The following is a 226,112-nucleotide window of genomic DNA, read 5'->3' as shown; positions in this document are numbered from 1 at the left end:
GTAGGACTCCTGCTGACAATAATTCTGTATCTCTGTGTTTGCAGAAAAGGCTGAAGGAATCAGTTGCCAACCGTGCGAGAGGAGAGAAAGGTGGAGAAAGAAGGGGGAGATAGTAAAATAGAAAGAAGGGGAGAAAGAGTAATAGGCAGAGAAGTGGACAGAGATTAATATAGAAAAAAGGGGGAATGGAGAATATGTGCATATGTGCAGACTCAGACTTGGCTTTCCAGAGAGGACATGATATGCGCACACATTAGATGGAAATCGAGCTGCACTTCCTAACCACCTACCAAGCAGCAAGAGTTTTGACCAGTGAAAACTATAACCAGTGGAGCACAAGTCAATTAAAAAAATGAGAAAAAGATAAATCATGTCAGAACCTTTTCCACCTTTAATTCAATTGAAAAACATTATTATTATTATTTAATAACTCACAATAATCTGGTTAAATGAGTGTGCACGCCCTTAAACTAATACTTTGTTGAAGCACCTTTTGATTTTATTACAGCACTCAGTCTTTTTGGGTAAGAGTCTATTAGCATGGCACATCTTGACGTGGCAATATTTGCCCACTCTTCTTTGCCAAAGTGCTCAGAATCTGTCAGATTGCGAGGACATCTCCTGTGCACAGCCCTCTTCAGATCACCCCACAGATGTTCAATTGGATTCAGGTCTGGGCTCTGGCTGGGCCATTCCAAAATGTAAATCTTATTCTGGTCAAGCAATGCTTTTGTGGATTTGGATTTGAAGGTTTTGTGCCAAAATACCCTGTTAATTGGAACTGTTCATAATTCCCTCCACCCTGACTAAGGCCCTGGTTCCAGCTGAAGTAAAAGAGTCCCAAAGCATGATGCTGCCACCACCATGCTTCACTGTGGGTATGGTGTTGTTTGGGTGATGTGCAGTGTTATTTTTGCGCCAAACATACCTTTTGGGATAATGGCCAAAAATGTCAACCTTGGTTTCATCAGACCATAACACATTTTCCCACGTGCTTTTGGGGGACTTGATGTTTGTTTTTGCAAACTTCAGCCGGGCTTGAATATTTTCTTAGTAAGAAAAGGCTTCCGTCTTGCCACCCTATCCCATAGCCCATTCATATGAAGAATATGGGAGATTGTTGTCACATGTAGCACACAGCCAGTACTTGCCAGAAATTCCTACAGTTCCTTTAATGTTGCTGTAGGCCTCTTGGAAGACTCCCTGACCAGTTTTCTTTTCGTCTTTTCATCAATTCTGGAGGGACGTCCAATTCTTGGTAATGTCTATTTCGTGCCATATTTTCTCCACTTGATGATGACTGTCTTTACTGGAAAAGTTTCTGACATGATTTATCTTTGTCTCATTCTTTCACATCACAAAAACCTGGCATTTTAACAGGGGTGTGTAGACTTTTTATATCCACTGTATCCTCAGTTATGCTAAGTAGGCATATTTAAATTAAACTGACTACAGACAAAGAGAATTTAGTCTGGAAAGATGGCCGAGATCCCAACAGCATATGTTACTTCCTCAGGCAGTGCTCTCATATTTAACTCAACATAAATCTTTCAAATCAAGTTGCTAGTTTAATATTAAAATGTCCACTGTACTGCTTGGCTCTTTACGAACTCAAATAGATTTTTATTTGTCACATACTGCATAGACTAACAATGAAATGCCATTTTTCAACAATGAGTTCAAAAAGAAACTAAGAGAAAGAGTTAGTTGTAGAACTTTAAAATCAGTGTGGTGCCTGTCAAAGACTATTATACAGAACAATCAGTTGGGTGGCTGGGGTCTTTGACTCTTTTAGAGCCTTACTGTAACACCACCTGCAATAGAGTTCCTGGATTGGTTGGCCTGGGGGTGACCTCAAGTCGCTTCTTCTCTACATCCACCTTGTTAAAATCAGCTCCTTACAAAAACAATCCATTGTTTTGGAACATAATACCTTTACTGTAAAGAATAGAATTGTTAGCTACGTTATTCAAACATCATGCCTTCATTAATCCTTAGTTTCTGCATGAGTCATCCAGTTGTTGCAGTTACACTAGAAAGTCTATTGCATCATTTTCTCCGGATCCTGACCTAGGTATTTCCCAAAAGTGCCCCTGTATGGTTTCGTCCTGGTGTGTTGATTGTTACTTCCTGGTGTGTTGTGTGGAGCAAGGTGACCCTGGGCAGGTGAAGTAGGGTTCTGTCCTTTCCTGTTTCCAGCTCTTTTGTGTTTGTTCAACCATTTTCTTTATAGTCACATGATTCCTCTTTCTCTTTAATCATGTCTCTCGAGGGCATTGGGTGTAAATAACATGCAGTTTACATGCAGTAGTATAAGGGCACTTGGTTAAGTTAATGGGGGAGTATTTCTAGTTGTACGTGCACAGTGAACTTGAACTGCTAGAGGGGTATGACGTCAATAATGGTCTTGCTCTTTAAAAAATGTAAGATAACATCACTCCCTCCAGGCCCTAATATACCCCTGACAGCTAAATTATTAGAGGACATATTTGAGAGATCAGCGGCTAAAAGGAGAACAGCAGAAACTGTCTTAGCAAAAATAATTCTAAATATCATGTGAAGCTCCTAGTTACTAGCTATGCAATCTAGCTAGTGATAATCAACATTTTGATTGGAATTCCCATTTTTCATAGCCTAGAGTGTTGCTTAGATAGATTTAGAGCTATATGTTGAGAAATATAGCCAAATAAGCTGACTTTTCAGGTCTGCATCTAACTGTGTATTCCTACTGTATCCTGTCACATTTATGTTGTGTTCATTTGGTCAGTATTTGATATACAGTGGATATAAAAAGTCTACACACCCCTGTGAAAATGCCAGGTTTTGGTGATGTAAAAGAATGAGACAAAGATAAATCACGTCAGAAATGTTGCCGCTTTTAATGTGACCTATAATTTGAACAATTCAATTGAAAAACAAACTGAAATCTTCGAGGGGGAAAATGAAAAATAAAAACCTTACAATAACCTGGTTGCATAAGTGTGCACACCCCCTTATAACTGGGGATGTGGCTGTGCTCAGAATTAACCAATCACATTCAAACTCATGTTAATGAATTCCAAAGGTAGGTTAACACTGCACATCAACCAAAGAACACCATATCCACAGTGAAACATGGTGGAGGCAGCACCATGCTTTGGGGCTGTTTTACTTCAGCTGGAATCGAGGCCTTAGTCAGCGTGGAGGGAATTATGAACAGTTCCAAATACCAGGCAATTTTGGCACAAAACCTTCAAATCCATATCCACAAAAGCATGGCTTGACCAGAAGAAGATTAATGTTTTGGAATGGCCCAGCCAGAGCCCAGACCTGAATCCATTTGAACATTTGTGGGGTGATCTGAAGAGGGTTGTGCACAGGAGATGTTCTTGCTATCTGACAGATTTTTAGAGCTTTGGCAAAGAAGAGTGGGCAAATATTGCCACGTCAAGATGTGCCATGCTAATAGACTCCTACCCAACAAGACTGAGTGCTGTAATAAAATCAAAATGTGATTCAACAAAGTATTCGGTATCCTCAAAGATTTCAGTTTGTTTTTCAATTGAATTGTTCAAATTATAGGTTACATTAAAGGTGGAAAAGGTTCTGACATGATTTATCTTTGTCTCATTCTTTTACATCACATTAACCTGACATTTTCTCGGGGGTGTGCAGACTTTTTATATCCACTGTATATCAAACACTGACCAAATGAACACAACATAAATGTGACAGGATACAGTAGCAAGACTGGTTTTCCCTGTAATTTAGGCCATACTGAAGAGTACAGTGGACATTAAAGTAATATACAGTAATATAATACAAGGCTTAAAATAGTGGTAAATGAATGCTGCAGAGGGAAAGTCACTGCCTGGCAGTGGGCTACGTCACTGCAAGATTGACACGGGGTGTGTTGACTTTTTGTGTCCACTGTAAACAGATTCTGGCTGTGTTGGCATGCAAACTAGATCCAGCCCTTTAGTAAAACAAACCAGGGTGTGTCCCAAATTAAAACCTAATTCCTATTTAGTGCACTATTGGTGAGCATTAAAGGCCATTTCTGAAACGGTCCAGGAATTGTCAACTCCCATGAGTTAATACATTAACCCTGGCGGATCTAGTCGATTGGGCCGAGCCCAGGATGATGCCCTGCCTACTCCTCTCCAGGAAACACTAAACATTGAAATCTTACACTATACACGAAAACACTGAAATCAACACTACTCACTAAAACAATGAAATCTAACACTACACACTAAAACACTAAAATATCTCACGACACACTAAACACTGAAATCCAACACTACACACTAAACACTGAAATCTAACACTACACACTAAAACACTGAAATCTAACACTACACACAAACACTGAAATCTAATGCGACACACTAAACACTGAAATCTAACACTACACACTAAAACACTGAAATCTAATGCGACACGCTAAACACTGAAATCTAACACTACACATTAAAACACTGAAATCTAACACTACTCACTAAAACACTGAAATCTAACACTACACACTAAAACACTAAAATCTAACACTACACACTAAAACAATGAAATCTAACACTACACACTACAACACTGAAATCTAACACGACATAGTAAACGTTACAACCCAGCAGATATGGGTTAGACTAGTACCTAACTCATCGTTTGTAAATACATTTTATCAAGCTATGTAGCCGAAAAACATCAACATAACACCATAGGTTCAAAATGGGCTTTGTTTCTGTCAGAGACACATGACTAAACTCCAGTGTGGTTTTTATTTCATTTTACCCAACTTTTATTCTGCCAGGATGATGTCATTGTCATCCTTATTCACATTATTCACCAGTGTAAATGTTACAGTAAACAGATAGGCTAGCAGGGGTCACAGAGACAGACCCATCTCAGTCTACAATCCGAGGTTAGTTTCCCAAATGGCATCCTATTCCCTACGTAGTCTGTTGCTTCTGGACCAGCACTGCTTTTGGCTCGGGCCCGAAGTTAAGAGAGAGTGCACTAGAGAGGGAATAGGGTGCCATTTGGGCCCCCTGCAGAGGGTTGAACACAGGTTGTACCTGGGGGAGAGAATGTTCCAGAATGTGGGAGCTGAACTGTGGAGATTCTTCAGTCTGGCCTGTTGGTTTTGTTTTTACAGTCCCCGGCACAGGAAGCCCACTCTGCTGGGATGGGGACTAATTTGTGTTGCCTGCCTAAAAAACGCTGACTGCCCCACCCCGCCTCCCGCTCCCCTCACCCCCGAAACCCTCCCTCTGGCTGAGTTCGAGACACACTCGCCTGCTTTTGTCTCTGTGTTGTGTGTTAACTGTGACCCTCCCCCACAGCATTCATGTATACTAAAGTTTTAACCACCTCTAACAATAAACACATAGTTTCCTTCTCTGTTCGGTTTAGAATTCACTGTTGATCTCTGTGAATCTTTTCACTGTCAATCCCTTTTAATTAGTTCACTGTTGATATTTGGGAATCATGTAATTGAGAATCTATTACATACGTTTACTATTAATGCCTGTCTATCTCTTATAGCCACTCTAACAATGTTTTCTGTAGGAGGAAGTGAAGACATTTCAACATTTGAACATCAGCATTCTGCTGACTAAAAGGGCTGTGAGGAAGGCATGAATCATGTGTTTGATTTTTGGGAAATCTTAACATAAAATAATATATTTTGTAAACCTGAAGTCATTTCCTGAGGAAGCAGTAGTAATCTGACCGTTTAATGTCTGACAAGGCACTTTAACTCCAGCCTAGCAGGGCTGCCAGTAGATCATGCAGCTGTCTGAGACATGGCTCCCTGAACCCTGCTCCAGTTAAAACCCATATATTAGACCCAGGTTATGTAGAATATAGTACACTGCTGTTCAGTGTGAGAGCCTCAGTCAGTGGCTATGTTTTCTCTCTCTCTCTCTCTCTCTCTCTCTCTCTCTGTCACTCTCTCTCTGTCTCTCTCTCTCTGTCTCTCTCTCTGTCTCTGTCTCTCTGTGTGTGTGTGTGTGTGTGTGTCAGATGGTGTCCCAGCCTATCAGAAGAGAACTGCTGTCTCGGTGCTTTCTGCCATGACACCCAAACGCCCACACACACAAAATATATATATACAAGCACAGGATTCTGGGGGTTGCAACATCTATATTTTTATGGATTTCAGTGTTCACCGCAAATTAAGCTGAAAGACATATAATAAATGAAAATAATTTGATACACTCAGTCTGGACATCTGGTATGTCATATGTTTCTGTCCCTCTACGACCATATTGACAACCTCTTCCGTGTGTGTGTGTGTGTGTGTTTGTGTGTTTGTGTATGTGATGCATGACAGAAAATTCTCATGACATTACTGTATTGACAACTTCCTTCTGCCGTTTATTGGCCAATCAATATTGTAAGTAGTTGCAAGTCCTTTCCCTGGGGTTAGGGTTAGGCCAATCACATGGCTGACTTCTCTATACTCTAGTGACTTGCCATCTATGTGAGCCTGTCCGTTAGTAAAGAACTCAACTGTAGAAGCCGTTTCTAGACCTGCCTTTACCATGTGTTCGGATCTTGACCTGCTCCTCTCTGTTCCCGCTTGTACAGTTTTTCGGCCTTCCCCTTTTACACCGAAAGGGGATGCTTGAGCATGAAGACACGAGGCAGCTGTGTCTGACACCTTATCCACCCATCCCGGACAGTGCTGAGCCGATTCGCCCCACTCTCGCCTGGACACCAGGGCATTGGCAATGGGCCCTGACTCCTGGATGCTGCAGTGAAGCTGTACTGCAGGACCCTATCATATAACACGGCCACTGTGGAGCCACATGCAACATCTGATCCCGGTCAGATCACAAGGCTTCTTTAAAATGTTTCGGTTGCACTTTATTTTGAGAGTCCCTTTTTCCATCGCCAGATGTTCTACAGACAGTAATTCTATCAACAAACGTTCAACAAACTATTCATTGATAAGCAACTGCTTGCTAAGGTTAGGCTTAGGGGTTGGGTTTAGAATAAGGTTTAGGGTGAGGGTTATAGGGGAACACAAAGCATATCATTTATATTCATGGTCTCCTCCCTGAAACCAGAATATAATGGATTGAAACACAACCAGAACACACTATAATGGATTGGAACACAATCAGAACACACTATAATGGATTGGAACACAATCAGAACACACTATAATGGATTGGAACACAATCAGAACACACTACAATGGATTGGAACACAACCAGAACACACAATAATGGATTGGAACACAACCAGAACACACAATAATGGACTGGAACACAACCAGAACACACTACAATGGATTGGAACACAACCAGAACACACTATAATGGATTGGAACACAACCAGAACACACAATAATGGACTGGAACACAACCAGAACACACTACAATGGATTTGAACACAACCAGAACACACAATAATGGACTGGAACACAACCAGAACACACTACAATGGATTGGAACACAACCAGAACACACTACAATGGATTGGAACACAATCAGAATACATTACAATGGATTGGAACACAACCAGAACACACTTCAATGGATTGGAACCAACGACATAGAACAGTTCTGTTGCAATGATTCCAGCAGAAGCAGAGCACACTCGAACAGGCTGTTACACAGCTCAGTGAGATTCTGTATTTCAAAGAGATATTTCACAGCTCTCTATTAGCTGGGATCAACAATTACCTATGATCTTTGATAATGAAATGGGTTAATTTATTTGGTACCATGTCAAAGGGTATACAGTGATGTATTTTAGTGGGTTTTTTGTTGAATGGATTACTGACAGATTTCTTGAAACACATCACATATGTTGTTCAATTTGTCATGTGGTTCCACCCATAAAGCTCACTGAACAGAGTGGCAAATGTGAAGAAAATTTAAAAGGAATTTCAATTAGCCATCTGGCTATGTCTGTATAAGGCCTTGCTATAATAAAATCAATCAGCCCATTTGTCTGTCTCTTGCTTATCTCAGAGGGTATCATCTAATACCTCAGTCAGACTCTCTCTTCTCTCCTCTCTCCCAATTTCTCTACTGTCTCATGTTCTTTCTCCTGTTCTCTCTCTCTCTTTCCCGTTCTCTCTCAGAACTTTGGTGGAAAAACATTTCCCGTAAGTCTTCATAATAAATAATTCTCACATAATCAGTGAGTACAACCTGTCGTCTCTGGGTAGCCAGATCTGCCACACTGTCTCTCTATATCTCTCCCTCACTCTTTTGTGTCTCTTCTCTCTCCTTTCACTCACTCTAATTTTTTTGTCTCTTATTTTGTCTCTGTTATCACATGCCCTGTCAAAGCAAACATACAGTCATATACAGTATGTTGTAATGTTATTGTCCTGGATGGTCTGTTAATATTGGTAAAGCCACATTTTTTAATGTTATTGTCCTGGATGGTCTGTTAATATTGGTAAAGACAAGTCATAATGTTATTGTCCTGGTCGGTCTGTCAATATTGGTAAAGCCACATTTTGTAATGTTATTGTCCTGGATGGTCTGTTAATATTGATAAAGACACAGGTCGTAATGTTATTGTCTTATTTGGTCTGTTAATATTGGTAAAGACACAGGTCGTAATGTTATTGTCCTGAATGGTCTGTTAATATTGCTAAAGACACAGGTCGTAATGTTATTGTCTTATTTGGTCTGTTAATTTTGGTAAAGACAGGACATAATATTATTGTCCTGGATGGTCAGTTAATATTGGTAATGACACAGGTTGTAATGTTATTGTCCTGAATGGTCTGTTAATATTGGTAAAAACACAGGTCATAATGTTATTTTCCTGGTTAGTGGTTCCACTGACTGCTGTTAGCGATGTTGCTGGGAGCTATGGTTTCTGCAGCTAATGTGGCACAAATTAGTTTTTAATCCCAACAGATGTTGGATTTTCTCCTTTTCTCTTTTACTTTCGAAATTGTTGTATGTCTTTAGAATTTGGGGAGATAGCATCTCCCTTAAACCTACACAATTCCCTTAGTTCTCTTGGAGAGAAAATCAATCTCTCTTTCTCAACCTCCCCCATCTCTCTTTTCTTGACCTAGTCTTTCATCCATTCCAATTTCTGTCTCTTCACATAGAAGCTAGCCAAGATAATGCCATCTTAGCCAACATGTATTCTTCATATTTAGAGTATAACAAACCGTTAACTGTAACGTCCCTGTCGGTTAAACTACCCTGTGGTGTTGACATGGTTCAGAGGCCATTAGGTCCTAACAACGCGCCGGTGTGGAACTTGGATCCTGAGCTGCTAGCGTGGACGCCTGCTCTCAAAATTCCAGACAGCTAACGTCATAACAGCCTGGTCTGCTGCTCTGTCTGTATGTGAGTGTCTGTGTGTGTGTGTGTGTGTGTGTGTTTGTGATTCTCAGGTCTATCCACATGTGTGGAGCAGATGTCCCCACCAAGATAGTAAAACCTGACAGATTGGTCCCGTCTAGGTTTTTCTCGTTGATCTCCACTAGGGAAATGTTTTTTCCTGCTTAGGGAAAAATGAAACATTTTGGCATAGTGTTAGAATTGGGATCGCTCTTATTAGTAATGCCTCTGGTTAGGCATTACCAGTTAGGTTTAGGGTTATATATTAAGGCTAGGTTAAGGCATACAAGGTCAAGCATAGGGTTATTTTTATATTACGGTTAGGGGATAGAGAACGAGATTTTGGTGTTGCCAGTCCCCATAAGCGTAGAAAAACAAACATTTGTAGGTGTAGGTGTGTGTCACACTTCAGCCAGATAGACACTTGGAACTGAGATTATTTTTAAACAAAATGGTATCCAAAAGCACATTCCTCTATTCTCCTAACAGCAGACGTGACAGAATAAGGTTCCTCTTGGTTTCTCTGTCAATATAATGTTAAATCTAACATGTGTGAAACAAACCAGGCGCCATGGCAACAACTTTGTCAGCCAATTAAGAGGGACATGGGAGATCCACTCCAATCTTTGCAAATTCTCGGCTTCATCTGACAAGACAGGACGTTTTCTCAGCAGTTCTGCAAAGCCTAACTGAATGTTCACTGCAATTACATTTCTAATAGGTTCCACACCACAATCTACAAGCCCCTTTCAAATCGTTTTTCTCAGGCGTGTTCTATAGAAAAGACACAGGAGAGAGTTTGTAATTATAACTTCCCCGTACTCCTCCTGTAGCTGTGGATGGGGTAATTATGACCAAATTATATACATCATGTTGATGAGCCGGATGCTCTTCTAACTGGCTGGGAGATAAAAGGCAATATCAATGGGTGTTTGTGGTGGGGGGGTGGGGGGGGCGACTGTATAAAAATAAAACACAGAAGCTAATGGAATGGTCTCTAATACAAACTCAACCGCGATAGCCAAAAACAAATAGCGGCCTCTATCATCACACCTCAGGCTATGTCATCGCAGTGTGTTGTGAGTTCACTTCATGGCTCAGACATGGGTCGCATGTGGTTTTGACACCGCCGCTGCAACACCATCTCACGTATCAGCCGATTCCTCTGTCTTCTGCCAGGGTGGAAAGCGTTCGGGTTCTCCCAACGCACCACAGTGCCACGGCTAACGTAGTTGTACTCCAAGTGTGTCCCAAATGTTTGTGGGAACGCTGCTATCTGTCTGGTGCATTGCCCAGGTTTTGCAGTGCCCTCAGGGAGGTATTGGGATATTTTAATGTTTATGGTGTTTCTTTCACTATTTGTAGTCATTTCCCCAAAGGATGACAGATTTTATGCATAGTCTCCCTGTTTCACCAAACGTTTGGGGGCAGATTAATATATTGTCTAGGCAACCAATACTAAACTTCTGTTTAGTATTTGGTTGCATATAGTATCCTTGCATGCAATAATTGTGTGAAGTCTGCATCCCACTGACCGGGCCAGGCACTGCCAGCATCAGCTGTTGTTTGTTTAGAGATCTTTCTTGTCTAAAATCTTGATTCTTTATCAAAGAAAAATGACCTTGTTACCAAGGCAGTATGTTTGAAATCATTGTCTTGCTGCGTGATGAAGTGCTGTTTAATGAGTTCGGAGACATTTGCTTGTACAGTACCTTAGCAGAAAGAATGCTACACTTCAGAATGTATGCTGGTCCCATCAGCAGTGATTTCATCAATAAAGACAAGTGAGGTAGTTCTATTGCCAGCCATTTATGCCCAATGCAAATACAGTCAGTAATTGTTTTCTCCTCACTTTCCTCTTGCCATTGCTCTGGCTTGTTTATCTATGTTTCATTTGTTAACAAGACCATTTTCATTTTTAGGTACTTTTTGGCCATCCTGTTTTTGAGGGTATAGTTTTTGCACCTTAATGGCAGTAGGGTAGTTTTGCTCTTCTGCGGATGTTAGAGGCTGACACGTCAATATCTATATCTGATCTGCACATTGTTTTACTTCCTTTTTCAATCATCCACTTTAAAGTTTCTCTATGACCTGCTAGATCATTTGTGATTGCTGAGCTCCCCATTGCAAGAGGAACCTATTCAAAAAATGACAACAATTGCAGAGTCCAAAGTACAGAGTAAAATCTAATGAATTAGAAAGCTAATCATTCAAGGCGTTAATTTAAGGAATATACATACTCTATATACACAGTAATATAAACAATTGACAGGTTTGTTGAGTTTCACCTGTATTGTAATGGCTACAGAAGAACATCTTATTTTTCAGTGTAACAAGTGTGTTGCAATCCAAAATGGCACCTCTATGCCTTCAAGTCTTCACCACGCTGTCAGTAAACTGTATTACCCTATTGTATTTGAAAAATATTTGTTTATGTCTGTAAGCCCTTGTATATAATACATTGGAAAACATTTCATTGGATATCATTGCCTCTTCGGCCTCCTGTAACTCCAATCACGTGGACTGACTCACTGAGATGTCCTCGCAGTAGCAGAAAGGATCTGTGTGTATTGAAATTAGATTACCTGTTTATCCTCTGACAGGGTCTATCAGGCGCGACCGGTCTGTGATTGAATTAGGTACCGGGAATCACACATCCAGCCGGTTAACTGCCGTCATTCAAATCAAATCAAGCTTTAATTACATGGCATATTGCTAACAATAAAAAGTGAGTGGTTTACATATAATGATAAAAACAAAAATGTATTTATTTTTTTATATAAAATCCAGATATAAGCTCAAAAGTTGTCAAGAAAGCTTAAACAGAGGTTGGACCAGACAAAACATCACCTGTGTTTGGAGTTATGAAAGTCTCAGAAAAGGAGACCCAATCTTGGATACGAATTCCTGATAAATTACTGAAATGTAAATGGGCCTAAAGTGTAGAGTGCTCTTAGACATCCCTCCAGAATCATAGTGTTTATTGGATTTGTGGGGAACCAAAAAATAGATGTATGGGTGGGTTACCAACTAGGAAGCTAGCTTGTTACTTATGGAGAGTTTACCTGGAGGAAAAAAACATCCCAGAGCTAAAATACAAGGTCCATATAACCCCTCTATAGCTTAAAGCAAATCTTATATTTGGGTTGACTTCAGAGCTTTATCACAATTTCTTTGAGACTTGGCATTTTCTGCATTCATATGGTGAAAATCTTATATGCAATTCATTTTATATTGTATGTTTATATGTTTTTTGGGTGCAATCTAAATGACAAAAACTCCTGTGAGGGTTACACATTTAATATGCAAATACTTAATAAAAACCACATAAAACCAAGAGGGTTAAAATAAATATAGAGTTACACTGTAAAAGGTTACATCATAAATATGTGATCAATACAGGAAGTCTGCTAGCTCCGGTAAAACATTCTTTGGTTATTACCACAGATACAACTATAGTGGTATAATAACACTACATCAGTAGAATCACATCCAATAGCACAGCAGTTAATCAATCACTCTCAAAGTATTCATATCCACTTCAGTGTCAGAAATTATCCCAATATAACATGCTTGCCTATAAGTTGCTGAAAGTGTAGCTACAGCAAAATCTTCTCTCAAAAGACCTGTAGGCAACAGATTTTAATAGATCAGTGCCTGCAGATATTATTTATACACCTCTTATAGCAACACGGTTGATGAGCACATTTTTAGGTCAAATACATGGACAATTCAGTGTCAGACTACACTGCATTTCTAAACATTGTGTGATGACCTGCAGAAAAGAAAATCAGGGTCAAATATGGTAAATCAGAGTTAGAAATGAACAAATATAAATAACACTATTGACAAGTATGCCTATGTACATTTAAAGGGTCATGTTTGGCTTCAAAGAGCAGATTGTGTTCAGGGCCATAGTATAATCAAGACTGTGGCCTCTGGCAGTATGGTAAGGGTTACATAGTGGTATCAGGGTACATAGAACATTAGAACCACAAAACCATGTTCTTACTTACATTATCCATACTGTGGTGTTGATGATAAAGGCTTTCAATAAAAAATACTACACGTAATAAATACAAAAATGTGTAACAGCACCAGTTATATTAGGTGAGATTTCAGTGAGAATTTAAACATTTGTACATGGATTAGTCTCATTGATCTAGGTTGACACAATGTTCAAAATACTGTATAATAATTTTACCGGTGCAATTCAGTCAGTACATCATATTTAGTCCTTTGAAATTATCAGTATCGTATCCACATAAATATTGCCAAAAATACAAGCAACGATTGCATAAGAATACCTGAGTTTACAGAAAAAGCAACAACCAAACATGGCTGCTAAGGGTTAAACACAATACATCTGAAATATATATAAAAATGTGCACAATTTATTTGGTGAAAATAAAATTGATTTCAGTGTCAGTATATTAAGTACTTCACAGTATCAAACCATTCTACAAATGTATACATATATCCACAGCTTCTGCTCACTAAGAAGGAATTTATATATTTTTTTAAAACAACCATGCTAGCCACAGCAAATATGAAAATGGTCATTGTCACCTCTTCCAAATGCTTTGCAGCTAAACAACTAAATCCATTAGAGTTCACTAGGTCTGTCATTGCAATGATGGGATTGGACGGGTAACTTTGACAGTAGTAATACCGAACATGACATTATCGTCTAGCCAGCCATTAAGTATTTCTAGAGGTTGATGGAGGTGAGAGTGCCTGAACTAGTTACTTGTGGTTATTACATGCAGTGGTAATGATTGGGCTGCTACGGTCCAACAGTCATGACAACTAATGGTTAGTTGCAAGTGGCTGTCAGTTAGCGTCGTCATTCTCAGCACTGATTGTGCTCCAGCAGCAGAACAAATGTATGATAATTGTTTTCCTACTGCAGCAGTGTTACAGTTTAAGGTTGAACAAACAGTGGTGTTGCTGGCGGTGTTAGGAACAGATGTTGGCGCACCATTCACTTCCACAACCCGCCTCTAGGTGGCAGCAGCCACGGCGGTCATACCCAGTACTGATTTTGCTGTAAAGTGGGGGGAGTGGTCCTAATAAGCTGAGCAGAATTATCTGGATCTACGCCCCTCCATGAGCAGAGTGGCAGCAATGTTGTGTTGTGATTGGCTGGCAGCAACCTATCCAGGGTGGGGCTTCCAGGGCAGCTTGGGCTCAGCGGGGTCACGACCACGGTGGGAACGGTCAAGCTCCTCTGCGTCTGGCCGAGATAGGCCGGTGGGGTTGAGGGCGTGGGCGGCGGCCCAGGAATGACAGGTTTCCGATTCCTATTTCTACTGCGTCGCAGCAGCAGAACCAAAACCAATAGGAGAATGATCAATAGGAGCAGAGCTAGCAGTGGTAGGACAACCAGTAGGGGTTTGGAGGTCTGCTGGGGGTATGACTCCACTCGCACTGGCGTATTCACAAAGGGAATCTCATTGTCCTCTTCTCGACCCACAGTGGGCTTGCCGAGAGTTGGGCCTGTTCCTGACGAGTTGTTCTGGTTGGTGTTGCCCCAGCGGTTGCGGCCTTTAACCTTCTGGTGGGTCTTGCTGGGCACCTGTGTGGACAGAAAGGAGGTGGACACGGGGGACACTGCTGTTTGGTTTGTTTTGTTCACGGTCAAAGTGAAAAGAGAGCTAGTGGTCAGGATAGGGCTCTCAGTAGTTTGGACTAGGGACGGATCGAATGGAACAACTGTGAACCAGAATTCTCCTTTGGCTGGCGGGACATTCTCCGCTTTCAGGATGAAGATTAGGGAGTCATTTAGCTCCTGCACTCCAGTCATATTAGCATTGAGCTCAATGAACAGCCTCTCCTGCCTCACCTCCTGAAAAGAGAACAACTCCACTGGTTCAGTTCTCTTTACAGCTTTAGGGTTTTCTCGCATCAGCTTGCCATACTTTGGCTGCGAGACAACTTCAAAGAGAGGGTCGCTGCCAGTTAGAGCAACAAGCTCAGAGGCATTGAGGAAACTGGTGTCAAGTTTGACCATGACCCCATTTGTTATCGTCACCGCCTTGCCAAACCCAAGCAAGGGCCTGACTGTAATGTTGACGACCTGTTCAGTCATGTTTGCTTCGGACGTAAATGCAATGAACTCGAAGCTGTCCAGACCAGAAGTGAGGCTTGTCATGTGATAAAACAGCCTTCCCATTCTTAGATCTTCCTGTTCAAACTGACTGACCACCTGGTTGTCTGGGCGGAGGAGCTTGCCATACAGGGGCGGACTGGTGATGCGGTAGTGAACAGTGGTGTTTTTCCCATTGGTCTCAGCAGCCAGACTCTCCTGGTTTAACTCTACCGAAGTCTGTCCCTGCTTCAGAACCAGCCCGGTGTTGTTCACCAGGGAGATGGTGATCTCTGTCACTTCCAGATTAAAGAGTTTGTAAATAGGCTTGTGGTGACCATCCGAGACACTGACATAAAAGGCGCCCGAGTTACGGCTTCCGTCGTGGACAAAGTAGACATTCCCACAGTTGATCTGAGCCTGAGTGAAAGACATCACAGACTCATTCAAGGCTCCTCTCCGTGCCAGATAGCCATTGTTGGGCTTGCTGATGATGGTGTACTGGATGTCCTCTGCTTGATTGTCCAGGTCTTCTACGTTCAGGTTCTCTGGTCCCAGGGGAACAGCGTCCCCCTGTACCAACCTCAGGCTGGGGGCTTTGGTCTTCAGGACGGGCGGTTGGTCGTTGACTGGGATAACTGTGAGGTTGAAACACTCCTCCAGCACCTAGTTAGAGGAGGAAGACTCAGTGGTAATTGTACAATACATTGAAATTATCTTCTGCTTTATATTTTAAAAGCAGAATTTCAATGCCCTCATTGAGGTGATTCAATTGAAAGCATACACAACGCAGAAACAGACAAAGTCCCAATTAATTATCAACAGGCAGGTACTAGCCAATCAGCTGATGTGTGGAAGATACAAAATCGGTTGGTTATCACACACCTGGCTGTCGTCTAGAGGGCGTAGTGCAGGTGTGCCCTTGGGGTTCAGCCACGTGTCAAAGACAAAGTGGTCGTGTAGCGTCTCAGAGTCATCGTGACGGTATGTGATGCCATACTTGCTGAGGATGTACTGGGAGAAGTTTGGTTTCTCTGCGGTGAGGTTCCTTTCTCCCACCACGATGACCCCGTGCTGGGGTAAAGACTTAACCTGGAACCAGATCTCGTGGGAGCTGCGTTGGGGTGTGGGCAGCTTGGACAACAGGTTAGATGCATCCAGCATGGACTTGTCGATGACGACGCTGTCACCTTCGGTCAACACAGCACCTTGAATACAACAACAGACAAGTAGTTAACTCTTTAAAGACACAGTATTTAGTTATCATTAGCATTAATCAAAAGGACGATAAGGTGGAACAAACCTTAACTTTATAAAGTTATTCGAAAAAATTTGTGGTACCCATTTTATCAATGATTCTCTGGCCCACCTGTGTTGGCGAGGAGCAAAGTCTTGCGATCAGGTCCAGCGTTTTCATATGAGATGTCAATCTTGAAGGTCTGAGCTTCCAGGATGGCTGGCGGTGAGGACAATGTGAAGGTCATGGAGTCCATGGCAGACCATCCAACTGAATCCACAAGACTTTGTACATACAAGACCTCCCCTTTGTCCAGCTAAGGAGAAGGTAATGGTGGAAAAGGTGGAGGAAGAGGCGTTCAGGGTGGAAGAGAAGGTGATGAAGTCGGATGAGGTGAAGGTGGAAAAGGATGAGGTGAAGACGAAGGTGGATGAGGATGAGAAACTTACAAACTTAAGATACAGAGCTATATTACTTTGCAATCATTCATCCCCTGATCTGTCAGAGACACACAGATGTCAAAAGTATTGCTTTTAATCAGACTGTTTGCCTCAACACATACAACACAAAATCTGTTCCTCAGTTTCGCAACACACATGACTGCCCTCCTATAAAAAAGGTACCAATTGTAGAGGCCCATCTGTGATATTTTTAGCTAGCTATGGAGTGAGATTATAGTACATTCAAAATCATGTTACATTATTACAAATCAGATGGCTACGCCTGGAAATGTCCCACTTTTGTAAAGGGTAGTAACTGCTTGGCTTCACTGGGTCCATGGTACTAACCGCTAGGCCAGCCTGGGTCCATGGCACTGACCGCTAGGCCAGCCTGGGTCCATGGCACTGACCGCTAGGCCACCCTGGGTCCATGGCACTGACCGCTAGGCCACCCTGGGTCCATGGCACTGACCGCTAGGCCACCCTGGGTCCATGGCACTGACCGCTAGGCCACCCTGGGTCCATGGCACTGACCACTAGGCCACCCTGGGTCCATGGCACTGACCACTAGACCAATCTTGGTCAATGGTACTAACCACTAGGCCAACTCTGAGCATGCTTCCCGCTAAGGCCAAACAACATTCTTCCTGTATTGTCTTCATATCCCTTTCGGTTTTTTCCTTTTTGTTTGTTTCTCACAGTGAATATTGTTTCACTGGTTAATGAATCAGAATGCACCCACTTCCACACAGAGCATGAACCGTCTTGTTGTGTCTTCTCCTAGAAGCAGCTGTTTTAAGACCAGATTCTATTTGCCCATGAATTCATATTCAGTATGATCTTAACTAACCAAAGAGGTCTTAGGCCAGTGTAGGTGCTCTCACCATGGTCTGTGTGAAGGAAGAGACATCGACTGTTGAGTTGTCCAACAGGACTGTCACCAGGCTTCCTAGTTTGGGTCGACGAATCACACTGAAGGTAATGGTGCGGTTGGACGTGTCGCTCTTGTCATTGGTCACCGCCCACAAATCCTCCCTGGTAATTGGTGTTGTAGAGCCTGTTGACATGGAAACCGGAGCGATTATAGAGACACCGTGTAACAAAGTGTATTGTCCAGTATTGTTATAATATGTAAGTGTTCTGTGGCTGAAAAGACTTGTTTAACCCCTGAACACAATCATGATGTGTGACATTTAAATAGCCTGGTTGTCGACATGATGCCTCGAAATGTTTCATTCAAAGAAATGCATGTTTACATGTCTGGTTTAGTTTAGGATGCAACCTTACGCATCACACACACTGGTTCAAGTGAAGCGACAGCAACATTTTAACATACATGAGCCTGTCTGGAGTCTCCCAAATTAAAACATCTCCTGCCAAAAGAGCTTCATATTAATGTAAAACCACGATTTAACAGCCCAGTAACCAGGCTTTAGAAGTGCATATTGCAGTCAGGAGTAACAGCCCACTTCATTCAGAGGTGTCCGTATCTCGTCACTGTATTTCCACACCCTTTGGTTTCCAACAAATCCTCCGGGGTCTGGGCCTGTACTAACAAAGCTTCTAAAGCAGCCTAAGACACGTGATCTGGGGTAAGGTCCAAACAGTCTGAGTGACTAGGCATTTAGAATATTTCCATTAGGATCCAAATATTAGGTGGTGAATCAAGATCAGGGTGGAGCTAGATGGAAAATATAATTCCGCTAGACGAAGTGACACAGAGGGTGTCGACAATCAAGACATCTCTTCAGATGTGTGAAAGATTTAAGAGCTTAAATACCCATTAACTGATCCAGGCACTGCCTGGAAAGTCCAGAGCACCCTGTCAGCAGCCCACCACCATCTATCAGACCTGGTGCCAACTGGTATATGAAATTCTTCAGATACATTGAACAGTTGATTGAGACTGCCTGCAGGGACAGATGGGCAGTGGGCACTTTTGAAAGTATTCGATTGGTTTCATTGCACCAGTCAAGCTAAATCAAACCCAGATGAAGAATTCAAAATTGTATTTGAACCCAGGCCTATCACTATCAATCATCATCTAACTCTCCTCATGCATCAGCCATGAGAGCCAGCGTTTGGCTAAGGATGTGCATGTGTGTGTGTGTGTGTGTAATCTGAACCGCCCAGCAAACAAAGCAGAAGGCTGGGCCAGTCTATATTTAGCCCTGGGTGTTAAAAGTAGCACATGACTCTGCTTTTCCTATGTAAAGCATGATGTAATAAAGATTTTCTTCGGGTAAACGTAATGGATCTGCTCCGGGACTTTTGCTGAATTAACGACCAGCGACTCACTGTAAAGTGGTTTGGTCTAGCCCATAAGCAGACAGACCGTACAAGGCCAGTACTGTGCCAGCATTTGGTGACTGTTTAGTCTGTTCTGGAGGATTAAATGTGAGATTCGGTATGGGGTGTGGATCTTAACGTTGTCCTCTTCAGAAGCAGTAAACCAGACCTTCTTGTCCAAGTTTCCAATGAGAAAGGCTTGGTCTTGGCCTTTGGAGTGTCATCGTCAGAAAAAATACTCAATCATCCTATCTGAGTACAAGATCCCTTATTTTAAATATTTTACTCCTCTAATCAGTTTTAAATAGCATTTTTTTTATCGCTGCTAGTTTACATATTTACGTATACTTTTGTTATGACTCATTAACATTAACGCTTCTTGAGGGTTTGTTGAGTAAAACCAATTTACCGCAGCTAGTGGCTGTATCCAGGCACTCTGAGTTGCACATACATATTTGTGTGTGTGTTTGTGTGTCTACTGTGGGAAAGTCATGCAAAGTGAGGACATTTGGCTGCTCCTCACTTTAACAAGAAGCTTCACTTGACTAGAGGTTAAGGTTAGGGTCAGTGTTTAGAATCAGGTTTAGGGTTAGAATTAGTCTGAAAATTAGGGTTACCTTTAAGGGTTAGGGTTAGGAGTTAGGGTTAGGAGTTAGGCATATATGTTAGGTTATTGAGGTCAGTTTAAGATTACAGGTTAGCGTTTAGGTAAAATGTTTATTTTTATTTGTTACTAAATTGAAAGTCCTTTTTGATTGGAAAACGAATGTGTGTGTGTGTGTGTGTGTGGGGGGGGGGGGGGGTGGGTCTACTAGCTAAATAATTAACTTGAAAGAACTGATAGCAAAGCAAACAAACAGTGACTTATTTGCCCAGATTCCTGACCTGGGTGTGAAACAGACGGGAGAGTTACGCTTGACTAATGAAGGGTGGCCAGTTATATAGGGTGTATATGTGTGCGAGTAAGCGTGCGAGTGTGTTTATGTTTGTATATATGTGTTTGTGTGTGGATCACAGAGGTCCTCTGTGTTCAACTGCTGTAAAGATGTAGGTGCAGTGTAGATGCCTTACAGATTTACATTACCCAGAGACACACACACACACACACACACTTATGGCATAGATTACACCCAAGTGGACTGTGAATCCATTTAGTAAACTAGCTATATGATTGATGTTATGCTCATGTTGAAGGAAGAAGGGATTCAAAGGGGAAGAAAAAAAATGAAAAATGTAATATGCCTTTTAAATAGGTCCTCTTAAGCAGTGGACGGCAATGGAACCAGAAGCGTTTTTAGAACAAGCTAGAGCCTGATGAAAATACATTTGAGTGAGAAATGGAGGGACGGAAATAAAAGAAGACATACGTTCAATTATCAAACTAATGAAAGCATTGACCCCACTGCTTCCGGACATGCCCGAATAACACACACAGGTGCTTCCAACTGTCTTTACATGGACTGGCAATACAGCCTGTCAAGACCATGAGGAACTGGTAACATTGGTTTTGTTTGGTTCAAAGTGTGGAACAAGCTATTCACGTTCTATTGATCCTAATAAGACCACTGACATCTCTAAACCTGGGCTCAAACCAAGAACCACGTGAGCACACTTTCTGCAGACATCCACGAACACCGTTACCCACAGGACTACTAAGACTTCTCTAAGACTACTTCAAGGTCTCAGGGCAGTGACATCACCTATTAGATTGATACCAGTTTCACCGCTTAGTATACCAGTTATCCATAACATAATAACTGTTAGCACACTGAGGGCTACACTGAAAGGGGAGGAGCCACTTAGCAAGGGGCAGGGGTTAGTTACCTGGGAAAACCTTGATTGGCCTATTGATCTCCAGGCTGAGGACCAGTGCGCTGGCTGTGATGCTGAAGATCTGGCGGTGGGCAAAGTTCACCCCATCGTTCACCTGGAAGTTAAACCCTCCTGACATGGCACCTTTATGGGGTGAGAACACAACAAAACAATTTCTGGTTCATATCGGAGGCTAAAACACAAACACTTCTGGTTACCATGGCATCCTCGGATTCTGCCCGTAGAGCTTTTAGGGAATTCAGCTTTCATGAGTCTCAGAGCAGCTGATCTAGCATATTCTTTCAGGTTCTGTAGCTGTCAATAGTCTCAAGAGTAGGACAGCTGATCTAGCATATTCTTTCAGGTTCTGTAGCTGTCAATAGTCTCAAGAGTAGGACAGCTGATCTAGCATATTCTTTCAGGTTCTGTAGCTGTCAATAGTCTCAAGAGTAGGACAGTTGATCTAGAATGTTCTTTGATGGCCTGAGTCGTAGATCAGCGCTCCTTCCTTTAGACCCAAAATAATTACAGGCCCAAATTAGCTGAACTGTCGTCAGGTTCATGGCTTTAATGGGGCAGTCCAACCCACTGAACACTGACAACACTGACAACAACCGGTGGTTCACCTCAAAAATATTCTTGTGGCTATCAGTCTATTGTGGGGATGTAACATGTGGATGGGTGTGCTTCTCTAACCCTACAGTGGCCCTTGAATCTAACGGTGCAGGCGCTGTCAGGCCGGCACAGGTGAAGTAGAGATACAAGACATCTCTGGCTGCAGTCTCGGACCAGCGTACCACTGTGAACAAACAGCAGCTGTCCCAGGTGGATGTGTTGCATGGTGAAGTTTAGGAGTGGTCTGGAGGGGGCACTCTTCAGCGCCAGGTGACCGTTACTGGGGGGTGTCACGATCACCTGCAGTCCCTCAGGGGGCGTGTCCTCATCCTGGGCCTCCAGGTCGTCAGGGCGGATTTCTGTGACCGAACCAACCCACACCTGGGGAGGAAACCAATGAAATCACTTGCAATGTAAAACCTTCAAATCCATTTCTACCAGGAAATTGGTAGAAATCTACCATTCGTCTCAAAGCGCTTCACAGAAACCTGGCCAAATGTCACTGGAACTAAGATAGTAAAACCTCTTTAATGCATCAGAGCTGTGTTTTAAATAGGACTAGAAGCAGTAATTATCACGGCAGTGACCTCTGACCTGTGACTTGTATATTCATGCTGTGACTTAGCTGGTCGTCAGCGCTAACATCCTGTGTGCAGATGTCTTGTCACCACAGAGACACCAGACATCAAGGGAGCTGTATGTGAGCCAACATGCGTGCGTGGCTCAAACGCGCACATCAGTGCACGTCCAATGTAAGGCGTCAGAGGGGAAGGTACAGTAAGAACAGTGTTAATACGGACAGTAACACGAGGCAACACTTTAACACTTCCTAGTCCCCTCATCGGAAAGGATGATTTCATTCTGATTGCGTGAAATAAATAGGTGGTCGTTTCCTGAACCATGAAGAAGGGGGGCGGGGGGTGTGAACCCATTGGAATGCACTACAGCAGTTTCTTCTAACAACTTCAACAGTTGCTGTTGAGGTTAACCATACACTCAGTGCAAGAAACACTAACCTTACAGACAGTGAGAACATCTCCAGTCACACATTTTTTTGTACAGTTCCAATAAGCTAGCTGCATGCTTTTCAGACGTTAACAGTCCACCAACTACTCAAGCAAGTGTCTAGTTGATTATTTTAGATTGTCATTTGAAGGGAAAATGTGCAAAACATTTTTTTTATTCTTTTATTCTTTTTGAACAGCTCTCGATACAGCATTACTGTTTTTTTTCATTCCACTGTACCTTTTTCTTTCCTTTAATTTTAACCCCTCTGTTCCTCATTGAAAACCTTCCTTTTTGACTTTTTTGGAAAGGAAAGAAAAAGGTACAGTGGTCTCTTAATTCTTTCCGGAACTGTGTATTATACATACATATACACATATACATACATACATACATACATACATATACATATATATATACATATACATATATATATATACACACACACACACACACATTTGCTTAGTATGTAAAGTGTATAGAACTGAAAACACAGTAGTCAACTCATTTCTTGTGGCAGACATTTCTGACCACGGGGAAGAAACTACGGTCTGGTTCTTTCCTAACCACGTCATCTTGTGGTCCACTGGCTCTTGTTACAAGGTTCCTGATGTATGTGGTTGGCTCAGCCTTAAAAGCACATTGACCATGACCGGACAACAGCCTCAAATGTCACCCATTTGTTAGATTAACAAAATAAAATAACACACATTGCAAATACACAAAATCAATTGAAGACAGACTGCAACATATCTGTGTATTATACATTCTATGGGATAAATGCTTTCTCATCTCTCTCTTTTTATGCAGGAAACTTGACGGGTCAAATGAGCTCTCTCTTGTTCTCAAAAAACTCAGTGACCTTTCATATCTGTGTAACTCATCCAGAACATTGTTGTTTCATTTCAAACCATTAATTCAGCACTTCTTTAGGTAGGAAGAGCGTGCCTAGTGTTGACAGGGAACCATCTGGTGGACACATTGAGAACAACGCCTCTTTGATTAAATCCTGTGTTAGACGTCTTGTCTGGTGTGCCAGGTCTCTGTGTCTACAAGACCATTAATGTTTAAACCTCAAATAAAAATAGTCCAGAGGTCTTCAACACCGTCCCCAGGGTCCCCAGCACTTCCACACATTTCATCTACTCTGTGACAGCATGTCGTCAAACCCTCTATTAGCAACTCAAAAGTGTCTGCTCAGGGCCACAACGAAACAGTGAACTGTTCGAATGTCACTGAGGAGATGGCTGAAGACCCAGGAAGTAATGGGTTTTACACACAGACCTATCAACTCCACATTAATGTAGCATGGCAACTCTACAACGGACCATATGTTCTGGTGAACGGGTGGTACCACATTCTGTTCCCACAGCAGCACCCTGCCTTTGATCTGGGCCGCTACACAGAGACTGTAAGTAGAGACCCTTGGTCTGAAGTAGTGCATATTGCCGAGGTGCCATTTGGGACGCACCCGTGCGCTGCGTGGGAGGAAGAGAAGCCACTTCCCTCGATGAGGGGGTCTGTACCAAGACAGGAGCGGAAAGGAATGTGACGCATTCAGGGGAACATCACTTGACGAGAACAAAAACCACTACTTGCTGGTACTTCAGTCACTTTGAACAGCTGGATAGCTTCAGACTGCACACACAGACACAGACACACACACACACTTACACTACACAGCCCCTCAACACAACTGAATGTGTGCAGTCGTTTTCACCAGCAGGATGGGCGACAGGCAGCAAAACGGCCCAGAGCAATCCTGCTACTTTGATCCTGGGAGATCTGGGCTCATGGGAAAAGTGGACTGCGCTACATAGGGTTCCATTTGGGACTCCACCAAATATGACCAGGTTCCATCCTGCCAGCAGTCATTTAGAACTAGTTACATAACGTGGAATACAGATGCATGCTGGGAATGGACATACTTCATTCAGTAGCCTGGAAGGTTGCTGTACGGGAATCACTTCCATCAGACTACTTCAACTTCCCTCTCCTCAGGAATATGGAATAAGTCCATCCAAGATAGAAATTAGCTTGTTTTAAAGTCACCTATTTATTCACTGTCCTTTTACAATGTTGTCTGGGTGGTGGGTTTCACAGACAGGTCCATTCTGGGCTCCAAGACACAGTGTCATCCCCCATAGAGCTCACATACCTTACCAGTAACAGAACCACCAAAGAACCACCAGAGGTGGGCCATCGGAGAACCAACACAGAACCACCAGAAAACCACCAGAGATGGACCACTGGAGAACCACCACAGAACCACCAGAGATGGACCACCACAGATGGACCACTGGAGAACCACCACAGAACCACCAGAGATGGATCCCTGTAGAACCACCATAGAACCACCAGAGATGGACCACAGGAGAACCACCATAAAACCACCAGAGATGGACCACTGGAGAACCACTGGAGAACCACCAGAGATGGACCACTGGAAAACCACCATAGAACCACCAGAGATGGACCACTGGAGAACCACCATAAAACCACCAGAGATGGACCACTGGAGAACCACCACAGAACCACCAGAGATGGACCACTGGAGAACCACCACAGAACCACCAGAGATGGACCACTGGAGAACCACCATAGAACCACCAGAGATAGACCACTGGAGAACCACCATAGAACTACATAGGGACCAGGGTGGTTAAAGTAGCGTACTACACTGAGACAAGGGTGGTTAAAGTAGTGTACTATATGGGGACCAGGGTGGTGAAAGTAGAGTACTATAAGGGGAATATGGCGCCATTCAGGGCGCATTCAGTGTTGAATGGATCCAGTTGTATCTTCTCACCCTGAGGACATTGTTGGCCGTGACGACGGGAGGCTGGTCGTTGATGGATGTCACCTGGATGTGGACGGTACAGGGGGCACTCTGTTTCCTCAGGCTTGTGTCGTTGGCTAACACAGTGAAGTTGTCTTCCAATGTCTCACTGCCATCATGGACATAGTAGATGAACTCCTGCTCCACCTGTAGATGTAAGGTCTTGATTAGTGTCCACAGAAATATTTTTAAAAACCTGGGGCGAAGAAGTTAGAAGTAATATGTTACCATACATTATGTTACCATACAGCTAAATGCATAATGCTGACGTAATGCTTTGTAATAAGGGTTATGAGTGTTTATTATGTTGTTGTAATTTGGAATATGCTATTATCATAAATGATTAGCTTTATCCAGGTAAGAAACTAAAACAACGCAATAATCTACAAGCCTATTAGCAGACGCTGTCATCCAGAGCAATTTAAGTAGCGAGTGCACACATTTGTATACTTTATACCAACTAATAATACTGATGTATTAACGTAATATATATTCTTTTAGATTGCAGCCTTCAAACAATATTCTCTGACATCAACAAATAATCTTTATCTTTTCAAAAGGTTAAAGTGAATGACAGAGGGAGGTGACCTGTCGCCTGGTGAATGACAGCACTGGAACTCCACGGTAACGGGAGTGTTCTATGTATCCATTCTGTGGGGGCTCAGTCAGGCTGTACAGGAAGTTGAGACCAAAGAAGTGACGGTTTGTAACCTTGAGAACTTCCTGGGTTAGAGCCTTGGACCCGCCCTCTCTGAGGGTGAAATTTGACACCTGCAGCAGAAGCCCCAGCATTTAATATTTACAAATATACACAACAACATCTGATATGGAAAATAATACATGTGAGATATATTTGTATATTATAAATTAATTAGATTTCCTGACAAATGTATAAATTCCCAAAAACATAAAAACAGGTTTGTCACCCATTTAAAAAAAATTAAAAAACACATTATTTGCCTATTTTATATTGATAATACAGGCTAAATCTATATTATTCCCCATACATAATGGTATCTTAATAATTTGACAGTAAAAGACTAAGTGTGTAACGCAGCGATCATCCAACGACACCAACAACAGAAATACCTGCAGAGGGATGAGGCGGGGGATGATGTCCACCGACATCCTAACACTGCTGAGTTCCGTGACCCCGTTGGAAACATCCAGAACAAATGTGTCACTGACCTTGACAGGGAGAAGATACATATTTACCTTTAAGCCATTCAGCAGACGCTCTTATCCACAGTAACTTACAATCAGTGCAACTGAGAAAGGTGAGACAAACACACTTGATCGTGTCAAGCCGAACCTTCTTCACATTGCGCAGTTTCAGTGGAAAAGACAAGTCCAAGAAACACGACCATGGTGCCCTGGAGGTGTTGTGTTGCAGACTGGTGGACAGAGGCCTCGTCCGTGACACATGCTATCCACCCTAGTTCCCGGTCCCTCTTCCTATGTCTGAATCCATTTAAACTAAAACCCGGCGGGGAAAAATAAACCTAGTGTGACTCCAACTACCTTCACTACACACAACATCGGAGCAGTTTGAATCTGGGGCCTGTCTGTGTTTTCTGGACGTGTCGTGACAAATCTCCCCGATGTCCCAGCCAGTATAATCCTTAAACTTCTTTGTCTCTAGTCATTAAACTTCAGGCTCTCTATTAATTAAACTTAAAATACAAGAGTCCAACAGAACCGACCTGCCCAGGGGCTGTTTGCATGTACTGGATGTTGCCAGCATTGACATCTTCCTGCGAGAAGGTCTTGATGGGGGCTTGCTCAGATCCAGCATATTGCTCCTCTGCCTTGACAAAGCGCCTCAGGAGCCCATGAGACGGGGCCACCTTCACTGTAAACACAATCTCAGACGGCAGGTTGTCCTCATGGGTGACCTGGAACGCATGACAGACAGACAGACAGGCTGAAACAAAGAATGGCAGATAGACAAACAGAGGGACAGACAGTTAGAGGCTGGAGGCTAGGAACAGAAGGACAGAGAGTTAGAGGCTAGGAACAGAGGGACAGAGAGTTAGAGGCTGGAGGCTAGGAACAGAGGGTTAGAGGCTAGGAACAGAGGGTTAGAGGCTAGGAACAGAGGGACAGAGAGTTAGAGGCTGGAGGCTAGGAACAGAGGGTTAGAGGCTAGGAACAGAGGGTTAGAGGCTAGGAACAGAGGGAGAGACAGTTAGAGGCTGGAGACTAGGAACAGAGGGACAGAAGCTATTTATGCACCATCAAGTCTGGCTGAATCCCAAACAGCACCTTATTTCCTGTGTAGGGTGCTCGTTTTTAATACAGCCTATAAGGAACAGGGTGTACATTTGGAACACATCTGAGGTGTTTTGTGTCCAAACAGGTTAGTTCATGTCTGGTGTCTCACTCGTCATCCCGTTTTAAGGATGACAAGCTACTTGACATGAGAAAACAGGAAAATAAGCAAACAGCTAGGATCCATAATTCCTACAATTCTATAAAACTGTACTGGAGGACTGAAGAACTAGTACCGACATTCAATAAACATTAAAATGAATGGCAAAAGAAACCTTTGGGTGAAACTGTGTACATTACATATTCTAATTCCTCCTTCTGTACATTCAATCAACTAATGTAATAATTATTGATCCCCCCCCCCAAACACCTCCCCATCCATCTAGGCATCCATGTAACATAACTACCTCTAGTCTACTGTCTTCAATCTTCACAGGTTTGCCCTCCTCCACCAGCAAGGTGTTGTTGTGTTGGAGGACAGGGGGTCTCTGATGGCTCTCCAGGTAAACCTTAACGTTAATCCTGGCATGCAGGACGTGACCTTTAACCCCCACCGTCACGTTAAATGAGTCTGCCAGATTCCTGCTGTCGTCATGACGATACAAGACAAAGCCCTGCTTCAGGTCGTGCTGGGTGAACGCGTCCACCGAAACATTTCGGACATGATACAGCCCTCCATTCCTAGGAGGCTCAGACACTTTGTAGGTGACTTCACTGTCGTCTCGGATATCCAGGTTAGTGAAAATGCTAAAGTTGCGACTGGTCAATGTCACTTCCTTCCCCTTCTGGACCAGAAGACCTGTATAGGAATTCATAAATCAAGATTCTGGACATAAAGCATAGTCGTCCCAGCCCAAAATATGCAAATAACATATTCTGAAAGGGACAATTGCTCTTTCAGAAATATTCTCCTCCATCTTTCCCCACTTTTCTGGATAATGAAGCCAAAAATACCAGTAAAATGCTATATTCATATTTTATTTCATCCTAAACGATAAAAACACAACAAGCTCCACCAACCTATTTCCAGTGTGGTCATTTTTCTCATAAGGCAAGATTGTTTCCAGTCCACTTCACAAAACCATTCAATTAAAAAGTAGTTTATAAAAACATCTAACATACAGCACCTGTGTTGTTGCTGAGTCTCAGAAAAGGTTCGTGGGCGGTGACGTCCAGGAGGGTCGAGACAAAGTGCTTCCCATCAGACACGAAAAGAACAAAGCGTCCAGAACTGACGCCTCGATGGAGGAACAACACTCTCTTCTCCTCCAGGTCCTTCTGGGTAAACTGGAATAGCCTACAAGTCCAAGTTGAAGACAGTGTTTTAAACTGCACCACAATGATCTCTACAATTCTGAGAATGATTAAGGGTAAACGTGTTTGAAAAGATACCAATGAGACTAGCAAAGTCCTTAACCCAGCAAATGGAAACTGTCAGTTTCGGGCCAGTCAATAGAAAAATATAATCTTGGTTAATCCAGAAGTAAAGGCAGACATACAGTGGGGAGAACAAGTATTTGATATGCAAAATTGGCAGTGTGTTTTCCCACTTACAAAGCATAAATTCAGAAAATCCCATTGTATGATTTATAAATAATTAATTTGCATTTTATTGCATGACATAAGTATTTGATACATCAGAAAAGCAGAACTTAATATTTGGTACAGAAACCTTTGTTTGCAATTACAGAGATCATACGTTTCCTGTAGTTCTTGACCAGGTTTGCACATACTGCAGCAGGGATTTTGGCCCACTCCTCCATAGAGACCTTCTCCAGATCCTTCAGCTTTCTGGGCTGTCGTTGGGCAATATGGACTTTCAGTTCCCTCCAAAGATTTTCTATTGGGTTCAGGTCTGGAGACTGGCTAGGCCACTCCAGGACCTTGAGATGCTTCTTACATAGCTACTCCTTAGTTGCCCTGGCTGTGTGTTTCGGGTCGTTGTCATGCTGGAAGACCCAGCCACGACCCATCTTCAATGCTCTTACTGAGGGAAGGAGGTTGTTGGCCAAGATCTCGCGATACATGGCCCCATCCATCCTCCCTTCAATACGGTGCAGTCATCCTGTCCCCTTTGCAGAAAAGCATCCCCAAAGAATGGTGTTTCCACATCCATGCTTCACAGTTGGGATGGTGTTCTTGGGGTTGTACTCATCCTTCTTCTTCCTCCAAATACGGCGAGTGGAGTTTAGACCAAAAAGCTCTATTTTTGTCTCATCAGACCACATGACCTTCTCCCATTCCTCCTCTGGATCATCCAGATGGTAATTGGCAAACTTCAGACGGGCCTGGACATGCGCTGGCTTGAGCTGGGAGACTTTGTGTGCCCTGCAGGATTTTAATCCATGATGGCGTAGTGTGTTACTAATGGTTTTCTTTGAGACTGTGGTCCCAGCTCTCTTCAGGTCATTGACCAGGTCCTGCTGTGTAGTTCTGGGCTGATCCCTCACCTTCCTCATGATCATTGATGCCCCACAAGGTGAGATCTTGCATGGAGCCCCAGACAGAGGGAGATTGACCATCATCTTGAACTTCTTCCATTTTCTAATAATTGTGCCAACAGTTGTTGCCTTCTCACCAAGCTGCTTGCCTAATGTCCTTTAGCCCATCCCAGCCTTGTGCAGGTCTACAATTTTATCCCTGATGTCCTTACACCGCTCTCTGGTCTCTGCCATTGTGGAGAGGTTGGAGTCTGTTTGATTGAGTGTGTGGACAGGTGTCTTTTATACAGGTAACGAGTTCAAACAGGTGCAGTTAATACAGGTAATGAGTGGAGAACAGGAGGGCTTCTTAAAGAAAACAGGTCTGTGAGAGCCGGAATTCTTACTGGTTGGTAAGTGATCAAATACTTATGTCATGCAATAAAATGCAAATTAATTATAAAAAAATCATACAATGTGATTTTCTGGGTTTTTGTTTTAGATTCCGTTTCTCACAGTTGAAGTGTACCCATGATAAAAATGACAGACCTCTACATGCTTTGTAAGTAGGAAAACCTTCAAAAGCGGCAGTGTATCAAATACTTGTTCTCCCCACTGGTCAGGTCTTGCTGCGTGAACAAGCCAACTGAAACTTTTCGCTGGTCATACTGCCTGCTGCTCGGACAATGTAGGTGACTTCCCTCGGATGTCCAGGTTAGTGAGAATGCTAAAGTTGCGTGAGCTTACAATTATCATTACATTTATGAGCCAAATCTCCCCTTCCCTTCCAAAATTAGAAAGATGCTAACTCAGGATTTTGGCACCAGAACTAATGCTGCTTGTTATTTCACACAAACTGGTGGTTCATGTTCATTTACATAGGCTGTACACAAGAAACTGAGGTAAATGTTACCTACCTGTACTAAATGTGAAAGCTGCACGAGTAGGTAACATAACTTTTCACTAAATGTGGAAGAACACCTGCAATATTGTCAATTGTCCAAATGATCAGTGACAACAAAATCTGTGTACCGGAACAAAGTTCCTAGTTAGTTATCGAAATTCCTTTTCATTAGGCATTCCATGATTCTGTCTATGAAAGATTACTCCACAATGGAAAGAACAAACAGCATTATTCTGCAGAGCAGTTCCTAAACTGAACACATTAGATGGTCTTCATGTAAGGAGGCTCATGGTAATTCCAGGTATCTATTCAGTTGCAAGACATTTTACAAAGCCAAAATAATAGTAGGTCAAGGACATCATTGTGCCAAAGTAGATGTAAAAGCCATAAAAAGTCATTATACATTAAACACATTGTCATATCTTCACATAAACAAATGTACAAGTACCTGTGAGAAGTGTCGTTCACCAGAACAAGGTCTCCCATCGGGATTCCGCGGCGCGTGTAGACCAACTGCCCATCACTGAAGTCTGAGTCTGCATCGTGGTAACAGAGATCGTCTAGTGTGAGCAGCCGTTGCCCATCTCTTACCACATGGAAAACTGTATCAACAATGCGCACAGGCTTCTCGTCATTGACTAGCTGGATGGATATGTTGAACGTCCCGTGTTTGGATCCGACTCCATTGTCCAAAATCTGGGACTTGAGCTCCTGACTGGTGGAGGCGATAAATGTGAACTGATCGTGAGTGGTCTCCGAGTCATCATGGATGTACATGATGCGCTCTTCCAAGAGATCCTGATTGCTGAAAATGTGGATGTTGTTGTAAGTGGTGTTGGAGTTGGATAGGTTAATGCGTGCCAACTTCCCATGTTCAGGGCTAGTTGTGACAGTGTAAAACAGCTCCTTAGTGCCAAGTGTCTCTGCAAACAACTCGTCTTTAGTGATCAGTTTACTGTCTCCCTCCAAAATGATTAACCCATCATTTCTTATATATACGCTATTTATATCAGCCTTTATTGAAATCTGGAAATCGTAGCTTTGAGATTGAGCATGCTTAGAGAACACTTGGAATCTAAATGTGTCGCTTGTGTCCTTGAACGGTCTGTCGACCAGTTCATATTGTACCTTCAGATCAGTTACATTCCTTTGGCTAAATGTTGAGTTTTTATTCAGTACCTTGTTTACAAGCAGTAGTTTTCCTTTCGTTGGTAATGACAGAACCCTGAAGTGCAGGTCATCCTCTGACAGTGTGACGTCTGCGCTGGCGTAAAGATACTGTGAGTGTAACGTCACTTTCCTAACTTTATCAATGTGGGCAATTACATTCCTAACTAAGTTATAATGTACCCATTTTACAGTAATGGGGAAGACAAGTTCAGTATCAACTCTACCAGCTACAGTGACCTTGCATTTGAAGTAATCAGTAGCATTGGCAGTTTGGATCTCTTGGAAAGTGCTGCAGTATCGAAGCCGTTCTTTCTCCAGTAGCCTTTGAGAGAAGGAGCCTGTCGGCTTCCATTCGCCGCTGGAGTGTAGCCTCTGCAGCTCACCATACTGAGGATGCTCGATGATGTCGTACCGGATGTCAACAAGCTGCTTGACAGCATTGGTCTGAATAGCTAGTTGCCAGTTTCCAATCAGCGCCATCTCACCCTGAGTGATTTCAAGCCCAGTGTTGTTGGCGACCTTATACTCCAATTGTACAGCCATGATCCTCAGCACAACCGTATTGCTAACCTTGTCTCCATCACTGACCCTCAAGACAATCCTAGAGTTCCTCACCCCGGTGTGAACATAGTTTACCTTCCCTTTATCAAGATCAGAATGGGAGAACTCGGTAACAGCTATGCCAGGGTTGCCTTCCACTTCCAAGTACCCTGCATCGGCATTCAAGTTGCCCAGGACAGAAAAGAAGAGCTCGCTCTGTTTGCTGTCAATGTCTGTTGCCTTCAACACTTCCGTGGTCAGGTGTTTTCTAGAATTCTCCAAGAGTACGAAGAGGTTTCCCAGAGGCAGGCTAAGTTCAGGGGCGTCATTGGTGGGGGTCACCGTGATGTTGTAGCGATAGCTCCTCGCCTCCTTCAGGTAGTCAGGAACCTCCTTCCTGGAGGATGAGAAGATGGAGAACATGAAGAAGTCTTGAGGGTCCTCTGATCCTCCGTGAATGTACATTACCCGGCCATGCCACAGGTCCAGCATGCTGAAGGTGTTCTCTTCTTGGTCCTGGTCTACATCCAGTCGAATCTGTCCATGAACCGGCTGTTCCTGGATCCGGAACATGATTTGGGACTGCCGTACTCCGAGCTTCTTGAAGTCCAGGAGAACTTTGATGTGTTTGGAGTCCAGAGATCCCCGTCCTCCTTCAGGGACAACAAGATTCCTGAGCAACACAAAGTTGGATCCATATCTCTTGTCCAGCCCCTTGGCCAGGGTGGACACAGGGAACTCTGGGGTTGGGGTAACCGAAGTGTAATCAAAGCTGGACTCTGGGAGAGTTGAAAGTGTACTTGAACTCACTGTGGTCGAGGGTTCTGGTTCTTTCTCTGGCTCACATCCAACCGAGATATCTTTAGTGACTATAGCGTTGGGCAGACCCATTATGACCCCATTGACTTTAATGTCTTTCAGACAGCCCTTGAAAGAACCTCCTCTCACTCTCTTCCCTGACACAGAAACAAGGCCCATCTTCCTGACTTCTGAACGTGTGCCATCGTCAATACCCCCCACAAACAGCGACCCTCTCAGCTGAAGTCCCTTTGTGCGAGAGCCAATGCTGGTCTTCACCATTTCCTCATCCACTGTCAGCTGGAGGGTCTTAGGGGTGAAAAACAGCTTGATCAAATGCCATTTCCTGTCATTGATGAAGGTTAGGGATTTAAGTTCAGTTTTGGTGCTGCCTTTACCCAATATGGCTACCAGCAGCCCCTCTTGGATCTCAACTGCCACAAAGTCCCCCTGTCTGGCTGAGTTATACAAGATGATACCCTCTTTAGCCGAGGTGTGTACCACACACTCAAACAGCGCCTCCTGCTGGGAGTGGGAGACATTCCAGGTTGGCAGGGAGATGTATGCTGTAGAACTGAAGAAACTAACAGGATCCTCCTCATTGGCAAAGAACTGGGGACTACAACCCAAATAAACCTCATAGACACTCTTGAATCCAGCATATGGTCTCAGCGATGATAAGATATTCTGGTCGTTGAATACAGCCTCATCCATGCATCCACGAAAGCCAGTTAGATGACTGGGTATGTAGAGCTTGTCTAGGCCTCCAGACCCACCAACGAACAGCCCGTCCTGGACGGAAAGCTCCTGCTCCTGAGATCCATGCCTGGGCAGCCTAAGGTTTGTGTGGGAGTGTTGGTCAACAGTCAGGGTTATGATGTGGCCATCCTGAATCAGCTCAGCAGTGTGCCAGGCCAGGTCATTCAGCTGGGTGCTGCTCTCTGACCTCAGCAACCGTTCACCTGATCCTAGATCCAGCTTAATCTGAATGAAGGAAGAGATAAAAAGTCTTATTTGAAAGGACCAGTGCAATCCAAACTTATGTTTTCAATCTTTTTTTAATTATGTTTTTGAACTATAAGGTCAACAGAATTAAAATAATGCTTTTGTGTGTACAAATTTCAGCCTAAATAATGATTGTTCAGCTGGTTAAGACTTTATTATAATAATAATTTAGAAGTTATCTAATATAAACTGTGATTTATTAGACATTCTAAATATTGCTTTGGGGACTTTAAATGTGAGTTGAAGACTTAAGCAGACAAAACGTAATCCAACTGCCAAGCCTAATTGTTACTAATTGGCAGTCTTGTAGTCAAGACCACTTAAACCGAGACCAAGTCATGACCAAGATCGGAGTGTATCGAGACCCGGACAAGACCAAGAATTTGAGGGGTCGAGACCAAATCAAGACAAAAAGTTTTTGAGGGGTCAAGATTGAGTCAAGACCAAGACCAAGGCAGGGCGAGACCAGACCATAAATTTTCTTACCATAACACTGCAATAATTATCTTTAAGGTGATGAAACCATGGAAATATTTTTCTTTAAAGTAACACCCAGTGTGGGAACGATTGAGTGAGCCAGAGAGGGGAGCTCATGACACACAAAATACACAAGCAGTAAGGTTTGACTAGGTAAAAAGTTAGATTTGATCTGTAACTGTATATTTGAACTCAAAATTTGCACTCTTAAAATAGTACCGTGTGCTTATGGCCAGGCAAAGCAACCCATTTAATATGTAATTTATTTTCATAGAAGTGAAGGCGCATTACTCGGTCTCCACTCTCTGTCTCTGCTTTCACATCTCTAGCTCTCTCATCCAAGTGAAGGAGCGCGGTACAGCTGCATTTTACTCAACTTTAATAAGTCGAGAGAGGTATGCAGCTGACAATAGTTAATGTGATGTAACTGTAACTTTATATTCATCATTAGCAGCATAGCTTTATGCGGCCTGGCTTGTCATTTATCACAAACAAAAGCTAAACTAAATCTAGCACCCTGAAACATATAGTATATAACACTACATAGGTAGCTAATACTAACTAAATCTCTTTGGGTAAAGGGGGAAGAGCTATTTGAAGGGTTATGGTACAAAGGTTTGCAAATGTTAGGTAGCTAGCTTTGCTAGCATCATTTATCTTTTTTTGCCAGACCGCGTAAGCAGAGCCGGCCAAGAATAGCAAATGTCTCTTACTGAGTGAGTGAGTGACTGACGGACTGACTACCCCTGGTAAAATACCGTAGTGGTTAGACACGTGGACTGACATGCAGGTGACCGGTGTCCGATCCTCCACCACTAATCAAACAAACTATGCATTAGGACATGTTCAGGATAGACAAACGCTTTCGCTGGCTGCAAGCTTCAGTAGCTGCGTTACAGTGAGCCTAAAATAAAACTGTTTATGGTAATATTGCGACTATCTCTGGTGGATTTTCTAAGTACGCATCCGTGCATGCTTTTGGTATAATATAGATCACAACCCCTTGCGCAGTAAAAGGGGGCTTCCAAGATGCTCTTGTCTTTTCACTTAACGAAAAAGTTATCCTCACCTATATTGATAGTTAATGTATCAATGTCATTCACATATGAAAAGAAAACATGCGTGACAAAATGATCTAATGTCGAGACGCAATTTTCCAATGAGGTAGTATGTCGCAATTGGTCCGAATACTGGCATATTAGCGTACTATATACAAAAAAGTACTTCACCATCATCCGCAAAGTACATACTTGTATTACATAGTATGTGATTTGAGATTCAGCCATTGCTTTCGATTTACATAGTAGTTCTGTAGTGGTTGGCAGTGGCGTCGTTAGGCCTGGGCGTCCAGGGCTACAGTCTCGGATCTTTTATTAATAGCCCCGGATCTCAAATTGACCAAAAAATAAGTAAATAGCCCCTGATCTATTAATCTATAATTCCAGTCGCACATTATGACAATGTAGACGTGTAGGCCATAGCATGTACATTGAAATGTTCCGCATGTCCATTCAAAACCCTGTACAAATGTATTGTGATCCTAGCGACGCCTCTGGTGTTTGGCTATTGAACTGTAATTATTTTCTAAAGAAACTTTATAATCTAAAGTGATTCGTAGAGGTTAAAGACACAGCCTGTCACATAGGTTGAATCCAGTGAGGGCAACACCACTAGGCTTGCCTGGTTCTTTTTCTTGTTATGCCGGTAAAAGTTGGATGTAGTCCCAGCCGTCTCAGTGAGCGTCTCTTCGCAGAATTTACACACTACTGTGTGTTTTCTTTTGGACGCTATTGTAAACACTTTGTGGTTCAGGTTACCAAACCTAATTATAGCTGATTTGGCCAACATATACCAGACAGCCACTGCTTCCCCTATCTCCCTCATTCACTTTTGGGGTGCGGGGAGGGGTGACGGGTAATTTCAAATTAGAAATGAGTGAAGTTATTGGTTACATTTGAAGCGAGACGTTTTACATCCAATCACAGTAAAGATATGAACAAATAAATTAAACAATGAACAGGCAATTTAGTGATATTCCTGCAGTTGTGGTCTTGAGCGGTCTTGAAATGAAATCCTGAATCCTCTTTGACCGAGACAAGACCGAGTAAGAAATGCGGTCGATCCCGAGACCTTCAAAAGTGGTCTTGAGACCAGTCTCAATGCATTTCATAAAGGATCAAACATGTTAAGTAACAAAAGTATTTGGTTATATGTCGTAACACTGATAAATTAAAACCTTCGGAATGAGGGACAGTAAAAAAAAAAATTGACGCCAGAAAGTTTCTGGGGCCATTTGCAAAAAAAGCTTCACGTTGATCCCTGGTATATAAATACCTTTACTAGCCATGTAGTCATGTGTAGATTAAATAGACAGCTTTGTTTCTGACTCAGACAGGAAGAGTCCTATTATCACTCTGCCCTCAGCTGCGCACCCTCTAACGCTATGCTGTCTACATCTCAAACAGCACACTATTCACTTGTTAGTTCACTACTATTGCCCAGAGCCCTCCAATATACAGGGAAAAGGATCCCATTTGGAACGTTGTACACATCTCTGTAGCGCGCTGCATTGAATAGACATGGCTTGTCAAGGCTTGACGCTCAGTCCCAGCTATATAAGCAGGAGTTTTGAGAGAACATCACAGCTCATCTGTAGACGGATTTATTCAGATAGAGATCTCAAGCCTCAGGATGAGTTGGTGGAGGAAATTAAACTTTGGTGAATTTAGTGACTTAAGTAGATTTAAAAAGCAGTTTCCTGCTCCTAGTGCTTGACAGAAACACTGGCAGCACAATCATCAGCGCATTTTTATTCCCTTCCAGACGAGAAATGGAAATTATAGTTTGGGAAAAGCTATTTTCCGTCACCATTACTTCTCGTCACTGCGTACCACAGAGTGCAGGCAAAAACACACCTGAAGGATTTCCAAAACAGACGGTTCTTCCTTTGAACATGTCTGTCTGTGTTAGGGAAAGCTGTCCCTGCTTGTTATGCTGATTTTAACTGACAACAGCTAAGTCTGACTGAATTCTTCAAGCGACAAAGGCATTTCCATCGTTCAGCTCTCTCCAGGCCCCAAAGCAGCAGAATCAGACCACCATGATTGGAACATAAACCAAACCTACCACACAAGACTTTCACAGTTGTCTCTATTTGAAAACATAAAAGCCACGGCAGGCAGCAATATACACAAGCCTGGTGTTCCTGTCTTAGTGAAACGTTCCAAAGCCAAAGACGCCGTATTTGACTTTTATCATTGGGATGATTCAGAAACTGCTTCTTCTTTATATAGTATACAAATACAAGGTGAGCGTAATGCTTACTTGCATTGACAGCAGTGCTTGGCTGCTCTAGGCATCCACAATAAATTGCTCTGGACTATGATGACTTCAATGTAAAATGTGTGAGTTTCCCCTTCCAAACAGTGTGTGTGTGTGAGTGTGTTTGTGAGAGTATGTGTGTGTGAGACTGTGTGTGTGTGTGTGTGTGTGTGTGAGAGAGTATGTGTGTGAGAGTGAGTGTGTGTACGTGTGTGTGAGACTGTGTGTGTGTGTCCAGGCTTCACACGTGCCCACCTGCAGGCGCCCTGCGGTCAGCTCCACCAGGAGGTAGTCTGTGTGTCCAGCGGCGAGGAAAAGCAGGCCGTGGGGGCTGGAGGTACGGAAGCGAACGCGTAGAGAGTTACGGCTGGATGACTCCACGGCCTTCAGGTGCACGTAGCCATCCCCATAGAACGAGGCTGGAGGGGGCACAGAAATATGACATATATGACTGAGCGAACAGCTGCGATTACGCTATCATTCTCTGACTAGACTGGACTACAGTACACTATTTCTGACGGAGAGTCGGAACGGGAAAGGAGAACATTAGATAGGAAGCAGGACACATTCCATTCTTCAGATACAGTTGGAGATATTTGACATTTGAAAAACGTTGGATCCTTCTCAGTATGCCTCAGGATATAGTCATCATCAGTGTGGTAATAATACAGGCTGAGTCTGAAGTTGGGACAATGATCATAATGAAGTTAAGACAGTGGTCGTAATGAAGTTAAGACAGTGATCGTAAAGAAGTTGGGACAATGATTATAATGGTCATGATCATAATGACTTCATAATGACTGAAGTTGGGACAATTACTGTAATTGTCTGACACAAGGAAATGAGATTGAAACTGAAATCCCATACTGAAAAAAATATAGAAATTCCTATTTGACAATGCCACAAAAAGTTAAATATACAAATAATAACGTAACAATAACAACTTTAATAATAGCAGCTAGACATACTATCACCCATAATAATAGTAAAAATTCTATATAAATATATAAACTGAACATGTGTGTCTGGTAGTTTGGCACCAGGTTCTGCAGCAGCGGATATTCCTCAAGAGCACATTAGAGGGCTAAAGTCCGTGGGCGCACTTCACACCAAGCAACATGTCAAAGACGACACGTCTCGACACGTCTTTTCTCACGGTCTCCGACTCTCATGATAAAGCCTCTCTTCACCCCTCGTTGTCTCAAATAACCATACCCCTTCTGTGTCTTCTCACTGGAGTGGCAACAAGCTTGAATATCTGTCTGTCCACATGAGTGTGTGTGTGTGTGTGTGTGTGTGTGTGTGTGTGTGAGGTGTGCAGGCAGAAGCCTGCCCTGTCCTCACAAGCACTTCACCTGGAACATGAAAGACCCTGACGTCTGTTCATTGTCTCCAACTCAGTGGTCCCCAGAGAAAGAGAGAAGTGAGAGAGAAGAGAGAAACAAGGTTAGAGCTTCAGAAAAAGAGAAAAAGGAGAAAGAGAGAGGTTAGAGATGGTGAGAGAAACAGAATGAAAAAGAGAGAGGAGAAAGACAGAAAAGGTTAGAGATAGAAAAAGCAAAGAATGCCGTCCTGTCTATTCTACCCCTGCCACATTAAATCCCCTTTAAGCCATCCTAATGTGCCCTGCTTTCTCCTCCAGCCTGTGTCTCTACTACCAACAACCAGGCTCTTACCAAGATCCCACACTCACTGGGTTCAATCCACAGTCACATTTAGATGTCCCTTCAATATATAACAAGCGCCCACCGCAACATGCCTAAATAATGCTTGAACGGTTCAACAAAAGGCCGGTTGCCTTTAATTAACATGATAACATGTAGGTTTTACACAGCACTTTTCAATGAACCAAAGATGCTTAAGACGTTTTCACCCAAATAAATATGTATTGCGTCCCGTCAAGCTTAACCATGTGTGTTGGAAGTTAAGACACCTAAGTGAAACTAACGTTGAATGTTATTCTAATGGTCACTGTTAGGCACGTTGGTTGTTCTCCCAAACGTGTCCACTCAAAACACACATACTTGGTGAAACAACCTACGGTCCAAGGAATTGATTGGTTAATTTATTAAAGCGCTTCACTGTAGCGCAGAGTTATATCAGACACAGCAATTAGCCTAGTAGAGCAATCGGCCATGTTAAATCGAGGCCGTGGCCTGGAACTGAACAGCCGCTATACAGGAGTGTTGATCAGCAGTTCAATCATTCAAAGATTTATGAAACCGGTCAATTATCTCTAGGTCGTTTCCCAGAGGGTGGGGTGGGTCGCAGCTAATAAACCCTGGATCCTTCCTGTCCTCCTCTACTCCTCATCATATGACGCATGGAGTGTCAGTCATAGAGAATTATTGGCAAGCAGTCGGCCAAGTAATAGAGCGTTCACAATGTTCCTGGAGCTGTCAAAAGGGGCAATCAGCAGGCAGATGAATATTAAAAGTAATAATAAAAAAACCTTCACATGGATTTCTACAGCCTAGTCTGGTCTACGACAACATTCTTCCCTCAACCCACCACCAAGTCTTATTCTGCCTCAAGGAACACATTATCATGGTTATGGTTATTCACAACCATTTGATAATTCATCCACCCAATTAGTGCAGCGTTTTGCTTGAATCACGTAAGTAATCAGGGACCGGTGCGACTTATAAAAAGAAAATGATCTCAAAACCACTTGAAATCATATTTGTTTTGGTGTTACATAAAAGGGATCTGGCCACCCAAAAAGACACACATGCCAAGAGATGTTAACCCCACAGCCCTATATTTGAAATGCTATATATTTAGTGTTTGGCCAATATATTTTCATTCCCATATATTTTGTGTATGTATGGTTTTGCTGGTATACTCTTCAACTTAGGTGGGACAGAAACCTTCCATCATTATGGATCCTAGATATCTAGAAGCCTTTCTAATCAGGACTAACCCTAATTGTATGGTGAGCCATTCAAGCTGTTTCTGTACTGAGAGAAGAGAATGACAACCATTTCAACAACAAGGTCCGAAGCTGGTTCTGAGGAACAGAAATGCATGTATGTAGCCTGAATGCATCCTGATATTGTCCCATGGGCCAGACACTGCGTTCAACACATCTGGGGGAGACAGACTTTACACCAGTTATCAAATTTGTTTTTTAATCTCTCAACATTTCTGAAAGCATATTTTTTATTTGAGAATATTGCTGGTTCAAAATTGTGACAACTGAAATATATTTTTCTGTAGCCTAATCTACACTAATCTACCCAGTCTACACTAATCTACCCAGTCTACACTAATCTACCCAGTCTACACTAATCTACCCAGTCTACTCTAATCTACCCAGTCTACACTAATCTACCCAGTCTACACTAATCTACCCAGCCTACTCTAATCTACCCAGTCTACACTAATCTACCCAGCCTACTCTAATCTACCCAGTCTACTCTAATCTACCCAGTCTACACTAATCTACCCAGTCTACACTAATCTACCCAGTCTACACTAATCTACCCAGCCTACTCTAATCTACCCAGTCTACACTAATCTACCCAGTCTACACTAATATACCCAGCCTACTCTAATCTACCCAGCCTACACTAATCTACCCAGTCTACACTAATCTACCCAGTCTACTTTAATATACACTAAGAGATAGATAAAAGTTAATTAATTTTCTTAAATTATTGATTTGACCTGAAATAATTTTTCCCAGGAATACATGTAACTTAATTGTTGACAGTGGTTAGGGATATTTCAATAGCCTGAGGTTACAGTACTAGTAATTTCCTCATCTCACATTGATCCTTGAACCCGAAAACCATGTTTTAGCTAAGAGATGTGAGGACATTATCTCAGGAATGTCACAGAGCATCTCATTTGCAGGCCAGTCCCCTCTAATACAAATAGGTTCAGGAGTAATTTGAGGGCACAAAAATCTGGTGTTTTTCTTCACATTTCTGTTCAGTGTGCCTTGGCTGACCCAGTCTATATCAAAATAGATTGACGAGCTATTTAGTACAGTTGATTAGAGAGATTGGACATTTGATTTTTATTTCCTATTTCTTAGCAGTCGATGGACAGGTTATAACAGCATTTATGCTTCATCTGCATCAGCATTTGACCAGGCAGAGCAACAAGCACTAAATAAATTCAGTTTTTTTCCTTTTCTTACCTTTTTTCTTTTTATAAATGACTATTACACCCCTAAATAATGCTGAAATGTAAACAAAGACATCTATATATAGATTCTTCTCATTTAATGTACTAAATCAATTACACAGCAGGCAGACTAATGAATGTTTGAATTTACTGTATCGAGGATATGCATAATCAAAGAAAGTACTTTAATAATGCTATAAATAAATGTTTGGGCCATTTATTCCAATTACACTGGGAGTGCATCCCAAATGGCACAATTTTCCCAGTGTAGTGAAGTGAACAATCAATCTAATCAAAATGACTGACAATCTGTGGGAAACGGGATTAGAGACACATAACTACAGTCTGTTTTCATTGGTTCATTTAATTTCTAGTAATCTGGTGGTAAACATTTTTTGAAGCAAGACTGAATAAAGGTATCCTAAGGAGTTCTGATGTAGTCTGCAGTGTATTGACAAGACATTTATTCCAGTACATGGAATTATTAAAATAACGTTTGCTGCTATTGAAAATCAGGATTATGATGGACAATACAATATTTTTCCACTCCGTAGTTAAGCCTACTGTAATTTTGTGGACATTGTTTTATGTTGATAATGTTGATTATTTTGTTTAGCCATGGGCAAACCCATGGGATGTGATATTCTCAAAATGTCTTTCAGTTAGAAACTGAATTATTAACTTGAAATTCTGGTCATCATCACTATACCAATTACTATTAACCTACAATAAATATATAGCTTCATAACTCAATATTGAGTTTTCTTTGGATTGCTGAAAACTGAAATCCGGAGTTGTTTGTCGATTAAAAGGTAAAGTGGAAAACAATAAAGACTTCTGAAGGACCATGGAAAGCTCAGAAATGAATGACCGTTGTGTTAATTTTCACGACACACAGCAAAAACTGGTGAAAGTTGTGCGTCATAACAGGCCTAGAACTTAAAACGTCAATACGTAAAACCTTAATTAACAACAAAATACAAAGCTTAGATCAACAACGCACACTGATTGCTATCAATCACGGCTCCCACGCGAGAAGACTCAACTTTGAGAGAGCTTACCTCCTAGCACCAGTTCACTCACGAAACACAATAGCGCCGCGTAAAAACACAGCTTTGTGATTCTTATCGGGTATTCCATGTTTTCCTAACATAAATATCCTTAAAAGTATAGTCCAGCCGTTATATATTTGACGACTGAGTGGACATGTTAAAATTTCGGTAACGCTTCCGACCCCTTCAGCAAGTTAATGTCCCACTCCCTCCACTTGTGCCCAGCTATGCGGAGAGAGAGAGAGCCAGCACAGTCAGTGTATTCTGTAACTCCGCCTTGTGTGTAAACCTCGTTATATGTACTTGTCGGGACCAGAAGTCCCCACAACGATTTAAAAAGATCCCCTGAAAAACAGTCCCCACCAGGTTTTTGGCCAGTCCCCACTAGGGAACATTTTATTACGGACTCAGGGGTTAAGTTTAAGAAAATACCTTAAATTGGGCATAATGTTAGAAATGTGGTTGCTTTCAGGTTTAGGCATTACTGATTAGGTTTAGGAGTAACGGCTAGGTTAGGTTTAGGCATACGAGTTAGGTTTTAGAGGTCAGAGTAGGGATGCAGTTAGGTTTAGGAGTAGGTAATAGAAAACATGCATATCTGGGTCAAGTCTCAGGTCCCAACAAGGATAGAACAACAAACATGTGTGTTTATGAGCTAGGTCTAATAATATATTTGAGGACCAGAAGTGAGCATAGAAAGTAAAACCAGACCGATCAGTCCCCACAAGAATTAGTGGCCAGGGTTAGGTTTGGTTTTAGACCTTAGTGCATTTAGGCATGAATGATTAGGGTTGGGTTAAAGTTATGTTAATGCTAGGTTTAGGTTTAGAAAAGTAATATATTCCTGGTTTTATGGTCCCCCAAGGATAGAAAGACGTGTTGTGCGCCCGCTTTTTAACCACCCAAGATGTCTTTTGCTACTTTGAAAATAAACCCAAGTATTGGGTCAAACTACTAGAGATTAGGCCTAACTCTTGATTTTGATGGCTTGGGAAGATTTCCCCTAACAGACCCTCAGACTGAGCCCTTTCACCAGCTGTCACAGCCTTTCCTTTAAACACTTCACTTGCTATGAACATACATTCCTATGGCTGACCGTCTGGGATTCATTTCCAATCATAACCGAATTGGCTTATGTTGTAATATCACAGCTTAAGTTCCACATACATATTTTTCAGCACAAAAGTATTGTCTATTCTGCAACATTAAAGAGAATTTACAGAATGACAGATTCTTTTAGTAGCAGTTATGCAACTGTATTGTATCGTATTTTAAACTCAATGTGTCAACAACAAAAAAACTCAGAATTACAATAGTATTTTTAAACTAGGAGGCAGAGACTACCCCTCCTCATTGCCACGGAGCTCGTTATTTGGGGGAGTTTAGGGTGTGGTATATTACATCATAACGAGAATCGTGAAGTTGGACATCTTCACGAGAATTGTATTACTGGGTAACTGATAAAGGCCAGAAGCAAAGCCTCACAATAGGTTGATTGTCCATTGTCTAGTCCCAAATCCGTCCCAGAACCCGCATATACTTGTTTTCATTGGCTCATCAGCTGTCCTCTAAAGCTAATGTATTTTTTTTTTCTGTTCTAGTAATTCAAGGTTCAGTACAGACCTAAATATTGACCCGTACACGTTTATAAAACAATGTGCAGAATTGAGTGCACTCACGTAGCAAATCAAACCTCAAAGTACAACAGTTAGTCCCGCCTTCTATATAAACCAATGGCAAAGAAGAATGTGGCACACAGTAGACAAGGTTGGATGTTTCTAGTGTGGGACAGCCTATGATATCCCAACACCGGCATTCTGTGGTTCTGAGATCTGCAATATGATGTAGCTACCTTTCCAAAACCTGGAATTACAAGCAAATACTGAAAATCGAGAAATAGCGAATAGGAATACGAGTTTAATTCGGACGTAATTTCTCATTTGTTTCCAAGTCGGAGCCTGGATGCTTCAAACCATGACATGATCAATCAGTTGGTCATTTGGGATTCAGAACTACAATATATTTCTTGTTTTTGTGATTCTACTATCGTCATATCTTTATTTCTTAAGGAATAGACTCACGAAGACATTGTAGCCTTCAATACCAGGTCTACAGTAAGTAAGTTCTAGAGCTAAAGAATGGTGGATTAAAAAATACATTCTGATATAACAGGTGCATAACATACCAGGCAATTTTTTTTTTACGCTGGCCTAGCCAGACATTTTGAGTCCGTTAGGCTGAAATAATCATAATGTCAGCATATTCAGTCAGTTCCGTTTGTCGCAACATAAGAGAGATACTTGGTCCTATACTACCCTGTTGATGTATTTTTTGTTTGTTATGTAGCTAGCTATCGCAGATGAGGCAAATTCAGTTTCGCCTATTCTCCAGTAGATGTCGCAGCAATAGCAGCTGCGAAGCAAGTGGGGCATTTAAACCCTGAATAAAATTGACGGGCAGCGCTGTTTTATCCCTGGAACTTACTTACCATAATTTAAAAGCAACTAGTAGGCCTGCTTATTTTTTCATACTAGTAACATACTTTTTCCGTACTAGTAACTTTTTTTCAGTTTTACTGGTAAAAGTTGATTAGATACTAGTACTTACTCTTTAGTTACTCCTTAACTATTCCAATTGTTTACATTTCTAGATATCTAGAACTGTAATAAGAATTAGTAACAAAGACAGGTTTTGATACTCACCACTACATCCTAATCATCTGCTAATTATTCAATATATTATTATTCAATATACCTACTGGTTGGACAGTCTGTAGCGCATTAAAGAGAGCCAGTTTCTCTTCCATGATGCAGAGTTTGAAAAACTGTATGCATCGTCCATTTGCAACAGAGTCTTGATCCAAGGTTGTTTGTAATTCTAGATGGTCTTCATTGTCATGAATTACATGACACGCAATGTAACAAAGTCAACAATGTGATAAATCAGAGATTAACCCTTTCTTCCTCCATGGAGTACACCAATGGATAGGCGTACATACAGTGCTCCACACATTTTGGCGCCCTTGGGAAATATAAGACAAACAGACTGTGATTACAAATTCTTTATTGTTTATCTTCTTGATCTTTCATTAAAAATATTAACAAAGATAAAATGCAACAAATGGAAGAGAAACAGCCTGACAAATTAAATATTCAGCACCATTATTCACAGAGGGGGTAGGGTAATTTTCTGGATGGCTATCTTTCTGTCCATGCCAATCCCACCTTTGGTGTTTGATTCCAAAAATCTGTTTTGGTGTGCAATGACTATCGAACCGGGCCCCATTGAAAGTTCCAGTCATGTTTGTTAAAATGTAAGGTAGGCGCTTGAGTTTGTTGTTTGATGACAGCAAAGGCTTTTTTATGGAAACCCTCCCAAACAACTTGTCGTTATGTAGGTGCTTTCTGATTATAGTTTTGGAGACTTTCTGAAAACGAAGACCCAACTAACGTCTGCAATTCTTCAGCTGTGATCCTTGGAGATTCTTTGGCCACTCGAATCATCCTGCTCAATGTGCATGGGGTCAGTATAGACACACATCCTCTTCCAGGCCGATTGTTTCTTTATACTTCTTAAGAATTGCCCAATAGTGGAAATGGGCATTTTCAACTGCTGAGCTATTTTCTTATAGTAATTTCCTGATGTCGCACAACATTACTGTATTCACTGGTCTTTCTCATAGTGATGAATGATGGGAATTTGGCCTGTGTGTCACCTCATATTTACACGCCCGTGAAACAGGCAGTCATGGCTTACCACTTAAGTGTTCCTAATCACTCAGGCAAACTTAAATCTGTAAATATGAATTGGCACTCATGTTTTGGATAATTTTTTGAATTAATTTTTTGTATTTATTATTTTTGAATGAAAGACCAAATAAAAAAATTCACAGCCCGTTTAGTTCATGTTTACTAAGTGTGCCAATAGTAATGGAGGGCACTGTGCTGGCATTGATGGACCATGAATGACATCATTTAAATTACGAGGGTTTCCTGAAGTTGATGCATTTATAAAATCCCTACCCACTCTGTGAAAGTAAGTTTTGTCAGCCACAAGCAACCATGTAGGGTACCTCCAAGCCAGTGTTTAGGATGTCAGGGCTGGTCAGCTATGGAAGTGACATGATATACCATTGATTGTCCCTTTCCACATATACAGGAACACATTCCAAAGATAAAGCTTTTCCACCTGGATAAGTGAATATGTGAGTAGCATACACAAAATAACATTTGCATTTGGATACATAAACACCAGTGCGATGTTAAATACAGTTCCTGAATGTTTTGCTACTTCCTGAATGACATTTTACTTGCGTATTTACAATACCAGTGCAATTTAATAACACAACTGCTTACAACAGTCTCTCTTTTTTGATCTGCCTCTTCCTGTCACTCTCTGACACTCTTTGTCTCTCACTCTCTCTCTCTTTCTGTCTCTCTTCCACTCTCTCTATCTCTCACTGTTCCTATGTCTTTCCCTCCATGTCTCTCCTGCTGTCACTCTGCCTCTGTCTGTCTTCTCTTGCTGTGTCCCTGTAGGATTGGCCTCAAGTACAACATGTCTCTGCCGATGGCAGCAGGGGCTTTGTTAGTGGTCCTCCCCTACTCCGTCTCGCTGGTGGCCCAGTGGATGTATGGCTGGCCGAACAAGCCGGGCTACAAAAAGTACATTGAGGCGCTGAAGCCAAGGTACCATCTTATCTATACTTATATATTGTGTGCATCCCAAATGCAGTAATCTGTATTTGGGATGCATTAATCTTGTGAAAGTTCCCCCAATTTACTAGAAGCCTTTGTCAGAAGTAGTGTTCTATATGCTATCAACTCAGAAGCATTGGGACCCTTCATGAAATTGAACAATAGTTGATTAATAGTTGATTTTAAAACTTGGTAACCTCAAAATTGCACTAGACTGTACTGCCCTGAAACTTTGTCTTCTTTTCTAGCTTTCTCACCATGTGTGGGAGCAAAATGCATTTGTGTCCTCTTCTTGGGAAATGTGCAATAGATCCTAGCATTTAAAACCTCTTGATTGTTACTTTGGTTTTATCCAATTGTATGGATGACCACATATTTAAACCCTAGGGAAACACAAACTGGTGAAGGGCATCAATACACTTCATAGAGAGCCAGACCAATCAAAAAGCATTTCATGACAGATGCCACTTCATTTCCAGAAAAGTTGGAATGCTGCATGAAACGTAAATAAAAACATAATGCAATGATGTGCAAATCATTTAATCCCTATATTCAATAGAAAATTGTAAAAAGACAACATATCAAATGTTGACATTGCCAGCAACATGATTCAAAAAGGTTGGGACAGGGGCAACAAAAGACTGGAAAAGTTGTGTAATGCTAAAAAACTAAACCTGGTGGAATATCACATGCCTAATTAGGTCAGCTGGTAACTGATCAGTAACATGAAACAGGTATTAAAAGATCATTCCAGAGAGGATGGGTCTGTCAGAGGTGAGGATGGGGAGGGATTCACCTCTGTGAAAGACTACGCTGGCAAATAGTGCAACAATTTAAGAATAATGTTTTTCAGTGTAAAATTGCAAAGAGTTTGGGGATATCATCTACGGTACATAATATCATTTAAAAATTAGGAGAATCCAGAGAAATCTCTGTATGCAAGGGACGAGGCCAAAAACCAATATTGGATGGCCATTATCTTCGGGCCCTCAGGCAGCACTGCATTAAAAACAGATACAATTCTTTAATGAAAATCACTGCATGAGCTCAGGAACATTTTGTCTGTGAAACCATTGTCTGTGAACACAGTACGTTTCTGCATCCACAAACACAAGTTAAAACTATACCATGCAAAGAAGAAACCATATATAAACAAGATCCAAAACCGATGCCTTCTTCTCTGGGCCCAAGCTCTTTTAAGATGGACTGTGGCGAAGTGGAAAACTGTCCTGTGTTCTGACAAATCAAAATCTGAAAAAAAAATTGAGAATCATGAACACAGCGTCCTCCAGACTAAGGAGGAGAGAGACCATCTGGTTTCTTATCAGCACACAGTTCAAAAGCCAGCATCTGTGATGGTATGGGGGTGCATTAGCACACATGGCATGGGTGACTTGCACATCTGTGAAGGCACCATTAAAGCTAAACAATATATACAGATTTTGGAGCATCATATGCTGCCATCCAGGCAACGTCTTTTTCAGGGAAGGCCTTGTTTATTTCAGGAAGACAGTGCCAAACCACATTCTGCACATATTACAACAGCATGGCTCTGTAGTAAAAGATTCTGGGTGCTAAGCTGGCTTGCCTGCAGTCCAGACCTGTCACCCATAGAATTTTTGGAAACAGTGTTGTATTTTAAATATTGTTTAGGGGGTCCAATATTTGTTAAACCTATGTTTCGCAGAAAAAAAGTATATTTTTTATACAGCTCCCTTTGAGTCTAAAATATGACAAAATATTGTTTGTTTCTTTTTTGCATTCAGTTTGATGAAGGGTGCCAATAATTTTTGAGTTGACTGAAGGGCACATGACGAAAACTCTGGATGAGACCGTCTGCTACATGACACCCAGTATATAAGGAATAGTATCCATCTGTAATGAAGTGCTGTTATTTATCTGTTATTTATAGTGTCTTCCCATGACAGACTGGCAAGTGGGGCTACTAGCTATTTATAGGATCTTGTCTCACAACATTGTATATGTGTGTCTTTATGTGTGTTTGTATGTCCTTTTCCAAAGGCGGATATACTGCCTAACTAGAGCTGTGCTGGAGATGCTGAAGTACTTCCAGTACGGGAAACTGTACTTCCAGTGGAAGTCCTGGTACAAGAATGCAGAAAACCACAAGCATTATGAAAAGGTAGGTTCACTGGACCAATGTGCGTTTGGTTTGACAGGTGGAATTCTTTGATCTGATTTCTTCTCTGGGAAAAAGGAAGGGGCCTAGTGATAGTGGCTTCTTATTCCTATATGCAGATTTTTACATATTTTCTTATTTTTTTGACCCCCTCTCCCTCCCCCAACTCTCCCTCTCCTCTCCCCCAACTCTCCCTCTCCTCTCCCCCAACTCTCCCTCTCCTCCCCCCAACTCCCCCTCTCCTCTTCCCAACTCTCCCTCTCCTCCCCCCAACTCTCCCTCTCCTCTCCCCAACTCTCCCTCTCCACCACTCTCCCTCCCCCCTACTCTCCCACTCCTCTCCCTAACTTTCCCTCCCCCCTGCTCTCCCTCTCCCCTACTCTCCCTTTTGCCCTTCTGAAGGGCATCACGTTTGGTCGTCGTAGCAACAAGCTGGATTTGTACTATTCTCCTATGGTGAGCCAGTCCGCCAGGTTGGCTACAGCGAGCCAGTCCGGCAGCGGCCCGATACCCGTCGTGGTGTTTATATACGGCGGGGCGTGGGGGTCCGGGGAGAGGTCTATTTACTGCCTACTGGCCATGCAGATGGCCAAGGAGCTCAACGCAACCGTCATCTGCCCTGACTACTGCACATATCCCAAGGTGAGACTCCTCCGCGGTGGTGGACAGACAGCTGAGTTAAGCGCACCAATATTCAATGGAAGATGTGATAAACTGATATCCCAATTCATACAAAAGAAGAATGATTCCATGCATTTTCCAATGCTTTTCTCAGTGACCTGAAAGGTGTTCTTTCCAGGGTAACGTTTTGTGTATGGTCCAAGATATCGCAGACTGTCTCGTTTGGGCGCGGGAGAGCAGCCAGAAGTTCAACTTGGACAAAGTGAGTGTTGTAGAGGAGTTGCAGTTATAAAGCATTAGGATAGCTGAGTCAAACTCAAACTTTGTCTTGATTCAACATTTACACCACAGTTCATACGTTGATGTGATAATTGGACTTTAGTTAAAGTTGGTCTCAGCCCATTACTGAAGGCTTATCACTAGTGCAATGCTAAAAATATCCACTATGCTTTGCTAGAAAATAAGTTTGCATTGGTTTTGAGGATAATTGTTGGATAGAAAATTCATTAACTCAAAATTTTTGATGAGGCATGTTTTATATTGATGATACTGATTCATTGTGTGATGTTTGTTCAGGACAACATTGTGTTAGTTGGCCACTCAGCTGGCGCCCATCTGGCTGCTCTTACTGTGCTTTTCATGGTCGAGGGACGAGACGAGCTGTTTATAGAAGCCAACAAGCAGACAGAGATCGCCGCGGCGATCAAAGGAGTTACAGGTAAAATAAGCCATATTGATAATGTCACTCAAGTCTTTGTCTTTACCCTTAATTTAGGAATTTGGCATTAATATGCAGTGAAATTGTCCGGTACGCATAGATAAATGCGTAACATGGCTTAACAGACAAAAATTGTCATTATAAGGTACCTAAATATAAAATAAAATAAAAATACATAAAAATACAAACATTTCTTTGAGAACATTTTCTGGTGCGTGGGTTGTCTCCCATTGCCATTTTTCAAAATGTTTCCAGTGACAGAACTTTTAAATGTTTTCTCAGATGTCTCCACTCTGATCCTCCAAGCACTAACAATGACATAGGTTATAGAATTACCTGTCAATATTAACATGGCTTAAAGAGGTTTAAAGTGGTATTATATTAAGTTTGATTTAAAGAAATATCTTCATGGAACACAACTTGTTTCTCTGAGAAAACCAACCGCCTCATCATAGCTGAATGTTGAAGCTTTCTTATTCTTTTCTTCATCGGTTCTCTCCAGGTTTAAGTGGCGTATACAATATAATTGACCATTACGAGCATGAACAGATGAGAGGTGTTGAGTACGTGTCTACGATGCACAAAGCCATGAACGGAGTGGAGAACTTCCCGTATTATTCGCCCACACACCTGCTGAAGAAATTCAGCGAGGAGCAACTGAAACGGTATGAGGATGCTGCAGTGCTGTTCCGATGAAGGTCACAGATCTTTTGTTTAACCAATACTTTTTTACTTTTTACCAATACAATTTAGCAAGTATTTTAAGTATTTTAATGTATTGATTGATTTTGGAGAAATAACAGAGATCTCGCCTTCTTGTTCAGTCTGTTAGCCAGCACTTTAGATATTGTGTCTTAATTTGATCATCCTATTTTTGCAAGAAATATCCGTCATGACAAGCAAACTTATTGTGAAATTAAGGTTTTAAAAAAGTCTTCCTAAATTAGGCATTTCCACTTTAACATTTAAGAAATATCATTAATTATAATCCAAATCACAAAATACATTTATTGTTATCAGTGTGATTACATTCCCACTGCTTGAAACTGGCTACAAATTAAGGTACAGTGCACCTGTACCATTTCTGATGAGCGTTAACTAATTCCATTTTCAAATTTTACAGAGTGCCACCTTTCTCCTTGATCCACGGAACCAACGATATCATAGTTCCGGTTTCGTCTTCCCAGAGGTTCTCAGAGCTGCTCAACTCCCTGTCTATCAAAGTGTCACTGTACCTAATGCCAAAAATGGACCACACCGAGATAGTCACCGACCTAATGGCGACAAACAGGCACTTCTACAACACCGTGTTCAGCTGCATCAAACAGGACTACAGCAAGTACATAGGCCAGGTCTGTGACAGCTGAACATTGTGTAAACAGCAAGAAAACAATTAACGCCATACTTGATTAATTAACTTGTGACATGTTGCATATGCAGTTCTTGTTTACATATTTTCCATACAATTACCATTGTTTATTAATATTATTATTGTAACACAGACTTGGAGGATTTAGCCTTTTTGATTACAATAGGTTTACATTTCTGTTTTCATTTCCATCATGATTCCTCTGCTTCCACTGATAGCGTGTGGTGTCTGATGATGGGGTTGTAAACAGACTACAGTTATGTGAAAGTACCCCCCCTGGATATATTTGGACACATGGATATTTGAGCTAAAAAAAAACAACCTTTAAAACCAATTAATGAAATGAAAATAAACAGCAATGCGATTTATAAAGAAAATTAGTACACCCCTATATTTACCACCACACAAAATAATTTTTGGGAGGGTTTAGCTTTTGATAGAAACTTGGTGTGTTTTGGTCTTAACCATGTGTGTGTGGTAACACATCATGCCAAGACCAAAATATCTATTAGATTAGATTGTTAGATTGTTAATGCCCATGAGTCTGGGAGGGGTTACAAAGCCAAGTCCAAGCAATTCGATGTTCATCATTCCACTGTCCGACAGATCATCTAAAAATTGAGAGAATTCCAAACCAGTGGGAATCTACATTGGACAGGTATTCTCACCAAACTAAGGCCAACAGGTGACTGAAAGATGCCCTCATAGGAGGGTCTTGAAGCGGACCGGGGATCTTGAAGCGGGCCGGGAATGCAGGAGAGCTCTCGAACATGTTGAAACACAGTTGAAACAGCACTGTTGATGTAAGAGACTGATAGACAGTTAAAAGACACGGCTACATTAAGTTATTTCAGCTAAAGGGGCACAAAACCAGCACTATGTAATTGCATTTCTGATGATTTTTTAATGAATAAATCATTGCAATGAATAATCTTCCAGTGTCATTTGTTTAATTCTGTTACCTTAGTCAATCAATAACGTTGAAGCACAGATAGCGTCCATATGTCCAAACATATAGAAATAAAATACTGCTTTTCAGGGGTTGTACTTTTTCACATGACCATAATTTATATTTCCATATAAAGCTGCTGGATTTGATAGAATTTAAAGACCATGTGGATCAGATGCTAAATACTTGAGCCCGATCTTTCTCAGCGTTTTGGCAACGTTGGGACTATTGTATTGGTCCCATTTTACCGGGCAAACTAAACATGGTGTTTTATTTGAAGGTGTTTTAACAAGTATCTGATGCGAATCCGGTGCCACTCACCCTATGAGAACATTGTCCTCTTACTGTAACTGTCTTTGAGCTATCCCAATGGTAACATATATTCACTTTGCTTCTGCCAGGCATTAATTGTCCTTTGGGGCATTAGGCTGGCTAATCATGAAGCAACTTCTGATGTCAAATGGGCTTTATAGAATGCATCTGAATGATTGATACAGCGACAGCCTTTATTTAAATACTGTTCATGTACGTATACAGTGGATATAAAAAGTCTACACACCCCTGTTAAAATGGCAGGTTCTTGTAATGTAAAATCAGAACTTTTTCCACCTATAGTGTGACCTATAACGTGAAAAATTCAATTGAAAAGCAAATTGAAATCTTTGAGGGGGAAAAAATTAAAAAACTCACAATAACCTGGTTGCATAAGTGATGGCAAGTGTATAATGAGTAAAATTTAACATGAGTTTGAATGTGATTGGTTCATTCTGAACACAGCCACATCTCCAGTTATAAGAGGGTGTGCACACTTATGCAACCAGGTTATTGTAAGGTTTTTATTTTTCATTTTTCCCCTCGAAGATTTCAGTTTGTTTTTCAATTGAATTGTTCACATTATGAGTGTGTAGACTTTTTATATCCACTATGACACACTCCAACACACAATTATAGAAACAAATTAGTGTATGTGAAACAAGGCTAGTAATCCAAATGGGACCCTATTCCCTACAAAGCGCACTATCAAACAGTAGAGTGCTATTTGGGACACACAGAGGCACTGGTGAAATATTTACTGTATTCTTCCATCTAATAACCAGTTACATACATAAACAGTCAGTCAAGGGCACATTACAATATCAGTTCATACAATGTTTGGTCAACTGCTTTATTAAACGAGATGTGTTAACTACATTCATATATTTAGCATTTTGAATATCTGTTTCTAATAGTTACAAATTGATTAGAATTAAACATTTTTAAATGTTAAATACATGGAAGGAATTGAGACCTGTGTTTTTTTTTGTGTGCCAAACTGTCTATATTTCTTATGAATAGGTACTGTCTACAGTTCTCATCTAAAGGTAATATCTATAGTTCTCATCTACATGTAAAGTCTATAATTCTCATCTATAGGTAATGTCTATAGTTCTCATCTATAAGTAATGTCTATAGTTCTCATCTGTAGGTAATGTCTATAGTTCTCATCTATAGGTACAGTCTACACTTCTCATCTACAGATAATGTCTATAGTTCTCATCTATAGGTAATGTCTATAGTTCTCATCTAGGTACTCTCCACACTTCTCATATATAGGTAATGTCTATGGTTCTCAACTATAGGTAATGTCTATAGTTCTCATCTATAGGTACAGTCTACACTTCTCATCTATAGATAATGTCTATAGTTCTCATCTGTAATGAGTATTAACTATAATTTGTATCTATAGGACCTTATGGATTATAGTAGGATACATTGCCTATGCTTATTGGTACCTCTTCTAAAGGTACATTCTAAAGGTCCCATTCCACATTACATGCCAACACTAATATGAACTTTTACCCTGTTTTCATATAGTTTACACTAGTTGCTGTTTCAGTCATCTAAATACTCAGTTCTAGGTCAGTAGCCTATGTTGCTATATCCGACCTCGGTGTGACATCTTTATTTGAAACTATGTCGGCCTCAGCCCAAAATACAAAAATAATAGCACAGCAGTACTGTGCACGAGGGGCAGTTGAAAAACGTTAAGCATTCGGCTTACTTCTTGATCATTAAAAATAATGAAACATTTGCTTACAGTTAGCCAAGAAGGGTCACACACGTGCATAATTGCCTCTAACTAGCAACACTCCGGTCGAGTCAGCTCTGCACTTACCACAGCCCTTTATTTAAATATGACTGCAGTTTTCTCCAGATACTGCGCAATTAATGCAGTTTCAGAACTGGGCTCTTTTTTGCCCACTGACGATCCACACAGAACATTATGGAGACGTAAAAATCCATATTACTACGATAATTAAAAGATCAATGCATACACAAATGAATATGATTTGACAGGTTTTGGGCGTTAGTTGACCAGGCTTGATCAAAATGCTTGTAACAAGAGCCTTCACGTCAACCAGTGACATTGCTGAAGACAGTCGAAGTGGAGCTGTAGTAGCTTGCATTTAGTGCGTTTGACCATTAACGGATGGTTTGTGGATCGAATCCTTGAAAAGGTCAATTCTTTACACCGAGCAAGGCAGTTATAACCCCAACTGCTCCCCAGGTTGTTGCTGACAATGTATGCTCAACCACTTCAGTTGTAAAAACTTAATAATGCCGCTGACAATTTCTGTGCTCTCATCTTGATGTTACACAACAGATGTTAGCGATTTCGTTTATTTGATTTCAGTCTATTTTCGATTTATTCAGCTGATGACGCAGCTGAAAGGAAAACACTTTAATCCTGTTTGTTCCTGTGTATTCAGTAGCTTTCAGTAGCTAGACCCAATGGAAGTTAATTATGCACAGGCCACTACTTCTTCTCAATCCATTCTGCTCATTCACCAATAGATGCTTTTGTTAACACATTACAATGTTGAACAAAATGGACTATTCTATTCCATTGTGTTTCACGCTGTTATACAGTTCACCATCTATTCTATAATTTCTACGGATGATGACTCAGTTTTCATGGCTTCTCACACATTAACCAGCAGGGGGCAGTATCTCCCTTGGATTTTGCCACGATAGCAGCAGGAGCGAGGAGGAATGAGTAATGCTGGGACCTGGCTGGGACGAGAAGAGGAGGTTGTGTTGTTTGGATGTTGAGGAGGATTAAAGATGGCTACCAGCAGAAGAAGCAGGATTTGTAGCCTCTTTGGGATTATGGCATCATTTGTTTTATATGGATGAGAAGAAGGACAGGACAGAGTTACATTGAGGTTATACAGATTTATCCTTCATTTTTTTGCCTGGAATATTCATATAAACGCACTCTTACTGGTGAGTTGACGACTGATTCAAAATAGATTAATACGTTAGCATGCTAGCTATTCCATGAAAATCCAAGCTCTAGCACTTGAGTGGTAGCTCGAATTATTTAATAAAATGCAATTTTATGGATTCAAGCTAGCTCGATATCTGTCCAATTGTACCGACGAACTGGACACATCATCTTGTATCTATCCATACCAAATTATTTTGTCCATGAAAAGATGGGGTGATAGACAACCCTACATTTCTTCATAATTGCTTTGCCTTTGGTCAAGATTTAGACGAGCCTACTTGCTTCTTTATTACAACCTCATTCGTGCCAATGACTGTTTTTGGTGTAAACAAATATTAGCTACCTAAGTTCATTAATAAACAAGTTAGCTAGTTAGCGAGGGGTTTTAGCAAGCTAAGTTAGCTAATGTTAGTGTGTGTTGTTAGCTAAAGCCTCTTCTGGCCTTGCACAGCTATTTTACGTTAGATATGACGATCACAGTAATGAGCAACCCGTTCTTTAATTTAGAATGACATCTGCAACCTTAATACTAGACTAGTTATATTTACCCTGACATGAAATGGAATGGTTGTGTGTATGGCGACAGTCAGCTAGTTTGGCCACGGGGAGCTAGCTTGTATAGATAAGTGTTTTAATAAAACAGTGGTGCCGGACCATTTTCGTCAGCGATTTAAATGATTTTGCCGCAAACTGATTTGCAATGTTATTTCCACAAATGTTCTGTTCCCTGAACTGCCAGTACCCTAGACGTTAATCCGGGTTTGGCGAAGGTGGACATGCATGCCATTGTTCGTGTCGACACACCTGGCAAGGTTCTGCAGTCCTCTATCGTTCAATCCACCATTTCCGTCTGAATCAATTCACCCGTTCAGAGATCACATTTGTAAACTGATTGTGTTTTCCCCCTAAGTCTATACCAAAGGTAAACAAACATTGGTGTAAGCCGATGTTTTACGGTCATAATCAGATTGCTTTTCAGACATCACCGTCTATCGTTGGAATTTAACTAACTATGCACCAATGTACAGCTGTATTTCCCAGGTTTTCTCAAGACTAATGCTTTGGTGATCTGATCAAAACTCCATTGAGTCATAGCTAAATAATCATCTAGGCCTAATGTATGTTGCTGTCCTGCTATACTAATCTTCCTTAACCATTGTCCCCCACGTTCACACCGATTGTCCCTAGTAATGCACTGGGTCTGCATTGATTAACATGTTGTTTAGGCCCAGCCTTGACGGACTTCCACAGCAGCCAATCAATGCAAAGTAGATACGTTTATATAATACATTTTAGTCTTTTGGCAGATCATGTCATCCATAGCAACTAGTGAGTTCATATATTTCCATACTTTTTTGTGTGTCATTTAGACCTCTGTGTGTGTCTGCGTCTGTACGTGTCTGTCTGGCTTGTGTGTCTGTGTGAACTTTGCCCAACTTCACGTTTTCAACAGTTCAGGTGGAGGACATTGAACAGCGGGCATCGCAACCGCTGATTGTCTGATATTCAACAGAACTGATAGTAACGTCATCAACTTCACCCAAGGCTTAGACTGCTATAGGAATAGGATAGGACCTATGTCTACTACTATCATCAGTTTGATGTTTTCTCCCATGTTTTCAACAGTCCTAATACACATCAGATTGTTTATTAGATTGTTGCTGCTAGCCATGCTGAATCAGGAGGAAAGATAGGCTGATATGATGCCCCATGGACTGATGATGGCAACATGAATGGTGGGATACGTTTAGATTCGTCATGAAGTAACAATGTGAGGGAACAAGCAATATTTGTCTTAGTGCTTTGGTCGGATCACAGCTTTCTAGGTGTTAGTGTCTTTCAAATTTCAGGAGTGTGCGTTTGGCATACTGCAGCTCTTACACACATGTAATCGACCGTCCAACCAATTATGTCATGTCTTTAGTTTGGGGTTGACTGAGATTAAGGTGAGCAGGTTGTAATGCCGGATTTCCCATCATGCATCCTGTTCTGTCATTGATTTGTAGTGCTTGGATCAACATCTTGTGGATGCCTAGTCTAGGGCTATGCGGTCTAGGTCTAGGGCTATGCTCGTTTCTGTTTTCCCCTACCCAACAGGATTTCTGAAGCTATGCAAAACTGCGTTAGGCTCCAAGCAGCGCTACCGTTTTGATTTAGGATTCTTTCAGATCAGTATGTCTTTGAACAGGGAAAACACCACACACTTGTTTTCATGTGTTTGCTGCCAATCTGTTCTTATTCGGTTGAAATTGAGAACAGCAACAAGGCCAAAGCTTTGTAGTGTTATTGTCATTGAAACTTGGCTGGGTTATTTTGACTCTGTGTGTGTCTCTGGAGAAGGAGTGATTTGAGTTGAAGTGAGAGGAGGAGAGTCTGACAAAGCCCCCAGGTCACAATACAACAGGTCTCTCTGTGGATGATGCCACTGTTCTTGCTGTCATCCGTGGAGCGAGTTTTCACATGACGTGTATACTTGAACTCTGGGCTTAATGTCTAATGAGAGCGAGAGAGTGAGATGGAGAGATTTCTTTCAGTTTGATCATTTGCCTTCCTTGTCAGTTGCAAACAACACCGGGAAATAAACAACAAAGAAGACAACATGTGAAGTGTTGGTCCCATGAACTGAAATAAACTATCCCGGAAATGCACCATTTGAACATATCTGTATTCCCATTATTGTGAAATTCATATATTAAGGCCTAATTAATTTAAATGTGATTTCCTAAAATCCTTTAAAATCTGTGAAATGTTTTTTGGTCCGTGTAATAGGCTGGTTAGAAGTGTCAGTTTATCTTAGATAAATCTGAAGTGGTGAAGGCTGTACAGAGCGGCTAGGCTTGCCTGTTTCCTACATCTCATGCTTCAGATAGCAATGTTCTAGCCCCCTACCAGGCAACTGGAAGAAAACTACTCGAGGGTGGCTGAGAACTCTCCATTTGCTGAATATTTTATGTTGTATGGATGGTGGCAGCTCTAGGTACAGAAGGTAGCTCTTAGCCAATGGTATATTCCTGTCCCGCAGGGTGGAGGATGCTGACACCCCCATTTTAGCCCACAGATAGTATGTTCCGGATTGTGTTCCCACCAGTATGGTCCTGAATATAATGTTTAAGAAAACAAACATTTTTGATGCTGTCCTATTTCTCTGTCTTGGTTGAATATAGTAAAATTTAGGATTATATAATCATGTACATGGTAAAAATTGTGGCCAGGGTTACATTATAAATATTTTTGGCTAATTGAGAATATTTTTACCTTCTTTCATTCAAATTGCTGTTGTAGGGTTCATTATTACTTTTAAATGTTTTCTTAATTTATTGTATTTTTACATTTTATTATTGTAATTCATTATTATATATTGTGTTGTTTATAATGCACATCTTAAATAGTTAAAAAAAATATAAAATAAACACTTTTTATTCCCCCCCAAATCTGTTTTTGTTTGTAATGCTACACTTTACTCACATTTTTGTGTGTGTGTGTGTGTGTGTGTGTGTGTGTATAGCTTGTTTTCATTTACTAAAACCAAAGATGGCACTAATTCTCCCCTCTTCCTGAGCCCAGCTGGTCTGTTCCTGTCCTGTTGTGACATAGACTGACCCCTCACCACCACCACCCCGCCCCCCATCCAACACCCATATGGTATCTTCCATCCTGTCATGTGGTGACATACCCCGCCCCCCCGTACGTTCCCCCACCCGCATGGTCTGGTCGTGAGGCTGGTGACAGGGGGGGATCATCTGTGCCAGTCCCTGCAGGCCACCCCACCTCGACTGCACCGACGTTGGCACACACATCCCCGGGCACCGCCGGCAGAGAGATGGGGGAGGGAGGTAGAGAGAGAGAGAGAGAGAGTGAGAGCACAGAGTCCCAGATAGAGCAGTAGTCATGCCTCCAGTCTTCCTCTGAGGCTAGTCTACTAAACAGAACGCTCATTGGATACCTCACTGATGTCTTAGTTAATGGGCTACAAACCACAAAGGCACACAGCCATTTTTCTAGGAACGCCTGTCCTGACCATCCAAGCGTTTCGGCTTGGGGCCGCGAGCAGAGAGGAGTTACTGGATTTGGCTCTTGGTATCTGAGTGTTACACCCCCTGGGTCAGATCTCTCGGCGGCGGGTGACGTCTTGAGATGCTGGCCGGCCACCGCGAGAAGAGCAGCAGGTACTGAAACCCAAAGAAAAGATCTGTCTCTGCGGTTACTGGGTTTGTTTACGGCTTAGTGACCTTGCTGCCCCCCCCCCGCGCGGTGAATGGATTTGCTGTTACGGTGGACACGAAATGGCTTCTCCGCCGCTGTGTGGAGGGAAACCAACGCCGACGATATTGTCCTGAGAGAGAATGAGCGACAAGTGTGCTACCCTGACTGTTAACCTGAGGTGGCTCTAGATACTAGTAGATTCGCTAGATATTTTCTGGTTTCATGGCGCCCTGGGCTAGTGTTTCTGTCACCATTCAAAAGACACAAGGCCAGCCTGGATTTGTGGTTTCTGGGTGTTGCATAAAATTATTGTTTTGAGCCACTGTGTTCGGTTGAAGCTCTCCTCTGATGCAGCATTCTGGGTGACGTATAGAATTCATTATAGGTTCACACATTAACCCGCCAATGTAATTTAGGCCGGAAGAGATTCAATTTATTCTCTATGAATCCATCAACAAGGTGATGTGAATTCATTGTAATCCAGTCCAATCCATTTCAAGGCGTACTGATCGAACTGCATGCCAAGTAGACTCGTTGGTCTGGATTTGGTTGTGTTGCGTTGTGTGCGTGCGTGCGTGTGTGTGTGTGAGTGCGTGCGTCCGCCGGGTGCCTCAGGTAAACTTTGTGAGTGTGCGAACAACCCCGGGAGCCTAAGATAAACAATGTGAGAAGCAACCCGCGGATATATAAATTGTCATGATAAAAGTAAGTCTAGGTACCCTGTGACTAGCCAGGCCTTATTCACTGTACAGTCCCTAACAGAAATACACAGAGGAAACACTCTGTGTTTCTCCCTCTCTCTCAGGGGCCTGTCCTGACGTGCCTGGCATGTGATGGTTAGTTTCCTGCGCTGGCTTCGACCTACACCATGTTGTTATGTAGCCTGAAGGCCTCTTCCTGTATTCTGCATTAAATAAGCACTTTGCACAGCCTGTTGTGGGCTAGCTGAAGTCTGTAGTCGACAACACAACACTTGCTACCCCACTTTTGGAGTAGCTGTTCACATATATTTGTAAATTACCCGGCTCCTCCCTGACTTGCCTGCCCTATGAGAGCAGGGATGCGTTACTGTGGTTACATCAGAGGCCACATTCCAAAGGCACCCTATTGCCTACAAAGTGCACTTGTTGTGATAGGAGTCCTACAGCACCTCCATTTTTCCGGGGAACGGGCTGTGATTTGGAATGCGGCCCGGGGAGATCCTTAGATCTCCTTTAAATACTTATTTGGCCCACGGAGGGGTGTCCCAAATTGTGCACTAGTCACCGTGTCGTTCCCATGGAGCCCTGGCCAACCAGGGTGCGGTTCGGGACGCTCAGCCAGCCTCTTCCTGGCACTGCCCTGGTCTCACAGGCGTTCGTTAACTCAGCTCTTTCAGATGCTGATTGAGGCTGGCGTCCCTCTAAGAGAAGTGCCCTGGTGACCACTGGACACCAGAAAGGAGCTTTGTGCCCATTTGGGTTGAATGGTTGACATTCCTGCGAGGCTTTTTGTCACGTTGTTCGCACCAAGGGCAAAAAATTGCTCTGTGTTCCCTTCACTTATTGCACACTACTTTCCTGTATAGCCCTGTGTGTCCGTTTCAGAAGCAGTTCACTGTATTGTTAGCAGGGAGCCTTTTTGGATGCGCTTTAGTGTCTGCCTTATTCCTGGTTGCACCGACCTGGCAGCTTATGTAATTAAACTGTTCCGTTTCACCGTTGTCAATCGGTTTTCTCCCTGGTTTCATCCCGCATAAGAAGGCGATTTGTTATGACAGGAGAAACGTCAAGTCATGTAGTGAACCAGAATGGGTCTTCATTTAGGAGCTGACTCTTTCATGGTTGTCCTTGTGCGAGGGGTGATGGTGCTCCCAACGCTCTAGCTACTACGCCCCCAGGTGCTGCGGAGGTCAGGAGTTGCCAAACACATATATTTACTTTGAATGTTTAGGCCTACTGAATGGTTAGTTTTAAAGCCTATCTTTTTGGTTTCTTCATATCATTCATTTATTTTTTGTTCACAGTATACGTGTTCTGTGCCTATGACACAGTTCCTCTGTAACAGAGGAACTGCGTCACTTTAAAACACTTTCACAAGTGCACAAGGACTTCAGTTTTTATGTAAAAGCTATGAGAAAATTGCTTGGTGACTTTTAAAAGGATATTGTACTCAAAAACGAAAGGTTAAATTATGGTAATATAGAGTACATGTAACTGATTTATTAAAGTAGGCTGTATTTGGTCTATGGTATTAGCAAAGCATTTAAGCATGTAGCCTAACTGATGCCACATGGGGGCTGTAAATAAATAGATAACGCCATGTTTTAGTCAGTGTGCTAGTGGGAGAGGGTGAGAGAGTTTATGACCACTATCACTTTTTATTGTAGCCAGTATCAAAGAGTTTTGGTAACAGCGTTCCAAGGCACAAGGCAATCTTTCCTAAATGGTCACAAGGCAAATTCTTTATCCATAACAAAATATACATAGCTGGTTGTCTGGGGTGTTTACTTTAGCATGATAGTGTTTTCATGAGTCTCTAATACCTCTTTCAGATGTTGTCAGGGAGCTATTTACCATCTGTTTAACTTGAGCCTTTGCTAATTACACTTTAGAAGATTGCAGACATTTTATTTGCCCTTGTTAATTTTATGTGGACTTTTCTTGTGACGCGGCACCCTTGTGAGCGTTACATTTTGTGGTCACCGGTCTTCTACTGTAAAAGGCCCAATACACAAAGGCCTGATCACTACACTCAGAAATGCCCCCGTAGAGACAGGCAGAGGGATATTTTTAGTCAGGCAGAACAGCTAACAGCCTCTTAACTTCTGCTTTTGGTCTCAAATTTGTCCCCTCAGTAAAAGCAAGCCTGCATCCCAAATGGCCCCCTCGGTCCCTTTCCTGTTCCCTACCTTGACCAGGGCCCTATGAGGAATAGGGTGATATTCCCCTTAGGCGCCTACTTATGGAATGAAGTGCAATTTGAGACGTGCCTCTTGTGTTGCTGGCCTGAGCGTCTGTTTCAGAAGGCTAGTTCTTCTACATCCGTAGCTCTCCTACTTCCCGGAGTCTTTTTCGCCTTGTAATACAGACGTAGGCTGGTTATTCTGCTGAAAGATGGGCTGTAGACGTTGGTTTCGTAACCCTGGCGATTCGCTGGTGTGGTCTGGAGTGCTAACTCTGCAAAATGTTAGTCAAAGTCTTAAGTGTGGTCCGATTTCCTTCCTTGTCATAGCTTGGACTACTGGAGCTTTTTTCGGTTTGCTGATAGTCACTGGAGCTTCCTTTGCCCAAAATGTTTGCTTTACAAGTCAAGGAGTGAATGTTGTTTACTTGACATCCCTAGAACCACAGCTGTTTGGGGAATGCAGTACTAGCTACACACTGTACTATAACATGACCTTGTTTGCAGTGTGATACATTACGAAATGAGATGAGTCAGTGAGTTTTGGAACAAAGCTGCAAAAAGCCAAGAAGCCCATTATTGAGGGGTGGGCAGAGAAAAAGAGAAGGAAGTATAAGCAGTAATGGAAAAACCTTCTTTGCGTGCAAATATGGTGAGAATTAAATGGATGTAGTGGGGGAATTTTGGCCTTTTCCTGAGTTATTAAATAGGACTTACAGAAAAGCTGTTCCGAAGCCATTAGCCTTTTTACTCAGGATGAGTTGAAATCAGGGGTGGTTTTGAAATCAGCGTCGATTGAAACACCTCTGCTGCAGCATGCTGACCCGTTATTCAGAAATTAAACTCTTTCCCTTGCTACAGGTCACAGTGGATTTATTGACTTGAAAATTGTTAAACTTTTTGGTGCTGATCTGTCTACATGAGCTTGTTAGCTAGCCACGATAAATCTTGATCCCAGGCTTTTAAGCTAACTTTCATCCATTTAAAGGACCAGCTAGCCATTTAGTAAAACAGTAATTCACAACAAAATAATAGGGTGTCTCGAGTCTTGTTTGATATTTCTCTGAATATGTAGCATAATGTAAACAAGCTCTAAAAGCTCTAAAATAATTAGTCAGTTAAAGAATAAATTGTTAGAACTATTTCTATTTCATTCAAAGGATGCCAAGTGCACTAACACAATGTTATTAAGTTAATTAAAGGATACTAACAAATGTAACATACTTTAAGTAACTGAATTTAATTATGCTAAAAGCTCTAACAATTATATTCTGAAAGCTCAAACAATTTAATGTTTGTGTTATCATGAGGGCCAGTCTTCTTTGTCTTAACTCCCTCCCCCCTTGCAAAACATAGAACATGGAACTAAACCTTCTTAATGTTTTTGACATTTTGCTTATTAAATCGCCCCAGTGTAATGGAATGGGTTAGCTAGCTAACTAGTTGTTTGCATGATTGAGAAGGACTGGTACTTTTTTGAACTGGTTGAGAAGATTATTTTACTAGTCAAGAACATAGGGGTTTAATGAAAATAAAGTGTTTCGGTTCAGAATGATCAGATTTTTAAAAGTATTTTTTTTTTTATTACAACCCCTAGTTGAAAGATATGTAGGTTGACTATCAAACAATAAATATAGTGACCTTTCACCTTTTGTCCTGTCTTGCAGCTAGTCTTATGCCTAAGGTAGACTGTTGAGTCAGTGGGGTTTCCAAACACTAACCCACAGTTCTCAGGAGTCTGCCCCCTCTTCTAAAAGCAACACATGGTGCTTCTACTGAAACCACATCCAGGGAAAACAGTCTAGCTCAGCAGTTTTGTGTCAGGACATGATCTGGCTTACATATTATTTTCTAACAAACATAAACCTCAAACTTGTTCAACAGTATCCAGTGTGTTGTTTTTCTTAGGAGAACCTACAAATGACTCACTGGCTATAAACACAAGAAGGAGGTCTGTCACGTGTTATGCTTGGGTCTTATCACATTCTGCAGCCCTTTTTAGTATTTAATTGTCCAGGAATAAATGTAATAGCCTTCCAGGTACTGGTGTTATCTCGGTCAAGCAGATTATTGGTATTGTTTAGAGCAGTGGTTCCCAACTACGGTCCTCAATTACCCCCAACAGTACACGTTTTCATTGTAGCCCCAGCCAAGCACAGCTGATTCAACGTGTCAACTAATTATCATTTAACTCGTTGAGTTAAATTGGGCGTGCTTGTCCAGGGCTACAACAAAAATGTGTTCTGTTGGGGGTACTCGAGGACCGGAATTGGGAACCACCGGTTTAGACAGAGGATGTTTTCAGGAGGGAGACGTAGTTCTGGTTTGCAGTGAAACAACAGACCTGTGCCAGCAGATGACCTTAAATAAAGAAGGCGACACACAGCTGTAATGTGCTTGGACCTAACTGATCCTGTCAACTGGGGGGGACTCAAATGAGTCATTTCGATTTGCAAAAATCGAATCAACATTTTTCTAAACAAATTTTAAGTTGAGGTTCTTTGTGTGACAAATCAGAACACTTAAGTGATTTGCTGGATTGAAATACAAAGAATCACTGCCGTTCATGCTTATTATTTATAGGTTTTTACATTTCGTATAAAGTTGGAAGGTTCTTTTCTTTCTAGCTCCAGGTCTGAGACATTTGGCCACTGTTCACGCCTGGACAGTCTGATGTGGAAATCCTGCTCTAATAGCCCATTGCTCAGCTGCTGTACATCAGTCACTGAGGTTGTGACACAAAGTTTAAAAATCTCCTTATGCTGTTTTGTCCAGTTTTCTAAAATGAAACTGTTTACTGTTATAATTAGACTATTTCTGGGGGATTTTCGAATTATGTTTTAGGATTTGTTCAGGATAGACAAACTACACGATTCTCTCCTCTTTTCACTCGACGAAAAAGTCTGTTATTGTCACCTATATTGATACAGTAGTTATTGTATCAATGTCATTCACGAAATGACTAATAAGGTGTTAAAAAGGAGTGGCAAAAGCCATACAGGTCATAGATGCAATTTGTGGTGGAGAAAAACATAAGAAACGTTACTCTTTAACACAGTGGTTAATGGTGTCTAACGAAATATTAAACATTTTTGTTTTAGCCCCAGCTAAGCACAGCTGATTCATCTTGTCAAATAATTATTAGGGCTTGAAAATAATAATTGAATGGAACTGGATATGCTTGTCTGGGGCTACAAAAAAATTTATGCTGTTGGGCGTACTTGAGGATTGGTGTTGGGAACCACTGGCATAGGGGGTGAAGCGCCAAGTGGAACACCGGTCAATTGCAGAGAGGCGTTGGGTAGAGCGCCAGCCTTCCTCAAACTCATTTTTGCTTATTGACTTTCGACGTTTAGATTAGACAATGTTTAGTGAAGCAAAAGTAGTGGAAACCATATAATTTGTCGGAGGGGAAACTTTTTTAACCGACCTTTTTCCTTACATTTATTTTTAAGACTCATTTATTGAAAATACTTCCTAAACATAGTTAGCCTACTCTTTCATGGTTTAGGTGTTATTTTTTGCCACTCCCAAGGAGTAAATTGAAAACCCATTAATATATATGTATATTTTTTAATTAGCCTACATTTTCTTCCCATAGTGATACACCCTGAACAAGTTGGACAGAATATGCATTTTGCCTAGCGGTTAGAAGGCTAACTAGCATGGCTACGGCTATGGACGTGCCTCTTAGTTCGACCGCTTTGATGATTTGACAGATTTTTATTGTGTCCTCTTCTGTTTGCCTCCGAGGCTGAGTTCAGAGAGAGGTCAGACTGTGGAACTATCTGGCTTTAGAACGACTAAGGCTGTAGAATAGGGTTTTCATCCAAGCTCAACGTTCCTGTGGATACATTTTAGGTTACTGTAGCGAGGAATAACTTTGATGAATACACATTGAAGCGATATGAGTTTTGCTGTCTAGGTCTAGTGAATAACCCATCCCCAGGTACTCAATTAGGAAACTGCTTTAACAGCAGATTTTTGCAATTTCAAGCACATCATTTAATTTGGCTAATTGAGTCAGCTCCTACTAGCTCAGGGATCTGCAGTTTGGTAGCCTACTGAAACTCCATCTGTGACTACTTTTACCGTTGATCATCACCCTAGTGATTTAAAGGAATGAAGTACAAGGGTTGTCATTTTTAAACTAATTAGAATTATAACATGCATGCATACACTCAACGTGATAACGTAGTCTTAGACTGTTTTGGTGTGTCTGGCATTTTGTTTATTTTGTGTGTGTTGTATTTGCATTTACTATAGCCTAACAGGGAAAAATAGGGACAAACACATCAGAATATTTTGTGGAATATTCCTTGTATCTGCCCTTTTTTTGTAGTAGCAAAATAGTCCAAGCACGTCTTTTAGTACCTTCTCCCTGGAGGTTCCAAGCGAGCTGAAGCGATAACAAAAGGTGACGTGAAACACGGAAGACTTCTGAATCGTATGACGATTGACAAGGGGATAACGATGTTTGATAAGGGGAGAGCGGATACTTGACCAAGGGAGGGGTGACGTTTGACTGGGGGGGGTGACTGAGTAGGAGGAAGAACGGAGTTTCTGGGGTGGAATGATAATGGTCCTAATATGGATGCTGTAGATTGGGCAAGAGTGACTCAAAGCCTGCAGCAAAGCAAAACAAGCTGTTGGGTTGTTAACTGTCCAGTGTCAGAGAAGGGTTTTATGAGACGAGGACGGTGCGTCTTTACGGGTCTGTACCTGGAGTCCTTGCATTGAAATGGGTTAATTTCAGTGCCAGTGCATAGGACCGGACTCGTAATTTAAGCACTCGTATTTCCCCAAAACTCCTCTCGGTTTGGACCTATGCACTTGTTGAAATCAACTCGTTATTCCCGTGAGAGACCCACAAAGACGTGCTGTTTTTGTAGCCTACAAAAGGACCTCGTCTTTTTCCTCCTCTGGGTTTTTCTATAGGCTAACTGGCATACGTTGCACTGGTTAAAGCAGTAATGTCAAGCCAAACAGAAGCAGCCTACCAAGCTTTATAACAATTTTTGCAGTCTGCAATGCATTACGACAAAAGTTACTGCTCACGCGTGCTTCCTTGCTACTACCCGTATAAACGCTGACTTGTGTACACAGTAGGCTACTCTTTAGTCAGCCGGCGTGGTATTATAGCCGGCAATTAATAAGGCAATCATTTATATCTTTTAATTGTGATGGAGGGGTTATGTTCGGTGTATACACTAAAATATAACAGAACATTGAAGTTACGTCATCTTTTATACTGCAGGGCGATAATAATATTATATTTTATTATACTCTTTTCACACAGGGTCTGTGATCATGTTGTCCAGATTTAGTTTACTTTTGATTTGCCACTTTAGGTTCAAAGCATGTCAATTTAAAAGAGAATTGATGGAATTCATTCAATAGATGTTTCAGTTCACTGCAGGGTTTACGTTAGTTGGCAAATACCGGCATTTCGCGGTATCAGGTGTACGATATCCTCCATTGTTGTTTCGGTGTGTTGTGTTGGAGGTGGCGTCACGGGAGTTTTCCTGTGATGTCACTATGGGCCGGTGCAGTGGAAAACGAACCGATGCGTGACATGTAGAGCGGAGTCAAGCTGGTAGCATGCAGTGGAAAAGCACCATAACAGTGCCGGCTGTAGCCTTTTTTGGGGGCCCTAAGCAACATTTTGTAGGCCCTGCTCACTAACTCATATTTATCGATCATATTTTTATCAGTAGCTAATTTTTGGTTTACTCCCCTTGCTTTCATGTAATGCACATAATAACAGGAGCTTGTCTCACTCACTATTTGAAAGGTATTGCCCAACGGCAGGCAACTTTAAAACGATAAAATTACAGACGGGAACTCAATCACATTCATGTAATGCACATAATAACAGGAGCTTGTCTCACTCACTATTTGAAAGGTATTGCCCAACGGCAAAAATTTCTTCACAACTTCCCTGTAAAATATTGTACCTAATCCGTACCTATTGGAATACTCAGCCCTTCGTGGGAAACATTCAATCTAACTTCGCAGCTGAATAAGGGGCTCTTGCCCAGAAATCGTTTTTTGAGAGATGCAATTATCCCATCAGTATCCGCGAGTATTGATCATGATCCATATTGGCAGCATCTTCATCTCCTCTTCTCCCTCTTCATCCCACGACAAGGGTGTGTTCAAATGGAACCCTGTAGGGCTGTAGGGTTGTAGAATGGTTCTTTGTAGAATGTATTTTATGGGGGCTTTTATTATAGTATTTCTGGAAGAATCAAACCTATAAGATTTCTATTGGACCTCCCTTACAGGACTTTCATGGGAACACATCATCCAATCTGAATACTCATAATAATCTTATAGCATGGTTCAAATCACAATATTACATTCTTTTCAAAGTGATCATGGCTTTGAGTCTTGGGTGTGTCTCTACCAGCTTGTACACCTGGATTTGGGCAGTTTTTCCCATTCTTGTAAATCCTCTAAAGCTCTGTCGGATTGGATCGTGAATGGTTAAACTGCAGTTTTAAGGTCTTCTCACTGATGTTCAATGCAACGAGTCCTGTATACATTGGAAGATTTTTCTGGGAACCATATGTATATTTTTTTTCTACAGTATTTTGTTGAAATTCCAAATGTTTTGTTTCAGTCCGTGTATTAGTTTGCATTGACTTATAGTCTTCTCGTACTTCAGACGCTTTTAGTACTATCCTTCCCACCCTAAAACACCCTGGATGGGCTAATACTACTCTAGTCTTATCGGTAAGTGAGGAGGAGTAGGATACTAGTTGTTTTATTATTGACATTCAGTCTTGTAAAGGTTAGGGGCGGGATTCCACACAGTGCCTCTAAGAAAATAGACCAATTTTTTTTTTTTAACTGTCATTTTCTGGCCTGTTAATATACACAGTCCCAATGTGGTGCCGATTTTAAGTCTCAATGTGGCCGTCAAGCCAGAGTTTTCTCACACTGAATTGTTTACCCTCTGGATGTGAAACAGGAAAACCCAAAGGATTAACAGACAAAGATCAAAATGGCAACTGAATGCTAAAGTATGTGCATGTGTTAACCTAAGTCTGATGTGTCTGAATGTGCCCTTCAAATTGACAGCTTGACAACCTCTGTGTGTGTGTGAGTGTGCGTGTGGTGTTTGTGTGTGTGTGTGTGTGAGTCTCAGGCTGGCAGGCAGTCAGTCAGGGATTTGGCTGTCACAGTGAACAGGCTGTAGATGTACTAAGCCTCAGACTACTGGAGGACTAGGAGACAGGCCAGGTGATCTGGGGAATGGGACACTAAAACAGCCCAGTGTTTCTCAACCTCATCTGTCATTAGGATGATGTGGACTGTCCGGTATCTCGTCAGTCATTAGGATGACGTGGACTGTCCGGTATCTCGTCAGTCATTAGGATGACGTGGACTGTCCGGTATCTCGTCAGTCATTAGGATGACGTGGACTTTCCGGTCCCTCGTCAGTCATTAGGATGACGTGGACTTTCCGGTCCCTCGTCAGTCATTAGGATGACGTGGACTTTCCGGTCCCTCGTCAGTCATTAGGATGACGTGGACTTTCCGGTCCCTCGTCAGTCATTAGGATGACGTGGACTTTCCGGTCCCTCGTCAGTCATTAGGATGACGTGGACTTTCCGGTCCCTCGTCAGTCATTAGGATGACGTGGACTTTCCGGTCCCTCGTCTGTCATTAGGATGACGTGGACTATCCGGTCCCTCGTCTGTCATTAGGATGACGTTGACTTTCCGGTGCCTCGTCTGTCATTAGGATGACGTGGACTTTCCGGTGCCTCGTCTGTCATTAGGATGACGTGGACTTTCCGGTGCCTCGTCTGTCATTAGGATGACGTGGACTATCCGTTACCTCGTCAGTCATTAGGATGACGTGGACTTTCCGGTCCCTCGTCAGTCATTAGGATGACGTGGACTTTCCGGTCCCTCGTCAGTCATTAGGATGACGTGGACTTTCCGGTCCCTCGTCTGTCATTAGGATGACGTGGACTATCCGGTCCCTCGTCTGTCATTAGGATGACGTTGACTTTCCGGTGCCTCGTCTGTCATTAGGATGACGTTGACTTTCCGGTGCCTCGTCTGTCATTAGGATGACGTGGACTTTCCGGTGCCTCGTCTGTCATTAGGATGACGTGGACTCTCCGTTACCTCGTCATTAGGATGACGTGGACTGTCCGGTTCCTCGTCTGTCATTAAGATGACGTGGACTGTCCGGTCCCTCGTCTGTTATTAAGATGACGTGGACTGTCCGGTCCCTCGTCTGTCATTAAGATGACGTGGACTGTCCGGTCCCTCGTCTGTCATTAAGATGACGTGGACTGTCCGTTACCTCGTCATTAGGATGACGTGGACTGTCCAGTCCCTCGTCTGTCATTAGGATGACGTGGACTGTCCGGTCCCTCGTCTGTCATTAGGATGATGTGGACTGTCCGGTCCCTCGTCTGTCATTAGGATGACGTGGACTGTCCGGTCCCTCGTCTGTCATTAGGATGACGTGGACTGTCCGGTCCCTCGTCTTATCATTAGGATGACGTGGACTGTCCGGTCCCTCGTCTTATCATTAGGATGACGTGGACTGTCCGGTCCCTCGTCTGTCATTAGGATGACGTGGACTGTCCGGTCCCTCGTCTGTCATTAGGATGACGTGGACTGTCCGTTACCTCGTCATTAGGATGACGTGGACTGTCTGGTACCTCTTCTGTCATTAGGATGACATGGACAGTCTGGTACCTTTTGAATATTTCGCTGGTAGATACTGATTACATTTTAATTTAAGATAAGAGGCGATCCATCCATTGTATGAATAAAGAGATGAGATTCCAGAGGGCAGTACAGATAAGGAAAAATGCATATTAAGGAGACATTACTAAGTAGTGACTTTTTATGTATATTGTTGGAACATAATAAACCAAGTATGATCTAGAGCTGGGACAATAAACTCAACGTGCAAGCATTTTATTGTAACATGGATTTTCCCCAGCTTGCCCAGCTCAATGGCTTGAGTATCTGTGCTGTGTTGTGATTCTCTTCTGTATTGTGATTGGATGCCTTGACGTGAAGTCAACTAACATGGAACATCTGCCACCCTCTTTCTTTTTATTTTCTGTCCCTTGTTTCATCCATTCATTTCACTATCCCTTCTCTTCACTGCTTGACCATTTTCTATGTTTGAGTTGCTTACTGTGATTGTGCAGGTGGTGGTGTTTTCCAATTATTTAAGTTGGTTGACCAACTTAGGTGACCGTATGAGCATTTGAGGGTTGCTACTGACAGTGTTTTATAAGGCAGGGAAATTAACAATAGTTTCTCCCTTCGTCTTCAGGGCTGGCTTTGGCCTGACGAAGCCGCTCAAGATGAACATGGTGAAGAGGATCATGGGAAGGCCGCGGCAGGAGGAGTGTAGTCCCCAGGACAACGCTCTAGGCCTCATGCACCTCCGTCGCCTCTTCTCTGAGCTCTGCCACCCACCACGTCACATGACCCAGAAGGAGCAGGAAGAGAAACTCTACATGATGCTGCCTGTCTTCAACAGGGTGAGTCTGATTGGCTAGTGCCTTCAACGGGTTGAGTCTGATTGGCTAGTGCCTTCAACGGGTTGAGTCTGATTGGCTAGTGCCTTCAACGGGTTGAGTCTGATTGGCTAGTGCCTTCAACGGGGTGAGTCTGATTGGCTAGTGCCTTCAACGGGTTGAGTCTGATTGGCTAGTGCCTTCAACGGGTTGAGTCTGATTGGCTAGTGCCTTCAACGGGTTGAGTCTGATTGGCTAGTGCCTTCAACGGGTTGAGTCTGATTGGCTAGTGCCTTCAACGGGTTAAGTCTGATTGGCTAGTGCCTTCAACGGGTTAAGTCTGATTGGCTAGTGCCTTCAACGGGTTGAGTCTGATTGGCTAGTGCCTTCAACAGGGGTGTGTCTGATTGGCTAGTGTTTTCAACGGGGGTGTGTCTGATTGGCGGGGGTGTGTTTATTCCTTTCAGTTGTTGGTTGCTTGGCTAGCATCTCAGTTCTGGATTTGTGTGTGTGTGTGTGTTAACTTTTGACCTTTGCAGGTGTTCGGGAACGCCCCTCCCAGCACCATGACGGAGAAGTTCCAGGACCTCCTCCAGTTCACCACCCAAGTCTCCCGTCTCATGGTCACTGAGATCAGACGGAGGGCGTCCAACAAGTCCACAGGTACAGCTATACATTTGCCACTTCATAAACACTTGATTTTGTATTAGTTTTGTTGGTCATACCGCATTAAGCTTATGTGGTGCCCTGTCTGCTGTATAATATGATTCCCAGGGTGAGTTTTCTAGCTGTTAGCTTGGCTGGCTAACCCCAGCCTCCAGGACGTCCACATGTAGAGCCCGTTGTTATGGCCATCTTCAGTCACTACATCACTGCAGTGTCTCAGTCTTCTTCGGCCTGGTAATGTAGTGTTTAAAGACTTCAGATGCCCTCTGTCTCGAGTGATTAATCACAGCTTCTGATCTGAGTTAGTGTGGGTGTCCTAGCTATCTCCGCCAGGTGTCCAAGCAACTGTGTCCAGGCAACATGAGTATAATGCCTTTCTGAAAATGTTCATCACTGCTCGGTGACTGGTCTGGTTTAGACTGGTCTGTGAGTGAGATGGGGGAAGAGGAGTGATGGATGTTTTTTCAGAGGGGTCCAGGGTGTCAGTCCGTCTCCAGGCTTGATGGTCTTTTGATGTATGATGTTGGTCTGGGGGTGGCCCATCAACCTGCCATGCTGGCAGGCTCCACACTGCTTCCCATGTGGCTTTGTTACAGGCCACGCTCTGGGTAGATTTTAGGGCAGTGTTTCTCAATCCTGGTCCTAGGGACCCCAACGCTTGTGTTTGTGCGCGCCTGTGTTTGCCTGTGTGTGTGCGTGTTTGCGCGCTCGCCTGTGTGTTTATCTCTGTATGCGTGTGTCTTTGTGTGGGTTTTATCTCTGTATGCGTGTGTCTCTGCGTGGGTTTTATGTCTGTATGCGTGTGTCTCTGTGTGGGTTTTATCTCTGTATGCGCGTGGCTCTGTGTGGGTTTTATCTCTGTATGCGCGTGTCTCTGTGGGTTTTATCTCTGTATGCGTGTGTCTCTGTGTGGGTTTTATCTCTGTATGGGTGTGTCTCTGTGTGGGTTTTATGTCTGTATGCGTGTGTCTCTGTGTGGGTTTTATCTCTGTAAGCGTGTGTCTCTGTGTCGGTTTTATCTCTGTATGGGTGTGTCTCTGTGTGGGTTTTATCTCTGTATGGGTGTGTCTCTGTGTGGGTTTTATCTCTGTATGGGTGTGTCTCTGTGTGGGTTTTATCTCTGTATGGGTGTGTCTCTGTGTGGGTTTTATCTCTGTATGGGTGTGTCTCTGTGTGGGTTTTATCTCTGTATGGGTGTGTCTGTGTGGGTTTTATCTCTGTATGGGTGTGTCTCTGTGTGGGTTTTATCTCTGTATGGGTGTGTCTCTGTGTGGGTTTTATCTCTGTATGCGCGTGTCTCTATGTGGGTTTTATCTCTGTATGGGTGTGTCTCTGTGTGGGTTTTATCTCTGTATGCGCGTGTCTCTATGTGGGTTTTATCTCGGTATGGGTGTGTCTCTGGGTGGGTTTTATCTCTGTATTTGTGTGTCTCTGTGTGGGTTTTATCTCTGTATGCGCGTGTCTCTGTATGGGTGTGTCTCTGTGTGGGTTTTATGGTTATTCAAAACTTGTGAGGTAACCTTCCTTTTATAATCAACCACTTGCTATTGCGGTCATTTTTCTGTTTGGAAGAATAACACACATGTACAGAAAATACACAGAACATACACAGTTGTTCAGTAGGCTGTCCCTCTTTCTTTAAAAGAATAGCACACACACACACACACACACACACACACACGTTAAAGTAAGCTTTCCTTATTAACTCCCTACCTCTCCCTAAATCTACCTCCTCTTTCTCCCTCTACCTCCTCCCTCTCCTCTCACTTCCCCAACCTCCTTTCTCTGCTTCTGCCTTTCTCTTCCTCTCCTCTCTCCCCTTTGCCCTACCCTTTTCTCCTGTCTCCTGTAACTCCTCACGGTATCTCTCCCTCTCTCCCACATTCTCTCTTTCTCCTCCTGTTCTCGTCAGTACTGCAGGCATCTCTGCTGCCATCTGCTCTTGGCCTTGTGCTATGAATCACTCTATTTGTATTCAGACAAAGCAGCTCTTTGACTCCCCTGTTAGGACTGTCCAGGTGTTGTGGTCGGGCAGCACCATCTTTTAAACATGTCACACACACCTGTTCACGTCCACTCCTGTGTGGCATCTGTTGGATACATAAATGAAATGTTGCTGAATGGGTAATAATCCACAGTTGTTTTGTAGTCCAGTTTATATTTGTGTTGAAATGTGACATGTGTGTTCTGTCCACAGAGGCGGCCAGTCGAGCTATAGTCCAGTTTTTGGAGGTCAACCAGAGCGAGGAGGCAAGTCGTGGCTGGATGCTACTGACCACCATCAATCTGCTGGCTTCTTCTGGACAGGTGGGCATTCCTAACCATGCTAGTGTGATACAGTTGTGATCATAAGTTCTCACGCCCTGGCAGAAATTGTGACATTTTGGTATTGATTTTGAAAATATGAATGATCATGCAAAAAACTGTATTTTATTGTGATCATATGAAGCCATTTATTATCACATAGTTGTTTGGCTCCTTTTTAAATCATAATGATAACAGAAATCACTCAAATGTCCCTGATCAAATGTTTACATACCTTTGAATGTTTGGCCTTGTTACAGACACACAAGGTGACACACACAGGTGAAAATTGCAATTAAAGGTTAATTTCCCATACCTGTGGCTTTTTAAATTGCATTTAGTGACTGTGTATAAATAGTCAATGATTTTGTTAGCTCTCACATGGATGCACTGAGCAGGCTAGATACTGAGCCATGGGGAGCAGAATAGAACTGTCAAATGACCTGTGTAACAAGGTAATGGAACTTTATAATGATGGAAAAGGATATAAATAGATATCCAAAGCCTTGGAAATGCCAGTCAGTACTGTTCAATCACTTATTAAGAAGTGGAAAATTCGGGGATCTCTTGATACCAAGCCAATGTCAGGTAGACCAAGAAAGATTTTAGCCAAAACTGCAAGAAGAGTTGTTCGGGATACAATGACAAACCCACAGGTAAAAAGACAGTGTGGTTGTTTCAAGGAGCACAATATGATGATACTTGAACAAAAATGAGCTGCATTGTCGAGTTGCCAGAAATTAAGCCTTTACTGCGCCAATGCCGCAAAAAATCCCGGTTGCAATATGCCGTACAACACCGTGACACGCCTCACAGCTTCTGGCACACTGTCATTTGGAGTGACGAGAACAAAAGAGATCTTTATGGTCACAACCATAAGCAATATGTTTGGAGAGTGAACAGAACACCATCCCCACTGTGAAGTATGGTGATGGCTCACTGATGTTTTTGGGGGGTGTGAGCTCTAAAGGCACGGAATCTTGTGAGAATTGATGGCATGATGAATGTAGCATGTTATCAGAAAATACTTGCAGACAATTTGCATTCTTCTGCACGAAAGTTGCCCATGGGACGCTCTTGGACTTTCCAGCACAACAATGACCCTAAGCACAAGGTCAAGTTGACCCTCCAGTGGTTACAGCAGAAAAAGGTGAAGGTTCTGGAGTGGCCACCAGTCTCCTCACCATAATATAAGCAAGCCACTCTGGGGAGATTCTCCAATGGAAACGTGTGAGCACCACAGTACGTGCATGTCCACGGTTCAACCGTGAATTTGCCTGCAAACACGCTGCCTTGCCCCAGGTGGCTGGTTATGGGCGTAACCGCTATGGGTGTTTTGTTTTTCGACAGGGGAGGGCTGTGTTGACATCCCTTTGAAATTAAAATGTATTTAACATGAATGCAACCAAAATGATTTTTTTCACTCATGGGTGAAATAAAAACACACGTTATAGTGGGCACTATGCTAGCAGGCAACGTACTTATACAGTGCTAACTTATAACACTGAGTCACCAACAATCTTCACCAACCTTACAATCCTTATTGCACTTATCCGCCCGCTATAATTAGCTTTTTCTCCAGTTGGTAGCAGAATGTTTCACATGGAGAAAAAATATTTGATGGACCAACAAGGAAGACTCTACTTCCATTGGATAAACGCCTCGCATTAGCCAGATTCATTTGCATAATATTGACCGTGGCCCAACTTCTTGACTCGCCGGGAACAGCTCAAACGCCGCTGCCTTCCCAAGATGCTTTGCGCAACATCTGGCCAGGTGGGCCGTTACACCCGTGCTAGTGTTTGTTAAAGTATCTGTTCCCATATGTTTTGAAAAGCTTTGCATCTGCATTTTACAGGATGTCTCTTTCCGTTTCACCCAATAGCATAGTTTCCTTCTTTGTTCCTGATCTTGTAGCCCAGTCGGTGATGGCAAAGTACATGTGGTGCTCCAGGCAGACCCAAATGGTCACACTGTAAAGTGAATAGGGTGCCGTTTGGGATGTTCTGTCTAGACCGATAATTAATCTTCCCTAATACTGATTATCATGATGAATTTGTTCCTGCACCCTGTGAGTATAAAATATACTAGGTAGGGACTAAAATGCCACCCATCGTGCTCTAAGGTAAAAAAAAAAGCACGTTGTAGGGTTTAGGCTACCCTTTTGGATGCTAGGCATGTTTTTCTCTTTTTTTTCTGGGAATTGGTTGAACTTGATTTGAGCCTTTTAAGGGGGATGGTTACAGCCGAAGGAGACAAGCAGGCAGCTTCTCTTGCTTCACTGAAGATCGGAAATTCACGCTTTTGTCTCCTCGTCGGTCGGATGGAGCCTTGGTTCCCTTGTTTAGTTCAAAATCCTTCAGTAGAACCCCCCCCTCTCTCTCTGCCTCTCTCTCTCTGCCTCTGCCTCTCTCTCTGCCTCTGCCTCTCTGCCTCTCTCTCTCTCTGCCTCTCTCTCTCTCTGCCTCTCTCTCTCTCTGCCTCTCTCTCTCTCTGCCTCTCTCTCTCTCTCTGCCTCTCTCTCTGCCTCTCTCTCTCTCTGCCTCTCTCTCTCTGCCTCTCTCTCTCTCTCTCTCTCTGCCTCTCTCTCTCTCTCTGCCTCTCTCTCTCTCTGCCTCTCTCTCTCTCTGCCTCTCTCTCTCTCTGCCTCTCTCTCTCTCTGCCTCTGCCTCTCTCTCTCTGCCCCTCTCTCTCTCTCTCTGCCTGCCTCTCTCTCTCTCTGCCTCTCTCTCTCTCTCTCTCTCTCTCTGCCTCTCTCTCTCTCTCTCTCTCTCTCTCTCTCTCTCTCTGCCTCTCTCTCTCTCTCTCTCTCTCTCTCTCTCTCTCTCTCTCTGCCTCTCTCTCTGCCTCTCTCTGCCTCTCTCTCTCTCTCTGCCTCTCTCTCTCTCTCTCTGCCTCTCTCTCTGCCTCTCTCTCTCTCTGCCTCTCTCTCTCTCTGCCTCTCTCTCTCTCTCTCTCTCTCTCTCTCTCTCTCTCTCTGCCTTTCTCTCTCTGCCTCTCTCTCTCTCTCTCTCTCTCTCTCTCTCTCTGCCTTTCTCTCTCTCTGCCTCTCTCTCTCTGCCTCTCTCTCTCTCTCTCTCTGCCTCTCTCTCTCTCACTGCCTCTGCCTCTCTCTCTCACTGCCTCTGCCTCTCTCTCTCTGCCTCTGCCTCTCTCTCTCTCTCTGCCTCTCTCTCTCTCTGCCTCTCTCTCTCTCTGCCTCTCTCTCTCTCTGCCTCTGCCTCTCTCTCTCTCTGCCTCTCTCTCTCTCTGCCTCTCTCTCTCTCTGCCTCTGCCTCTCTCTCTCTGCCCCTCTCTCTCTCTCTCTGCCTGCCTCTCTCTCTCTCTGCCTCTCTCTCTCTCTGCCTCTCTCTCTCTCTCTCTCTCTCTCTCTCTCTGCCTCTCTCTCTCTCTCTCTCTGCCTCTCTCTCTCTCTCTCTCTCTGCCTCTCTCTCTCTCTCTCTCTGCCTCTCTCTCTCTCTCTCTCTCTCTCTGCCTCTCTCTCTCTCTGCCTCTCTCTCTCTCTGCCTCTCTCTCTCTCTCTCTCTCTCTGCCTTTCTCTCTCTCTGCCTCTCTCTCTCTCTCTCTCTGCCTCTCTCTCTCTCTCTCTCTCTGCCCTCTCTCTCTCTCTCTCTCTCTCTTTGCCTCTCTCTCTCTCTCTCTCACTCTGCCTCTCTCTCTTTGTTTTTACTTAGTTCAGGTTCACATGGTATCGCAACAACCCAGCCCTCCTAGTCCCATGACTAGGCCCAGACAGACACGCATCAATACACACTCACTACTCACTACACTCACTACTACTCACACCTCACTAACAGCTAGCCTGTCAATGAATGGGTCGGCTGCTCTGGTATCCACCTTCTTGTCAGAAACAAAACGCTGGAATTGTTCTAACAGAACTTGAACAAAATGCAGATATTTAGTTTGAACAGAGTACATGATCATCTACATTATTAGCATGTTGTCAGGATTTCCCCACAGTTGATAGTGGGTTGTGGAGATGTTACGGTTATGGCACTAAACACTATTGTGTACACACCATGCTTTCAACAGCGTTTTAACAACGTTACAACATTACATTTTTTGTGAGGACCCTGTAATATGGTTTTCACATGACAAGGAATGCCGATATGAATCATGTTATGCACACATTAAGAGGATGCAGATGAGTTGTTGGAGGCATGTGCTTATTTATCAAGCACAATGTTTCTCCTTGAGTAATGATAAACATGTGGTATTGTTTAGTCATCACGTTTCTTCATTTATACCTGTTCCAGATATTGTGATAATACTCAGTCGTGACCCAGTCAAGGCAGGGTTGTCAATCCTCTGTCTGGGGGGGGTCACACATGGTCTTCTTCTGTCTGGGGGGGGTCACACATGGTCTTCTTCTGTCTGGGGGGTGGTCACACATGGTCTTCTTCTGTCTGGGGGGGGGGTCACACATGGTCTTCTTCTGTCTTTTTCTATCTTCCTCTTCTGCCCTGCCTCGTTCTGCCCTGCCTCGTTCTGCCCTGCCTCGTTCTGCCCTGCCTCGTTCTGCCCTGCCTCGTTCTGCCCTGCCTCGTTCTGCCCTGCCTCGTTCTGCCCTGCCTCGTTCTGCCCTGGGTTTTTATTCCCCCTCTGCTTATCGTGGCACCACACACACACACACACACACACACACACACACACACACACACACACACACACACACACACACACACACAGCTCAGCAGTCTCAGACAGGAAAAACAAAGGATCTCTTGGCACCCTCCCCTTGACCTGACGTCATAACAACAAGAGCCGCTTCTTGTTGCCAGGGCTTTCTCTCTCTCTCTCTATCTCTCTCTCTCTATCTCTCCCTGTCTACTCCTTGCCCTCTCGCTCTAATGTTCTTAGTTACTTTCTCTTCAGCTCTCTCCTGACTCTACATCTTTCTCTCTCTCTCGTTCTCTTCATCTCTCCCTTTTCATCTTTCTTTCTCTCTCTCATTCTCTTCATCTCTCCCTTTTCATCTTTCTTCTCTCTATCTTTATCTGTATCCTTTGTGATTCATCCTCCAACATATTCTATATTCTGCTCTCCTCCCTCCCTTACGTCCTTCCAGAAGAAGGAAAAAATGCCTGTAGTGTCCACGCACACACATGCAAACACACACACACATTCCAACATGCACACACACATTCTTTACTCTCTCCATATCCAGATGAATGAAACTTCTCCCCTCCCTCCCTGTGATCTGTTTCTTTTCTGGTATTGGTCTGGTCTTCTGTGTCTTTTTATGTTTTATTTAATCTTTATTTAACCAGAAAGGCAAATTGAGATTAGAAATCTCTTTTTGAAGAGCAAAAGTATTCTAAAAAATAAACAATCATAATTCACAATCTTAAAAACAAGCAAATAAAGATTTTGACAGGTTAAGGAATGCGCATCAAAGTCCTTCATCAGTGATTTTTATTATACCAAGTGGAACAAATTCTTCCAATTTCTAACTGTTTTGTAAGGCGTTCCAAGCCGATGGGGCAAAGTAGATAAAGTGCCTTTTTCCAAATTTGGTTTGGGCATTTAGGACAATTAGCAGTATAAAGCCCTGTGAACGGAGACAGTACCCACCAAATTTTATAAAAATACGTAAGAAGGTTGCCAGCCAACCCAAGCATATAAAGTGACTAGTGAAGGCCAGCCAACCCCATCATGTAAAGTGATTAGGGAAGGCCAGCCAACCCAAGCATATGAAGTGACTAGGGAAGGCCAGCCAACCCCAGCATATGAAGTGACTAGGGAAGGCCAGCCAACCCCAGCATATGAAGTGACTAGGGAAGGCCAGCCAACCCAAGCATATGAAGTGACTAGGGAAGGCCAGCCAACCCCAGCATATGAAGTGACTAGGGAAGGCCAGCCAACCCCAGCATATGAAGTGACTAGGGAAGGCCAGCCAACCCCAGCATATGAAGTGACTAGGGAAGGCCAGCCAACCCCAGCATATAATGTGACTAGGGAAGGCCAGCCAACCCCAGCATATAAAGTGACTAGGGAAGGCCAGCCAACCCCAGCATATAAAGTGACTAGTGAAGGCCAGCCAACCCCAGCATATAAAGTGACTAGGGAAGGCCAGCCAACCCCAGCATATAAAGTGACTAGGGAAGGCCAGCCGACCCATTGCCATCAATTAAAATACCAAGATATGTATATGAAGTTAGGCCTGACGGTGTCTGGGATTGGTCTGGTCTTTTTTGTGTCTGCCAATGGGATTTGTCTCGTCTTTGTCGGACCGCATAATCTGTCATTATTTTCTAAAGAAACAAACCAGCCATGGAGTGATTGGAGTCATTGTTTTCATTATAGATACTATATAGCTATTAGCTAGCCATCTACAGTAATATCTAATTTAAGATGCTTAATGTAGTTTGTGTATGCCAATGGGATTGGTCTGGTCTTTTTTGTGTCTGCTAATGGGATAAGTCTGGTCCAGAGGTAGGACCAAGGCATTGTTTTACAAGTCACAAGTAAGTCTTAACTCTTACCATTCAAGTCTTAAGTCAAGACAGGCAGTCAAGTCTCAAGTCCTAAACTTTTAGTTTTGAGTCATAAACATGTCATAATGTGTTCTTCCCCTTAATTAATATTAATTTCATATTTATATTCTATATTTCTACTGCTACTAAACTTCAAATCGGCCTACTATATGAAAAACAATTGAGGATCGCTAAGGGGCGCAATTGGGCGATGTAGGCTTGTACATAATCCTCCAACTTTAACACACACACACACACACCCTCTTTGTGTGGTCACAGTAGGCTAACGTATGTCAATAGTTTTAGGAACAGTAGTAACGTCAGACAGGATTTAGTCCACCAACTGTCTAGCCAGTTGTAGCTCAATCTTGGGTGAAATTATCACGTTCCCACACTGACTGACTGTAGAGGCCCATTAACTTAACTGGCTGACTGTAGAGGCCCATTGATTTAATGTTACTCTAGCAAAGTTTTATATATAGCTATCAGCTGTATTTGCCCCATTTTACTGTTTTTTGTGATGCTTCAAATGTCGAACAAATTTGGAAGCTGTTACACCTACGTCTGTAATTCTTTTTCTCCCAGTTTTGTAAATTGCAATCAATTTCTGTTGACTACATTGTCTTTATATCCAGAAACAACCATTTTCGGTATCATCTTTCCAAGGGTTAGTGTTTAATTCACTCGCCGACAGTCCTCTGCACTGCCCTTTGCAACTTTTTCTCAGCTGGGACAATTTGATTGGCTGCTGTCGGATTCAAACTGTAATGCATTAAATGAAGAGTTGATGCGCTGCACACTTTTTGTCTGTTCTGGTCTAGTACAGTAATGGCACATCATCTCTATTTAGACCTCTTCTTGTCTGGGCTTGAATCATATTGTATGATGTCTGTGTGTTTCTCCAGAAAACAGTGGATTGCATGACAACTATGTCCGTCCCCTCCACCCTGGTTAAGTGTCTGTACCTGTTCTTTGACCTGCCTCACATGGCCGAGGCTCCGGCTTCCACCCAGACCCAGGCCTCGGAGCTGCCACTGGCTGACCGCCGTGCCCTGCTTCAGAAGGTCTTTGTACAGGTCAGTACTGAAACCCTACAGGTCAGAACTGAAACCCTACAGGTCAGAACTGAAACCCTACAGGTCAGAACTGAAACCCTACAGGTCAGAACTGAAACCCTACAGGTCAGTACTGAAACCCTACAGGTCAGTACTGAAACCCTACAGGTCACTACTCCAAACCTACAGGTCACTACTCCAAACCTACAGGTCACTACTCCAAACCTACAGGTCACTACTCCAAACCTACAGGTCAGTACTGAAACACTACAGGTCAGTACTGAAACACTACAGGTCAGTACTGAAACACTACAGGTCAGTACCCCAAACCTACAGGTCAGTAATGAAACCCTACAGGTCACTACTCCAAACCTACAAGTCAGTACTGAAACCCTATAGGTCACTACTCCAAACCCACAGGTCAGTACCCCTAATCAGTTTGAACCTCTACTATCGTATCTTTTTAAAATGCATTTTTAATTATAACTTTTAATTATCAATGTGTTGAATGTGTTTAGTGATATGTTCTTAGGTTATAGTTACCAGTTATATTTAATAACCAGCTAGACATGTTTATTTATCATTTATTTTTCTTCAGTAACCAGTAACCATATTTATAGGAACCAGTTTCTCATGTTTATTAACTTTTATTTATTTGTTTAGTAAAAGTTTATTCATGTGTTTAGTAAAAGGTTATTCATGTTTAGTAGCCAGACTTCCATATTATAAATATTCTACTACTGTTTTCATCACCAGATCCTGGTAAAGCTTTGCAGCTTTGTGTCCCCTGCGGAGGAGCTGGCCCAGAAAGACGACCTCCAGCTCCTGTTCTCGGCCATAACATCTTGGTGCCCCCCCCACAACCTGCCATGGAGGAAGAGCGCCGGCCAGGTCCTCACCACCATCTCACGACACGGCCTTAGCGTCAACGTGGTCAAGTACATCCACGGTGAATAAGGGTGTCTTGGTCCGCTTTGTTTCTTTCAGTCAGTCCATGAGTTTTACGGGTTACATCATGGTAGAAACAAGCTCACTATTCCTGGTTTTCAGGAAGGAATGTTTTTAGTGTTTTTTTGTCCTTCTGTTTTTAGTGATGTTAACCCCCTCTCGCCCCACCAGAAAAAGAGTGCCTGGCCACATGTATCCAGAACATGCAGCAGTCAGACGACCTTTCAACCCTAGAGATAGTAGAGATGTTCGCCGGTCTGTCCTGTTTCCTGAAAGACTCCAGCGACGTGTCCCAGACCCTGCTAGACGACTTCCGCATGTGCCAGGGATACACTTTCCTGTGTGACCTCATGCTCCGGTCAGTTTAAGAGGGGTGTGTGTGTGTATACGTACGTGTGTGTGTACGGGTGTCAGCCACTCATTAACCCCGTCCTGTCCGTCCTTCAGACTGGAGCAGGCCAAAGAGGAGGACAGCAGCGACGCCTTGAAGGACCTGGTAAACCTGGTCACATGTCTCACCACCTATGGAGTGACGGAGCTCAAACCCGCCGGTCTCACCACAGGAGCTCCTTTCCTCCTACCAGGATTCATTCTCCCACAGCCTACTGGGAAAGGTACATTCCTCCAAACAACGCTCTTTCTTTATTTTTATTATTGCTGAAAGGCAAGTTGACTACTATGTATATTACGGCCTTCGACAAGACCGTAATATACATTAGTGACCCTTAGTACAGTTTCCAAACCGTTTTCATTTGGCCCTGGGGTAACAGCTCAGGAACTGTCCTCACGCTGTCTGAAGCTACGCCACCAGGCTGCCAAAGACCAACTTCTCTGGAATGTGGAAGTGTCAGTGGAGTGTGCTCTGAACTTTGAACTTGTAACAGGGAAGTGGTACAATGGCCATGACTGAAAATACTTTTGGCAGTAAACTCTCTGCTTCCTGGGCCTCCCGAGCGGCTCCACAGTTTACATGACTTGGCTGTGCAGCTGTTTAACTGCTTCGCGGGTTTCCTCCATGGTCGCGCCACACCGACCCTGGTCAGATGTCCCACATGAATGTTGGACCAATACTGACTGGACCTACGGAGGGAAGATCGGCTAGGTGTTCTGTATGTCTTCACACTAGTGATTGCTTGTGGTGGATAATCACATACAAATCCTGTATATGTGACTTCACCGTTAAAGACCTGGGTTCAATTCCTGTTCCACCCTTCACCACTATGGCTCCAATCTATAAGTCTCCCGTTCTGATCATAAACAAATACAACTTGAGGGGTTATGCATGTTACATACACTGATGAGACAAAACAGTACCGACCCGCCATGGCATGGACTCTATAAGACCCCTGAAGATGTGGTATCTGGCACCAAGACATTAAAAGATTGAGATCTGGGGAATTTGGAGGCCAAGCCAATGCCTTGATCACTTCATCCCGTACTTCAAACCATTCCCGAACAATGTGTGCAGTGTGGCAGGGTGCATTATCCTGCTGAAAGAGGCCACTGCCATCAGGGAATACCATTGCCATAAGGGGTGTACCTGTCTGTTTAGGTAGGTGGCAGGTGTCAAATTGACGTCCTGAATGCCCAGACCCAGGGTTTTCCAACAGGACATTGCCCAGAGCATCATACTCCCTCCACCGTCCTGGTGCCATCAGTTTGCTATTTTCCACATTGTACAATAATAGTAAATACATCTAAACTATGAAATAACACATACACTGATCAGCCTTAACATTATGGCCACCTGCCTAATATTGTGTAGGTCTCCCTTTTGCCGCCAAAACAGCCCTGACCCGTCGAGGCATGGACTCCACTACACCTCTGAAGGTGTGCTGTGGTGTCTGGCACCAAGACGTTTGCAGCAGATCCTTTAAGTCCTGTAAGTTGTGAGGTGGGGCCTCAAAGTATCGGACCTGTTTGTCCAGCACATCCCACAGATGCTTGATTGGATTGAGATCTGGGGAATTTGGAGGCCAAATCAACACCTTGAAGTCGTTGTGTTCTTCAAACCATCCCTGAACCGCTGTTGCTTTGTGGTAGGGCGCATTATACCACAACGCCATCAGGGAATACCGTGTCCATGAAAGGGTGCACAATATGTTTTACACTTCAAAAATGCTCACTTACAACTAACCTTATCCGTCTGTGTGTGTGTGTGTGTGTGTGTGTGAGTAATTACTTCTCCACTAAATGGGGTCAGTCACACAGCAGTGCCAGTACTTGTGTGTTGACAGGACTACGGTGAATGACGACCATTCATTCTCAGATGACAAACAGACGCCAGTTTCTGGTTGTCAAAGAGCTTTCAGAGAAGACCGGTACTGAAAGACAGACTTGCATTGTGGTGTTAGGTCCCGTGTGGGAGCCACATGGTGGCGAGTTTGATTCCCACGGTGGACCGGTATTTAAACATATGGAAATGGACCCAGTCACAATTACAATTGGCTCTGAGCACGACCTTCTGCTGTGTGTTGTCATTAGAACAACCGATGAAGACCGTATGTGGTGTCACCGTTTGCTCATTGGTCATCTGAACCAAGAAGCGATGTTGATTGGTTGATGGTGAAACCAGACCACTAGGGACCGCCCCACTGAGCGGTGTTCCTATCAGGTGTCCTTGTCTGCAAGTTTTTTTGAGAGAGTTAAAGAGTGCGACAAGCCCACAGTCTAGTGGTCCTGGTTGTTGTTCTGATTGTTTATCCACGTTGTTATTTGTCTTTCTCTGTCCAGGCCATACGGTGAGAAACCTGCAGGCCTTCTCTGTCCTGCAGAATGCCTTTCTGAGGGCCAAGACATCTCTTCTGGCCACCACGGTCCTCGACGCCATCGGAAACATCTACGCTGCAGACCCTGCCAACTACTTCATCCTCGAAGCCCAGCACACACTCTCTGTGTTCGCTGACAAGGTGTGTGTGAGTGTGTGTGTGTTTATTGCTGCTAGGTATTGCATTTAGGTTTTGGATGCTCTGTTTAAACGTCAGACTTGCATGCATTAGTATCACATCCTCTGGGATTTAAATGCGCGTCTTACCAATCGGCCTGTTTTTTTCATTTGCTACCCAAAGTATCATGGCGTTGTCTCTCCTTCCAGGTGGTGAAGTTTCCGGATGCCCAGGCCAAGTACTTTGAGCTGTTGGAATTTGTAGTGTTCACTCTGAACTACGTTCCCTGCAAGGAGCTGTTCAGTGTCAGCGTGCTGCTCAAGGGTTCTACCTCACACTCCTGCAGTAGCATTGCTACCAGGTGAGCGTCTGTTTCGTTCGTTTAACTGACCGCTGCCACAGCTGATTTCTCAAAACAATTCTGGATTTTTGGGAACTGAAGTGTCATGTCTCTTTCCAACACTTTGGTCTAGAAAACCTTAGCTACCGCCACATCCAGTGAAACGTACTCAAATGTCTTGTGTTGTCAGTGTATAAATTCGACCTCTTTTTAGCGATGTGGATGCTGTTGAATACATATATATATGATATTTCTTAATTAACTACGTGGCTAAATGGTGAATGCCTCGGCTTTCTGTATTCCTGCCGCCAGGACTCTGTTGAAGTTGAGTCGCCATGACGCTGTGTTCAGTGACGTGTTGAGGGAGGTGGGGCTTCTGGAGGTGCTGGTCAACCTGCTGCATAAGTATGCTGCCCTGCTCAAAGACCCAGCCACACAGCAACACCGGGAACAGACCGCTGGAGACCTGCTCAAAGACGCAGGCACGCAGCAGCCTCGGGAACAGACCGCAGGAGACCACCAGCATGGTGAGCCTGAATCAGTCACTGCTGATTGGAGCGCAGCCATTCGGTTACATATACCCCTCCAGATTCAGTTACTTACATACACCCCTCCAGATTCAGTTACATACAACCCTCCAGATTCAGTTACTTACATACACCCCTCCAGATTCAGTTACTTACATACACCCCTCCAGATTCAGTTACATACACCCCTCCAGATTCAGTTACTTACATACACCCCTCCAGATTCAGTTACTTACATACACCCCTCCAGATTCAGTTACTTACATACACCCCTCCAGATTCAGTTACTTACATACACCCCTCCAGATTCAGTTACTTACATACACCCCTCCAGATTCAGTTACTTACATACACCCCTCCAGATTCAGTTACTTACATAAACCCCTCCAGATTCAGTTACTTACATACACCCCTCCAGATTCAGTTACTTACATACACCCCTCCAGATTCAGTTACTTACATACACCCCTCCAGATTCAGTTACTTACATACACCCCTCCAGATTCAGTTACTTACATACACCCCTCCAGATTCAGTTACTTACATACAACCCTCCAGATTCAGTTACTTACATACAACCCTCCAGATTCAGTTACTTACATACACCCCTCCAGATTCAGTTACTTACATACACCCCTCCAGATTCAGTTACTTACATACACCCCTCCAGATTCAGTTACTTACATACACCCCTCCAGATTCAGTTACTTACATACACCCCTCCAGATTCAGTTACTTACATACACCCCTCCAGATTCAGTTACTTACATACACCCCTCCAGATTCAGTTACTTACATACACCCCTCCAGATTCAGTTACTTACATACACCCCTCCAGATTCAGTTACTTACATACAACCCTCCAGATTCAGTTACTTACATACACCCCTCCAGATTCAGTTACTTACATACACCCCTCCAGATTCAGTTACTTACATACACCCCTCCAGATTCAGTTACTTACATACACCCCTCCAGATTCAGTTACTTACATACAACCCTCCAGATTCAGTTACTTACATACACCCCTCCAGATTCAGTTACTTACATACACCCCTCCAGATTCAGTTACTTACATACACCCCTCCAGATTCAGTTACTTACATACACCCCTCCAGATTCAGTTACTTACATACACCCCTCCAGATTCAGTTACTTACATACACCCCTCCAGATTCAGTTACTTACATACACCCCTCCAGATTCAGTTACTTACATACACCCCTCCAGATTCAGTTACTTACATACACCCCTCCAGATTCAGTTACTTACATACACCCCTCCAGATTCAGTTACTTACATACACCCCTCCAGATTCAGTTACTTACATAAACCCCTCCAGATTCAGTTACTTACATACACCCCTCCAGATTCAGTTACTTACATACACCCCTCCAGATTCAGTTACTTACATACACCCCTCCAGATTCAGTTACTTACATACACACATCTAGATTCAGTTACTTACATACACCCCTCCAGATTCAGTTACTTACATACACACATCTAGATTCAGTTACTTACATACACACATCTAGATTCAGTTACTTACATACACCCCTCCAGATTCAGTGTGTTTCTCGCTGTTCGTCCTGTTTTGTATCCAGTAAATGCAACCTTATTAATGCGATGGGGTCATCAGGTGCCCAGTAGCTCCCAAAACAAGCCAACAAATCCTTTGATCCCGAATATGCCTGATTGACACACATTCTGGGAGTTAATCTTTAACCCCCCCTGACACTCCCCATGTATCTCTCTCCCTGCTCCCCCACCGTCCCTTCATTTCACACTGTCTCCTTCTATTTTCCTGCCTCTCTCATCCCTCCCTCCCCAGGTGACTGTAAGAGTAACAGTGTTGCAGAGGAACAGAAGCAATTGGCCTGGCTGGTCATGGAGACTCTGACTGTCCTACTACAAGGATCCAACACCAATGCAGGTACACACACGTACACACACATACGCACGCACACACTCTCACACATACACGTTACTGCATTACCTCCTCCTTCATACTGTCAGATGGAATGAGAGACAGTCATCAGCAATGTCCAGAACAGTGTTTCCCTGCAGTCTGAGACCAGTCCAGAACTGTGTTTCCCTGCAGTCTGAGACCAGTCCAGAACTGTGTTTCCCTGCAGTCTGAGACCAGTCCAGAACTGTGTTTCCCTGCAGTCTGAGACCAGTCCAGAACAGTGTTTCCCTGCAGTCTGAGACCAGTCCAGAACTGTGTTTCCCTGCAGTCTGAGACCAGTCCAGAACAGTGTTTCCCTGCAGCCTGAGACCAGTCCAGAACAGTGTTTCCCTGCAGCCTGAGACCAGTCCAGAACAGTGTTTCCCTGCAGTCTGAGACCAGTCCAAAATATTTTTTGAGTGCAAAGTGCTAAAAATGACACTTTTCTTTATGAAATATAATTTATAGTAATCATAATGTTGGTCTATTCCATTTAATGAATAATGAAATATAATGTATTAAATATGTTGGAAAATACAAAGTATCTTCTTTTACCTGTGTATTTTACTATATACTGGCAGCAACAGGCTCCATTGCAGTATAGCGTAACAGTGGGCGTAATGGGCAGACGGTGGGTGTAACGGGCAGACACAGATCACAGTGTGCGGGCAGACAGACTCTATTCCACTATAATGAGTGGCTCCTGTATGAAACTATCTCAGACAGACTCTATTTCACTATAATGTGTGGCTCCTGTATGAAACTATTTCAGACAGTGCAAAGTCACAGTGATCATCGGTTGGATTAGTGCAGCAATTCCCTGTAGGTCACAGTCTCCCCCCTGTTTCCTCAGTCTCCCCCCTGTTTCCTCAGTCTCCCCCCTGTTTCCTCGGTCTCCCCCCTGTTTCCTCGGTCTCCCCCCTGTTTCCTCGGTCTCTCCCCCCCCCCCCCCCCGTTTCCTCGGTCCCCCCCCCCCCCCCCCCCCCCCCCCCCGTTTCCTCGGTCTCCCCCCCCCCCCCCCGTTTCCTCGGCCCCCCCCCGTTTCCTCGGTCTCCCCCCCCCATCCCGTTTCCTCTGTCTCCCCTCTGGACTGTCCTTGGAGGTGAGGTAGTGAAGGCTGGTCAATTGATGTGATGAGTGAGTGTCCTTTATTTAGAAGACATACGTTCAGATGTTTGCGTCCTATTCCCCACCCTTCCACCCGTCAGGTTTGTTCAGAGAGTTTGGGGGTGCACGCTGCGTCCACAACATCGTGAGGTATGGTCAGTGCCGGGAGCACGCCCTGATGATCATCCAGCAGCTGGTTCTGTCGCCCAGTGGGGATGACGACATGGGAACCCTGCTGGGCCTGATGCACTCCGCCCCCAGCACCGAGCTACAGCTCAAAACGGACATACTGAGGGTGAGACACACTCTCTCGCTTAATTTGTCTCTTTGTCTCTCGCAATTTTATTAAAAAACCTTATTAGCATGGGAAATATTAGTTTGAACTCCCAAAACAAGTGGGGGAAATAAGACATGAAGATAACAGAGGTGGATAATCATTCAAAACATTTAACTTTCTCTGACACCTCTACGGGACTAACGTAGACACACGTCTTTAACTAGACTTCCTGGTTTTAGCCACACCCACAGGGACAACTCTGTCCTGCTGCTCCTCTAAGGACACTTCCGTTAAATAGAACCCTTTAGGAAGTAGGTACAGAGACAAAAGTCTCTTTGCACAATTAGCATTTTTGTTAGAGCGGAATCATAGTCACAAGGTGAACCGTGAGACCTCTCTGTAGAAGCTGGAAATACATTCAATACTACAAGAACGGGTGGGGGTAAGACTTGGTTTAGTCATCCTGTGAAAACGTGTTCCTCATCCCCTCCTACCACCACTGACAAAAGGTAACTAGAAATATGCATTGTAGGATTCATCGACAAATCGATTCAGTAAAAGTCCTCTGACCCCCACAACCCTTCCCCCTCCTAGGCTCTGCTGGCAGTGTTGAGAGAAAGTCACCGTACCCGGACAGTCTTCCGGAAGGTTGGCGGCTTTGTCTACGTCACGTCCCTTCTCGTTGCCATGGAGAGGTCACTTTGCCAGCCGCCGCGCCAAGGATGGGAGAAGGCCAATCAGAATCAGGTGTTTGAGCTCCTCCACACGGTCTTCTGCACGCTGACCGCCGCCATGCGGTATGAACCTGCCAACTCTCACTTCTTCAGGACTGAGATCCAGTACGAGAAACTAGCAGACGCTGTCAGGTAAACTTCATGAAACAAATATGTACAAATCTGATCTCTTATTCAGGGTTTCAGGGTTGTGCCACAGACTACTATTCACAATTTAATTACATTATTTAACTTTTTTTATAGGACAGAGTGCTTAAAAAGAGAAAATAATTGAGAAATTCATTTTCAGGAATGTCCCTTCACAACGTCTGACCAAGAATGTTAGGCAACCAATCAGGAAAAACTATCTTAGAATAAAAACAGCTTAGAAATGCTTACATTTGAATGTCCTCTGTTCATTGTTCTCGAATGTCCTCAGCTGTGACAACACATACTTCGTTTTCACTTAAGGTACGTCAGGGGTGACTGTGATTCCTGGAATGAGGATGATGGAATGTTTTTTGAAAGCCGAAATGATAATTTTGTTACAAACATTTGTTCGCTTGCCAGATTATATAAACTTTACAAACACTAGTTTGCTATTCTGACTAGATTAACTTTACAAATGCTAGCTCACTAGCCAGATTATAAACTTTACAAACGCTAGCTCGCTAGTCAGGCTATATGCATTTTACAAACGCTAGCTCGCTATCCAGAGTATATACAGTTGTGATCAAAAGTTTACATACCCTTGGAGAATGGTCATATACACTCACCTAAAGGATTATTAGGAACACCTGTTCAATTTCTCATTAATGCAATTATCTAATCAACCAATCACATGGCAGTTGCTTCAATGCATTTAGGGGTATGGTACTGGTCAAGACAATCTCCTGAACTCCAAACTGAATGTCAGACGGGCCGGTCTGAGTATTTCACAATCTGCTCAGTTACTGGGATTTTCACGCACAACCATTTCTAGGGTTTACAAAGAATGGTGTGGAAAGGGAAAAACATCCAGTATGCGGCAGTCCTGTGGGCGAAAATGCCTTGTTGATGCTAGAGGTCAGAGGACAATGGGCCGACTGATTCAAGCTGATAGAAGAGCAACTTTGACTGAAATAACCACTCGTTACAACCGAGGTATGCAGCAAAGCATTGTGAAGCCACAACACGCACAACCTTGAGGCGGATGGGCTACAACAGCAGAAGTACCACTCATCTCCACTACAAATAGGAGGAAGAGGCTACAATTTGCACGAGCTCACCCAAATTGGACAGTTGAAGACTGGAAGAATGTTGCCTGGTCTGATGAGTCTCGATTTCTGTTGAGACATTCAGATGGTAGAGTCAGAATTTGGCGTAAACAGAATGAGAACATGGATCCATCATGCTTTGTTACCACTGTGCAGGCTGGTGGTGGTGGTGTAATGGTGTGGGGGATGTTTTCTTGGCACACTTTAGGCCCCTTAGTGCCAATTGGGCATCGTTTAAATGCCACGGCCCACATGAGCAATGTTTCTGACCATGTCCATCCCTTTATGACCACCATGTACCCATCCTCTGATGGCTACTTCCAGCAGGATAATGCACCATGTCACAAAGCTCGAATCATTTCAAAATGAGTTCACTGTACTGAAATGGCCCCCACAGTCACCAGATCTCAACCCAATAGAGCATCTTTGGGATGTGGAGGAACGGGAGCGTGCCCTGGATGTGCATCCCACAAATCTCCATCAACTGCAAGATGCTATCCTATCAATATGGGCCAACATTTCTAAAGAATGCTTTCAGCATCATGTTGAATCAATGCCATGTAGAATTAAGGCAGTTCTGAAGGCAAAAGGGGGTCAAACACAGTATTAGTATGTTGTTCCTAATAATCCTTTAGGTGAGTGTATGTACCATATGTAAAACATGAGTGAGCAGGCAAAACACGTCTTTTATTTCTTATGGGATTCACATTCAACTGTAGGTCATAACAGAATGGCACAATCATTTAACAAAACATGGCAACAAAGAAAAAAAGAACTGACCACTGTTCAAAAGTCTGCATACCCTTAGTTCTTAACTGTTTATTGCCCCCTTTAGCATCAATGACAGTGTGCAGTCCTTTGTAATAGTGGTCTATGAGGCCCCAAATTCTTGCAGGTGGTATAGCTGCCCATTCGTCTTGGCAAAATGCCTCCAGGTCATGCAAAGTCTGTGGTCATCTTGCATGAACCGCACGTTTGAGATCTACCCAGAGTGGCTTGATGATATTAAGGTCAGGAGACTGTGATGGCCACTCCAGAACCTTCACTTTTTTCTGCTGTAACCACTGAAGGGTCAACTTGGCCTTGTGCTTAGGGTCATTGTCATGCTGAAAAGTCCAAGTGTCCCATGCGCAGCTTTCATGTAGAAGAATACAAATGTCTGCCAATATTTTCTGATAATGTGCTGCATTCATCTTGCCATACATTTTCACAAGATTCCCTGTGCCTTTAGAGCTCACACACCCCGAAAACATTAGTGAGCCACCACCATGCTTCACAGTGGGGATGATGTTCTGTTCACTATAGGCCTTGTTGACCATAAACCATAAACGCTCCAAACCTAGCGTTTATGGTTGTGACCATAAAGATCTCTTTTGATCTCGTCACTCCCAATTACAGTGTGCCAAAGCTGTGAAGGGTGTCAAGGTGTTGTCAGGCATATTATAACCGGCTTTTTTGTGGCATTGGCGCAGTAAAGGCTGCTTTCTGGCAACTCGACCATGTAGCTCATTTTTGTTCAGGTATTGTCGTATTGTGCTCTTTGAAACAACCACACCGTCTTTTTCCAGAGCAATCACTTTTTCCTGTATTTCCTGAGGTTACCTGTGGGTTTTTCTTTGTACCCCGAACAATTCTTCTGTCAGTTTTGGCTGAAATCTTTCTTGGTCTACCTGACCTTGGCTTGGTATCAAGAGATCCCTGAATTTTCCACTTCTTAATAAGTGATTGAACAGTACTGACTGGTATTTGCAACGATTTTGATACCTTTTAATATCCTTTTCCATCTTCATAAAGTTCCATTACCTTGTTATGCAGGTCTTTTGACAGTTCTTTTCTGCTCCCCATGGCTCAGTATCTAGCCTGCTCAGTGCATCCACGTAAGAGCTAACAAACTCATTGACCATTTATACACAGACACTAATCGCAATTTAAAAAGCCACAGGTGTGGGAAATTCACCTTTTAATTGCAAATGTCACCTTTGTGTCACCTTGTGTGTGTCACCCTGTCTGTCTGTAACAAAGCCAAACATTCAAGTGTATGTAAAGTTTTGATCAGGGCCATTTGGCTGATTTCTGTTCTCATTATGTTTTAAAAAGGAGCCAAACAACTAATGTGATAATAAATGGCTTCATATGATCACAATCCTTAAATAAAGTATTTTTTGCATGATCAGTCATATTTTCAAAATCAATGCCAATATTTCACAATTTCTGCCTAGGTATGCAAACTTATGAGCACCACTGTAAATCTTACAAATCCTAGCTTGCTAGCTAGACTTTACAAACTTGCTAGTCAGACTGTGTAACTTGTGTTCTCTGAATGAACAGTCTGGTTCACCTGCTGGCTGACACCGATAGCCAAACGGTGAATCATGTGCTTGGTGTATTTGACTCCATGACTCAGGGAATTTTGATCCACACAGTGGCTAGCCACCCTAGAATGTTAATTGTACCAGGTTCCAGGGAAGCAGTAATTACGAAAGTCCACCACAACACGACTGAAAGTCTGGGGGCAGCGGGACATAACTAAGCGTCAGATGTTGCTAGGTCTGCCAGTGTGGTTGAAGTAGTATGGGAGCTGTCTTGTGAGTCCTGTCAAAATGTCTTTTGCTCAACGTTTCATGTGTACTTCAATTGTTATGTGATTTTGATTGATCAATGGCCGATGTTCCTCCAGGCTGCTGGGCTGTTTCTCAGAGGCCAAGAAACTTGGAGCCACGTCGGTTTTCCCCTCCAACGCCCAGCCCTTCATGAGGCTCCTGGAGGACGAGGGTGTTGCTGCCGGAGACGTCTGCCCTACACTCAAACACTGCAGCAAGCTCTTCATCTACCTTTACAAGATGGCCACTGACTCCTTTGACAGGTATGTCAGTAACTGCCAGTCACTCAGTAAAACAAACTGTTCTTATAGCCCAGCCTTCCGATCTGCTATAGAAACAAACACTTACTAGGTATTTTTCTACCTGGAATTAGTATTTATTTTTGGAGAAATTTCTACATCCAATGACAATCATATTTCAGTGTTTAGTTCCTAGTCCCAGATCAAGACATTTCAGTGTTTATTTCCTAGCCCAAGGTCAACGCATTTCTCTCCTCAGTTCCTATAAATAAATGTCTTCAGAGACACACCAGTGATTATACTTGTACCTCAGTACAGCTCATGGCGGTTGTGACTTGGCTGTGCTGCTGTGAATGAAGCTCCTCCCACTATATGAAGCTCCTCTCACTGTATTGAGACAGACCAACACATGCATGCTGCTCCAGTAGCTCCCGATAGCGTGCTAGCTAGCTAGCTGTGCTCTGAACCCTCTTCTCTTTTCAACCTTCTAACTAACATCTTTCTCTTATTCTCTTTCCTTTCTCTCTATCCACTGTTCTCTCTATCTTTCGTTCTATTTCCCCTCTGACCTTTGACCCTGCCTGGCTGTGCATCTGGGGTGTGTTTCTTTCCTGAATGTGTGCGTGCACCAAATGGGTGTGCGCGTCTGTGTGTGTCCTATTCCTGTTTGTGTACGTGTGTGTCCTAAATGTGTGTGTGTCCTGTGTGTGTGTGTGCTGCTTGCAGTCGTGCGGAGCAGGTGCCCCCCTGCCTGACACATGAGACCTCCCTGCCCTCTCCGTGGGGCACGCCAGCGCTCGCCAGGAAGAGGTAGCTACTGCACTTTGCTCTCCTCTTCATCTTCATCCCCTCTTCCTCTTATCCCGTTCTGGTCCGCTGTTGCTCTCCACACGCTCTGCCTCTCCACGCCTCAGCCCCCCCCCCGTATAGCATCTCATTATGAAGGAACCCCCTCTCCCTCTCTACTGGTTCCACTGACACCCTCCTCTTTTGGGGGGCCCTCTGCTCTCCTCATTGTCTTCTCCTCACTGCCTTCTTGGGGGGGCGAACCAACCCATCCGTGTGTATCAGTTCCATAGCTGCATCAACCTGGCTGGTTCTCTGGGTCTTTACGACATCTTGGGAGTGTATTTCCAAACCAAGGGGGAGATTTGTGTTTCGTGTGTGAGGATGCGCAGACAGACAGAGAGAGAGGCCTTGTTGAAGATAATGAGACCTGACTTTGTTTTCTCTTTACTGAGCGCTGACTGGGCTAAAACTGACTGATCCACAACTATTATGGAAGGGACAGAGACAAACAGAACAGATCTGTAGAAAGGAGAGTCTAATGCTGAATCACTATTAATGCAGTTATAGCAGACTCCTCTAGATCTGCTGCAAAATACACTTAACCTTTAACCTCTCATATGTTTAATCTCTTCCTGCTTTGCCTTTGAATTGGATGCGTTCATTAAACTGAGGGAGCCCATTCATCAGTGTGAATTGAGTTGACTAAAGAGTGAATTTCACGGATATACGTTTCACGGTATCCGTAATCCCAGAAACTGTAATGAGCACGTTGAAGCAGAGGTTGGCATGTTTCCATTTACTTTGATTCATCTGACATGTTCTTTGCAGAAGACACGTGTCTATCTGTGAGGCGTGACCACCACCTTAGTTGGCACAGTATTTGGTTGGGTCCCGGTAGATGGTGTCTATCTGTTGTACTAACTGTCCGCCACTACACAGGCACGGATACCAGGGAACGTCTGGCCCTCCCGCCGGTGTCAGAGCCCTGACGGACCTCAGTCAAAAGCTGCATTTGGCCAACTCTTCCTCATCGTCCTCCTCGTCTTTCCCGTCGGACTCAGTGGTCATCCACCCAGGTGCAGGACTAGCCATGCTGGACCTTCTGGCCTCGGTCAGCTCCGACAGCCAGCCAGAGGTGAGGAGAATTCTATTAAGCCGCACCCACTCCCAACGCACGCACAAATGCCGAGATTGGGAAACGCTGAGAAGCCACATCCTCTTACACACAGCCAACCAGAGATGAGGAAATCATAGGACGCCACACCTGCTTCCTGTGTTTTTCCTAAAGCTGGGGTCACACTTTTGTTCCTGAAATTGAGATTAAGAGCAAATTGCCCAGGGATCAGAGCGATTTGTCAGATACCACAGTGTTGCTGTTCTATTTATGTAGTCAAAAAGGTGTGTCTTGTGCCCTGGAGCAAGGCACTTTAACCTTATTGATCCTGTAATTCACCCTGGATAAGAGCCTAATTACTAAATTCTTGTATGTTTTTGTTGTTGCTTGTTTATCGGGCTTTTTGCTTGCTTATCAGATCACTGTGAGCCAGCTGCTCATGTAAAAAGGGCTTCATGAAATACATTAGAATTTCTAAGGCAGTTGTTCTCAAACCTCTCCCGGGGGCCCCCATCCATCCCGCGCTTTTGTTGCAGCCCTCACCTGCAGCAAGCTACCACATTCTCAATAAGTTGATGCAGGTGTACTGGCTCCTGTGTACATCTGATGCATGGTAGAACTGGGGCTCCCCAGGAGAGGTTAAGGAAGGGTTACTTTTGGACCAAGGTGCATGAATTGATGAGCAGACACAAGCCTTGTGTTTCCTAAATGTCCTAAGTACTGTGTTGTCCTGTTTAACTGAACGCTGTCCTAGACTTGATTACTTACCTCTGTGAGATGTGGACCTGGTTAGCTAACAACAATACTTTGTCTGTCTCTCTGTCCCTTGCTCTCCCTCCCCCATCTCCTGTAGCACGCCCTGGACCTGCAGCTAGCGGTAGCTAACATCCTGCAGCTCCTGGTACACAGTGAGAGGAACCAGCAGGTCCTGTGTGAGGCGGGTCTACACAGCAGGCTTCTGCAGCGCTGCAGCCAGGCCCTGGGTGACGAGGACCACCCCCTACACCCCCCACTGCAGAGGATGTTTGAGAGGCTGGCCTCACAGGCCCTGCAGCCCATGGCCCTGAGGTAAGACAGACAGACAGACAGGCCCTGCAGCCCATGGCCCTAAGGTGAGACAGACAGACAGACAGGCCCTGCAGCCCATAGCCCTGAGGTGAGACAGATAGACAGACAGGCTCTGCAGCCCATGGCCCTGAGGTGAGACAGATAGACAGAATGACAGGCCTTGCAGCCCATGGCCCTGAGGTGAGACAGACAGACAGACAGGCCCTGCAGCCCATGGCCCTGAGGTGAGACAGACAGACAGACAGGCCCTGCAGCCCATGGCCCTGAGGTGAGACAGATAGACAGAATGACAGGCCCTGCAGCCCAAGGCCCTGAGGACAGGTTCTGCATCCTACTTTAAATATTTTAAATAAACTGGAGAAGAAAAAAATAAAAGACAGGATCATGGTTTATAGGATGCTGGTTTTGAATTTTATTTTCTGAATCTGTAATCTTTACATGTTAAATACAGGTTAGGTCCTTTCCAGTAGGAGCACATATACGCACACGTACGCACACGCACACTCACACACACGCACACTCATGCATTACCTCCTTCTTCATACAGTCAGATGGAATGAGAGACAGTCATCAGCAACTGTTTCCCTGCAGTCTGAGACCAGTCCAGAACAGTGTTTCCCTGCAGTCTGAGACCAGTCCAGAACAGTGTTTCCCTGCAGTCTGAGACCAGTCCAGAACAGTGTTTCCCTGCAGTCTGAGACCAGTCCAGAACAGTGTTTCCCTGCAGTCTGAGACCAGTCCAGAACAGTGTTTCCCTGCAGTCTGAGACCAGTCCAGAACAGTGTTTCCCTGCAGCCTGAGACCAGTCCAGAACAGTGTTTCCCTGCAGCCTGAGACCAGTCCAGAACTGTGTTTCCCTGCAGCCTGAGACCAGTCCAGAACTGTGTTTCCCTGCAGCCTGAGACCAGTCCAGAACTGTGTTTCCCTGCAGCCTGAGACCAGTCCAGAACAGTGTTTCCCTGCAGCCTGAGACCAGTCCAGAACAGTGTTTCCCTGCAGCCTGAGACCAGTCCAGAACAGTGTTTCCCTGCAGCCTGAGACCAGTCCAGAACAGTGTTTCCCTGCAGCCTGAGACCAGTCCAGAACAGTGTTTCCCTGCAGCCTGAGACCAGTCCAGAACAGTGTTTCCCTGCAGCCTGAGACCAGTCCAGAACAGTGTTTCCCTGCAGCCTGAGACCAGTCCAGAACAGTGTTTCCCTGCAGCCTGAGACCAGTCCAGAACAGTGTTTCCCTGCAGCCTGAGACCAGTCCAGAAATGTGTTTCCCTGCAGTCTGAGACCAGTCCAGAACTGTGTTTCCCTGCAGTCTGAGACCAGTCCAGAACTGTGTTTCCCTGCAGCCTGAGATCAGTCCAGAACTGTGTTTCCCTGCAGCCTGAGACCAGTCCAGAACAGTGTTTCCCTGCAGCCTGAGACCAGTCCAGAACAGTGTTTCCCTGCAGTCTGAGACCAGTCCAGAACTGTGTTTCCCTGCAGCCTGAGACCAGTCCAGAACTACCGTCGGTGCATCCATCAAATAAAACCCCCTCACACATGACCATATGCGGCGTGACTTTCCAAGTCTCTCTACCTCAGACACTTAACATGATTATCTCATCGCCAACATGATTCCAGACACTGTGTGTAGACCCTCCTGTCACTGCCAGGCTATCTTTCCCCCAACTAACCCCTAATAAACTACAATTACATCGGTGCTTGGACGCTCATGTACGTGAAAGGGAAGTAATCACTTTGGACTGGTTTCAGCATTACTCTGAGGTGTCTGGCTGCCGATTCACGTGACACTTTAGGTCCTAATTTTCCACATGACTGATCAGCTGTGATGCATGATGGGACTTAGAATCTGGGTTGGCCTAAAACACACACACGCACACACATATGCATACACTCTGCCACAAATGACTGGAACAAATTGCAAAAGGCACTTTAACTCTCCTTCGAAAACACGCTAACCTAGCTGGTATCTGATCAGTTCACCTGCTGAGTGTCAAATTTCTCTCTGAACTGATTTTACATTTAATTTAGATTTCAAGGGCTTTATTATTATAGTATTTTAATTTTTTATTGCCAAAGCAAATGGGACATAATATGATATGATAAATATATAAATATTAAGTTTTTGCTGTAGAAGCAGCCGGAAATGGGTGAACAACAGATACTAATATGCATAATTTCTTCTCTCCATCTATTTCCCCATTTCCCCATCTTAATCTCCCCAAGTCTCCCTCTCTATCTCCCCAAGTCTCCCTCTCTATCTCCCCAAGTCTCCCTCTCTATCTCCCCAAGTCTCCCCCTCTATCTCCCCAAGTCTCCCCCTCTATCTCCCCAAGTCTCCCCCTCTATCTCCCCAAGTCTCCCCCACTATCTCCCCATGTCTCCCCCACTATCTCCCCATGTCTCCCCCACTATCTCCCCATCTCTCCCTGTCACGTTCAAACTGTAAATTTAATAAACATGGAGAATGTTAATTGTTTTTAGAGGGGGATCATTTTCTACCACATCAATGGTATTCTGAAAGGTCAAATGTGTGTTTCCATTTATGCTTTTTCATGTGTCATCCACTCCAATGAGAAATAAACAAATTGTGGCTGTGTTTTATTGACTATTGTTTGATGCCTGCAGAGAGTTCCTCCGACTTGGCAACCCTTTGAACTGTGGTGCCTGGGACAAGAAGCTCCTGAAGCAGTATCGTGTCCACAAGCCCTCCTCACTCAGCTATGACGCAGACATGAGAAGTAAGGGCACCCTGTCAATGTTAGGACATAGATAACAGAACCCTCTGTCGATATTTAGGAGGCCAGTAATGGAAAGCTCTGCTGACGGTTAGACCGATAATATAACCCTTTTTTGGGATCTAGACAGATATTAGAACCCTCTGTTGACGTCTGTTAAAGGTATTATTCTAGAGCTTGGAATGAGTTGGTCCAGGCTGATGGGAAAGACGTGCAATTTGAAAAGGCCAACAATTACTTCCAGTCATTGTTTTCCCTTCGTTCCACTGGTAGTCCATCCACACGGCTTGGTCCAGTCACTCGTGGTGGTGGTAAACACGTTGGAGGTTTTGCTGGAGATTAAGCTTCCTCCAGCTTTAATTCCCAGTGGAAATGGGCTTTCTGCGCGGACGGGAATCCTCAGTGATTGCACACTGGAAACGAGCCCATGTTGCATTGTTGTAACGTTGCCGCAGCCTCAACCAATGCTCCAATGTGGGCTACCTCCTACAGTTGCACTAATCAACTTCAGCTAATTACCTTGAAATTCTCTTCTCCGCTATCTTAATTCCCCACTATCTTCATTCTCTACTGTACTGTCAGAGCTTGGGAGGCCTAAGTCTGCCTGACTAATGCTCGTCTTTGATTCACCCCTTGTGGGTAGGGGTGAATTAAAATGTAATGTGCCAAAGCAATATGAATGAAGAAATCGGATTTAAACAGTTTGTAGATGATAGGTAAATGATTCGACCAAAGGAGAAATGACCCCTCTCAACCTTACACTGTTAAGTTAATGGAAATGTTTCATCATGTGCAGATTTTGCCTACATTTCTGGTAAAAAAAAAAATATATATATAATATAGCTCCGGAAAAAATGAAGATGCCACTGCACCTTTTTCTTTCTTAGTGAGGAACAGAAGGGATAGAATTAAGAGACCACTGCAAATTGAACTCTTCTGTTCCTCACTCAACTTTCAACTTTTTTGGAAAGGAAAGAAAAAGATGCAGGTGCAGTGGTCTTAAAAAAAATTCCGGAGCTGTATGTAAAACTATTCGGATTACTTTCACAAAAATAAGGATATTGTTGGAAAGGAGAGGCAACAAAAACCACTAAATATTTGTTTTAATAAGAAAACTAACTGGTGAAATTGACAACTGAAGTCTTTAAATGTAAAATGCTTTCATAAGACATTTTATAGAATGCAGTGTTACAGTGCTTTCATAAGACATTTTATAAAATGCAGTGTTTCAGTGCTTTCACAAGGCAATATATAATATGCAGTGTTAGTGCTTTCACAAGGCAATTCAAATGAATTATTACTAATTAATTTGAACACACAGGAGTTATGATTGGGTACAAGTGCACATTCTGCAGCAATATGCATAACAGACCCATGCTCAGTGGGGCAGTTCCATGCTCAGTGGGGCAGTTCCATGCTCAAGGGGGAGGCTGATTTCTGTTGGCTTTAGGATTCGAAACGGCAAACTTTCAGTTCCTGGACGACCCCTCTGACCCCTAGAAATTTGGTCGCTTATTTGAAGTTGGGGTTGTACTTCCCTAACCCCCCACCCCTCCCTAAGTGGTGTGTAGTAACATGCCACCTCCTGTCTCACAGACTCTATGACAATGTCCATGGACGGGTGTTTTGGTCCGGACAGCGTGTTCGCAGCGGCGGCCGGCGAGGACAACGGGCAGTACCGAATCAGCCGTAGTCTGGTCCGTTCCGCCGAAGGTTCCACCGTGCCCCTCACCAGAGTCAAGTGTCTGGTGTCCATGACAACGCCCCACGACATACGCCTGCATGGCTCAGCCGTCACGCCGGCCTTCGTGGAGTTCGATACCTCGCTGGAGGGCTTCGGGTAAGAAGGCGTAGACACACACGCACACACGTATGCACACACACACACACACATCGTTTTGGTTACACTCACTTCTTTTCACAGTGATCTATGGTGTCAACATCCTGTAGATGTTTGCAGTATTCCCAGGTCCCAGTCCTTTTTTGGTGGTTTTTCGCCACGTTTCAGATTTGATGTGTTTTGTGTCTTCTGATTCTTCTTATTTTTCAACCGGTTTTCCTTGTTTGGAACGCCTGTCTGTCTGGAACAACATTGGGGTACCCCCTCCCCCCAGTCTTTCCTGCTGTTGACATCTGAATACAAATGGGCAGACATTCTGCCCATTACACACACACACACACACACACACACACACACCAGCGGGTGCATGCGCACACACCAGCAGAGCGAGAAATTAGAGGAAGTGGTCAGGGGTCAGCGTAATGTCTGGAATGGAGTAGTATCACACACTGTAGGTTATCTGTGGTATCCATTCCAGTGATTGTATTTCTACAGTGTACCCCTAAAAGTCTGACTGTACCCCACCAGCAGCACCCAGGTGTCTTACAGCCGCACAGCAAGAGGCATTGGCCCACTTCTGTTACACACACACACCATTCCTCTTCCTCCATCTGTCTTTATGAAATATTAATGCCCCAAACATTGGTAGGACTAACGTACACACACTAACATACACACACACATACATTAACATATAAACGCACACACATACATTAACATATAAACGCACACACATACATTAACATATAAACGCACACACATACATTAACATATAAACGCACACACATACATTAACATATAAACGCACACACATACATTAACATATAAACACACACACACACATTAACATATAAACACACACACACACACACACACACTAACATGACTGCTTAGTCATGTTTTCCCTGGGGCAGACACCCCGTCAAGTCCCCAGTCACCATTCGCTCTCTCTTCTAATGATCTATGATACTGCCGCGCCCCAAGAAGCTAACACTGAGCGCACAGGACAGCTGTTTGGGCTGCAGAGTCTTCCTGGAGAAAGCCCTCTCTGCCCCTTAATTGAGAGGAGAACTGCGAGGGAAATTATTTTGATGTGTGATTTTTCTTTGGTGTTTTGCCGAAGTCACTCTGTTCTCTAGCTACTGACAATGACAGTTAAAACATCAATAGACACAGCGTTGTGATACCGTGTGTTTCTGTCTTCTGTAGTTGCCTGTTCTTACCCAGTCTGGCCCCTCACAACGCTCCATCTAACAACACCAACACAGGAGGAACCAGCGATGGAGCTGTTGTCAGCGGGATTGGAGCAGGTCAGTAGAATTATCATATGTCACCTAGATGACCTGGTCAGTAGTATTCCTGTCTTACCTTATGATACGTCACCTAGATAACCTGGTCAGGAGTATTCCTGTCTTACCTTATGATACGTCACCTAGATGATCTGGTCAGTAGTACATTATGATACGTCACCTAGATGACCTGGTCAGTAGTATTACTGTCTTACCTTATGATACGTCACCTAGATGACCTGGTCAGTAGTACATTATGATACGTCACCTAGATGACCTGGTCAGTAGTATTCCTGTCTTACCTTATGATACGTCACCTAGATAACCTGGTCAGTAGTACATTATGATACGTCACCTAGATGACCTGGTCAGTAGTAATACTGTCTTGCATTATGATACATCGCCTAGATGACCTGGTCAGTAGTATTACTGTCTTACATTATGATACGTCGCCTAGATGACCTGGTCAGTAGTATTACTGTCTTACATTATGATACGTCGCCTAGATGACCTGGTCAGTAGTATTACTGTCTTACCTTATGATACGTCACCTAGATGACCTGGTCAGTAGTAATACTGTCTTACATTATGATAAGTCACCTAGATGACCTGGTCAGTAGTATTACTGTCTTACCTTATGATACGTCACCTAGATGACCTGGTCAGTAGTAATACTGTCTTACATTATGATAAGTCACCTAGATGACCTGGTCAGTAGTATTACTGTCTTACATTATTATACGTCGCCTAGATGACCTGGTCAGTAGTATTACTGTCTTACCTTGTGATACGTCACCTAGATAACCTGGTCAGTAGTCTTATAATATCCTTTATCTCCTGCATCCAATGCCAGCCAGGCAGCCAGCCAGCCAGTCAGTCAGTCACTCAGCTGGCCTGCCGGTTGGTCTTCCCCAGCAGTGTTCATATTTATAGAACCACTTTTCCGCTCGTCGTCTTTGTTCTCCTCATGACAGGTTCTCTGTAATCCACATAACAGCAGTATGACATCATCTGGGCATGCCCATTCCTAAACGGTCTGCCTGGTAACTCAGACAGACAAAGCGAGGCCCCAGTCTTCACACATTACATTCCAAACTCTGTGTAGACTCTGGAAATAGAGAATAGTAAGTGATAGATGTTATGAGGTCATCGTTCCATTACAGCAGGTGATCTCTAGTCTTTTCAGGCAAGACAGCTACTTTGAGTTGTTATAACTGCAAGGTGCTCCCTTAAACGCGTTGTGAGGAATCCCTGCAACGTTTTCCCAGGCCCCTAGTATACAAGAGAAGGTCCTGGATTCCCTTTTCTGTCATTACACCCTTTGAAATTAGGCTTAATGAACCTCTAAAGCACTAAGAACTCCACACTTGTATATTACTGTGTATTCTTTGGTTTGGTACTTTAGATTACAATTATTCATGGAAGGAAAATATGAATGATTAAAATCACATCAAAGGAGAATGATGTCTTGGTCTGGAAGAACATAATTGCGCCTCTTGAGCTTTTGCGAAATAGGACTGTGTCGCTCATTGGTTATTCTGTAGCCTACTGGTGTTGCGATTTCACGCGAACATAAGACATTATGTTCCGTGGCGGCTCCATTACCAACATTTTAAAATCACCTGGAACCTCCTTGGTCTGACTACCAATACGTTTCAGTCATTTAGCCGGCCCTCATCCAGAGCGACTTCACAGTTAGTGTTTTCATCTATAGATGGCCGGATGGGACTTCATGCAACCCACTAATGGCCAGTTAGCCTCCTGTGTTCTCTAAGGTCGTATTCCTGGGGGTTTGTTTCTTGCGTAGAGGAGCAACTCTTGAATTTAGAAAAGGAAACAGCCAGTTATCAGGGACAGGTTGATGAGGGAGGCGATGAATGTGAGATGGCCTCCAGAGATGGTCTGGGGGACGGGAGGAGGGTCTCTAGAGATGGTCTGGGGACAGGAGGAGGGTCTCTAGAGATGGTCTGGGGACAGGAGGAGGGTCTCTAGAGATGGTCTGGGGATGGGAGGAGGGTCTCTAGAGATGGTCTGGGGGACGGGAGGAGGGTCTCTAGAGATGGTCTGGGGACAGGAGGAGGGTCTCTAGAGATGGTCTGGGGATGGGAGGAGGGTCTCTAGAGATGGTCTGGGGGACGGGAGGAGGGTCTCTAGAGATGGTCTGGGGGACGGGAGGAGGGTCTCTAGAGATGGTCTGGGGACAGGAGGAGGGTCTCTAGAGATGGTCTGGGGATGGGAGGAGGGTCTCTAGAGATGGTCTGGGGGACGGGAGGAGGGTCTCTAGAGATGGTCTGAGGGACGGGAGGAGGGTCTCTAGAGATGGTCTGGGGATGGGAGGAGGGTCTCTAGAGATGGTCTGGGGGACGGGAGGAGGGTCTCTAGAGATGGTCTGGGGGACGGGAGGAGGGTCTCTAGAGATGGTCTGGGGGACGGGAGGAGGGTCTCTAAAGTGTCAAGGAGAAAATGCCTTCACCTTCTGAATGAAGTGTTATGGCATCACAAATTAACTAACTTCCTCCCCCTCTCGATCTCATTTATCTCATTCTCTCTCCCAACCCCCTTTCTCCCGGTTCCCTCCCCCCTCTGTCCTACCTCACCTCTCTCATCGCCCCCCTCCCCACTTTCCGTCTCCAGGAGAGCGCCTGTTCCCCCCTCCTTCTGGGTTGAGCTACTCGGCCTGGTTCTGCGTGGAGCGGTTCAGCACCGCCCCCCACAGCCACCCTGTGCGTCTGCTGACTGTGGTTCGCCGGGCCACCTCATCAGAACAGCACTATGTCTGTCTGGCTGTGGTTCTGTCTGTGAAGGACCGCTCCCTCATGGTCTCCACCAAGGAGGAACTGCTGCAGAACTACGGTACACACACACAAACACTGACACACAAACACACCGACACACACACACACCGACACACACGCACACCGACACACACGCACACCGACACACGCACACCGACAAGGTTGTGTGGCTATCCTCATGGGGACCAGAAAATAGAAATAGCATGCTCCCTTGCCCTAATCTTAACCCTAAACCTAACCTTAACCTTATCCCTAACCCTAATCTAAACCTAACCTTAACCTCAATAAAGTTACATTTATGCCTAAACTTTACCTAGATGTAACGCCTAACCTTAACCCTAAACTTAACCAACAACGCCTGGACCTTAAAGAAACCCCAATTTTAACTCCAAAATGAATCATAGGTTAGACCCAAACCCTAAACCCTGAGCCGGAAATTGACTTTGGCCTCATGGGGAAAATTTTTTCTGGTTTTACTATACTATATATTTGGTTCCTATGAGTATAGTTAGACCTAAAACACACACACACACACGCACCCAAACAGACTCACAAAGACACAGACACACACACACACCGAGACACACACACCCAAAAAGACACAATAAAAACACACGCACCGACACGGACACACACACCGACACGGACCCACACACACACACCGACACGGACTCACACACACACACCGACACAGACACACACTAAGATGCAGAGGAATACACAAATGGTAAATCGTGTGCCTTGTTAACCGGGTTAGGGAACCAGTTGAGGGATTGTGATAATCATCTAAGGACAACAGTTCTGGAGTCCCTCTCTCCGGTTCCCAGATTAGCATCGTACATAATTCAGTGTGTGTTGCTGTCAGTTTCTCTCCTAACTGAATAATTGAGGGTAGAAACATCCACACATCGAAACGTTCCCCCGCGCAGACACATCTACGCACATCCACACATGTGCGCGCACACACACAACCCTAATTTTCAGCAGAACAGGATGCTGAAGTGAAAAACAGATTACTTCTGTTTCTAATTGCGGTGCCATGGGTGATGTAACCCACAACCCCATTACCTAATCAAACACAACATAACCCAGAGACAAAACTATATTAATCCGTTACCTGTGATGTCCTTACAGTTTACTAGTTATTCATCAGAATCTCTTTTTAAATCTGAAGATGGTTCTGTGACGGTGCATCTCTTGAGTAGCAGGTACATGTTTTCACATTGACATAAGCCGCCAGCGAAGTCATTGCTAGCACGGAACTGTTAAATGTGGCCTTTATCAGGACGAAATAAATACCAGAGCCAGGCTGGCAGAAACTGGAAGTGTCCGGTTTTCAGGCTTTGCTTTCTCCTCTGTCTTCCCTGTGAAAACCGGAAGCTCCGGTTCCTGGTATCCTCGCTTAGGTGTTCCGTCTGCCTGTTGTGCTGGGGTTGGTTCCAAATGCAATGATTTCATTCAAGAGTCATTTGTCTCGACCACGTGTGTACAAACACACACACACACACACACACACACGCACACAACCAACCAATTCCTACCCTCCGTATCTCAAATACACAGCTCGTAAACGCCGTCATTCTGAATAGGAACCTTTCCTGACTTTAATATAGCTTGGATTAAAACTCCAAAAATGTGGACCCATACGTTCCTAACATTCCTACAACATCTCGATAACATCTGTCCCTCCACAGCGGATGACGTCAGTGAGGAGTCCAAGTTATTTGAGGTTCTGCCGTGCTGCGCCAGGTTCCGCTGTGGAGACCTGATCGGAGAAGGCCAGTGGCATCACCTGGTGTTGGTCATGAGTAAAGGCATGTTGAAGAACAGCATGGCTACCCTGTACATTGACGGACAGCTGGTTCACACCACCAAGGTAAGTGATGACAGCGGGGGCATCTATGTGTCTAATCGTGCGGAGCTGTCTGTGACTCCTGGAGCTTTGTTTCAAATGGGATTTAATAATGTGGTAGTTTGTTTCCTGTCATGAAAATGAGACGGTTAAATCTGATTGACCATCTGAACCAAAGCCAAAAGGTTGCCAGATCGGATCCCCATAGACAGCAAGGGGAAAAATAATCTGTTGTTCTGCCAGTGAGAAAGGAAGTTAACCCAAATTGCCCCTCAGGTGCTCAATCCTACAGCCCTCTGTACCTCTCCAATTCAGTCTAGGGGTTTGGTTGACGACTGGGCAAATCCTTGAATCTTTCATCAGAATGTTTATGGAAGTTTAGTGGAGAGACTTTGCCCCATTGCTGCTGTGTGCTTCAGTTTAAGGGCAGTATGTTCTCGTTGTCATAATTTTTCAGCCACCCTCGTCTAAGGTTCTCCTCTCCCTCAGCGTAGGTTGTCTTGTTTTGGTCTTGTGCTTTTAAAACAGTGATATGTTTAAAATGCTCCTCCCCTGTCCCCGCCCTCGTCCCCGCCCCCTTCCCCGCCCCCTTCCCCGCCCCTCAGCTCCACTACATCCATAGTTCTCCGGGCGGGAGCGGCAGCACCAACCCCCCGGTGGTCAGCACTGTGTACAGCTACATCGGCACACCCCCCGCCCAGAGGCAGCTGTCCAATCTTGTGTGGCGCCTGGGGCCCACGCACTTTCTGGAGGAGGTACTTCCTGCCACCAGCGTTGCGTTGGTGTACGAGCTGGGTCCGAACTACACCGGGAGCTTCCAGGCGGTTTACCTCCCCTGTGAGTATGCCTGCCTGCCCGTTTCACGCCAAATTCATTTCGGCTATGTTGCACAGGCCGTGTTAGAGCCACCGGGGTTTATGGAATTTCCCCAAAATAGGACAATGACAAAAGAAATGGCAGCCGGCTGCGTTGCTTCACCAGGGACGTTAGGAGCTGTAGAAAGAGGCTCGGTCTCAGTGACCCGATCAGGATAATTCCAGCTTGTTCACAACTCCTGGTTGATTGGCATTTCAGGTAAAGACTCCAGGACTGGCGAGGCTCCAACCCCGGTAGCCCTGGTTCCAGAGGAGAAGGTGTCGTTCAGCCTCTACGCCCTCTCCGTTTCAGCGCTCACCGTGGCCAAGATACGCAAGGTCTACAACAAGCTGGACAGCAAGGCCATTGCAAAGCAGGTTAGCCTTGATTACACACACACACACACGCAGATACAGATACAAACTAAAATAATGGCTAACAGGACACTAAGGTCACAGTGCTGACCCCTGTCATCAATAGAAAAATAGCAAAAGATTAAAGATGTAAATACACACACACACACACACACATTAAGGTGGACAGTTGCACTTAACAGAGAAAAGACCAAATATACACAATCACGAAATGGCTGAGTGGGCAGCACGGTTGCCACGAAACAGGTGTTGTTACACATTGTATTGGAATGTACACATTTCCCTGCCTCTACACACTGCTTTGGGGAAGACACTGCGGCTGGAACGTTCTCCTATCTACCCCGCCCACCTGTGAAGCGGTTTCCCAGGCAACCGTCCTGCCGGGTTCTAAAAGCTGTGATGGTGGAGAACAGGGGAGTGCCGACTCAGCATTTCTGCTACAGTGGATTAGCTGTGGTAGCTGTGGTAGCGTAGTGGAACGTTTTGGGATTAAAGGTTGGACAGTAATGTGTTCTCTGACTCTAATCTCCCACTTCCCTCTCTCCCTTCTTGTCCCTTCGGCCGCCTCTCCTTCCTGCTCTTGCCCCCCGGTCCGGCTCTTCCCCGACCTCAGCTGGCTGTGTCGTCTCATGAGAACGCCACCCCGGTTAAATTAATCCACAACGCGGCGGGTCACCTTAACGGTCCGGCTCGCACCATAGGAGCAGCGGTCATTGGCTACCTTGGTAAGTGGTCCTCGGCTCCGGGTAAAGTGCTGCTGTCTCTGCTTGCGTGTGTAGGAGAATAACGTGGCACCCTGTTGATTGTCGGAGGGCAGCGTGCCTTGAGCACGGCTAATTTTTCATGGTGTTGAGGCTAAATCCACAGCAGCAAGTCTTATGTTGCTTCAAGTTTGTGTGTTAAAATATTTATTCATTGTATATTCACTGCACCCCCCAACCATCCCCCCGCTCGCGCACACAGGTGTTCGTGCATTCCTCCCCAAACCTGTGGCTACCACTCTGCAGTATGTGGGTGGTGCAGCAGCCATCTTGGGCCTGGTTGCCATGGCGCAGGACGTTGAGGGTCTCTACGCGGCTGTCAAGGCGTTGGTATGCGTTGTCAAGAGCAACCCACTGGCCAGTAAGGAGATGGAGCGGATTAAAGGCTACCAGGTACAACTTCATTGCCAATGCATCCTAACTGAACCCTTTGCTGTTCCAGGCTTTATTTCCTTTTTCCCCAGTTTTTTTTATAACCCTGTGTGTTTATGCAACAAAATGATTTGCAACCCCTATGTTAGTTAATAGCCATGTGTTGGTTAAATACATGATCAAGAGTTGAGTTTAAGATTGTTCACAACAGCCAATATTGTGACTTAAACCTAAAACAGAACTGATAACCAAAACAATAACAGGGGATTAACATTCTGGAAGCGGTCCATAGTTGTGTCCATAAAAAGTTTAATTTGGAATCATGTACTGTATATTCCCTCAGTGACCCTTAGTGACTTTTATGTTACCAAATCCCTGCAAAATGTAATATTTTCTACTGCTTAAGCTTCTGATTCTCTCTTGGAATATTAGCTTAAAGGTTTTCTGGAGCCTTAGCATCAAATGCAAAACCATACTGGTGCCCAAACTGACTATTTGCAGTATTTAATAGCTAGTCAAGCACGAGAAATCTGTTGAATAAAACGGTAACAAAATGTTCAACTTAGCAGTTTAAGCAGCAGGGGAGTATGCATTTGGACGAAAAAAGCACAAACCATTTGTAATAATGTGTTCCTCTGTATCTAGCTGTTGGCCATGCTGCTCAAGAAGAAGCGTCACCTGCTCAACAGTCACATCCTCCATCTCACGTTCTCCCTGGTGGGGACAGTGGACAGTGGCCATGAGACCTCCATTATCCCCAACTCCACCGCCTTCCAGGACCTGCTCTGTGACTTCGAGGTTAGGGTTGAGTGGGCGCAGAGAAAATCGGCTTTGGTTTGACTTAAAAGGACCTCTGGTCAACTCATGCAGTTTGAGCCAAAATGGTGGCGGTTAGTCCCTGATACCATCCCAACAGAACTAACTTCAGGGCAGCTGGTTTCCGTTTGATCCAGAAGTTTGGTACAACAGTGCCAACTAAACACAAGGCTCAGCCTCAATGCAACAGATCCAATTTGAGAGGAAACATAGTAGTACCACCAGTCAAAATTGTGATTTTTGTTTGAAGTCGGTGGCAATCTAACCAGCTTCTGGCTACTCCTTCTTTCTCGCCACCTCCTCAGGTGTGGCTCCATGCACCCTACGAACTCCACCTGTCCCTGTTTGAACACTTCATTGAACTCCTCACTGAGTCCAGGTGAGCTATCTGTAGCTACTGCAAGGGGCTTTTGGACTTTTATCATTTATCAGGGGGCCTGGGGAATCTGGGGGCCTGGGTATTTTGGGGAGGATTGTTTGTCATCAGTTGCTCTCTTCTGCCCCCCCCCCCCTTTCAGTGAGGCTGCTCGGAACGCTAAGCTGTTACGTGACTTCCAGCTGATCCCCAAGCTTTTGTTGACGCTAAGGGACACCTCTCTGTCCCAGCCCACCATCGCTGCCATCGGCAATGTGCTTTCACTGCTGCTCCAAGGCTTCCCTAACACATACGACCTACTAAGGTAAGATATATATTGTTATTTTTGGTTGAAGTGCCTTGCTCAAGTGCACAACAGTAAGTTAGACTGGGCATATGAGTCCAAACTCTCCGGCTATTGAGCCGCTGCCTGAAGAATTATTTGGTCAGGTTTTGAACTGATAACGCGCCCTGTTGGTTTTCATGCTGTGACTTCCTCCAAAGAACTCAACTAAACATGTCTGTTGTTCTGTGTGCTAGGTTTGGCCAGTTCATCTCTTCCACACTGCCAACATTTGCTGTGTGTGAGAAGTTTGTGGTGATGGAGATCAACAACGAGGAGAAGATCGATGGAGGTAACAATCTAGCAGGCTGACTCTGGTGTCTTTGCTTGTTCTCAAAGAGCCTGGTGGACCAGTGCATCATTCGGCTTAAGATATCAGCCAATCATCTCCCACAACACCTTCCATCTAACTGCTAAAATGAACAATGACCAAAATCTTACTCAGTAGGTCAGTCTCATAGAATTCTGTGGTCACTCCCCCTTCAGCCAAGTTGTTGTTCATTTTGCAAAGGGATCAGATCCGCAATTTACCCCCAACAAATCTGACAGCCAATGTAATTGTGTGGCATCATGTTGTAGTTGGATTCTAGATTAGATCTTAACTACAGGACCGGTAATGCTCGGATAACGAGGATTACCGGTCTGTATTCAGCGCCCAGTAATGTTAGGTGGTAATAGCAGCGCTGACATGTTGTGTGACCTAGGTAACGACGATGACTTTGGGGGCCTCCTGTCTGCCAATCTGATCCTGCTGAGGAACCGGTTGCTGGACATCCTCCTGAAACTGCTCTTCACATCTAAGGAGAAATGCAGCGTCAACACACAGTGCGTCTAGAACACACACACACACACACACACGTAAACACGCGTGCAGATATCTATGCACACAGTATACACTAATACGTATGGATACAAATGAACACTGAAGCAGAGAGAGGCTTGCACTAACTGCTGTCTGTCGCCCCCTGCAGGGCGTGTGAGGAGTTGGTGCGTACTCTGGGTTTTGACTGGCTGCTGATGTTCATGGAGGAACACCTTCACTCCAGCACGGTAACGGCAGCTCTGTGGATCCTGGTGGTCCTCCTCAGCAACCAGGCTATTCTCATCAGGTCTGTATTATATGTATATATACACATTATATCCTTCAGGTCTACATTGTATATATCTGTATTATATTTTATCGGTGACAATTCCCTTTGGTGTTCCTGTGCAGTTTCTACATTCTGTTACACGGTTGATGTGGACGTTTTAGCTTTTAGTTAGTTGGCTCCTACCTACAGGAGTCAGAGCAAATGTTTTTGCTTGTGGACTGATATTTTTGCCCTGTCAGGTTTAAAGAGGGGCTGACTGGAGGCGGGTGGCTGGACCACACTGACTCTGTCCTCACTAACAAGATTGGCACCGTGCTGGGTGAGTCTCGGGGCCTGGGGGGGATTCCTGGGGCCTGGGGGGGATTCCTGGGGCCTGGGGGGAGTCTAGGGGCCTGGGGGGAGTCTATGGGCTCAATATCTGAAACAATATATGTATATAATGTTTTTGTCATCTTGGAACAGGTCTGTCTTCCAAAAGAGGTTTTATCTCAATGAAACTAACTTGTATGACTAAAGGTAAACAGGTAAAGCCCTGAATAGAATAGAATTAGTACACCTTTACAGTTTCCCATACAGACATTTGCTTTGCAACGTTGTATAGACATTGAACATGACTGTACTCCGACGCGCTTCAACCCAGCTTGCATTAAAGTGGAGAAGGCTCCAACCCTTTTAGCGAGGTGTTAGTTTAGTATTCCCGGCCTAATTCAGGTTTCTCCTCTCTGGGACATTTCCCAAACTCCTTCTTACCCTCTCCTGTCTCCACAGGGTTTAACGTTGGCCGTAGTGCCGGCGGGCGCTCCACCCTACGGGAGATCAACCGAGACGCGTGCCACTTCCCAGGGTTCCCTGTTCTGCAGACGCTGCTCCCTAAGCACACAAACGTCCCTGATCTGTATTTCCTGCTGATGGCCCTGTTCCTGCAACAACCCGTCACTGAACTGCCAGACAGCCTCCAGGTACATGTCAGTACACACAACCTTTTATCATTACCTCTTGAGTAAAACCTGTCCTCTGTCATACCTTCTAGACAGGCTTCTCTAGCTAGATTTTACATTTTTATTCTTTTAATATTTATTCTTTTATTTCATTATCTGTCTGCCACTTCACCTGTCTACTAAAATGTATTTTCTACCAAGCTATCTAGCCAGAGTTTCCCCTGGATAATTTTTCTTAGGAGGATTACCCCCTAATTAAGTTACAACAAAATCCAAGTTAATTTAATAGATCTAGGTCTAGGGTCCCCTGGTTTAGTGTTCCCTGGTCTGGGGTCCCCTGGTCTAGTGTTCCCTGGTCTGGGGTCCCCTGGTCTGGGGTTCCCTGGTCTGGGGTCGTGTTGCCCCGGGTCACATGTGTCCGAGTGTTACCCCGGTCTCTGTGTTTCTGTGTTTGTCTTAGTTCGACCTGGACTCCCTCTGGACGTTCATCTTCGGGGTCCCAGCGTCCAATGGCACTGTGGTGTCGTCCATCCACAGCGTCTGCACCGAGGCAGCCTTCCTCCTGCTGGGGATGCTGAGGAGCATGCTGAACCTGGTGAGGGAGGGAGGAGTGGGGGGTTGTGAGGATGGGAAATAGGTGGAGAGGTGGAGAAGGCATTAGGGGAGAGGAGGAGTAGGAATTAGGGGAGAGGAGGAGTAGGAATTAGGGGGGCAGAGGAGTAGGAATTAGGGGGGCGGAGGAGAAGGAATTAGGGGGGCGGAGGAGAAGGAATTAGGGGAGAGGAGGAGAAGGAATTAGGAGAGGGGAGGAGAAGGAAGTAGGAGAGGGGAGGAGAAGGAAGTAGGAGAGGGGAGGAGAAGGATATAGGGGTGAGGAGGAGGAGGAGTAGGATGTAGGGGAGGAGAAGGGAACAAACCAGACTTGTTTGTGTAGCTACTACAAATATCCCAGACCACTGACAGCCCTTGTGTGTGTCCCTCCCAGCCATGGCAGTCGGAGGAGGAGGGCTCCTGGCTGAGGGAGTATCCAGTGACTCTGATGCAGTTTTTCAGGTGCCTAGATCACACACACACAGTCACATGAAACAGTCATACCCTCAACAGATCAAACACATACACTCACATGAAACAGTCATACCCTCAACAGATCACACACACACACAGTTACATGAAACAGTCATACCCTCAACAGATCACACACACACAGTTACATGAAACAGTCATACCCTCAACAGATCAAACACATACACTCACATGAAACAGTCATACCCTCAACAGATCACACACACACACAGTTAGATGAAACAGTCATACCCTCAACAGATCACACACACACAGTCACACGAAACAGTCATACCCTCAACAGCATGTCTCTCTGTTGTCGGGTGGAATATCATTCATGTGGGCCGATACAACGTGTGTCTGTATTAATTGTCATTAGTAGAACCCATCGTGGTAACAGTTAATAACCTAAGTGTGACTCCGCTCCAGATACCTGTATCACAACGTCCCTGACCTGACTCCCATGTGGCACAGCCCGGAGTTCCTGTGTGCCCTGGCTGCGTCCGTGTTCCCCTTCAACATCAGACCCTACTCTGAGATGGTGAGACAGGCCGCTCTGTCTGTCTGTCTGTCTCTGTCTGTCTGTCTTACTATGCAAGTGTCTGTGCTAAATGGATCCAATTCTACCTCCCTTAATCTCCTCTTTCCCATCTGTCTGTCAATCTGTCTCATCCACCCTCCCTCCCTCAGGTGAGTGATCTGGATGATGAAACGGGGTCTCCCACGGAGGAATTCAAGGCCTTTGCATCTGACACAGGCATGAACCGCAGCCAGTCGGAGTACTGCAATGTTGGTTCAAAGACCTACCTGACCAACCACCCGGCCAAGAAGTATGTGTTCGACTTCATGCGGGTTCTGATCATGGACAACCTGTGTCTGACCCCTGCCAGCAAACAGACGCCCACCATCGACCTCCTGCTGGAGGTGAGACACACTGACAAGTCAGTCGGCCAGTCAGTCAACCAGGCTGACCGGCTGGAGTCATTGCTTTGTCACTGATTTGTTTCTAATTTGTCTCGCCACAATTCCTGGGAAATGACCTGGAATCCGAAATATCCCTGTCGTTCCCCATGTCAGCCAACCGACGGCTTTGCTTAGCGTTGTTCTACCCTGTGTTTCCAGGCCTCCCCGGAACGTTCCACCAGGACTCAACAGAAAGAGTTTCAGTCCTACATCCTGGACTCTGTCATTGAACACCTCCTGGCTGCGGAGGTCCTGTTGGGTGAGCTCTCACCAGTTATAGAAAGCATCTTGCTGTTGAAAGGTCACTCATTCACAGATGTGATCCTAGTGAAAAGTCACAGTCATGGATAACGTGATTTTGTTGAACAGTCACAGTCCAAGGTAACATCTCCCTATTGAATAGTCACACTGTTGAATAGTCACAGTCAAAGTTAACATATTCCTATTGTATAGTCACAATCAAAGGTAACATCTCCCTATTGAATAGTCACACTGTTGAATAGTCACAGTCAAAGTTAACATATTCCTATTGAATAGTCACCCACTTTCACAGATGTGTTCCTGTTGAATTGTCATGGATAACATGATTCTACGAAATAGTCATACATAGCATGATTCTATTGAATAGTCATACTTACATGGGACATTAGCCGGAAGGTGGCTGGTTCGAGCCCTATTTCCCCCCCGTCTGACCCCCTCCCCCCGTCTTGTGCCAGGTGAGGATGCGTCCCTCCCCCTCACCAGCGGGGGCAGCTACCAGGTGCTGGTCAACAACGTTTTCTACTTCGCTCAGCGGGTGGTAGACAAGCTTTGGCAGGGCATGTTCAACAAGGAGTCCAAGATGGTGGTGGAGTTCATAGTTCAACTCATAGGACAGGTGAGGACAGCACCGATCAGTGTTCCCCAAAAATATCCTGGAGCCCCTCCCCCAGGTGTCCAAATGTCTCCTGAAGTACCCCCCCCCAGTCTAATAATTGTCATATTGGACAAGTTACAGCTTCAAATTATTTTGAGGGTTGATATTCTGGATAAGTGTATTTGGTGAGTGCAAGATTTTCTCAACTTAAGGTGTGAAGGGGAATATCTGTCGTACAGACTAAATTAGAGGCCTTTTTGTGAACAGCAAGAATATTTCAACAAAATTCCAGGAGTAATATTTCAGTTGCGCTTTTCAAAACCATCTCTGAATTACCACTCAAGCCCTGTTTTATCAGAAAATGACAGCGCTGTGTCTCTGTTGGGAAACATTCCATTGTGTTTCCCAAATGGCCACCTCTTTCCTGTGTGGTCCCCTATGGGTCCTGGTCAAAACTAGCACACTATGTAGGATTAGGGTGCTGTTTGGGACACTGCCGTAGGTTAGAACATCTCAGCTCTTCAGAAGAAAGTCTCTTTCTGCAGCTGTGGACCAGACTGGGCTCAGGATCGTGTTTTGATAGTGCTGGACTGGCTCCTTCAGTCCATAAAGGGGACTTTGCGGCGGTGCTGGACCGGTTCTGACTAAGATGCCTGTGTGCAGGTTGAAATTTATTCCAGCCCACACCCTGAATTGGCCTGACCCCCCCCCCCCGATTCACCCCGCCATGGCCATCTGGAGCAGGGGTTCAGCGGGTGAAATCTGACTGCCCATTACATAAGGGCAAGGTCAGATTTCATGACCCATCAGGAGGAGAGGAGCTGGACGTGAGGAAAGAGAAACTCAGGGGAAGAGTTGAATGCAGGGGTGTCAGATTTATGCTGGGGGTCCACCGTCCTTCACAGGAGAGGTTTCCTTCTCAAACCTCTCCCGAGGACCCCCGGATGTACTGTCTTTTAGAAGTATTCCAGAACTGAATCTACTAATGGCCTGGTCTACCAGTTATCAAGCCCTTGACTGAGGTGAGTTACATCAGTCATGACAAGGGGCGTAGGTGGATGCTAAACAAACTCGAGCAGCCTCAAAGCAAACGAAATGCTGTCACACATCAATACAAACACAATCCGGTTTGGCGTTGAACCCACAGTGTGACGTGTCAGTCACCTAATTTAGATGGTTGACTGAACAAAAGGCATGTTTTCATATTAGCTTGTCAAGGTTGAAAGAGTTGCAGTTAAATGGAAGGAACTCATTATTTTAGTTGTCAAGTTCACAAAAGGTCCATGGGATTTGATCTCGCAAACTTTCAGTTCCTGGCCTGCAATAGTTTTTTTCTGTTTTATTCGTTCCTACTCTTCTCAGGGAGACGCTGATGGCATGAAGTGCATCTGTAGTTTAGTAACTCCCTGAATGTTTATAGTTTATTAACTCTGTGCTTTTGGCATGCTGCAACCTTTAGTTTATGTACTTCATGTTGCTTTAAAGAAAATCACAGAAGAATTGAACTAAGTAGTATTTGAGCAAGTATATAACTAAGTAGGTTTATTCTGCAACTCTTCTCTCTGTTCCGCCGCAGTGGTTTCTCCAGGCATCGCCTGGTATGGACCATAAGATGTGGTCACACTACTCTACAATTAAGTCTTTCTTTCTAACCCGCTCCCACAATGGACTTGCCCGCTACGCTCGAGCTAATCTTTTGTTTTCATCTCTGCAACTGTGGTTCCACCATGAGTTAACTCCCCTTGCTCAAACAAGGCGTTGCCTTTTCATTTCTCCGTTTTCCAGTCCAAGCGGCGGTCGCAGGGTCTCTCTCTGGACTCGGTCTACCACTGTCTGAACCGCACGGTCCTGTACCAGCTATCTCGACCACACAAGACCGTGCCTCAACAGGTAGCGCTGCTGGATTCCCTCAGGGTTTTGACCGTGAACCGTAATCTGGTGCTGGGTCCCGGAAACCACGACCAGGAGTTTGTGGCCTGTCTGGCTCACTGCTTCATCATCCTCCACGTTGGGAGGTAAGGAAGAGTCTCCATTCTGTCGTTCGTTATTTGCCTTGCTCTGGACTTTCTGGTGGCAGCTTTGTGAGTTTGAAGCCCTTGAAGGGTTAACTTCTGCAAATAATAACATGCAGCAGAAAGTGCAGCAGCTGGGAGGTGGAGGTGTGTGTGCTTACTGTTTCTCACCCTCTCCCTGCCGCCACACTTTATCTCTCTCTGGGTCTGTTGCCTGTCTGTAGTAGTGTGGAGGGCTTTGGTTTGGAGGCGGAGGCTCGTATGACCACCTGGCACGTCATGATGCCCACTGAGAATGAACCGGACAACACTCACAGCCAGGACGTCAGTGAAGGTAACAACACTTGCTGTCTGTCTGACTCTCTGACTCACTTTGTGGTTATTTCGGCTGGGTCGTTGTGGAGATGAAAATTGTGATGAAGCTCTGGAGGAGACTCAACTGAATACAGGCATCACTTTTATGGGACAGATGAATACATGGGCTGATATGGACCTGAACAGTTTGTTGGCCATATTTTTCCTTGACATGTGAGCCATACATCCAAGTAGCATTGAGAACTTTTTATGTTGAAAGCATTTCTGTATTGTGGTCTAGTTTCCTATGGGTACGATGTTGCTGTCCTGTGCCACTAGCTTAGGGCATTCATATAAAAAGCATTTTTCAGTTATAGTTATACGATCGGCCTAATAGACTGTAGGCGAGGCAATTCCCAACCACATGTTGTGTAACGTCAGCTACACTGCCAAGTTACCTGGAGTTGTAAACACTGAGTTTTGCTATTCCCTTTCTAGACACTAACGGTCTAGAACCTAGCTTCTGTCTCTCCTCACTTCCCTCTCTCTCTCGGTCCCTCCTCTCCAAGGCCGCCAGCTGCTGCTGAAAGCGGTGAACAGGGTCTGGACAGAGCTCATGCACAGTAAGAGGCAGATGCTGGAGGACATCTTTAAGGTGTCCCTCCCCACCAATGACAGAGGACACGTGGACATCTCCACTGCTCGTCCTGCCTTGGAGGAACCTGCCCTGAAGAGCTGGCAGAACCATCTGGGTGGGTTCCGGAGAACTGACAGAAGACCGTTCATAGACTAACACCTGTAGCACAGACGCGCACACACGCTAACACGCGCACACACGCTAACACGCGCACACACGCTAACACGCATACACACACGCTAACACGCGCACACACGCTAACACGCGCACACACGCTAACACGCGCACACACGCTAACACGCGCACACACGCTAACACGCATACACACACGCTAACACGCGCACACACGCTAACACGCATACACACACGCTAACACGCGCACACACGCGCTAACACGCATACACACACGCTAACACGCGCACACACGCTAACACGCATACACACATGCTAACACGCATACACACATGCTTACATGCATACACATACTAACACGGTAACACACTCATTCTAACACGCATTGACACATGCTAACACACATACACACTTGCTAACACATACATACATACATACATACACACACATAAGGAGCTTGGGGAGATAATGTTGGACGTTACTTAAGAAAGGAGGTTTTGAGGTCAGAGGATATTACATCATAAGCATATTGAAGTCTCTCTCCTCCTCTCTTCATTTGAACCTTTGGTTCACATGTGCGTGTGTGTTCTCTCTCCTGTAGTTTATGAGAAGAAGTGTATTAGCCGAGGGGAGTCCGTGGTGCCGGCCAGCCAGTCCAAACTGTCCCGGGTCAGCAGTGGCTTTGGCCTGTCCAAACTGACCGGGGCTCGGCGCACCAAGAAGGAAAACTCCCTCAACAAGAACAACCTTTCTGCACAGGTACACACACACACAGACACACACACACACACACATGATGCACACTCACACACACTCACACACTTCCACCACTGCTCAGCTGGTTTGATTTGGTGGAGGGTGACGATGAGTTGAGGCTTCTCTTCCTTCCACCTCCAGGAGACATTCCAGTGGATGTTCACCCACATAGCGGTGGTCAGGGATCTGGTGGCCATGCAGTACAAGGAGTACCAGGAGGTGAGGGCCTTGAAATAGAACCCTAGACTGGACATCAGCCGCCTGAAAGTACAGCCGTGATGCTCCGAGAGTTGGTCAATAGTGGCAGTTCTGTAATGAGATGTTGTGCAGAGCAAAGAGTTTGAAGATTAAAGAAATGTTTTCTGTGTCAATAAGCTGTTCCGTTCATTGTAGTTAATAAAAAGGCGCACTGTGGCTGATAGACGAACCGTACTTAGACAAGTTGCTTTTTCACATGACTGTATCACCAGAGAAGATTAATTGGACTTGGGACATTGCCACTGTTTACCTTTCTCTCTCTCTCTTCCGTCTTTCTGCCTGTCTCTAACCATCCCCCTCCCGCCCTCTCCCTCTCGTTTCCCTGGGTACCCCCTGCCCTCCCCCATCCCAGAGGCAGCAGAATGCTCTGAAGTACGTCACTGAGGAGTGGGCCTCCATAGAGTACGAGCTGCTGAGAGAGCGGGGCCTCTGGGGCCCTCCCATCGGATCCCATCTGGACAAGTTCCTGCTGGAGATGACGGAGGGACCCTGCCGCATGAGGAAGAAGATGGTGCGCAACGACATGTTCTACATACATTATCCATATGTCCCAGAGCCGGAACCCAGCACCAATGGCCAAGTACAGGTAAAAGACCACCACTATATCGGCAGGTTTAAAGCCATATGGATCTGCCGCTATGGGAATAGTGCCTTCACTGATCATTGCATGGATTGGCCTACCTAGTGCTAGCCAGCGACGCACTAGGGACAGAGTGGGCAGGCTAATTCGCTGATCACAGCCTGAAATGGCCTCCATAGTGCTAGCCAGCGCACAAGCTAATTCGATGATTACAGCCTGGATTGGCCTTCCTAGTGCTAGCAAGTGCTGCAAGCTAATTTCCTGATCACAGCCTGCATTGGCCTCTCTAGTGCAAGCCAGCGTGCAGGCTAATTCGGTGATCACAGTCTGGATTGGCCTCCCTAGTGCTAACCAGCGCCGCACTAGGGTCAGACTGGGCAGGCTAATTCGCTGATCACAGCCTGAAATGGCCTCCATAGTGTTAGGCAGTGCCGTGGGCTAATCGGCATCGAATGGAGTGTTTGTGGGAGAAAATAACGCTGATGCTACTTGAATTAGCCCGCTTCAGACACATGACTCAGCAGCAGAGCAGATATGTTTATGGATCACTGCCCAGTCTGACCCGAGGACATCCCAGTGACTTCAGGCCGAATGGGAGATATGAGCGCTTGTAATACAACAAAACAGTTAGTGTTACAACGGTGAAGTGTTTTTCCCTACCCTGTGTATATTCAGAAATGCCCAGTGGGTCAATAGTCCCCTCAATGAATTGCCTGACTTCCTGTCAACATCTAGCTGAAAAATGGAGCACATATCGTACACCAGGGATGGGCAACTTGGATGGTGGTGGGGCCCACAGAATGTATGCACTGGTCATCAGGGGGCAGGAGATTAACTTGGAACACAGCCACACGTCTGTGTAATGATTAACAGATGCATTAAAAGTGCACTAGGTCGGATGCTAGTTAATGTATATCTGTGTATATATGTATAATTGTAAAATATTTTTCCGCTCTGCTCATCTGTCCCGGGATTCAGCGTGTTGACCCTTTCAATGCTATTGGTTATTTTGTTTTCACTACTTTGATATTTTGGCTTTTACAGAGACTTCTGTAATTGGTATCATCACCAAGGTGAATCATCAAGTGTTTTATGGCGCAAACATCAGCTACACACTGTGGCTACAATTAGAAGACATCACAGCAACTTTCTGAGACCCTGAAATTACTGTTTTATGTGTAAACATGCAAACAATTATTTCAAGTCTATTTCATGTTTTGTTTCCAGCATAGATTTTGCTTCCGATACTAACTTTACAACAAATTTAAGATCAAACATATATTTATATATACTTTTTTTGGTGTGTAAATCCTTTTACTGTTTTCATCTGAGGGCCGCACAAAGAGCGCAGTTGCCCATGCCTGTCTTACACAGTCTTCATAATTAAAAATCAAAGGAAGAACAGTGCCCTTTGTGGCTCGCAGGGTTTTGTCATGATTTTTTAATAGACAAAATGTTTTTGTCTGAAGACAGATTTGTCTATCTGTTCCATATTTCAGTTACCTCTGCCTTTTGTCCTGACTCTCAAATGTTTCTGGATTTGATTGTCCAAAGTGAATTCTGCTTGCGAGATTAAAATGTTGGTGGCATGTTCGTATGTGTCCTTTTTTACGGGTTTATGGGAAAGGTTTGTCCACCTAGTGAACAATAGAGGCTACCGGGGGGGGGGGGGGGGGGGGTTAGCGTTCTGCAAATGGTGTTGCACGTCAACACTGGCCAACGTTATGCCTCCCCATGGTAATAACCTATCCCCCATCCAGAAGCCAGTCCGGTACCGGCGAGCGATCAGCTATGACAGTAAGGAGTACTACATGCGAGTGCTGTCCGGTAACCCAGGGATGTACCAGCACTCTGTAGACCACAGCACAGAGGGTGAAGCCACACAGCAGGAACCTGGAGAGGTGCACGGAGAAGACACCATTGCCAGGGTCAAAGGTGAGACAGACCCACTGACAGACACACAGACAGGCACAATTGTCAGAAGTCTGAGCATTATTATTATTATAGTTTTTTTTTATATATAATTTATTTGAGAGTTTTAAAAATGAATCAGTGTCTGATTTCTTTGTTTCCTCCTCCTTTTTTTGCCCTTATCCGTTCTGTCTCTCCTCCTGGTCCAGGTCTTGTAAAGGCCCCTTTGAAGAGGTCACGTTCCACAGCAGACGGAGCCGACGAGGAACAAGACCTGCTCCAGGAACAGCTGTTGGAGTCAGGAGGACTGGATGAGGAGCAAAGGACTGACAACACCTCGCTGTTACGGCTACTGGAGGAGGGAGAGAAGGTAGGAGGAGGTGTGGGAGGATGGAGGAGAGGGGGAGGAGAATGCTGGAGGAACTGTGGGAGGAAGACATAAGGGGAGAGAGAAGTTGGAGGAGGCTAGGAGATGTGTTCGCTTGGTTTGCTCTGGGGCGTCTATTTATACGAGCGTTGTTTCCCGGGTCAGATCCAGCACATGTACCGCTGCGCCAGGGTTCAGGGCCTGGATACCAGCGAGGGGCTGCTGCTGTTTGGGAAGGAACACTTCTACGTCATCGATGGTTTCACCATGACCGTCTCCAGAGAGATCCGAGACATTGAGACTCTGCCCGCCAAGTAGGTCTAACACCTCGGAGGTTTTTCTAAGCCCTTACTTAGCTGTATTCAGACCTCACCTGGCTGACGCAGCACAACCAAGTTGGTTATTGCAATTTTGTTCAGATTAATCAAGGTCAATTGTTCTCGAAGGCATTCACTGAGCTTTCACTTTTAACTCCTACGTATCATCTCAAGATTTCAAGAAGAGTGAACTGTTTGCATTTTCATTTGAATTGTTATTAAAAAGAAACGCTGCCCATGTTTTTCTCCCATTTCAATTTCCTAATGTCCTATTTGTGCCTTTCTTTGAAACCTCTGGGAGAGTAAAACATTGGAAAGTGTGTCCTCTGAAGCTCAGTTCATGTCTACAAAATATTTAGCCGTTGATACGATGTCTAGGAGATGTTTGGGTGTTGACACCATGTCTAGGAGATGTTTGGGTGTTGAAACGTCATCTAGGAGATGTTTGGGTGTTGACACGTCATCTAGGAGATGTCTGGGTGTTTGACACGATGTCTGGGTGTTGACTAGTCTCTCTGTTTTCAGTCTACATGAGACCATCATCCCGCGGGGGGCACGGCAGGGCCAGAGCCAGTTAAAGAGGACCTGCAGTATCTTCGCCTACGAGGACATTAAGGAGGTCCACAAGAGACGCTACCTGCTTCAGGTGAGCGGTGACAGCAACAGATTGCTTCTGGTTGTTCTTTGGGACATTTCGTGTAGTCTGAACCCGCTCAAAGTTTTGTTCTGTATATATTTCCACGGAACATGGCAAAACGGTTTAGCCACAAAAAAACACAAAATATGACAAAGTTCCAGCAGGCTCTTTGGTTGTAATTCGATGCCCAATAAAATAAAACCTAAATACTGTGTTGATAATTCCCTCCATGGTTGCCTGTCTCTGCTCCAGCCCATGGCCGTAGAGGTGTTCTCTGGAGACGGGAGAAACTACCTGCTGGCCTTCCAGAAAGGAGTCCGCAACAAAGTCTACCAGCGCTTCCTGGCCGTGGTTCCCTCGCTGGCAGACAGCTCAGAGTCCGTCTCGGGACAGAGGCCTAACACCAGCGTAGAACAGGGGTACCTTAAACGAGCCATAGATTCTTTATCGTACACTTCTATATTATAATTTTTTTTTAGATGGGCGAGTGAATGCCTCTATTATTTCCGTACTCAAACTGTCTGCAATGTCTCCCGTTAGGTCAGGCCTTCTCAGCACTCTGGTCGGGGAGAAGTCTGTCACCCAGAGATGGGAGGTGAGTGCTTTTGGAGCCACCAAATCAGAACCTCTGTTGCTACATGTGTTGTTATACCCTACCTCAGGAGGGCGCTGTAACAAGTCTGTCTTAGTAAAATACATTTAAATACAGGATAATAATCTGTACTAATGAGTGTTGCTATCATGGAACTGATGTCAGTGTTGTGTCCCCTCGTGTTTCCATAGCGCGGTGAGATCAGCAACTTCCAGTACTTGATGCACCTCAACACTCTGGCGGGGCGATCCTACAATGACCTGATGCAGTACCCTGTGTTCCCCTGGATCCTGGCGGACTACGACTCTGAGGTCAGGGGTCATAACCGGAGGTTTTTAGCGCTTGAGTCCAACCTCCGTCCGTCTCAGCGTTAATTCATTGACTCCACTGCATGTGCTGTGTTGTTAACCTGGACTGGTTCTGCAGGAGTTGGACCTGAACAACCCGCGTACATTCCGTAACCTGGCTAAACCAATGGGAGCTCAGACGGACGACAGGCTGACCCAGTACAAGAAGAGGTTCAAGGACTGGGAGGACCCAACCAGTAAGATGACCAATCAGTGGCCTGGATAGATCCACGCCAGGGGCCAATAAACAGCCGGGATTATTTTGCACTAGGAGCCAGTTTACCAAACCCTGTTCCTGAACAAGAATGACATTTTAGTTATGTCCATGAAATGTTCTGCTAATATGTCTGTGTTTTAGGCGAGACCCCTGCTTATCACTATGGAACTCACTACTCCTCAGCGATGATTGTGGCGTCGTACCTGGTCCGCATGGAGCCCTTCACTCAGATCTTCCTCAGGCTTCAGGTAACACCCAGATCTTCCTCAGGCTTTAGGTACCACTCATTCCAGACAAGTGTTTCACTGGGTCTTATGTCTGTTTCAGTCAGGCGTTGAGGTTAGGGCTGGTCTCTATCGTTTTATCTCCCACTGATGTTGAACAGTAAACTTATTGAGTTAGAAATCCACCAAAAGGTTAAGCGTATGTATTGTTCAAATTGCAGGAAAATCCATGGGTAAATTGGTATGATCGTAAAAAGTCAGACGTAAAACATGAAATGTAAGTGTGAAATTAGATCTGTGAACGTACCAACACCCTGTTACCATGATGGACTCATATTATTTGCTACCAATTGACATATGGATTTTCTTACGAACATAACAATACGTATGCTTAACCTTTTGGCAGGTTTCTAACTCCATATAAACAGTCTGAATAATAACATGGGTCGTGTCTACCTGATCTGGGAGCTGAGTGTCAGAGACCTGAGTGCTGTATCTTTAATGTGTGTGTGTGTGTGTGTGTGTCTTGCTGCACCCAACAGGGAGGTCACTTTGATTTAGCAGACAGGATGTTTCACAGTGTGCGGGAAGCCTGGCTCTCTGCCTCCAAACACAACATGGCCGACGTCAAGGAGCTCATACCTGAGTTCTTCTACCTTCCAGAATTCATGCTTAACTCCAACAACTTTGACCTTGGTATGTGTCTCTGTCTGTCTCTCCCTCCTGCTGTGGATCCTGTAACTAAGCATGTTTACAGATAACTGATGCTGGCCATCATGTTTGCTGCTGCCTGTTTTAACAGGTGCCAAGCAGAACGGGATCAGACTAGGAGATGTTCTTCTGCCTCCATGGGCCAAGGGAGACCCAAGAGAGTTCATCAGAGTCCATCGACAGGTTGGTGATATATACTGTCTGTCTGTCCCTGTTGGCCTATATGTCGTATTGATGACCCATCTGTATAGTATATGACAGTATGTTGTATTGATGACCAGTCTGTATAGTATATGACAGTATGTTGTATTGATGACCCGTCTGTATAGTATATGACAGTATGTTGTATTGATGACCCGTCTGTACAGTATATGACAGTATGTTGTATTGATGACCCGTCTGTATAGTATATGACAGTATGTTGTATTGATGACCCGTCTGTATAGTATATGACAGTATGTTGTATTGATGACCCGTCTGTATAGTATATGACAGTATGTTGTATTGATGACCCGGTCTGTATAGTATATGACAGTATGTTGTATTGATGACCCGTCTGTATAGTATATGACAGTATGTTGTATTGATGACCCGTCTGTACAGTATATGACAGTATGTTGTATTGATGACCCGTCTGTACAGTATATGACAGTATGTTGTATTGATGACCCGTCTGTATAGTATATGACAGTATGTTGTATTGATGACCCGTCTGTATAGTATATGACAGTATGTTGTATTGATGACCCGTCTGTATAGTATATGACAGTATGTTGTATTGATGACCCGTCTGTATAGTATATGACAGTATGTTGTATTGATGACCCGTCTGTATAGTATATGACAGTATGTTGTATTGATGACCCGGTCTGTATAGTATATGACAGTATGTTGTATTGATGACCCGTCTGTATAGTATATGACAGTATGTTGTATTGATGACCCGTCTGTATAGTATATGACAGTATGTTGTATTGATGACCCGTCTGTACAGTATATGACAGTATGTTGTATTGATGACCCGTCTGTATAGTATATGACAGTATGTTGTATTGATGACCCGTCTGTATAGTATATGACAGTATGTTGTATTGATGACCCGTCTGTATAGTATATGACAGTATGTTGTATTGATGACCCGTCTGTATAGTATATGACAGTATGTTGTATTGATGACCCGTCTGTATAGTATATGACAGTATGTTGTATTGATGACCCGGTCTGTATAGTATATGACAGTGTGTTGTATTGATGACCCGTCTGTATAGTATATGACAGTATGTTGTATTGATGACCCGTCTGTATAGTATATGACAGTGTGTTGTATTGATGACCCGTCTGTACAGTATATGACAGTGTGTTGTATTGATGACCCGTCTGTACAGTATATGACAGTATGTTGTATTGATGACCCGTCTTTATAGTATATGACAGTATGTTGTATTGATGACCAGTCTGTATAGTATATGACAGTATGTTGTATTGATGACCCGTCTGTATAGTATATGTCGTATTGATGACCCATCTGTATAGTATATGACAGTATGTTGTATTGATGACCCGTCTGTACAGTATATGACAGTATGTTGTATTGATGACCCGTCTGTATAGTATATGACAGTATGTTGTATTGATGACCCGTCTGTATAGTATATGACAGTATGTTGTATTGATGACCAGTCTGTATAGTATATGACAGTATGTTGTATTGATGACCCGTCTGTATAGTATATGACAGTATGTTGTATTGATGACCAGTCTGTATAGTATATGACAGTATGTTGTATTGATGACCAGTCTGTATAGTATATGACAGTGTGTTGTATTGATGACCCGTCTGTATAGTATATGACAGTATGTTGTATTGATGACCAGTCTGTATAGTATATGACAGTATGTTGTATTGATGACCAGTCTGTATAGTATATGACAGTGTGTTGTATTGTCTCTCTAGGCTCTGGAGTGTGATTATGTGTCTGCCCACCTGCATGAGTGGATAGACCTGATCTTTGGCTTCAAGCAGCAGGGCCCACCAGCGGTGGAGGCCGTTAACGTGTTCCACCACCTGTTCTACGAGGGCCAGGTGGACATCTACAACATCAACGACCCTCTGAAGGAGACCGCCACCATCGGGTTCATCAATAACTTTGGACAAATCCCCAAACAGGTATATTCCATTAAAATACAACCAGGCTGTCTGTACTGACCCAACACACTGACACCCAGGCTGTCTGTACTGACCCAACACACTGACACCCAGGCTGTCTGTACTGACCCAACACACTGACCCACAGGCTGTCTGTACTGACCCAACACACTGACCCACAGGCCGTCTGTACTGACCCAACACACTGACCACCAGGCCGTCTGTACCGACCCAACACACTGACCACCAGGCCGTCTGTACCGACCCAACACACTGACCACCAGGCCGTCTGTACCGACCCAACACACTGACCACCAGGCCGTCTGTACTGACAAAACACACTGACCACCAGGCCGTCTGTACTGACCCCACACACTGACCCCAGGCTGTCTGTACTGACCCAACACACTGACCCCCAGGCCGTCTGTACTGACCCCACACACTAACCACCAGGCTGTCTGTACCGACCCAACACACTGACCCCCAGGCTGTCTGTCTGTGTTGCCAGTTGTTTAAGAAGCCCCATCCTCCAAAGCGGGTCCGCAGTAAGTCCAACGGGGGGGAGGCCGGGGGGATACCAGGCTCCCTCTCCTCCAGCACCGACAAGATCTTCTTCCATCATCTGGACAACCTCCGACCTTCTCTAGCCCCTGTCAAAGGTTGGGCCTCAAAGAAACAAACACACCCACCCAATGTCTGAATTTCAGGGGGAGCTCCTGAATGCTGCTGTTGTTCTGAGGACTAGCTGGTTATGTTCTCTTCCTGCTTGGAGACCCAGTCATCCTAGTTCCGGTTGGGCGTTCACCTAAAAGTAGAGAATTATAACATAAAACAAAACTGGAGACCACTGCAATTGTCTTAGTGTACTTCTACACACAAACACCCATGTTTTGCGCACACACACGCACACTAAAACAAGTCAACTGTCAATGTGTTTCAGAGCTCAAGGAGCCTGTGGGTCAGATCATCTGCACTGATAAAGGCATCCTGTCAGTGGAGCAGAACAAAGTTCTCCAACCGCCTCACTGGAGCAAGACCTTCGCCTGGGGTTACGCTGACCTATCCTGCCGACTGGCCAATTACGAGTCTGACAAGGTATGTTAGTCAGACACACACACACACACACACACACACACACACACACACACACACACACACTGAGGATACGCCAACCTCCGCTGGAAGTCTGACAAGGTCAGTTGGCTCAGGCTGTGGAGTCCTGATCGCCGTGGAGACGTGATCGTACATGCTAATCAGTTGATGTTGTAGTCATAGAAATACAGTGGGATGTAGAACGCCTTTTTTTTCCATGGTGTTTACCAGTGTCCATGGCTCCATTTCAGTCATTCCTTGAATCCTTGCACCCTCTCCCTCTGAAAACCCCCCAGAGGGGAAGGTCAGAAGGTAGTCAATATTAACCTTTTCCTCCACTACTGAAAAGGAAATGATTTGAGGAATCAAGGGAAAGGTTGACTTAATATTGCCTAAGAATTCAGCACTTTAGTCTTCCTCTCCCAAGTGACCAATGCCCCATCTCCTCATTTCACTAACGGTTCAATCCCCTGCCTCCTTCCTCCACTAACTGACCAATCTGGTCTCCCTGTTCAGTATGTTGGTGTTTGGACCAGTCTTCTCTGTATCTCCAGGAGCTGGTGTTGTATGAGTGTCTTCTCTGTCTGTCTCCAGGCGGTGGTGGTGTACGAGTGTCTGTCAGAGTGGGGTCAGGTCCTCTGTGCCATCTGCCCCAACCCCAAGCTTATCATCACCGGAGGAACCAGCACAGCCATCTGTGTGTGGGAGACAGGTACCTCCAAGGAGAGGGCCAAGACACTCACACTAAAACAGGTAACCACACACACACACACACACACACACACACACACACACAGTTTGGACTGTCCATCCGCGTTGATGCAGCTGTTACTCATAGTGTGTGTGCGCGCGCATGCATGCGTGCTCCACCAGGCGTTGCTGGGTCATACTGATGCGGTGACGTGCCTGACCGCCTCGTCGGCGTACCACATCATCGTCAGCGGCTCCCGGGACAGAACGTGCATCATCTGGGACCTCAACAAGCTGTCCTTCGTCACGCAGCTCAGGGGCCACAGGGCCCCCGTCTCAGCCCTCTGCATCAATGAGCTCACGGTGAGGCAACGCCGAGGACACGAAGCGCAGCGTCTTACTCTTCAGTGAAGGGCGTTACGGTCCCCTCTTGAGGAATATTGGCCTGTTCAAAGATTATTTATTCATAAAAATGATTTATTTATAAAGCCCTTTTTATAACGCCAGTTGTCACAAAGTGCTTTTACAGAAAAACGCGGCCTTAAACCCCAAGGAGCTAACAACAGTAGTGTTGAATTTCTGGCTGTTCATTTCTGGCTGTGTGTGTACTGCACAGGGAGACATTGTGTCGTCAGCTGGTACCTACATCCATGTCTGGAGCATCAACGGCAGCCCCATCGCCAGCGCCAACACCTTCACGGGACGCTCCCAACAGATCCTCTGCTGCTGTGTGTCTGAGATGAATGAGTGGGACATGCAGAACGTCATCGTAACCGGACACTCCGATGGGGTTGTCAGGGTAACCACCACTTCCTGTTCTTAGTACTCAGCTTCCTCCTCCTCGTTTTCCTCCTAGTTCTTATCAAAACATTTCTTTCTGGGGTTGTTTAAAAAAAAAAGTTCTTAATCTATTTCTGGGAATACTGTCTTATCGCTCAATCGTCAATCGTAATTATTTCTTTTTCCTGTAGTTCTGGAGAATGGAGTTCCTACAAGTCCCAGAAACCCCTGCTCCAGAACCAATCGATCCCCCTGATGTACCTGACTGCTGTACGGAGGTCAAGCTGGGTAAGTTTTCTCTTTAACATGGTGCCTCCCAACGCCCAGTGAATCAGACTGCCCTGTCCCTCCAACGCCCAGTGAATCAGACTGCCCTGTCCCTCCAACGCCCAGTGAATCAGACTGCCCTGTCCCTCCAACGCCCAGTGAATCAGACTGCCCTGTCCCTCCAACGCCCAGTGAATCAGACTGCCCTGTCCCTCCAACGCCCAGTGAATCAGACTGCCCTGTCCCTCCAACGCCCAGTGAATCAGACTGCCCTGTCCCTCCAACGCCCAGTGAATCAGACTGCCCTGTCCCTCCAACGCCCAGTGAATCAGACTGCCCTGTCCCTCCAACGCCCAGTGAATCAGACTGCCCTGTCCCTCCAACGCCCAGTGAATCAGACTGCCCTGTCCCTCCAACGCCCAGTGAATCAGACTGCCCTGTCCCTCCAACGCCCAGTGAATCAGACTGCCCTGTCCCTCCAACGCCCAGTGAATCAGTTTGTCCTGTCCTCCTCCTGTAACTCCTCCTCCAGCAGAGGGACCAGAGACCCATAACGGTGATGACGACAGCAGCGAATCAGACGGAGACGAGCCCAGTCTCAGCACGGACTCCAAACCATCTCCCCGCCCTCACTCTGCAGCCACAGCAGGGGGAGGGGCTGGATCGGCAGAGGGAGGGTCCGGCAGCCAGCCAGGCAGCGCCGTTCACAGACCCAAAGGTGAGTTAACCAGCCATCCAGTCAAAGGTGATTTTACCAACTAGTTAGACAATTTAAAATGTATCTGTGGATTTTCATTATGTGTAATCTGAGCATTAACAATTACATCGTGAATGTATGTTTCATTGGAAGTGAATGTGCCTAGATAATGAACAACAGAAACCTCTCTGTTTAGATTATCTTTCTGTAGGTTGCGCTCTGATAACCCCAGGAATGTTTACAATGACCATTTGGCATGGGGTTACTGTCTTGGAAACCTGATCTTTGCTAGCTAGACACACCCTTCAATGTATATATCAGCTTGTAACCAACATTACAGTGAGAAGAGAGAGAGAGAGTGAGATGAGACTGAGGTTGTGTAAGGAAGACCAGGTCCGTAACCTCATGAACAAGACTTTCTAATGCTGCAAGAAATAATAGAATTTCTCTCTCCCTTGACAAACGGGTTTGCGATAATTATTACAACCACTATACGAACTGGCTGATTTCTAACAATTACTTCATCTCTTAGTTGGATACAAATATTTTATTAACTTGGGATTACTTTTGATCCGAGTGGAATGTGAATATCTGTCTTGCATGACGTTGTTCCTCTTCATTCATCACTTGAACAGTGAATTAGCTGAAACAGAAACCTTCTAACATATTCCCAAGAACCACATCAAATGAGCGTTTGTTCTGGTCCAGGGGTCGCGGGGGGGCGATCAGGGGTCACCTGGTCTGTGGACAGCGGGTCAGACGAGTCCCGTCGCTGGTCCGACACCCTCAGCCTGGACGAGAAGGACGGCTTTGTGTTCGTCAACTACTCAGAGGGTCAGACGGGACAGTCCAAACCCGGGGTCCCCTCTCACCCCCACCCTCCCCACCCGGCAGCAGGCCACGGCGGGGTGCCCCAGCCCCTACACCCCACCACCATGGAGGCCCGGCCGTACAACCAGCTCAGGGCAGGTACGCACCGCTCCTCTGACGGCTCAACACACACGGCAGCCCAAATGTTCAATGTGTGTTACGATCCAGCTGCCTGGAGAGTGTGTGCTCTGGTATACCAGTCTCCAGTGTGTGTGTGTGCAGGTTACAGATGGGAACGCCAGCTGGTGTTCCGGAGCAAACTGACCATGCACACCGCTTTTGACCGGAAAGACAATGCTCACCCAGCAGAGATCACATCCCTGGCCATCTCGAAGTAGGTTCACTGGAGGTTTTTACAGTAATGTGACTTGGAGGACTGGAGGCTATTACGGTAAAGTGACTGGGGGGGCTGGTGGTTTTTACAGTAATGTGACTTGGAGGACTGGAGGGTATTACAGTAATGTGACTTAGAGGGACGGAGGGTATTACAGTAATGTGACTTGGAGGGATGGAGGTATTACAGTAATGTGACTTGGAGGACTGGAGGGTATTACAGTAATGTGACTTGGAGGGATGGAGGTATTACAGTAATGTGACTTGGAGGACTGGAGGGTATTACAGTAATGTGACTTGGAGGGATGGAGGGTATTACAGTAATGTGACTGGGAGGGCTGGAGGGTATTACAGTGATGTGTTTCATGAGAGGAAATATAAAAAAATTACATTTAATCTCAGACTTATATCTGGTACAAATATAGACCCTTTGCCATGACTCTCCTGATTGAACTCAGATGCTGTGTTCTTTGATCATCCTTGAGATCATCCTGTGGTAAATATAATTGACTTGGCACGATGGAGGATGAGCACACCTGACCCACACAGTGTATTCCAGAGCACAGAACATAAAGCCATGAATTCCAAGGAACCTTCCGTCCACAACCAAGATAGAAGTATGCAATAGCATGGATGTGGAGGAGCTAAAGCATTGGAAGTTCCCAGGAACACAGTGGGCTCCAACTTTACAGAGAGGTGTTTATCCAGAGCGCACAGGACCTCAGACTGGGGGGGGCGAAGTATCTTTCCACAACGACCTGTGTATTAATGTCCTTCAGAGGCCCGGCCAGAGGTCAGACCCCGTTGAACAGAAACATCTTAGGGCGGATGATGACCTCGCCTGTCATTAGATAACACAGGGAAACTCCAACCACGTCACACATGAGCCTAGTACACTTGATCATTTGTTGATCCTTTTCTTTGCGTTATCTGGAGAAAGCGGGTGATAGTCATTGAAACATCTCCCAGGCTGAGGTGTGAAATGTTAGATGTTGATGAAATGTAGCGGCCACTCATGCTCTTCTGGATACTCTGTTTTCTCCTCATCCTCAGAGACCACAGCAGGATCCTGGTTGGTGATGGCCGCGGCCGGGTGTTTAGCTGGTCTGTGAGTGATCAGCCTGGCCGGTCGGCCGCTGACCACTGGGTGAAGGACGAGGTGGTGGACAGCTGTTCAGGCTGCGCCGTGCGGTTCTCCCTCACTGAGAGACGCCACCACTGTAGGAACTGTGGGCAGCTCTTCTGTCAGAAGTAAGTCCCTGGACCACTGGTTTATAAGGACATTGTAGAAGAGTAGAGGTTTATATTAACAGTGTAGAGGGTTAGAGGTTCATAAGGACAATGTAGAGGGTTAGAGGTTCATAAGGACAGTGTAGAGGGTTAGAGGTTCATAAGGACAGTGTAGAGGGTTAGAGGTTCATAAGGACAGTGTAGAAGAGTAGAGGTTCATAAGGACAGTGTAGATGGTTAGAGGTTCATAAGGCCAATGTAGAGGGTTAGAGGTTCATAAGGCCAGTGTAGAGGGTTAGAGGTTCATAAGGCCAGTGTAGAGGGTTAGAGGTTCATAAGGACAGTGTAGAGGGTTAGAGGTTCATAAGGACAGTGTAGAGGGTTAGAGGTTCCTAAGGACAATGTAGAGGAGAAGAGGTTCATAAGGACAGGGTATTTGGTTAGGGGTTAGATGTTTTATAAGGACAGTTTAGATGGTTTGAGGTAATGAGGACAGTGTTTGTGGCTAAGGTTAGAGTTGTTAAGGACATTGTATATGATTGTAGTTAGAGGTTTATAAGAACAGTGTTGAGGGAACATCTGTTAAACACGAACAGATTAGCTCAGACTTTGTTTGGGTTTGGTTTGGATAAAGGCTGTGAGTGAACCAAATAATGTGTAGTGAAGAAAGAAAAGGATGTTGAATGATACACTTATACCTCTCCCCCGTTTGACCTCCTACCCTGCTCTGTCTCTCAGGTGTAGTCGTTTTCAGTCGGAGATCAAGCGTCTGAAGATATCGTCCCCGGTGAGAGTGTGTCAGAACTGTCACTATAACCTGCAGCACGAGCGCATCGGCGAGGACAGCTGCAGAAACTAACCACGGGAACTAGCCTGAAGGCACTACCCTAGGGAACCTGTGTCCTATCCCGTCTCTCACCCTCCCGTGCAACCCTGCCTCCCTTAAATACCACCGCTGTGCGCGCGCGCGCACGCACGTGTCCAGTGACCCAATGTAAAACACTGACTGATGTAGGCTTTTAAAGGGATCACTGAAGAGGCAACTGTTTCCGTTACTGTGGTGGTTAGGAATGACCAGGCCAGGAGTCTGGTTGGGAAACGCGTGGATAGAATGCGAGTTGTGGTATGAATTAGGAAGGGGGATTATGGTGAGGGTTGTAAACCATCTAACTTCTGCTTTCTTTCGGCCCCAAATAAAGCTCCGTTGTCAGATTCATCTTCCGTCTACCATCTTGTAGTTTAGATTTTAGAAAACCAACGCACAGAACGACAAGCCTCGCGTAGTTCAGAAGGGAAAACATGTTTATATTGTAAATACTTACATTGGCCTTTTTAACTAGAACAGGAAAAACTGAGAACAAAATTATAATAATTGTTGTTTCCTGTAAACTAGCATTGTCACTAACCACTCCCGGCTTTAAAAACACAACAGTTGTGTGGAACAATAATATGTATGGTCACGAGTCACGGAAGCTCAGAGGGAATTTTAGCAACTAAGTCCCACGTGGAAACCTATTTCCTATGTAGAGCACTACTCTTGATGGAGCCTGGTGAGAATAGGGGGCAAGAGATGTGCACTAAAAAGTGAGTAGGATGCCGTTTTGGGACTTGTACAATTATAACAATAGGGGAATATGAATGTTAAATTAATGCTGCGTGTTAACATTACCAGCGTGTCTAGTTATGCAATAACTTCTTTTTTTATTTTGAAATTTCTTTAAATGTTTTATTACAACATGTGATTTGATTTGTGAGTTGCCCACAGTATCAAACTATTGCCATCAAAGTGAGATTTGTCATTCGTTTTGCCAAATTGCTTTATTTCATGTGCAAATTCCGTCTGTGTTTGAGGAATTGTCATGTGGATGTACCATTGAGTTGTGTTTTTATGACTTACACAGGTTAGTCCCTGATCGTTTTATTTGTTGCTGCTTGTCAAGATTGGAGAAATTATCATTTCAGTTTTACAGGGATTCCTTCCCTTTTTAACATATCAAGTTTTATTTGATATCTTCGCTGATCCACAACACCCTATAAGAGGTGTGGATGTCTCCTAGTGAAAATTCATCTTGAATTAATCATCTGTTTGATTGAATTATGAATGAATAAATATATATATATGAATATATATATACATATGTGTGTATATATATGTGTGTATATATATATATGTATGTATGTATATGTATGCGTATATGTATATATATGGATGTGTATATGTATATATACTGTCTATACATAATATATGTCCAATGTCTTTGTTACTTTCTCACCGACTCCCAAGGCACATCTAGTTACAGTTATTCATATTGTATGTTGTAACTAGTAGGTTGACAGTGACTGTATTGCTTCATTGTGTTACGTACAACATTGCTATAAGCATTGCTTTTGCCTCATCACACACCTTCTGTGTAGATGCACAGGAAAACTGGATTTTCCTTCCTTCCTTACAGGCAGGGTGTCATGTCCTTCCTTCAGAGAGAATAATAAAAAGCTGCATTAATACAGTAGACCGTGAACCATAGTGACTGCATGTGCTCCCTACCTACATTCTGACTGGCTGCATCTACCGTCCCCTCCAAAAGTATTGGAACGGTAAGGCAAACTCCTTTGTTTTTGTTGTTCACTGAAGACATTTGGGTTTAAGATCAAAAGATGAGTATGAGACAAAAGTTCAGAATTTCAGCTTTTATTTCCTGGTATTCACATCTAGATGTTTTAAACAACTCAGGACATACCACCCTTTGTTCGAACCCACCCATTTTTCAAGTGAGCAAAAGTATTGGAACTTGTTGCCCAGGTGTTGCCTTTTAGGTTGATTGTTCAAATTTTAAATAGCTCTGCATGACTAGTCTAAGTTTTCATCCTTGGTTTAAACCTATAAAGACTGCATTTCTTGTTAAAGAGGATAAACCAACATGAAGACCATGTCTTTGGGAGAAAAGCAAGCCATTGTCAAGCTGAGAAAACAAGGAAAATCGACCAGAGCCATTGGACAAACATTGGGCATAGCAAGCACAACAATTTGGAATGTCCTGAAAAAGTAAGAAACTACTGGTGTACTGAGCAACAGACGTCGGACAGGTCGGCCAAGGAAAACAACAGTAGTTGATGACAGAAAGATTGTGAGAGCTGTGAAGAAAACCCCCCCAAAACATCAGTTAGTGACACCACCAACCACCTCCACAGTGCAGGGGTGAAGGTACTGTTCGAAGAAGACTCAGAGAGCAGAAATATAGAGGCCACACCACAAGATGCAAACCACTCATCAGCAATAAGAATCGGAAGGTCAGATAGAAATTTGCAAAGTACAGAGATGAACCGCAAAAGTTCTGGAACACAATCTTATGGACTGATGAGACCAAGATTAATCTTTACCAGCGTGATGGAAAGGCCAAAGTGTGGAGAAAGAAAGGAACTTCTTATGATCTGAAGCATACAAGCTCATCTGTGAAGCATGGTGGAGGTAATGTCATGGCTTGGGCGTGCATGGCTGCTTCTGGAACAGGCTCATTAATATTTATTGATGATGTAACTGATGATGGTAGCAGCAGAATAAATTCAGAAGTGTACATTTTGTCTGCCAATTTACGGAGAAATGCATTGAAACTAATCGGGAGGAAGTTTATCATGCAGCAGGACAATGACCCAAAGCACACTGCCAACAAAACAAAGGACTTCATCAGCGGAAAAAAGTGGAAGGTTTTAGACTGGCCAAGTCAATCACCTGACCTTAACCCAGTAGAGCATGCATTTCACCTCTTTAAGAGGAGGCTGAAGGGAGAAACACCCTGAAACAAACAAGAACTGAAAGAAGCTGTGGTAAAAGCCTGGAATAGCATCACAAATGAGGAATGCAACAGTTTGGTGATGTGGACGGGTCGCAGGCTTGAGGCAGTTATTGCAAGCTGGGGTTATGCCACCAAATATTAAATGTTATTTACTTTAAGATTATTTGTTCCAATACTTTTGCTCACCTAAAAATGCTGTGGTCTAATACAGACGGTGATATGTCCTAAGTTGTTTAACACATCTAGATGTGAATACCAGGAAATAAAAGCTGAAATTCTGAACTCTTGTCTCATACTCATCGTTAGATCTTAAACCCAAATGTCTTCAGTGAAGAACAAAAACAAAGGAATTTGCCTTGCCATTCCAAAACTTTTGGAGGGGACTGTATATGATCAGGCCCTGTTAACAACCACAGACTGTTTTCCGATTCATGACATAATATGGTGATGGTATCGCCTACGGTCCTCCTCCAGATCTCCCTGTTACCTGCAAAACACTTTCTTGGGGAGGGGGTGCATGGTTTGTCTGTCTGTTCAAGGACCATTGATGTTGATTTCCACGCATTGTGATGCTTGGCGGGCATCCCTATTCCATGAACTCGGCCCATGATGCTCGAATACACTGGTCTAAAACTGGTGGCCCGCGTGCTGAATATGTCCCCTCAAGTCATTTTAATGCGTGCCGCGTGTGTATATCCATTTCTGTCGCTCTGACTTGGGTCCCTTAGAGAGGAGATGTCTTGGACAAGAGGGCCATTGAAATGGGTGTAGCCGTGAGCAAATATACTGAGTGTGGACTCATCTGAGAAATATAATTTTACCCACTATACAATGATGGACATGAATAGAGAGGCCTGTTCTATAAACAATATTTCTGTGTTATAACACCTACTTAGAGAAGTTACTGTAGGACTGTCAGTGTGTTTTGCAGTTGTTACTGGAATCCTCGGGTGGACAGAGCTTGTTTTGACCGAGGATGATTTTTGTAGTAGATTGTAGTATAAAATCCACTCCGTATTTCAGAAGAAACACCATTGTGACTGCCCATCCGTCACACGTCACCCTTAGGTGTCTTTAGCTAGCTATGTGTCGTCCGTTAAAAAGTAAAAGTGCTCAAAGGGTTTCTCTATGTACACGCAGAGATTGTGAAGTGTGAACACAAAGTTTGTGGTCGTCCTGATCCATCATGGGTCAATCTTTATCCCTCCTCTTTCAATCTTATGTGTTGTTGATGCTGTGGGCAACAGGGCATTTAAGTGCTGCTTCCTTTACTACACATTTCATTTGTATTTTTACAATTCTTTAGACTTTTTTTGGCATCCCTCTTCTGACACGTAAAAACACTTGTAAAGAGCTGTTACATAGACACAGTCAATGAGTTGTTCTCAATCGATCACAGTCTGACTTCTCTCCCTTAGCCGTAGAATATGCACTCTAATTCTATTGATAAATTATTCTAGATTCATGTACTGTATCTAGCGTGCAATCATCATAGCAGATAAGACTTGGCTGTCACCAAGCAGCTTCAAGACAAACCAGATAGCTTGTTATTATATATCAATCATTATTTGCACCTTCTCATGTACAAAAAAAATTATAAAACTTTTAGAGAGGAATAGGAATCATAATTTTTTATCGAATGCAATGTTATGTTGTTGGGGTTTCGTTTCAAAGAAAAGGTGCATTTCTCCTACAGAGTGTAATGAACTGTATAAAGTATTTATGCAACTATTACTGGGTTTTTAATGTGTTTTTTTTTTTAAACAATTATTGTAATTTCAGCAAGTTTGTTTACTTGTTGCATGTCAGATTAACACCACTGACTTTCTGTGTCAGTGCTATGTACATGTTTTATTGGCATTGCTATTGTTATTTTTTTTGTTCATTTTTCTTAAAAAAGGCATTGAGTTGTTTTAAGCTGTTATAAGCCCCGAGTGACAGGTCTGTGTACAGTTGTGACAGGAGTGCATTTTGTACTCTTTATGGAAAAATAAGGTCTGACCAAAATGAAATCCTGGATTATTTTGGCGGTTATATGGGACTGCGTTACTACAGTATCCAGGGTGCAGTCAGGGATGAGGTAATGCTGAATGTTCATTGTATATTCGTCATCAGTACGATAATGAGAAAAAAAAAACTTAGAATAACCCCTACAGAAGCTATGTTACAATAATGCAATAGATCTGGTACTTATTCTTTTAATTTCATTTCGATTAAATACTTGCTGTTTACCACCAATTAGAGCTATGTATTGGTTTTATTTGTCATTTCATGCAGAACAATTGTGTTAGTAGTTCGACCTCAATTGAACAGTCATTTCAGATATATACTAACTTCAGTTAACTTACGCTTTGGGCAGTGAGGTCACTTGGCCATCAACAGGAAAACTAACAAATACGAGGTAATGGCCTATTCTATATCACCTGCTCTGTCCGTCGCGGTTCTGTGCCCCCCCCCCCCGTCACCGCTGCTACCACAGAAAAGCGTCGATACCACAGAGACATTGGATAGCCCGGTCGTTCACTGCAGCGCCACCAACTATCCGCCAGACAGCAGAGACGGAAAGCGAGAACAGCGGTGATAAACAAATGCACGCATTTGGTCGAAAGGAGCTGCAGAGAGGGTGTCTAGTTTTGTGAATGGTCTGTCACACTAACAGCACCCGAGACAGCACTTTGCAGACTCGGAAACCGACGGTTATTTCATGGTAGCAGAAGATCCTCATAACCGGATTAGGGCTGACATTCAATTCTAACCGTGTTACTGTACAGTGGCTGCTAGTTTTTCCTTCGGAATCATATGTGTTGTTGTGAGTGAAATAAGGAGGAAGACATGACGGAGCTAAGGAAGAGAGGGGGAGGTGGGGACACTGACCTCGTCAGTGAAACCATTAGTGACAAGGTAAGAAACTTGACTGAGAATACATGTTTTGTCCCTTAACTACCTAAGTGCCCAAGTTTGCTACCCGGGCTAGCGAAATAAATAGCTAACGTACGTCCTTGCTAATTGACGGTAGCTGGCGACATTGAACGATATAGCAAACTGTCACGTTGACATTGTCATGTTGTTTAGCTTCTTATCCGCTATGTTCTACTATTGTAGCGAAAACAGTAGTTCGTTTTGTTAAGACTTTGCCTGTCTGTCACACAGCTAAACAGCTATCGTGCTAGTGTAAGCAGGTTGCTTGCTAGCTTTGAACATGTCAAGCCAGTTGAAGCGGTTACAGGCGAAACTATACCCAGACAATTGCTCTATAAAGGTGGTCAGTAAAATAGAAATGGGCTGTCTAACAGAAGTTGTAGAATGTTTTTGTTTTTTTATCATTCAAATGCTTTAACCCGAAGCTTCAGTAAGCTGCTTCCCCATTGGAAGACGACCACGCTGTCATTTTGACAGATCTAGCGCTGTACACTCCCTGGGCAGGAATTTAGGCAATGCTAACTAGCCTGTTATTTTTTTTTTTTTATTCTCATTTTCAATTTAATAATGTTAGGATTCCGAGTGAGGTGTTGAGAAGCTAACGTGAATGTGGTTTGCTGGGAGTAAGTGGCACAATAACTCATCTATTCGTATACTAATGGTCAGCTGCTTTTAAAAACTGTAAAGACGGTATGTAAGTTGTGATTTACTACAAAGGCGAGGCTTGTAAGTGTTGTGAAGAGTAGCATGAAAAACACTCGTCTTTATAGTTAATTACAGTAACATGGTACAGGCCTTGTAAACATGTCAACAAAGTTGTATGTGAAGTTTTGCCCGCCCGTCACAATCGACAAAATCGCGTGGTGATAATGTGCATTACACAGTGGCGTAGCAAAGGGGGTTCTTCTCTTTGTCCAGTTTTATACAAGCGGTAACTTTGTGGGTTTAGTTTTATGCATATCTCGAATTTTCTTAAGCAATGGACACATCATATTGGTTCGAGCGTTGCTTTGAACAACGTTGTTGCTTAGTGAGTGAAAGTCTTGGCATAATTGTATTATCTCCGTTGTAGATTCGGACAGGGATGTAGCTGGGAATGTATTTTTTTATGTCCCTGTCTAATTGCACGTTTTTTGTTTGCATTTTTTTTAACGCTCCTTTGTTAAAATAACGTGTCCATCAATCGGTGTTCCACAGTTGAGTATTTCATGCCTTATCTGATTAAGCTCATTGTGAAAGTATCTGAGGCACGTCCAAACGGTGCTATATTACTTGTGAAGTGCACGGTTATGTTTCAGCGTGTTTCTTAGACTGGGACGTAGCAGTGATTGGAAAATGGCAGTGGATTGGAAACTCTGCCGTAATTGTTATGAGGCTACCTAATGCAGAACCTAACTGTCAATGACAACCTAATTGCATAGAACTAGTTCTAAAACAGGTTATTTGTTAGCTACACAGGGTCTGTCTTCATGGTTCAGGTTGGTTGCGCACACACAGCCATTCATTGTCTGCGTATGTTGATGTTTAATTGAGGTCCCTCCTGTTAAACTTCTCTGCCAGTCATTCTTTGGTGCTCCTGGAAAACCTGCTTTTATAGCTCATTAGAGTAGTGTAAACATAACCACACATGGCTGACCCTGTTTTTATAGTCATGAGAATATTCTAGGGACCAAAATGTATTTCCCTCAAAATTCACATTTTCCCTATTTAATCCTAATCCCAAAATATTTTGGGCTTCAGCAACACATGTAGGCCAATCTAAATAACTTTTCAAGCCGTCGTCTGGCAGCCAATTTATCACCTGCTGTGCAGAGTTTGAACACACACAAACACACACTGGTTTTACTATCAAAGTGATGGCCATTTTATTGCCATAAAGAACTGTCCCCTAACCTAAGACTAACATTAACCTCAATAACCTAAACAATACATGAACGTAGTGCCTGAACCTAACCCTTAACCTAACCCTAACCCTCAATAACTTAAACAATACATGAACGTAATGCCTGAACCTAACCCTTAACCTAACCCATAACCCTCAATAACCTAAACAATACATGAACGTAATGCCTGAACCTAACCCCTAACCCTCCTTGATTGATCTCCTTGACATTGGCATGTAGTAGAGAATTAAGTGGATTAACTGCATCCCAGGGGAGTCAAAGCTCTGTTGTTGTTGTTGTTTCTGACCTTGTATGTGACGTCTTTGTGTCCGCCATATCCTCCGATTTATCTTCCCTGTGCGTGCAGTTGTACCTCGGCTTGTCATGGGATGTTCCATGCTAGCGGAGCACACTGCTGTTTAGTCAGGGAACTCCCATGCGTCTCACCCAGGCTGCAGACATCCGTGACTTTCTTTTTCCTAACAGCCAGTTAGTCCTGTGATCCCCTCAATCAGAAGGTCAGACGCTTTGAAATTCGATTTTTATAAAAAAAATATTTACTAGGGGTGTAACGGTTCGCAGAATTCACGTTCAGTACGATTTGGGTAAAGTGGAAAAAAACATGCAAAACGTAACATTTACAGGTGCTAGTCATAAAATGTGAATATCATCAAAAAGTTGATTTATTTCAGTAATTCCATTCAAAAAGTGAAACTTCTATTATATTCATTCATTACACACAGACTGATATATTTCAAATGTTTATTTCTTTTAATTGTGATGATTATAACTGACAACTAATGAAAATCCCAAATTCAGTATCTCAGAAAATTAGAATATTACTTAAGACCAATACAAAAAAAATATTTTTAGAAATGTTGGCCAACTGAAACGTATGAACATGAAAAGTATGAGTATGTACAGCACTCAATACTTAGTTGGGGCTCCTTTTGCCTGAATTACTGCAGCGATGCGGCGTGGCATGGAGTCGATCAGTCTGTGGCACTGCTCAGGTGTTATGAGAGCCCAGGTTGCTCTGATTGTGGCCTTCAGCTCTTCTGCATTGTTGGGTCTGGCGTATTGCATCTTCCTCTTCACAATGCCCCATAGATTTTCTATAGGGTTAAGGTCAGGCAAGTTTGCTGGCCAATTAAGAACAGAGATATCATGGTCCTTAAACCAGGTACTGGTAGCTTTGGCACTGTGTGCAGGTGCCAAATCCTGTTGGAAAATGAAATCTGCATCTCCATAAAGTTAATCAGCAGCAGGAAGCATGAAGCGCTCTAAAACTTCCTGGTAGATGGCTACGTTGACCTTGGACCTCAGAAAACACAGTGGACCAACACCAGCAGATGACATGGCACCCCAAACCATCACTGACTGTGGAAACTTTACACTGGACTTCAAGCAACGTGGATTCTGTGCCACTCCTCTCTTCCTCCAGACTCTGGGACCTTGATTTCCAAAGGAAATGCAAAATGTACTTTAATCAGAGAACATAACTCTGCAGCAGTCCAGTCCTTTTTGTCTTTAGCCCAGGCGAGACGCTTCTGATGTTGTGTCTTGTTCAAGAGTGGCTTGACACAAGGATTGCGACAGCTGAAACCCATGTCTTGCATACGTCTGTGCGTGGTGGTTCTTGAAGCACTGACTCCAGCACATTTTTGAATGGGTTTTGTTTCACAATCCTCTCCAGGGTGCGGTTATCCCTATTGCTTGTACACTTTTTTTTCCACCACATCTTTTCCTTCCCTTCGCCTCTCTATTAATGGGCTTGGACACAGAGCTCTGTGAACAGCCAGCCTCTTTAGCTATGACCTTTTGTGTCTTGCCCTCCTTTGTGCAAGGTGTCACTGGTCATCTTTTGGACAACTGTCAAGTCAGCAGTCTTCCCCATGATTGTGTTGCCTACAGAACTAGACTGAGAGAACATTTAAAGGCCTTTGCAGGTGTTTTGAGTTAATTAGCTGATTAAAGTGTGGCACCAGTTTCAATATGGAACCTTTTCACAATGTTCTAATTTTCTGAGATACTGAATTTGGGGTTTTCATTAGTTGTCCATAACAGCAAAATACAGAATGTATTTGACCATCTAGCCAGCTATTTTTTATATACAGTCCCTTAAAACTATACTTTCCAAACGAAACTACACTTAATATATAGGCTAATGTTACAGTCTGCATGACATCAAAGTTCCAGTGAATTAAAAGAATATCCCACTCTAGGTTTCTTCTGAAGTTCCTGCCCTACTAGGGAGTTCTTCCCAGCCACTGTGCATAATTTAGTGATCAATGTCAGACCAAAATGTTGACCTTTATTAAACTCAAAAAACGCGTGCTTGAGCATCTATCAGTCAATCAGCCACATTTGTTTTATAAAGCTGTTTTTCATCAGCAGTCACCACAAAGTGCTTTTACCGATACCCAACCTAGAAACCCCAAGAAGCAAGCAACAACAAGGATTGAAATACAGTGGTCAGGAAAAACTCCCTAGTAGGGTCGGAACTGAAGATGAAACCTAGACAGGAGCCAGACTCAAATGTTTGGCCAATCCTGTTATGAATTTGCCCGGGTGAAGATCATAAGAGTGCATGACCTTGTCCTACTTGTTTTTCCTGACTAAATGACAGAAAGGCTGATGCCTTCAATGCCTAGTGAGCCTGTTGAACATCACCGATGATCTGACTAATAATGGAGAGACTGGGTCGATGTGGGGGCCTCTGGGGAATGACAAATGTATGTTCAAAGTAGCATATTTTCTGCACCCCCTCCCCCATACATCTGCCATGTTGTTGTCACCAATACAGTGAATAGACGGGAGAATCCACCTCTGCTTCCCAAATGGCACACTTTCCCTATGAAGTAAACTTCCTCTGACCAGGGCACATTGGGCTCCTGTTGAAAGTAGTGCCCTCTGTAGGATGCCTAATGGTACCAGCCCCCACGTGACTTCCCCCTGGCTTGTCTGCTGACCTGCCCATAATTATCAACCCTACGGCCTGTTGGCGCCGGGACAGTTGTGCTGCACCAACCACAGTCTGGTGACTCTGGATCTGGAGTCAGTTCTGGAAATGTCTGGTGATCAGGGAGGAAGGTCTGATTTACCTGTTAAGCCCACTTCCGTCTAAACGAAACATGATCTGCTTCTTCACCTTTAAACCAGTTAGCGTTGTTACACAGATTTGGACTGGTTTCAACTGGCAACGTCAAGCTGGTTCCTGACTCCATCACTTGAAGAAGCACAATGAGGCACAGGTCTCAAGGCCTCGTCCAGAGCCAACCAACACCATCTACTGATGCCACTTTGAACATTCTTAATTGGACCTTAATCACAATTATTTTATTTTTTTGCTGAAATCATCATTAGGTCTACATCTTTGGGCTGACGCCATGTTAAGTGAAACAATTAATTTTTGTAATGCCTTCCCTGTCTTGACCACAAAAAAAATCCACTATCAATTTTATTCCTTTTTACGATCCAAGATGTTTGGAGTGAAAAGCTGTTACAGATGGAGAAGAACCGCTTATAATATTTTTTACATTTTAGTTGTTTAGCAGGTCACTCATCCTGAGACTGATTAGAGCAATTAAAGTCAGTTAACTCACTCAAGGGCACATCTTTGAAAACCTTGTCTTCTCTGGGATTTTAACCCTTATACGTATGGTTTTCCCATGACACGTCAATGCTGAGCAACACTTGTCGGAGTTGTAACCAAAAACCTTACTTGGTTGTGTGGATTGAATTCTGTGGATATGGTTGCATATCTGTTATTGTTGTTACTTCAATGCATGTTAGTTTGTCAATTTATAGGAAAGATTGTTATAATGTAGGTTAGATATTAATTATTATAGAATTGGTCTTTGGGACACCCACAGTTTTTCTCATGTGAAAATACTAGAAGTATTATCTTAGAACTTAACACAATACATGAGTATTAATATACATTTGAATCCAAGATTGGAAATTTGACATTTCTAATCTTGTTCTTTGGCTTGATAGATAAGCTGTTAGTTACAATGGAAACCCTTTACTCATATTCTGAATGGTAAACATTTTGCGGCAAATCCAATGTATTTTGTATTTTTATTAAGTGCAGCTAACTCCCTCCCTGTTTGATTGATGTGTGTGTGTGTGTGTGTGTGTGTGTGTGTGTGTGGGGGGGGGGGGGGGTTCTGTTTGGTTTCTAATAAAGAAAGACACTACTCTGTTGTTGAGAAACAAGCTTTGATAACGCCCTGTTCCTCTCTGCTCAGGGACGTTACTGCAGTCTAGTCAGCTGGATCCAAGACTAACGGATCAATAGCATTCACCTGGAGGTTCTGGGCCATCTGTCCATAGTGTAAACACCAATCACAGTGCTCCTTCTGAACATTTGGTAGTAATGTAGGGCTAAGTATCGCCAAGTACCTCACAATACCGTATTATTTTGTAGATACTCGAGCGCTGATATGACCATTTTCTGTGTTCTCTGTTTTATGATTACATTCTGGGATTTTAATGCAATTTCAAGTAAACATAATGCTCACTATTGTGTCTGCTGCCTAGACTAGACTCTACTGAGAGAAAATGTAATAAGTCATGAAAATAAAAGTGCAGAATTAAATGTTTTTTTTGTGGGTACTTGATGACCAGAGTTGGGAACAGCCGGCTCATCTGTTTCATCATTGTCAGTGATTTGGGGGAGGGGGTAACATGGGCCCAGTGAAAAGCACACCAGCATTTATTGGTGGTGTGGGATTATGTCCCAACAAGCGAGGTTGATGGCAAACTTTCTCCGTTAGAAGTGAAACTCAAGGGAGTTATAGCTGAAGTCAACAGTCTTAATGACTTGTGACAGGCCTGGGCTGGGTCTACCAAAACACATGAGTCACCCCTTGGAATAGTGGGCACTTGGAATAGGATATCCCACAATTTTGCATGCCGAAGAATGAACAGGGCAAGGATGAGAGAAGTCCCTTCAAGACTGCTGTGCCATGAGTTGACCTTGGACTTGTTATTGTTCTGTCCTTTGCTGAATTCAATACGCACAGACACACACAGACACACAAGCAGGAGTTAGACTGAAATACCAACGTCACACTCAACAGTGCTGGTGCTCCAGGGCCATCGATTACTGTTCACCACTTTGAAGGGTACAGCTCCTTAGTCATCCCTACTTACAGTACTTTAACGATACTTTTGGGGTGTGGGTGTGGGTGTGGGTGTGTACCTTTTTGCATATTGAGAATCAGCCTCCATGTAATCGGGTCATTAGGGGAATAATATATTGTATATCCTGAACGTGAAGCAACTCTGTCAGCCAGAACACGGACCCGTGTCTGCTTGTTCCGCAATCATACCCATTACTGGAACCCAAACGGATCTCTAGAGATGGAGGCCAGTTCCACTGCCGTCCCTCTAACCAGGGACTGAGTCAGACATGGGACACCAGGTGGCTAACAGTCCTCAAGTAGATCAGAAAACCAGCAGCATCTGGATGACAAGTTGACTCACCCTGACCTGAAAGCAGACAGGATCCATTGTTACTGAAGCAGGCCCTACACAGTGTGCACCTAAATGATAGGATCCAGTATTACTGAAGCAGGCCCTACACAGTGTGCACCTTAATGATAGGATCCAGTATTACTGAAGCAGGCCCTACACAGTGTGCACCTAAATGATAGGATCCAGTATATTACTGAAGCAGACCCTACACAGTGTGCACCTAAATGATAGGATCCAGTATTACTGAAGCAGACCCTACACAGTGTGCACCTAAATGATAGGATCCAGTATTACTGAAGCAGGCTATTGTCTGGGCAAATAGTAGGGATGTGCATATTTTCACAATCGATAATTCCTTAGCTTTTGTCGTCGAATAGTGAACCTCACCCACTCATGCCAAAAAGAGAGGTACAAAATGGATAAAATGAATTTAAATTGTAATATGTTATGCAATAAATTAAATGTTTTATTTAAAAATTTAGTTACAACCTCAATAAGGTTTGAGTATAAACAATTAGGCTAGACAACCTTAGACATTCAGATTCAGATACACCATAACAGTGGCAAATTACCTAATGCACAGGCCTGTCAAGTCCTTAGTATTTTATAACAAGTGAATTATTTCAAATTATTCTTACAAGCTTTTCCATTAATTACAATTGCAAATGAACTATAAACGTAGTCAAAATCTTTGCATTTTCTCCCTTGAATTGGCACAGATATGTATTGCCTTACATTAGCTAATGTCTTTGTGTCAATGTTTTCTGGCCATAACAGCAAAATACAGAATGTATTTGACCATCTAGCCAGCTATTTTTTATATACAGTCCCTTAAAACTATACTTTCCAAACGAAACTACACTTAATATATAGGCTAATGTTACAGTCTGCATGACATCAAAGTTCCAGTGAATTAAAAGAATATCCTTGGAAGGAAGCTTTATAGGAATAAATTATATAAAATGAATGAACAAAAAACAAACAAAATCTGGCTAGCGAATCCATAGATGCAAGATCTTAACAAAAATGTAAAGAATAATTAGGCAAATCATTAGAAAAATGAGCATGTCCACATGCTCCGGGAGTAGACGAGTAAGCTTTCGTAGTTTGTTGACTATAAGGCACGCAGCCAAGGAAACCCTTTTAACCGGTATGTTGCTGGGATGCACAGGTATGCTTTCACTAGCCGTGGTCATTTCCTGCACTTGGCTGTTAGGCAGATTTGTTTAGTCTGTAAGAAATAATCAAACACACATTTGCTTCTTTAACTATATTTGTACTTTTTAGGGGATAAAACAGCATTCCTGCAAAAAATAATGTATATTCCTAATTGGGGTAAATAAATGATCTGACTACAGTAAGGCCCCTGCGGATGAGGTTACAGTAAGGCCCCTGCGGATGAGGTTACAGTAAGGCCCCTGCGGATGAGGTTACAGTAAGGCCCCTGCGGATGAGGTTACAGTAAGGCCCCTGCGGATAAGGTTACAGTTAGGCCCCACTGGTACAGTAAGGCCCCCCCTCCTCAGATTAGTGTACAGTAACCCCCCCCCCCAAAAACTTCCTAAATTATTTAGAACAACTCTAATTTTAGTCCTTGCTGTAGCATTTGTAATCAGTCTGTCTCAAACTCTGTCTTATTCCTTTTACTTTTTGTAAATCCCTTTTAACTCCCCCATTCCTCTCCTTATATAGTGGTTTTAGTTGGAAAACCGTAAAAGGGAAGAAACATCAGCAGTTGTCTGAAGCAGAACAGAGAGAAAACATTGAAAGACTGTGTATCCTGTGGTGGATATCCAGGGTCTAGATCCCGATAGCCTGCTGGTAGAACCAGACCACGACCCAAAACGGGCTCAAAACAGGTTTAAAATACATTCTGGAGGGATTTATTTAACTCCTGTTGTCGATTTCACATCAGTTACAATTGCAGGTGTCTTTCTGGCTCTGGGGGAAAATGTGTTCAATTTGTAGAACTGAGCATTCAAATTGGGAAATAAACAACAAGGCTGAGACTGTGACCAAGTTAACAGCTTTGTTACTAAAGATATAAATTACAGTTTATTCTCAGTTAATTATACTCCGTTGTACCTAGGAGAGTAGTGTGACTGGATCCTTCTCCTAAGCCTTCCTCCTGCTCTATATGGTGCCCTCCCCCTTCCTCCTGCTCTATATGGTGCCCTCCCGCTTCCTCCTGCTCTATATGGTGCCCTCCCGCTTCCTCCTGCTCTATATGGTGCCCTCCCGCTTCCTCCTGCTCTATATGGTGCCCTCCCGCTTCCTCCTGCTCTATATGGTGCCCTCCCCCTTCCTCCTGCTCTATATGGTGCCCTCCCGCTTCCTCCTGCTCTATATGGTGCCCTCCCCCTGCCTCATATGGTGCCCTCCCCCTTCCTCCTGCTCTATATGGTGCCCTCCCCCTTCCTCCTGTTCTGTATGGTGCCTTCCTCCTGCTCTATATGGTGCCCTCCCCCTGCCTCATATGGTGCCCTCCCCCTTCCTCCTGCTCTGTATGGTGCCCTCCCCCTTCCTCCTGCTCTGTATGGTGCCCTCCCCCTTCCTCCTGCTCTGTATGGTGCCGCCCTCCTTCCTCATGTTCTATATGGTCCACTCCTTAACTCCCCATTGGATGCAATTACTGTAATTATGCTCTTTATATATATATATATTTATTATTATTTTTACTTCTATTGATGGGTGGAGGAAGGGGAGGGAGGAATAAACTGCTTGGTCAGAGTATCTTTTACATTCTCTTTCATTTTCAAAAATAGTCTGAAGTCCCAGTAGTAGCCTGGGCTGGCTGACAGAGGGTGTTGCTGTTGGGTGAGGTGTTGCTGACTTCACAACAAAAAGCCTTCTGTTGCACCCTAAACTAACATCTTGGAGACTGGCCAAAAATGACAGCACTGAAATAACTCACAGGAAGAACTAGAGGCAAACTCCATTGGCCTTTGGCCTGTGCCTGTCAGTGGAATGGAGTGAGTGGCCCTGTTAAACTGCCACTGGTACAGCATGTCAGTGTTGTTCTCAATGGTTTGGAAATATGTCTGTTGTTGGGGATTGGAGAACAAAGGGAGCCCATCCTTCAATTGACTGAAGAGTGTTCCAGAAGGGAGTCTCCCCAGTCTTTGGCTTTGTGCCAAAAGTTTATTTTTTTAATTATTATTATTATAAACCATTGAGGACCCATCCAAATGTTCAGTGACCACCTGGCTAAAGGCATTAAAGGGGAAGAGTGTTAAAAATCGATGGTGTCTAGGAGTTTGAAGTGAGTCGATCTATGCACACTGCTCTCTGTCAGGGCCATCTGGTTATACAGCTATCCCCTGACTGAAGAGGTTTAGTAAAACAGTGAAATAGCAATTTCCAATGTGAAAAACAAATGCTTAATCAGAGTCAAACAGAATTGGGCAACCGTAATTTTGGCAAAATGTAAATTTATTCCATGATCAATTTCTGTCGCAGGTTTTTAAGCAGACCTTTTCTGTTGCGACTACTGCACACTTGGACAGGAAGCCTTTGAGCCAACATCGTTGGTAGAGATGTGGGGGTCTGTCTGTTTAATGGGTTACGGTCAAAGTTAACCAGGGCTCTGGCTGTTTAATGGGTTACGGTCAAAGTTAACCAGGGCTCTGGCTGTTTAATGGGTTACGGTCAAAGTTAACCAGGGCTCTGGCTGTTTAATGGGTTACGGTCAAAGTTAACCAGGTCTCTGGCTGTTTAATGGGTTACGGTCAAAGTTAACCAGGGCTCTGGCTGTTTAATGGGTTACGGTCAAAGTTAACCAGGTCTCTGGCTGTTTAATGGGTTACGGTCAAAGTTAACCAGGTCTCTGGCTGTTTAATGGGTTACGGTCAAAGTTAACCAGGTCTCTGGCTGTTTAATGGGTTACGGTCAAAGTTAACCAGGGCTCTGGCTGTTTAATGGGTTATGGTCAAAGTTAACCAGGGCTCTGGCTGTTTAATGGGTTACGGTCAAAGTTAACCAGGGCTCTGGCTGTTTAATGGGTTACGGTCAAAGTTAACCAGGGCTCTGGCTGTTTAAGGGATTACTCTCCTAAAATTGGTCTGGTTTCAGAGCTCTTGCTTTTATTTTGAAACATGATCTGTCCTGGCCTACCCACTGCTTAGTCTGTGGATTCCAATCCCGGACTTTGGCTGTCTGGTCTTAACTTCGATCAGCCATAACATTGGTTACTGACAGGTGAACCAAATAGACCTGATAATCTAGATTATCATGGCACCTGTCAGTGGGTGGGATATATTAGGCAGCAAGTGAACATTCTGTCCTCAAAATGTATGTGTTAGAAGCAGGATCTGTGGGCCAAATTGATGTGTTAGATGCAGGATCTGAGGGCCAAACTGTGATGGCTAGACGACTGGATCGGAGCATCTTCAAAATTGCAGCCCATGTGGGGTGTTCCCGGTCTACAGTGGTCCGTACCTATCAAAAGAGGTCCAAGGAAGGAAAAAGAGTGAACCAGCGACAGGGTCAGGGGTGGCCAGAGCTCGGTGGTGCCCTGAAGACTGGCCCGTGTTGTACTGTAGCTCAAATTGCTGAAAAGGTTCATGCTGGTACTGATAGAAAGGTGTCAGAACACACAGTGCATTGCAGTTTGTTGCATATGGGGCTGCATAGCCGCAGACCAGTCAGGGTGCCCATGCTGACCCCTATACTGTCGAAAGTGCCTACAATGTACACATGAGCATCAGGACTGGACCACAGAGCAAAGGAACAAGGTGGCCTGGTCTGATGAATCATGTTTTCTTTTGAATCATGCTGGGTGCATGTGCGTCGCTAACGTGGAGAACGCATGGCACCAGGATGCACTATGGGAAGTAGGCAAGCCGGCGGAGGCAGTGTGATGATTTGGGCTTTCATGTGGATGTTGCTTGAGCATTGTTGCAGACCATGTGCAGCCTTTCATGGCAACCGTATACCCTGGTGGCATTGGCGTCTTTCAGCAGGATAATGCGCCCTGCCACGAAGCAAAAATGGTTCAGGAATGGTTTGAGGAACACAAGTTCAAGGTGTTGACTTGGCATCCAAATTCCCCAGATCTCAATCCAATCGAGCATCTGTGGGATGTGCTGGACAAACAGTTCCAATCCTTGGAGGCCCCACCTAACAACTTACAGGACTTAATGGATCTGCTGCTAACGTCTTGGTGCCAGATACCACAGGACACCTTCAGAGGTCTAGTGGAGAGCCTCAGAAGCCCTTTGTAAGGATACACTACGGCTTTTCAAACGATGTATCTAAACCTTCTCTGGAGATGGTGAGATTCACCACTTTACCAGCATTTCCATAGTCTGTGAAGAAATGCAGTGCCTGAAATGCTGCACCTAACGTCCATTGCTAGGCAACCAGAACTGTCATTCAAACAATCTCGAGCTGTGTTTGTGCCGCCTGACTGTCTGCTGCCTGGGTGCCAATCACTCATTGAAAAAATTTAACAGTTTATTAATACAATGGTATTTAGTAGGAATTAATAATGTTGTTACCCTACCATAACCAAACGGAAATGACAACCAATGTGGAATTTTCTGTGCCGGATTAGAATTCCCACATCTGAAAGGGTTCACATCCGCTATGTTTAACTGTCTGAAAGGTGAAAGGTTGCCACTATCGTCACGTTGCTGTAGCAACATTGTCTGTCTGAACAGGTATATGGCTGTGGTAGGTGGTCTTACCCCAGAGGGGTGCATAGGGGTTATGTTTTGAAGGAGTAGTGTGTTTATATATCTTTCTGTAAAACATTTTTGGAGTCCTGCTTTAAAGCCCCTAATTTGTGGACGGAGACTGCTGGGCCACTGACTAATTTGGTATGGAAGGTTTTCAGAGGGGATGGTTTTTAGCGTGACTGGATTTGATTGAATCAGAGCCTTTTTTAGTCTTCTTTGGAATAGGAGCCTAGCTTACCAAGCAGAACAGGAGTGATGGCTTTCGTTCTCTCTACGTCTCTCTCTCTCTCCTTATCTATCCCTCTCTCTCCTCTCCCTAAACATGCACACCCCTCCTTGGCTGTGCTCCTCTCCCTACAGACACACACCTTTGAACTCTGCCTTGCTGCTCTATTTCCCTCCACGTGTACACACACACACACACACACACACACACACACACACAGAAACACATATTTAAATGTTATCTTCATGGGTTGTCAAAAGTGCTTCCCATTTATAAATCAGACTAACCTGTAACACAAGGCTGATATCATCAAAAACCTTTAACTTCAGTCGTTTGACTCTGTGGAAATGGTTGGTGGAGGCGCCTAACAAAAGCCCTGGTTTAGGTGTGGCTCAACAGGACATGCAGGTTGCAACTTCTTCAACCCTACCAGGATTTCCAGAAATCCCAGTTTCACTAGATTGTGGGACTAGTCTGTCTTTAATTCCACTACTCCAATGCCTTAATGTGACTGGTGGAATCAAAATATATACACTGGTGCATTGTAATGTCTGTAGAGCTACACTCCAGTGCATTGTAATGTCTGTAGAGCTACGCTCCAGTGCATTGTAATATAGCATCTGTAGAGCTACGCTTCAGTGCATTGTAATATAGCGTCTGTAGAGCTACACTTCAGTGTATTGTAATGTCTGTAGAGCTACGCTCCAGTGCATTGTAATATAGCGTCTGTAGAGCTACGCTCCAGTGCATTGTAATATAGCGTCTGTAGAGCTACGCTCCAGTGCATTGTAATATAGCGTCTGTAGAGCTACACTTCAGTGTATTGTAATGTCTGTAGAGCTACACTCCAGTGCATTGTAATGTAATGTCGGTAGAGCTACACTCCAGTGTATTGTAATGTAATGTCTGTAGAGCTACACTCCAGTGCATTGTAATGTCTGTAGAGCTACACTTCAGTGTATTGTAATGTAATGTCTGTAGAGCTACACTCCAGTGCATTGTAATGTAATGTCGGTAGAGCTACACTCGAGTGCATTGTAATGTAATGTCGGTAGAGCTACACTCCAGTGCATTGTAATATAGCGTCTGTAGAGCTACACTCCAGTTCATTGTAATCTAGCGTCTGTAGAGCTACACTCCAGTTCATTGTAATCTAGCGTCTGTAGAGCTACACTCCAGTTCATTGTAATCTAGCGTCTGTAGAGCTACACTCCAGTGCATTGTAATGTAATGTCTGTAGAGCTACACTCCAGTGCATTGTAATGTAATGTCTGTAGAGCTACACTCCAGTGCATTTTAATGTAATGTCGGTAGAGCTACACTCCAGTGCATTTTAATGTAATGTCGGTAGAGCTACACTCCAGTGCATTGTAATGTAATGTCTGTAGAGCTACACTCCAGTGCATTGTAATGTAATGTCTGTAGAGCTACACTCCAGTGCATTGTAATTTAATGTCGGTAGAGCTACACTCCAGTGCATTGTAATTTAATGTCTGTAGATGCTGCATTGTTTGTTTTATTTATATTGCTGATACGTTGGTATTTTAGTCTAACTCTTGCTTACGTCTGTGCGCGTGTGCGTCTGTGCGCGTGTGTACGTGTTAGGAAACGGATGTAGAGGACAGATTGGGGCTGCCTGGTGAGCCTGGCGTTGAAGCCGATGGAGACAGTGAGTCTAAAGCAGACACCCCAGAGGTACCCCCATCCACTGCTGACAATACTCCGCAGTTCCTCAACAAGGCCGTGGAGGGACTCAACCCCAGGTAACACACACCTCAATGTCTACATCCTCACCATAATTGGTCATCTTAATTCTATATCTGATGGGTGTTCCTGAACACACCCCTCCCCTGTATTATCAAGGTTGGAATGCAAATGAGGAAGGAGGCAGTGGGGTGTTGTTGGAGTGGGGTGTTGTGAAGGCTTAAAGGCTAATGAGCATGACAGGAGGTAATCCCTTTCATCTGCTTTGTTAGCACTAGTGGAGACTGCTATGTAGAGACGGGCAGAGACACTGACAGACAGACAGGCACTGACATACGGAGAGAGACACTGACAGACAGACAGAAAGACAGACTGAGACAGTGAGAGAGACCGATTCACACAGAGAGAGACCCTGACAGGCAGACGGGGGGAGACAAATTGGGGAACAGTCAGCAGGTGGAGGGGAGGGTGGGGGAGGGGACAGAGTCGGCAGGTGGAGGGGAGGGCGGGGGAGGGGACCGAGTCGGCAGGTGGAGGGGAGGGCGGGGGAGGGGACCGAGTCGGCAGGTGGAGGGGAGGGCGGGGGAGGGGACCGAGTCGGCAGGTGGAGGGGAGGGCGGGGGAGGGGACCGAGTCGGCAGGTGGAGGGGAGGGCGGGGGAGGGGACCGAGTCGGCAGGTGGAGGGGAGGGCGGGGGAGGGGACCGAGTCTGCAGGTGGAGGGGAGGGCGGGGGAGGGGACCGAGTCTGCAGGTGGAGGGGAGGGCGGGGGAGGGGACAGAGTCGGCAGGTGGAGGGGAGGGCGGGGGAGGGGACAGAGTCGGCAGGTGGAGGGGAGGGCGGGGGAGGGGACAGAGTCGGCAGGTGGAGGGGAGGGCGGGGGAGGGGACAGAGTCGGCAGGTGGAGGGGAGGGCGGGGGAGGGGACAGAGTCGGCAGGTGGAGGGAGGCACCTTGAGATTTATTTGACTGGAAAATATTATTGATGAGAGCAACATTCAGCCCAGTAACTGTCTGCAGTTTCACATTAGCTGTTTTATTGTAATTAACAGCTAAATTAGCTAAATCATTGTAATTAAAGTTAAACAGATATTGAGTTAGGCATTGCTATTCCTGTTCTAGCGCAATACTCCAAGGGCCAATTTAACAGACAAATTTAGCCTTGTCCTGGACTGAAGAAAATCAAGCTCAATGGAAATTTCCATTGAATCAAAGTACTGATTCTCAGCTGTTTTCTGAGGGTGTTTTTATGTGTGTCTTTGTTTGCAGATGGAAGAACTGGTGGATCCGAGGGGTTTTATCATTGGCCATGATATCAGGATTCTTCATGATGATTTACCTTGGACCTGTCATGCTCATATTGGTGGTACGTTCCTGTGGTTGAATGAACTTTTATCCAAAGAAATAAAAAAATGTGAGATTAGAGGATTACTTCTCAATTCATTTCCTTTATATTCTGGATTTCAGCAACTGTGATTTCTGAAAATCTGCTCTTCAACAACCATTCCTTTAGTCTTATATTCTCTTACTTCTCATTTAAAATGCTTTTAGTTTTTATATTGCCGGAACAAGAGGAAAATAACATATAAATAATGACAAAATAAACATCTCAATATCTAATTTAACATGATACTTTCTGTCCCCTGGTAGGTGATGAGTATCCAGATCAAGTGTTTTCAGGAAATCATAGACATTGGTTACAGAGTCTATCATTCCTACGAGCTCCCCTGGTTCAGAACACTCAGTTGGTGAGGACTCAGAAAATGCCCTCCTGTGTAACACACACACACACACACACTGTCAACGGAGTCTATTTCGGACGTCCCTGAGGACAAACCGTCTGTCGTTCCATCTTTTGATCGTTCTTTTATCATTCCATCCCCTGTCCCGGCTCTCCGTCTGCCCCCAGTTTTTTCTCTTTCAAATTCAAAATTACAGCCCTGTTTGTGATTATTTGTCCTTCGCCAAGATAACCAATCCGCCTGACGGGTGGAGCAGTAGCTCTGTGAGTTTAATATAAAAATAATTGAGTAATTTCTCTGATGAATGACTATACTGATGAACACTTTATTTTTACAACAGAGGAAGTGAGTCTGTCTTCACAATAGTGCACATTTTTGTTTCACCCTTGTCTCTCCATTTTGTCTCTGTTCCTCGTTTTTTCTTGTCTCATCTGTCCCCTCTCTTTCTTCATCCCTCCTCTCTATTCTTTACTGTTGCTCTCCCTTTCAATTCCTTTAAAAAGGCAACTCATTTGTCCTGAATAGTTTACCACTACTGACAAAGCAATAGTGATACAGTAAAAACTTTAAATAGTAAAACAAGTAACATGGAAAATGTTACACTGAAAATGAAAACAATAAATCAGAAGTTCAGGTTTTGGGCACTGTTGTCTTCGCTTTTATAATGACAGGCCATGAAATATTCAGATATCAGGTCAACTGTCTCTCTTTTGACCAAAAATTTACGTTTTAAAATGTTGCTATTGGATAGTTAAAATCTGGCAATTCTTTAATTTGAAGAAATACATGTACAGTTAGTTCTGGACCCTGACACAATTTTCATAATGTTGGCTGTTTACACCACCGTGATTTTGAAATGAAACAACCGCGATGCAATTGAAGTGAAACATGTTGTAATTGCAACCAATTTCATACATCGTTCCCTTATTTCAGGGGCTCAAATGTAATTGGACAAATTAATACAATCAAAAATCAAATGTTCATTTTTAATACTTTATCTAGAATCCTTTGCAGGCAATGATTGCTTGAAGTCCGGAATGCATGGATATCACCAAACGCTGGGTTTCCTCCTTTGTGAAGCTTTGCCAGGACCTTTCCTGCAGCTGTCTTCAGTTAGTGTTTGTTCGTGGGTCTTTCTGCCTTAAGTTTTGTCTTAAGCAAGTGAAATGCCTGCTCGACTGGGTTGAGATCAGGTGATTGACTCTGCCATATAATATTCCACTTATTTGCCTTAAAAAACTCCTTGGTTGCTTTTGCACTAAGGCTTTGGGTCAATGTCCATCAGTAAATTGAAGCACCGTCCAGTCAACTTGGCTGACTTTGGCTGAATCTGAGCAGACAATATATCCCTACACAGTTCAGAATTGATCTGGCTGCTTCGGTTTTCTGTCACATCGTCAATAAACCCTAGTGATCCAGTGCCATTGGAAGCCATGCGTGCCATGCCATCACACTGCCTCCACCGTGTTTTACAGATGATTTGGTATGCTTCGGATCATGAACTGTTCCAAGCCTTCTCCATACTTTTTTCTTCCCATCATTATGGTACAGGTTGATCTTTGTTTCTTCTGTCCAAAGAATGCTGTTCCAGAAACGGGCTGGCTTTTTCAGATGTTTTTTGGCAAAGTGTAATCCGGGCTTTCTCTTTAGGTTCATGAATGGTTTGCACCTTGTGGTGAACCCTCTGTATTTGCTCTCGTGAAGTCTTCTCTTTATGGTAGACTTGGATAATGATATGCCTACCCCTCCTGGAGAGTGTTTTTAACTTGGCTGGATGTTGTGAAGGTTGTTGTTTGTTTTTTTACCATGGAAAGGATCCTACGATCATCCATCACTGTTGTCTTCTGTGGACGTCCAAGCCTTTTTGTGTTGCAGAGCTCACCAGTGTGTTTTCTTTCTCACAATGTACCAAACTGTTGATTTGGCCCTTCCTAATGGTCCTGCTATCTCTCTGATGGATTTTTTTTTTGCACCTTAAGGATGGCCTGTTTTTCTTGCATTGACAGCTCCTTTGACCACATGTTGTGGGTTCACAGCAACAGCTTCTAAATGTGAATGCCACACCTGGAATCAACTCCAGACCTTTTACCTGCTTAATTGATGAAGAAATAATGAAGGAATAACCTACACCTGTCCATGAAACATCTTTTGAGTCAATTATCCAATGACTTTTGGTCCCTTGAAAAAGAGGTCTCCATATTAATACTAGAACCGAAAGGCCTTTTTGACCCCCATGTTAACCGCCAGAGCCTAACACCGTTTGGCGTCATTAGCATACAATTCGTCCCTATCAGCATGGACATCCTCCTCCGCAGCATCACCATCCAGTCAGAGCATCAGTTCATCTACTAGGGTCATCATTAAACTATATATAAGTCCAAAGAATAATTAATTACAGAATTTTTGTTTTGTTGGTTAATGAAAAATACAAGAATGTGTTTGTATTGAAGGTCTCATATGAAAAAATTAAATATATACATATTTAGGAAAGGTCATGGAAGGAGGATGGTGTAGCTTTGAAAATAGCTGTTTTATTGTAATTACCAACTCAAATGCAAATGCGTGGGCATTCTCTCGGTTCTAGTGTTTAAGAGCTGTAACTCCTAAACCCTTGTTCATTATTTAAATTTATCTTAAATATATTTTGGTAAACAGCAAAAATAACAAAACATCTGTCAGTGTCCAATTATTTTCTGACCTACCTGTAATTTTTTAAATAATATTCAGAGCAGTGAAGTGAGAAGTTCTGTTAATTTTCAACTTCTCCTGACTCAGTGTTTACATACAGCTCCGGAAGAAATTAAGAGACCACTGCAACTTTTTCTTTCCTTTACAAAAAAGTCGAAAAGGAAGGTTTTGAGTGAGGAACAGAGGGGTTAAAAGTAAGAGACCACTGCAAATTGAACGCTTCTGTTTCTCATTCAAAACATTCCTTTTCAACTTTTTTGGAAAGGAAAGAAAAAGGTGCAGTGGTCTCAGAATCTTTTCCGGAGCTGTATGTTTTCCTCTGTATTGATCTCTGCCGATATTAGTCTGAATCTCTGCCTCTTACCTATTTTTTGTTTAAATTTTGTGTAGAGCCGTGCACTTCTCCACAAAAACACCCACACACAAGCACACCTACAAACCAGTATGTTGATCCAGCCATGAGCAAAGACCACTGCCATGCTGGAAGTAGACTCAACATGCCCTCTGAACAGACCAACTGTCACGTAACAAAACTCTAACCTCGATACGACATTGAACATTGTTTTCTTTTAGGTACTTCCTGATCTGTGTGAACTACTTCTTCTATGGTGAGACTTTGGCAGAATACTTTGGTGCACTGGTGCAGAGAGAGGAGCCGCTCCAGTTTTTGGTCCGATACCATAGATTCATCTCCTTCGCGCTTTACCTGGCAGGTGAGACTTAGTGTAATGCTATCAGCACAGGAGGCACCACTGTGATTCATATATATAACCTTCTAAACACAACTCTTTTGCATTGACTGAAGCACAAGTTTTATGTATGGCATTGTGAATGCATGTTGTGTATGGCCTCATAAACAGACGTTTATGGCTTCATAAGCACGCCTTGTATATGGCCTCATAAATAACCATGCTATGTGTGGCCTCATAAATACACGTTTTGTTTGGCCTCACAAAGACACATTGTCATGTACGGCCTTATGAAGACGTGTCATGTACGGCCTTATGAAGACGTGTGATGTTAGGGCCTCGTAAACACGGTAAGTTTAAGTAAATCCATCTAGAAAGCAGTATTACTACACTGCTTCATAATCCCAGTTATACCTGCCCATTTTAACAGGCAAGCTCCCTCACTTTATCAAAAACACAATGCCTGAAAACCACTAAGTCCTCCTTACACAGGGCAATTGGTGATTTACTAGCTGGGCTATAAAGTTTTTCCTAAGGCTTTGGACTAGGGCCAAAGAGCACTTCCATTCTACCCATTAAGAAACATACTGCTCTTTTCACTTTGTTTCTTACTCACAGTATTGGTGGGCTGGTTAGATGACTAGATGAGTGTGTTGAACTTTCTCCCTCCGGCCAGCCTCTGATCTCTCCGTTGTGAAAGAAACCTCTCAGTTAGTAATCCTGGATAGATTCAAACTGCATGATACTTTTTACAGATGCGGCCCAACTTAGTGAAATATGATCTATTAATGTGAGAAATTTAAATGTTACCAATCAGGTCCGCTCTGAGAAATATCTGACATTAAACGCTTTGTGACTTGTCAAAAGAGCAATTACTGGAAATCAGATTAGAGCTGGGCTGCCGTGAAAAATCAATTAGAACTCAAAAGATCAAATGACGTGGTTTTTACTGTTTACAAATTCTCAGGAACATCTAATATGCCAATACATGTGAGAAGGGTGTGTGAAAAGGGCCTGGATGGACTGGAGCTGACGTGTCTTTGACTTGACCCTGCCTGGGAACAGTGCCTATCAGTGTGTCTGTCAGTCAGTTAAAATCCCCAACTCTGCTGAACAGACACAATCTGACCACTGCTCCAGACACGCCGTCTCCCCCGGGCCTCTCATTGGCTGCTTGCTGTATGCGGCGAAACCAGAGACCCGATGAGTGTTTTAATATCTGCCCTCAGCACAAAATTGAGTTCTATTAGCCTGGTCCCGCATCTGCTTGTGTTGTCTTGACGACTCGGCATGACGATGGCAAAATGAATGCAGCAAGACAGATCAAACCAGGACACAAATCTTCAGTCTGCCAGTGGATTTTATACCTCCTTCTGAGGTTGTCATTGGTTGCATAAAAATGTGGAATGTAGGTTCTTCAATTTTAAAAGGTAATATTGGGATATGTGTCGTCACCTTTGTAAAACAGAGCAGGGTACATTACAGAACTATACCCTCTCACTGTTATCATTACAGAACTATACCCTCTCACTGTTTTCATTACAGAACTATACCCTCTCACTGTTATCATTACAGAACTATACCCTCTCACTGTTATCATTACAGAACTATACCCTCTCACTGTTATCATTACAGAACTATACCCTCTCACTGTTATATTTACCAAACTATACCCTCTCACTGTTATATTTACCAAACTATACCCTCTCACTGTTATATTTACCAAACTATACCCTCTCACTGTTATATTTACCAAACTATACCCTCTCACTGTTATATTTACCAAACTATACCCTCTCACTGTTATACCAAGCCCACAGTGACTGACTTACTGGTGTGGTTGATGGCCCCTTGCAACAGATTATGGGGAATCAAGTCCATGAGGATGTTGTTTTGTTCTTTCACTTCCAACCTCAGCTGGGAAATTGACAGTGTGTTTTGTTTTCCCAGGTTTCTGCATGTTTGTCCTGAGTTTAGTGAAGAAACATTACCGTCTGCAGTTCTACATGGTGCGTATGAGCCCCGCCTCCACCCTGTCTCTCCACCCTGTCTCTCCACCCTGTCTCTCCACCCTGTCTGTCTCCCACCGCCTCCACCCTGTCTCCGCCTCCACCCTGTCTCCGCCTCCAATCTTTTTCTGTCTCCCACTGCCTCCTCCCTGTCTCCGCCTCCACCCTGTCTCCGTCTCCCACCCTGTCTCCGTCTCCCACCCTGTACTCCCTCCAAACCAAGGCCCAAATGGTGCACTATTCACTTTATAATGCACTGCTCAGTAGGGTTGGGTACTACTCGCATTTGAACCGGTATCTGGAATTCGGTACCGGTACCGTTATTCGGTACTTCTGTAACGCTAACGTTAGCTGCGGCTGCTGTGGGCAACTTGTCTTTCATGCTATCAAATACGTTACACACTTCAGCTTGTAGAAATATTTTGTGTTCGACCAGGTGTTTCCTTGGGTTAGACCTGTATCCATGGCCAGCTTTGATTTCATGTCACAAATATTGCAGCGAGCGTTGTGTGCGTCAAGCTTTGAAAAGTGTAACCACACTTCGGACCGCTTTCGGCTCGCCATTGCCCTGAGTCTGTTGGTGTTGAACACTGAACAAGCTGCAGGGGTGAGGTAATCTGGCTCTCGTTGTCTGACTCTCTCTCTTTCTCTCTACTGTCTCACCCAGATGCGCTCTCAGGTACCGAGATTTGGCACTGATTGATTTTACGTGAATCAGTACTCTGTAGTACCGATGTAATTCCGTCGGTACCCTTAAAAGTACAGAGTTCGGTACCCAATCCTACTGCTCAGACAGTTCCAAAATGTCCAAATGTCCTTGGGTTTCCCAGAAATCCCTGTTGAATGACTGCAGTAAGTCCTGTTCCAGTCCTATAACAGGTATTTCTGGAAAACCAGAGAAGTTGGAGATTATGGAAATATTGCTGCCCCCCCCCCCCCACACACTTTTTAATGTGAAAGCAGTTCCCTTCTCTTGTTTCAAACTCATCTAATGGAACCTTCTCATTTATATGACCACTCCCCAAGAGAAGAGATTAGACCTTGGGTTTATTTTACGCACACACAAAACAAACAGCACACCCACCTGACAAATGTCATCCTGTATCTGTAACTCTCTCCCTCCTCTATCTTAAACATAAATTATGTGCTTTGTCTCAGTATGCACACAGACAGTCAGAATAATTTGCTGTGAATAAGCAAATGGAACTATTCAGTCTTAAATGTGTGGTAGATGACAGGTCAAGTCTCTCCACATCATGCAATACCTATATACAGTATCAATCAAATGTATTTATAAAGGCCCTTTTACATCAGCAGTTGTCACAAATTGCTTTAAGCAAACACCCGGGCTTAAACCCCAAGGAGCAAACAACAGTAGTGTTGGTATTTCGGTGGCTAGGAAAAACGTCCTAAAAGGCTGAAATTTAGGAAGAAACCTGGAGAGGAACCAGGCTCAGAGGGGTGACAATTTCTCTTCTGGAAGTAGATCTACATCTGTCTTTGACCAGTTCCTTGTTATAATGTCGTCATTGTATCTACTGCTGTCTGTTTGTGGGTTTGTGTCTGTATGTCTGTGTTTGTCTTTCTATGTCTGTCTGTGTTTGTGTGTCTACATGTTTTTCCCTCCAGTTTGCCTGGACCCATGTGACCCTACTGATCGTGGTGACCCAGTCTCACCTTGTCATTCAGAACCTGTTTGAAGGAATGATCTGGCAAGTAACACACACACACACACACACACACACACACACACACACACATTGACTTGTTTTAATATATTTGAGAACTTTTGGGTGACAAAATCCTGTTTTCCATAACCACACTAGACTAGATACGCTACACTAGAACCCTCTGTCCTTTACAGTATGTTCATTCTGTTATGTGAATGGAAATGAGGGATACTGTTGATTTTGGCAGGTAGATGGTCACATTGACACAGTGCCGATGGCACGCATTGCCACTACCATTACCCAAACCCAAAACCTCAAAGATAACATTGAATGTAGACACAACCCCTAACACTTAAACCTAAAACCAACCCCAGTTCTAACTCTAATCCCAGTTTTAAGCTTTCCCCTAAATCTAACCCCAAACCCCAAAAGTAGCCTTGATGCTTCTGTGGACCTGGGGAAATGTCCCTGGGGGGCCTGAATTGTCAGACCACTTGTCCCCACCAGGCAAGGCACATTTATTTCATACAGGGGCAATTCAAAGGGCTTTATATTATTTGGCCTGAAAAAGAAAAAACTGGGATTTGCCTCACCAGTCTGTGTCCGTGACTGGCTGACTTCTAGATCAAATCCCAGAGTTAACAAGGCCAAACTGTCCTTCCCTTTCTGCCCCTTGGTTTCTCTCACCTGGTCAAATAAGTGTAAAAAGAAATGAAAGTCAACATGACACTTTACTTTGTTTGAATGTTGCTTTCCAGGTTCCTTGTCCCTGTTTCCATAGTGATCTGCAATGACATCATGGCCTACCTGTTTGGTTTCTTCTTTGGCAGAACGCCACTCATTAAGGTACATTAGCTGGATATTACATTAAAATACACTCACTGGATATGACATTATGGCACACTCACTGGATATTACATTTTGGCACACTCACTGGATATTAGATTAAGGTAAACTTACTGGATATTACATATTTTACCAGGGTAACCTGGTGCTATTTCCTGTCATGTTCAATATATTAACGAAATGCAAATGGAGAAGCTTCAAAAACCACAATAGAATTATTTATAATGTTGGCATTTGAATGTAGATTTCTATTCAGTATCTCACACAGAGAAACAGTCATTGTCAACATGTCCTCGGGTCCGATTCATGATCTTTCCCAGTAAAGTGAGTCACATGAAGCGTGGTTTGGACAGCCGAAAACACACACACACTCGCCCTGAGGTTAGGCCAGTGTTGCTGGGTAGAAACACTCCTTTGTGCGACCCAGCCTTTCTTCTAGTTTAATGAATGGATACCTTATAGAAAGGAATGTCAGTGTCATGGCACGTTTCTTATGTTTTTGTTCTGGTTGGGGTTTGTTTCAGCTGTCTCCCAAGAAGACCTGGGAGGGTTTCATCGGTGGGTTCTTTGGAACCCTGGTCTTTGGCTTCATTGTGAGTAGCCTAGTAAAGCTGCACTGTGTTGGCATGAAATGACCACTGTAAAGCTGCACTGTGTTGGCATGAAATGACCACTGTAAAGCTGCACTGTGTTGGCATGAAATGACCACTGTAAAGCTGCACTGTGTTGGCATGAAATGACTTCAGATAATAGTATGTACCATCAAATGTTTGGACACTTATTCAAGGGTGTTTTAATAGTTTTACCATTTTCCACATTTTTTTATAGTTGTGACAACATCAAAACTATGAAATAACACACATGGAATAATGTAGTAACCAAAAGATTTTAATTCAGATCAGAATAGATTTATCTTTTAGATTCTTCAAAGAAGTCTGCCTTTGGCATCATTTTGATGTTTTCACTATTCCAAAATGTGGAAAGAGTAAAAATAAAGAAGTACTCTTGAATGAGTAGGTGTATCCAAACTTGACTGGTACTGTGTATAATCTGTATTGAGTGATTTAAAAATAAATTGTATGTTGAAAGTAGTATAGACAAAACAAAACATAATTAAATAATAAATGGTAATAACACAATAATAGCATGATATGAACATATTAACATGATAATAGCATGGTATGAAACATAACGTGATGATGGTATGGTATGAACCATGTTATAATGCCGGTTTGAACTGTAATAGAGTTATATCCTCTCCTTCTAGTTGGCGTACCTGTTAGCTCAGTTCCAGTACTTCGTCTGTCCAGTGGAATACAACAGCGAGACCAACCGTTTCACAGCGGAGTGTGAACCCTCCGATATCTTCGTGATGCACGAGTACACACTGCCCTTCGCTGTCCAGAACATCATCCAATGGGTGAGGGGACCTGATCACTGCAAAATCACCTCCTGGCTTAAGAATTCCCTTTTGGAAGGTTGCCTTGCAGTTTATTCTCTGGGGTCCCCGAAATCCTCTAGGTGGGCAAAGCACGGGAATGTTTTAGGCCGTAGCGCCATCGGGTTTCAGCCACTAGGGTCAAAGGTCACCTGGTTTTCCTCTAAGGGCAGCAGTTCTAAGCCGAATGCTTTATGCCTCTGCAATAAATAACAACAGGTCTTGGCTGAGTCCCAAATCCCCAGAGGTGTTTGTTTCACAGTCCAAGAGAAACCCTAAACAAAGTCTCTTCGCTCTCCAGAAAACGGTGAATCTGTACCCTTACCAGATACACAGCGTGGCTCTGTCCACATTCGGCTCTCTGATTGGTCCATTTGGGGGATTCTTTGCCAGCGGCTTCAAACGGGCCTTCAAGATCAAAGTGAGAACACACACACACATACAAGCCTAACCGGGCCGTGCTTGTTTTTTTCTTTGTAAATGAGGAATTCTGTAAATACTTCAAAAGGACAATCTGTGATCTGTAAAACATACGTTTGGTCTTTCAGGACTTTGCAGACACAATCCCCGGTCATGGCGGGATAATGGATCGCTTTGACTGTCAGTACCTGATGGCCACCTTCACCCACGTCTACATAGCCAGCTTCATCAGGTGGGGAGAATCACCTGTTGACCCCTCAGTCGCAGTATTCCTGTAATGGCACGCTGCTGTTTGAGGGGATGTTATTGGTTGTCAAGCTGTGCTAGCTTGGGGTCCGGTTGAGGTAAGAGACAGGCGGCGTCATGACAGGCCTCTAGTTCTCTCAGCTGTGATGGAGCAATAAAGTTGTCCTCTGATGAGAAAAAAAGAGCTAAGATGATAATAAGACAATGTTTTTTTTTTCATTTTCACAGCGCAAACCTAGCACATTTTACCAATAATTCAGACACTGATACACAGTATGTAAACCAGTGCTTGAAGACTAATAAAAATAAGATTATGAAATGGAAAAACACATCAGACTGTCTGCGGCCCATCTGAATGTTGGAGTCAGGTATGATTTAGAGATGACGGCATTTCTCTAAATTGCATAACTATGTTCTGTGTTCCAGGGGTCCGAATCCCAGCAAGGTCTTACAGCAGCTGTTAGTCCTTCAGCCTGAGCAGCAGCTCAGCATCTTCAACACCCTGAGGGAGCGCCTGAGGGACCGGGGCATGCTGCCCCCTGCTGCCACGGAGGCCATCTAGACCACAAATTCAAGAGCGGGAGACGTTGTGTGTGTTATTGCATGCGCGTGTGTTTGCGTGCGTATTCGAGTTGGAGAGTTTGACTGTGTGTTTCGGAGAGTGTGTGTGTGTGTGTGTGTGTGTGTGTGTGTGTGTGTGTGTTTGGCCAGCATTTGCTTCCAGACACTCGTCACTCTACCCCTTCCCAGCGTTTTCTTCCCCTTCTACCTTTTAACCAGTAACTGTGAACTACGGTGCTGCTCGCAGCTACAAGGCGTTACCTTCACAAACAATAGCATCATCAAGAACAACATCTCTGTCTGACCGTCACTGCTTCCCACAGGGATCTGCATGAGGACTTCCTTACACAAACCGCATCGTCCCCACCTTAAGCAAGAACGCAGACACGCTTCGGCTAGCCAAAGACTAACGGCTGCTCCAAATAAAGTAACGTCTTCCTAAACTGAATGGATCCCATGTAAGCACACCGATAGTTTTTGTGCTGTAAGGGGTGGTCACTGACCGACTGATTCTTCAACTGACAAACTGATCCAGCGGTTGTTTCCCACTGATGTGTGGAGAATACTGCACTGATTTAGCCAAACTGAAGGAAGAGACATTGTAAAGCTTACTCGGTCGTGGTCTTAGTGTTGTTCTTTGATGTGGTTGAAGCGACGGCAGTGTGGGATTCACTAGAAGGAAAGCAACCAAAACAGGAAGGGACAGACCCGAATGTGTCCAATAAGGAACATTTGTTGTAGATTTTCCGTTGCATAATGTTTTGCACCGGTCGGCACTAATGAATAAGGCTCAGAAGACTAAAGTACGTTTTTGAGATACTGAAAACACTCGACTGAGCACAGTTGTTATTTAATAATAGGATAAACCTCACTTAAAAAATTATAACATCTAAAACATGATGCATGTTTCTAAGTCCTGTTTGTTAATTATTATTTTAATATTTTTCCTTGTCTGTGAAATATTTGCTAAATTCACCTACTGTAGGGTAGGCTGTAGGTGTTAGCAGTTGGCCTTACACTGTAGCTAATGATGGTCTGTAGCCACGGATATAGACACACAAAAAATGCAGTAACTAAAGCAACTAGCACATGGAGGTATGTCTCCAATATATTACTGTACATAGAAATATATATATATATAATATTATATATTACCTGAACAAAACCTAATATAAAATGTGATTTGTCTTAATTATACTATAATGATACACTTAATGCTATGAAAATTATATGCAAAAGACTTCGGTGGGTTAATTAATAATAATCTATAGCAATAGCATGAACAAACGACAAGGCTGAGTAGCTATGTCGGGGATAACCGCACAAATAATATATATTTACATATATAGACTTATACTGTGTAACTGCTGGTGACTGGCACGGAACGCGTGGGGTTACTTTAAGGATTACTTGAGACTGTGAGAACAAATGATCTTAGTGCTTCCTTCCTTCCCAACCCTCTAGCCTGTTAGCCAATTATGTTAGTCGCTCTGTAGTTGCCGTGTCTCGCCTGCTTTAGCTTTGCCGGACCACTCCAACCAAGCCATTCCAACATTCTTCTGCCGTGGAGAAGAATATTTTAGAAGGCTCTTACTTATTTGTTGAATTGCTCTTGAAGGGGTTTAAAAAATATATTTATTTAAAGTTAATTTGTAAGTGATGATATTTGTTATGAATGCAGTGTGATAGAAATTATTTTAGGTGTGTGTGTGTTTCTGTATACACTACCGTTCAAAAGTTTGGGGTCAATTAGAAATGTCCTTGTTGTTGTAAATGCAATTATTTTTTACATTAAAATAACAAAGTTGCTCAGAAATACAGTGTAGACATTGTTAAATGATGATTGTAGCTGGAAACAGATGGTTTTCAGTGGAATATCAACATAGACGTTAGTAGGCCCATTCTCTGCAACCACCTCAGCGTTTGTAGGTTCAATTACAGGTTTGAAATGGCCAGAAAACAAAGAACTTCTGAAACTTGTCAGTCTATTTCGTTCTGAGAAATGAAGGATATTCCATGTGAGAAAATGCCAAGAAAGTGAAGATCTCATACAACAATGTTTAGTACTCCTTTCACAGAACAGCGCAAACTGGCTCTAACCAGAATAGAGTGGGAGGCCCCGGTGCACAACTCAGCAAGAAGACGAGTACATCCAGACAAATATGCCTCACTGGTCCTCAACCAGGAAGCTTCATGAAATAGTACTAAACACCAGTCTCATCGTCAACGGTGAAGAGGCAACTCTGGGATGCTGGCCTGCCTAGGCATTATTTTAATGGACTAGACATTTGCTTTGTATTCAAGAGCAAGGACATTTTCTAATTGACCTGAAAACCTTTGAATGGTGGTGTATACAATAGCAGCCAGAAATCTGTACACACTTACCCATTCAATTGAATAGATAAGTGTGTCCAAACCTTTGACTTTTACTGTAGATACACAATACACACATATAGGAAGTATATTATATTTAGAAGAGTAGTTTTATCTTTTTATCTGCAATACTTTATCTTTAATATGCAAGACAATATTGATGGGATTTCTATGACAGGATGTTATTCAGTCAAAAACAGAACATTAAAATCTGCACTGTGAAAAAATTACTACTACCCTGCGATACATTAAACATTTATGTTAAGTGATTGGTAGACTATGAAGATGTAACCAGAAAATGAATCCTTTGATTTGAACAGTGTAAGAAAGAGTGCAGGTTTTCTAGTCTTGTCATTGATTGAATCCAACCTGGGTTGCTTTTGTTTGTCCTTAGCACACAGAGACCATTCAGTTGTTTTGTTTAGCACAGAGACCTTTCATCTGCTCTGATTGGCAGAGAGAGAGAGAGAAAATGATCCTTCCTAAAGTGTTTACCAAAGCCCTGTCTGAGTGTTAGAATGACTGACACTTTTCATAAATGAACTTGTATCAGTGTAGACTGGCTAAGCAACACCTTGTCTTTGGATAGGCTGTGTAAGACTCACCATATTATGTACACCAATCGAATCCTCTCATATCTCCACACAGGGTCTATTTGGGATTGAGTCCCCAACCACGTTCTCTCCGATCCATGAGGGAGAGAATGAAACGCTAGCACCCACTGGCCAATCTGAAAGGGCCCAGGGTGGTAGAGAGAGGTTTCGTTTGGGGTTGTTTTTGTCCTAAGATCTATGATGGGCATTATCACCTGTAGGAGTTGGTGAGACAGCACAAAGCCATCTGGCACTAGACTGATGGGAAATACAAGTCTGTTCAGTAGACTTTGGGACCAATTCTGTACTGTATAATGTTGGTGTTGCTTCTAAATCCCTCCCCATTAAAGTTTCTTAATATCGGTTCTGTTCGGGGATAGGTTTACACTTCTCTGTGAAAGCTATGGTTAAAGGCACAGTTCAATCAAATAAAAAAAGACATTGGTATCCTTGCTCTATAAGTGGCCAAGGAATCTGGTACAATAACACGCCTTGGTTGTTTTTCGCTGAGTAACTAAAAGTTTAGCGTTTTTTTCAGAAATCACTTTGAAGTAAAAACGGTTGCATTATTTTTACATGTACTTTTTTATGGTCTGTAATTGATTGTGAACCTCAAATAATTTTTTCCCAAATAATTATATCTTTAACTGATTTAAAAAAAAAATAACAATGTTTTGGTAGGTTTTCAGTACATTTCCGATTATATACATTCAGACGTCTAAAATCTGTACCATGACATTAACATTTGGAAACATTGCCAGGAATCCCTAAACGAAGCCTGGGTGGATGTAAATCCTTTTCCACAGAATCATTAGTGACTCCAGCGTGTAATATGGGTCAACTGTCTTTTTAATGGTCCACTTCTAAAAAACCTGACAGACACAGAGGATAGATTTGTGGAAAGAAAAGGGTTCTGTTTGTCCCCAGAATAATTTTTGGTTCCAGGTTGAACCATTTGATGAAAAAGATGCTACATAGGACCTCCATGTAGAACCTTGTGTTAATCAATGTTTTTTTTGTTTTTTTTTTACTTTCAGAGGTTTCTCTTATAGGGGACAATTTAATAACCCATTATTCGTTGGTAGCACCATCTTTTCTCAGCGTGTACTTCACATATATTCCAAACAACTCAGCCTGACAAAACAAAGTACACTCGTCAAAGATCTGGTCAAGCTCACCAGACTTCCTAAACCATCACATGGTTGACTAGTTGCAAGTAGCAGCGCAATGGTGTTGCAATGAACACATGCTGAGGTCTGAGAGAACCTAGTCGTTAGGTATTGCGCACATGCAAAGGTCTTGTCTTTTAATTAAATTTTTTTAATATTTTTGTTTGATTGCATATGCAAAATAGTTTTCTAATGAACATCTATAGCTTTTTGAAGTGGGATTAGATGGATTTAATAGTTGAAGTTATATAGTGTAATAGCCAGATGGAACTGAGATATTGTATATGGGGAGAGTGATGTATAAATGCTTATTATTAATAAAACAATTGTTCGGGAAATCGTGATGCTACATACTGAGTGGAGGTGAATAAATCATTTATTTTTTCTTTACAACAGATCTGTCTCTTGAATTCCTTTTGGTCTCGTCGTTTGTGCTGGAATTTAATTCAAGGGGTGTTGCACATTAGTTGACAGGAAAACTGACAGAACGGCTTTTTAAAGGTGATTTAGGCCCATTAAGGTGATATCCATCACAAACACAGGAAGTTGCCTTTAAAAGGAGCCTATCAGCAGTCTTTCCCACTGTGCCTTGGCTTGGGTCCTGTTCCGAAGGGTCCAATGAAAAGAATACAAAACTGTCTTTGAACAATCATTCCAATATTTATTGCTAAAAAAAAAAAGAAATAAATGTTCAAGTATATATTAGGGCAATGTATTCTTTATAATAAATGGGGCTGAGATATTGGGTAAGCTACAGGAGGAAGTGTGCTTGAATAGCAGTAAGCTGGAATCAAACTCAGACGTGCAAGAACCCAAGACACCAACGTAGACCGATAGACCAACCTAGACTACTAGACAGGCCATGTCCTACCACTACAGCATCCATCCAAACAAAACTATGAAAAAGTCAAAATACAGCAGCTAATTTCACTCTGCACAGACAGTAGAGCTGAAGTCGGGTTCAGTTCAAATGCCACATTGGGACTTTTAAATTCAAGGTCCTCAAGGTTTTAAATGTTTAAGAGTGGAGCTGGAGTGTTTTTAATAACCAGAGCAAATATGTATTGTATACCAAACCGACCAGGGGCCAGACCACATTTGGCCACAGAGCCTAAGTTTGCTCACCCATGTGTTACAGACTATATACTACCACCTTATCTGACGAATGGGAGTAACTTTTTGGGAAACCACACCCAATTTCTGTTTTAGAATTGAGAAAGAGGCAATTTGAAAGTTTAATGCCCAAAAATGTACCTTTAATTTATAAAATGTCTACACACAGACATGTTTCTGAACATATTGACTTCCTGTGAAGCATTGGGAACACAGGAACCTTCACAGATGTTTGGTTTGGTGTACAGTTATGCATCCTCTGTGATAGATCAGCACTGTTCAGACACAAACCATCAGTTGACAGAAACACTGTTAAAGCAGATCATGTTTATTTGAAAAAAGAGTGGCTTTTTGACACTTCACTTGCCATTGGACATTGACACGTTGGACAAGCAGTTAGTGATGACACAAGGCTGCTACAGCTGTACTTCATTTACCTTATTTTATCTATACAGCACACAACATAGTGTTCAGAATTAAAGTGCTTTCATAATTTGTTTCCCCACTCAAAACGTATTGCAGCAGCCAAAACATGGCAATGTGATATTTGGACTGAAACAACAGTGACCTCAAGTGGAACAAAACATTATTTCCAGGAAGGAAAATGTTATGTTCAAATGTAACAGTGAGTCTACACAGACATTTCTTCATTGGGTGAGTCTCATTCCATTTTATGACCAGGCCCAGAAAGCTATAAATACCTGCTTAAATGAATCTACACTCAGGGACTATTCACGTATTGACCCTTGAGAATGGCTTGTCACCATGTGTGCACAAACAATTATATTGATATATCTTCATGTTAAAACAGAATTCAGACAACATAGCATCAAGAATCATTAGGACAAAATATGATATTTACTGTCTAGTATAACAGGGTCCTTACAAACAGCAGCCTGAAGTGCGTAACATAAGTTTTTAGTAAGTGCAATATTGTAACACCAAATGCTTTATGTTTACGCTGAGTGCATTCCTTCAGACGGTTACTATGAAATTCAAAGCTATAAGTTCTGATAAACAGAACTTATAGCCTCATCAGGTAAGGAAAACAACTCAACTGAAAATTAAAACCTGCATTTGACAATGACACATTCTTAATAATAGATCAGTGAGTGAACAGCATGACCAAACTGGACTTTCCTCAGTTCAGTAATAAAGTCAGAGGTCCATCAGAGCGGTTATCATGAACGTTTGTTCAGTATTAAAGTCAGCGTGTGTTAGATAGACGGTACGACACAACCTCAATGGTACTGTCTTTGCTAGTATCACTAGTTGACATTGCAGATTTTTTTTTTGAGGGATATTCTGAACATTAGAACATTTAAATGAAACCAACAATAAACATCTAGTTATGTGAATACATTCCATATAATGGCCTTGTCAGGACAAATGTTTAGACAGTAAGGACACGGTAGATTAAAAGATTAGATTAAAACATTATTCCAGATATAAAGAAAGAAATTCCAGTAAAAAATATCCAGGGATGGTGAGTCAATGACTTGCACTCCACATCTGACCCCGTACCATTTTCTCTTTCTTAACTTCATACAACGGGTGGTGCCAATTTAATTCCAAATCATCCATTCCACTAAATATTTTAAGTTGACAATACCCAACTAATGTGAACAGAAAAATGTCAATTCAAACAATGTGCAACTCAGCATCTTATCTGTAAATGAATTCAAATGGAATGAACCTCCGAGTTCTCCTTTCGTCGGTACGAACAATGCTTTGCTTTTCTGCGGCTACCGGCCATCCAAAGGATTGACCACGTCTCCAGGCCAGAGCTTGTGTTTACAAAACAGCGCTGATCCTGGAAAACCTGTTCATATAATAACGATGACTATTATATGAACTCATCCCAGATCGACACTCCGCAACGTTTTGTGAATACAGGACCAGGGCTATCTAAACTGACGAGAGCTCAATGATGGCGGCAACCGCCGCTAAGTGATGACTGCATTAAAGGGCACCCTGGCTTCCTCCTCCTCCTCCTCCTCCAGAACGCTTCTGGGCTCCGGCCGATCGGGACAGAACATGAGACGTAGCAGCGCCAGCCCGCCGCGGACCAGCAGCCTCAACAACAGGAAGGCGAACGGCACTGTGATCTCCATCAGGTGGAAAATGGACGCGCTGAACTTACTCAGGAAGCAGGTGCTGAAGAAGGCCCCCAGGGCCACGCACGGGTACAGCGACAGCTTGGCCAGCATGAAGGTGTGCTCTCTGCCACCATAACGCACATACGGGTGTAGCGTCTCGCGCTCGCAGAACAGCGCCGCCACCCAGATGGCCAGCTGGAAGAAGCCGGCGAAGAAGATGATGACGCAGCTAATCTGGATCGCCTCAAGCTCGTTGCGGGAGTTCCGGGGGAACTCGTGGGTGAGCTGGTAGGCCAGGGGCAGGCCCCCGACGAAGGCCAGGGAAAAGGTGTTGAGCAGGCCCATGAAACGAGTAGCCCTGAATGAAACCAGAGACAAAGGCCCATAAATCACATGGGCCTGGTTGCATCCTTTTTTTTTCCTTTTACAGGACCCAGTGCCTCCTTCAGCAGGTCAGGCAGTGAAGACAGACACATATTGCAGACACTGCCTGTACATTTTCACAAATCCACAACATTCTTTAAGTGCTAATTCATGTTATTCCGGTCTTTGACATGCCTTGACTACTGCTACAACAAATCAGGCACAAAGAGTTTCAGAGAACACGTTCAGCTGATTTATGGTACCGTACTTGATGACGTGGAGGAAGAGGGAGTGATGGACGAACCAGAGGAGACCCACGGTGGTGAAGGAGCCGAAGTAGGCCAGGTACTCCGGGCCGTAGACCTGCAGCGCCGCCACCAGACTCCCACTATACTGCTCCTTGACCGTCGCCGGATCCGGGACATTGTCCTCACTGGAGACACAGGCAATCACCACCCAGACACACGTTGTGAAGCTCCCTGGCAAACATGACTAACCCTTCATGGGACAACATGCTTCAGTATGGTCAGTAAACCGGTAAGTAAGCCAGTCAGTCCAAACGGAAGTAAAAAAGGGCACTAACCAGATGTCTAAGATGAGCAGAGTTGCTACGATGGCGAACACTCCGTCGCTGAATGCCTCCACTCTTTCCTTGCTGAGCGGTTCGTTGAGTTGATATGTATAAAACAACATGGAGTCTGGAGTTTCCTCAACCTGGCCTGAGTCCAAACACATAAGCTAAGGTTTCTACTACTGATGCTAAGTCCTCATCTAATAATCCTGTAACTTGTAATGCATTCAAGGTTTAAAAATACTTTTAAAGCAATTTGCACCAGAAATATACAACTAAAAACCCAGTGGCACTTCACTTACACCAGACATTTGAGAGACACAGAAGGAAGACACTGCCTGGTGATACGTACCAATAGCTTTGCCGCGACACCATTTAAGAGACTGAGAGATGTAAGGCAAGAAGATGACGATGGCTAGGATTACATAGGACTGGAAGACAATGGGAGAGTTTTGTTACACTCTAGATGTTTCTGCCAATTACTAAATAATTCCCAAATGAACAATGTTAACAAACAATTCAAACAAGCACACTTTAAAAGTACAGAGATAAAAAGGTTTAGAAACGGATATAAACAGAAATACAGCCGTGGGCACTGAAAACCATTGCAGTTCAGCTCTCTGTAACACCATCAGTAGCAGGCGATGGAACCAAATGCGCCCTCTAATTTACCGCCCTTAGAGGAAGATGTCAGATGACCTAGTGGACGTACCAGTTGAAAGAAAATTAAGGAGAAGATGCTGGCAAAGAAGCACATGATGGGGACCCTCATGATGACCTTCAAAATGTGGTGTTTGTAGAACACCTGGTTCTCCGACACCTGGATCTGGTCGTTCAGCAGGAACGGACGGCTGAAGCCATAAACCACGATTAATGCCTGCACAGGGAGGGGGTGGGGGAAAATAGTTAATGGTAGATAATGTCTAGTATGTATAATATATGACATGCAGGAACTTTATGTTAAGGTCAGTAGAATTCATTGTACATGGCACAATGCTGAATGAGTCTTAACAACACCACGTCACGCTGTCCCCTCCCTACCTGGATGAGACCCATCACCACGTCACACTGTCCCCTCCCTACCTGGATGAGACCCAACACCACGTCACGCTGTCCCCTCCCTACCTGGATGAGACCCATCACCACGTCACGCTGTCCCCTCCCTACCTGGATGAGACCCAACACCACGTCACGCTGTCCCCTCCCTACCTGGATGAGACCCAACACCACGTCACGCTGTCCCCTCCCTACCTGGATGAGAACCATCACCACGTCACGCTGTCCCCTCCCTACCTGGATGAGAACCATCACCACGTCACGCTGTCCCCTCCCTAGCTGGATGAGACCCATCACCACGTCACGCTGTCCCCTCCCTACCTGGATGAGACCCATCACCACGTCACACTGTCCCCTCCCTACCTGGATGAGACCCAACACCACGTCACGCTGTCCCCTCCCTACCTGGATGAGACCCAACACCACGTCACGCTGTCCCCTCCCTACCTGGATGAGACCCAACACCACGTCACGCTGTCCCCTCCCTACCTGGATGAGACCCAACACCACGTCACGCTGTCCCCTCCCTACCTGGATGAGACCCATCACCACGTCACGCTGTCCCCTCCCTACCTGGATGAGAACCATCACCACGTCACGCTGTCCCCTCCCTACCTGGATGAGACCCATCACCACGTCACGCTGTCCCCTCCCTACCTGGATGAGAACCATCACCACGTCACGCTGTTCCCTCCCTAGCTGGATGAGACCCATCACCACGTCACGCTGTCCCCTCCCTACCTGGATGAGACCCATCACCACGTCACGCTGTCCCCTCCCTACCTGGATGAGACCCATCACCACGTCACGCTGTCCCCTCCCTACCTGGATGAGACCCAACACCACGTCACGCTGTCCCCTCCCTACCTGGATGAGACCCAACACCACGTCACGCTGTCCCCTCCCTACCTGGATGAGACCCGTCACGCTGTCCCTTCTCTACCTGGATGAGACCCGTCACGCTGTCCCTTCTCTACCTGGATGAGACCCAACACCATGTCACGCTGTCCCCTCCCTACCTGGATGAGACCCAACACCATGTCACAGGCACAGAACAGGACGATTCCCAGAATGTTCTCAGGAAATGTTGCCATTAGGGAAAACTGCAGAGGAATACAGACAACGTGTCAGGAACATTCTGATTAGTCGGGTTCAGAAAGTAGAACACCATTTCAGTTCTGTCATATTGAACTTCTTCATTCTTCAGGCTGTCATAAAAAGGGTAAATCATTAATAAAACTGAAGACATTTCTTGCCAGTCAGTCATTAGGCAGGTCAGGCCCAGCTTTTGAAATATGTTAGGGAACATCACGTTTTTGCATGCAATAATTCATTACATTCAACCAATTTAAATGCAGACATTTTTGCAGACAGATGCCTTGCAATAATGAATGCAATTATAGTAAATGTTGTATATAGAATGGTTATTAGTGCTAGTGCTGTTGTTGAACAGAGCTAAACATCGCCGCTAGGCCTGGTTGACGTCAGATGGATAAAGAGGGGCACGGTGTGATATGGAACAATACAACAATATAGTCGTATGGATCGAATTCTCACAGAATCAGTTTAAAAAATGTCAGCAGTCAGTCAGTGTAATGATTCCACCCCATCTGACTGGTCTGGGAGGAGTCTTACTCACTGTGTACGGCAAAAAGGTGATCAACATCATACACGCCTGGAATAGAGAGGAAAAGGGAAGTTCAGCTTGCTGACACAGCAAACGCATCAGTTTCACTCCGCAAAGGAAATAAAGGATTTCGGGTACTACAGTGCCATTTTAGCATGCGGCCAGGATCTGTGAATTGTGATATTTAAAAAGACTTCCACTAGCCGATTGGCTTGTTTGGCAAATTTTCTAATTAGCCCAAATCCAACAGGTGCTAACCTTGGCCTAGTGGGCCAACCTAATTTCCTTTCTCTTTTCACTCACTGTGAATCAGGCCACCAGCACCAGAATAACATAGAACTGAGTGGAAGGGCAAGTTCTCTAAATGACTTGAGAAAAGATAAGTATATGATTGCACAATGTTCTACGGTTCTCCCACTGGTTCTGGATCCATGAATTAAAAGCTCTGCAGCCATTCTGCATTTTTGACCATATACTGGAAGACCAGATGGGCATAAACAGGATTGTCATGAAGCACTGGAAGAAGCCTGTACTGTTGTGCAGTCTCATTTCTATCTTTCCATACATTTGTCTTTGCCCAACACCATTCGTTTGGAAGAGACAGATGTGCATATCAACAGCTACCCATCTCTCAACATGAAGGATATTGAATTCTTACCCTGCAAGGGCCAGAGCCTGCTGGTTGCCCAGGTATGAATACATCTCTAATTAGAGGGTTGCAATGGAAAAAGGAAGTGGCTTTAAAGGGCAGAGCTGAATATCCAAGGTGATGTAGACAACCAAACGTACTCACCAGGTTCATAAGTGCAAGGCAGTCGTCAATACGTTCAATGACTTGGAATAACCTGTATTATTACACAGGAGAAAAACAGAAATGCAACCGTCAGTACAATGAATTGGAGCAGCAGATAGCCTACTGGGTCAGAGCATCACACCAGTAACCCAAAGGTTGCTAGATCGAATCCCTGAGCAGGCAGTTACAAATAGTTGTTTCCAGGATGGTGTTTAATGAAAACATGTTAAATGTCAACTTAGGTAGTGAAATACAGTATCCCACAAAAGTGAGTACACCCCTCACATTTTTGTAAATATTTGAGTATATCTGTTCATGTGACAACACTGAAGAAATGACACTTTGCTACAATGTAAAGTAGTGAGTGTACAGCTTGTATAACAGTGTAAATTTGCTGTCCCCCCAAAATAACTCAACACAGCCATTAATGTCTAAACTGCTGGCAACAAAAGGGAGTACACCCCTAAGTGAAAATGTCAATATTTGGCCCAATTAGCCATTTTCCCTCCCTGGTGTCATGTGACTCATTAGTGTTACAAGGTCTCAGGTGTGAATGGGCAGCAGGTGTGTTAAATCTGGTGTTATCGCTCTCACACTCACTCATACTGGTCACTGGAAGTTCAACATGGCACCTCATGGCAAAGAACTCTCTGAGGATCTGAAAAAAATAATTGTTGCTCTACATAAAGATGGCCTAGGCTATAAGAAGATTGCCAAGACCCTGAAACTGAGCTGCAGCACGGTGGCCAAGACCATACAGCAGTTTAACAGGACAGGTTCCACTCAGAACAGGCCTCGCCATAGGTGACCAAAGAAGTTGAGTGCACGTGCTCAGCGTCATATCCAGAGGTTGTCTTTGAGAAATAGAGTGCTCCCAGCATTGCTGCAGAGGTTGAAGGGGTGGGGGGGTCAGTGTTCAGACCATACGCCACACACTGCATCAAATTGGTCTGCATAGCTGTAGTCCCAGAAGGAAGCCTCTTCTACAGAAGATGCACAAGAAAGCCTGCAAACAGTTTGCTGAAGACAAGCAGACTAAGGACATGGATTACTGGAACCATGTCCTGTGGTCTGATGAGGCCAAGATAAACTTATTTGGTTCAGATGGTGTCAAGTGTGTGGGGCGGCAACCAGGTGAGGAGAACAAAGACAAGTGTGTCTTGCCTACAGTCAAGCATGGTGGTGGGAGTGTCATGATCTGGGGCTGCATGAGTGCTGCCGACACTGGGGAGCAACAGTTCATTGAGGGAACCATGAATGCCAACATGTACTGTGACATACTGAAGCAGAGCATGATCCCCTCCCTTCGGAGACTGGGCCGGAGGGCAGTATTCCAACATGATAACGACCCCAAACACACCTCCAAGACAACCACTGCCTTGCTAAAGAAGGTGAGGGTGAAGGTGATTGACTGGCCAAACATGTCTCCAGACCTAAACCCTATTGAGCATCTGTGGGGCATCCTCAAATGGAAGGTGGAGGAGCGCAAGGTCTCTAACTTCCACCAGCTCTGTGATGTCGTCATGGAGGAGTGGAAGAGGACTCCAGTGGCAACCTGTGAAGCTCTGGTGAACTCCATGCCCAAGAAGGTTAAGGCAGTGCTGGAAAATGATGGTGGCCACACAAAATATTGACACTTTGGGCCCAATTTTGACATTTTCACTTAGGGGTGTACTCACTTTTGTTGCCAGCAGTTTAGACAGTAATGGCTGTGTGTTGTGTTATTTTGGGGGGACAGCAAATTTACACTGTTATACAAGCTGTACACTCACTACTTTACATTGTAGCAAATTGTCATTTCTTCAGTGTTGTCACATGAACAGATAATCAAATATTTAAAAAAATGTGAGGGGTGTACTCACTTTTGTGAGATACTTTAAGTTGGGAATACCCCTTGTACAGAAAGGTTCCACTTCAAGAGGGCTTCCGTTCTTGATAGAGAAAAAGCCTCCCTACTTCCTGCTTGAAGTAATCACAGATCTGATTATGAAGATAGTTATGGGGTTATAACCTTGCCTGCCTCCTATCCAATCAGCAAACTGCGCTTACTGTACCTCAAGGAAACAGGAAGGAGGGATGCAACTGTAAAGTATTCAATCAGGACATGACCCATGACCTGATATGAGAAGCCCAGGCCACAGTCACGATCAGAAAGGTCATGAGATACACGGCTATCTTGGTGGTGAGTAGAACCTGCAAACTCTCCTTTAACTCCTGTGAAAACAGACAGAACCTTTAATAACAATGGAATCACAACAGGTTTCTGGAACAATGTTCAGAATATGTTATTGCTTTGCATCTGTCAACTGTGATACCAACACACATTGAGAAAAAAAAATGGTTACATTTAAAAGTTATTCTTTAAATGTTTGGATAATCTGTTGATCCCTTGCTTGGAATCGCAGTGCCTACCTCATTATCCTGAACCTTCGTGTGTGCAACAGGCAATATCTGTAAAGAAAAACAGGCTGCATTTCAACACATTTTCTCCAATCTAGATGTTCTGCAGTAGCACACAGACAGAATGCTCTATAAATAGGAGTGGCAGGTGTATACGCTAGAGATGAAGCTAGAGAGCAGTAAAGATTCACCTCGTTTTCTCCGTTCCCATATTATTTTCTTATAGAACCTTTCGACAGAAAGTTGTTGATTGGCAAACTAATATTGTACTAGATTTACCGCTACTGTGTTTCTGGTTACAGCAGTGTATAGCTACTTGGGAAGTGGCGCATGTGAAGTGACATCTACAATAAAAGCCTATCTTGCTTTTTTGGCTGCTGCGGTTTTTACAGAAACATTCAGAACTGTAGCACAATACATTTTTGGTGTCACGGGTAGTTGGATGTAACTTTCCAGTATTAAAATATACCCAATACCCTCAAATCCAGACGAATTGTGGTACAGTAACATTTCACTCCTGGTAGGCCTATTCCGCGTCATATATGCCATGCATGTAGGCCTAGTTAGGGAGTGACTTTGGAACAACCGACTGGTTACCGAGGTCTGAAATGCGTAGCATGACTCTGGCCCTACCATAACGGTGGCTATGATTGAGATGAGCGCATCACTGTACGCCAGCAGTCTATGGGAAGACTGGGTGCTGCTGTGTCCCCCTCTCTCGGACGGCGTAACACTCTCCATGAACGAAGAGCCATAGCTTCTTGTCCGCTTTTTCTCCATTTCCTCCTCCACGTGGTGCTCTATGATGTCGGTTTCGGCGTTTTCACTCATTCTAGAAGGTACGCGTTCGGTTTAACAGAAGGAGCGGTCGGCCGTAACGGTGCAACCACCCGAGCACGCGATTCTTGTTTGCAAACAAGAATGACAGTAGAGGAAACCGGAAGCATGTAAAGTAAGTTGGCCACAATAGGTGTGAGCCACCAAAGCGGGTTCCTAGCGTCTCTTAGTTATGCCTTCAAAATAAAGGTCCACAATTGAAATAAATGAAAATCGATTAACAATAACATTTCAAAAGGTAGACATTTCGAATGGATAATGCTAAGCAATGTTATTAAATAATGAAAATGTATAATTATATAAAAAAATATGTATAGTTTCAGTGGGATGTGCATAATTGCGTTGACAGCATGAAATTAATGAGTCTTGGACCTACAGTACATATTTGACTGTACAGAGAAAACTAAAGATTGCTTTTGGTGTGCTTCCGGTTCCAATGATCAGAACTGTTAGAGTTGATGAACAGGCAAAGTTGATGGCCCCTTAGCAACAGGTGAAAGGCATCAATACTCTTCTTGGAGACTGAGACCAACTTAAAAGCATAGAATGTCATAACAGACACCAATTTGATTGGTTTCATTATAAATATTCTATTAACAAACCGGTTGTTGAATACACTTTTCTCAACATCACAACCCTTCATCTGTTCCTAATGCTGTGGTAAGAATAGAAACAAAGATCATATCATTCAAAACAGTAGAATCTGAGGATTTCTCTTTAGTGTGTTTAGAAGACCTGACAGGGTACAACGGCGGACTCAAATGCACGACTCAGAGGGGTGTCACAAGTAACAGTCTTTAATGTTCCAAGAACAAAATGCAGGCAGAGTTACAAAAACGGCAGGCAAAAAATCGTAGTCGAGAACCGAAGCAAGAGGTCTAGTAACACGGGACAACAAACACTGGAGGAAAACGCTGGAGAGAGTGACATAAGTACAACTACAATCTGGCACTGGGAAGTGGGACTGGTGAGTATTTATGAATGGGGAAGCTGAAAACAAACAGGTGAAACACATTAGGGGCGGGGACAGTAATCAAACACGCGGGAAAGCAAACGATGGGAGGAAGACGAGTGACCTGGGATAAGAGCGACCAATGATGTCAAAATAAAACAGGAAGTGCAAATTAACAAAACAACACACAATAAAAGCAGGAACATGACAAGACCGTTGGTACACAACCCGTGAGCGGTGGTTAGATAGTGGAAGAAGCAGGCTGTTACATGCATGCACACACACACGCACATGCGCACACACACAAATATACACAGACACACAGACACACGCAAATACATGCACACACACGCACGCACACACAGAAACACACAAACACACACTGTATTCCCTGGAAAAATGTCCTATTCCTGATACACTGAATTTAAAGATACTCCAACATCTCCAACTTCAGAACTCAAAATCTAAAATCTGTCATATCCTGAACAGGAACTCTAATCCCAACAGAATTTCAGCCCGAGAGTCGACCACAATGATACTGCCAGCTGTCCTGTTTGCTGGTTTAGATGACGTTTAATGGCGATGGATTACAGATTCTGCTGACCTGCATATTGGAGATGTTGAAGTAAGAACATGTCAGACATCCTCACCACACAGTGAAGAACATACTGTAGTAACAGATTAACAAGCACACGCCGGCTGGCAGCCATGTTGGATTTACCAGGGTTACTTAATCCAATACTTCTGTCTGTACTGCTGTGAATTGCTCTGGATGAGAACGTCTTATAATTAGGGCTGCACGATATATCGTTTCATCATCGACATTGCGATGTATGCATCACATCGCAGAACGTGCGATTTACTGAGGTAAACATTTATCAGTCTACAATATATATATATATATTTGTTTTAAATGTTAAACTAGCATTATATCTGTCTGTCATAACGTAATTTACTCCGATTTATGGGTTATTGGATACACCCTTTATTATTATTATTATTTTAAACATGGAGTTCGTTGCTGCACTTGGTTGACATGCAGGCTCTGCTTGCGCGTGACGAAATAATGAGCAAAGAACAGGCAAAAAAGACCTAAAAGGAGAATTTGGTTGCAAAAAGAAATGCATCGTCAATTATATGGAAATATTTCTGTGTCGAGAATGCCTTGCAATTGGCCAAAACACAGGCAAAAAGACCAATTTGTTCGATCATTTAAGGGGCATTTCACGCATATAACACAGTAGCAACATGTCCACAGTCAGCAGTTGGACAGTACTAAAAGGGTACGATAATTTTTATGAGAAACAAATAAACAGTAAAACTACAGCTTTCACTTACTGTTGATACAAGGTGCTGCTATCTTGGATTACGAACTCGGGGCTAGCGGGGTCCCTCCGACTTTCCGAGTTGGAATTCCGACTTGAGGGGGGTTCCATTTGAAACTTCCGACTTGGAACTCGGAAATTCGGACCTCGGAGTACAAATGGAACTCGCCATAACATCAGCATTGTAATCCGAGGACGGGAATAGGCGTAACAAAGCTACTTTTTTGTGGACAAAGGCTACCCAACATCGCCATCTGCTAATTATATACAGTAATTGCGTTTTTTAGACGAAAACGCGTTATTTCACATATGGTGTGTGCAGTTTCATTGTGCTTTTTAGCATCCAATGAACGTCTGACCGCAGAAAATGTCAAGCTGAGGGCACAGCTGGCTCTATAATCAGGTAAAAACAAGACTATAGTTGCGCTAGCATGCCTTCATAAAACATTGAATTTGTCTTGAATGCCATGCAATTTGTCAGTGGTATGTGACTGTGATTGACTGCTTTTTTTGTAGGTCCATCTCATTCACTTCATTTGCGCCACATGGGCACAATGACTGAATAACTGCACAAGCTGTCAAAGAAGATGGCCACAGTGCTCGCATATGTCCACGCAAATGGCTTGGTGGGGGAGTTGTGTTTGTCCAGGACGCGGAGGCGAGCGACTGATCACTCTCACCCTGGAAATGGACTATTCAGAGCTCTCCCCTCTGCCAGAAGGTTGAGGTCTATCAGGACCAAAACCTCTCGCCACAAGAACAGTTTCTTTCCTACAGCAGTAGGCCTCATGAACATGCCCCACACACCTCCACTGGACAAATCTATAACCCCTCCCCACATAATGGACACCACCCCTCAACTTGACAAATCTATAACCCCTCCCCACATAATGGACACCACCCCTCAACTTGACAAATCTTGCACCTTATATATTTTTTTAGTAATGTATTAATGCTCAGTCTACTGTTATTATGCTCAGTCCACTGTTCTTATTTGTTTTTATTTCCTTTGTTTCATTTGTATAAATTGTTGCACTAACGGGCCTGAACAAATTCCTTGTTTGTTGTGAAACTAACTTGGAAATAAAACTCTTTCTGATCGTCAATCACTTTTGGAAGTTTGTTTGGAAGGACTGATTGAATAGAGGAGCAGATCTGGTTGTTGTAAATAGTGAAAAGGATCAGGTGAGTGAGTCAGCAAAAAAGAAAAACATGATTGTCAAAATAAGTCAGATGTTTTTGTATTCAAACCAATAATACTCCTTCAGCTGAAACAAAAATACGTGAAACAAAAATAAAACACACAATTATATCAAAGATTTAACAAGATGACACAGTAATCCAGTCATCAGTAGAGAGCCTGTCTCTTAACACATGATTTGGGAAGATGGATTTAAATGTCAACAATGGTATATATGTTTTATAGGTTCTGGAGAACTGGAGAGCCTAATAATAAAGGAGACATTGAGGCCTGTGTCGGCAATGTTCCCTTATCTGATTTGTTGAAGAACTGGAATGGTATGCCTCACGATACAACTTTAATATTTCTCTGTGAAGTTGTAACTGACTGATCTAAATATCCACACACCGGCCCACCTACAACACACACATACACACACACACACACACACAGACGCACACACACAGACACACACACACACACACAGACACACACACAGACACACACATACACACAGTATTCCCTGATAGAGGTCATGAGTCAGTAGTAGAGCTGGTAATATAAGTCAGTAGTAGAGGTCATGAGTCAGTAGTAGAGCTGGTAATATAAGTCAGTAGTAGAGGTCTTGAGTCAGTAGAAGAGCTGGTAATATAAGTCAGGGTTTGCCCTTTTCTATAATGTAATGGATGATATGCAATAAGGACTGTTGAATAATCAGAGTAATTGGAATGTGTTCATGTGTGTATGTACAGTGTTTCCGTGTGTATGTGATAGTGTTTATGTATATAGTGCGTGTTTATTGGTTGTGTGTGTGTGTGTGTGTGTGTGGTGATTAGAGAGAGGCAGCAGGTGCAACAGCAGGTCATTATTTACATCAAAGACTGTAACACTGTACACATACACATTGTTCACACATTTCAACACACAGACACATACACACACTCACACACAGACTACGACAGGTGAAAAGGGACTTTAGTAAGCTATATAAATGCACATTAGGTCATTTATATAGCTTATTTAAGTCCCTTTTCACCTGCCAGACACACACACACACATACACTGTGCACAAACTGTACACACACACACACCGTACATGCACAAGCATGACTTCAGAGAAACAACATGTTTGCTCCCTGAACTCCCAACAAAGTGGGATTTTATCATTGACCCGGAATGAGGAACTCTGGACAATATGTAACACGTTTTATAGGTTGTCGATAAAACCTTATTTTACCAGGTTTCTTTTTACGGAACACAGTGCAGGGCTTTCTCTCATACACAAATGTCAGTTTAGGAAAATAAACAAACTTTCTGTTACAGGCACTGCAGTTTATGCTGCAAGTAACAGCACAAAAAACTGTAATATGGGCTCTAACAAAATGCCCGACCACATGCCAGGACGTTCAGCAAGGACCCATTTACAAAACGATGAGTGACAGCGAGTCTGGTGAGACAGAGCCTGAGGAGCAGAGGCACAGAAACCACAACAAGATGTCATTGACGAAGCTAATCCAACCAATATTCTACAGGGACCCGCTTCCCTGTGGATATTTCTGATAATGGTGTACAGAGCACAATGGAAAAACCAGAGGTTTGAGTCAACCAAAAAGGCAGTGTGCAAAGAACATCATGAGGAGACGTTTTTCAAGTATTGCTGCAAAACGTTGAATATGGAAGACCAGATCCCTCGCAAATAGCTTTGTTATTCTCCCAAAAGGGATTGTGTTAAGGTTTGGCGTTAGGTTTTGTGTTTGGAGAACAATGGATTTTGAATGGGTGTATGTTTTTGTATAGTATAGTAAAAACAGGGATGCGTGTTTGATATGGAATCATCTAACCTAGTCCATGATGGAATACAGCCCTAATATTCCCCAGCACCAATCCTGATGAACTCTGGTTATTAGAAAGCAGTTAGTGAGAACCACATGATAATCTGAAAAGCCCCTAACCCAGCAGGCGGGGGGGGGGGGCAGATTATATAACCCCCATCTCTAACCCACCTCTCCAATGGGGTTAGATTAACGACTCAGCCCTCCATGGAGCTCTGCTAATACACACTTTGGGAGGGGGGTGGTGTGTGTGTGTGTTTGTCTGTCTTTGGAAGGGATTTACCACTTAGAGGTCATGGGGTGGCTGTTGATAAGGTGCTTGAGTGAAAGGTTTCCTTTGATCTTATGCATCACTGATGTCAGGGATTTCCCTGCGTGACCCCAACTTTGCACTCTTCCCCCGGAACCTCCTCCTGAACACACCCTACACTGACACCCTACACCTACACCCTACACCTACACCCTACACGACACCCTACACGACACCCTACACCTACACCCTACACCTACACCCTACACCGACACCCTACACGACACCCTACACCGACACCCTACACCTACACCCTACACCTACACCCTACACCGACACCCTACACGACACCCTACACCTACACCCTACACCTACACCCTACACCGACACCCTACACCTACACCCTTCACCGACACCCTACACCTACACCCTACACCAACAACCTACACCTACACCCTACACCTACACCCTACACGACACCCTACACCTACACCCTACACCTACACCCTACACGACACCCTACACCTGTCTGATCCTAGGTCACGAAGAAGTCAAGACAGAGGTCAGCATGGCAAGATGGAATAAATACACAAACAGGAAATTCAGGGCTTAGCTGACAGGGTTGTAGAAAAACGGATGATGAAAAGGGATGTGTAATTCCTCTGTAGTGGTCCTTTGAACTGATGTTAAAGCAGAGGTCCCAGTCAGGATCCTTGTTTCATAGCTGTTGTCTCAGGTCCTCCAAAAGCAGTTTACACTTTTGTCTTTTTAAAGCCCACCACCTTTACTCCACCTATGTACTGCTAGCTACTATCTAGTCAGTGAAAACAGGAGCTGGTCCATGAAAAGTACCCAGAGCAGCCTGTCTGTATGACCCCTGGTTGGCCCCACCCCCTCTTCCCCCCTCCCCCTCTCTCTCTCTCTCTCTCTCTCTCTCTCTCTCTCTCTCTCTCTCTCTCTCTCTCTCTCTCTCCATTCCACTGTGATAATCCAGTTCCATTCATTCAGTGAAGAGGAGACTGAGGCTATGAAGACTCAGTGAGGCTATGAGCCAGAACACACAGACTGAACCCATTGACCACAGGCTGTTCACACACACGCTGTTCTCACACGCGCTGGACACACACACGCTGGACACACACACGCTGGACACACACACGCTGGACACACACACGCTGGACACACACACGCTGGACACACACGCTGGACATACACACACACACACACAGGTTGGACACAAGCGCCCTGGACACACACGCGCTGGACACACACACGCTGGACACCCCGCCATCTGTGCTCTTTGCAGAAGGACTACCGAGACTGTGAGGGATGAGACTGTGAGGGATGAGACTGTGAAGGATGAAGAATGGGTCATAGGTGATTCTGAAGGAAGACACAGAAGTTAACAGGGTTTTGATGGCCGTGGTTGAGAGGCTGGACTGGTGGTGGTAATGTGTGTGTATCGTTCCTGTCGGGGTGTGTGAGCGGGGAGCAGCAGTGTGCGTGTGCGCGCGTGCGCGTGCATTTGCGTGTGTGTGTGTGGACCAGGGATATCTCCTCACATGGCCAGGTTCCTGTCTGAGCTGCTGGGATGTGCTCTTCCAGACAAGGAAACGTCTCCAGGGATGTTACAGGTACGATCAGAGGGGCTCATGCTGGGGCTGCTTTCCACTTCTGTCATTGTGTTGTAATGTCCTGATGTGTGTGTGTGTGTGTGTGCAAGTATTTCCGTAGGCAGACAAAGGATGTATACAGTTAGTTTAGAAAGATTTGCAGACATCACCGAGGTAGCCATGGCAACAGGATTGGATACTTTGTTCATGGTTGTGATTGACAGCGGACACAGGAATGTGTGGGACCCTTTTTGATTTTAGGGACTCTGGTCAGAAGCAATGGATTGTTATTTGGGGATGTGGCCGCAGTAATTGCAGCCGTTACAGTGCGGTTGGTCTGTGTTGGAGTAAAGCCAATAACAGTGGTTAATTCTCTTTCTACTCTCTTCCGCTGTCTGTTGATTGGTTTGTTTGGATCTCCGTGGTGACAGGAACTGTTCTTCACATTACGGGGCGGGGGGCGGGGGGGGGGTGTGGTGTGTGATGTAGATCAGTGTGACAAACATTCACATACTCGCTCACACACATGTAATAGAAACATGCGCACACACACACAGAGCACAAACAGACAGACAAAAACAAATATGTTCAGTGTTTTGACAAACACCCACCTGTTTTGTCTCATTGTCGGCTCCACAGGTCATTGGATGACACAAAGAGGTCAGTCATTCAGTCAGTCATTCAGTCAGTCAGTCATTCAGTCAGTCATTAAGTCATTCAGTCAGTCATTCAAGCAGTCATTCAGTCAGTCATTCAGTCACCCATTCAGACAGCCAGTCAGTCAGTCAGTCTGTCTGACACATGAGAGACACCATCTCTCTCTTTCAATCTGTTTCTAATCCTGTCCCTTTCTGTCTGTATGTCATCTAAATTTTCTCTCGCTTGCTTTCTCTCCTGTATTTATCTGTCTCACTAACTTTCCAATTCAATAAATGTTCAATAAGGTGACAGCACTTTTCAACAGTTTTTCACTGTTTTGCTATGACAGCAGTCATCAATCTTGCAAGAGGGCAATTGTCTGAGTAATGTAGCAATGTCTCCTCCTCAGTAAGCTATGGCATATGGCATTGCTGATTTAGGAAAAATGTAGTACACCATAAAATGTATACAATAATACAGTTTTTCACAGTTGCTTTGGCAATTTTTTTTAAACAGTCTTAGCATTCTCTAAACTGTGAATACAATCATCACAACTGTTTCATGGGACATCACAACTATTTGGCATGTCTGCAAAATGTAGCAACTCACCCAAAACATTTAATTCATGTTTCAAAACCTAGTTATTGTGTCAGTAAATTGGCCAGTGCCACCAAAATGAAAAGTTATTTTCTCATTGTGTGAGCCGTATTGGTCAAAATGTTTAGATGTTCTTTCACCATGGCAGTCAACCCTGGAAATGTTTATACATACATTTCTGTTTTTTTCTACTTTACTGTCTAGCTGAATGCTGGTGGTGTTCTTTTTAGACACCAGTTTTAAAGTGCGAAAAATTAACTGGGAAAAGTGATTACTGTACAGTTCTGTACACAGAAAAAGGATATGCACATTTGTACGTATACAGTAAATTTGTCGACATGTTACATGTAAACCGAAAATAAAACATTTGCATATATTTTTGCATTTATTTCTTACATATATAGTCATATATAGTGAGCTGGAAATGTGCCACAAAGTGACATCCATGGAAGCAAAAAAACTGCAACAATGAAAAATCCTGCGGTAGTTCTGTAAAAAACAATAAATTGCAGCTCCACATGGTACGTAACACTACAAGTTCCCATCCTCTGGGTGGAAATCCTGTCACTCTTGTTGGTCTCGCAAGAGATTTTCATCAACATCACATCTGATGTTTTCCCTTGGGATGCACCGGGGGGAAAATCTCCTGGCGATTCCTATTGCAATACTATGTCACCTGGAAGGTAATTTGCCAATTTAGCAGACATTACAAACATTCCATGTCACTGATATTTATGGAATATTCATGTATGTCTGACAGATTGTGAAAATTGAAATGATCATTTTGCATGTGATGGCTCACACGACAAAATAATGTTTAGAAGTTGTGAAGAATATGACGATTTCACTGAGGACCAACTCATCAGTTTTGATCAGGAAGCCATGTGCATGTAGATATTGTGCAAACTGTAGACAATTGTACTTACTCTTTTGCACACGTGCCAAAACGTATGCAATTTGCTTGAATGAATGAGAAATCCTAATCTGGTGTGAGCAAGAAACTCATTGTTTAGAGAAGTTATTGTTTAAAAAAAAAATAATTCTCATTCGAGAAATTTGACAATAAAACAATTAAGAAAAACCGTAATACAAAATACACTCTAGACATGAATGTATATGTGAAATAAATATATACTGTCTGTTCGTATATAGCTAAAATCTATTTTAGAAGAGCTACACATGTTTGGGAGTGGCAGAACTTTTAATGTATGCAGTAGTCAACACAATGGCCATTTAAAAGCCTGTGTGCACCCTAATCAGGGGAGTTGACTCTCTAGAAAACATGCTCTGTCCCCTTAATCTGTGGTTATGTTTCTGTCCTCAATTTCTGTCCTCAAAAATAGAGAACTGTCAAAGAAAAGGACATTTTTACTGTAGTCTCATGGAAGTCAGTGTGTCTCACTCTTTTTCGCAGACACACATTACGCTACGATACATTTCATGTATTTAGAACTGTGTGCTGGAAAACCAACCAACGGGTCTCCGCAAACCCCCCGGGACACATTTTCTAAGCAACTGCCACTGGATGAAGCCGCGACCCAGGGTCACTCTGGAGGTAAGTAATGACTCAGCCGTCCACTGGGGGGAGCCACAACAGAACCTGTTGAGTAACAATAAAAAGTAACTAAAAAAACAAGTTGAATGGTGTTTTCTATTAAATTAAATTTTTTTGTCCCAGACTAGGCTTAATCCGTGTCTGCAAAACCGTCCCTCTGAGTATCTGGTTTTGTTTGCACAGAAAATGTGTTACTCTGTCAGAGCAAGTGGAAAATTAGAAGATACAGTGACATAAAAAAAGAGTCATAAAAACATAAAGAAATCAGAAATGCTGCTGCTGTGATCTATCATTGCATAATTTCACTTAAAGGGGCACTATTTAAAATCCTGCATCTAATGTTTACAGGACTAAAATTATTCCTATTCCTTTACCAACGAGACCAGAGTATTAATAACCATTGCACATGAAAAATTTGACAGTTGTAGTTTTAGCTAGTGTACATGGAAAATGAGACAGTAGTAGTATTAGCCAGTGCACATGGAAAATGAGACAGTAGTAGTGTTAGCTAGTGCACATGGAATATTACTGGTTGAGGGGATTGCGCTATGAGGGTCTTTAGCAAGTATGAGGAGACTACAAGTCAGTGCAAATGAATAGATGGACCAGCAAGAAAGTTTAATTGGGGAATATCTAATGATATTAATAACCTTATGACATAAAAACCTCAAACAATAGCAACCTAGTTTTGAGACTCTCTGTATCTTTACTCTCTTGCTTTTTGTCTCTCCATCCTTTTAAATAAGTCTTTGAAAACTACAGACGGAAGATATTTGCTTAAAATAAACAAGGTCCTTTGTTCTATACACCTCCTTATATCTGTTTACTCTCCACAGGCTGTAAACACTGCTGCCCTACCCATAACGCACCTCTCCTATTCCACTATTCCAAAGTCAAAATCTGCCTAAGAAACACCCACTTTGTCTTTTAGTCAAATGCTTTATTATAGTCTTCCTTGAATTGTCTTTATCAGCTCAATAGTATGTGGGTGTTTGTGTGTGTGTGTGTGTCTGTGAGCAGCTTAAGTGGTTGGAAGAGATTAGTTGGAGTGGTTATATAACAGAAGAGCATAGAATAGAAATGAAGGGCATTACACAGGGCCATTAGAGCAGCCCTAAAGTAATCCATTATCTTTCTATATTGGGTCTATATTTATCTATATGTTTTTTTTCCTATATTGGGTCTGTACAGTGGATATACAAAGTCGACACACCCCTGTTAAAATGCCAGGTTCAAATATAAATAATGTCAGAACGTTTTCCACCTTTAATGTGAACAATTCAGTATTTTGGGGTAGGAGTCTATTATCATGGCACATCTTGATGTGACAATATTTGCCCACTCTTCTTTGCAAAAGCACTCCAAATCTGTCTGATTGCGAAGACATCGCCTGTGCACAGCCCTCTTCAGATCACCCCACAGATGTTCAATTGGATTCATGTCTGGGCTCTGACTGGTCAATTCTAAAATGTTAATCTTCTTCTGGTGAAGCCATGGTTTTGTGGATTTGGATGTGTGCTTTGGGTCGTTGTCGTGCTGAAAGGTGAACTTCATCTTCAGCTTTCTAATGGATGCCTGCAGGTTTTGTGCCAAAATTGCCTGGTATTTGGAACTGTTCATAATTCCCTCCTCCCTGACTAAGGCCCTGGTTCCAGCTGAAGTAAAACAGCCCCAAAGCATGATGCTGCCACCACCATGCTTCACTGTGGTTATGGTGTTCTTTGGATGATATGCAGTGTTGTTTTTGAGCCAAACATACCTTTTGGAATCATGGCCAAAATGTTCAACCTTGGTTTCATCAGACCATTTTCATCAGACACATTTTCCCATGTGCGTTTGTTTTTGCAAACTTCAGCCAGGCTTAGATGTTTTTGTAAGAAAAGGTTTCCGTCTTGCCATCCTAACCCATAGCCCATTAACATGAAGAATACGGGAGATTATTGTCACATGTAGCACACAGCCAGTCCTTGCCAGAAATTCCTGCAGTTCCTTTAATGTTGCTGTAGGCCTCTTGGAAGCCTCCCTAACCAGTTTTCTTCTCGTCTTTTCATACATTTTGGAGGGATGTCCAGTTCCTGGTAATGTCTCCATTATGCCCTATTTTCTCCACTTGAGGTTGAATCTCTTCACTGTGTTCCATGGTATATTTAATGCTTTAGAAATTCTTATGTACCCTTCTCCTAACTGATATCTTTCAACAATGAGATCCCTCTGATGCTTTGGAAGCTCTCTGAGGACTATGGCTTTTGCTCTGAGATGCAACTAAGGAAATGGCAGGAAAATCCTACTAGAACAGCTGACAGCCACATCCCCAGTTATAAGAGGGTGTGCACACATATGCAACCAGATTATTGTAATTTTTTTATTTTCCCCCCTCGAAGATTTCAGTTTGTTTTTTAATACATTTTTTCACATAATAGGTCACATTAAAAGTGGAAACCTTTCTGACCTAATTTATCTTTGTCTCATTGTTGTACATCACAAAAATCTGGCATTTTAACAGGGGTGTGTAGACTTTTTATATCCCCTGTATATATCTACCTGTTGTGTTTTGATTTTGGCTCTACTGTATACCTATCTATTTGCATGTATGTTTTGATATTGGACCTATATCTGTCTTATGTGTCCCTGTTTCAGGATGTTTTTGTCATGCCTGTACTGCCCTCCTGCTCTTTACCTGCCGGAGTAGAGATTGTTCGTTTTTTTCAGTGAGTGACTGAGGAGGGAGAAATCAGCAGTGATCTTATCCTGCACACTCAGTAGATCAATTTAGGACATTGATGGAGGGCAGGTGGTCATCAATTAACACTTCATCTGACCTTAGACTGATGGAGACCTAAACTAATTAATTCAACTGCCACAATGTATGGATCCCCTTCTGTGTCCTCTGGGTCATCACTGTGATGTAATATGTCCTGAAAATATGGAAATCACGGTCTCTAAGAATTGCATGTCTCTGTCGGAAAATTGTCAGATTCTTATCAACTAAGGCAGACACTTCCAGGTAATTGTATCTGAACAATAAGAATCCAGAATTAATGAACTTAATTAACGTCATCATAATTAACGGTTATGATGACGATAATCGTGGTAAGGACGATAGAAATGGGTCAGACAATACGCTTCTCATCGGAACAACATGAGTTACTGTGTCTGGGAAGGACTATTGCTCTTAATACACTTCTAAATTTGATTGTCAGCCTGTCTAGCACCCTGGCAACCGTTGATAGAGGGAACCATTTCCATAGAGACGGCCTTGTGTTAAATGAGAAGCATTCAGGAGAATGAATCTGTTCCTTTGTACTCATTACACGTACACACATACACACACACACACACACACACACACACTGTAGTCATTATAGTGGCTAATTGGCCTGGTCCCCTGTCTATTATCAGAGAATGAGGTTTTCACTGTGATGTCTGGCTGGGAAGGAGGATAGTGAGCGTGTATATGTAGTGTTTCACTGTTTGAATGGCTCTTAATCGCTCTGTGAAGTACAGTGGTTGTGACATTGAATCAAACCTCACCGCTAGGGGGCAAAATGGGTCATTTCAACACCTCTGATGGAGGTCGTGACCAGAATATTTAAATATACTCTGAGATTAAAAAGGGTCTTCACTATCCAAACTAGACTCTTTCCTCTGCTCTGAGTTGGCATGTAGTAGCAGTCAGGTGCCTCTGACAAATTTCAAAAGCCATTCATATGAAAAGTCAGCATGATATCCAAGTATCTGCTGCTGATAAGAGAAGAATCTGCCTGTGGAAGTGAAAAAAAATCTCAAATGTTTATTTATATTTCTTTACACAGGCTATTTGCACAAGTTGAAAAGGTGCATTTTATTTATCTCAGCTAGGAAATGTCAGCACAGTCTCTACGGGGTCTGTCACCCGCTGATGTTCTGGTAGGGATGTGGCGAGAGCTTGTGACCCCATCTTTATTCTTGCACATTTGCTGGATTGGTTGCTTGCTGCATTCGGTTAGAGTCAGAGTCGCAGCTTTTTTCGGTGACAAATAAAGAAATCCCCATGTGGAACCCTATGAACGCTAACTGGACTTTAGCCTATGAACACTAGCTGGACTTTAGTCTATAAATGCTAGCTGGACCTTAGCCTATGAATGCTAACTGGACTTTAGCCTATGAACGCTAACTGGACTTTAGCCTATGAACGCTAACTGGACTTTAGCCTATGAACGCTAGCTGGACTTCAGCCTATGAACGCTAGCTGGACTTCAGCTGGACTTCAGCCTATGCCACTAAGGACTCAAAGATGCATACAAGTCCTTAACTCATCCTGATCTTGGGAGAGTCTAAGATCTGGATATATATATAATATATGCCCTTGCTGCAACTATAAGAACAACACATCCCTATCTGGCCTTCCCTTCCCCCACATGACATCAAATAGCCCCTTAGTAATGTGGTCCTGGTGCCGTCTGTCAGTCTATATTTGTTTGTCTGTCTTTTTGTTTGTCTGTGAGTGAGCGAGCAGATTGAATAATATTATCCTAACAGCAATATGGAATTAAAGAAAGCTCTGGATGTTTTGTTTCCCAAACCTAATCTGTCCACCAACAGTCCAGTTCCACGTGAGACTGCACGTCACTCTTCATCTGCGCATGTCTCTTAATAATTAGGAATAACATGTCCCAGGAAATAATACTATAGTTTACCAGAGAATAATAGTAAATAGCAATCAGTCGCAAACTGTAGTATAGGCCTGTTACATAAAGAGAAGCCATATCACCATAAAGAGAAGCTCCCTGTGGCCCACATAACACAAGGTGGTACGTTTGCTGATGAACTGAACAAGTTTTCAGCCACTAGAGGGCACTCCTCAGCATGATAACAACTGCTTGCTGAGCTGAACTCCTCAACAGACCCTCAGACACTCAAGCGGTCAGCACAGAGACCCATGTGGGGTTGGTCACCCATAGGAAGGACTGCGGTGTGTGTTTGTGCAATTGTCATAAAATGCTTGTGTAGACACTCAAGCAAGCAAGGAACAACAAGATTTTGAAGCACTGTGACTAGGAAAACCCCAGAGTAGGTTAGTGAGAGTGACTTCAGACAATGTCAGCACACTGAACATCACAGACAAACAGAGAAACGGGCAGGAATATATCAGTGTCTCTTTCTCTCTCACTCTCAGTCCCTCTCCATCCCTCCCTCCCTCCCCCTTCTCTCTCCATCCCTCCCTCCCTCCCCCTTCTCTCTCCATCCCTCCCCCCTCTCTCTCTTTCCATCTGTCTTTTGTTTGTCCTTGTCACACAGAGAGTTCTGATGAAGATGATAATCTGGGAGAAGCAGAGACTGACGGGAAAGACACTATATTTATATACGGTGCTGTAGAAAATAATGCTTATTTGTCTGTCCTATCTGTCCAGGTCTGTTTTACCTGAGGAGAACCTATTTCCAGGACACAGAAATGCCTTTATTCGGTGGGCAAGGCCCTTTGATAACCTTTTGGAACCCAGTGGGTTGTGACCCTGTGCTCCGCTGAATTGTGTCTTTATGAGGGCAGGTGAAGTGAAAAGAGAATATACACATTTCTATTGAATTGTTGCCTGACAGTTGCATGAGAAGAGACACGTATGTTAGGAACCTGAAGGTTGCTGACAGAGCTAGACTCTGGTACATGTGACTGAGGTAGAACCTGGTACATCTGACAGAGTACATGTGACTGAGGTATACCCTGGTAAATCTGACAGAGGTAGACCCTGGTAAATCTGACAGAGGTAGACCCTGGTACATCTGACTGAGGTAGACCCTGGTACATCTGACAGAGGTAGATCCTGGTACATCTGACAGAGGTAGACCCTGGTACATGTGACTGAGGTAGACCCTGGTACATCTGACAGAGTACATGTAACTGAGGTATACCCTGGTAAATCTGACAGAGGTAGACCCTGGTACATCTGACTGAGGTAGACCCTGGTACATCTGACAGAGGTAGATCCTGGTACATCTGACAGAGGTAGATCCTGGTACATCTGACAGAGGTAGATCCTGGTACATCTGGCTGAGGTAGACCCTGGTACATCTGGCTGAGGTAGATCCTGGTACATCTGACAGAGGTAGATCCTGGTACATTTGACAGAGGTAGACCCTGGTAAATCTGACAGAGGTAGACCCTGGTACATCTGACTGAGGTAGACCCTGGTACATCTGACAGAGTACATGTGACTGAGGTAGACCGTGGTACATCTGACAGAGGTAGACCCTGGTACATCTGACAGAGGTAGATCATGTTACATCTGACAGAGGTAAATCCTGGTACATCTGACTGAGGTAGACCCTGGTACATCTGACTGAGGTAGACCCTGGTAAATCTGACTGATGCAGACCCTGGTACATCTGACAGAGGTAAATCCTGGTACATCTCACTGAGGTAGACCCTGGTACATCTGACAGAGGTAGATCCTGTTAAAAAAAAAAACATGAAGGTTGCTCTTTAAGAACAGGGTTGGAGAGAAATCTGATATTGTCTAGTTAATAGTGGCCCATTTGGAGTAATTACGCTTGCTGTGTTTTTGTGTTTTCCCCACAACAACTTCACTGACATTAACACAGAATAAGACATTATAGTGAATATTCAAGGTATTCTCAGCGTGAAATAGGAGGACCCCCTCCTCTGTCTGCCTGTGGGGGTTCGCATGTTAATATCAGCCACAAGAAAAAATAGCAATCAACTGTTTTTCCTTTTCTGTTTACCACAGCGTGGTTTCTGCCTCACAACATCACGTGCTCCCTCTCCCGGCTCCTTCTGTCTTCAACTACAGAGCCGTCTTAGTTTCGCTATGTGCAACCCAGGGGTAACCCGTCATCAACTTGTGACTATACATTCCCCCCAAAGCCTTAAAGTTCAGGATGTAAGTTGATAACCAGGGACAGGATGATGGCTGTCTCTTAAATTAACCTGGCGGGCGTAAAGGAAACCGGTCCCCATATCCAGTTTTCGGGGGTAAAAGGAAGCCACTGTATCCTCTGATCCTTTTCCATTTTTCTTTCAAAGCCGGTGACCCCCATGTTCACATGATCAGGGCTGAGTCTCCCCATTGACTTTATCCGAAGGGTTTACACCCACCAGCCAGGCTGAGCTGATTATAGGGGTGTAACCATAATCATCATCATCATCAGGGGTGATGGGAGGTTTCAGTGGTTAATTTATTTGTGAATTCCTTAATTAATTAATTAATTCACAGGTTAGTAAAAAGATAATTCAGTGAAATGAATGAAGACTTTGCATGGTGCCTCGTGAAGCTATGGTTCACATCTGCCTAAATCTGGTTAATTGGTCTCAGGTATATTTCAGGCTGTCAGGACCTGCTGTGTCCTTGTCGGCTGTTGTGAAGCTGGCAATCAATCACAGTGTGCTGTCTCCCTGGTGTCCTACCTCACACTGTACCCACGTATTAGTTCATGTTTTATACGCATGTCAATTACATTAAAGGTGATCGATACCGTCCCCAAGATCTCCCATTGTGACCCCCCTCCCCTCCCTACACACACGCCGCTCCAAGCAGGTGTCAAGTACATCTGCTGTCGTTTCATCACTGACGGATGTTCTCTATTCTGCTCCACCAGAGAATACCACAAAGCCTTCTGGGACAGTAAACTGCCTGTTGATGTGGGAACGGAGACTTTTAGTCTGCTTCCCAAACGACACCCTATTCCCTTTAAGGTGCGTTGAGGCTCCGGTCAGACCAATGCTCTATGAGGGGAACTGGATCCCATTTGAGATTCAAAGCTGGAGACTGGCCCAGATTGACTAAGCTGCCCTCCATATGTAAAGGAGTAACCAAGCAACCAACTCTTTTGATAATGGCTGCCTTGATTTATTGCCTCATCCTTCCTCCTCCCCCTCTCCCCCTCTCTCTCTATCACTATCTCTCCCCATGCGTACCTCCTTGATCTACAGTGCTTTTTATCTAGAGACCAAAATTCCTGTGTGATGGGTCCATAGCGAGGGAAGCCACATGTTTCTTAGTAAATGGTACGTTTTGATGCAGCTGGTCACAGGGGACGTAACTGTTAGTCGTTCCAGCTGCATGGTTGTCAGTGTCGTAGCTTCTCTACTGGAGTGAGGATCAACACGTGGCTGTTTGCTTTCACACGCCAACCTTGAAAAGTGTGTCAAAGGTATACAAAGGGTTCTACCAAATGGGTTCTACCTGTAACCAAAACCGGTTCTCCCCAGAACCAGAAAATGGATGTCCTGCAGAGACAGCCAAATAACCCTCTTGGGTAAATTTTTCTGAGAGATTCAGCTGCTGGGGTCCCATCACTGCAGCCATGCAGGCTACACCTAGTTGTCAAGATGACAGTGTCATAAAATAATTTGTGCTTCCCCTAAAGATTTATAACAGATACATTACAACCTCCTGGATGTCTGGGTCGTTACCCATAAACCCAAGTCACCCTCTGTTTTCCATTGCCCACAAACCCCAAAATCTCTCTCCCTGTTAGGCGCTTCAGAATAGCACTCCAGGAATCCCTCAGAGATGTTGTGTGTGTGTGTGTGTGTGTGTGTGTGAATGTGTGTGTGTGTGTGTGAGAGAGAGAATGGCTTTATGTATGAGCTTGTTTCTGTAAGTGTTATGTATGTGTATGTGAATCTCCATGTGTGGATTTAATCTACATTTACACTCTCTCAATGAGCCCTGGGGGATTTCTGTGTTTTTAGCCTTTTATAGATCCTTAGAATCTCTTGGGGTTCCTTGTTAGAATGAGAATGAAAGTTCCCTTAACGAGGCTAAAATTCCACCTATTGTGATCCCGGTAGCGTTCCTTTTTCATTTTGTGTGTTCTATATGCAGAGTCTGAAAATCCAATATGTTGATCCTTGAATAATGCAAATATTTCTGTTTGTTAGTAAGCTTACAATGTCTTTACATTTAATATTTTATGAGCCTGGTTTGTCAATGTGACACGACCTGACAAAAGCCCTATTTACACCTGGCTAAATTATATGTTTTTTTATCTGGTCTTGTCTGGATCTTGTTTACACTCATAACATATCATCACAATCAATGCAAAAATGCTTCCTCAAAAATAATTTAGTGACAGAATGAATGCTTGAATTAAGCAAAATAATTGCCAACAGGGTGAGACATTCTCAAAACAAGACCAGAAATTCACAATACAAAATAATTCAGACACAACAAATAATCTGAGCAGGGCTGATATTGTTGTTTTGGAAAAACTCTTATTAAAAACTCTTATTGTCTCATTCTAAGAAAGTTGTGCTGTTTAGATTGCTTATCTTTGTTTTCAGAACTCCCTGTCTTGTCTCAAGCTAAATTTTTCCACCCTGTTGGCAGAATGTTTTGCATATTCTTTGGGAATACTTTTTGTTTTAGAGTGATCAAATAGCAAAGCATCGTCTAATCGTTATCACCTGTCTAAAGATGTGACACAATCAGAATATGGATAAAATCAGGACAAAGGCTGCCTATTAAAAACAAGTAAAAATCGAATCATAATGCATATAAACAGAAGATCTTGTCAAGGATGAAGAAATGTTAGCTGCAGGTCTAAACAGGGCTATACATTACGCTCAGGAACATATGAAACCAATGTCCTCTACACCTAGACTTGGCAATGTTGATCCACTCAATTTCTTTTAAAATGTGAGTTAACTTCTTAATCTTTTTCTCTCTCTTTTCCCCTGTCTCGCTATTCTCTGGAAACATGGAAACATGTCCCTCTATTCTCTCTCTTTTCCCATCTTCCTATTTTTTTATATTGCCTCTTTTCCCTCTCCTCAAACAGGCTGGAAGTCAACGCCATTTAGGAATGAGGCATGGCTCCAAGCAGCGAGTATGTAACCTTTCTGACTTCACACTTTAGGGCGGGGTTTGCGGATTGACGCGTTGCTGCGAAAACGCAGCAAGTTGTTCTATTCGAATGGTGACGTGTATCATTTGCTTTAGGCTTCTTGTTATGGTTTTCATCCAATTTAACAAACAGATCCCTGATAAAATACAGAAAATGAAGCAACAGTACAGGGAAGCAAAGTCTCAGAACGGAAAGAGTTGGAACGGCCTAAGATAATATGAAGCCATTGACTCAATAGAAAAACGGAGCGCTGAGACTGAGCCTGCAGAACCTATAAAAACACAAAATTACCTCAGAATTCTCCCAAATTCTTCTATTAAAGCTAGATAGTTTTGACAAAATACTTATTAAACTAAACAATGAATACACTGGCTTAGTTGCAGTGTCACGAGTGTAGGCATGGCTGGCCCTAGGCATAAGCAACATAAGCGGCTGCTTAGTGCCCACGGTCGCCCGAATGCTAGTCAAATTAAATCTTTCTTAGGGCCCCCAAAAGGCTAGGTCCGACACTGAGTGAAGGAGATGGTCGCAGGAGTTTGAGGATGAAATTAGTTTTATTACTTATGTTCAAACGCTGTATTGTTTATTTGACTACCAGATAAATATTGCCTTTTATTTTTTGTAACTGGAAAACCAAATGGCGTTGATATTTTACTCCCTCCCCACGTGAGCCCCTCTTTAATTCCTTGGTTCCAAATGTATAGTGGAAACAGAAAAGTCTGGAGCCAACATTAACATAAATCACAGATGTAGCCCTGGTAGTACCTGGGTAAAGCACCAGTGGAAAGTCTAATAAAAGTCTAATTTAAACAATTTATTCCCATTACATGTTTTCTGATTTCACATTAAGTCTTATTTAGTTTGTTGACTCCCATGTCATCCTTTCTTGCTTTACATATTCAAGAGTAGACTACACTCAAACACACATTTAAGAGGCTGTCTATGATAGCCTGCTGTCCCATTAAAGAGACTTACTACTACCGACTACTGTCCCACTAAAGAGACTTCATATGACTGCCTGCTGTCACCTTAAAGATACTTTTTATGAAAGCCTACAGTCCCATTAAAGAGACTTCATATGAAGGCCTACTATCCCTTTAAAGAGACTTAATATGAAGGCCTACTATCCTTTTAAAGATACTTTCTCTGATGGCTTAATAACCCATTAAAGAGACTGAGAGTAGAACATTTGTCAGAAATATATTTTTCTCTTTCAGTCCCATTTATCACTCTGTCCATTATAAGACATCTCAGTGTGTTCAGTGAGATCACATTTCAGAGTGTTCATTAAGAACACATTTCAGAGTATTCTGTGAGAGGACATTTCAGTGTGTTCAGTGAGAGGAAATTTCAGTGTGTTCAGTGAGAGGACTTTTCAATGTATTCAGTGAGAGGACATTTCAGTGTGTTCAGTGAGATCACAATTCAGTGTGTTCAGTGAGAGGACATTTCAGTGTGTTCAGTGAGAGGACTTTTCAGTGTGTTCAGTGAGAGGAAATTTCAGTGTGTTCAGTGAGAGGACTTTTCAATGTATTCAGTGAGAGGACATTTCAGTGTGTTCAGTGAGATCACAATTCAGTGTGTTCAGTGAGAGGGCATTTCAGTGTGTTCAGTGAGAGGACTTTTCAGTGTATTCAGTGAGAGGACATTTTAGTGTTTTCAGTGAGAGGACATTTCAGTGTGTTCAGTGAGAGGACTTTTCAGTGTATTCAGTAAAAGGACATTTCAGTGTATTCAGTGAGATCACATTTCAGCGTTTTCAGTGAGAGGACATTCCAGTGTGTCCAGTGAGATTATATTTCAGTGTGTTCAGTGAGAGGACTTTTCAGTGTGTTCAGTGAGATCACAATTCAGCGTGTTCAGTGAGAGGACATTTCAGTGTGTTCAGTGAGAGGACTTTTCAGTGAGATCACAATTCAGTGTGTTCAGTGAGATTACATTTCAGCATTTTCAGTGAGATTTTATTGTGTTGAGTGAGAACACATTTACATTATGGGGCAAAATTAAGTCAGTTAACTACAACAATAAAACATCAAGTTATACAGGAAGTTTAATGTTTTAATGCTTTGCTTCTGCATACTATCCACTTTCTGAAATGTGGATGATACTGTTTTTTTTTAATCTATTTCCTGACCAATCTTTAGAAATGAATGGTAACATTAAATACAGACACCAATAAATGTAGGTCAGCATGATTTAGCAGAGTTGCAATCAGACGTCTGTGAACATTCAGTATATGTTGTGGATTTCCTAGCATCCTGGTTGGAGGATTCAGGATTTCCAGCTTATTTCCTCCGGAAGGATTCTGTGAATCCTTGGAATTTTGCAACCCTGATCATTAAAGGGATTACATGTCCTACAGTAACAGGACGAGCGGGCCTCGTCTCAAATGGTGTCCTCTCCCCATGTAGTGTATGATGATTCATACTGTAGGGCTGTGGTGAAATGTAATGCATTTTATAGGAATAGGGTGCTATTTATGATGCCGCCAAAATGTCAATATGTTCTGCCGTCTCCATTCAGATTACTGACCGTGTTACACAGTCATCAACAGGATCACTGCCAGGCTGTCTTAACTTTCAACGTGATTTACAAATGCTGCCTGTAAACCTACTGCCTGGAGAAAACACTAAATGGTTCACAATCACTTTCTAATCAGAAGGTTTTTGACATCGTTGGCTTGTCCCGTTTCATTTCACAGGACCGACCTTATCATGTTCTGATTTGGTGGAGAGCATAACACCGTCAAAACCCTATAACCTATAAACATTGATAAACTGGGATTTCGTCCGGGTCTTTTCAAATCCATAGAGATACTAAGAGGATTACTGCTTTTATCTTCGGGTTCCCAAGCGTGCATTAATGACCGGAGCCTGATCACCAGTAGAAATAGAATAGGTTGCACATTGGCAGAGGACAACATTCTGAATGTTTGAACATTACAGTTCATTGTCCGATTTTTGCCCTCTGCGCGTTTCATGTGATGTGTCTGAATGCAGCGTTGTTCTCCTCTAGCTGACCTGAGACAGGAATTCATGTCCCTGCAAGTTTGTGTTGCAGAGGGTGTGCTCAGGAATCCTGGGATATTGACAAGCTACTGTTCAATTCCTTCCTTGCTCTGCGATGTAAACAGTACATTGGGTGGCCAGCCTCCTAGGGAGATCCATCTGCTGGAAGACAATGTGGTCCTTTCACCAAATTAAAGATGTTCGATCTGACAATGCTTTTTTTTTTTAAGTACCCATACCTTTAGTGACATTGTCCATTTTACAGCTAAGACAACAGCAGTGCTTCATCCCTCTGGGCTAATAACCCTGATTACTTTAGGTCACAGAGAACAAATGGTGAATGGGCAGCCGTCGCAGTTTGTCAGCTAACTGAGGGAGGTTGCAGGCAGTTTTCACTGTGCTGTGGCAGCTGCTGGGACCACTGTGATCACAATAATGACTCTCCCTCTCCCCCTCTCCCCCTCCCTCTCTCCCTCCCTCTCCCTCTCTGTTCCCTGGTTGTTAGTCAGAACACTAGAACACTACGTGCTGTCAAAGCCAAATGTCGCAGATTTGTTCCAAACCTCTCTGATGACAAACACCTCTCCACGTCGATGAAAAATACTGTGTTGAAGAACACTCTCTCAAGGTTCTAAGGGTCAGAGGTCACCGGCAGTAGCACAACACCCAGCCGTATAAATCCTAAAGCAATCCTCTTATCCCGGTCCATAACTTCGGGCAGTGAACTAGTATGCTGTCTGTGGAGAGGGTCTGGGTTTAACAGTAATATATAGCTGATGTCTAAAACAGGAGCCTATCCCTGACTTACTCCACTTCTCCTGACCAGACCCCACTGGACCCTTTAAGGGGATTAGGTTGCTATTTCTGATGCCAACGTTCCTGGGATTCATTCAAACCAAACATTGACATTTGCATTGAATAACTTCCCTGACAATATTGATAACACACTTAGAACATGACGCCCGACTTAATCTTAAGAGTGGAAGTTTACCTGAGAGTTTTCAAACTGTTAGTGGTTGTAGGTTTTATACAGTACCAAGACCAGTCTGGTAGTAGTTGTAGGTTTTATACAGTACCAAGACCAGTCTGGTAGTAGTTGTAGGTTTTATACAGTACCAAGACAAGTCAGGTAGTAGTTGTAGGTTTTATACAGTACCAAGACAAGTCAGGTAGTAGTTGTAGGTTTTATACAGTATCAAGACCAGTCTGGTAGTAGTTGTAGGTTTTATACAGTACCAAGACCAGTCTGGTAGTAGTTGTAGGTTTTGTACAGTACCAAGACCAGTCTGGTAGTCATTGTATGTTTTATACAGTATCAAGACCAGTCCTGAAGTAGTTTTAGGTTTTGTACAGTACCAAGACCAGTCTGGTAGTAGTTGTATGTTTTATACAGTATCAAGACCAGTCTGGTAGTAGTTTTAGGTTTATATACAGTACCAAGACCAGTCAGGTAGTAGTTGTAGGTTTTATACAGTACCAAGACCAGTCAGGTAGTAGTTGTAGGTTTTATACAGTACCAAGACCAGTCAGGTAGTAGTTGTAGGTTTTATACAGTACCAAGACCAGTCTGGTAGTAGTTGTATGTTTTATACAGTACCAAGACCGGTCCTGAAGTAGTTTTTGGTTTTGTACAGTATCAAGACCAGTCTGGTAGTAGTTGTATGTTTTATACAGTACCAAGACCAGTCCTGAAGTAGTTTTTGGTTTTGTACAGTATCAAGACCAGTCTGGTAGTAGTCGGGGCAGTGGAATATGGGCAACAGACAACGGCTAAGATGTGTTCTTAGTAACGACGCATCATGGAGTGCCTGGACCCAGCGGTTAGCTGTGGTATATTGACAATATATCTCAAAACTCTGAGATTACTTTTTGTGCTCATGAACCAGTTACCAACCTAATTTGAGCAGAAAAAAGTAGTGTGATGTTATACCTGTTGTATGAGGTTTTCATATACCGCCTCCACTAGCCAATCAGCATTCAGGATAGTATAGCTCCACGGAGCCAAGCCGTGTTCTTAATGGAACCTCATTCCCAAAACAGTTCACTTCTTTTTGGAATAGGCAGCTATTTGAGATGCAGGCACATTTCATGTTGTGGGGGATTCTGAGCATGGCGCGTCCTAAAGTTCTTAAAGGCATTTGGTGTCTCAGCAGAGTCTATAGGTCATTACAGGAACATGGATCTGTTTTAGCAAGCTGTTTGTCATCATACTTTTTATGATCCATCAAGCACTTACTGGATTGGTCCAATGTTATGGGGCCCTGTCGAAGCAGTACAGGGTTAAGGCTGAGGGTCCTCCCTATTGGCCCTAGTGAATCACAAATTACATCCTAGCCCTTCGAGGTGCATTCCTTCAGGCCATGCTCCTCAGGCTCACCCATAGCTCCATGGACAGGGGTTCCTCTGATGTGACGGTGTGGATGGGTTCCTCTGATGTGACGATGTGGACAGGGGTTCCTCTGATGTGGTATGGACAGGGGTTCCTCTGATGTGGTATGGACAGGGGTTCCTCTGATGTGACGGTGTGGACAGGGGTTCCTCTGATGTGGCGGTGTGGACAGGGGTTCCTCTGATGTGGCGGTGTGGACAGGTTCCTCTGATGTGGTGGTGTGGACGGGTTCCTCTGATGTGGTGGTGTGGACAGGGGTTCCTCTGATGTGACGGTGTGGACGGGTTCCTCTGATGTGGTGGTGTGGACAAGGGTTCCTCTGATGTGACGGTGTGGACAGGGGTTCCTCTGATGTGACGGTGTGGACGGGTTCCTCTGATGTGACGGTGTGGACGGGTTCCTCTGATGTGGCGGTGTGGACGGGTTCCTCTGATGTGGCGGTGTGGACAGGGGTTCCTCTGATGTGGTGGTGTGGACAGGGGTTCCTCTGATGTGGCGGTGTGGACGGGTTCCTCTGATGTGGCGGTGTGGACAGGGGTTCCTCTGATGTGGTGGTGTGGACAGGGGTTCCTCTGATGTGACGGTGTGGATGGGTTCCTCTGATGTGGTGGTGTGGACAGGGGTTCCTCTGATGTGACGGTGTGGACAGGGGTTCCTCTGATGTGGCGGTGTGGACAGGGGTTTCTCTGATGTGACGGTGTGGACGAGTTCCTCTGATGTGACGGTGTGGACAGGGGTTCCTCTGATGTGACAGTGTGGACGGGTTCCTCTGATGTGACGGTGTGGACAGGGGTTCCTCTGATGTGACGTGTGGATGGGTTCCTCTGATGTGACGGTGTGGACAAGGGTTCCTCTGATGTGGTATGGACAGGGGTTCCTCTGATGTGGAGTGTCGCGAGCGTTGTCTAGCCTACCTGGAGTTCCAGATGAACGAGGTCTACTATGTCGGGACAATGGAATTTTTCCATAATAACAGACGAGTCAAATGAAACACATATAACCAGTTTGAAAAAAAGTTTTCGAGTAGTATTTGAAGCCAGGTCTGCAGGGCAGGTGCAGCCTCTGTCTTGGTGAGTTATTAATATGCCGAGTTGAGGCCAAGTCCTATTAAACATTTATGAGGCTGCAGGTGTAGTTGCACAGCAGTCAGCAGAAAGCTGCAGCCATGCATCCCAAACCGCATCCTATTTTTCGTTTGCCACTGACTTGGAATCAGTACACTACAAGGAGAATAGGGTGTGATTTTGGACACAACCGTTCAGTTTATCTCTTCATCCCCTGTCCAACGCAACTGCTCCGCTCAGTGCAATCTCCACAATTGATTGTTCAAATCCCTGTTTTTTTTTTTTTTTTTGTAATAACGTGTAAGAAGATTTTGTGTAGGTCAAGGCCCATTTTTGGGTCGCGATGATTACAGAAAAGTAATTTTGTGTCTTAATCTGGCCCGCCTCAGTGTGATCTGTTGGAGTGGTCGCTATCCTGACCCAGCGAAACTAAACATGAATCCCAAATGGTACCCTTTTCCCTTCATAATACACCACTTTATACTATAGCCTACGGGCCTTGGTCAAAACTAGTGCGCTGTAAAACGGATGAGGAGCCATTTATTGTAGCGGAGGGGCGGGAGTTTGATTTCCCTTCCAGTGTCGAACTCTGGAAAGTCCGGCCACCGCGCAGGGGGGTGGACAGAAGAGTCCCTAGCTGCTGGTTGACACTGAGCGGGAGTCCTTGACAACTTCCTGAAAAAATTCTAAAATCCTACCCTTTCAAACAGTATATAAAACACGTCTACATGGATACACACATCACTGAATAAGGTATACTCACTGTAGACTGATTGTGTGGTTGGTGATGGAAGTATCTTCGGATGAGAGTGCATGCTGAATGACTAAAATGTGGTTTTTCATGTATTATGTCATTAAAGTGTCTAGTCCAGCTTCTGTTTCCCTGAGTACATTGGTAACACCAAGGCAATGTTTCATTGTTGTCAATTCAACAGATTTTCATCTGATAGATTTTTACCTTTCAGCCCACGATCTTTGACCAATGTGATACTGCCATATGACAATCAAAGGGTGAGTCATAACCTGACTGAAAAATCTGAACCTTCTGATTGGCTGTTGTTATATCTTGTGTGTGGTGTTTATTGGCTGTGGATGAACATAATGCTGTGTTTGATGGTCCAGGAGACTGGGTCCTTTCTAGGTTTCCTCCTTTCTACCCGGTCTGTATAACATCTGCATTGCTTGATGTTTGTAGTTTTAGGCCAGATATCTTAATATGCACTTTGTGAAAGCTAATGTAAAAAGGCCTTAAAAGATTTAAATGGATCTATAGTCATTGATCGCCTATCTGATGTGTAGGCACTCTATTTAATATGTTGTTAGAGGCAGGGAGGCAAATTCTGTCTCTTGGTTGCGATAAAATGCAAATGTCAAAAGCTATTTGGGATGCTGACAGGAGGTTTTGAACACCTTGCCAGCTATCAAACAAGGAAGCTAGATTCCAGGTTGAGTCCCGTTCTGCATTCATCTGAAAACAGCTATTTTTCTGTTCTCTTCCTTTATGAAGCCCCGCCTTCCTATATGAATCCCTGACTTCCTTTATGAAGCCCTGCCTTCCTTTATGAATCCCTGACTTCCTTTATGAAGCCCTGTCTCTCCTTGGCCTGGATGCAGGGCAAAACTAGACAGAGCCCTCCTGAGCGGATGACTGTGTGTGTTGGGACTCAGTTGATGGTGAGACTGCTCTTTATTGACTCATGTGGGGCTCATGTGTTGGGGAAGCCCACAGAGGTCCACTATTAAGCCGATAGTGAGCAATTTGAGGCTCAGATTAGGGTGTTGGAGCCACAGGGCAGGGCAGGAGCGCATTAGGTTATTAAGGGAAGAGGGTGCAGTTTGGGAGGTAGAGCCAGGGGAAGCTGGGCCATGTGGTATCAGTGCTTGGGGCTTAACTCCAATGAGCTGCTGAGGCTTTGTGGATCAATCCAATTACAAAGAGGAGCCAAATCCTAATTGATTATTTGGGATTTCTTTCTTCTCCCAGCCACTGTATGGTGAGGAAGGCAAGCCCCATGTCTGCCTGGCCCAGGTCAGATCCAGCATATTTGGCTTTAGGAATGTAGTTAATAGGACGAATTTGGTTGGGTTCAAGAGAAGTTTACGGTAATAAAACTGTTTGGTTGTCTGAGGACCGAAGATGTTTGTGTCATAAAAACACTTAATTAATCCCCTTGTGTAATAAAAGTATTGTACTGTATGTCGTGTATTTAATGTGCAGTAAATAATTAAACAAACCTTTATTTTTTTCCATATTTTATGGAAAACCTGGTACATTTTGTAGAATAGGCTTTTATGCCCAATAACACTACATGCACTGACATTATCTTATCAAATAATTTCCCTTTATTTTTCTGGGAAAGCTATATATCTGTGTGTAAATACAAAATGTTCTATGCAAAATGTATCTTAAAGCAATTGCACCTGTTGACTTTGCACTCAGGGAATTTAGTGCCTAGGACCTGTATGTGTGTATCAACTAACTGTACAAAACGTATCCATGTTCAGTCAAGCTGTTCGTTGTATATGCCTTTGCCAATGTCAAACCCATGAAACATGGAAGAAAATTCACATTGATAGAGCACTGCCTTCTGGGATTAAGTTTCACAGCTGAGTGCCATTGAATGCGAAACAAGAAAAAAATACAGATGCGTCAGTTTCCCAGATTGTACATAATAACATTGAAAATGTAGGTAGCAGTGTTAATTCTCTTTGTGTTAAATATTAATTGCAAGTTTTCTTAAGTTTCCTTCTGGGGTCTCTGAGTAAAAGGCCTCTACCATGATGAGCATGTTGTCTTTTCTTTTATCAACTCGACCACAGTCAGTTTGTCACCACCAGAAAGGTCTGCTATATTGTTTTAATTGAACAGCAGCCTGGGAGTGTGGATGGGGGAATGGTTCCCGTAGCAACAGGGGACAGGAAAGTGGTTGGGGAGGGGTGGGATTAAAAAAAAAAAAATACTTACTGGATCTGCAATCCAACAATGCAGTAAACACCCGTTCTAACCAAAACATGGTTAAACTTCATTTTAAATCACATAATTTCAAAAAACAAATCTTCCTGCTCATTAACTGGGCACAATAACCCCTGAATCCCCCATATGCTAATGAAAAGACAAAGGTTTCTCACCAGTCTGCAGAGAGAGACAATTATGCTGATTCTGAAAATCTGTTTAATCTTTCCTCACAGCAGACAGACACCTTGATACCTTAGTTATTCACAGTGATTTGGTTGACAGTGCTTGTTTTCAGGGAACCTGTTTTGACTTTCTTTTAGTGTATTTGCAAAGAAATGTCTAGCCATGGACCGATGTAAGATCATTTGAGAGAGAGTGTGTGTGTTGTGTGTGTGTGTGTGTGTTTTTGTGTGTTTGTGTGGGTGAGGTTGTTTGTGTGTGTGCTGTGTGTCTGTGTGGGTTTTGTGTGTATGTGTGTGTGTGTTGTGTGTGTGTAAAGTGTGTAAAGTGTGTAAAGTGTGTGCGTATGAGCGGGTGGGGGGGATCAGTGTATGTTCCATAGTTACAGTATCCATGCACGCACCAGAACATGTTCTGCTGACCTCTATCCAGGTCATAGCATCCAGACAGTAAAAGCTCGGCAGCAGGTCCTTCTGAATGTTATCTGCTTCAGGTGGCCCAGTGTCTAATGGGATCGGCCATCAGTTTATGGGCCATGTAACACACATGTTACAAACTCCTATGGGATGTGGTTTCCTTCACTACAGTTAGAATTCTGTCTCTGCCTCACAAAACTGCATTATTTCCCCCTGAACTGAGCACTCCTTTTGGCCAGAGTTCCACGGCAGCTCTAGTTAGAAAGGGTTTCATCGAGAATAGGGTGCTATTTGGGACGGTACAATGATCTCTCTTCCGTCTGCCTTGTTTCTCGCTAAGGGGAAGTGTAGCAAAAGCCACACCCAGCTGTTTATCGGTCACTAAGTGAAAACTGCTCTGTGTGTATTTCTGACTTAACTACGCAAACGGGACAAAAACATCCACAAACAGAGGTTGAATCAGAAAAATTGACTAATGGGGATGTTTTATTGTGGTTACAGCAAAGGCAGGGTTTTTTTAAGGGCATCCAACTTTTGTGTCCTCATTTCCTAAGTTACCATCTGCATGTGTGAGTGAGTGAAAGAGCATGTGTGTGTGTGTGTTGAGTATTTAGCAGTATCTGATGTAATACTTAATTTTCTGTGAGCCGGACAGCTGTATAAGGTGTTCACAGTACACTATAATCTCCATTAGATTAAGTCTGTGACATTTTAAAATGACAGCGACCTACCCTTCAAGGGGATTAGCTGTTGTTGTTGCTATTAGATTTCCAATCACTCACCAGACTACTAGATGAATAAGCAGGCGTTTGTTATCCCAGAGGTGCATCAGTTACATTATATAACTATTATATTATCACACAAACCACTTGTCTCACTTTGTTTTGGTGAAGGCAACAGGAAATGACATAATTGACTTAGCGTGAGCAGTCATGGGAATGATGAGGTGCACTAATGCTGAGAGCAAAGCTTCCGTAAACGTAGTTACAACAAGCTGTCTTCCAGTTATTGTGGAACAACCGTATCTCACGTTACGGTTCGGTTAACTGATTTGGACACTCATGGGGTTGAGGATCTGTGTGTTTCATGTATATTTGCAGTGACGTGTTTCCAGATCGCTATAATGAATGTCCTTTATGTCGATGCTTTCATCCAACGTGACTGACAGTGGGAAGAACCATGGTATATGTTATTCTACCAGTCTTCCCAGCAGAAATCGAATCCATGATCAAGCCTATTAAACCTCTGTTCAACTTTACCTCCATTTTGTATGAATTTTCGAGCCATTAAGTGTTCAGAGTTCTTTGAGAAGGGTTACTCCTGAAAGTATGCATGAAACATCAGTCGACGACAAAACAATGGTGATTGCGCCAATTGTTTTGTCAAGCCCTTGAGCTGAAGCCAAATAATTACCAATCTGATCCTGATTGGGGTTTCTGTTGTTTTTCGAGGCAAAACTTCCATCCAGTGAAAACGTTAAAGGAGGAGGGACAGAGGAGTTTTCCCCTTGGTCCAGGTGGTCGTTGTTCACAGGTAACACCATATAATACATACTGTAGCTCATGTGTTGCCTTACATGTACATCAACATTTTTGTGATTTAATTAAATTCATCCTCATGATACTGTTACATCAGGGACGTCACTAGAAATTCGTGCATGGGTAGGCTAAGCCTCGTTTTGAGGGGTCTGGGGATACTCCCCAAAACACATTTTCATCATGTATTTTTAGTGTAACAACGGGTATAAAATCTATAAAAGTAAGGTTGGCAAAAAATATACCTGTCTCATAGTTTGTGTTAGACAGTGATATAATATAACTTAAATTCTATCCAAACAAAGAAATGCCAGTCCACTCTCTCATCATCCAACACCAACAAAAGGCACAAAAACGGCTTTTGTCAGCTAGTAGGTGAACAAGTTTATAGTAAGTGAACATGATACAGTACATATTCTGTTTCTAAAAGAGATTTCTCTGAAACATTATGAATCATTTCAGAACAGATTTAGTCATTAGCCCCTTCATCTCGGAACGAAGATAATCATAATAATCATAATAAAAAAAAGAAACATTTAACAACCAGAAGTCCCTTCCTTTGAACAGAATACACGTTAACTACAAACCCAAACAAACATGAATCTGAGAAAAACCCAGTTTTGCAACTGTGTTCAGTTGAAACCGAAGAATTGAACGTAATCCCTGCATGTGATGGAACGGTTGACGATAAAAAGAAATCGCGAATTTCTAATATATTGACTGATATATTGATTTATTTGGGGGGGGGGTCATTCATATTTTAGATGGGCTAAACACTGGGCCACAGACCATTGGAGACTGTCAAGTCTGCTCTCTTCAAAGCTTTTCCATTCCACCCCAGCTGTCTACATGAAACAAACGGTTGTTTTTTTCTTAGTGTGAAGCTATGCATAAACCAGCTCTCTCTCACTACCTTCGCCTCATAAAACCTGTCAGGCTGACCTTCCGGTGAGTGTTTGGGTGCTGCACAAATGGAACCTTATTCCTAACGTAACACGCTGCTTTTCAATGGAGCCCTGCACATATTCAATAAATCAATCGTCTCAGTAATTTGGACAACCTTTCACAGGGCGACTCATAGGAGCCATTAGGATTATTTGTGTGTGTGGGGGGGGGGGGGGGGTGTCTTCGTGGGTATGTGTGTGTGCGTGTGGGTGGGTCGATGTGTGAGGGTGTTTGGGTGTGTTTGTCTGTGTGGTTGTGTGTGGGTGAATGTGTGTGGTGTGGGTGTGGATGTATTTGTGTGTGTGTCTGAGTGGGTGTGTGGGTGGGTGGATGTGTGTGGTGGGGTGTGGATGTGTCAGTCTGTGTGTGTGTGGGTGTGTGTTTTTGTGTTGGTGTGTGGGTGGATGTGTGTGGTGGGGTGTGTGTGTGTGTGTGTGTGGGTGTCTGTGTGTGTGTTGGTGTGTGTGGGTGGTTGTGTGTGTGTGTGTTTGTGTTGGTGTGTGTGGGTGGATGTTGTGTGGTGGGGATGTGTGGGTGGATGTGTGGGGTGGGGGTGTGTGGGTGGATGTGTGTGGTGGGGGTGTGTGTGGGTGTGGATGTGTGTGGTGGGGGTGTGTGTGGGTGTGGATGTGTGTGGTGGGGGTGTGTGTGGGTGTATGTGTGTGGTGGGGGTGTGTGTGGGTGGATGTGTGTGGTGGGGGTGTGTGTGGGTGGATGTGTGTGGTGGGGGTGTGTGGGTGTGGATGTGTGTGTCTGCGGGGGTGTGTATGGGTGGATGTGTGTGGGTGTGGATGTGTGTGTCTGCGGGGGTGTGTGTGGGTGGATGTGTGTGGTGGGGGTGTGTGGGTGTGGATGTGTGTGTCTGCATGGATGTGTGTGGTTGTGTGAATGGATGAGCAGTGCAACGGCTTGTTAACTCCAGATTAGTTCACCTTCTTCACCACAACACCTGTAACTAAACCAACCCTGTGTATAATAACCTGTCCATGTTTGGTTTTGGATTAGCTTTGTCCCATGGAAACAGCAAAAAGCCTTTGTGCATTACATACATTTAGAGATGAAGCATTTACCTTAATAAAACAGTGTTTTTTGTAAGGTTGGGGGGCATCAAATAAAATGGTGTTGTTGTTGTAGGATTTTCTCCCTCAGTGTGCTGAGTTAGGTGGGGTCGGGTGTGTGTGTGTGTAGAAGGGGGGTTCGTTTCAATGTTTTATTCATAACCAAAGCTTTGCCCTGCAGCAGACAAAGGCTTTTCTCAATTAACTCAGATTAGATTTGTTAAGTCATTTGTTAAATTGTACAACAGGATAAATCTGTGTAAATTTGCATGCATGGTCTGTCTGGCAGCTTGGTTGGCTGGGTGTTTGCGTTTTGTAAATCTCAGAGGTGGGTGGTTGGGCGTTTGGGTTTTTGATTCATGCTATGTATCCTTGTGGGGTTCTAATTTCTCCACAAAAGATCATTAAAATCAATCCACACAAAGTTTTGTTTTGCAGGTCCCCACTATGGAAATGGGATTTCTGTTGTAGGAGTTAGGTTTAGGGAAATATGTTTTGTTAATTGTGTTAGAAACATGATTTACTGTTACGAATTAGGGTGCCAAATTAGGTTTTACATGTAAAAGTTAATGTTAGGGTAAAGGAATGGCAAAAATGGGTTTGTAGATAAGGTCCCCACAAGAACAGATAAATGTGTCTGTGTGTGTGTGTGTTTAAGAGAGAGAGATAAAGAGTGTTGTCTTGGTAAATATTATAACTTTTTGCATCTTCACAGTTCAGAATGGTACACTTTAGTGATTATATCCATCCACCACTAAACATTGTCCATGTAACAAAATAAATCCTAATGTAATTCAGGTAAGGTAAATGTATTTATTCACGTCTTCACTGTGAGTTATAGTTACATTTTGATATACAGGTAGCTGCATGTGTTCACCCTTCTGAATATTGAAGGTAAATCTTTGTAGCCATTGGCCATTTTAACACATTTATTTCATTCCAGTCCAGCAAAACTATAATGCATCTATATCCCCCTCAAGGTTTTTTTTTTAAAGAGGAAGACAAAAGCAGGATACATCACATTAAATCGAATTTAGAACATGTGTGTGTGGGTTTTCACTGTCTTAACTTAACACATCATACAAAATCAGTTTACGTATTATAGTTCACGCATTCCCCTGAAACCACGTTGCTTATTCCTCATACTATATCGTAAATGGTGTTATGTTCCTTGCCATTTGGTAGAGAAGGTGTCTGCCATTTTGTACAGAAGGTGTTTGCCAGTTAGAGCTCAAGATCATATAGAGTAAAGTCATACTGCAACACGAATACAGGGATGGTACTGTGATACGCTTGCAGGCGTCATGCCATGAGCTATTTCTGTGTGAACATTTCATGGGATGTTTTACTGAATGTACACAAGTGGCACCCCCGTAGAATTACGCAGAACGACACAGACTGGATGACCTGCTGTTTGTATCAGAGTTGTTAACTAAAACTGCGAATGCGTGTCTAAAGCGGAACTCACTGAGCAGCACTGTATTCAATCCTCAGAAGGAGAGGGAAAACATACTGCGGTCACATTAAAAACCCACATGATTCTACGCTTAACAGTTGGGATTTGTATAAAAAAAACGATGTGCCGCCAATACATATTTATCATTTAATTAGAGTCTCCGTACTTTAGCCCAGTGCAACATGTCAAATGTAATTGAACTGTGTGGAGTTACGAGTGAAAATCCAGTGATCTGGGTCATGTAAACAGATACGTCCGTCCGTGTGACGGTGCTGCCAGATTGTCGTTGTGTAACAGTAGCTTTCATGAACAATGGTTGACTGACACGCCAACAATCACACCAACACACGCACTCACACAAACACAAGCTACGCTCATCCGTTCCTGCGATCCCGGCGCTCGCGTCTGCACAGGGCGTTGGATATTTTCAACGAAAGATATCTGAAGAGATGTTCTTTTCAGATGGAAGGCTAACATTGCGCAACAGTGGAAGTAGTTTGCTCTTTGATGTGTGGGTCGAGACGGGGAGATGGCGTCTGCAGTTTAGATAATATAGGTGTCCACATTCCCTGCTACATTATTCTGACCCTGTATGTGAGATCAGTCGCTTTTAATGCCTGCATCAGTATAAACACGTGTCTGATTCAGGGTAACAGTATCAGCAAGTACACAGAAAAATGAGAAACAAAAAACACTGCTTCAGCCTCTGGGCTCTTGCCATAGCATTGCAGGACCAGTCCCATAGAGCTCGGAAAGGCTTTCTCGGTTTTATCTAGGAATTATACATCTATGGTCAGGGCTACAAGAACCAGCTACATGTTTTTTGAGATTGACATCCCCCTCCCCCATAGTACAATGCCATGTAAGCCGCTTTGATAGTCTACATCTACACACAACTCTTGCATTCTTTTTCACCGTATCAACAGACAGTTCACGTACCCTAGAAATATCAACAAATAGAATGGGCGTTCCTATTCAGTCAAGTTTCCAAGGCCAGAGGTTCCATGCCCATTCATCTCATTCGCAGCTCTAACATATACACATCGATAACAAGTAGGACTGTTAAAAATCATAGTCGCATATTCCACCATTCATACTACATTCCACCGTGCAGTACTATCTGAGACGCTGCTGTCGGCCCTCTGGCTGGCTTGTCTGTGGAAATGGTGTTCCGTATCCCTGCCCCTGAGGCAATATTGCTTCTTGATCTGCCAAGACCATACCACCCTTATCTGCTCCAGCACATCTTTCTGCCGATATGTCCTAACAGTATAAATGGTGTGTTTCACTGTAGTGTTGCTGATTTTGCTCTTCGGCTGCAGCTTGTTTTCGGTTGACGCATCCCCCCTCCAGGCGATCTTCTTGGCACCTCAAATCTGTCAGTATCTTAAATGCTCTGTACTCTAGCGCTGGGCCTTAGCACTTGGTACAGAGCTACTATGAAATTTACTTTGAGGTTATAGTCTGGATTGATTTCATACACACACATCCTCTGTCTTACCCTGGAAGGGAACTGATGGAACAAGCACTTGTGTTTTGTATTGTGTTTTCCGGATCGCCATTTTGTTAGGAAGGCGTTATTCGACGTTTGCCAGGTAAACAGGTGTGACTGTCCATGTGCAAGTGTGTGCATGGACTGGGCGTGCTGTGTTTTTCCGGCCAGGTTTCCAGCTCAATCGTCAGTCCCAGAGCAGGTAGCAGAACGCTGTCATCCTACACAGCCTGTTCTTCTGCTCAGCAGTGTCCTCCTGTCCCCAGCGTGCACACTAGACTAGAGCATGGCTACCCAAACATAGAAGGGATGGGAGGGGACACAGGGAGGGTGACTTAGGACGGGAGGGAGGAATGGGGGAGGAAAGGAGCAGCTCAATACAAATCAGAACAGCATGTCCAGTACCCAGATAAAACAGGACAAAAATGACCTCAGCCAAGAACTTCACCCACAGACACGTTCACTGAACAGACTCATTGCTTAAACAACACAGCATGAAGGGGCCAGGATTCCTTCAGAAAACAAACAGGATGGTTGCTGAGTAAACTACTTTTGGTTGAGTAAAGGTGAAGTCATCTATTAATTTATATACACTCCAAAAAGGGGTGTGGTGGAGAACCGAGAAGTCCCAGAATCCCTCACTGTCATTTTATATTACCATGCCTCTGTCCTCAATCATGCTTTTTCATTCACATTTCTTTATTTGCACTGTGTCCTAATTTATTTTTTTATTTGCACCTTGTTTGTTATCCTGTATTTGAAGTAAACAAAAAGCAAGAATTTCAAATGTTCCTCACCTTGTATATACTGATCCATTCCAAATGTGATTTTTTTGCTACCTATATAAGCCAATTCCTGATTATTTTTAGGTTATGTATTCTCACATACATGCTTCTTTAAGATGTTTTAAGATGGTGCTTAAAATAATTTTTCCTGAAAGAGCGTTTGGGGGTATTCATACCCAGGCTAAGGCACTTTAAACATTTAGGGGAAGCAACCTAGACCACTGGACCAACATAGACCACCCTAGACCACTGGACCTCCATTGACCACTGGACCACCATAGACCACTGGAACACTCTAGACCACTAGACCACCACAGAACACTGAACCACCATAGACCATTGGACCTCCATAAACCACTGGAACACATTAGACCACTGGACCATCATAGACAACTAGACCACTTGACCACCATAGACCACATGACCAACATTGACCACCATAGACCTCTGAACCACTATAGACCACTGGAACACCTTAGACCACTGGAACACCTTAGACCACTGGACCACCATAGACCAATGGACAACCATAGACCACTGGACCACCTTAGACCACTGGACCACCGTAGACCACTGGATCACCATAGACCAGTAGACCACTTGACCACCATAGACCACTGGACCAACATTGACCACCATTGACCACTGAACCACCATAGACCACTGGACCACCATAGACCACTGGACCACCATAGACCAATGGACAACCATAGACCACTGGGCCACAATAGACCACTGGACCACCATAGACCACTTGACCACTGTAGACAACTGGACCACTGGACCACCATAGACCACTGGACCACCCTAGACAGAAGGCCGACAATCATAAATATTACAGCTATTTAAAATAAAAGTGTACAAATACTGCATCAGTAAATGTAAATAGTGGCTCAACATCTAAAATGTATTTAATACGCTTAATTAATTAATGGATAAGTACATTTATAAAATAAATTGGTGCAAGGGGCCTCTGTGGACTTTGACATGCATGCCTATTTTGAAACAGCTCCTCAGGTAATGCAAAGAGGAAGGTAAACATGATTCTCTGAGGCTGTATTAATATATATCCATCCAATATTTCTGCAACAGTACTATCAAATATTTTTTACGTGAATCCCCCTCTACAATCACAATGTCCTCCTATTTTACCCCCAGTTCTGGAGGTCAGGTTTGAGCTTCAGGACATTAGGTTTGGTGTGCTCAACATTTACTTTCCGGTATGATTCCAGGAATGCCTCATGTTTCTGTATCAGATATGTTGAGTAGAGTCTGAATTCTTACCAATCGGGTTCTTCTAAAGAAAATTCTAACATTCTGTATTCTGTGCCCAACCATCTAGCTTTGAGGCTATAGAAAAGAACAGAAGTCGATTCCAGAAGGGAGTGGGTTTTATAATTGGAAGGAAATGTTTAACAAACCTATTTCACATCTTAGAGGACTGTTTTTTTTGTTGGCTCTCACAATGTGTCTACCAACAATGCCAATCTCTTTGTACCCATTTCATTTTTTGAGAAGGCTCTAAATTTAAAACACATGTGTACAGTAGCTCCCAAAAACTATATTTTCAGAGAAAAGAGCCAAAGCACCGTCACTATAGCCTTCCTGCCTGGCTGTATGTAAATACTCGACCACAGCCCTGTCCCTAATGGAACCTTATCCCCTATATCCTGTGCTTCTTTCTTTTTAAATGAGGGCACTATGTGGGGAATAGGGTGCTATAGTGGAGTGGAACAGGACAGATTGGATTCATTCTCAGGGCAGGCTGCACGGCTCTGTTCTCAGCCTCAGACAAACTTCCTCTCGTCTCCCTGCCCAAACCACAATCTCTTGTTTTTCCTATCTGTCTGTTTTCCCATGAATCTCTTGTTTGACCACAGGAGCTGAGCAGAGAGCTGAGGGGAGCAGCGGAATGGTCATGGACAGAGACCCACTGTATTCTTTGAGTTGGTTTCAAAGGAGTGGGTGGTTGTTTTCGTACTCTCTGTCCCTCTGTTTCTCTCTGCTCCTCTCTTTGAGTGGATGGACTGAGTCCTCCTCTGAAGCTGTGTTCATGCCCCTCAGCAATGATGGGACAAATGGACCCAGATGGATGGTGGCGTGCTGCCGGCCTGGCTGCAGTGTTTTGTACGACATGGCATGCCAGAGCAGGCCCAGATGGACCCATGGAAAAAAGACTGTTGGAAATAAACAAGAATGAGCTAGAGACAGAGAGGGAAGGAGAGAGGGAGGTGAAGAGGCAATGAGGGAAGGAGAGAGAGAGGTGCAGA

The 226,112-nt window shown here is 43.7% G+C and overlaps 5 protein-coding genes across 18 annotated transcripts; 3 read left to right on the top strand and 2 right to left on the bottom strand.

The window, feature by feature from the left end:
• Positions 1-12,592: 12,592 nt before the first annotated feature.
• cspg4b (chondroitin sulfate proteoglycan 4b) lies at positions 12,593-43,923 on the bottom strand. The gene is made up of 15 exons (XM_010876975.3): positions 43,735-43,923; positions 38,795-38,958; positions 31,677-34,720; positions 29,032-29,201; positions 28,312-28,703; positions 27,337-27,528; positions 26,723-26,821; positions 26,222-26,404; positions 25,604-25,780; positions 21,972-22,170; positions 21,187-21,318; positions 17,958-18,130; positions 16,766-16,949; positions 16,282-16,604; positions 12,593-16,062 (listed from the first exon to the last, which is right to left on the bottom strand). Exons 1-15 carry the CDS (start codon positions 43,811-43,813, stop codon positions 14,335-14,337), a joined length of 7,239 nt encoding a protein of 2,412 aa, XP_010875277.2. The 5' UTR covers positions 43,814-43,923; the 3' UTR covers positions 12,593-14,334.
• Positions 43,924-45,498: 1,575 nt separating this feature from the next.
• Positions 45,499-54,203, top strand: si:dkey-193c22.1 (uncharacterized protein LOC567837 homolog). 5 transcript variants are annotated; one of them, XM_020052267.2, is made up of 11 exons: positions 45,499-45,839; positions 47,140-47,247; positions 47,884-47,929; positions 48,264-48,413; positions 50,445-50,565; positions 50,965-51,204; positions 51,362-51,445; positions 51,760-51,901; positions 52,404-52,566; positions 53,025-53,253; positions 53,877-54,203. In XM_020052267.2, coding segments are annotated over exons 3-11 (1,140 nt in total). In that variant the 5' UTR covers positions 45,499-45,839; positions 47,140-47,247; positions 47,884-47,927; the 3' UTR covers positions 53,886-54,203. The 5 variants fall into 5 exon arrangements, with proteins under 5 accessions (XP_019907826.1, XP_019907822.1, XP_019907823.1 ...); XM_020052263.2 differs by having other exon boundaries at positions 53,025-54,203; XM_020052264.2 differs by having other exon boundaries at positions 47,123-47,247; positions 53,025-54,203.
• A 3,073-nt stretch (positions 54,204-57,276) lies between these two features.
• On the top strand, positions 57,277-139,922 carry wdfy3 (WD repeat and FYVE domain containing 3). 5 transcript variants are annotated; one of them, XM_029124586.2, is made up of 70 exons: positions 57,277-57,486; positions 73,895-74,105; positions 74,621-74,744; positions 76,945-77,054; positions 84,433-84,603; positions 85,339-85,531; positions 85,702-85,888; positions 85,978-86,144; positions 88,264-88,439; positions 88,625-88,776; positions 89,068-89,282; positions 91,117-91,218; positions 92,442-92,635; positions 93,212-93,483; positions 97,264-97,449; positions 98,152-98,235; positions 99,154-99,349; positions 100,182-100,396; positions 103,018-103,130; positions 104,724-104,967; positions 106,177-106,277; positions 108,891-109,109; positions 110,746-110,927; positions 111,509-111,740; positions 111,978-112,135; positions 112,746-112,857; positions 113,096-113,286; positions 113,911-114,063; positions 114,387-114,460; positions 114,600-114,761; positions 114,977-115,071; positions 115,484-115,604; positions 115,751-115,888; positions 116,110-116,189; positions 116,639-116,835; positions 117,269-117,403; positions 117,794-117,861; positions 118,300-118,411; positions 118,561-118,794; positions 118,993-119,092; positions 119,550-119,710; positions 121,475-121,704; positions 121,926-122,035; positions 122,565-122,747; positions 123,366-123,523; positions 123,662-123,739; positions 124,131-124,364; positions 126,119-126,293; positions 126,479-126,639; positions 126,802-126,950; positions 127,479-127,599; positions 127,843-128,009; positions 128,131-128,185; positions 128,374-128,493; positions 128,609-128,726; positions 128,888-128,994; positions 129,513-129,666; positions 129,773-129,864; positions 131,636-131,848; positions 132,336-132,486; positions 132,768-132,922; positions 133,514-133,672; positions 133,793-133,972; positions 134,226-134,408; positions 134,581-134,677; positions 135,189-135,374; positions 136,062-136,322; positions 136,446-136,557; positions 137,610-137,807; positions 138,525-139,922. In XM_029124586.2, the coding sequence occupies exons 2-70, from the start codon at positions 73,926-73,928 to the stop codon at positions 138,643-138,645; spliced, it is 10,734 nt and encodes a 3,577-aa protein (XP_028980419.2). In that variant the 5' UTR covers positions 57,277-57,486; positions 73,895-73,925; the 3' UTR covers positions 138,646-139,922. The 5 variants fall into 5 exon arrangements, with proteins under 5 accessions (XP_028980419.2, XP_028980417.2, XP_028980418.2 ...); XM_029124584.2 differs by lacking the exon at positions 57,277-57,486 and adding an exon at positions 61,359-61,656 and having other exon boundaries at positions 135,192-135,374; XM_029124585.2 differs by lacking the exon at positions 57,277-57,486 and adding an exon at positions 61,360-61,656 and having other exon boundaries at positions 116,639-116,829.
• Positions 139,923-144,012: 4,090 nt separating this feature from the next.
• cds1 (CDP-diacylglycerol synthase (phosphatidate cytidylyltransferase) 1) lies at positions 144,013-176,308 on the top strand. Of its 2 annotated transcripts, none has more exons than XM_013136926.4 (13): positions 144,013-144,478; positions 159,373-159,530; positions 160,739-160,835; positions 161,120-161,217; positions 164,473-164,612; positions 166,539-166,597; positions 168,227-168,309; positions 169,026-169,113; positions 169,638-169,706; positions 170,381-170,533; positions 170,853-170,972; positions 171,100-171,203; positions 171,644-176,308. In XM_013136926.4, the coding sequence occupies exons 1-13, from the start codon at positions 144,410-144,412 to the stop codon at positions 171,777-171,779; spliced, it is 1,374 nt and encodes a 457-aa protein (XP_012992380.1). In that variant the 5' UTR covers positions 144,013-144,409; the 3' UTR covers positions 171,780-176,308. The 2 variants fall into 2 exon arrangements, with proteins under 2 accessions (XP_012992380.1, XP_034152343.1); XM_034296452.1 differs by lacking the exon at positions 144,013-144,478 and adding an exon at positions 145,025-145,119.
• A 1,025-nt stretch (positions 176,309-177,333) lies between these two features.
• Positions 177,334-186,902, bottom strand: tmem175 (transmembrane protein 175). Of its 5 annotated transcripts, XM_010876990.4 has the most exons (11): positions 186,569-186,902; positions 185,948-185,986; positions 185,652-185,749; positions 183,536-183,587; positions 182,755-182,790; positions 182,135-182,218; positions 180,772-180,936; positions 180,412-180,490; positions 180,072-180,207; positions 179,757-179,921; positions 177,334-179,483 (listed from the first exon to the last, which is right to left on the bottom strand). In XM_010876990.4, the coding sequence occupies exons 1-11, from the start codon at positions 186,764-186,766 to the stop codon at positions 178,973-178,975; spliced, it is 1,563 nt and encodes a 520-aa protein (XP_010875292.2). In that variant the 5' UTR covers positions 186,767-186,902; the 3' UTR covers positions 177,334-178,972. The 5 variants fall into 5 exon arrangements, with proteins under 5 accessions (XP_010875292.2, XP_019907717.2, XP_034152582.1 ...); XM_020052158.2 differs by lacking the exons at positions 185,948-185,986; positions 186,569-186,902 and adding an exon at positions 185,398-185,494 and having other exon boundaries at positions 185,590-185,749; XM_034296691.1 differs by lacking the exons at positions 185,948-185,986; positions 186,569-186,902 and having other exon boundaries at positions 185,398-185,749.
• Between the last annotated feature and the right edge of the window lie 39,210 nt (positions 186,903-226,112).

The sequence above is a fragment of the Esox lucius genome, chromosome 13 (assembly GCF_011004845.1).
Source record: "Esox lucius isolate fEsoLuc1 chromosome 13, fEsoLuc1.pri, whole genome shotgun sequence".
Classification (NCBI taxonomy): domain Eukaryota; kingdom Metazoa; phylum Chordata; class Actinopteri; order Esociformes; family Esocidae; genus Esox; species Esox lucius.
Note: the sequence above shows the minus strand (reverse complement) of the source record. Positions and strands in the feature narration are given on the sequence as shown.

Bases quoted from the DNA above. Each gene is read 5' to 3' on its own strand.
- wdfy3 (XM_013136895.4), top strand. From the start codon at position 61,625: ATGCTGGCCGGCCACCGCGAGAAGAGCAGCAG. The intron at 103,131-104,723 runs GTAAGGGCACCC...CCTGTCTCACAG, and splicing joins CTATGACGCAGACATGAGAA to ACTCTATGACAATGTCCATG. The intron at 134,678-135,188 runs GTAAGTTTTCTC...CTCCTCCTCCAG, and splicing joins CTGTACGGAGGTCAAGCTGG to CAGAGGGACCAGAGACCCAT.
- si:dkey-193c22.1 (XM_020052266.2), top strand. The intron at 48,414-50,444 runs GTACCATCTTAT...CCTTTTCCAAAG, and splicing joins ATTGAGGCGCTGAAGCCAAG to GCGGATATACTGCCTAACTA. The intron at 51,205-51,361 runs GTGAGACTCCTC...TGTTCTTTCCAG, and splicing joins ACTACTGCACATATCCCAAG to GGTAACGTTTTGTGTATGGT.
- cspg4b (XM_010876975.3), bottom strand. From the start codon at position 43,813: ATGGAATACCCGATAAGAATCACAAAGCTGTGTTTTTACGCGGCGCTA. The intron at 28,704-29,031 runs GTGCTGTATGTT...ATTCCTATACAG, and splicing joins GAGACTCAGCAACAACACAG to GTCTTCTGGTCCAGAAGGGG. The intron at 16,063-16,281 runs GTGTGTGATAAC...TCCTCTAACTAG, and splicing joins GCCCTCTAGACGACAGCCAG to GTGCTGGAGGAGTGTTTCAA.
- cds1 (XM_013136926.4), top strand. From the start codon at position 144,410: ATGACGGAGCTAAGGAAGAGAGGGGGAGGTGGGGACACTGACCTCGTC. The intron at 160,836-161,119 runs GTACGTTCCTGT...GTCCCCTGGTAG, and splicing joins CTGTCATGCTCATATTGGTG to GTGATGAGTATCCAGATCAA. The intron at 170,973-171,099 runs GTGAGAACACAC...TTGGTCTTTCAG, and splicing joins AACGGGCCTTCAAGATCAAA to GACTTTGCAGACACAATCCC.
- tmem175 (XM_034296690.1), bottom strand. From the start codon at position 181,913: ATGGGTCTCATCCAGGTAGGGAGGGGACAGCGTGACGTGGTGATGGGT. The intron at 179,922-180,071 runs GTTAGTGCCCTT...CTGTGTCTCCAG, and splicing joins CTGCTCATCTTAGACATCTG to TGAGGACAATGTCCCGGATC. The intron at 179,484-179,756 runs GTACGGTACCAT...GGTTTCATTCAG, and splicing joins CTCTTCCTCCACGTCATCAA to GGCTACTCGTTTCATGGGCC.